Source organism: Dermacentor albipictus, chromosome 5 (genome assembly GCF_038994185.2).
Source record: "Dermacentor albipictus isolate Rhodes 1998 colony chromosome 5, USDA_Dalb.pri_finalv2, whole genome shotgun sequence".
Classification (NCBI taxonomy): Eukaryota; Metazoa; Arthropoda; class Arachnida; order Ixodida; family Ixodidae; genus Dermacentor; species Dermacentor albipictus.
Genome location: NC_091825.1, coordinates 38,231,763 through 38,520,120, shown reverse-complemented (window position 1 = coordinate 38,520,120; position 288,358 = coordinate 38,231,763). Strand labels below are relative to the sequence as shown.

General features: G+C 46.8%; 3 protein-coding genes across 5 annotated transcripts; 1 reads left to right on the top strand and 2 right to left on the bottom strand.

The window, feature by feature from the left end:
• Positions 1–35,670: 35,670 nt before the first annotated feature.
• Positions 35,671–114,538, bottom strand: LOC135909520 (uncharacterized). The gene is made up of 6 exons (XM_065441501.1): positions 114,166–114,538; positions 90,712–90,895; positions 72,628–72,794; positions 62,700–62,782; positions 62,039–62,122; positions 35,671–35,807 (listed from the first exon to the last, which is right to left on the bottom strand). Exons 2-6 carry the CDS (start codon positions 90,829–90,831, stop codon positions 35,671–35,673), a joined length of 591 nt encoding a protein of 196 aa, XP_065297573.1. The 5' UTR covers positions 90,832–90,895; positions 114,166–114,538.
• A 29,907-nt stretch (positions 114,539–144,445) lies between these two features.
• Positions 144,446–267,663, bottom strand: LOC135909509 (decapping and exoribonuclease protein-like). 3 transcript variants are annotated; one of them, XM_065441481.2, is made up of 6 exons: positions 267,126–267,663; positions 242,516–242,745; positions 195,011–195,233; positions 174,378–174,513; positions 165,325–165,415; positions 144,446–144,948 (listed from the first exon to the last, which is right to left on the bottom strand). In XM_065441481.2, the coding sequence occupies exons 1-6, from the start codon at positions 267,518–267,520 to the stop codon at positions 144,890–144,892; spliced, it is 1,134 nt and encodes a 377-aa protein (XP_065297553.1). In that variant the 5' UTR covers positions 267,521–267,663; the 3' UTR covers positions 144,446–144,889. The 3 variants fall into 3 exon arrangements, with proteins under 3 accessions (XP_065297553.1, XP_065297552.1, XP_065297554.1); XM_065441480.2 differs by having other exon boundaries at positions 165,330–165,415; positions 267,126–267,662; XM_065441482.2 differs by lacking the exons at positions 165,325–165,415; positions 174,378–174,513 and having other exon boundaries at positions 267,126–267,662.
• Positions 267,664–272,030: 4,367 nt separating this feature from the next.
• On the top strand, positions 272,031–273,378 carry LOC139060419 (uncharacterized). Its single transcript, XM_070539553.1, has one exon. The coding sequence runs from the start codon at positions 272,053–272,055 to the stop codon at positions 273,295–273,297; it is 1,245 nt and encodes a 414-aa protein (XP_070395654.1). The 5' UTR covers positions 272,031–272,052; the 3' UTR covers positions 273,298–273,378.
• The last annotated feature ends 14,980 nt before the right edge of the window (positions 273,379–288,358 follow it).

Here is a 288,358-nt window from a genome sequence, read left to right as displayed (position 1 = left end):
AATCGCATTTAACTGATTTCAAACATCTGAAAGACTGCTAATTTGCCTTTCACCGACCCATCACTCAACGCACACAAAGAAGCATTTCAAGAAAGCGCTCGAAGTTTTTCTGCAATAGCACAATTAACTACTTGGACCTGCAACATTTGCAGTTTTTGAATACTGAATGGTTGGACAGTGTATGTGATGTCATCTGTTGCCTCAGCTTTTCACCATGAAATGAGCAATAGTCATTCGTAATTTACTTTTATTGTGTCTGTAGCTCTTGATTTACTCATCACGGCTTTTCTTTGAATGCCTTAACTGTTGAGCTTCCTGCTTCTGCTCCTCCAAGTACATTTGTCGCCAGTTCCATGTGCCTAAAACTGGTATCTGCAGCTCCTTTGTAATTTCAACTTTAAGGATGTCGCTTTCCTTCTATTACCTCCACAGACAATTATCTGTGACATGCGAGGAGTGTCACAGAAGGGAAAAAAACACTTGGCAATGTCTGCTAAGTCTAGCCAAGTGTACAAATTTAAGGACTTTCCAGTACTAAAACTTCCAGGGTTTTCAATGCCTGGAAAATGGCATTTTAGAAATAAAGGGTGTCCAAGGATCGCTACAAACCCTGGATTCTAGCACCTAATAATTTTACAAGCTTATTTTGGCATGGAGTTCGGAAAATCATGCTTTTTAGCTAACGCTGCACTATCTCTACGTTGAAGCCACGAGAGCGAAACCATTTTGGAGTAAAGAAAAATACTGAAAGCTTTTAATACCACTCTTTTTCTATGGAGCTACGTATTGTCTAGTTGCGTTTACGAATGTGCTTGGTTTTGGTGGGCGTTTCTTCGACATTTTCTGTGAGAAGTAGATGACTAAACCCCGTATTCAGAACTGTATCTTATTACAAAGCTCATGCTTGACTTTATATAAACAACGCCTGGTGCGAACGTCCCCCAGGCGCTCACTGCCTTTCTTTTGGTGCGTTCACGACTTGCGTCATTTATATCAAGTCAAGCATGGGCTTCAAGTTATGATGCATTTCTGAATATGGGAGTAAGCGTGCGCAATTTCGGGCAACGCATTGTGCCATTGACACTGAGAGGAAACGGGGATAACAAAGTTAACGCCCTATGCTCCTAAACTTTCGCGTACCTGTGGTGTGCCTGTATCGTGGAAGAAGAAACAGCGCAAACACCAGGACGAAAAAAAGCATCAACCACACCAGTGCTTCGTGGTGTGGTCCATGTTTTTGCGTCGTCCTTGCGTTGTGCTGTTTCTTCTAAATTGCTCAATCAACTAGCCGACAAGTCCATCCTTTGCATATATATTGAACACACGTATGAATGTAGACGGTCTTCGAAGCTTTTAGAACGAGCACTGCCACAGGATACGAGCAGTGCACGCGTAAGAAGTGGACACATTAGTCATATAAACATGCGTGCTAATGCATGTGACGCGGCTATCGGCATAAGCAGTCTCCAAATGCTGGAATGCATGCTCTTCAAAACGCTAACGATCCGCTGCTAATGCAGGACAACAGCTCACAGCGGACTGAACCAAGCTCTAAACTAATGCACTTGAAAAGAACGCCTACATGGCAGCGTGAGGCACGTCGAAATGCCTGGTACTGGCGTCGCAGTTCACCACATACGAATGGAACTGGCGGAACAAATAAACAGAAATGCTTACCAGTACACACGCGACTTAAATTCACATACGTGGGTGGTTGGCATGATATTTTGTATCCGCGTATTTTTGGAGAACATATAATGCATGGACTGGAAAAGCACTCGATCGTGAGCTGAACGGCACATTTGTTATTTTCCTGTGGTGACGACAAGCCGTGAATAGTTCTCACGTCGTCGTCTACGTTGTATTCCTTCGTTAGTCGTAGCAAGGAAGGGAAATTACGCAAACGCAAACGTATTCCAGTACACAACAGCACAGCACACTGCAGAGAAACTCCACCCACCGCAGCCGATTCCTCAAGTACATTTGTTATATATCTAACCTATTAAAGAACACGGCTGAGCGTGTTGGTTCTGTGGTGTAATGGTTAGGATGTGTGCTTTGAAATGTAGTGATGCGAGTGTTCGCGGGTTCGAATCCACGTGATGTATAGAGCAATGAGGTTCTCCATAAGTACGTGATTCCCCCGACTAATGTGTTCTAATTAGATTATGTGTCTCCTTATGTGTCTCCTGATTGTGAAATGTGCGAAGATAATTGCGGATTAAATGTTACTTAGCTTTTTTTTCTCCGCAGTGGCGTTCGTGATGCATACGCATAGGCCGATTCCGAGCAGTCACGCTTCATGGTAGGCAGCAAATAGCCAGGAAAAATGACTTTAAAATCCTGCATAACTTTGCTCACGCCTATTCTGAAGGCCGCTTGGAATTGGGCCACTGACTCTGAGGAGCCGCCTAGGGAACGGTATATCACCGACCCTAATTTGATCTGATTTCCTGCCTGCATGCGTGGCCAGGACTTCGCTAAGAGGGTATTGGGAAGAGTACTAGCACTCTGTTTGGGGGAGTAGAAGCACTCGGTCTGGTGGAGTGCCATTACCCCTGCGGTGAGAGTATTAGCACTCTGCGGAAGCGTACTAGCACTCCCTGTGGGAAGAGTATTATCACTCTGCGGAAGAGTACTAGCAATCCCTTGCGGTGGAGTAACAAAACTCTGTCAACAGGAGATAACCTACTCTCTCTCAGAGAGGGTCGATCTACTCTCGAAAAGAGAGTGAAATATGGGACAAGCCGCTACTCCCTCAAAGAGAGTGCCCGGCACTCCCTTTGTTTTTAGAGTGTAGAAATCAGGAAACATCTTGCATTTTATGCTGACAAACAGACCTGATACAATATTAATAATTACTTACCTCAAAGAGATTAGCGATCATGAAGTTGTCCAGTCGGCATTTAGCCTCGCGATTATTTCCGTGCCAGACTTCTGCAAAAATTATTAGCCTCTATGACAACGCCAACCGTCAAGCTATACATGACGAGTCAGTTGAGTTGCTTCCTCTATTTGAAAATAATTTCGAGAATTGAAGCGTTAATGACAATTTGATCCTCTACAAAACTAAGATGGACGAGCTTGTAGCTGATTGAATAGTAAAAATAACCGAAAAGAAGGACGTTGGCATTAGGGTGCGCTCCAACAGGCTGGCTTAATATATTATTAAGTTTCTCTGGGAAGTTCGCGCTAGGTGAGGATGGTCTATGGCATTTATCCAGTACGACTGTTTTGCTAGAGTTACATTCCGCGTTAATTCTAAATAACCGTGGTTTACACAATCAACAAAACAGTTAGAAAATAAAAAGAAATGGCTGTGTCATGCTGCGAAACAGGAAGGCAATAAGTGGGGAAAACACTACGCCGCTACAAGCACTTACTTGAGTGAAATTCACAGCGCCAAATATTCGTTCTTTTATGTTGATCTCCCTGAACTATTAAAAATATTCCTAAGAACTTTCGCGAACTAAGTCTCACGATGTCTATAGGCATCGCTAGTCATTTAAAGGGACACTAAAGGGAAACAATAAATCAGTTTAGACTAATAAAGCATTGTTTGAGAAACCTGCGGGCAGTCATTTCAAGAAAATAGTTTGAATATTAGATGAGAAAATGAAGGTCCAAGTATCAGTATTTGAATTTCGCGCCGAAACCCCAGCGCCGGTACGTCAGCGTGACGTCAGGGATTCCAAAGTTTGTTTTCGCATTTGGGCCGCGTTGGCTGAATAAAGGTTCCCGAAACATGGCATGTTTAATATTTGGTTCCTTTAGAACACAATGTATTCAATCTGTACCGCTATATATAATTAGTAGGCCCTAGAAGATGCCATCAAAATCCGAGACGTCACAGCCTCAGGTGCGGGAACTCAAGTAGGCGTCGCCACCCGCATTTCGTCCTTGCGCTTTTTCTGGCTTACCAAACGTCTTATCGTTGTAAGAGTGGTGTTTTTGGTGTTGTAGAACGGCGATTTACTGATGCAGAAGAAATCACTTTTCACTTTAGTGTCCCTTTAAATGAGGTTTTCTCTAATGCGCAATGTGCTAATACATTTATTTGTACCTCAATTTCATCGGTATACCGCAGAAAGTGATGCACCGTGTTCTTTTTATCGCCCCCCCCCATATTTGCCACATATTTCATTCTCTGCCTCCAGCATAACTCCTCAGTCATGTTACTCACATATGCTTCTTTTGTATAGTGATTTTCTTTCTCGCATTTGTATTCACCCACTCCTGCAATAGCCCTTCTGGGCTGCAGTATTTGTAAATAAATAAATAAATGAATAAATAAATTGAATATGTGTGACTAGCCTCATCATTTCGTAAAAGTTATATTGCCTCAAATTAGGTTCCTAAAAAACACTAAATGTATTTCTGCTGTCTATTTTTATTACACACACACTCTCGCAACCACCAGCTTACCTGAGGATAGGAAAGTGGGAAAGGTCCTTCCAATCTATAAAGCAGGCAAGAAAATGTTGCCATTTAACAATCGATCCACTTACCTATTCAGCATTTCTTGCAAGGTAACAAGGCACGTCCTTTACTCCCATATCCTCAATTTTCTAGGCTCGATCGAGTTCTTTAACGCTTCACCGCATGGTTTTCTAAAAGGCCTGTAATGAAAAACTCAAATGGCCATCTTCCTTCACAATTTACACGCTAACCTCGATCGCAACGTACAGGCAGACGCTATCTTCTTGGATTTTGCAAAGGCATTCGACAAAATAGCACGCCAAAGACTAATACCAAAACTTAGCCGCCTAAATATGGTTTCCAATATTTTCGAATGAATTACGATATTCCCCGCTAACCGCTCTTAAAGCGTTCTTATAAATAAATACCAAAGCATCTGATTTCCCCCCCAGTAACCTCCGTTGTATCCCAAGAATACGTCCTTGGGCACTTGTTATTCTTGATTTGTATTAAAGATTTACCTTCACACGTATCAACTAACATCCGTTTGTTTGCTGACGATTGTGTCATTTATCGCACGGTCAATAACTCCTTCCACCGATAAGCTTTCAACACTGATCTGAACCACTTAATAAAATGGTGCAACCAATGGGTTAGGACGCTTAATTCTAATAAATATAAATCTGTGAACTTCTCGCGCGGTTCAGGCCACCTCCGTTTTCCGTACATAATTTCTGTTATTCGCATGTAAACTGTTAACTCATTCAAGTATTGAGTGTAACCTTATGGAATGACCTGTCCTAGCTTACTCATATTGCAAATATTACATCAACTACCAATGAAACACTTGGATTCATTAAACGCAAATTCCGGCATGCCCCCTTACATGTAAAAATTGTTGCTCAGAAATGGCACCTCAGGCTTAAACTCGAGTAGGCACCGCCATTACAAGCCTATACCAGTATTACCTCACGACTGCATTGGAAGCAGTTCAAAACCACGTTGCTATATTCATTCATTCATTACAGTTACCAATGCAACGTCAGTGTATCACTTTAAAACGAGAATCCAGCTTGTCTGATCTCTATTTGCCATCACATTGCCACGCTATCCTTGTTCTACAACTTTTTTTTTACTGTTATCGCGGCCATCCACCCTAAAACTCACCCCCTGCCCTCATATCCCATTCCGTGAGCCATAAACTTCGTGTCCTGACCACGTACCCCAACAGTCACATTTTGCTCTTGATTTTTTCCGCGCGCAGCAGCAGAATGGTGCGGCGTTTCCTAAAAAATGGCAGCCATCACTTGTCTATCAACTTTCTTGAATGATGTACCCCATTTTCTTTCTGAGTGATGTCAGACGGCTCTTTAAGAAAATGAAGTGATGTGAAATTGATAAGATCTTAACGATGGCATTTAGTTTACTGGTCTAAGCACATTGCGCTTGTAGACCGACCAGACAGTAGGTGAAACATCTAATTATGTATAACAACTTGTGCTACAGAATTAATGTACCAACATCACATGCTGCACATTATTTTCACGAATTCAGCACTGCCATATGCACGAAAGTAAAAAGTAAATTCCACGTCTAGGTCGTCACAGAAAAGGCAAATTTTATATGCAGCAAGCAATGATACGCTATCAAAGAAAATAAAAAAGTGTATTTGATGTTAAGGTATTGAAGTAGATGAAATGACTCTTATGTTACATTATATATTGTCTTAAAGTCGCATGCACCGTTTCTATTTGTTTTATGCATTTGTTCTGGTGCAGGTGACACCGGGCAACTCCTCGTCAACTACATTAAATAGACTTGGAACATGTTTGTGTCTCTTCTTACCACATTTAGTATATCAGCGTGATTTACCAAAACGCTCCATTGTATGCCACGTTAAATTTTCGGAAACAGACATCTTAACCTTATTAGAGAAATAATAACGCGTAAGCACCGCAAAATTAAAAATTTGTATGCGTAGACCACAAAGAACGCACGTTTTTATGTCAGTAGATTGAAATTGAGTTCCTATGTTAGTTTATTTAAAATTAGACTAATTTTATTGTTAAGAGCATGTCTCTTATAGTGCGAGCAAGTATCGCATAATGTTACTGCATACATAAAACAGATTTAACTAACATTGATTGTCCTCAAAACCAGTGAGGCTTTCTCTCGCAAGTTGTACATCATGGCACCCGCAGCCCCTATCCTTTTAGAAATATAGGTAACGTGTTAAGCCTATGTAATATATTGGTCAAAAAGAACACTCGGGTGTTTAGCAACTAGTTGGTATTCTAAAAACCAGGCATTTACACGTGGAACACATCAATCTGTGCAAATATACAGCTAGCTATAGAGAAATATGCTTATGCACGTTTCTGATAAACAATACCGGTTTTTATATGCAAATATTCTATTTTCTAGAGCACAGTCTTGTGCAAAGCTACTATCCTTTTGAGTTGTTTAATTCTCTATTTTTGCGGATACCTAGAGGGGAAGTACGGTATTGCATGCATCTTGAAAGAGGTTCAAATTAGTTTCGATATACTTTTTTTTTTATTATTATGGGGTTTTACGTGCCAAAACCACTTTCTGATTATGAGGCACGCCGTAGTGGGGGACTCCGGAAATTTCGACCACCTGGGGTTCTTTAACGTGCACCTAAATCTAAGTACACGGGTGTTTTCGCATTTCGCCCCCATCGAAATGCGGCCGCCGTGGCCGGGATTCGATCCTGCGACCTCGTGCTCAGCAGCCTAACACCATAGCCACTGAGCAACCACGGCGGGTTTTCGATATACTCTGAGCGTGTATAATGAAAAGCGATCGTCCGAACGTACTCCCTTGTGTCACTCCACACTTCGCTGGTTTAATGTTGCCATAGAGGTCAACAGGTCATACACAGTAAACTCTATGTTTAAAATTATTACTACAGAATTTGTGAAACTCATTTTGAAAGGCCCAACAGTTTCACTTTTCAGCAAGATATTCTGATCTATTGTGATCTATTCGGCCAAGTGCTTTAAATAACTATTTATCCTTTTTTATTATTCCAATGCCCTTTCTCTAACCGGTCCCGAGGCCCGCCTTGTGCGACTACCTCTCCTACAGTTTCTAAAAGCGCTTCATATGCGTAGGTCATACCGAGCAGTTGCAGTTCGTATTATCGAACTGCAGAACGTTTGTTCTTCCGGTAGCTGATTTTCGCAATATATCGTAATTTCTTTTATTCAAGTGCAATTTTGCTCCAGATATATTTCTGTAGTCACATTTTAAATCGAACGTAAATTAGATGGATGCGTTCCTTAAATTCTGAGCCTGGATTTTAAAAGAGAGAACATTACCAGTAGGGCGCATGAATTACAACCAGTGTGGCCGATGCTATGTGCATATTTCCCGTCCCTGATATCTACATTTAACTTAAAGTAAATAGTTGTAATGTTAATAACGTTTCCTTTTCTCTTTTGCCATGGAGACTTCTTCGTCCGATTCCGGGACGCCGCTTACAAGCAGGGTATTTGTTTAGGTCGACTATCACGCCGTTCAGTTCGCTGTTCTTCTTCTAAATTGCTGATTTAATATCTACTTCCCATATACCAGAACACACATACCCTATGATACGATTAGCATTATTTGGATACTTCATGCACTTTGCCGTTCGTTATATGTCCTAACCGTTTTCTAACCTACTTCCATCACCGGGTAGTGTATGATTTAATGTAACTAACATGAGACTGCTGCGCTTAGCGAAGAATGTTTCAGATCAACCGCTGGACTAACTTGAGTCAAAGAGCATGTGGCACTGGGTATGGGTTGCTGTTGAGTTAACATTTTCGCCGCCAACAGGGGAGAAAGTGTATTGGCTACTCGGCATGTGTCGCATTCCAGTGTACCGCTCTGACATTGATGTGAATCAGTGGATGTGGGCTATCTTAATATGAATCTTTCTGAAAGCAAATTGGGTCACTTGGTAAGCACCAAAGAGTATGTGCCACTCTTGAATAACAAACGATTTTGGCCGAACTCATCTCACGATGATTGTCGACGGTAATTCAATCAATATAGGGACACAAAGTATTTCCACCATCAGAACCAGTTATGTATGAAGCTTTTACTGCAGCGGAACTCCTTTTACAGGCTTCCCTAAATACTGTCGGCGCTATGTAGAGCGGCTACAATGGAACCACCTCGTGACCTCCGAAATCCATGGTGTGCCGGTCATTGCGAACGCTGAGAAACGCCTAGTGCGCCAAGTTCTCTCGTGTTTCTTTGTGGACACACTGCGCGATCTATAGGCACTGCCGAGCAGTCCACGCATGGCCTCAGAGACGAGAAGTGCGGAGGACCGGTGCCACCGAATACTGAGAACTGTTCCTTCTGTTATGACGTTTACGGACGGTTAACGGGTTAGCGGGTCCAGCGCAGAGAGCAGCCGCGGAGTTCCAGCCAAACGACAGCGCCAGCAAAATCAGCGACACCGACCCTTTGGTATTTATCTTCCTCACTTCAGGAGCCATGCAGCCGCATTATCATCTGTGCTACCTTCGTCAATACAATGGACCCACGATAGAAGAGTAGCCATCCTGGCGACTCACAGTGGCGACACGATAACAGGATCATAATATGGTTTAAGCCAGCTGACGCACATACATTGCCCCACGACCCCGACGCCCCGGGTCGTTAGATGGAGCCTGAAGTTCGACCACATAGTTTTGAGCAGATGTGCAGATGATGATCCAATAGGGTATATGGTATTGTGTCAGCAGCTTCGACGAAATACCGGGAACGTGATGGGGAATCCATAACCAAACGAGGGAGCTGAGGCGGAAAGTGATAGTGTTCAGGTCATTGTCATGCCGATTCCACTGGTGAGCTTGACCCTCCGAAGTAAAGGTGTGGCCAAGTTGGTGGTATTCTTCGGCATACTTGGCCACTTCTGATATGGGCCTAAATTCGGAGGCATCGGGTCGGTATCACGGCCCTGTAGCGAGCATACACAAGGGTTCTCGTCCATACAACAAAAATAATGGCGAAAAACCTGTGGTCGCTTGAGTCGCGGTACTGTAAGCGTAGGTTGCAAATGGGAGAACCATGTTCTAGGTGCAGTAATCCTACGCGACGTATGTAGTGAGAAACGTCAGCAAGAGTGCGACTAAAGCGCTCAGTTAGTCCATTGGTCTGAAGATGGTATGCGGGAGACGGTATGAGGTAGATGTGTGGTGGATGACGTGGAACTCGGAAAGCAGGGCTTCAACCAATTCGGAAAGAAAGACACGCCCTGTGTCACTCAGGAATTCTCTAGGAGTGCCACGTCGAAGCATGAAATTGCACAGGATGAACAAAGCAACCTCGCGTGTTGTGGCAGCAGGAAGGGCGGCTGTCTCAGCCCATATGGTGAGATGGTCAATACCAACGATTATCCATCGGTTTCCAGACGTAGGGCACGGGAGTGGACCTTAAAGGTCGATGCCAATGCAATAGAAAGGCCACTCAGGGCAAGGCAGGGACTGAAAAACGCCGGTAGAGCGTTGCGGATGAACCTTGCATTGTTGCTAGGCACCGCAAGTAGGGATATACTTCAGGCCAAGTTGTGCATACTGCGCCAGTAAAGGCGTTGGCGCAGCATTGCGCAAGCTTTTATCACACCTGTGTGAGAACTTTATCGGTCGGCGTGAAAAGCCGTCCAGATGTCGGAGCGCACTTGATGTGGTATTACAAGGAGCCACTTGCAACCATCCGGCATATAGTTGCGGCGATAGAGCAGGTTGTCTCGCACTGTAAAGTGAGAGACTTGACGGCAGAACGTGCGGGAGCGTATGATTGGAGTAGAATCCGACGCAAGGTCGAATAGAGCAACAATCCACGGGTCCTTTCATTGCTCCAAATGCACGGATTCGACTTTGAGCGCTGAGATAGTGGTGTACTTTGCCGAGAGAGACGCTGTTTCATGGATTACAGAAGAGCGAGAAAGGGCGTCCACGTTGGACAGCTTGAGCCAGACCTTTCCACTACTTTGATATCATCGGTCGCTTTCCACTACTTTGATATATCGGTCGCTGGGTCTTGCAGCCGCAAGACCCAGCGACCGAGGCAGCCCGAGGGGCTTTTGAAAGTTGAACACAAGCAAAGAGCGTTGTAGCCCGCAACGGCGTAAAAATCCATATAGATAGGGTTGGAACTTCAGAAGAGCCCATACCTTTCAGTACTTTAGCTTGAATGCCGTCGATTCTTGTGGCTTTTCCACCTTAAGTTTACCTATAGCACTCGTCACCTCTTCTTTTGTTATGATCTGAAAACTAAATCTGTTTTTATTCCTTTCGAGATGGGTGGTGGCCCGTGCATTACTTAATCGTTGCGAAACGTTTTAACTAACAGTGTAAAGTAATCATTAAAATTAATAATAAGGGTAGTTACGTTGTCTTGAGGAATTTTTTCGTATAGCCGAGTCCCGTGACTGCCCTGAGAATGTGCCACGTTTATTTTGTATCGCCACGACTAATAAGACAAGTATATTGTGCGTTTTCGGATTTACGCATAATCCCACCGGACTGGAAGGGTTGACTATTAGGCTAGTTGGTCATCCATATTTGAAGTAGTAACCTAGCGCGATAAAAACACGGGAAACAAGAAAGGCGGACAAAGACAACGGACTGATTTCTGAAATATTAAATTGGGCCTTATAATAATAATTTGTTTTGTTCAACTTCAGCTTATTCTAGAAGTATTCTATTTCTTGAGCAGTGTAAGAATAGCCTGAGTTTTCCAAGAACATATAGCACTGCCAAATGTATGTCGTGCGCACGTATTAGATGATTCCCCGCAGGGGCGTGTGCGTCAGCAGGCGTTTCGTGTTTGGCGACACCACGGACCCGAGCTCACGAGGGTTGGACCCTCCGGCGTGTAGCCGTGCGCGGCTTAGCCGTGTCTGGGGAAAAGGGGATCCTGGGGGTTGAGCCGATGCTGGGTGCTTGGACCTTTAGGGCCCCCCGGCGGAGGCAACACACCTCTTCGGCCTCGGCTTCACATAGACGGCACCTCCAGACTGACCCACCTGGAGGACATCGGCAATCGCCTTTTCCTGTGTCTCCCTCCTCGAATCTTCGTCTTTATCTCTCACTTTTTGACCTTTCCTGTCTCCTTTTCTCTTCTGATTACTTCATTTCTCCTGGCGGCGAGGGTTAACCCTGTGTGGCTATCCAACCTTGGGTACACCATATTCGGTTATGGTGACGGCGTACGACTGGCGTCGTGCAGTCTTGTATGCAAGCTCTGCCGCGTCTCCTCGTTGGGCTCCGTGGTGGGTGGTCGGCGCTGTTGCCGAATGTATATATTTCTTCACGGAAACTTCTTTCCCCTCCCTTGTTGATCGCCCTCAGAAACGAGGGCGCACCGAAGATGTCCTCAAGTTTTTTGGACGCCAAACCCAGAATTTTCCTCGCTTCCACGTTGTTCATTCTGAAAAGCCAAACAAACCAGTGCGAAACATTTCACCATTCCGTGTTTCAAAGTCTCTGACTGATGTTTTTGGTCCAGGTTATAAAGTGTCGAGGATGACAAGCGAGGACCCCCTCTCTGGAGCTCCGCGATTTAAAACAATATGAGAAACTACCGCAACTAGTGTCATTTGGGCAGACCCCCATAACAGTAACCCCGCACCGTACAATGAACACCACCCGTGGTGTTGTGTCAGATGATGATTTGATTGACCTGACTGAGGCGGAGCTCCTGGAGGGCTTCAGCGAACAAAATGTGATCAACGTCAGAAGAATTAAGATTAGGCGGGATGGTAAAGAGATTCAGATGAAGCACCTAATAATTACTTTTGGATAAAGTATCTTGCACGAGTCAATCGAGGCCGGGTACATCAAGCTCCGTGTTAGGCCGTACGTGCCAAACCCACTCCGTTGTTTCAAATGCCAGCGCTTCGGCCGCAGCTCGCAGAGCTGCCGAGGCCGACAGACTTGTGCTAAATGTAGTGCCCAAGAACACACCTCTGAAGCTTGTGAGAACGCTTTCCACTGTGTAAACTGTGACGGGGATCACGCCGTGTACTCGCGGTCGTGCCCCTCATGGAAGAAGGAAAAAGAAATCGTAACGATCAAAGTAAAAGAGAATATATCCTTCAAAGAGGCACGCAGGCGGGTAGCGTACCTGCCAAAGAAAAGCTTTGCCGAAGTGGCGCGTCAGGGGGCAGCGTCACAACGGCCTCCGGTGGCTGTCCGACCCACAGGCAGTGTGTCGGCAGTTACGCCATCTGCCGCCGCGGCGGTTGCAGCTAGCGCTGCTCCGCCTACCCAGCAAACGGGGCCATCCACCCCGAAGGTGGGCGCAGCCAAGGCTGCCCCAACCTCCCCGGCCTTTCCAGCGCTGGCAAGAGCCGGCGCAGCCAAATCCCTCAGGGAGCCCCATCGACCTCTGGGCTGGTGGGCGCAGGGGTCTCGCCCCCCAAGGCGGGACCCCCGCTGGTAACTTCTCGCACGCAAGAGCAGGCGCCTAAGGAGCGTCGAGGCTCCCTCGAACGCTCCAGAAAGGGCAAAACCCCGATTACAGGGCCTCGAAAGAGCTCTGTAATCTAAGACACAACGTCCGTTTCCGTACACACAGCAGCTATTCATTTCCAAAATGGATACACAAATTATACAATGGAATGTGAAAGGTCTCATCCATAATCTTGACGACGTAACCGAACTTCTACACAAACTTAATCCGAATGTACTGTGTGTACAGGAAACGCACTTAAAAGCGACACACACGAATTTTCTCCGGTCATATAATATTTTTCGTAAAGATCGTCACGAGGTCAACACCTCATCCGGCTGTGTGGCCATAGTTGTCACTAAAGCTGTTGCTTGCCGACACTTGCCGCTTCGGACGTCCCTCGAGGCAGTTGCGGTTCGCGCAATTCTTTTTAATAAGTTAGTAGCCGTCTGCTCCATCTACATTCCTCCAAACTATCATTTGAGCAAAATAGAATTCTACGAACTTATTAATCAACTTCCTGAGCCGTTTTTTATTGTTGGGGACTTTAATGCTCATAACAGCCTCTGGGGAGATTCCAGGACTGACTTGAGGGGACGACTGATCGAATCCTTTCTCGTCACGTCCGGTGTATGCCTATTTAATAAGAAAAAAACCCACCTACTATAATATTGCGCATAATTCATACTCCTCGATAGATTTAGCCCTTGGATCTTCTATACTTTTTTCCTACCTAGAATGGAATGTCATAGAAAATCCGTTTGCGAGGGATCACTTTCCTATAACTTTAATCTTACTAACACGACCCGACACTCGTCCACGGGTACCTCGCTGGAAACTTGACTCCGCTGATTGGAAGCGTTTTAAGGAATGTACTTACTTATCACAAGATTTTATACGCGATTTTAGCATAGACGATGCTGTACCATATTTTACCGCTTTTATTATTGATGCAGCCGAAACGTTCATTCCACAAACAAATGGTCATTCATCTAAGAAACGTGTTCCTTGGTGGAATGAAAAGTGCAGAGATGCACGAAAAAGACAAAATAAGGCATGGGGCAGATTGCGCCAATACCCTACGGCAGGAAATTACATTGCATTTAAACATATCAAGTCGCATGGACGGCGCACGAGACCGCAGGCTAGAAGAGCAAGCTGGGAGAGGTTTCTCTCAGGCATCAACTCCTATACCCAAGAGGCTAAAGTATGGGATGGGCTGAGAAGGTTAAAAGGGCAGCAGATCAACCCATTACCTTTGATTGATGAGCGTGAAAATACTTTGGAAAACCAGGCCGATGCCCTTAGATTACATTTTGCTCGTATATCTAGTTCCATAAACTATTCACAAACATTCCTTAAATATAAGCAAATAGCAGAACTTAGGTCAATAAACCGTAAATGCAGACTTAATCTACCGTACAACTGCCCTTTCAATATTGCCGAGCTTAGAGCTGCGTTGCGCTCGTGTATGAACTCTGCACCTGGAGCTGACAGAATCATGTATGACATGATTAAAAACCTACACACTGACACACAGATGACACTTCTGGAACTCTTTCCCTCTGTTTGGGCTGCTGGATACCTCCCATCCTCCTGGAAAGAAGCTATCGTAGTACCGGTCTTGAACCAAGGCAAGGACCCATCCGACGTTTCAAGTTACCGTCGAATAGCACTCACAAGTTGCTTATGAAAACGCTTCGCGAAAATGATAAATAGTCGTCTTTTACATTTCCTTGAATCGAATAAAGTGCTCGACCCTTATCAATGCGGCTTCAGAGGGAGTAGGTCGACTACTGACCAGCTCGTGCGGATTGAGGCAGGCATTCGAGACGCCTTTATCCATAAGCAGTTTTTTCTTTCTGTTTTCTTAGACACGGAAAAGGCATATGACACGACTTGGACATATGGGATTTTGCAACACCTCTCAGAAATGGGTATTCGAGGGAATATGCTTAATGTAATTGAAAGTTACCTCTCAAACCGTACATTTCGCGTTAGGGTGGGCAACACTCTATCCAGGCCATATACACAAGAAACTGGTGTGCCGCAAGGAGGGGTATTAATTAGGAGGGTATACAATTAGGCTTCAAGTCATGTAACCTTTCTATTTGTGAGTGACATGTCCAGCTTGGCTTGAACAAAGTTTGTAAATGGGCAGAAGAGAACGGCTTTAAACTGAATCCTGTTAAAAGCTCATGTGTCCTTTTCACACAAAAAAAGAGAATTATTTGCAGAGCCCAGTGTAGAACTACATGGACAGCACATACCAGTTGTCAAACAACACAAATATATAGGAATCATACTAGATTCAAAACTGACCTTCATCCCATACTTAAAGCACCTAAGACACAAATGTCTAAAAACAATGAACCTTCTTAAACTTTTATCACATACAACGTGGGCAGCGACAGGAAGTGTCTGATGAACCTGTACAAAAACCTTATACGCACGCGTCTTATATGTTGTCCTTGGTGTCAGCAGTGTTTGTTGGCTTCTTATGATATGACTAATAAAAAATCCGGCCCCTCGGTTAACCCCCTTTCTTCTCGTTTATACGCACAAGGTTAGATTATGGGGCCATAGTATATTAATCTGCCAGCACAAGTTCTTTGAAGATGCTTGACCCTGTTCACCACTTAGGTATCCGCTTGGCGACCGGTGCCTTCAGGACAAGTCCTGTAGAAAGTCTTTACGTTGAAGCTAGTGAGTGGTCGCTTCATCTTCAAAGGTCATACTCCAGTTTCATGTACTTTCTAAAAGTGAACGCAAACCGCGACCATCCCTCTTATGTAAGCATAAACGACGTGGCATCTGCAATGCTTTTTAATAACCGACCTGCAATTACAGAACCATTCTCTGCGCATCAGAAAGCTTGCTGAGAATATGCAAGTCCCAATTCTACAGCAAAACCTCATGACCCCAGCTCAGCCATTGCCGCCATGGCAGTGGAAGCCCATAGAATGCGATATATCATTCGTAGAGGTGACGAAACACGCTCCGGAATCACGTATTCGAATGCATTTCTTGGAACTTCAGTCTAAATACTCGTGCATAGAATTTTACACTGACGCTTCTAAGTCGCATGACGGCGTGTTTTATGCTGCAATCGGACCATCCTTCTCGCAGTCCGGCGGACTGCATCCGGAAACAAGCATATTCACTGCGGAAGCTTATGCAATTCTATGTGCTGTTGAACAAATCAAGAAAGCAAAGTTGCACAAAGCCATTATATACACGGACTCTCTAAGCGTCGTGAAAGCCCTAATGTTCCTCCGCAATCATCGAAACCCTGTACTTACCGAGCTTTATTCTGTCATTTGCACATCGTACATGTCTCGGCAGCAAATCATATGTTGGGTACCTGGACATAGGGGCATTGAGGGTAATATGCTGGCTGACCAAATACCCACATCAATTGCATCACAAGATATCCATCCTACCACTGCACTACCTGCCTTAGATCTGAAGCCCTTGATCCGAAAGAAACTCAAAAGCCACTGGCAGCGCTTATGGGATGCTGGAACAAATAATAAGCTTCACTTGATTAAGCCAAAACTGGGTTATTGGCCCCCCGCATCAAAAACACGACGAACAGAAGTCCTATTCTGTTGTCTCAGAATAAGACACACATATGCCACACACAGTTTTCTGCTAACTGGAAATGAACCACCATCCTGCGGTAGATGTGGTGAAAGGCTCACCGTCCTCCACGCTCTCCTGGAGTGTCAGGAAGCCGAAATAGAGAGAAAGAAAGATTTTCCGATAGCATACCGGCAGTACATCCCCCTTCATCCTGTAATGTTTCTTGGTAACGAACCGTTCTTTGACACCAGAGCAGTCCCAAATTTCCTAAACGTTGTTGTCTTACATGTTGTTAGCGCTAAGAATTTGTAGCACATCCTCTCTCCAGAGGATGCTGCTGCGATAATATATTGTTGTATAGCAGATGCCTTCTGGCCCTTCTGTTCCAAGGGCTCTCTTAGGCAGTAGTGCTCCTTGCAAAGGTTTACCTTCATGTATTTTTAAATATCATCATTCTATCACAATGTATTTTTTGTGTTCTTAGTAGTACTCACTAGTCATTGCCATAACTTTATTAAATAGAGCGTTTATGCGCTTGATTTTACATCATTCTTCTACGATGGGTTTTAATGTTCATAGTATTCGTCTATTGTCATCACGATAATTTTATAACAAGTTAATTTTACGCACTTTACAGCGAATATTTTTAGGCCAATTTACAGCCAAGTCACATCTACCATAATACATCGTCAACATTATCACTTGTCATGGCACTCTTTGGCCAAACCTGGCCCTTGCGCCACAAAACACCACACATCATCATCATCATCATCATCATTAAATGACTGCCTTATTGCAATGGCGATGCTACAAATAATGTTTTCAGATTTTACTAGGACATCGTCATTATTCAATGCTTTGAACAAGGTGCACTGCATTAGTGTACGTACTTGGGAATAATTAACGCGTGTGCGATTTCTCGGACTCAGCTTTTGAGCAGGATGCAAGCACTATCGTGTCGAAAAAAGAAAAGTCGTGCGGCGATCAGCAATGGCGAAATTGTAAACACCAGCTTCTACATTTTTTAGAACTGATGGTAGCGCTAAAAAGGAAGGGACACACGAAGAAAGGGCGACACGACGACGAAGAAACGCTTGCTCGGTCCTCGTAGCTGTCGCTGACACCCTCCTCAAGAAATTTGGGCCCCGACGAATGAAGGCTGCACCTGAACTCGTGAAGACCAAACCTGAGGTGATGCCTTACATTCATAAGGTTTCACACAACCTCAAAATGGTGGCCAGCAGGCACAACGTGCCGCTTGTTTTTTCTGCGCCAAACAAGTTGGCGAGGCTGTGCCCCCGCATCTGCGGTGAAGGTCAGCGCGGTTGCAAAAAGCAGCATGAAGATGTCTTCGTCAGGTGTGCCCTAGGAGTGGTATACCTTATTCCCCTGTCCTGCGGCAAGTGCTATATCGGGCAGACGGGGCGTTGCCTCAATGACCGCTTAAGGGAACACTCTCAAAACATAACAAAACAAGACAAACTTGCGAATTTAGTTTCGCATGTGATGGTTTGCGAGTGCGTGCCACGGTTTAAAGAAGCAAAGGTTCTGGGCAGAAGTGCAAGTGCAAAAGCTAGAGTTTTGCTGGAAGCTTTCCACATACAAAAAAGGCGGGTCTGTGCATCAGCGATCCTTCAATAAACTTGTACTCGGCTGAGCGCAAACTTCTGGGGAAATTTGAAAAACCATAACGGTATGGCTTTTCTTCAATTGGTCATGTGTTCACTTCTTGCTGCTCGGGAGTTTTATCATCTCGCTTCGCGTGCATGACATTGTTTTTGATATGGCGATAAAGAAGGCTGGTGTAGTTCGGTTGTGCGCATGTGTTGTGATTCTTTTAAATATAGAATTTTTACCGAAAAATAAACCAGTTGTCAGTAGCGTTTCCTCGTCGTCGTGTCGTCCTTTCTTCTTGTATCCGTTCCTTTTTAGCGCTACCATCAGTTTTAAAGAATGCGTCACCAACTAGCCCAGCACCAAGTTTTATTGAAGTATATTTCTACATTTGTATCGAGACTCTGGCATAGGCATAGACATAGCCAAATGCCCCTCTTGCCCCTCCACTTTCAAAAGTGGGGGCGGGCAAAGTATGTCATTTGCCTCCCCTCCCCCCTTATGAAAGCGGCTTACTTCAGCTGCACGCTGGGAAGTCAAACAAAACTACAGCCGAAGCTAAATTTTCTTTCTTAATAGAGTGAACGCACAAGTAATGCGTTTGTTTACTGTGCTTCCCCTGCTTCGACGTCCAGGATTGTCATTTGTGCCTTCTCGGGACGCCCTGTAGTGGACGACGCGTGGGATTGACCGTAGACACTCGTGTTACGGAGAGCGCCTGACGCTGCGCAGTTATCGCCCTAACAAATGACAGCTTGTGCGACTTGCATCATGTGCAGTTTTTTGATACAGCTGTTTCGGTACTCAAAAACACAATCAGCTTGATGCGTATAACCTGCGGGGTAGGAGGAGTTCCGCATAAAATATTACAATCAGCTACACCCAACGACTGGTGTGCATTACGGCATAAAATCATTGATCTATCAAGTGCTGGAACTATATAATCTCTGTTTAGAGGTAGCCTACGTAGCGTTGCAGTCTCTGTATATCATCAGTAACAACAATCTTACAGGTATACGTGCCGAATTTCATCGTGTAATGACGGCTTCTCGTATATACATGCTCGTGAAAATGACCTTGGTCGAACATACAGAGCCGTTTCAATACCAATAGAGGGCCGACTTTAATTGTTTCTAAAGGCATGTGTCACTTGACATTCACGGTTTCATTTTCAGGCTGTTTCTAAATAAGAGCCAGTGTATTACTTGTTTCCCGTCAGAAAAAAAAGTGAAATATTCTGTATTTTGAAAAATTGAGCGCCACTTTTTGGTGACGTGTACCGAAAATTTGCGATGTGTAGGTTGCTTATGTGCTTTGAAAACATTTACTCAAAAGTCACTTTCTCCCAAATTTTTATGCGTTATACTCGGTATTTAGTTGTTATGCTTTGGTACCCTCGGTAATATATATCTATATGTGTGGCACGGTGTTTATGTTTATTCGAAGCACGAATCAATTCGAAGTAAGACTGACGAGCGATAAATGATTATTCTGTGTAGATTCATTACAGCCTTAATAGAAAGTTGCTCATTGAAGCATTCCAGCGTGTCATACTGCCACTGATCGAAATGTTTCCCGGACTGGTAAAAGAACACCATGAGAGACAATTTATATTCCTTGACATTAGAGAGAACTTTAGAACATTAAAGAACATTAGAGAGTTCATATACTATTTGGCAGTGGAATCGTAGGGGGTTCAATCATAAGAAGGCGCCTCTGCAGCAGTTTGTTAGATCGCATGGTGTGAAACCTCAAGTTATCATTTTACAGGAAACACTGACGTCTAACGAGACCTTAACGGATTTCAAAGTGGAAGTTAAGGATAATGAACAGGGCAGAGGACTCGCTACTCTCCTTAATAGGAGGTTGGCGTATATTAGACATGATCTTCACATGGCGGATTGCAAGATTGAATATATTATGGTGGAGGTAATTTTAGGTCGGCAAAGGTCATGTCAGAGGAGCGTTTACCTGCTTAACCTGTGCAGTAGCCCCCGGGACACGAAGCAGATTTTCAAATCTCTCTCGACCAAGGCAACCAATCTGGCTAAGGATGCACCGTTGCTTATTGGAGGGAACTTCAATGCACCATATCATGTGTGGAAACATGTTTATAGGACTATTAAGGGGGAGAGACTATGGCAGCAGGCGCTAGACTTGAATTTAACTCTGATTACAGACCCTTCGTATCCCACCAGATGTGGCAGGTCAACATGTAGAGATTCGACAGCTGATCTCACTTTTCTTCACGGGGTGGTGGATTCGTCCTGGTCCAATTCTAATATAGATTTTGGTAGCGATCATTACATACTTAATAAAAAGGAGCGCACATTCAGAATGGTTGACTGGGATGCATTTAGGAAACGAAGAGCGCAGAGGATCGAAGATGAGGGAAATGAGTTGACCTTGGAACAGTGGACTACTCAGCTTAAAAGTGACGTTGAGGCGTCCACTAGAGAGGTTCAGACCGATATTGACACGGAACACATGGATAGTCGCTTGGCGCATTTGCTGGAAGCGAAGCAGTCGATGTTAGCGAGATGGAAGGGTCAGAGATTGAATAGAAGGCTTAGAAAGCGTATAGCAGTGGTTAATCAGGAAATTGAAGACCATTGTCGGGTACTGTGCAAGCAGCAATGAGATGAAGTATGCAATTCTGTTGATGGTCGCATTAAGAGGAGAGGCGCCTGGAGTCTGCTCACATTTACTAGATGAGACAAACACTAAATCTAATCAGAGGACTGTGACAGGTAAGCTGGTCCGTCAGGCGTGTCGGGCCTCCACGGAGCAGGAGTTGCTGAAGGATTTGGCTGAGAGATACCTTCCGCTGGAGACCTGGCACGATACACCAACGTGATTTTGGAATATAGTGGGGACGAAAATGCAGCTACGGATGAGGAATTTACTGAAAGTGATATCAGGATGGCGCTGCAGAATCTTAATGGTAGATCAGCATCAGGGCCGGATTGCATTACGAATAAAACGTTACGGAATTTAGACGACGGGTCAGTTGAGTTCCTTACGCGGGAGATCAATTACCGATGGAAGGAAGGCTCTTTCCCGGAAGAGTGGAAACTTGCAACTACTGTTCTGATACCCGAACCGGGGAAGGCCATAGGGCTTGAAAATCTCAGACCCATTTCCCTGACATCGTGCTTGGGGAAAGTCGCTGAGCATGTCATTTTAAATTGGCTAACACGTTATGTTCAGGGCAATGGGGTCTTTCCGCACTCGATGATAGGATTTCGGCCCGGCCTGTCGACTCAAGATGCTATGATCAGGATTAAGCATCAACTCCTTCACCGGTGGACTAGGGATACTAAGGCACTAATTGGACTTGAGGTGGAAAAAGGTTGCAATAAAATCCGTCATTCTTTCATTCTACAGGCGCTATCGGACTTCAATATGGGTCAGCGGCTTTTCCATTTTGTCAAGGCTTTCCTAATCGATAGAAGGACATGTCTCAAGTTTGCTGAGATAAAGCCGGAAGTCCTTAAATTGGGTTGCTGTGGTACTCCCCAGGGATCCGTACTCTCGCCTATGTTATTCAATCTGGCGGTGTCGAAGTAGGCTAATACACTGGACACTGCCCAGGATATTGGCTATTCTATCTACGTGGATGACATTATTATATGGAGTGTTGGTGGTAGTGATGCAGAGCTTGAGGCTAGGCTGCAGAAGGTGGTAACGCTTGCGAAGGAGTATCTTGGTCTCATGGGGCTCAAGTGCTGCACTAAAAAGTCGGAGTTGTTGATCTTAAAATCTAAGAAGCTAGGTCGTAGGTCGAAGGGTTGGGTACCGGAAGTTGAGCCTTGCTTTAGAATTCATACTAGGGGAGGGTCGGTGAGACCCAAAGTTGAAGCAATCAGGGTCCTGGGTTTTGTACATGAAACGAACCGATCGAATATTAGAACCATTCAGCGTATTACCAAGAAGACGGAGGAGGCGATAAGACTTATAAGAAGGATCTCTAATAGGCATAGGGGTTTAGTAGAAGAAGGTGCGATGCGCTTAGTTCACGCATTTATTATGTGTCATTTCTTGTATGTGGCAGCTATGCCAAATTGGAATAGGGAGGAGAAAAATTAATTGGAAGCATTAATCAGAAAAGCCGTCAAGACTGCGCTTGGTCTGCCTATGACTACGTTAAACGATATGTTGTTACGACTCTGGTTGCATAATTCTTCAGATGAAATTGCCGAGGCTCAGCGTACTGCACAGAGGGAGAGGTTGCTAGGTACACCTGCGGGTAGGCATATTTCAGAGTCAATTGAAGAATCTGTGGTTGTGTCGCACGATAGGGTGCCCCTACACGAGTTTAACGTGGACCTTAGGGCAAATTTCATGGTTCGTCCGTTTCCGCGGAATGCGCACCCCGTGCACAATGTAAGGAGGCGGGTCGCGAGAGCTAGGGCTTTGTTGCGAGAGGCAAAGGATCAGGAGAAGGACTCTGCTTTTGTTGACGCCGCATGGATTAATGGTAAAAACGCTTATTCGATGGTGGTGGTAGTTGGCAAAGGGAGCGTTAGAAATTCTGCTTCCATTTATACCAAAGATCCGGGGGTTGCCGAACACGTGGCTATTGCTCTAGCACTAATTGATTCAAGAAGAGTTTTGGTGTTTAATGACTCGCGTTCTGCGATTAAAGCCTTCTCGAGAGGACTTGTTGCGGAATCGGCTAACAGACTGCTGCAGGGTAGGTATATCACTTCGCATACAGTTACTTGGTTCCCGGCGCACATGGCGACAGTGGAGGAAGCCCTGCGTAACCTCAACGAGGTGGCGCACAGGAAGGCACGAGGATTAGTGTACCGTGTACTCCCTGAAGGGGCTGGATCCCCCGCTCCCGAGTACAGGGACCAGCTGTTAACCTACAACGAAATCACCAAGCACTATTACCTAGGGCGCAGGGCATTCCCGCTGCCACATTCTAAATTAAATAGGCCACAGGCGGTTACATTAAGGCTTCTGCAGACGCGTACGTACCCTAGCCCGGTCATCATGAACAAACTTAATCCGGACTGCGGGGTTTCACTCTATTGTAGTAGGTGTGGGGGTTTGCTCGATTTAGAACACATTCTTTGGCGCTGCTTGGCGTTGGCCGGTGATGGTTCTTGAGGGGAACAGTGGTGGCAGCGGATGCTGCACAATGAAGTGCTGGCGGACCAACTCAGGGCTATCCAGAGGGCCCGTGTGACGACAGAGGACTCGGCCTCTCTGTACCGACGTGGAAGCTGCCCGCATCAGTCCCAGACTGGTCCCTCAGGACCTAAATAAAGTTATTCATACCATTAGAGAGAACTTTAAATGCAATGCGTTACGAAACATTCACTTTCCTCCTTTAAACGCAAGTGTTACAGATTAGCCTACTAAACCCCCGCTTTTCCGGACTCGTGGTTGATTTCTCCCGTGTCCTCTGGGAGTTAAACAAGGCATCTTGTTTATATCTGGGGAAAATTAGGGGCACGGTATGGCCAATGTGTAGGCAATGTTCAAAATGGATGCGCTAAAGCTTCATTTTCTAGTAGAGTATCTCTGTAGGTGGTCCATAGCGTTATTAGTCTGTTTCACGAGCGGTAGAATACTTAGACGGCTGCGCTGGCATAACTACAGCTACATCTGACGTCAACTTTTGTGAACATAACAGCAACAATCAACCAAGTTCATGTGCGATGGTAAATGCGTCTTGATCAAACATAGCGTTAAAAATTGTCAGCAAGGGTTTGGGAGTATCACGCGGCTGCTATTACGTTTCCCAATGCCCCAAGAGAACTCTGCCTTTCATATATTTTATACTTTGAAAGCAGTATTTCAGGTGTTCGCGTTTCTGATTTATTCTAAGGCGTTAAAAAGAAATATTGAACGCTCATCTTTCTGCTTGTTTGTTCATGCGTCGTTTTAATGCGTTTTGCCGGGTACCCTCACTGAAAGAAAGGAGGCAGATTCGTTTTGTTCGGTGACTGTAAGGACAATCTAAAGGGTGCACATGAAGTTCAAAATAGAGGGTAATTGTTGCTTTCGAAATAAATTACGTACGCAAGGACTCTACAGTATTATGAGCGTGCCTAACGAGCGAGAGAGAATTGAGGCCGCTGCCCTGACATACCTATAAAGGCCACCAAGACCAAATTTAGCGAAAATTGGTGGTACACTATGGGCATTCTCTGTGCGAAGTTAAGTATGGTTCGATCATACACAGCCATTGTAAAAAAAAATCTTATTCAAGTGTTACGACTGCTATCAGCTAAGCTTCCCAGAGTCTCGACATAGCTGTACTTTACAACAGGTTTATACTTTGCGAAAAGCGGACGAGAGACATGGCAACTCCAAAGTGCGGCAACATGTTTACGTTCCTGGTCGATTTAGAAGCGTTACAAGTAATTACTGAGCCGTCGTTTTTCTTTCCCTATTTCCAAGCGTCCTAACATGTTCCAACTGGGTTTCAGTGATTTACTCTGTGAACTTGACAAGACATTTCGTTAATAATTGCTGGTAACTCTGGTAAACTTCAAACAGTGCAGTAGTTATGGCATTTGCAGTTTATCACGCATGCAAGCAATCCCTTGTTTTATGGATGTGTTTTGCCAACAGAGAATTTATGCCACCGCCCTGGGAGAACTGAAATCAACCGATATGACATCTAACAGGAATTGAGTTGGGAGGGGGGGGGGGGGGGGCAGGGAGGTAATCATGGTAAATGTTATGGCGAAGTAACGTGTTTGTTGACGGATTACTGGCCCTAAATTTTAATCAAGTGCTCCAAAGCATTACTTGGGGGCAAGGTTTCAAACGGAATAGTCATGCAGCAAGTTACCAAGATTCTGCCGATACCAACTTCAAGGTGGGAATCCCATTTTCCGAACTTCTACGCCAAATTTTCGTCTGTGCCACACCGGCAGCCGCGGCGGTGGATGCCGCGAGCCTAGGCCTATAGGCGCCCTTGCAAAACAAGTACACGTGGCGCGCGCCCACGCTCACTCGCAGACCAAAGAAACGGAGGTTCTCGTGCAAGGGGAGAACATTTCTCAAGAAGATTTGGAGGCCGGCACGGGCTGGAGTACCGTCGGCTCGAAAAAGCAATCCGTTGAGAGATCCAATACGAGCAGTTTCGGCGCCCACCTCGGCACCGGCGGAACAAAGAAGCGCAAGCAGAAACTGAAACAGCAGTTAATCAAGGCCAGCCGCATGCCATATCTACGGAAGGGTGATTTCAAGATTATCATCCGCCCAAAGGGAGCCCTCAAGATTGGCGACTTAGGAGCGGCCCGAGTAGCCTCGTGCGTCTACCAAGCTGCTGGCATACCCGGGGAGCACAGGAAAGACGGCACCGTGTGTCTCAACGTACAACAGAACATCATCGTAGTGAGTACCCCCAGTGAAGCCAGCGCAGACCGATACCAAAGAGTCGAGCGCCTCGTGGTCAACGGCCAGGCCTATGAGACCAACGCATATGAATCGGCACCAGACTTAACTTCCAAAGGAGTCATCAGGGGTATACCTCTCGAAGATTCACCCCGGGACATCACCGCCCAGGTCGTTACCCCCAACAATCCTATGGCAGTCGCTGCGATACGACTCAGCAATACCACCACGGTCATCGTGCTCTTTTCCGGACTGAAAGTTCCCTCCTTCGTCCGCTACGGAGGCGCTCTCATCAGGTGCGCGTTGTACAGAAAACAACTTGACCTGTGCTTCCAATGCGGCAGACTGGGCCACCGCATGGACGTGTGCCCCAGTCCGCAGGACCGCATCTGTAGAGGCTGCGGCACGGCCAACCCAGGTCTTGACCACCAGTGCAACCCGCTTTGCCAACATTGCGGGGGTGAGCACTTAACGGCCGATAAGAATTGAAAGGCTCGCTTCAAGACGCCATATATAGTCAAGAGACGACGTTGGGAAAGACAACGACAACAGGAAGAATTCTTAGCATCGGAGGCTACGATGGAATCAGTTGGACGCCCTTCCCGAAAGACCAGGCCCCGTTCACGCTCGAGGGCCCGCTCGAGAACCAGAAAGTCCAGATCACGGAGCCGCATACCCGGACCGGCCCGAACCAGATCCAGGAGCCGTACGCGTTCGCGTTCCCGCCGCAGCGGGGGCAGCCCGGCGGTAGAAGAGGCCACCAACAAGGTGAGCTGGGCAGACGCGGTCAAAGGCTCGTCGCGCCACGGCGAAACTGAGGAGACTGCAGCTTCTAAAGAAATAGCAGAAATGAGACGGGAAAATGCGCGGTTGAGAGAATTAATCTCACACCTCACGAGAGAAATCCAGGAACTTAACAATATACGAACGGTGGAGATATCTCCCCGTCTGAGTACTTGTAGCTCAGGTGCAGCTGCGATAACTCCTAATAATTTGCATGGAGGAGGATGACAACCCTCCGCCACCTAAGAGAAAGGCTCCAACCGTTAGCAACGAAACCTGATCACAACTGGCAGTCCTAAGGCAGAAATTAACAGAAATGCAAAATGTACTGAAAGAACACGCGGAAGCCGTCGGCAACCTCACGCTGGCGGTCTCGACCATAATGCCGAGACTTAGAGTCGCCAAGCTGCAGCCAGTTACCACCGCAGGGGCCCCCATAACTGGGGTCGCATCTAATCAATTCCACGACACCCCTGTAAACACCGCAGGAGCATCTGGGGTCATTCAGACCTCCACGCCACGACCAGACCAAAATAGGCAAGCACGGTAAAAGACATGCACTGACGATATGGCAGTGGAATTGCAGGAGTTGCGCCGCAAAAAAAGCGGTCCTGCAACAACACCTTAAAAGAAAATCGAAACCCGATGCAATAATGCTACAAGAGACACACGAATTAGCAAAACTACCCGGTTACCAAGCCATCGGTCCCCCATCCGGGGAGAGCCAAGCGGTGACTACTTTTGTCAGGAAAGGCTTAGTGGTCGTTCGTCACAACATTAAGGTAGCGCAGATTGAACAAGTATTCGTAGAAATTATACCTAAAAGTAAGAGCCAATGCAGCACGTTTATCCTCAATCTATACAGCAAGCCAGCGCACATACGACAGCGCTTTCTAACCCTTTTTAGGAGGGCCACCGACATTGCGGGCTCCCATCCCCTACTAATCGGGGGAGATCTTAACGCCCCGCACGGAGCGTGCGTCTATGCTTATATGAGAGCCAAAGGCAAGGCTCTATGGCAGGATATACAGGAAACAGGCCTGACCCTCATCACCGACCCCAGCCCCCCACCAGAATGGGAACGGGGCTGACAGGAGACACCACGCCCGATCTAACATTAGTGAAGAACGCAAGAGGAGCGAGTTGGAATAACACATTCGAACGCCTTGGTAGTGATCACAGAATTCTCGAAACGAAATTATTGGAGAATTTAAAGGTCGACCCCAACAAAACCTTCAAATGGACGGACTGGGACCAGTTTCGCAAGAATCGAGCCGGAATGACGCACGCGCACATCACAGAAGTTCAACAATGGGCCGAAGAAGTGATGGCGGACGTCAATGAAGTAACAAAGACCGTGATGCCAGAACTTCCCGTCGAGAAGATCGAAAGCCGTCTGGTGCACATGTGGGAGGCCAAACGATCCCTTCAAGCGAGGTGGCAGAAACAAAGACACAATCGGATGTTGAGGAAACGCATAGCGTTACTCAACAAACAAATAGAAGAACACTGCAAAACTCTTAGTAAACAACAATGGGATGAGATCTGCAACGAAATGAACGGACGGATTGGCACCGTTCACACATGGCGCCTGCTCCGACACCTGCTAGACCCGACCAAGACCAAGGCAACACATAGGGAAACCATGCACAAGCTAATACACACACACACCAAGGGCGAGGAAGAAATCCTTTCCGAACTCTGAAATAGATACGCCCCGCTCAGCCCGACTATTCAACGCGGAGAATACACGGGAAATCCCAATTTCTATCTGGACAGAGACTTTGGCGAGGCGGAAATCCGGGCCGCTTTGCAAAAGCTCACCACCAAGTCGGCCCCGGGACCGGACGGCGTAACTAATAAGACCCTTCGTAACTTGGACAAAGAGACCATCTCCGAACTGACCAAGTACATTAACGATTGCTGGACCCGAGGATGCATCCCCAACCAGTGGAAAAGAGCAAAAATGGTGCTCATCCCCAAACTATGGAAACCCCCAGATCTGGCCAACCTTCGACCAATATCCCTTACGTCGTGCGTCGGCAAGTTGATGGAGCACGCCTTCCTCACCCGGATCAACGCACACTTGGACGACATGGAAGCGTATCCAGACACCATGCTCGGGTTTCGAGCTCATCTCTCCACGCAGGATGCAATGTTACAAATCGAGCACCAGATACTCGACAACAAGACAAGAGGTACCAGGGCCATTCTAGGATTAGACCTCAAGAAAGCCTTCGACAATGCAGCTCATGCAACCATACTATGCAGCATTGCCACACTCAATCTAGGAAACCGAGCGTACAGCTATGTTCAGGATTTCCTCACAAACAGGAAAGTCTCATTAACGCTGGGCAAACTCGCATCCGAAGACAGGAACATAGGCAGCGTCGGCACCCCGCAAGGCTCGGTCATCTCACCGATGCTCTTTAATCTCATTATGAACGGCCTACCTGAGCGCCTCAACGCCATCGAGGGAGTGCATTACACAATATACGCGGATGACGTTACGCTGGGTGTCCGAGGGAAGCGACGGAAACATCGAACAGCGATTACATACCGCGGTCGAGGTGGTGGAAGAGTACCTAGTCGGAACCGGTCTCGTCTGCTCGCCAGAAAAATCGGAACTCCTCCTCTACCGCCCGACGCTCAGGGGAAGACCCCCCAAGGCTTACATCCGGCATGCTGCATACGAAGAAATTTGCATACGCACCAAAGACGGACAAGAAATACCCAGGGTGAAGCAGATTAAGGTGCTCGGACTCGAACGGCAACAACGGAGAAACGGTCAGGCATTTGGAGGCTAAGATCACGAACACGATGAGACTCATCAGAAGAATCACCAACAGACATCAGGGAATAAGGGAGGCCAACGTCGTCAGACTCATACACTCCTTCGTTATTAGCCACATTACCTATGTGGCCGCCTACCACAACTGGTACGCGGCCGAATATGCTAAACTGAACAGCCTCAGTAGAAGAACACACAAGATGGCACTGGGCCTTCCAGACAGCACCAGCACGGAACTTCTGCTACAGCTGGGCGTCCACAACACGCTTGAAGGGTTAATTGAGGCACACCAAATCTCGCAACTCGAAAGACTAGCGAAGACACGAACGGGCAGGAGCATCCTGCACAAACTCGGTATAAGGTATCACAAGCAGCACGTCGACAAGACATCCCTTCCAAGCACGATCAGGGAAAAGCTGCAGGTGGCTAATATACCCAAGAACATGAGCCCCGAATTCAATCAGGGTCGAAGAGAGAGTAGAGCCAAGGCTTTACTGAAAGCCTTCGGTAGGGACAAGGAAGCGCTGTTCGTAGACGCGGCAGAATACGAGGATCGACGTGCTTTTGCAGTGGCCGTCCTCAATACCGAAAAACAATTGGTCAGCTCTTGTAGCACACGTGTAAAAAACCCCGAGGTAGCGGAAGAGGTGGCGATAGCCCTAGCCATCGTTAACCCCAGTTGTAGATACTGTCACGTGGTAGTGACGTTAAAGAACACAGTAGCATTACTGTGAAAGACAAAACTAGCTTTTATTGGGCGAACCTGTGCCCACAAAAGAGGCTACACTTAATGCGCAACGATAGCAGTGGACACAGACGGCGATCGTCGAAGATCTCATCAGCGGGTCAAGCGCGTCCGCTTTTATACAGCAGTCGTCGAATGTTCCAGTCTAATCGTTGGGACCCGCATGCCTTCTACAAAGTTCTACAGCATTCGTGTCAAGCGATGAAATCAGATAACACAAGGTTCGGCGACGACAGACAGTGGATAGAAGCATCGATAACTTTCTGGAAACTTCGGATACATGCAGGCGCGTCCTGCGCTGTGAGATAACATTTGTTACGCGGCAAAACGTGTCGCCCGATAAAGACAAGTACTCGTGTCAATACCTACTCAGTGACTCGCAGAAGGCGGTCAGAAACTATGCACAAGGCAGAATTTCGCCGAACGCTCAGGCTATACTTAAAGCCAACGCGAACTATGTCACCTCCAAGGAGACGGAGGAACGACACATTATATGGTTCCCGGCTCACACGTCCCCCGAAACCCCCGGGCCCAACCTCAACGAGGAGGTCCACCACGTAGCGCGAGGTCTCACGTTCCGCGCCCGCGAAGAAGGATCCTCTCTTGGGGTTGGAAATCCAACAGAGGCATGGACAGAAAGGGACAGAATGACCAGATACTGTGATATCACAAAATTTTATCAAAACTCAAGGCGGGTTTATCCGCCCCCTAACCCCAACCTCGACAGGGCCCAAGCGGTAGACTGGAGGCAGCTACTAACAAAGACGTTCCCCAACCCCGTTCATCTCAGAAGGATATATCCGGACATCTACTCAGATGATAACTGCAAATTATGCAGCAGGGCTCACGCATCCCTTAGACACGTTCTCTGGGAATGTGAAATTATATTTTAAAAAAATGCAGTTTCCCCAGATGAAGCTGCGGTGCGATGGACGGCCGCGTTGCGCAGCTCAAACCTCGAAAATCAACTATGGGCCATCCAGCAAGCCCGTGAGGCGGCGAGGAGACAGGATCTCCGGACCTCCTCGCGGGCGGCCTAGGCCCAGGCCACGAATTCGCCGGATTGTTAATAAAGTTGTCACCACCACCACAACCACTAGAAATCGGGTTCTGATTCTCGCGAGGTCGCGCGCATCTATTGCCTTTCTTTTCTTGGAAATATTGCAAGTAATTTATGTTGATTGTGCATCGTTGTGTATAACCTCGACAATACTGTTACGTGAAGTATGTACCATACTGACACTTTACATAGTTGCAAGAAATAAATGCAAATTCAAATAATTTTTCGGGTCCACATGGTTCACCACGTGTCACTTATAAATGTGTAAATGTCTGGTAAATATAGGTATCTCACCGACGCATTTCCAAGCTTTTTGAATTATTGGAATAGTATTTCAGAATATATATATGTATATATATGGAGAGGGGTAGAGGGAGCGAGAGGTCAGATCGTTTACGGTGTGCCCCCGCCCCCCCCCCCCCCCCCACTCGAGAAATAGGTGGTACGCCACTGCCAGACTGCACAACATGTGATCAATAAATGTTACAGAACTATCCGAGAGACGTGTATGTTCAGATATAACATTCCTAAGATTGAAAGACTGCAAAAAGGAACACATAATCATGACATTGGTCTTTTGATCGATCAATATTAACATCACCACAGATTACTAATTTAGAATGCGAGGCAGCACAGGAACCCACCACATTTTCTATGATGGATATAAAATCATCAACACACGAGTATGGGTGGCGGCAAACTACACCAACCATGACACCACAATTAAGGGCTGCATAAGTGTTTCAGCAGATCGCTGAGTGCTCAAGATATCAGTTAGGCACTGAAACTTAAGCTTGTTCTTGGTAAACAGAGCTACTGCGCCACCTCGTGTCGCATACAGTCTTCGCTGTGACATTATATATACAGATATATCTATGCGATCATTTTTCCTTAGCCATGTTTCCGCTAGTGCAATGATGTCTTGAAACGAATGTTGTTACAGGTAGATTAGAAGTTGGTCAAAATGTTTCTGCATTCTGAGGACATTCCAGTGGAAAACCGATAAATTTTCTTGTTTGCGACATGCCTTTTCAATTTCTCTATTCTTCGTCATTTTTTTCAGTTAGTGTACCAAGTCGAGATTCTCCGCGCATGTCATATGAAGGACCCTGGAATTTCGTTTCTTGCGCGTTGACACCTCACCTTCTGACACCCACGTGGACTTCCAAATTTTGGCGCGTTTTGCCCTCAGGGCTTTCCACAAAGGTATCTTACTCGTTGGGCAAAGGTGCTCATTCAAGAACACTGGCAAATTATCCTGAAAACCTAAGGTAGACGTGTTTGGTCTCTGTATTGTCACTGCTTTCAAAAAATGGTCTGTCTCGTTACGAAAGGGAAGTTTTACTATAATGTTTGGGGTTTTTTTGTCCTTTGACGGAATACGATGAATTGCGTCGACGTCAGATCCTGCACTATCAGTACAAATGCATGTAAAAATTGCTTTCATTGTCATGGTCAAGTTCTCATCGCGGGTCAAAGGAATTCCTTTTATTCCTAATTTGCTCTTGTGGCTGTGTTGTTGCAAGTCAGCCAATTCTTTTTATGTCGTTGAGTTCCTTCGCAAGGCGCACGCTGGCATTTTTTTATTTACCTTCGGTCATCGTTAACCTTACCTAATTCGTACTTCACTGCTTTCCCTTCGCCTTTAAACACCTCAAAATTTTCCCTAATAAAGTTCATTCCTTGCTTTAAAGTGTCCGGCTCGGTTCTTATTACATGCTTTAGGTCACATTTCATTTCGTCATGCTTCACGTCAGGTCTACTTGTCAAATCTGCCAAAGCCTTGGCCAGTTCGTTCACGGTAGTAGGAAGCTTCTCAATCATTTTTCATGCACTATGAGGAGCAGTCCAGCAGCCTAGGCAATAGTTACATAAGTAAGAATTCTAATACTAATAACGCTGGTGATGCGGAAGTGGAATATCAGAACCCCCAAAAGCACCACCCCTGTGCACCACGCAGCTTGTACGACAGTGTACGCGCACAAACATCTGCTATGCATTGCAATATAATGTTGCTATTGAAAGTGCAGTCGCTTTACAATGCGACACAAATCTGGTTTCGTTATGACAGATTAAGATGTACTGTTGCTGTGTCTCGAAGTTGCCGACAGGAATTAAATTATGCACAAAATGGTTTTGTTGTTGGTATTCCAGGTATTTGTACTGCATATTTCCGTTCTGTTTTGAAATAACGGCGCCATTCGATATCGAATTATTGAATGAATTCCGGGGTTTCACGTGCGAAAACGACAATTTCATTATTAGGCGCGCCATGGTGGGGAACTCCGGATTAATTTTCACCACAAGGGGATCCTTATCGTTTCCCTAGTGCACGGGAGATGATCGTCCTTGCATTTCGCCCCATCGAAATGCGGCCACCACGTCCGGTATTCGATCCCGCGACCTCGTACTTAGCGGCCCAACACCATAGCAGCTAAGCCACAGCGGCGGGTGATTGTGTTTTCGCTTCTTGCGAAATAAAGTTATTTGTTTGTCGCTGTACTGTCTTTTGTCCCACATGTGTATGGATGGCTTCCTTATACAACATCTAAATCCAACAAGCCCAGAAGCTATGATTCGAAATATATTTTGGGCCGCACTGCCATTCTCTAACTAAACTAGCCTAATAGAACCCAACAAATAAAAGACGCCTTCGACTTCCAGTTCATTTGTAGCGTCGTAGTCTCGTTATGCATTAGTTAAGCGCGTCATTTCACGATGCAGGTTTGAGAGTGGCTGTTTAATTTCGTCATTATGCACTAAATATTTCATTGTGACGCAATTGTGTGCCACTGGAATATCATGAAGATGTTTTTACGAAGAAGTATGGGCCTACATGTGTAACATAAATGTGTCTAACACTTCCTGTTCAAGAGGATAGGAGCATCTGGCGCAACATTCACGCACCAGCGTCTTTAAATGCCTGTTAAGATAGAGCTGCATGTACAATGATCATTACGCGACCTTAGCATAGTTGTGCGGAAAGCGCTTGATTGCTTACATTGAAATAATACGGCACTGAAATGGGTTGCTGCTAGACGTAGTGTTTTGCTATATTGAGCCAGGGAAGCAATTCGGAAAGGAATAGCTAAATTGTTAGTGCACACACTGGCCAGCTTGGAAAAGAAATATCAAAATTGCGGCTACTTTCCGGGTATTTGATAGCTTCCTAAAGCACAATGACTACTCTACTGGAATATTGCCATCGCAACACGCACCCTAAGAATCGTTTCGCCGAAGTGGAGCTTTGCTAATTAGCTACAGGTACCGCCGGCTTAGGCAATGCCATTTTAGACGAAAAGGAACCCTGTGCCGAGTTGTATACTTATGCATATTCATATTTTGAGTAGCGCACGACACACAAGAACGAAGAAAGGCACAGCGGGCGCTTGCGTTATTCTAGTATGTTTTGGTAACAAAACTTAATTTGTGTAACTTGGCAGATTGTGTCGACGCGCTGACTGGCAGTAAATTCAAACCACTGCATACTTTTCATGTTTCGATAACATCTTGTCATAATGTTAGAATACCAGGTCACACTTGTAAGTTCAGCTCATAAATATTGTTGCTAAAATAAAAATACACATCCAGAAGTTGCGCTCGTGTCGTCTAGTCATTTCCCTGAACTTTGCCGTCTAGTCCATTCGCTCTGAAGTATGAATGTGCAGACAAACAAGTGCGCTACAGGCACCAGAAATCATATTCTCGATAAATCCTGTTCTGTGTTAATAAACGAAGTTAAGCCTAGCGTAACGATGCCTGGAGCATCCATAAGTAGTTTTATGGGCCACAGCTCCCTATCCTTTGGCCCATTTTTACAGGCAAGATTCTTGGAATATTAGACACACGACAGAAAAAACAATTTAAGCAACAAAACCACAGTATATCTTATATAAATTAACAGCGAATGCCGTCTCAAACATTCATAATCTAAGACTGTAAACAGCAAACTGGATACTCATAAGTGCGTAGTATACTTATCGCCAGCTAATTATCTGTTTTTAGGGATTAGAACAAAAATTAGTAGTAGTAAATAGCATAAACCCGAGCATGCAGGGAGAAATGAAAAAAAGTTCAAAACTATTTTGATTTGAATAATATTTGTGGTTATTGATTAACCTAATAAAAAAATTTACGCGAAGACACTAAAGAAAAATCGAAGGAACAGCAAGCAAAATAGGCATTGATTTGTCAAAGTAAAAACTTCTTAATGGGCACGCCCCTTCATTAGGTTCTAAGAGCATTCATGCCCTAACGATGTCCATAAACTGTCTTGCCACAAAAGGATAGCTCGTGTGTGTTCAACCAGCCAACGATTACAATACTGGTCGTTATTTGTCGTAAAGAACGTTGAAGGCTCCCATTGATCTACTACTTTATGGTATGCAATGATTTAGGCCGTAACCGTCTTTTCGTTTCGCTAAAGAATTGAAAAGTGACTTTCTAGATGTAGCTGAAGTGGGAGGCACTAGTTGTGTAGATCTTGCCTTGCTTGCGCATAAGGGCCAATGCAAGATCGTTGATTATATAACGGTGGATGACAAGAAGCTATTAGCAAGAGGTTTATTTTCTATTAGGGAAATCATGACACCCTTGCAGACATTCCAAGGATACCATTGGAAACGATAATGATATGCTTAGCACACGCGAATGACAAATAAAAAAAATTCTTCTTTCGCAGAAGACCTCCTTATGTGAGTTGCCGAATCGCCATGTTGGAGAGAGGCAGCTGGCCATGGAGAAATAAAAAGGCTTTTCACAGTCTCAATGGATGAGATGTTTTGCATTCACAAATGGTCGATTTCTCCGAGTGATGTTGCATTGTCTTTATTTTCAAGTGATAGTTACATTCCTACAGGTATCCGGGTCGTAGGTTATGTATTTTTCGGGGCCGCACAGCAGGTCGTAGATGAAGAAGCACAGGCTGTTGATTTCGTTGACTTTGTCCAAGCGGACCCAAACCTCGCAACCTGCGTTCATTGGAAGAGTCACAAGTATGGGACATGTAACGTCGAAGCATACTAGGTGTTTCACGTGGCTGGCACCATAGTTTACATATAGGGGATGTTTCACTTAACATGACCAAAACATTAAAAATGTGCAAATGCTCCATAGCTGGACAGAAGGCAATAAATGTTTGCCATCGCTTGGAGATACATTAAATTTTGCATTCCGCCTAATCAGACAATTAGTCTTAATTAATAACTGAACTTGTCAATTATTATAGTTAGATGAAAAGTGTCAGTCAGGACATTCTAGAGCAACATTAGAAACTCCCGATACAGATCTTTGTTGCTCAATACCTCCCACATAAAAGTGTTTTTCCGAGCATGAAAGAAGCTCGCGAATACAGTCAGAGCGCGTCGAGCCGCCAGTCGCGCTACAATTTTACATGTATACTCGGGCTTCTTTCAAGCTCGGAAAAACACTTATGTAGCACGTATCAAGGAACACAAAGCTGTATCGGGACATTTACAGCAGAGCTGTCTTAGGCTAGTTTCCAGCGTTTCGTGATGTGCATAGGCAAAAACTATGATGGGGGCCGATCCTGGTGATAGTGCAGAAGGTGTCCCAGCTCAATGGCACATCCGCTGTAAGCTCGGGAACCTGCAACGCACCCTCGACCTACCCTTGTCACACCTGGGACCCAAAGAGGTCCCAGGCTCAAGGAAAGAAACAGATGTTTTTTTTTTTTAGAAAAGAAATGCTTTGTTGAACTTTTTCAAAACGGACGGTTAAAACATTACGCAGATCCCACGCACAGTGGGCATCTATGTAAGCGAAGCTTTCTGTGCTGTTTGCTTTGCTTCACCATAATGAGCGGTGATGCTGGCAGCAAATATTTGATTTCTTCAACGTTCTTGAAACGCAAGAGTGGTGACTTTATATAAAATGTTACTTTGCATGCACCACTGCTGTTTGTCTGCGTAGTGCAGAAAACACAAAGGGAGAGGTCTTGGCTTCAGGCGTTGTTGTGCGCCATCTTTCACAACCTCTGAGAGGGTTGAGCATTGTCATTGCTTCACATGGCACATCGCATCCTGACAGAAGCATTAAACTTGAATTGGATTATGGGGTTTTACGTGCCAAAACAACAATCGGATTATGAGGCACGCCATAGGGCTGCACTCCGGATTAATTTTGGCACCGTGTTCTTTAAGGTGTCCTAAAAGCAAAGTTCGCGAGCGTTTTTTATTTCGCTCCCGTCGAAATGTAGCTGCCTCAGTCAAATCTGCGAATTCGGGCAACGCCATAGCCGCAATGCTATCGCGGCGGGCACAGAATTAAGCGTTGATTTGATGTGCGACTGCTTCCGTTGTGAGACCCGGCGGTGGGCTTTAATTATTGAGGCTCTGCTCTGCACGCCCTGCGTAAGTTGTCCGCTAGACATATTTGCATGGTTTTATTTTTCCGAAATGGCCAGAAACACACCCTACCGTACTTTCAACTTCATTTTATCCAGCGTTTCTTTGACTTCTCACATTTAGGAAGAACGGTGCGCTTGACGATTATTTCATGGCTGCAATGCGGTGACAGGGCAGCGTCTGTTTAGCCATGTAAGTGACGCGAAGCAGGTAACCGGAAACGACATCGTATGTACCACCGGAAAAATCATCAGCATATATGATGCGTGTTGGCTAAAGTCATTTTTGCAGTTTCCCAGAATATGTTTGCTACGAATCCCCGTGGTCTCTGTTGGCAACAAGGGACATCCTTCGACCCTCTGCGGAAATAAACAAAATATATCGCTGCATAGAACAAATACGACTTGCACGCACAACTTTCACTAGTACGTACCCTACAATATAGAATAGAAGCAGCATCGTAAATAGCTTGGAAATTTTTTAACAGTGGTCGAGAGACGGAAGTTGAAAGCATAAAAATGATGTCTGCTTCAGCAATGCCGGCGCGACCAAGACGCGGGCGTGTATTGGCCAATAACTCGATCGTATGGCGCAGTGGTGATGCAGGAATGAACTGCGGTCATGTTCAATGCACCGTGCACATATTCAATTTCTCGGCACGCGTGAACTCCGACCACTGCTAGCGCATGCAAGAGAAGTGGTTTCCATTCTTCGTCGACGCACACAAAAAGGAAACACGAGAAACAAGACAGGGCAAGCGCTGGTCTAACAACTGCAAGGTTTTATTTTAGTAAAAGGATTCTGTACCCAGTAATCACGGAATTCATGTGGAATACCTGTACGAACCGTCATACGCTCAGGAGTGATAAATCAGCGAGGCCGCTTCGTTTGCCAGTTGTTTACTTACTTTGTTCGGCACACCGCAGTTTAATCGATGTTGCAGTCTGCTTTTCTCGTACCATTTTCTTGTGAATCGGCAGAATTTAACTGGTGGTATCAACCGTTTTGTGTTTACATTGCTGCTGTGGCAGTTAACAATACATTAACAATTTCCAGTAATCCGAAGAGACGCCGTCGCAACAAGAGACCTTTCGCACACAGCACGGGCTAAGTGCAAACGCTGCCTTGAAAGGAAGCGGCGGAAACGTACACTGGTGGTAGGAGAAATCGTTTTGCCAGGGGAGAAACGAGCGCTCTCTTCTAGAACAAAACTTGGCATGCAGACGCCTATACCCTCGTTTCGCGACTACGTCGGCTCTACCCGTTCCCTGCCTCCTCTCCTCCTTCCTCTCCTCCCTCCTCTCTTCCATTCTATCTAATTTCCTTCTGGACTTGCACGTTGGTAAAAAGGTAAGCGCCTACGAGGGATCACCGATAATTACAGCTGTCAAGAGGCTTATATGGCGACGATCCGGGAGCCCCAGAGGGCATTGTGCACATTCGACGCGGTATGGTCCAAATGAGTTCTTCATGTCTGTTTTTTTCTCTGCCGTGCTCCTTCCATGTATAGACCTTTTCATCGGGTGAGGGGGAAAGGGGAACGCGCCCAGCAGTCCTCCTCTCTAGCTTGTGCGATCCGGCGCAGCGCTCCTTGAGAGTATTGCTGTCGCGTGCTGCGGAACGATTTCGAAATGTTTCAGATTGTACTTTGTGAAATTTCCGCAATGTCCGTTCTGATAAGGTCGTCAGGGAAGTCTTTCGGTGCATCGGTAATGACAGTACGCGGAGGCATTGCTTGGGGGCGCAAACGTGTGACGCGCATCATCAGCCGCAGTGTATGTGTGTGTTTCCGTGTGTTGTGAACTATTTTGCCTATATAGGTTTTAATTCAACGTAGAGAACCGGTGTCTCTGCATTGTTAGCATGAAATGGTAAATCTGTTTTCTATCTGATCGCTTGGCGTAGGGACTAAAACATAACACATAAGGGTGCATGCTCGTGTGCGGCCAACCTAAGGCAACCACGAAACATCTAAGCGGCAGGCGCTGTCAAATAATTGGGATACACCGGCATCGTTCTTAGGCATTTCAAGTCTAGTAGGCTTGAAATAACTTTATGTCTACGCTAGCCTTCCTGCATGAGGCCGATGGCGCTGCTCAACACAACGATATAGTGCGGTTGGTGAACCAGCAAAAAAAATCGGTTATCATCCTCTTTCTTGAAAAAGAAAGAGAAAACGGGCTACCACCGCAGCCAAACCTCGCATAGTCACGCCGCACATCGTTTACGGATCTATAGAAGTTGATGCCGCATGCTTAAACCATAGGCTGTATAGAATAAAGATATCTGTAATCCAGTGCCTACCACTGCTTAGGACGCTCGCACAGTTCGCAAACGGATGCTTTGCTGGACAAGCTTAATTCATACTGCAGGGTATACTGTTATTACCTGCCAAAACAATTTTATTCATGAATGGAAACCTCATCCACCGAACCAAGTAGCCACGCAATGTAATCTGCTCCTAACAGTTGGAAAGCTTGTCAAAATGCAACAGCACAGCTCCTATCGTAGCAGAACCACACCCACGCTGTCACGATCATATCGTATGTTTCATTGCTCCTAAACCGCAGCTTAGAACTAGAGGATCACACTGCAATAAGGTTACGCTAGTGACTGGGACATTCAGAAATACACATTGATCTCCGGGGCTGATCGCAGACTCAAACACGCGAGCACGCATTCGCTTAGTGCTCTGTCCGCCTGAACGCCAGCAGAAAGTCCGTCCATACCGACTTCAACCACTTCAGCACGTCTCACAGAACTGTTTTCCACGTATAAGGCCCCACGTCACACTAAATATAACGCACGAGCGCGAAAACACACACATGCACACACACACAGACTCACACTCACAAACTGTTGACCCCACACACATGCATATTAGTTCAAGTTTCGTTCTATCGTTTGTCATGTTAATAAGGGCAATTTACTTATCGGGATCCTTAGTTGGATAACGAACTTGGCTTTGGGCAGCGATTCGTTGGCGCTCTGCTTCTAGCTTCTTGTGGAACCTGTGGTCCCGTTCCTCAGATCTTTGCCATGCGGCTCCTTGGCGATTTGCTTCTCGCATGAGCTGTAGCATGCGCTCAAGTTCTTGCCGTTGGGCTGTTCGCGGTTTTGCGAAACGGCGTTTGCTGACTGCCAGTTTCAGCGGCGTAGTGAAGGCGTTCTATTGCAGCACGACGCCGCTTCCTAACATCAACCTCTTCTGCTGTTGAACCTCTTCTGCTGATGAATGTCTCTTCCTAAGACCTACCCTAACTGCTGCGGCGTGTGGTGTGGGGTTTATTAGTATCAGCAAAGGAAAAGGATTTCCGTTTTGAAGTAGCCGAAGTTATTCGCTCGCGAGTACTGCTCGCCTGTCTCATACTTATTTTTCCTATTCTTCTTGATATGAAACACCTCGGATTCCATTCTGTACGCTGCCTCCTTTGTGGCACGTATTACGCTTCCCTTGCCCCATTGTTGGCGTGGTGCCATGGGAGGACAGAGAGAAGTAAACTTTATTGTCAGCATAAATTAATAGTTCAGACCTTGACAGAATTCATGAAGGTGCGATGTTTGACCTGTGTGAGATCTCGACGGAGGAGTTAACGTGGAGGTCATGTGGCCGCGAAGTAGTTAGCCCCCTCTGCCCGCATGAGTTCGTATTCTGGGTCGTCCATCTTGATTGCACGCTCTCACGCTTCGAGTGTGGGGGCTTGCAGAAGAATGGTCCTTTGCGAGAGGTTGGATGGGCACCCCAAAGCTTGCGACTTCTGCTAACGGTTACTGTTTTGCAGTGCCTGCAGTTAGGTTTCATCTCTTGCTTGGAAATTTCAGCCAACCTTTCCCGGCTTAGCACGGATTGAGCCTGTACCCGCCGTAGAGTCATGGCATGCTCCCGGGAGAGAATCGTGCTCGGGAACGGATACGTTCTGCGCGAATCCTTGTACAATTGCGTGTATTCGGGATATGTGAGCATGGGTTCAAGCCGGCCATCCTGGTCGAGCGATCCCACCTACCCGCTATCTGCTGCTCGGGTCGCTATTTGAGCGGCCCGAGCAGGGTAAGGAAAAGCAGGTTGCCAACATTAGTTGGCACCCACATTAGACGGATTGTGTCCTGAGTTTTTGAATGTCTGCTTGCAATGGGTCCGATTGTCCAAATATAGCAGGTTCTTATTGCCGAATTAGTCGTACGCAACGAATAAAACTCCAGGGAATGAAGTGCGCATGGCCATTGGGGCCTCTTCCGCCTTCACAATGGAGGACGTGTTGATCGTGGTGGAGCTAATGGCCCGACCCCTGCCATCAACGGCAGCGATTGTGTAACTGCCATTGGCCCCGCAAGTGGGGTCCGCCTAGATGACCGGTTTGTTTTTAATACCTCACCCAGAGCGCGTCTGCCCTCGCTTTACGTTGATCCGTTTTGTCTTTGCCCATGTTTTGGGGGAAATGGGTAGCGGTAATTTTGACGCCTACGTGATTGGGAATTCGGCAGCGACGCGGGTTGTCTAAAACGGGATTCTACACTAGGGCGCAGTGTATTTGCTGTCCTATGGCAGTTCCAGATAGTCTGATCGTCTGTTACCATTTCTGTGCTTCTTTAATTTCCTCTGCCGTATTGTGAATGCCAAGAGCTAGCAGCCGATCACTGTTGGTCTATCTTGGCAGTCCAAGAGTCTGTTTATAGGCTCTGCGGATGAAGCTGTTCTTCCACTGGTCAGTTTTTTTAACAAGTAGATAAAGACACGCGTAAGCTATCCTGCTGATTAGGAAGGCCTGTATTAGTTGATGTGCTTCTTTTTCTTTTACACCGTTCCGCCTACTCTACACCCCTCGGACGAGTTTATTTGCTGCCTCGCTGTCCCCTGAAGCAGGCTAATGACTCCGTGACTGTGCGTGTTCTGTTGCATCCACATGCCGAGTAGGCGAATTTTGTGTATTGGCAGGACCGGGTTCCTGCCTACTTGTACGTAAATGTTAGAAGGCATATTGCAGTCTGAGCGTTTTCCCCTTTTATTACGAATGATGAGCACCCTGCTCTTTTTCGGCGAGTAGGTTAAGTCGCTTCGGCGTGCGTGCTCTTGGTTTCACTGTGCGACCCAGTGCAGGTGCAGACATTGACATCGTCGGCGTATATTGCATGTTTCACGTGGGGGATCACATCTAGATAGGAGGATAGCTATCTCATAGCGACATTGTACAGAAACGGGGAAAGCATGGCGCCTTGTGGCATGCCCCGTCTCGTAAGTTCTATGGTGTCACTCTTGAACTCCCCCACATGCAGAGTGATGGTGCGCCCCTTGACGAAGGTAAAGACGCACTTATAAGCCCTATTGCCAACGTTTATCAAAGAGACGTTTTCGAGCACGGCCCTGTGTGGAACTTTATTGAATGCTTTGTGCATGTAAGGCCCGGGTATGATTCTCGTCGCATGGATGGGTGCCGGATAGAGAACATCTTTTTGACTTTGCGAGAGGATGTCCTGCACGGAAAATTTAGGCCGCGATCCAATCATGGTTGCCGAGAAGAGCTGGTTGATTTCTGCGTGGTCCATAAGCGTGCTGGCGACCACATGTTCCATTGCCTTCCCTAAACAGGAGGTTAGTGAAATTGGTCTCATGTTTTCCAGCTAGAGTTCCTTCCCCGGTTTCAAATTGAAGATTACTATCGCATCCTATCATGATTGTGCGAGGATGCCTTCCTGCCAATGTTTGTTGAATAATTTGGTGATGTTCTTAATTGATAGGTCGTCCCGATTTCCGAGCACCTTGTTTGTAATTTTTCCTTCCCGGCGCATGAGGCTGTGCGTGGTAGGTAGAGCCGCGTCTTCATTAGAGCCGCGTCATCGCCAGGGAAAGTGTGAACATTTTTGTGGATTCCTTTCTCGGAGGCACTTTTCTTCCAGTCATCGGGTTAAAGTATGTGCTTAAGGAAAGTCCATAAGTTCTTCGTCCCCAGGTTACCATTGACGTTATGTCAAAGCTGTCGCCATTGCATATTGCTGAGTTGGTTAGAATAGTGCTATATTTTTTTTCCAATATTGCAAATTGCTTTTTTTTTAAGATCGTGGTTGAATTTGTTGCCCAATCACCTAATCTGAAGGTACTGATGTTTCTCCCGCAGGGCTACTAATTTTGAGTCTGGCGTGGGACCTTCCTCCTCAAGGGGGCTTCTACCGTAGCATTTTCCGCATCTTGTACGAGATCCTCGGTCCATGCAGAAAAGTCTGTGATGTCCGCTCATGGTGTCAAGGAAAGGTACTCGCTCGCCATGCTGCGGAACTGGGTTCGATTCCTCGTAGGGGATGGAGCTCCATCCTTCTAAATGTGTTTTCTTTCAAATACGCAAGCATTTCAGTGCTTCCCTAACAAGAAAAACCGCGCAGCCCTCCGTCTATCTGTCACGTAAGAACATCGCTTTCGAGATAGAGCCCGCTGCATTGAGCCACATTACCTTAAGGGCTGCGTGTTGCGTCAACACAAACCAAGAGGCGAGAACACAGTGCTCAGGAAACTTTCAACACGTGCCACACCCTGCCTGTTCTGTAAAATGCTTTCGACATGCGGGCCCGTGGGTCTCTCTTCAAAGGGACTCGGCAAAATGCAGAACGCGCAGCTGTCGGCACTCTCTGTCCGAATCACAGACTGATTTTAATGTAAGGACCGCGCGGCCATACCATACGCAGCCGCCTGTGGAGCACGCTTGCTCACAGTTCATAATGGTTCGACGAGGGTGGATAAAACGCTTCGGAGCCACAACGGCTTATAATGATCGGAGCTTCACCAACGATCCAGGCGCCGCCACTTGCAGTACTTTGCTTGCGTGATCAATGTACCTTGAGCCACCTTCTGCACCAGTTCGTGTTGGTGCAGCGCTGTCGTTTATACTGGCCGGATCAAGTTTCGTAACATTGACAATGACACCGGACTGCGTGAAGATGAGCAACTGGCACAACTCTCGAATGAGTTACTGCGTCATTTTCTTTCTCTCGAAGGCTACTGAGTCATTGTACCAAGGTCAGATCTTAAGGTCAAAACATTATGTGGACCATTACGCGTAAATTTGTTGTGGCCGAAAAGTGGTGCCAAAAATGGCCACTTGCGCAACCAGTAAAAAGACGTCAAAAATACTCCGATTGGCGTCGCATTTTTCAAGGAGGTTCCTGTAAACAATGTAAATTAATCGCTTGAAAGGAAAATTCGGTACAATTCGGTCTGGGTTGCAACAGAAACCGGGCCTCCGTGGTGCAGGACGTGCACGCTTCCCTGACGCCATGGCAGCGCCACGGTTCTGGGTGACTATAGGTGCGCATGGGGCGAGTGTCATTGTGTATGTGATGGTGCAGCCAATGGGGCGGAATTGGCGCCATGTCTAGCGGGTATAAAGTAAGCACGCTGACTCCCGTGCGTAACTTGCTCTTCGGATTTCATCGGTGCTCTTTCTACTGCGTATCGGCTCTCGACGTTACGACATGAGTATATAAATTGAGCCGGTCTGGAGCCAATAAATGCGCATACACACACGCCGAGGCATCAGACAGAGTTTTAAAGCATGTCGAAAACATTGACATAAAGCATTTGACCAAAGGACAATAATGCTTTCGCATTCCGACACGTAAGCATGCTTAAGGGTATGTGCCGAATCCTTTATTGCCACGCTAAAGCGGGTAGGCCATTAGAAAGGATCGAATGAAACTTCCGCTACGCCCACGTTCAGCACAAGGGAGCTATACCGCAAGGCTATTCAAACTGTTTCTTTTCCATTTCTGCACTCATCCCTCTACAATTAGTCAAAAGCTTTTCGGCCTACCTCAATTTCGCCACTCTGCCACGAAAACCGTGAGAACTCACCATCTGACATGACGTGCCCACGCTGATTATACACGATCAGACCGAACAAACAACAAATAATTACTTCTGATTTCACAACGCTTTCGCCTTTTTTTCCCTCCGCTATTGGCGAAATGGTATGGGGCTGTGCCCACTTCGCTTTTCTGTCGCGCGACGTCACATAACCGCGGATACTTACTACGTCAAAGTGACGTGCGCAAATAAAGATGCATTAATAGGCCAAACAAAACCAAAATTGTTTTGGAATACCTGGAGCTTCCCGTTCCCCGTAGTATAGGAGACGTCCGCCTACCGATCACTTGGGCGCAAGCTACTCGAAGCCGCCGGGAACAACGGCTTTATGGCGTATAATTAACTTTTACGCGGCAGTATAACGTTGTTGATTCGTTTCGGCATGCATGCAATATCGCTCTGCCAACTCTCGTTGGCTGACGGTCGGTTTTAGAGACGTTTTACTGCGATAGCAATTAAAGGTCTTGAGCCGTTGATTGATCTGACGGTCGTGGCTCAATTTCGCGAGCGTAAGAGTCGAAAGCGGGAGGAAGCGCGCCGTCTTCCGTCTTGTGTCAGTGTAGAATTATGACTCAACCTTGCTTTTATGTCGTTTGCGTGCCTTCAAGTATTATGCTTCATAATTGGTTAGAACCGTTTCTGGGTTTTAAAAAGTGTTGCTAGTTTTCCGAGCGGAGGGTTATTTCGGTTGGTGGTTACAGTTGTCGGATGTCGTTCGGCACTTTTGCTAAGTGGCGCCGAAGCGCAGATTAGCAGCACTCAGCCCTGGCGTCATGGCTTTCGGGGACAAAGTTAAGTCACCTTCGGTAACATTTGTCTTTACCAACCTGCCAGCATTACAGTCTAGAATCACTTGCGAAGCGATTATCGTTTGATTAATGCTCCCCACGCTGAAAATTAAGGAAAGGTCCGTATCTGGAATTTTCTCTGGGACTCATGTCTCTGGTTATTCGAAAACTATTTTTTATTATCTTTTGTTTAGAGTAGCCAGATTTCAGAACGTGATTTGTTCAGTAATTTTAGTATGGCCGTCGGGAAACCATTCGAAGGATGCTTGCTTTAGGCAGAGTGGTTTGTCGTTGTTGACTGTCGGTCGTTCCAGCGGACCTTATGAGGGCCTAACACCATAGAAGACAACCGGCGGAAAAAAAAGCCTACCCCTCGATTCAGTAATCGACGCTGCTTAACCAGCGCATCCACTCTTCCGAGTTCTGTTAGAGAGCTCAACTTCTGGGTGCATTGTCTGGCAGCGCGCATGCTGTTGTGCCACACTGCGTGCTCGTTATCGAGGCAACTGGCGCTCGTCCGTCGTTCTTCTGAAGTCGTTGCCCTTGTGCTAAGCATCAAACATCCACTGACAACCTTGACATAGTCATGTCAAGCCGACACGCACAACTATATATATGTACCAACCTCCATAATTTCCACGAAATTGCCGACCCCTTCCCGTGACGAGTAATCAGGTGGCGCGCCGCACCAAAACTGCTGTCACGACGAAAGAGGAATGTGACACAGGCGACGTGCGCACCCGCTCCGCCTCGTTCCTGCCCCAATGGGCTGCCAAACAAATTTCAGGCAGAACCGGCCAATTGTCAGGCGGGAGAGTCGCCAGCAGGCATTCCATCGGTCTGGTGCGCTCTTACCGCTACTTCTATGATACTGCCTGCTACGTCTGTACATATAGTATAGAGCTTTTCGTTGCCTCTTTCTATGCTCCAAGAGTCCGTCTCTCGTCCTCGACCCCGAGGCAAATAGTACGTGGAGTGCCTATAGACTGGTCGACAGGAAACCGTTATAATTATTCTATGGACCACAATCTACAAAAAGTGTAAGGCCAGAAGTCCATAAACGGTGTATAGACTGGTGTACAGAGAATATCTATAGTCAGCCTATATACATTTGTCTAGATACTTATTATGGACAGCCCTCTGCAAAATTTCGAATTGCCACCTATGTAGGCAGCCTATAGACAGTCTGTAGGCGTAGAAATTTTATGGACTAATGTACAAAAAGTGTAAGGCCATAAGTCCTTAGATTGTCTATAGACTAGTCCATGAAATACGGGAAGTATATTCACTTTCTAGGCACATGACTGTAAACATTGGACTTTCTACAAAAACAATTGTAATGGGAAGTAGCCATCTCGTTCGAGCCATAGCAGCACCGGTCCCGTTTGCCAGCCAGCGTTTAATGGGGCATTACGATAAACACATAAACATTGAGTGCCCAGATTTCGCCGTCTGCACATATGCATCCGCGAGGCAGCTTCATGACACAAACCCGTGCCCGTACTACTGTAGATCACACCAAATTCAAATGCTCGAAGGTGAGTCACCTCTTAGAGCTTTCCTGGTCAATAAGGTTTCAATAAGATTTCAATAGGGTATTGTGTTGTGACCACAGAGTTCGATCGCTTACGCATGGCGTGGGGTCCTTCCCTAGGACAGTTCCCCTCTAATGAAAGTCTGGAATCATACCAATGGGTTCTGTGCTCATTTGGATAACCGGCGGGTAACCAGAGCCGTTTATCTACGAGCATTTGAAGCCGCGTTCTTCCGCAGCTGAGGAGGACACTCAAGCAGAGTCTCATGGCGGCGGTCAATGTAAAAATTTTTGCTGAATAAATAGCTATTAGACAGTGAGCGTTGCCGAGTAAAGAAGCTAATTCATCCGTTACAATACCTTTAAAAATGTATTTTTGATTATAAGTAAATACTTACATGCAATTCGTTTCGTAAAGTCTGGCTTCTCACTGGGGCACCCACAGGGTCGACAGTTATTCGAAGACACAAAAACTCGTCTCTCACTTAGCTGAACATTAAGCGGGAGCCAACGAAGGCTTGGAGTGGAGGAATAATCATATTGCGAGCTCCTGCAAGCTCGGCAAGTCCACGTAAGCCGATGTGCAGTGAGCGATATAATGGAGACTGAAATAAACTGTAGCTATTACTTTATGCATACTTTTTACGTGATATGGGTAATAAATATTGCCGCCAGCATCGCGAGTTGTAACGAGTCGCCGCATACGAGGTGAGGCCCCCGAGTTTGGTCCTCTCGCCGATTCACCAAGGGCAGCGGCGGCAGCCAGCCGAGGTACTAGTGTGATGGATACTCAAATAACCCCTTCTCACGTCGTCGTTGACTCACCCCGGACGCCAGAATCCTTCCACAGAGACACATTTGAGGATGCCGAGGAAAGCTCGAAACTTCGAGCGTGTCGCCAGGTGTAACGGTTGGGACGAGTCAACGAAACTCCGGTATGTGTACTTCGCGCTGGAGGAATCTGCACGCACGTGGTTTCAGAACCACGAAGCGTCGCTATCATCGTAGAACGACTTCCGACGAGAGCTGCTAGCTACATACCCGAGCACGGACCGCCGGGAGAGGGTAGAAACCGCTCTTCAGGCGAGGAACCAGCGGAACAACGAAAGTGTGACCATGTACATTGAAGACATGACCCACCTCTTCCGCCGAGCCGACCCAAACATGGCTGAGGACAAGAAATTGCGGCACCTAATGCGCGGTGTGAAACAGGAACTCTTTGCCGGCCTGGTTCGTAATCCGCCCCTCTCTGTAGCCGAATTTCGATTAGAGGCGACGACGATGGAGAAGACGCTGCAGCAGCGTGCGCGGCAGTACAACAGAGATGTATGCGTCGCATCATTTGACGTTGGGTCAGGAGCCCTCCCCAACAACATGGACATCCTACGCGAAATGGTGAGGTCCGTCGTACGAGAAGAGCTGCAGAAACTGCAGCGGGCCCAAAGCCCTCCTACGGTGTCCTCACTTGCTGATGTTATACGTGAAGGAGTCCGGCAAGTAATTTGTGAGCCAGAGCCTCAGGTACGGCCCCACGCACAGCCAGAGCGTCAGCCGCGGATGTCGTACGCCCAAGCTTTACGTCAGGACCTAGGACGCGCAGACTTTGGACGAACGGCCACAATACCCCAGGTACTTCCTCGCAATGTGCAGCCCATGCCAGAAGGAAGCCCACGTAAAAGCGATGTGTGGCGCACTGCAGACCGGCGTCCCCTCTGCTATCACTGTGGAGAGGCTGGTCACCTATACCGGGAATGCCAGTATCGCCGAGTAGGACTGCATGGTTTTTCTGTGAATGCACCTTGCCCCCGAAACGGTGAGCGCCCTTATGAGATTGAGGCATTTTTATCTACGCGCCAAACTGTTCGGAACACCCAGCAACATGAACCTCGATCAGCAGCGCCTATGCGTTATAGATCGCCCAGTCCGCGTCCCGCTTCCATTTCACCGAGGCGACGCCCCCAAAGTCCGCGACGGGAAAACTAGAGCCAGCGACCTGTGGAGGCAAGGCCGCTGACGCTCGGAACACCGAAGGCCCTCCATCGCCAATGCGACAAGACGACGGCAGTGACGAAACGACGGACAAGTGCAGTGATGACACCGTTACTTCCGAGTTGCGCGTCATCATCGACGACTTCGAAGTGACTGCATTGATAGACACTGGTGCGGACTATTCAGTTATTAGCAGTGTACTCGCCAGAAAATTGAAAAAGGTATTGACCCATTGGACCGGATCTCCAATACGTACAGCGGGGGGACACTTAGTCGACCCCGTAGGAATGTGCACAGCAAGAATCGGAATTAGAGGCTTTACATACGTCAGCAGCTTTATTGTTCTCCCTGAGTGTTCCCGTGATCTGATACTGGGCATGGACTTTTTGCGAAGGAATGGCGTAATTATCGACTTGCAAGAATCACGCGTGTTGTTTTCCACAGAAAACGCTGTTACCATTTCTGATACAGAAGAGCCACATATTTCCTCTCTCCGTATTGTGGATGAAGACGTGACGGTGCCGGCACGGTGCAGTATGACTGTCGTTGTAAGGAGCGACATATTTCGTGACTATGAGGGACTTGCAGACGGAGATATCGGGCTGCTACTGGAAAAGCAAATATGCGTGGCAAGAGGCCTAGTTCACCTGCGTAACGGATATGCGGACGTCCTTTTGACTAACTTTGGCAATGAGGCACAACAAGTGGCGAAGGGAACAGCCATAGCGTCTCTTCATGACTATGCACAATTTGCAGATGTGTCAACCCTCGATGCAGCATCACCAGCTTCTGCCACCTTAGACAGTGTCCTTACCTCTATCGACATTGACCGAGAGCTGTCATCACTACAAAGAGATGAGATTGTGAACTTGGTCACAGAGTTTGCGGAATGCTTTTCGACTTCATCGAAAGTCCGTCGTACTCCCGTCGCAAAACACCGCATTGTGGTCGAAGAACCTGCAAGACCAGTTCGCCAACACCCGTATCGAGTAGCTCCAAAGGAAAGAGAAGCGATAAGAAGTCAAGTACAGGAAATGCTCAAGGACAATGTAATACAACCATCCAATAGTCCATGGGCATCTCCGGTAGTCCTAGTCAAAAAGAAGGATAACACCCTACGGTTTTGTGTTGACTACAGGAAACTCAACCTCGTCACGAAGCGGGATGTTTATCGTCTCCTCCGCATCGACGACACCTTGGATAAACTACGCAATGCTTACTTCTTCTCTTCTCTGGATCTCAAAAGCGGATACTGGCAGATAGAAGTGGACGAGCGAGATCGCGAAAAAACGGCATTTGTGACACCGGATGGTTTATACGAGTTTAAGGTGCTTCCATTTGGTCTGTGTTCTGCGCCAGCCACATTCCAACGGATGATGGACACGGTTCTCTCCGGACTGAAATGGCAGTCGTGCCTCGTCTACCTTGATGATGTGGTGATCTTCTCCACTACATTCGAGCAGCACGTGCAGCGACTGAGAGCAGTTCTGGATGCTATTCGCCCGGCGGGATTGACCATAAAACCTGAAAAATGCCACTTCGGCTTTCGCGAGCTCCGCTTCCTCGGACACATTGTCAGTGCTGAAGGCGTCCGTCCCGATCCTGAGAAGATCACTGCAGTAGAAATGTTTCCGAAGCCAAGAGACAAAAAAGCTATTAGACGTTTCCTGGGACTGCGTGCCTACTACAGGCGTTTCGTAGAAAATTTTTCTAAAATTGCCGAACCACTCACGCGACTGACAAAAGAAGAAGTCCCTTTTTCGTGGGAGAAAGAACAAGAAGACGCCTTCTCTGAACTACGACAGCGTTTGCAGAGTCCTCCTATACTTGCCCATTTTGATGAAAATGCCGAAACGGACATCCACACCGACGCGAGTAACGTTGGTCTCGGTGCCATACTTATTCAGTGGCAGAATGGAGAAGAAAAAGTCATTGCGTACGCAAGCCGTACCTTATCGAAAGCCGAGACAAATTACTCAGCTACAGAAAAGGAATGCCTGGCGGTTATATGGGCCATCAGTAAGTTCCGGCCTTACTTATATGGCAGACCGTTTCGAGCCATAAGCGACCATCACTCATTGTGCTGGCTCGCGAACCTCAAGGACCCTTCTGGAAGACTCGCTAGATGGAGTTTGCGTCTCCAGGAGTATGACATCACGGTCGTTTACAAGTCTGGTCTCAAGCACAATGATGCTGACTGCTTATCACGCGCACCAATCGAAACTACGTCACCTGAATACGAGCAAGATTTCCCATTTCTTGGGGCTGTGAAGACGACGGAAATGGCTCATCATCAGCGTACTGATCCGGAATTACTCCTGCTCATCGAGTACCTGGAGGGTCGACAAGTGAAAGTGCCTCGAGTTTTCGTTCGCGGATTGTGTTCGTATGTCCTCCGGAACAACGTCCTCTACAAACGAAACTTCGAGCACAGTGGTGAGACGTTTCTACTTCTCGTACCATCATCGCTGCGAGCTGAAATCTTAGAAGCTTGCTATGATGACCCTGCAGCTGGCCACTTAGGCGTTAGTAGGACTCTGGCGAGAATCCGCCAGAAATATTACTGGCCGAAGTTGATGAATTCAGTGCAGCACTATGTCAAATCGGGCCGAGATTGTCAAAGACGCAAAACACCACCACTCAAACCAGCCGGTTTTCTGCAACCGATACAGCCACCAACAGCGCCATTTGAACAAATAGGAGTGGATTTACTTGGACCATTTCCAGTTTCAACCTCAGGAAAGCGGTGGATTGTGGTAGCAACCGATTATTTGACCCGGTATGCTGAGACCTGTTCTCTTACAAAAGGAACCATCGTTGAAGTGGCTCAGTTTTTTGTCACACACACAGTATTACGACATGGCGCACCTAAGGTACTCATAACAGACAAAGGAACAGCTTTTGTGGCCCGTTTGATGCAGTCTGTTATGAAACTAACACATACTGCTCATCGAAAAACCACAGCGTACCATCCACTAACAAACGGCCTGACTGAACGGCTCAATAGAACGCTCGCTGACATGATCTCAATGTATGTGGACGTCGAGCATCGGACATGGGACAGTATTCTACCATATGCCAACTTTGCGTATAATACTGCGGTACAAGAAACGACACATTTCACGCCATTTGAACTTGTTTACGGTCGGACAGTAACAACGACACTGGACGCGATATTACCTGTAGACAACAGCACCGAAGACGACCCTGACGTTAGCGAGTACATAGAAAGGGCAGAAGAAGCTCGGCAGTTGGCAAGGCACCGTATCATACAACAGCAACACGTGGACGCAAACCGGTACAACCTAGGGCGAAGAGAGGTACAGTACAACCCCGGAGACAAAGTGTGGGTATGGACGCCTATACGTACACCCGGTCTTTCCGAGAAGTTACTGCGCCGTTACTTTGGCCCCTACAAAGTACTTCGCCGGTTAAGTCCCTTAAACTACGAGGTAACTCCTGAAGGCCAAGTCTGCTCCACACGACGCAGGACTCGCCCAGAGGTCGTACACGTAGTACAAATGAAGCCATACTACGAAAGACATTGACAGAGGTCGTACACGTAGTACGAATGCAACCATACTACGAAAGACATTAACAGAAGTTGCACATACGATCAAGCCTAGCACCGGCCATCCTCTGACCACTGTCCTTCCAAAGCAGTTGGCCTCTCTAGGCCTTTCCTACGCATCGGGACGATGCTTCTTCGGAGGGGGCTAATGCCGCCAGCATTGCGAGAAGACAAAGACGACCGACATATCCCAACTGCGTAGCCGCCACACCGCGAGCGTCAAGCAAAGCACCGCAAGGCAACGCTCGGCCGGTACTGACAGGCCGGCGGCTCGTGCGCGAGAATCGGACGATTGGCACGCGACAGCAGGCGAAAAAGAGGAAGACGACGTTCGAAGGAGCGAAGCTCGAGGGACGTTCTTGTTGTTGTTGAGTGCTCAGTCGGTTTTTCTTGACGGGCACAGGTTCGCCCAGCATAAATCAGCTTTCGCAGAAACGGCTGTTGTAACTGTTGCGCTCCGTGAGACCATTCGTCTGCGGATTGTAGGCAGCTGTCCTCCTGTGGCTTGTCTGGCTGTACTGCAGAATGGCTTGTGTGAGCTCTGTTGTGAAAGCCGTTCCTCTGTCGGTGATGAGGACTTCTGTGGCGCCATGTCGCAGAAGGATGTTCTCGACGAAAAATTTCGTCACTTCGGCTGCCCTGCCTTTTGGTAGAGCTTTAGTCTCAGCAAAGCGGGTGAGATAGTCTATCGCCACGACGATCCACTTATTCCCGGATGTTGACATCGGAAACGGCCCCAACAAATCCATCCCGATCTGCTGGAATGGTCGGCGAGGAGGTTCGATCGGCTGTAGTAATCCTGCTGGCCTTGTCGGTGGTGTCTTGCGTCGTTGACAGTCTCCGCATTTCTTGACGTAACGGGCGACGTCGGCGGTCAGACGCGGCCAGTAATACCTTTCCTGCATTCTCGACAGCGTCCGGGAGAATCCAAGGTGCCCAGCGGTTGGATCATCATGTAGGGCGTGCAGTATTTCTGGACGCAGCGCTGACGGTACAACAAGAAGGTTGCTGGCGCGGACTGGTGAGAAGTTCTTCTTCACGAGCAGGTTGCTTTGTAGCGTGAACCAAGACAACCCGCGCTTAAATGCCCTAGGGACAATGACGGTGTTCCCTTCCAAATACTCGACCAGGCCTTTCAGCTCCGGGTCTGCTCGTTGCTGTTTAGTGAAGTCTTCCGCGCTTATTATCCCAAGGAAGGCGTCGTCGTCCTCGTCGTCTTGCGGTGGGGGATCGATGGGGGTGCGTGATAAGCACTCGGCGTCGGAATGTTTTCTTCGGGACTTGTATATTACCGTGACGTCATATTCTTGTAGTCTGAGGCTCCACCGCGCCAGCTGTCCTGAAGGGTCCTTTAAGTTAGCCAGCCCACACAACGGGTGGTGGTCGGTGACGACTTTGAATGGCCTGCCATAGAGGTAAGGGCGGAATTTAGCAGTAGCCCAAATGATGGCGAGCCATTCCTTTTCAGTCTTAGAATAATTGCTTTCCGCTTTTGACAGCGACCGGCTAGCATACGATATCACCCTTTCAAGTCCTTCTTTCCTCTGGACTAGGACGGCACCGATGCCTAGGCTACTGGCGTCAGTGTGGATTTCGGTATCGGCGTCCTCGTCAAAGTGTGCAAGTACCGGCGGCGACTGCAGGCGTCATTTGAGTTCTTGAAATGCCTCGGCCTGCGGTGCTTCCCACTTGAACTGGACATCACATTTGGTTAGATGTGTTAGCGGCTCCGCGATGCGTGAAGAGACCTTGACAAAGCGCCTATAGGAGGCACACATGCCAAGGAATCTGCGTATTGCCTTGTCGGTTGGCTGCGGGAACTTTGCGATGGCAGCTGTCTTCTGGGGGTCGGGACGTACTCCTGATTTGCTGATCACGTGGCCTAGGAACAAAAGCTCATCGTAAGCGAAGCAGCACTTTTCCGCCTTCAGAGTGAGCCCTGATAACTTAATGGCCTCTAACACTGTCGCAAGCCGCCTAAGGTTATCGTCGAAATTTGCGGCGAAGACAACGACGTCATCCAAGTAAGCAGGGCACGTCTGCCACTTCAGTCCGGCTAACACCGTGTCCATGACGCGCTGAAACGTTGCAGGCGCTGAGCACAGTCCGAATGGCATGACCTTGAACTCGTAGAGGCCGTCTGGCGTGATAAAGACAGTCTCTTCGCGATCTCTATCGTCGACTTCTATTTGCCAGTAGCCAGACTTGAAGTCCATCGGCGAGAAGTATTTAGCGTTGCAGAGCCGATCCAATGCGTCGTCTGTCCGTGGAAGGGGGTACACATCCTTCTTCGTGATCTTGTTCAGTCGACGATAATCGGCGCAGAAGCGTAGGGTTCCGTCCTTTTTCTTAACCAGGACTACAGGAGAGGCCCACGAGCTTTTCGACGGCTGGATGATGTCGCGCAGCATTTCGTTGACTTGTTGCCTAATAGCTTCACGTTCTCGCGTCGAAACTCGGTAAGGGCTTTGGCGGAGTGGTCGAGCGCACTCTTCGGTTATTATGCGATGCTTTGCAACTGGTGTTTGTCGAATCCTCGATGACGTCGAAAAGGAGTCTTTGTGTCCTCGGAGAAGATTTCTGATCTGTTGCTGCTTACACATAGGAAGACCTGGATTCACGTCGAAGTCTGGTTCGGGGACTATGCTCATCGGGGTAGATGCGGCTGAATCCGAGAGGATAAAGGCATTGCTGGTTTCCACAATTTCCTCGATGTATGCGATTGCCGTGCTCTTGTTGATGTGCTGGAACTCTTGGCTCAAGTTGGTGAGCATAACTTCCACTTGCCCTCCGCGGAGTTGAGCGATCCCTCTTGCGACGCAAATTTCACGGTCGAGCAGTAGATGTTGGTCGCCCTCGATGACGCCTTCTACGTCAGTGGGTGTTTCGGTGCCGACGGAAATAATAGATAGCTTTAGCTGGGCGATTTTACGGCCAGCGGGGTGGAGCGGGCGAGCGGATACACCAGGGGAGAGGCGCGCGAGAAGATGGTTTTAGCCGGGCGGGTCACCCGTCTTCTCGAGCGGAGTAGAGTCACTTGCTCTGCTGCTCCACCTATTGGTCACAATTCGAGTTAGAGTGAAAAGAATATCAATTGAACCTGATAATAATGCGCTGAAACTCTTTAGTAAAAGTAGATTCTGTGTTTTTATTTAATTATTTGGTATGTGTTGCGTTTTAGATCTACAAAAGGGCAGTCTGTTAAACAGAATATTTTCACCAGAGCTGGCCAAGCCAAGCAGAAACAAAATAAGTAAGCTGTTTCCGTGCGCATTCGCGAACTGTCGGCTGCTACTGCTGTTTGCATCATGCCGAAGAGCATACTGCAGGACCCGCTGCTGCTGTAGCAACTGACCTGGACCGATACTGGAGATGTGCTGTGCCTGGAGATATTTGAAGAGACGCGACATGAGCCACTTTCAGTGCACGGACTTTTGAACATTGATGCTATGGACGATGGCGTCTTTAGGACGTATTTTCGTTTCGAGAAGGAGCGTATAGGCCGATTTCAGCGTGCCTTGCGCATACCCGATAAGGTCGTAACTGCGCGCAGGTTTGCGGTTCCTGGAGATGAAGCCCTCTGCATTACCCTACGACGGCTGCCCTATCACAACCGGCTGTGTGATCTTGAAGATCTTTTCGGGCGGCCACGTTCAACGTTGTCATCACTGACGAACGAAGTTCTGCGCCACATCGACGAGCGATTTTTTCATTTGCTCGACGATGTAAATAACCGTTCTTGGCTCAATCTCGATACGCTGGAGAAATTCTCGCAGGTAAGTTGCAATTACAGCAGAATCAATGTCAAGGTTGTCAAAATTTGCAATTACAAATTTGCACTCAAGATTTCACTTAAAATTTTTCAGGCCGTTCACGCAAAAGGTGCCCCGCTGACAAACGGTTGGGGTTTCATCGACGTCTTCCTCAGCTGTGAAACATCTCCGGGCTTTCTTAACTTGTAAACGGGCCTGAGCTGTCGTCGCCGTCGACAACGCAGCAGCGCCGGTGCTTGTGTTGGCGGCTGCCATTTTGAATACCCATACATGCCCGCGCACTTTTACGCACGCTTTTACGCGCTTTTACGTGCGCATGCGCAGTGGCGTCTGCGCTCGTCCGCTCCGCTGGCCGTAAAAACGACACGCTCAAGCTAAATCTCTCTAATAATGCTGGAGCGTGGCGGGATGCTCACTTGATCTTCGAGCACACTCAAGGCATGGTAACTACGACAGCTCTCCGGCGGTATCGCTTGATCTTGCGACAGCGTTATCTATTTCGTCTTCAGGTCGATGACTGCGCCATGTTCATTAAGGAAGTCCATGCCGAGAATGACGTCTCGTGAACACTGATGGAGGATAACGAAGGTGGCAGGGTAAGTCCCATGCAAACTTAACTTTCCTCAACTGGGCGGCGATGGGTCCGCTCATGACGGAGTAATCGGCTCTTGTGTTTAATAAGGCGGTGGCTGCGTGGCCGTCGAGAAGCACGTCAGCTCTCCGGCGGTATCGCTTGATCTTGCGACAGCGTTATCTATTTCGTCTTCAGGTCGATGACTGCGCCATGTTCATTAAGGAAGTCCATGCCGAGAATGACGTCTCGTGAACACTGATGGAGGATAACGAAGGTGGCAGGGTAAGTCCCATGCAAACTTAACTTTCCTCAACTGGGCGGCGATGGGTCCGCTCATGACGGAGTAATCGGCTCCTGTGTTTACTAAGGCAGTGGCTGCGTGGCCGTCGAGAAGCACGTCGAGGTCGGTGCTTCTTTGTCTTGCGTTACAGTTAGGTCTTGGCGTCGGATCACGGCTGCGTCGTGTTGAGCTGAAGTTGGAACGTCGCGTCGTCAAGTCGTCTTTCGTCAGTGTAGTTTTGGCTTCCTGATTTCGTCGAGATGGTGGCGTGTCGTTATTATGTTGTCTAGATGGTCTCTTCGTCGTCTCCGTCGGCGGCGGAGGATCTTCATCAGTTCGACGAACAGCAACCGCACCACCATCGGTTACTGCTTTTAGCTTTCCGGATATGGGCTGACGGACCAACCCCGGACTGGGCCAGTGTATGGTCGGCGCTGTGGCGACAGGTAGCGGCCTGGTGACGGCGAACGGGAAGGTCGTCGATGGCGCCATTGAGTGGCGGCGAGGTAGTCGGCGATATCGCGAGGTCGTTCACCAATCTGTGGCCCCGGCGCGTTAACGGCGAAACCTCGCAGTCCCATCTCCCGGTATGGGCATCGGCGGTACACATGACCGGCTTCTCCGCAGTGGTAGCAGAGCGCGCGGTGGTCGGGGGCACGCCAAACGTCAGTCTTCCTTGGAATGCCGCGTGGGTTGACGGGTTGGCGTGCTGGCGGCGGGTGTGGTGGTGGACGATGGAGTGTGTCGTCACTGGGCCAGGCCGGGTGCGCGAAGGGGGACGTGACGGCGGGCTACAGCGGCGTATGTCATCGCTTGCGGCTGAGGCTGTGGCGATTCAGGGGCTACTCCGAGTTGTTGTTGGAGCTCCTCACGCACGGCGTCGGCAATAGAAGTCACTTGAGGCTGTGATGACGGGAACAGCTTCTGTAGCTCCTCCCGCACGGCCGCTCGGATAGTCTCGCGCAGGTAGTCGGTGGCCAGTGAGTGAACTCCCGCGTAGCTTGTCGAGTTCTGGTGGCGGTCGAATTGCCGGTTTCGCATCTCGAGTGTCTTTTCGATGCTGATGGCCTCGCGAAGAAACTCGTCGACTGTCTTTGGTGGGCTTCGTACCATTCCAGCAAAAAGTTCCTCCTTCACACCACGCATGAGTAGGCGAAGTTTCTTCTTCTCGAGCATTTCAGGGTCGGCGTGGTTAAATCGGCGGCTCATTTCTTCCGTAAAGATGGCAACGTTCTCGTTGGTAGCTGCACTCGGGCGTCCAGCATAGCTTCGGCCCTTTCCTTGCGCACGACGCTTGTAAAGATGCGCAGGAAGCCGCTACGGAACAGGTCCCACGGTGTCAAGGTCGACTCCCTGTTCTCAAACCAGGTTCTGGCGGAGTCTTATAAGGCGAAGTAGACATGCCGCAGCTTGTCTTCGGTGTCCCAGTTGTTGAATGTCGCAATTCGTTCGTAGGTCTCCAGCCAGGATTCCGGGTCTTCAGTCGCTGCTCCATGGAAGGTCGGTGGGTACCGATGTTGTTGTAGGATAACGGAGGACGCTGGGGCAGCCATTGGGGTTGTCGTGACCACGATCTTCTTTGTCGTCTCAGGTAGAAGTCCGTGCTCTGGGGCAGTCCTTGCAGTCTGCGGCTAGCACGCGGGTCTTGGGCGATGTTGTTTTTGTCCTCGGGCTTCGGGCTTGGATCGCGGCTTTGCGGGGGTGTTCGGTACATGAACGCACAAGCACCTCCACCAGATGTCACGTGGTGGTGACGTTCAAGAACACAGTTGCAATACTGTGATTAACCAAACGAGCGTTTTATTGGGCGAACCTGTGCCCACAAAAACAGGCTACACTTATAGCACAACGATAGCGGCGAACACGGTCGGCGATCGTCGAAAATCTGATCAGCGGGTCAAGCGCGTCGGCTTTTATACAGCAGTCGTCAAACGTTCCAGATTAATCATTCGGACCCACGTGCCTTCCACAAAGTTCTACGCCATTCGCGTAACGCGATGAAATCAGATAGCACAAGGTTCGGCGACAACGGACAGCCGCGTAGAAGCATCGGTAACTTTCCAGAAACTTCGGATACATGCAGGCGCGTCCCGCGCTGTGCGATTACATTTGTTAGGCGGCGAGACGTGGTCGCCCGATGAAATTAAGTACGCGTGTCAATATTGTAGTTACTTCGGAAATGCGTTAGATAAGTGGTAGCTCTCAGCAGGGATTGCTGACAAGTATAGATGTCCAGCGCAACATTCGCGTTATGTTTGTGAAGTATTGGTGCTGCCTAAGAACTTACCATGCAGAGCGCTTGGTTTCTTCCACAGTTGAGTGCTTTTCTGAGTGTGCATTTTGTACTAAATTACATTCTTTTTTTATCTTTTCGTGACGAAGGAGTGCAATGCTTACGCCGCTTAGGTATAGTTGCCCATTTACTTTGGCCAATTGTGCTCCACCTTCAGATACATCGTGTCGCTTCCCTCTTCCATAATATTGTAAATAAATTATCAGAAGTTGGTAAGACTTTATCTTTGTGCGTTTCCAAGGAGGACACTAAAGTCATTTTCAAATGCAATGAGTGCAGTGCAAAAGGCGGTTCATTTATGTACGCAGCAGAATCTCGGCGACAGCGCTAACTCGCGCTTTTGTTCACCAGTTTGACGAGTTCGCTGACTATTGTAGGCATTTGGGTGACTAAATTCGCTATTGATCTTCTTGAGGCATCTTATACGGAACTTATTTGGCGAATTCATGCGTATTCACCGATTGCAAGATCATTACAACATATGCAGGGATCACGCCGCGCGGAGTTCCTTGATACACAAATCCGCACCAACGATGTGTGCCTATTACTAAGGTAGGAGGAAGGGAGGAGGATGAAATGGAAGGAAGGAAAAGTAGGGAAGTAAACCAGACGCAAGTCCGGTTTCCTACCTTACACTGGGGAAGGGGTAGATAAACAGTATCAAGGCAAAGGTAGAATTACACAAAAGAAAGCGACCGAAGCGTCGTATTAGTGAACAAAACGAAGCGGCTACTTAACACCAGCTCCGCTGGGGCTTCATTTCGCTTGTCCGCAGGGCGCACCTCGCACCGCTGTGGGTTGGGTTCTTCCAAACCCCCGTAACATCGTGTACATGTCTGCTCTCACAGAGGCCGCACCTTTCCCGCAGCGGTCACCACTGCAGTAGTGGTTTGGCACCCGAGTGCAGAGGCAGTCCAAGCCGCAAACATTCGTTCTCGCTGTAAGGAGTTGTCTTCTGCTACTGCATCCCGAGCCTACTTTAGAAAGCGCCCGCTAGGTGCCCATCAGTGACTCTTCTAAAAGCAGTGAACTTTTCGTTAGGCTAGCCTAAGCCTAGTCCATTTGATTTATCTGTTTTAAGTACACAGGTCTTACAAATATTTGTGCACATTCAACAGATTGAACTCACTTTCTTTTAAGGTGGCAGGCCACACAAAAAGATCTTTAAGTAGGGATCCAGGATTTAAATAACCTTTTTCCCAGAATAAGCATGTAATGCTTATCACAAAAATGTGCTAAAAATGCTAGTCGCGCCAGCAGTGATACGTAATCAATGAAGTTCTGAATTGAGTAAAGCTTTGACACTTATGACGTAATAGTTCCGCGGAAACCCGCAAGTTGCACAGAAGTAATTAATAAAGGGAGAAGCAGACATCCACCTTTTCGCAGCAGTTGCTAGAAAAAAAAAGCCATGTACACGGGTTCCTCGAAAGAAAAGCCTCACAGTTGAAGAAAAATTCGCCCTAGTCTGGGACGTATGTAGCTGAGTGTGAGACCTGTGCAATGAGTTAGGATATATGCAATGTTATAATTATTAATTACGTAATGTACGAAAACCAAGCAAAGTGAAAGAAACTGTTCATTTTCACCAGATTGATTTGAAAGATGAGGTGTAAATGAAAAAATATTGCATCGATTTCTTTTATTCAAGTTCGTTACCCATCCTCAAGTGAGGAATCGGTGTGCAGAATTTTATATGAAAATATCTTGTTCAAAAAAATGTTATCAAGGCCTGCATAATACAGGGTGGAGCAATATTTCATTGAGGCAAAAAAGAAAACCCATCTTCACACCACGTGAAAGTTGTCGAAAACAACACAGAGTGCCAAAATGCATCAGCTTCATAGCTGGAGCCCCCGTTAGTTGCCCTAGAGTCTGCTTTTTACAGGCTGATGCAACCATAAAATGAAAGAAATATTTTCACTAATATCCATATAAAAGAAATAGCACTGTTTTTCGGTTTCGCAATACGAGGGTGTGGGTTGGAAAGCTCACTGTAACTCCCAAATTAATGATTATGGAAAGACATTTTTTTTACAACATGGTGTTCAATGTCTGGGCGTGAACGAAATATAAAAAAAAACAACGAAAAATAATCTTGTGCAAAAAAATTGAGTTTTGAAGGCGGCCTACCACATTAGAAGATTAGTAAATGATGTGTGCTTGCGGAACTTTCTTTGCTTACCGTTGGACATATGTGGTACGCGCAGTATGTCGCAGTTGTCGTACTCGGTGGCCACGAAGATATATTTCGTGGGGAGCGTTTTCACTGCAAACAAACATTTTCTTGTTGGTATCTGAAAACTGCGAATAAAACAAACGAACACAAGGACGTACAGCAAATATGGTGTAATGAAATACCAGGTTGGGTGTGGCGAAAAACGGTTAAAAAACGACTGCTTTGTGGCACAAATTATTGATTTTGTGTGAAGTTTACACACATATTGACTGGTTTGCCTTTCCTTACTCTGCGCGCACTACGAGGCGTTTAGGACGGGTGACCTTAACACGCCACCCACCTCCCATCTCCAAGACTTACTGAATCAGCCATTTTCGGGGATTGGAGCGAACGTTATAGAAGACAGAGCTGGACAAGGCTGTCAACGAGGCCTTCGAGTGAGGGTATTTATGTCCATACTCTCCTAAACTATTCATTCAAGTATTTTTTTCTCTCTTCTCTGCAAAATTTACAAGCTCCTCGTGCAGCGAATATGTATAATAGCGGCAACAAAATTATTACCTAAACATTCCTTTAAAAAAGATACTGACCTGTGTCGTGCCTGACCCTGACAACAGAGAGCTTTCAATGCGATATATCAGATCACTTTTGTTTCAATAACACTTACCGTTGATTGGAGAAGGTGCGTACGCGTTAGCCATCGCATAACCTTCGGTAGCTTCTAAATGCAGGTACAAGGTCCTGTTGATTCTGTAATGCAAATGTATTTTTATTGCAGAAATGGTGAAAAGGAAATAAAATACATCAAACTGAAAGCAGGCATGCACAAACACACAAAGGTTTGGGTATTCCGTATGCATATTTCGTTCCTGCGCGAGGGAAACTTTGTGGCTCACAGCTTTCCAGTAACAAGTTCTGCGAGCTGTATTTTCCCACCATCAGTATTGGCATTCAAAACAAACATTCTGTAACAGATTATTTTGCAAACTTACGTGTGCTAAGACCACCGTCTCAATGTACGCCACGAGAAAGCGCCAAAACGGTTTACGCTGAGCTGGGCAAACATTTAAAAATTTCTCACAACTACTTAAACGCATATATAGAAACGAGCATGTCTCGTAAGAAAAATGTATTACTACTCTCGGTAATATTAAATCACGCAAATTTTTACAGAACGTTCCCTTCGGCCTTTAGTAAAAAGCACAGTAAAATAATGTCAAACCATCAATCTAATAAAATATCGCTAAGTTGGCAGATATCCATATTACTGAATGCAGAGACGCCGCCTTTGATCAATACAAATACACCATAACTGCTGGATGGGAAGCGTTCTGCTGCTGTCTTCTACACGACTGAAAAATGCGGTGCTTCACCTTCACGCGAAAGCTACTGTAGTGTCACGGCCAGCGGCCATGGTAGTGTGGACGCCATTGTTCGAAAAGCGAGCGTGTCCAGCACACTGACTTGTAGCACCCTCATTGTACCAAGAGTTTTGGGGTGAAGGTTTTTTTACATACCATCCCATGATTGGGCCAGATGTGGCCTGTCGGTTGGTCGCTGGTCGGGTTCTCGCTTTGTAGATGCAATATCACTTTAAGAAATGTGCGCCCAGCACTGGGATTTGAACCCCAGCCCGCCACTGTAGCAGCCCTATGCTCCAACAATTATTCCGCAAATGCACGTACACCTTTCGCGTGCCAAAACCGGCTAGCTCTTTCAGATGGTCGCTACGTGGTGATTTTGATGAAAATTTACCATACGATTTGCCGTAATATCGATACGCTTCCATTTGTTTAATTTTAACCATCGATCACTTGAACAAAGTACGACAGTTATCAATGGCACTGTCGCAAAAGACGCGCTTGCTATACTGGGACACATTTGTGAACGTTGCCGGCACTTTGACAACGAAATACCGTGCATATCACAAGCGTGGAATTGCAGCAGGCGGGACGCCAGCCCCCCCCCCCCCCCCCGGCCCCCCTCTTGCTCAAAAAATTATGATGATGCATGCATAGATAATATGGAGTTTCTACTGAAATTACAACGCAAAACCCTTACGCTGTGACCTTTCTGCGACCATGACCATATATTAACTTGTATAATCTTAAATATAGTGGCAGCAGAAGTTCCTGCTTTATCATAACGCTTTTGCTCTCTTTATTGGCCTAAATTTTTTAGTAATTATATTTTAATGCACCAAGACTATATTTATATAACCGCACATGAATAATCATTACGTATGGTTGTTTTTATGATGGCATCTTCATCGAATATGACTAATTTGCAAAGCTACAAATTCATTTGAAGCCAGACGAAGGAGGCATAGGGAAATGTATGTACTACCCATCATTCCTGTGCTGGCTGGTCAGCCACGCTTGCACCTTCTGCAGTCAATAGCGCCAGATTCTACTTTATTAGTGTTTGTGGAAAATGCTTGTATAAGTAGGCGGCCAACTGGAGCGCAGTGAATAGACTCCTCGATCGCCCACACTGGCCGCTGCTAAGCGTTATGTCCTAACTGATGCGTAGATTTCAGGGCACCAGTTCTTCCTCCATGCAGACATTTCTATTCTTTCCACACATTTTTGGCAAGTTTTAAGTGTCAGCAGAGCCCACGGCAATATTGTTAGTCGGTTATCAGTGAGAGCCTTATTACGTTTACGGCCGCTCAGTTTCTCTACAATAATTTAGCGTAAGATTGGGAGCAAGGCAGCGTTATTTCTTTTACAGCATCAGGTGCTAGGAACACTTTTATCAAAACCCTATCCTCTACTTTCCCACGCACGTTTACAAAATTATTCCTAAATCTGAATACATGTGCAGACGGGGAACGTAGGCGTAGGAACATGAGCTGCTATATGCTCCTGAACACTCCCTCAACTTGTTTTTCGGGAGATTTCAAAAGGTCACCGCAGGTAGATTAAATAGCTGTTTGATTACTATGTTTAAAGGAATCAAGAGAACTCTGACTGCATGCTGGTGTGCAGCCTATGTAGTGTGCACAGTAAAATAATGAATCCGAGTAAATAATCAACTAATTTTCAGTGAACATAGGCAGAGATAAGGGGTGCCGTGATAGCCTGCCGAGAGACTCCGCGAAACTTATAACGGCCTTCAAGATAAGGCGCCGGCAATTCAGTGACTTCTACGAATGCTCCAGCTCTTGCTAGAGATAGCATAGGGAGTTTTCAGAGGCATCAATAGATTCCCTAAGATTTGGCGCCATTTTTATTGTGTGCATTCTAAGAGTTCTGAGAGATTTGCGAAATATTTGTGAGTAAGAAGCGGAAGTGCTTCAGCGTGCAGGCAATATATTTCTTTCTTCAAATTTTTCTTTACCGGCCCGTTCACTGGAGGTACTCAGTTAAATAATAAATTCAGTCAAGTCCCGACGTTGCATCGCATACAGTGCCTTTATATTTATTAGTGTTTTGTATTACCCACGTATTATTCAGGTCGAAGATTCTCCATATTTCAGCATGCCCACCTAAGCAGCATCTAGGCAAAGGAAAACAACAGATGTATATTGACACGTGTACTTATATTTATCGGGCGACCACGTTTCGCCGCCTAACAAATCTTATCGCACAGCACGGGACACGCTTGCATGTATCCGAAGTTTCTGGAAAGTTATCGATGCTTCTATCCGCAGCCTGTTGTCGCCGAACCTTGTGTTATCTGATTTATTCGCCTGACGCGCATGGTGTAGAACTTTGTGGAAGACATGCGGGTCCCGCAGATTAGTCTGGAAAATTCGATGACTACTGTATAAAAGCCGACGCGCTTGACCCGCTGATCATATTTTCGACGATCGCCGACTGTGTTCCCCGCTATCGTTGTGCTTTAGCTGTAGCCTGTTTTGTGGGCACAGGTTCGCCGAATAAAAGCTAGTTTTGTCTTTCACAGTACTGCTACTGTGTTCTTTCTTCACCGTCACTACCACGTGACAATATGACCTTCCCGCATCACGATCTAGTTTCTAGCGAAGCTATATTTTATCGAGCACTTGCATTAGTAACTTCATTTGCCTGTAATTAAACTACACAATTTTAAACGTTGCTCGCCTATGACTTGCGTGCTTGTGACGTCGCCCACACGTAATGGTGTTGAGCATTTGCCTAAAAAAATTTGTTAGGCCAAACCATTTTTAACATTGTATGCACATCAAGCATCCTGTTTCCCCCCTTTAAATAAATTTGATCGCGGTGGCTATTACAGTTCTTCCAGGATGGTGGGCCAAATACCGATTGCCGTAATTCAATGACACACTTCTAACCTTATTACAAACAACATATGACATCCCGTCTATCTCCAGAAAATATAAACAAGGTTACTCGCTCAGTTCACCATTGTTGTTGAGAAAGAAAGTATACAATTAGTGCACTCAACCAGTGATAACCAGGTACAGAAAAGCTCAGGACAAGAAGCTTGAGAAGCTCAGGACTCAGCAACGAGAAGTGCAGCAAAATATTGCAGGCGTACCGTTAAAAGGCAGAAAACATGCGGTGAGTGTTTGGGAGAAGTCGTTTTTTTTGCTATTGGATATTAGGCGTATAAACTGTGCTACCAATGCGAAATACGTGTGGCGCAAATAAGAGGCAATCTACAAGAGTAGTAGATTTTGCGCCCAAGAAAACAATAACGCAATCAATTCCACGCATATCATGGAGACAGATGACACACAACAGGGGATTATGGAGATCGCTGAGGGAAGCCTACGTTACACGCAGTGACCATAAAATGAGATGGTTGTGATGATGAGAAGCGAGTTTCTTCCATTATGGTTAACACTTGGCCCTACTGACAATGCCTATAATTACAGACTGCGTGTCTCTCTCTGCTGATAACGCCTGCTCTTGCCGACTCAGCATTTTGACGAAAAAGACAAAAGAAAAGAAAGACCATGCTATAGAATAGCAAGACACGTTTCAAACGAATAAGTGATGTAGCACTAATCAAGAGATGCCATCAGCAGTCTAAGCGTTACTTTATTCACCCAAGGAAGGCTGATGGAGGCACTGTGCATCGGTAACCATAAGTACGGGGCCCATAATTTGAAAGACGTGTGTCTGGTCACGCTCACAGCCGAATACAGTCAATTCACAGGCAACACGTGCACCGCCCTTGTAGACATTAAATGACTGGTCGTAATCATTGGACGATGTTGTTACCAGTTGCTGTTGCCAGAAACACTGAAACAGACTGTCGATTTTGGCAAAACGGTTTCGGGCTTCCTTGTGATGTGAGTAGCACTGTGATAGGTTGCGCGAGGTCTGCCGAAAAGAGTTAGTGCAACGCGTTCAAAAAGAAACGAAAAATAAATAAAAAGAAACAGGCACACTCAACTCCAGTTCGCATCTACGTAAAGCAAAGCCTTCTTGGTGTGATTGGTTGATGAACGTGAGTATGGTATGGTATGATGAACTTTATTTAATGTCCTGAAGATCAACCCTTAGGTTGACGCAGTCGGCTCCCACGTCGGGACAGTAAGGTTTAACCTTACCGCCGTATCATGGGCCTTCTGGACGGCCTGTACTTGATCGGAAAGAACTCCACTGTGTAGGACTCGCTGCCACCAGTCTCTCTCCTTGTCACAGTCTGTGAAAGTCACAGGACACTGCCAAAGCATGTGATCCAGAGTAATGATGCCATTACACTTCTCGCAATTGATTGGTATCTCTCTTTCAGGATATATCTTGTTAATAAAGTTTGGACTTGGATAAGTTCTTGTTTGCAACAATCTCAGAGTCACCTGTCTCCGAGGAGGGTTCGTGAGTATGAGTACATTTATTATGTTTTACCTGGTAAGAACATCATTAAGGAGAAGCGTGGTATACGAAGAAATGAACGTATTTGCATTGAATTCTGTACAATGGGGACACTATACGCCTATCTGAGAGCTTCTTGGTAACCTCAGAAGCTGCTTCAGTGTTTCTAAACTTAACAGTAAGTGCCTTGGAAATCTTAAATCTACGGTATTTCATCACTATTGTATATATATATATATATATATATATATATATATATATATATATATATATATATATATACATATATATATATATATACACAGAGTGCCCCACTTAACTTTAGCCCAACTTAAAAAAAATGAAAATGCTATGTGGCTGGACATAACCAAGCTCATTTTCTTTGCTGTCACTCAGAGATACTCGGATTATTTTTTAGACATTCCACCTCATTACATAATAGGGCTTAATTAGTTAATCAACTTCTCTACATCATTTTTAGATGAATTGTGTGAAGGAGCAAACTGTAGAGCTACATGAAAAATTGCCGATACGTCTTTCTGTTGCTCAATACGTGCTACATAAAAGTGTTTTCCCAAGCTTGAACGAAGCCCGCGAATCCGCAAAAAAATGCCACGCGACTGGCCGCGCGAGGCGGCGTACGGGCGAGCAGCGGATCAGGCCGCCTTCTGCGTGGCCCACCGCTCGGCAACGGCGGTGAGGCTGTGCTTCAAGATGGGCCTCCCTTTCTCGTTCAGGCGGCATGTCGTTCGCGGGCGGCTGACCTCGCGCGCGCTAAGCGAGCTGCTCGAGCTTCGGCTCCCTTGGCGGAGTGCCGACGATGTTCGGTTTCGGCGTGCTTGTGCTTGCGGAACGCAGCCTGTGCGGCAATGAACTCCTTGTTAGCTAGAGGCATCGATGTGACGTGTAGATGGAAGAGAACCGAAGCGATTCTCTGCTATGCACATCGGCTAAGGCGGGCGCAGATGTGCAAATATTGCAAGGAGGCGTACGTGGGAAGATTTTCAGCAGCATGAATGGATGGATGTTGTGAGCGTCCCCTTTGGAATGGGGCGGTGAGTTGCGCCACCAAGCTCTTGCTATCATAGTGCCTAATGTCCTGCCTAGGTCAAACAATAAAAAAACTCTCTCAACTACCACACCCAAATTTTCTGATCGCTTATTGCAAACTGTGCTTTTGTACGTCTCCGTTTTTTGTCGTTTCCCTACACTTCTTCCACCAATCCTCCAATCACCTCTTCCTAATGCCTATTGGGGACATGTTTACTTTTCCACTGCTCCCACTGAACACAAGGGCTTCAAGTTCGCCAGTGGTGCCTACTTCGACCGCTGGGTAGACGTCTTCACATTCTAATAAAACATGCTCCGTAGTCTCCCTAGCTTTACCGCAGCAAGCATATGCTTGTTGTTTCTTATATCTCGCTTTATAGGTGCGTGTTCTAAGACATCCCGACCTCGCTTCGAAAAGTAATGAGCTTCCCTTTGAGTTATCATAAATTGTTTCTTTCCTGATTTCGATTTCCTCTTAGGTAGTTAATCATGGCAGGTATCCTTTCCATTGCCACCAGCCATGAGATTATTTCAGCCTCTCGGACTTTCCGCTTGACCGTCTTTGTTGCTGTGTTGCCCCCCCTAGAGGCCACATACTTGCTGGTAAGCTTCCTAGTTCTTTTCCTCCACTATGAATCAATGTTTTTCCTGTACAGATACCTGAACATTCTCCCAGCCCATTTACTTTCTTCCATATTCCTCAGGCGTTCCTCATACTCAATTTTACTGCGAGCTTCCCTCACTTCGAAATTCATCATCATCATCAGCAGCAGCAGCAGGAGCAGCCTGATTACGCCCACTGCAGGGCAAAGGCCCCTCCCGTACTTTTCCAACTACCACAGTCATGTACTAATTGTGGCCATGTTGTCCCTGCAAACTTCTTAATCTCATCCGCCCACCTAACTTTCTGCCACCCTCTGCTACGCTTCCCTTCCCTTGGAATCCAGTCCGTAACCCTTAATGACCATCGGTTATGTTCCCTCCTCATTACATGTCCTGCCCATGCCCATTTCGTTTTCTTGATTTCAACTAAGATATCAGAAACTCGCGTTTGTTCCCTCACCCAATCTGCTCTTTTCATATCCCTTAACGTTACATCTATCATTCTTCTTTCCATAGCTCGTTGCGTCGTCCTCAATTTAAGTAGAACCCTTTTCGTAAGCCTCCAGGTTTCTTCAAAATTTAGTCCTTCAAAATTAGTCCAGCCTATATCACCCTGCACAGCTTCATTTGTAGTCTTCCTGTGAGCGCCCAATGCGAGGCGACCCACTGACCTTTGGTTCCCATCGTGTCCTGTTTATACCCCTGATTTAAAGCAAACAACCGCATTTCCAAAAGTAGGTCCTGGAACCATTACACCTTTCCACATACCTTGGAGGACCTCGTACCTATTGTATCCCCATAGCGTTCTGTGCGTCATTATGGGTGCATTTCCGTTCCCCTTCACTGTTATTCTTTTTTCCTGTGTTTCCATATATCTATTGCCCTCGCTCGTCCATATAACCAATGTATTTATATTCTGTTGCCCGAAGTATTTCCTGGGCCTGTATCTCCACAGTCTGTTCACTGTTTTCATTGAATACCATAAAACCTGCTTTTCTAACACTAAATTTAAAACCTAAATTGTTGCCTTCCTGTTCACAGATATTAGCCAGACGATGCAAATCACTTTGCTTGTTAGCTAGCAACACAATGTCATCCGCATAAAATAAACTTGGGAGCTGCTGCTCTACTACTGTACCCGCCTGTTTGTATGAGTGATTAAACCCGATATTACTTCCTTCTAGCGCCCTCTCCATCCTCACCATGCACATCATAAACAGCAGCTGGGATAAAGGGCACCCCTGTCTCAGTCCCTTGTTGATATGAACTTTCTCCTCACTTCTCATCCCTTCCCATTCAACGCAAACAGCATTTTTAACGAAACGCCCCCTGGCGGCGATTGTACTCGTTTCCCCACTTGAACCATTGGCGGCGCTTCGTGTTACTTTTTCGCGCTTGTAAACTAATTCTTAGCTGCACCGTTCCTAGACGCCACCACCATCCATTTTAACGCGTTCGGCGTTAGAGGACAGATACGTACGAAAAAGCGCCTCAAACTTGGCAAGATATGTTCCCTTTCAAAAGTCTCAGGGGGCTAAATCCGGCTGGTATAGGGAGGCGGTCCCGAGCCCAGTGATAGAATTTCATGCGAGAAACTCACGCACTGTTATTGCAGAAGGAAAGCGGGCAATATTGTGATGCAAAATCCAGTGCCTTCCTTTGGAAAACATTTCTCGCACGCCATGCACACGATCTTTCAGGATCTTCACGTGGAAAGCTGCATTGACAGTTTGACATTACGGTGCAAATTCATGGGACACAATTTTATGACTGTCTGAATGCACGATCATAACTTTATATTTTCCTTTGTTTTTCTGCGTCTTTTATTTTGCCTTTGGTTCATCTTTCTTTTCTCGCTCCTGGCTTTGGGACTTTAGCTCGATATCGTTTACGCAACTCCAAGTTTTGTCGCTGGTGACTACGCTTTGCGAGAATGCATCCCTGTAGTCTGAAGCTTTCCAAACAATGAAGCATTTTCTTTCATCGCAACTTTTACACAAGAATCACCCGTTTGAATTTCCAAACTTTCATTCAGAATTCTATGAGAAGTTCAAATGCAGTGCTTCTGCGGCAATTCGGCGGTATAATATTGATTCTGCGGTCACTGAGCACTAGAGAATGCGCATGATATATGTTTTCAACCACGCAGAGCATGAAGAGGCCGCGTCACCTTTATATCGTCCTTGTGTCCAATATGTCCTTGACCACATCTTTTCCGGAAAGACTGGACCCACTTGAACACAGTTCTTTTCTCCCTGAGATCCTTTCCATAGGCTTTTTGAAACGTTTGATAAATTTCTGGACCGATGATTCCTCAATTTCACCAAAAAATATATTTTTTTCATCGTTTGTTTTGTCTATTCTTCGATCTACATTTCGGCAAAGGCTAAAATTTGATTACACAAGTAGTACAGGCCCAACATTCGGCTTCGCCAGGCAGCAGTCCGGTTGGTACTGCAGGTCAACCGAGTCCTTTGGATCGGCGAAAGGAAGAGAGCAGCGCCACTACTATCTCCTTCCACATTTTTGCGATCTCACTGCATGAAGGTTTGAGACAGACCTCGTAATATTGTGCCATTTCTTCCGAGTCGATTATGGCGGAAGCCGCGCACAGGGCGACACACAAGGAACATCTTTTGTGGCCTCGCAGTAAGCTTGTACTCGCAATATGAGAGCACTGGCATTTTGTATTCATTCCTTGCAGGGTCCAATAAACTGCCAGTTGGTAATTCAGCGTTTTTATTATGTCATCCTTCTGTTTAGTGTCATCGTCTTCATTGCGCTGTCGTCTAACTGACTTTCTGTGGTTTCATTATTGAGGTGATGACGGAGGCGCGAAAAAAAAACGAAAGAAAAGAAAAAGCACCGCGTTTGGCAGGCCTTACATTATGAGCATAGATTTGCAGGATATGTAAAAAAAGTCCAGCTTTGCTTTATTTTTTAACACTTTAATGAGACATAACCTACCTTTGTGTCCTGCTTTCGTTGGTTCATTTACTTGTCACGTTCGGGCTAATAATACGCCAACACCAACAGCACTGCTACTTCAAAAGTCGTGAGTGCAGCTTTTTTCGCCTACCTTATTTTTTCTGTTCCCATTGCACTTTTTAAATATAATGTTACATACTAATAATCACGTCCTTATTATATCTACAGGAGCTTCAGACTCACAGCTTGTTCCTCGAGGGCAGCCAGTGTATAACAAAGCCCATACAGTACTTTTCCTCTGGGTAGCACTCAAAATTTTGGCCGTATATACATGCTCCGTCCCAGTGAAAAGCAGGGTCGTGCTGATATGACCGTTGGTGAAGCGCAAAAAACCCGAATTGCATATTTGCCTGCAAAGAAAGGAAATGCAACTTTCAGGTTAACGAAGAAAAGTAAAAAATGAACAAGCTGAGTCGCAACAATTAAACCAGACGCTTGATTTACTATCCCAGTACCAGGTAAACAATGCACGACCAACGACCCAGCTTTCTTCATATATGTGCAAGTTCGCGCGTGTGTCAAAGACCAGCCCACCGACATTTCATACTCCTCGCATGCTTAATAACTATGTTATTTTTTTTCTGCAACACCATCCAGACCTTGTACATCAGTGGTGCGACAAACGCCGAATGATACTGAACTCATCAAATGCGAAGCTGTTGCTTTAACCACGAAAATTTTCCTCCAGGTTTGCACATATCTTAAATGCCGCTCCCTAATTACTTTGTGCATTCAGCTATCAGTATACCTTAGAATTGAGTCAGCTTCAAACCTTTCATTCACTACGCATAGTAAAGATATTTGCGCAAAAGCGGCCAAAGCAATCCTAGGTGAACACTGAAAAAGCCGTGAGGGTTTCCTTTGTAGCAATTGCTACGAACGGGTGGATGTATGATTTTCCCCTTTATTAATTACTTCTCTCCACCTTGCGGGTTTCCGCAGAACTACTACGTCAAGCTTCGTCCTTTTGTTCGCCACAGCAAAAGTATCTGATTTCCGCAATTGCACGATTGCAAAACAAAGCAGCTACGCTCGTAAAACGCCTGTACGATCGCCGTACCAGTATTCACGCGAAAGAAGAGTACAAACTTGGGCTCGTTGGTGCATCATCATGGAAAGGAAATATTGCACCAACAGCAGAGACCAAGGCGCTGTTTTCTTTACGCGAGGAGCATTACCCAAATCCATTACGCCATTGCGCTTCGGACCCTGGATAAGCGCCGTTCTACGACCATTCTGCTCCCGTTTTACAAATGGTTTTATAAGTCATTGCCATTTCGCATCATGCGTACATACATACATACATACATACATACATACATACATACATACATACATACATACATACATACATACATACATACATACATACATACATACATACATGCATGCATGCATGCATGCATGCATACATACATACATACATACATACATACATACATACATACATACATACATACATACATACATACATACATACATACATACATACATACATACATACATACATACATACATACATACATACATACATACATACATACATACATACATACATACATACATACATACATACATACATACATACATACATACACTTGCGCTGCCTCGTGATGCCGCCCCCCTTTGTAACAGTCTTCCCGGTGATACCCTTGTATATTATACGATTGGATTACGCGAAATGTTACAACTGTATTGGGTGCACTGAACAGTTCAGATGGTAGCGTCTGTTCGTAACTGAGAAGGCAGGTGACGCAGAGCAGGAAAAGCTGGTTGCCTGAACGGCTCACACCCGTACTAAGCACTGGCGATCCGGTTGGCCCACTGGTTGCATTGCAGGCATGAAACAGACGATCTGGCTGGCCTTGTTCTTGTGGTCTTCTTCTTCATTACAATTACCCCCGCTGCAAACGCGGAGCCATCCTGGCAACTTGCGACGTGGAGACGAGCGGGTCATAGAATTGTTTCAGGCGGCTAACGTGAACAACATCCTGTCCATGGCGGCGCTTGTCGGATGTCGGTGTAAGCGGCTCTATGACATAGTTGACTGGAGAGGTGCATTCGACGATGCGGTATGGTCCATCCTACTGCGAGAGAAGTTTTGTCGAAAGTCCAGCTGTGGTAGAAGGCACGGACAACAATACAAGTGTGCCGGGAGCGAAGTTCGGATTCGTAGCGTCGCCATCACAATTGGCTTTTTGTCGTTGTTGGTCTGTGGAGTTGAACTTTCGGGCTAATTGTAGGCATTCCTAGGCGTATCGGGCGACGACTGAAACGGGAGCACACTCTGATGCGTCTGGTGTATAAGGCAAAACCGTATCGATGGTATGGAAAGGATCGCGACCGTAGAGAAGAAAGCATGGAGAAAATCATGTAGTATTTTGTGTAGCCGTATCATATCCCTACGTGACAAATGGGAGGATGATGTCCCAGTTTGTATGCTCCGATGAAACGTACATGGCGAACATGTCACCAAGGGTCCGATTAAATCACTCCGTAAGCCCGTTAGTTTGAGGGTGGTACGCCGTGGCGGTCCGGTGAACTATGCGGCATTGAGCAAGCAGAGCTTCAACCCCCTGCGACAAAAACACACGGCCTCTATCACTCAGCAGCTCCCGAGGTGGGCCATAACGAAGAATGAAACGATGGAGCAAAAAGGATGCAACGTCACTGGCGCAGGTACAGCAGCGGTTTCAGCATAGCGTGTAAGGTGATCAACTGCGAAAATAATTCATCGTTTTCCAGCGGGCGTTAGCGGTAGCGGCCCGTACAGGTCTATTACCACATGGTCGAAGGCACGAGCAGCGCATAGAAGCGGCTTTAATAAACCGTGGGCCGGATGAGGTGGAGATTTGCGGCGTTGGCATTGCCGGCACGAGCGGGCAAACTTTTGGACAAAAGTAAACATTCCTCGCCAGTAGTATCGTTGCCGCAAGCGCTCATACGTCTTCAAAACGCTGCGTGTGCACATTGTGGGTCAGTATGGAACAACGCGCACATGTCGGAACGCAAAGCCCTAGGGATAACCAGGAGCCACTTGCGACCATCGGGCTGGTAGTTGCGTCGATACAAGAGGTTATTCTGGACAGCAAAATGGACATCCTGGCGACGCGGGGAGCGGGAGATGGGAGATGCAGGCGAGCCAGAAAGGAGATCCAAAAGAGAGGCCACCCAAGGATCCTTGCGCTGTTCTGACGCGAAGGTGTCGAAGTCAACCGAGGATAGCGCCTTAATGGTGGAGAGGGAGGCCGTTTCGGCTGGCAGCGCAGAGCGTGACAGAGCGTCAGCGTCAGTGTGCTTGCCACCTGAGCGGTATATGACGTCTATGTCGTATTCTTGAATGCACAGAGCCCAGCGGGCAAGGCGTCCAGACGGATCTCTTAAAGAGGGTGACCAACAGAGGGCGTCATGGTCAGTAACCGCGTTGAAACGCAGCCGTACAAATAAGGGCGAAACTCCCCGAGTACCCAAACGATGGCCAGGCATTCTTTTTTTGTGACACTGTAATTGCGTTCCGCTTTGGTCAGCGCGCGACTGGCGTAAGCGACGACGTACTCGCAGTAGCCAGGCTTGCGCTACGCAAGGACAGCGCCAAGGCGAATACCACTGGCATCGGTATGCACTTCAGTCGGGGTGGTGGGGTCGTAGTGTCGCAGTATAGGCGGAGACGTCAGCAGACGGCGTAAGGTCACGAACGCGGTGTCGCACGCAGGAGACCAGGAGGATAGGTCGTTGGCCCCACTTAAGAGTTGTGTCAGAGGTGATATAATCGAGGCAAAATTGCGAACAAAGCGTCTGAAGTAAGAACAGAGGCCGATGAAGACGCTGAGTTTTTGAGTGTCTTAGGTTTCAGAAACTCTGCCACAGCGCGAAGTTTTGATGGTCCGGGGCAAATGCCGTTTCATGATAGGATGTGACCTAGAATCATGAGCTTGCGCGCGGCGAACTGGCACTTTTTCAGGTTCAGTTGCAGGCCTGCGTTGGTCAAAGACGTCAACACTTGCCAAAGGCGAAGAAGATGCGTGCTGAAATCAGGGGCGAACACAATGATGTCGTCGAGGTAGCACAAACACGTTCTTCATTTCCGGCCGCGTAAGATATTGTCCATCATTTGTTCAAACGCAGCAGGTGCATTGCATACGCCAAATGACATCACATTAAATTTGTGTAAACCATCTGGAGTAATGAATGCAGTTTTAGGGCGATCAACTGCTGACATAGGAACCTTCCAGTAGCCCGAGCGTAAATCCAACGAAGAGAAGAATTCAGCGCCTTGCAAGCTGTCCAGAGCGTCGTCAATGTGTGGTAGAGGGTAGACGTCTTTTCGCGATATCTTATTAAGATGGCGGTCATCGACACAGAACCGAATGGAACCATCTTTTTTGTGACGAGAACCACCGCTGATGCCCACGGGCTATCGGAAGGTCGAATGACGCCGCGCTGAAGCATGTCGTCCACGTGCTCACTGATCACCTGACACTCCTTGGCGGATACGTGGTACGGGCGCTGCCGCAATGGCGCGTTGGAGCCAGTATCGATGTGGTGGCTGACGGTTGACGTGCGACCCAGAGTAGCCTGAGCGACATCAAAAAAAGAGCGGAACTGGGCAAGCGGGTAAAGAAGCTGGGAGCGCTGCTCGGAAGTAAGGTCATCGGCAAAGAAAGGTGTGAATAAGTCAGGTGATGGCGGAGCAGAAGTGCAAAGTGCACAGAAGTCACAGAGCTCTGCATACAAAGCATCCGGCACGTCGGTAATGAACATGTCATCAAGAGGCTGAACATGGCCAAGTGCTTCGCCGCAAACAGCCGTCAGGGCTGTAGGGACGGATTGTAGACGACGATGGCGCTGAAACCGGCTGAAATATCAAGCATGGCGAAAGGGAGGGGAACGTCATTGCGGGTTATGAAGAGTCCCGAAGGAGAGAAGAGGACAGCGCCTTCAGAGACAGCGCCACAGAAGACGCGAACAACGGCAGATGAGTACGGCGGTATGGCGATGTCTTCCCGAAGAACTAGCTTAGCGGGAAGAGAAGTGCGCCGACGAAGGGCACGTCACACAGAGGCGATAATTCGGCATCAGCACGTGCACAATTGATGACGGCGTTATTTCGCGAAAGAAAGTCCCAGCCAAGTATAACGTCGTGAGAACAGGACTGCAGAACCACAAACGCCACAATATAGAGAACGCCCTGAATAACAACTCTAACTGTGCATGCTGCTGAAGGCTGAACTGGCTGGGCGCTTGGTGTGCGAAGAGAAAGCCCAGAAAGTGGCGTCGTAACTTTTCGTAAAGCGTGAGAGAGGCGTTTGTTTAGGACAGACGCGGCTGCTCCAGTGTCAATTAACGCAACGGTAGGGACGCCGTCAACAGTAAGGTCGACAGCGTTCGAAGGCGACAATGGAGTACTCATACAGATCGATGGCGACGCAGTTCTTGCCTCTTGAACTGCGGTGCTTAGTTTCCCTCTTGCGTTGGTGAAAGGTGCCGACGCATGAGGGACAACAAGCGACGACGCGGGGAAGTTGAACGACGTGTAAGAAGGGGGCGCTCAGCTGGTGGCCTGTTTGACTGCCGACTAAAATAAGTGTCGTCGAAAGGCTGCATGTCGGCGTAGGGAGGCGACTGCACAAACCCATCAGAGTGCAGCATCTCGCGGCGGCAGAGTCGTGCAACATGGCCGGGAATACTGCAGGCATAACATATGGGCCTGTTGTCTTGCGTGCGCCAAGGATTAGCAAAGACAGGAGCAGGTCGATGTACAGGATGATGAACGGGTGGTAGCGGCCGAGGATGTAGCGCAGTGAGTGGTTGACGAGGAGGCTGCGCAGTGACGGATGCGTAAGTGGCGCGGTGACAGGGTACTGCTGATGCTGCATTGGTAGAGCCTCAGCAACTTGGTCTTCAATAACTCGCCGGAGCGTGGGAATGAGCTTTGTAGGAGGCTGTTGCGGCAGCGGCTGCTGTAGGGGTAGCTCAGCGAAGGGTAGCAGAGAAAGCTGACGTGCAACTTCCTCACGCACGAAAGCTTGGATTTGTGTGAGCAAGAGGGAGCGATCAGAGAAGGCTGTCATGGAAGAGAGGGCCTCGTCAGCCACTGAGGGGCGCCTGGTCAACTCGCGCTGCCTCCTCAACTCGTCGTAGCTTTGGCACAAGTTTATGAGCTCTGCTACGCTGCGCGGACTCTTGGCGATAGACATTTGGAAAATTTCATCGGTGGTTCCCTTCAAAATGTGCTTCAGTTTGTCATTTCGGGCATACAAGCATCCACACGTTTGCATAGGTAGAGAACCTCTTCGATATTAAAGGTGAATGTTTCACCGGGTCGTTGCGCTCGCTCTCGTAACCGCTGCTCGGCGAGCACCTTGTGGATGGCGGGATGACCGAAAACTGCAGCGAAACTTGTCTTGAACGAGGACCAGGACTGAAAGTCGGCTTCGTGATATTAAACCACAGGTGAGCCACTCCCGCAAGGTAAAAGATGATGGCATTTAACTTCGCAGTATCGTCCCGTCGATTGTGCAAGGTCATCCACTCATAGGTAGACAACCAGCCATTGATGTCCTGTTCATCCGTACCGATGAAAACCGCTGGATGTCGTTGGGGGAGAGCGCAAGAGCAGGCAACGGAGAGTGGCGGCGACGTAGGCTGGGGAGAGTCAGGTATGACGGAAGGCAGAGTCCGAGACCGGAGTTCCAGGGTGTAGATGTTCTTGGGTACCCCGCACCTTCCACCAATTGTAATGGGGTGTACTGAACTGTTCAGATGGTAGCGTCTGTTTGTAACCGAGAAGGCAGGTGACGCAGTGCAGGAACAGCTGGTTGCCCGAATGGCTCACACCCGTGCTAAGCACTGGCGATCCGGCTGGCCCACTGGTTGCACTGCCGGCATGGAACAGACGATCTGGATGGCCTTGTCCTTGTGCTCTTCTTCTTCAATACAGAACGTGTTTTTTATATTTAATGATTTACATGAATACTCACTGCAGCGTGGTCTTTGTACGTAGTACTTTGTTGTTTTCTTCACTACGATTTCTGTTTATATCACGTTATTTCAACACATGTAATAGGTATTACATTGTTGTAATTACTATAATATGGAGTTACTATATCGTTACTGATCCTATCACTCTATTAGGAAATTATTTCTTTAACTTCCCTTAAATTGTTCTTTTTGAGGACCCTGTAAGGTGTTAAATGCTCCTGATCTATGAATGAACGAAAGTCCTTTATAAATAATTGGGGACGCTTAAGTCCTGTGTGGGGGAGAAAAAGGGCCATTCTCACACTGCACATGGTTTCCGGAATCCCGCGATGTCGTCTTGGTCATTGCTTCAAGCCAATTGACGAATGGTCACTTGATCTGAGGCTCTACTCGGTCAGAAAAGGAGCCTATTATTCCCATAATTCGGCCCTGAGTAGACCACTCTGGCTTCCATATTTGTCAAATAAAAAGATGCATGTGAGAATCTCAAAGCAATGCTTGACGGTAGCTCCTGCGCTGTAATAACTGCATGGCCATTCTCGCAGTTTCATACGCAGAACACGCATAATTAATAGTTAACGTATGCACAGCAGCGGAGCCCGCCGTGCGTACGTTGAAATGTCCACTGCTGCAATGTAGTACTGTTGCCATTTTGTTATAGTGGGATGTATAGGCTGAATATGCATAGACCTTATTGATGAATAGCTCCAGAGAGCGCAAAATTAGAGACTCGCTCGGAAAACAGAGAGACGGCGTAAGTTGCTTGACACGTGATTCACTTGAGGCACGGAGGAACGCGCGCGAATAGCGCATGATGACTATCGAGGACGCCGTGTGGCTTAGGAGCTCGTAGGTGTTTGCCCTGAGGGGTGGGGCTTGAGAAAGATTGGGCGTCCCACCTGGAGAATAAGCAGCGGTGTTTGCCGCCGTGTTGCCCCTATGCTCACCAGTGTGATCCGGCGTCGAGATGATTTCTATTTTACTCTCTGCCTCTTTATGCCTACGATCGGTGTGTTGAATGGCTGAAGTGATGGCGTCCTTCTAGGCTGGGCGTACGGTTTCAGAATAGGCTGCATGCGAATCGGTAAAGACGCAGACTGGTTTGCATTGGCATGCGCGGCTTATAATCGCCCCTTAGGTGGGCAAGGTATTCAGCAATTGGGATGTCCCAAGGGGCAAGGACTGAATGAGAGGGGGACGGGGTGTGGCCATTGTCATGTTGCTGGCAACCTCAGGCAAGAAAGCAACAGCCTTGGGGGTTCTCCATGCTAATGCAATGTAGGGTGTGGGATTCATGGTTGACAACCTTCAGCGGAGGCAAGCCAGCAGCGCGTTCAAGTGGGTACCTTAGTGTGTTTTTGAGGAGCCTCAGGATAAGGTGGAGTGTGGCCCTATGAAGGTGTTCAAAACCTTGAGTGTCCTTAGAGAAAATGTATATTGGTGCGCAATAACTAATATTTTCGACGGCGACCGGCCTCGTGAGATGAGAGTTGTCATGCTCCCCCGTATTTGCTAGAAAGCCGACGTAACGGCTGTAATGAAGCCGGCCATTCCTGTCGCAACTCGCCTAACCGCTTTTGGGTGCTCTTGCAGCTGGCGACAGGTAGTATTAGGAGTTTGATTTGTCCATCTTCAGTCTGCAGTTGGGTGTGGTCCAATGTGGAGCGATGTGCAAGTGTTTAGGTTTGTGCTTTGCTTGCCGTTTACGCTAATCACTTCTTTTTCGTGAGCAGCGGGTGGAAGACTTATTTCGCTGAGGGTGGCCTCTAGACTAAGGACAGCTGCCTGCAACTCAGTCTCCATGTTCGCTTTTGTCAGTGTAGTCTGGAGCCTCTGTCCATATAGTAACAACATCAGTGTAGATGGCAAATGTAGCCGTTGTGTCCCGTTCGACGTTCTGGGCTACTCTGCACATGGCCAGGTAAAGAGGGCTGGTCGTAAAATGACTCCTTATGTAACTCCCTTATCCAAGTATCACGCCACTTTCTTACCTATTTCTAATCCAGGTCTGGGCCTACTGCTTCGGACAGGGGCTCGTAAGTTCTGGATAATAAACTATGCGATTTGACGTGCCAAAACCACTTTCTGATTATGAGGCACGCCGCAGTGGAGGACTCCGGAAATTTCGACCACCTGGGGTTCTTTAATGTCCACCTAAATCTAAGTACACAGGCGTTTTCGCATTTCACCCCCATCAACATGCGGCCGCCGTGGCCGCGATTCGATCCCGCGACCTCGTGCTCAGCAGCCCAACATCATAGCCACTGAGCAACCACGGCGGGTAAGTTCTAGATAATAACACCGTGACGAATGTTATTAAAGTGGCCCTAAACCACCCCTCGGGCTTGGTGAAAAAATATAGTCTGCGGATAGCCTACGCAGCTGTGAACATCTCAGCTAAGTTTTGCAGTCGTGCGCCGCCCGTGGAGCTCGCAAGTGGAGCGTGATGTCACCCTTTCTCTCAAACGCTCTCTTTTCAATGGAAGCCTGCTGCTCACTCTTTTATGGGCGCTTTATTTCGTAAATGAGCGGGTTGCCATATGTGGATACTATTGACCAATAGCTGACGTCAATCAAGAAGGATATGTGGGTCAGTCCATTTGTTCCTACCGTTACTGTGTACATTTATTGACGAAGTTTAATAAACAGGCTCAAGTAAGCGAAACTGTGCTTTCGAATTTCTGTAATAATGTGTACCTTAGCTGACCTTCAGTTTTAGTGTAGCACTAGTTTACTTACGTGACCCGATTTAGGGTTTTTGTGATTTGGAATTGTCTTTCAGTGATAGTGTGACATTAGTGTACCTATGTTACCGGTATTTGTATTGTTATGATTTCCCTATATTTATTCTGATTTATTCGTTTTTAAAATGACCATGTGAAAAGGAGTAGCCGGCGCCAATTACCGGTGACAACCCATCTCCTAAATACCATATAATAATTTTAAAAAATCACGTACTTCCGTCGTCCTTTTTTTGCCCCTCGTCTATGTATGCGCTGTAAGTGACGATTGGTACCATGGAGTACCAACTAGCCCGTACCCAAACTTTGTTCCGGAAGAAGCCGCCTATCGTCTGCTCACGCTCGACCGCGGCCGCCCGCGCAGGAATTCAACTTTCACCAACCTGCTTATCGGTGTCCCGGCCATCGGGTCTCGCTAATTTCCACTAGTTTTGAGCGCTCAACTAGCCTCGAACCACGCGAAAATTAAAGTCAGGCCGCACGCACGCTTGCTGCGTGCTTGAAAGAACTAGTCAAGCTATTAAGCTGGGGAGGCTTAAGAGTGAGGATCAACAGCGAATGTCTCAGCAACCTTCGATTTGCAGACGACATTGTCTTGTTCACCAACACTGGGGACAAGTTACAACAAATGATTCAGGACCTTAACAGAGAGAGTTTAAGAGTGGGTTGAAGATTAATATGCAGAAGGACAAAGTTAATGATCAATAGCCGGGCACGGGAACAAGAGTTCAGGATTGCCACTCAACCTCTAGAGTTTGTGACGGAGTCCGTTTACCTTAGTCAATTACAGGGGACCCTGATCATCAGAAGGAAATTTACAAAATAAAAATGGATTGTAGCACATACGGGAGACATTGTCAGATTCTGACTCTTACCATTATCATAGAAAAGAACGGTTTACAATCAGTGGACTTTACCAGCGCTGACATTTGGGGGCAGAAGCTTGGAGACTGACAAAGAAGCTCGAAAACATGTTGAGGACCGCGCAAACAGCGATGGAGCGAAGAATGTGGACGTAACCTTAAGAGACGGGAAGAGAGCGGTGTGGATAAGAGAGCCAACGGGTTTAGCCGAAATTCTAATTGACATTAAGAGAAAAAAGTGGAGCTGCACAGGTCATGTAATGCGTAGGTTGGGTAACCGGTGAGCCATTGGGGTTGCAGAATAGGTGCGAAGAAGAGGTAAGCGCAGTCGAGGATGGCAGGAGACTAGGTGGGCTGATGAAATTAAGAAATTCGCCGGTGCTAGTTGGAATCGGTTGGCGCAGGACAGGGGTGATTGGAGATCGCCTTCGTCTTGAAGTGGACATAAAATGAGCTGCTCCTGCTGATGATGATGACACGCACGCTTGTCAGCGCGCGCTCACTCTTGGCCGCTCCTGGTTAGACGCCTTGGCAGACTTATTGATAGCCCTTCAAAAATGCACAAGTTGGAAAGGGCTTCTATCCGTCGCTCAGGCGGGTACATGACAAAAGCGGTTCGAACCACGTAGCACAGCCAGATGGGCATATGAACGCGAGCGCTCACTCAAGCCCTGTCGTGCACAAAGCAAACGCTGCACATACGCATTAAAGTTGCACGGAGCTGCGGTCTGCTGCATAGCGTAGATAACGCGGCCGCCGACGGGGGCGCCCCAAGTCCACTGGCTAGGCCGAGTGCAGCTGGCGGAGAGCAACCGCATTTGGCTTACGTGTGGCGCGTTGTGCGTCGTAGGCGCCAAAATCCGAAGTAGTGGCGCCTACGTTAACATCGAAAATCAAAATTGAGCTGCTCGCCCCAGTGAAATTCAGTAGGCCGAGCGAAGGGCGTTTTTCTCTGCCAATAGCTCCGCTTCTGTTCTACATATTCAAGTACTTTTTGCGGCTAAGTTATTGTGAAATAGCCTATCTTCCCTTCGAATGTCGTTTTCCACTTCGATAAAAAGTGGTCCAGGGCCCCTTGAAACTCTTTCTGCACGTCGACTGCATGCAAGGCAGCGTATTTCCTGACGTGCGATTAATCAACGGCTTTTAGGATATAGTCGCTGTTCACAGGTTGCCGGCAAAGACAGGGAAAGCGCGCGGAATCATCTTGCGTTTCATGCGCCAGGAGGCTATAGACACTTGGATTGCCAAGCGAAAGGTTTTGAAGGACAAGAGAAACATGGTTTTTATTAATGACAACCTAACCGCATGAACCAGAAAGCTTCTTGGAGCCACTAAAGAATGGGCGAAGAATGCAGACTATCAGTTTGTTCGGCATGCAAGTGACAAAGTGCTGATGCGCAAATCGAGTGGGGAACCAGCGACGGTAGTGAAAGACGTCAATGAACTCCGGGCCATCAGCACCTGAGTCTTCGTTTCTTGTGTTACTGATCTCACTACGATGGAGCAGCTCAGTCTTATCGATAAACAATAATGGTTTTCCTCTTTTGCTGCAGGTAAAGGCGTGAGCTGTTTACATATGAATGCACAATCTGCTTGTAACAAACTTGGTGAACTAGAAACCTTTTTGAATGACATAAATCACCTCTGTGGTGCCATTATGTTATTTGAAACCTGGTACTCAAATGATGGTAATATTCTTCGACTACCGCAAACGAAAATACTTTGCTTGAACAGAACAACTCGACGTGGTGGTGGTGCCTCTGTGCTGGTTAAAAATTCTATACCCTGTAACATATTGGAAGACTTTACCATAATAACGCATAATGTCGAGTCATAGTGCGTTCAGGCTGATGGTGTTATATTTGGCGTGTGCTATCGTACACCAGACGCTATTGTGCAGGAGTTCCTTCCTTTTGTAGATCATCTGTTGGCGTATGCATGCGAAAACAAGCAAAAAATGATCCTTGGTGGCGATTATAACATTGACATGAGTGCATGTAGTGCTAGGCAGCATGACATATTAAATATAATCTTGTCGGACGGTTGCATAAATGTCATAGAATCGAGTACTAGAATCACAATGTCCTCTGAGACTATGTTAGATCTATCTATTACAAATTATAAGCCTTCATATGTAAAAAGCGCTGTTTTAAGCTGCCCGATTGGTGATCATGGTCCAATATGCATTTTTATCGAGCGCCAAATAGAAAAGGTTAACAAAAATATAACTAGGTTATTTCAGAACATTAATGAGCGTACAATGGCGGCGTTTCAAACCAAATTACAACGAGTAAGTTGGGAGGACGTCCTTGAGGAAAATAATGCGGAAAGAGCCTACAATATCTTCATTGAAAAATTTTTAGTTGTCTATAAGAAACACATCACCGTCAAACAAAATAAACCCAAGTCGTGCCGAAAACTATGGATAACAAGAGAGCTATTAAAGAAAATAAAAAAACACGAAAACTTGTACGCCAGGTTCATTAAAACTCGTGAAAGTGCTGACCCTAAAGAATTTGAAGTTTACAGGAACAGTTTAAACAAGGAAATAAGGAAAACCAGAGATAACTATTATCTACAATCATTTTTATTGTGTGACGGAAACTCAGAACAACTGTGGAGGAACCTCAATAATATCATAGAGCGGACACAAGCCACAGGACCTATTGAAAAACTTTGCCTAGGATGTCATTTACTGTCCGAAACAGACATGGTGAATGCGTTTAGCGAATACTTCGTGAACAGAGAAACACGAGTGCACACGCGCCCGGAAACCCCTATCTCCCTACCTGGAAACTCAAACACAATCTTTTCCCATCCAACTAATGTTGACGAGGGCTGCTCTGTATTGACGACAATGAAAAACTCTAAAAGCTGCGATTCAGACGACCAGCAGATAAAACCCACAAAATATGTCATACACGATATAACCTCCATTCTAGTCCTTATCTATAATATCTATATTGCTGAAGGCATCTTTCCATCAAAAATGAAGGTTGCTAAAGTCATTCCGACATATAACAAGGCAGACAGGCTCAATCTTCAAAATTATCGCCCCATATCAATTTCGCACAACTTTTCTAAGGCACTTGAAAAAATAATACTGATCCAGTTAACATCCTTCTGTGAAGAATGTCGCATTATCACGAAAGCTCAGTGTGGCTTTCAAAAAAACAAATCAACACAGTTAGCACTACTAGACCAGAAAGACCATATACTGCAAAATTTTGAAAGAAAGCAACTGACAAAAGGTATACTTATAAACTTTACTCAGTCCTTCGATCATATTAACCATAAGATAATATTAACAAAGCATGAGACGCATGGTATCAAGAGCCTCCCACTGCAGTTAATTAAGTCATACTTAGAAAAAAGAAGGCAATATGTGCACATAAATAACTTTAAATCGTTTTCTGGAGAAATAAAAACAAGAGTCCCGCAAGGAAGTATTCTTAGACCACTGCTTTTTAACTCGACAAAAAAAATCCCTCGACAGTCTCTGAACTCGTTAGTCACTGTCAAAGCTTGGACGAACTGCGCAAACAATGCGTAGCCACCCGCCAATCTACACCTCAGGCCCCTTGAATGTCGAGCTTGGCTGCTGCCCCGGATAACACTTCGCTGCTGCTACAGATCAAGGAGTTAAGCCGTGATGAAGCGGGTCGTCAGCTTTCCTTGATTCCTCTTACACACGGCCAGCCGAGTACTCCGTTTGCGCCCGCTCTCCAATCGGTCGTCAAGGAACAGGTAGACGACCACATTTCGCCTTCTCTCCAACAGACTCCTATGGTCCCTCCCCTGACGTACGCCGAAGTCGCGACGAGGCCGGCGCCACAGACCTACAGCCCCGTTCGCTTACCTTTGCGCCCACCCGTATCCCCTCCAGTCCATCCACTGGTGCACTATGCATGACCTCAACACCATTGGCGCACGGAAGACAACCGTCCCATTTGTTTTTACTGTGGCCGTGCAGGACACGTGAAACGTCACTGTCACTAGCTTACACCGAACGTCCCCAACAATATGCGTCCATATGCGCCACGTTCCCAAAAACGCCGCAACTATTCGGACACCTTTGATTCTCCCCCTGCCGTCGACACCGCATTCTCCGCCACTCACCGTTCACCTTCTCCTCGCCGCAGATCCCTTTCCCCCATGCACCGGCGGCGGAGCCCTTTGTGCCAGAAAAACTAAAATCGCAGTTTAGGAGGCGAGAACTGCGATGTCAGCGAAATGTATAAGGCCTCATACTTCCCCGAAAACGTTATTGAAGTTGAAAGAGAAGGAACATTGACGCTAGCGCTTGTCGCCACCGGCGCTGCACTTTCAGTGATAGATGCCCGTATTTGCCGCAAGATAGGAAAGGTGGCGCCGCTTTCTGGACTGACTCTTCGAACTGCCAACGCGCTGCAGGTCAAGCCATCCGGCGCCTGCACTGCTAGTTTAGTAATTCAGGAGGTCCTCTATATCATAGAATTCATCGTGTTGCCATCATGCGCACACGACGTCATATTAGGTTGGGACTTTCTCTCCACACATCATGCGATCATTGACGGCGCCCGCGCGGAAATAGAGCCGTTTCAGTTTTCGACTGATATTATCACTGACCATTTTCGCAAAATCGCTGTTTCAGAAGACATCGTTATACCTGCCTGGTCTTCCACTCTTGTCAGTATCTCTTGTGGCTCTGTAGATAATGGCACAGTACTCTTCGCTCTGTCTGAACTCTTAGTTCGCCGCCGTTCACTACCACTGCCGTTCGCCGTCCTCGAGTTCAAAGCTAGCGCCTCTCTCATGTGCGTCTCAAACTCAACGGCTGAACCAATTAGTTTACTCCACCGTGAAAGCTTTGGCAGAGCAGAGCCACTGACCTCATCTTCAATATTTGACACGATGGACGACTTCACTTATCTTGCTGCTCTCGAGGCATCGCCTTCTCAGTCCTTGCCGCGTTCTTTTACGCCAGGTGTTGCCAATGACCTTACGATGAGGCAGCGCGATGAACTTCTTCGCTTTTTGCAAGGCTTCTCTTCCTCTTTTGACTGCCAAGCAATATCACTCGGCCGCACAACGACTGTTTCGCACACTATCGACACTGGGAGCCATGCAGATTGCCGTCGACGACATGGACCGAGAGAAGACTGCCTTTTTTACCCCTAGCGGTTTTTATCAGTTCAAGGTGATGCCTTTCGGTCTCTTTAACGCGCCGGCCACCTCCTAACGAATGATGGATTCTTTGCTTCAGGGGTTCAACTGGTCCACCTGTTTGTGCTATCTGAATGACGTCATATTTTTTTCGCCCACATTCCACATGCATCTCCATCGTCTCTCAGCGACTCTTGACGTGTCCCGCCGGGCTGGTCTCCAGTTGAACTCTTCAAAATATCACGTGGCTCCCCACCCAATCCCCGCCGTTGAACGCATCGTTGATGCAACAGGCGTGCGACCTGATCCCGACTAAATTCGCGCCATCACAAACTTTCATGTGCGTAAGTCTACGAACGCCGTTCACAGTTTCGTGGGCTGCACTCCTACTTCAGGCGCTTTGTAACGCATGTTGCAACCATTGCACGTCTTCTTATTAACCTCATCAAGAAAGGCGTCCCATTTTCTTGGGGTCCTGAACGTGTCGCACATTTTTCTCATTTGACTGCTCGCCTTACCGCGCCTCCAATATAGGCCCACTTTCACCCGACTGCCTCAACGGAACTTCGAAGGGATGCCAGTGGTCACTGCAAAGAAGCAGTGTTAGCGCAACGCCACCGTGGACATGATGGCCCTATAGCCTGTGCCAGCTGACTTCTGTCATCCGCTGGGCGCATTTCAACCACAGAGGGCGAGTGCCTCGTTCTTTTGTGGGCAGATGCGAAGTTTCCTCCACATTTGTACGGACGCCCGTTTCGTGTCATCAGTGTTCACCACGTTCGCTGCTGGCTATTCTCGCTTAAGGACCCCACGGGACGACTCATTCGCTGGGCATTACGCCTGCAGGAATATAGCGCCTCTGTCTTATGTAAGACGAGGCGCTTGCACCAGGATGCAAATGGTTTTTTTCTCGCTCCCCCGTGGAAGAACCGCCAGATGCGGAAGCAGTCACTTCCGTTTTCTCTGTGTAATAGGTGCTTAAAATCGGCAACGAGCAACGTCGCGATTCTTGGTTACGAACGCTCATCGACCGGCTGGAGTCAAGACCTAGTGACGCCTCTCTCCAGATGTTTCTCCTCAAGGAAATAAAAATTATGCCACCGTGATTTTGATGCCCACGGCACATGCCTGCGTTCGACTGTCCTCCGCCAACTTCATGACACTCCCTTGCCTGGGCAGTCGGGCGTCTTACGCACATACGACCGTGTGCGCCGTCGCCTCTTTTCGCGACGTCTTTCCGCTCCATTCGGTCATACGGTGCCGCTGGTAAGTACTGTCAGCGCCGGAAAAAGCCCTCCACGCGACGGCCCATCTCAACCCTATGTTCAATTTGGTCTGGAGCTTCTTGGGCTGGTTTCTTTCTAGGGCTCCGGAAATAAGTCGGTCGTCGTCGCTACCGATTACGCTACGCGGTATGCCATCGCCAGAGCCATCCCGACAAGTTGTGCTACTGACGTTGTTGACTACGACATCATTTTTTGTTTTCATTACAAACGCACCGTGACCATAGCTTCCTCTCGGCAGTCGTTGAAGACATCTTCCGCTCTTGGTAGAAAAAGCAGAAATTCAGCACGTCCTACCACCCACACACCAACGGCGTCACGGAGCGCCTCAGCAGCACCGTCACTGAAATGCTTTCGAAGTACGTTGCAGCCGACTAACACGACTGGGACCTTCATTTACTATGCGTGGCGTTCGCGTATGATTCATCGCTTCATGACCCCACCCGCAGTTTACCATTCTATCATCTACACTGCTCAGAACCCGAGTTGCCCTTGGACATCTTGCTGCCTTCACCCGAACGTTATGCCACTGAATACAGCCGCGACGCGATCGCGCGTGCGAGTGGCAGCTCGGTCACACCCGTCTGAGGCCTCGGATGAGCCTCAGAGACGCCTCTATGATTGCCACCATCGCAACCTGCTCTTTTCTCTGGTTTCTCTGGCGCACCTTTGGCCACCCATCCGTCATGTGGGTCTTTCCCAACAGCTGCTGTCACGTTACACTGGTCTCTACCATGTGGAGCGACAAGTGACCGATGTCTTATATGAAAATCAAGACTGAAGTGTTATCCCGCACCTTTCACCACAGATGCATAGCTTAAGCACCGGGGCGATGCCGCTAGTGCCGGCGATTATGATACGGAACAGCCGCCACAGTGAGGCTGCACTGAAGAGGAGGAAGACGACGTGTTCCCGATTGCTATAGGGCCGCCCTCTTGGCCATGCTCGGCGTACATGTATATATATTGTAAATAGCCTTGTGCATCAGCTACACCTAACAATATCAAAATAAGTCTATTAAAATATTACTGAAATATATTTGCTCTGACTGAAGTCAGATGAGCCCGTTATTGAGTAGAAGCTTTATTCATAACTGAATAGTTTGTTCAATGTCAAAACATCAACCACCTCTATTTATTTATGAGAACTAATCTCCTCATTACTATGTCGAATTATTCTATACGCTAACATTTCAGAGGCAAAGTCTAATGCATTCAAAAAGTACAGGTTGGGTGGAATGCGAAGGGTTACCCTCATGCTGTCTTGGTGCTCCCACAAATACGGTTTCTGCTCGGGCAAATGCGATTCTGTAGCGCAGCCTAGAAAGCTAGCGGTGACGAGGACACAGGTGACGTGACTCTTGGCAATCATGGTGGCGGCTTTGCTCCTTTTCACTTCACTGATATCCACGCCAATTTAGTCCCAAAGAAAGGCCCTGCAACAAAGCAATAAGCGGTGAACCACTTGCTTAGGCACGAAGAGGCGTGCCGAGGCATAGTGTAACGTATAAATATGAAGCCAAAAAATATCTTGATACTCCTGCTATATTTTAGTGCTTGGCAATTTGCTACAGATGGCTATTTCAGACGCACCAGACTCATCTCTTTAACCATTGCTGATTCAGAACAGTTCTCAGCATTGTAGCCTAATAAGAGGAAACCCTCGCAGTAAATCAAAACTCGCGCACTTTCCACAAGTCCACAAGCATAACGACTAACGACCATATCGACGGAAATTATTGCCCTTTATTGTAAGCAAGCCACAGTTTTGACAACAATGCCTACAGAAAGAAAATGCACTATGATAATTTTGCTACTTCGCTTTAAATGAGGGCCCAATTGCATTATTAATTACCAACAATAAGACTTGACTACGCATCTTGGGCTGTTTCCTGAAGGACGTGTCATGTCAGCTCGGTTTGCGACTACTGGATCAGTGTACCCATAACACATGTCTCCAAATATGTTTATGCACTTATGTGGCATGTCCCAGCTAACTTATTCTAGCGCGATATAGGCCGAGCCACCAAATCTGTTTCTGAGCACTCTGTGAACGACGTCGCACATTTTTTGCATTAAGTTTAGTTGCATAACTAGTGAGGAACACTTAAGCAATTTCACAATTCTTAAGACGTCGGGAACCGCATCAAATACGAAAGTTGCAGAATATTCCAATCAAATTGTCCGGTATATCAGTGTTTTGCTATTAACTTCTCATATATTGCTCGAAGTTATAAATAGTGCCCCCCATATATGAAAACCCCCCCACACACACGTGACTACGCTCTTCCACTTCGGGATCAGTGCAGCGTTTCCAAACATGCCAATTATGAAATATCAGCGCTTTTAAGTGGCACCGCGACACCGCTACATAAGTACCTCGACGATGAAGTAGGTGCTGTCCTTCAAAAGTCAATCCAGCCATTGGTGCGGAGTGCAGCATTGATACAAATAAGCACAACGACGAACACAAAATCACCGCCAGCCTTTCAATTCCACCGTCAGCTTTACAACACACATGGAAACAAATTCATGAATAGTCGGCGTTCGTGTTGTCCACTTCTCTACTCTTGTGTCCTGTCTGCGCGCCTCACTTCTACTTTGCATAATGAACAAATTCACGTCTTGTGTTTTGTTCCGTCGAAAAGGGGCGTCCGCAACTGTCATCGACAACCTGGAGTTCTCGAACGCGGACTTTGATGCAGAGTTGACCAGTGCTTTTGCATTTCGCCGCGATGGGAATGTAGCCATCACGACCGCAGAACGAACCCGTCACCGTGCTCTCAGCAGCAAAACGCCACAGTCACTGAGCCACTCCGGTCGTACCCCTCCCTGTGACATGCATGTACTAAATTTAATATATTTAAAAATTCCATTAGTTCATTCAGTAGCATGAACATGACAGTGTTTGCGAAAAGAGAGAGGTAAGCAAGAAAGGAAACACGAGGAAGTTGGCCGCCTCTAGTGTATATTCCTTTGGCATTGTTCTTTAATTGACAGCTATTAGCCCCATCGAACCATCCAGTTCTGCGAATCTCTTCCTAACAACCACCCATGCACTTTATTACAGCGCTTCTTTTTTTGCTTTTTTTAAATTTATTGCTCTTCGTAGCAGTTATTTTATTTATTTGAGTGATATAGTCTATATTTACCTAAATCAAAATCCACCCTCCTAAAACACCGATGCTTTAACGTGGGACTGGGCAGACCACTCGCCCCGAGCGAACGAAAACAAAATCACATGCTCTACATTGATATGTCTTTTATCGAAGGTTGTTAAATATTGTCCCATTCCAGAGTTGCTATTAGTCCACGCAAGCACTGCTTTCATTCGGGCTGTCTAGCGCAATCACACTGAATAGCACCATATATTGAACACTCGTTCTGCTTGTGCTACCTAGTCAAGAGAACAGTTCAAGTTTCGTATATTCCAATAACTAAATCATAAAATTTAGTTTTCTGTTTTCGCTATATAACACAGGCCGGTATATCTTTTTGTACAAGCTGGAATACGAATCATATGGCACCTGTCCACTGTAAGAGGAGGACGATAGGAAGGAAATAAAGGCAGAGGGGGCACCCAGAAACGTGTACGGTTTCCTACTTTACGCAGAATGGAAGGGTTAAAGGAAGAAAAGAACGAAGAGGGGAGAGGAAGGTGCTAGTAATGCTAGCACGTGCTTTTGCCCATCCCGACAGCGATCGCTCAGTGAGCATAGTCGATTGCACAAACCGTACCAATAGCCGGTCGCTTTGCAAGTATGGAACGCTTGGGGCGATGGTGCTAGGTTCTCGTGTGGTAGACGGCACACGACAAGCGAAGTAATCAAAACTACCTAAACACTAATATTGGCCTGCAGGTTGCAAAGAAGGCGAAAGCCCTTGGAGATTACGGTAGACGCCTATAGGTAAGGTCTTAGCATTAATTTTATGCAAGCGCGACAGAACGTGTCGAATGAGTCGGCTACTGCAAAATAAAAAAAAATATTGTTCATGCAAAGCGAATGTTTGAAGTTGCGAGGGGAAATGGCACTCGTACGCAAAAAGCACCGCACGCATACGTACACGGCTTGGTCGATGTGAAAACGCAAGGAATCCCTCCGACACAACTGACTATTCACCGTGCTGGCGCGTTCTTCCCTGCAACACGGCCTAGGAATCCAACTGTGACGATAGGGGCATCTATTTACAGAAGGGCGCACGGCTCGTATGGTAAATGAGCGGTCCCTCTCTTCCTGTCGACACCGGTTTCTACCGCTAGATCAGACACGTTCGTTCACTAATCTCCCCGTCGCGAGTGGCTTATATTGTAATTCTGTACCTTGAAAGGCCGGCTCGCCCTTCTCTTTCCTGCGTCCGTCCTTATATCCATCGGCCCGTCGGTTCTTCGACGGGGCTGCTGCTTTCGTGCGCCACATTCGGATTGTCAGATGTTGGCTCCTTTTCTGTTTTCCTCCTGGTTGCTTGCCTAAAATGTTTATTTTGATTTTTGAGACGCGATCACCTCTTGGCATTAACTACCTATATAAAAGCGAGATAGAGTGGGTGGTAGGATTATGGGTTTTTAGAGATTGTGAGCCAAGTTGCTCATGCGTATATGCAAAATCACACTTTCTGAAAATGTTTCTTGAAAGTCCCAAGTATAAGCCTAGGAGTTATCCACGAGCGCAGCTCCATGTGTCTTGCTGTCGCTGGCAGCATGCTGAAGGCATTGTCTCCGTCCTGTTGTAGTCCACCATAGGTCCAGAGTATGAGATTATAGTGTGCGTAGGCGTTCTCTGCGCACGAGAGCCCATGGTTTCGCTCTCCGAAATCACGTCTACTCTGTAACGGCAGGCCGGTTTTGGTGACAACCTCTGTGCCATCGGTGTTGACGCGATGTTTCGTATATTTTGATATATATATATGTTTATGCATGCCGCATACGTTAGATGGATACTGCAGTACACAACCGTTAAAGTTGTTCAAACAAGGCCCTACGTTCTTGACTGAAATATTCCTGAATATGTTTGAAAATGGCAGCCCGCAAAGAAATGTCATAGACACAACATTCACAACCCCTGTCTTTTATGTTTAATCTTCACAAATGTTAACTGTTAATAGTTCGAAGCAATACCAATGCTCAAACTTGAAAGCGATACAATATAAATGTCGCGGCTTCTACGGGCAGCGAAACGGCGCCTCGGCGATGGCATTAGAGGCCTTGCAGAACGTATTACCGCCAAAGAGGTTAAAAAAAATTCTTTTAGTAAAACCTCCTTGGTTACATCGTTTCAGCATGCCAGAAATTTTGGTGCTCCCGCGCACAGCCCAGCCACGTTCGTTGTACTCCAGTGTAATTAGAACATCATCAAGCTCAACGCTAACCTTGCTACGGTTGTCAATGCTTCTCCTTTTGGGTGCAACTGCCTTTTTTTTCTTCACACCAAATCATAATAGCTGGCTGCCAATACTGGACTCGGCTGAACAAGCCGATCGTCGACTTATTGAACTTTTAATTCGCTCTGCCCAAATCAGTAATAACGTAACCTCGCAGCAGGTAGAACAATGGCATATATTTCAATTTTTGTGATTGGTTACTTATATTCTTTACTATCAATGGGCCGTTTTCCTTCGGACACGGTTACCGACGCTGCAGTATATATCAGACAAATGTATAAAGAAAAAGGTGCAAGGGTGGCGAAGAAAATCTCCGGCTTAGCTTTGGACTTTCTCGGTCATGACTTCTGCCGAGCATCACTAACATTTCCCGGGCCGCTTCTTCGTTTCAGACGGCCTGGTCAAGGGAAGAACCTTCGGGCATCTAACCCTGCATAAGAAATGAGGCACGTGCATGCTTGTGGAGGAAAACATCAGTCGTTATTTGCATTGTCAGTGCGCGTCTGTCCATCTTGATTAGGCGTCTTCTCCCCGTCAGCAAAACACGTGAAAGAAAGAAAGCCACCGTTGATTCTGCTGCGGTAGTTCTCGCAGTGAAGCGCTGCTGTTTTGAGTGGGTGAGTGAGTAACAGAGACAGAGGGGTGAGTGAGTGAGGCGTAGAGGCGCCACTGATTGAGTGAGCGAACGAGGGTGATAGCGAGTAAGAGAGGGGTCAGTGAGTGAGCGTACGATTGAATAAAAGAGAGAGGGGTGATTGATTGAGTGAGCTCCCCTCACACATTACTCGCTTGATTGACAGTAGCGTCTATAATCAAAATTTTTCCGCTTTAGAATTACTATTAGGTGAAATTTTCTGAACTGTGATATCTTTTATCCTTCCTGAGATACAGAGCTGTAAAGATTATAGTTTCCTTTTCTGAGAATTTGCGAATTTCACCAATTCTTTTAAAACATAGACGGCATAACTGAAAAATTCGCTACAAGCAGTTACTTGATTTGAACATTTTCTTTTAAATGCAACAAACCTCATCAAATTTGGAGCACTGGTTGCCGAGAAAAACGATTTCTCGTTTCTCTTATATTTAGATAGGAGCCACCGAGCTAAAGCTTTCTGTTCATGTGTACACATCACTTTTGCGGGGCGAGTTTGGTCATTTCAGTACGTGGGCGCACCCCGAAATCTTGTCACAAACAGCAGAGGGTTATTGGCGAAAAGGCATCGACTGGAAAGTAATAACTTGCCTTTTGATCGGTCTGATCGTGCATAATAACTGTGAACATGTACCAGATGAGGATACCCGAGATTTTCGTGACGTCGCGTGATAGGCAGGCAAAGTAGGGTGGCCCGAATTTTTTTTTTTTTTTTGTCGTAGAGGACTTATTGTAGAATTGGAATGGAAGCACTTTGGAATAGCTTTAGTTGAAGGCGCCACTATATAGCGTAAGGTGCCCTTCCGTGTACTTATATATACGTATATTGCAGCCATTCTCTTCGGACTCGGCCGCCTTTTGTATGTGGCGCGCTCCGGCGCGTGTGTCTCGTGCCTTGTGCTGCGAGGTAAGAAGAATTAAAGAAAAACAAGCTTCTACCGCTCCTGCGATCGTTTTGAAAGGTTCTCAAGCCTTTCGCTCACTACTTCACACATTGTTGAGGTAGGCCTAACATCTCTCTCTTTCTCTCTCTGTATATATATACATATATATCGGTGGCGTTGCCAGAAATTTCGTTCGAGGGGGGCTCACGTTGCAGCTTGGCCTTCTCCTCATGAAATTTGTCGAGGGATCAAATACACAAAAAATAACTGCACTGCCATTGCCAAAGATGCTGCAAACGAACTGTTGAACGCTACGCACTGTCAAGACAAGTATCATATGTACTTGTTCATAAAATAATATACTGATATGTCCCACAAATTGTGCCCGAGATAACTGATATCAATCCTTCCATGTATTTTTGTTTATTTAATAAGTAAGGAAAATATCAGAACTGTATCGGTTCGAAACCAGCAAAGCAGTGCATGCCGCTGCTATGACTGCTGTTAAGGCCATAAAATGAACAAGTTGAGGACAAATATTTTAAAGAATATTTGTCATTCATAAACCTTGTTAACATTTTTGTGCATATACAATGGCCAGAGAAAAATATCAATGATGCTGCCCTTTGTTCTAATGTATTCCGCAGGAGCAGCTGTCACCGACCGTGTTTTGTAATTGCACAGAAATTGTAGTCACAGCAGAGAGCCCATATAAAACCCAGGAGTTCTGTAAGATATGCGAGGGCGAATCAAATGAATGTGAGCCAGTGGACAAACGGGGTACTTTATTGAAAAGTAGTCTCCATCAGCATTGAGACATTTGTCCCACTGCCTAACGAGTCGCATGATTCCAGTCTCATATAGCTCCTTGGGTCACTGCTTCAAAAAGTATTTAATCGAATCTTTCACGTCATCGTCTGACACGAACCTCATTCCCTTGAGATGTCTTTTCAATTGGCCCAAGTTGTGCAAGTGGCAAGGCGACAGGTCTGGGCTCTATGGTGGACGTTGCAGCGTTCCTTACTTGAACTTTGCCAGTTTTGTGTTAGACACATCAACAACGTCGGGATGGGCATTGTCGTGGAGCAACATGACCACATTCGTCAATTTTCCACGACGTTTGTTTTTGATTGCGACACGCAGCGATGCGGCTTTTCACAATATCGGAAACGATTGATATTCTCTCCACGTTTAGCAAATTCGATCAGTAATGGCCCCTGACGATCAAAAAAGTCAACACCAGCCTTTGTTTTCTTTGGCGGTTGCGAATTCAAATGTTTCCACTGTATGCATTGCCTTCGTGTTTCAGACTCGTAATAGTGGCACCATGATTTGTCCCCGGTAACAAATGCAGAAAAGATGTAGTCGCCCTCATTGTGATGCCAGATCATATGAGTTAAGGCAGCGACGAACCTCTCCGTCTTCTGGCGTGGTTCAAGTTCTTGCACATTCATTGCCCACAAAAGAACTCATAACCGAGATGTTCATGAATTATGGTGTGAACAGAACCGTGACTGTTGTGCACACTATCTGCCAGTTCATCAATGCGTATCCTTCGTTCCTGTCTAATCAGCTCATCAACCTTTGCAATTGCGTTGTGGGTGATTGCACGATGACTTTGGCCCGGTCTTCGATCGTCTCTGCAGCTTTCATGTCCTTCTTTGAACCGTTGGCTCCGGCGCTTCACAGTGGCCAATGAAATACAATGGTCAGCGTACACGGCAGTCATACGGCAACTGATTTCTTTTTCGGAAACACCTTCAGCTGTCAAAAACTTCGCGATGCCACGCTGCTCCCCTTTTGGAGTATCCATTATGTCACGCAACCATGTTTAACCCTGTGTATGAGAACATTAAAGAACATTTACCTTCACGCGTGCGTGTCACTTTTGTAAATGAGAGATGCATGTGTGCTACGTGCATGCCTCGCAGATAATGAACCGAAGCATTATTGCACGGGGTGGGTTGGCTTACTTTCATTTGACTTTCCTTTGTACATTAGAAATGCGGAGTTACAATTGAATATACAAATGCGAACATAAAGCTTGAAAAAGAGGGCAGAAAAGTGTCACTGCAATCAAAGTTCACGGCACGTATACACAAAACCTCGCAACAAGATATTTAAATATACGCATACGTCTCTAATAAATCTACATATATAAGAGAAATTGACTGTATATAATGCGTCAAACAAGGCTAACGTGTTGGGCAATCACCGATTCACAGATCCGGGAATCATAAGGTTGCGCTCAAGCGAACGCGTTGGAACCCGTCGAGTGCCTACTGTGATGGCGGTGAGCGACCATTGTTTCTTTTACTCGTCTGCTAGCGAGAAGGCGTCCAAAACTCTGCCAGACAAATATGCAATCGGCCAGACGAAAACGAACGCGCACCGAAGTGCGCTGAGCGGTGGTCGGGGCAACACGAGAAAAACACGCGTTCTAGCTGGCTCTCGCTGCCCGCGGGTAGCAAGAACAAGAGAATTGAATAAGCTCAAGGTGTTCAGGCGAATAAAAGGGAAAGTTGAAAGATACATAAATACGCAGTTACCTTCTGGTTTGGCTGGCTTTAGTGTCTTGACATGGATGCTTTGGCGCAGGTGAAAAAAATGCTGATATTCTTTTCGGTGACATTACGGCACAAATGAACAACCGCAACGCTTCGTCTCAACGGACAAATGCTGCGTGCTTTGACAGTCAACTTGTCTAATAGCGTGTTGACTTGACTTGTCTCGTTGCATAGGCCGATGTACGACTTTAGAAAAGTTAATGCATGCATGTTTGGCGTCAAATGTTTATGAAAACAATAAACCCACAAAATATCGCTATTGAAAATCTAAAGCACGATTTTCAAATGTGAATGCACCTTCCACATCAAAAGTTTATGAGAACTTTATCCCCATGCGCTCCGTAGATTACGCGGCCACCGCGTGATGCCGTGGCGAACCCACTCGCTTTCAAGACGCCCTTGAACCAGTGTGCTCAAATGGGGTTCCTTGCGTTATTTGACTCTCGGTGCATGGGCGTTGCGGCGAAATCAAGCCCCAGTTTCCCATTTTCGCACTCAAATGGCTTTTGAACCATGAAAATGACATTCTATACAAAACCCAGAATGATTTTCAGCGCCGGGGTCGTTTTGTCAGTGATGCATGACAGCACGAAAAAATTGCGGGGGAGGGGGGCTGTAGCCCTATAAGACCCCCCCCCCCCCCCCCCCCGCTGCGCCCATGATGTATATGTACACATAGAGGACGTCATCCACCTGTGCCGGCGTCTCAACCAATGACGGCGTAGGTGGACAAGGAGTGCGTCACGGCATTTCCGACGATGCTCTTCATAAGCTTCCCTCAAAAACCCTGGCACTGTTCCTCAAGTCACTGAGCTTTGCTAAAGTTTCGGTGAGCTCCGCCTACAGTGTCTTCTCACGCGGCGCACACATGTGTCCGACGGAACGCTTCCGAGAATTCCGCTTCACTTCAATCTATAATAATTATATCATAATAAGCCAACAGACAAACACACAAACGACAGCAAGGGGGAGTCACTTGTACTTGCTAATTAAATTAAAGGAATGATAAATTATTGGAAATACTAATGGATGAAGAAGCAAATGGCCAGAGGTGCGGAACGATCCCACGTCTTCGCATTACGGGTTCGATGCTCTTACCATTTGAGCGACCGCGGCGCCATTTTTCCATCAACTTCCTGGTTTATTGATGTCTTACTACTAAAACTAACCCTGGGAGTATTAGCCAGCGCCACCACCCAAAAACCTTGGAGGCGGATGTGGAACATTCGTTTTACCGCAGGTGTCAGGAGTGCACGCGGTCTTATTGGGTGAAGGCAACTAGTCAATAAACCCACAGATGCTACCTGGAGACATCCATGTTGCCGGATTCCAGACCCTCGTTATGTAATGAACAAGACTGAACGAAGTTTTGTACCATCGGATGATAACGCTGGGTGGACGCCGGATTTTTCGCTTCACGTGGCATATAAGGCTTTCGACCTAATAAATGACCAGACAGACTTGCTGTAGCCGCATGTGTAAGAGACCAAACACTTAATAATAGTGGTACTACTTATTATGTTGCCATTTTCGAGAAAAAATGACCATGGCGTAATAGAACATCCGAAATGCAATGAACTTCAGAACAGCAAAGTCGCAACCACCAGAATTTGAACAAGGTGGACGAGACTTGAAGCCGCAGGTTGAGTGTGGCCGTAATTTTCGCAAGCCAGGGTAATTGGACAGCTCTATGTTACGTAATGAACCTAGTTACGCTTGCGACGACAGAAATGAAGTTTCGGCGTGACTCGATCTTTGCGGTTATTATCGATAGGACAAACTTACAAAAAAAGGCGTGTCACGAAACAGTGAATGATAGTGGTTGCCGACGGTTCTTCGTTATTCCAGTTTATATTGCATTTCATGTCCCTTCTCAAAAGTGCATTGTGCAATCTAATGCCACCTTCTCTAACAAAAGATGCAAAACTTTCGTGTGCGTGCATAGCGGGTATTTGTTTGCTTCCATAACTTGCATGTTGTGTAGCATAACCACTTTTTTGAATAATGCAGTAATTGCTGGGCGTGCATAGAATATGGCAAAATGAGCCGCAACGATTGAAGAAAGGGCACAAGGGATTTATAACCACGATTGTCGGCTGCGCTGTCTTTCAAAGTAAACAGAAAACAAAGTTCGTCTTTAAGAGCAGAATGCGATAGCATTCACAAAGCCCTGACTGCTTCTCACGCTTCCCGGCAGCTGCAGCTTATGCAACGATAATGTTTACCGAGAAACACTGGCGGCGAACCCTATGCACGAAGGCGAGCTTCTGGTAGAAGTGCGGCCTCTCGCGTGGGCCGATCTCGAAGGTAGCACACAGTAGCACCAAAAAAATTACATAGTTTTCAGGTTTGCGTTAGTGCTTCGCACATTTCATATTTCAGTCTGAGAAGATTCAACAAAAAGGCATGCCCTGTCGATGTTCCGTTTCATGATTTGTTTGTAGGCAGTCATTCTCAACATACCCTGAGATAAATTGCTCAAGAATATACAAGGTGTGAGCAAGATTAGAGTTAGAATGGTGCGGCTGTTTAACCCGCATATTAGCGGCGAGAAATTGTAATGGCGCCCTCTGGCGTGTGACGTCACGGCCAGGACGCCGCTGTCACCGGCTCACTCGGCTGCCGCACGCACTCGTTCCCTTCATGCATGCTTGGGGTACGGGTGGCTCGAGCCGTACTTATTGAAAGATATGTCGGCTTCTTTCTGCTGACATGCCTGAACCACAGTTTCTCCTTCAAGACCGCGTAACTCGAGAAAATTTGCGCCTTGTATATCACAAGCTATGTAGCGTTGAAAGGGTCTAGTTGTTTTGCAATAAATATATTCGCCTTGTCACAAGCTACCGGGATTCGAGCCCGTGTATTCGCAGCATTCTGCATTTGCGATTGATTCCATCGATGTTCGCTCCACCTTTCTCACAATAAATGAAATCATTCATTCAGTCGCTCTTAAACTGTTGCAGAAAATTGCACTCTTCATCTCCATAACCACCCTGTCTCTCACCTGGACTCTGCAATCGCAAAACAATGTTGCTGTGTTGCAAATGGCTGGTGCAAATGTACAGAATTTCGATAAAAATTTTTCATTGCCGTAAGACAGAGTTGTACACTTCATAGTTTCGTTTTCTGAAAGTTAGTGAGTTTGTCAATTTTTAATAGACAAATTTTGCCTAAATCGAAAATTCGAAACAAAATTGACTAAATTTAAAATTCTTCTGTTACATGCAACAAACTTCGTCAAATTTGGTGCAGTTGTTGCCGAGAAAACGAATTCTGTTTTTGCATGTGTTTAGATAGGAGAACCAGAGCTAAAGCCTCCTCTTGAAGGGCCCCTCACCAGGTCTGGCCATTTTCAGCTGACAAGGACAGATCATACATTGACCAATAACGATCGTGCCTGCAAAGTATTACATCTCAACGCGCCGCGGAAAGGTCTGAAATTTCAATGCGAACGCCGTTTCCCCTTCCCTCGCGGCGACAGCACTCCAAGCCGGACGGTGACGTTGTCGTGTCCCTGCGCCTACGTAATTGTGTCCGTAGTGTGGCGTCGCTCATGATGAGACGTGAATTATTCAAAGCAACATGTGTTATTTGTGTGATCTGTTGCTTGAATTGACGAATTCAAGTTTAGAGAAATAATAAAAACCACAAACGGAATGTTCGCGTGTTTTTTGTTTTACTTCGCACTGAAGCAAGTCAGATGTCCTTCCGCTTCGTTTGCTTGTTCCCACCGTAGTACAGTCGCGTGCGCAGGTAACAAAACTATGCCATTTTCTACCGTGTTCCAGCGCGTGAGCATACCCGGCGATCCACTTGTTCTGCCTCAGTATTCGTGTAGCACTGAATCATACCGCTAGTCATGTGTCATTGTGCACAACGCGCAAAATCATGCTCTGCACGAAACGAGACATCACAATGAGCCCCGAGAACGAACAACAGGGGCGCTGCGAGGGCCGCTCACGGGACGTCACGGCAAGGGCTCGCACCTGTCGTCTGCTACAGCTCGCGCATTGTCCGGGCGCTTTCACGGGGTTCACATTTGTTCGCACTCGTTCTCTCTGCTTGTATACTTATGATGGTCGTCTCAAATATATATTTTACGACGTCTTCCTTTGCGAACATTTCTTCAAAGAGCTGATTTCTTAGACAACAATGCAGCTCTCAAAGGCAACGCTACAGTGCCAGCCGAAGGGGCGCAAACCAGCCCATTGAGGGTTTTATGCGCGGATGGACAATCGAAAACATAGCACACAGGAATCCAGTTATGATACCATACCTGCTGCGATGCAACAAGTATGTCAAAAACGATGGCAATATATGACTTCTACAAGAGTTACGTTGATTTCAATCCGCTAAAACAGGTTTGCTCACGACGAGTAGTCCATGGTATAACATCGAATGTTTGCATTTCTCCACAGAAAGGCTCGGCAGTAACACGGGGATTTACCTAATACTGGAGTTTAGATTCTGCAAGCACCACTTTCTGCTTTAACTGCTTGTCAACATTAGGTGGTTCTTCACGTGTTTATTTCAAGCGGCGTAAATTTGAAGCAAAGTTAATGAAGGCTTTCGAAGCTATTTACAGAATACAAATAGGAATGTACCAATACATATTTCCTTTTCCGTGATACACGTTCAACTCACTTGAGAAATTTACTGGTGCTTGTTGCTTGAGGAATATACATGACGAATCTGTTTGGCGAACTTACACAGGCTGCTCGGCCCAATATTTTAGTGAAGTATGCCTGTTGGAACGCATGGCTGCAGCCAGAAAGAAGTCGAAGCGTCGATCATTATTAAAAATTATGGAGTTTTACGTGCCAAAACAACTTTCTGATTATGAGGCACGCCGTAGTGGGGGACTCCGGAAATTTCGACCACCTGGGGTTCTTTAACGTGCACCTAAATCTAACTACACGGGTGCTTTCGCATTTCGCCCCCATCGAAATGTGGCTGCCGTGGCCGGGATTCGATCCCGCGACCTCGTGCGCAGCAGCCCGACACCATAACCACTGAGCAACCACGGCGGGTGATCATTAGTAGTATGACACACAGTTAAAATATCGAAATCCCCTCCCAACCCCCCCCCCCTCCCCGGTGGAGGGTCAGAAATCAAGTGAAAGTATATGCAAGGCTTGTGGTGCTATCGTTATGAATGTTTGCGATCGGATTGGAGCAAACTTTATTGAGCCTGCAGTTGGGCAAGGTTCTCTTTTATGTACCTACGAAGCGAATAGTTATCCGTTTGTATAAATAAAGAACGCTGGATCGAGACATGGTGAGACAGAAGGTGCTTGAATTTTCCTTTTATAGGCAATCTAAGCGGCGCTGTAGTAGCTCGAGAATACTTTAGTCATTCCAGCTTGCGCTGTAAAAAATGCTTTATGGTATCAATTCGAAGTTGTAGTGAACGGAAGGGTTTCGCGATGATAGCGTGCCTTGCCATACCGAAAGTCGATTGCTACCGTTACGTGCTCACGGGTGTGTCATATTGTCGATAAAGGCTACTGAGGGCCACTATGAAACATTTCATCACTTTAAATTGATTGGCTCTCGATCTTAACAACGAAACTTTTCTCTCAAGTAATTTCTACTATGGTGTTTGTGAATTAACCATGTAAATACTCTACATGACGCGCCGTCGTGTTAGCAGCCATGAGCACTTCGTTTCTTGGAGGCATGTTGCAGAGGGGGATGAAAGTAGCAGCAAACATTTTCATAAGAAATACGCGCGTATTTTCTTACGCATCAATGAATGGCCCTAATTTAATAGAACAACACAGCAGAGTAATAAGAATCATGATGACAGCTTCGCTGGGCAGTGTCTTTCTAACATCGGATAACATGCTGACGCCAATTACCAATATTTTTCTTTCATACAAAATGCAATGTCTCTCATAGCTAAATACTAAGGGAATGTTAAGTGTTTAGCGAGGCATTATACACAAGTTCGCGTGTTGAATTTGCAGGCATTCTTTTTACGCAAAATATACGCATAGACACGGCGCATATGTCCATTGCGAAACAAGTAGACCCCTTTAACGCTACATACCTTGCGATATCCAAGCCGCAGAGTTTCTCGACTCACGCGCTTTTCAAGAAGAAACTGTGGTTAAGGCATGGCAGCTTGAAGAAGCCGACGTATCCTTCAAAACGTACGGCTCGAGCCACCCATACCCCAAGTATACACGAAGGGAACGAGCGTGCGCGGCAGGCGAACGAGCCGTAGCGAGCGGCGTCCTGGCCGTGACGTCACTCGCGAGAGGGTGCCACTTCTAATTTTCGCCGCTAATAGCTCGCTTGCCACGCCATCAGCAGACGTGCGCAGCACAGCGAAAAATAAAAGCGAGGAAGTTGAGGCCCATGACGTATTCGTCACGCGATTCTCTAGGTCCGGTATGGGAGAACGCAGGGAAGGAATTTAACTTGTGGAGTCTCGACGCGGCGAGTGGAGAGAGTGTCTCGCTATGCAGTGGATCTCGACTTCTGAAATCATGGTTTCGCGGCATTGAATTATTTCTATCTCGACTATTAATGAGCCGATTTGAATTTTTGTTGTGGCAGAACACTCCCTGGAGGACACGTAACAACTTCCAGCGTATAGCCAAAATTTGCTATGGGGCCTGGTGAGGGCCACTTTAAGGGCTATTTTACCCACTATCGTGTCCGCGTGTAGAATACAATCGCACAGATAGTGCAATACCGGGACGACGCGCGGCGGAAGTGGTGCAGGCGTCGAGAACTCGTCATACGTGGGCCGATCCCGAAGACAGTGAAATGCCGGGCTGACTCGCGACGGAGGTGCAGTTCATCATTAAGGGGCCCACATACACAGCTTCACTGGGCATACTTTTTCACAAAGTGGGAGGGAGCTGCGTTTTCCTTTTTTTTTGCATTGATTTCTCTTTTAGAAAACGATGATGCTATAAATGCAGTGCCATTCTTTCTTGTTTAGTAGATGTAAAAATGGTTTTAAGTAAACTCTATATCCCATTCATCCGGAAGAGTAGGTGTAAGCGGGGAAATTCTCGCTAACTCGCTCACACACACACAGACAGACACACACACACACACACACACACACACACACACACGCGCGCGCGCGCGCGCACGCACACACACACACGCGCGCACGTTTGTATGCACTCATACAAACGCTAACACACAAAGGTACTACAAATGCTCGCCCGCATTCAAATTTACACGCGCCTACGCATTTATACGCGCACAAATATGTACGCACGCATGCACACGGAACTGCACGCACACGCATTCACGCACTCGTGCGCACGCATATTCAAATACTGAAGCACAAACACTTGCGCACACGTAAATGCAAGTACACACGCACGGACGCTCAAGGTGTGCCACCCATATACACTCCCTCTCCTTCCTTGTTGCCTCACAAAAACATGCGCGTGCAAACAGATGGAGTGACACTCGCACTGCAATTACCTTTCAAAACTCCAGCTGTAATAAATCACCCTACGATTTCAATTCCGAGCTTGTTCAAGTAAATGGGCCCTCTGTTGAGAGACTGCAAGACCATTTCCTCCTGTCGTGTGACATAACCGCCCATCCCAGATCAAAACGTTGCTTTAAAGCCCTACCAATGTTACGACTAAGTGCCATATAGGTATATGATGTTGCAACAGACTACTCTCTTGACGCAGACAGTTGAAACTTTTTTTATACTCGGCTATTGTATAGAAATAAAATTGTTTATTAGTTTGCCCATTCAGTTACGCATGTGCATTGCCGTGTAGTTCCACAGGATGGTGAGGGTGTAACGTCTAGGATTACTGAGTATGTCCCGGCATGAGAGTGTTCTTTTTTTGCATAACACGGAGACATGCGCATCTTTGTTATGTTGTCCAACGAATAAAATTTGATAATAAAAGCGGTGACTTAACGAATAAGCAACCCACTGATACACTCTTAAAAAAGTTTAGACCATTTGGGATGTATATCTGCCACACAACGATAATCGTCATCTGCCTTGCTTGCGTTTCTTTTCTTAAAAACGGTGCGCTCACTACTGTACGGTCGGCAATCCTATGCCTTGACGATAACGCGCATGCCGTTCTTCACTGGGAGGTACCGGGCATGCAGCGTTAAAGAAAGGAAATGCCACAAGACAGATGACGTTTATTGTTGTGCGGCAAGATACCACTCATAAGGCGTAAACTTTTCTTAGCGTGTCAATAGCAAATACAATTTGAAGAGCCCTCCTAAAAAAACGAAATATGAAACCAAATCATTAGTTTTCTGTTTCAGCCGTGTGGTGGGAGACTGTCGGACTCAGACCTACGTGACGTTAAAAAAAAGGTGTAACGCAGCACGGCATTGAATCGTTGCCAGCATGACGCGGAACGATAGGCGCGAGTTATTAAAGGACACGGCCACGGCTTCCAATGTCTCCAAAACTGATACGCACGGATTTTTATAGATACCACGTAAACTTGCACGACTGTTTCAAAAATCGCGTTTTGGAACTGTGTTATGCCATGTGTAAAGAGTCCAGATAGGCATCAATCGAAAGCTATGTCTCCGGACTACATACGATGCAGCGGCTATACCGATACACGTCGTAGTGTAATCACAACTGCGTTTTTTGTCTTGAAAATCGAGTACAATTTTTCTTCGTTTCCATAGGCTTCCATTACTGAATCTTTAACCATTCCGGGAACACGATTCCTGCTTACCACAGCGGGATCACTGCATTTGGCACGTGTGGATTGCTTTCCAGAACATGTCGCTCACCTTCCCTTTTCAATAATCGACTTGCGGCTTTTGTTACTCGCGAAAAACCAGCTTGTTCATTTGAAAACGCGCTAGCTTCGTGCCGGGACCACTTGGGGCGCGAATTGGTACGTGTCCAGAAATGCTGGCTACAAACGCGTTAGAAGACAGAATGCCGTCTTGGGCCTCGTGTCAAGCATATCCAAGCCAACATTATATTAGCAACCAGGCTGTCATTTCTGTGCAAGGAGGTTATACGCTTAAATTTCTGGAGTGCCAGTGCCAGTCACCGCCTATGGAAGCGCGTGAAGCCGCCGGCGGCCATATTGCTAGAGGAAAATAAGCGCGGCTACCGAACATGACCGCGGTATACGCACGGTGCTCCCTGCGCATGCGGTTCTGTGATAAAAAAAATAAAATTAAGCACCTTTAAGAAGTATATCAGTCCGCCGTTGTGTGTCGCGGTTGTCGAAAAAAAAGTGTCATGTTGGCGGTAGCCTTGTTTTCTTTGTATAATAGGTTGCTAGAACTGAAAAACAGTCATATTTTCTCTTTTCATCATTCAGGAAATTGCCGCGTGAATACGCTCCACGCACGCGCTCCATGCACATGCGCTCCAACGAGAGTAGCCTGCCAAAGTTAAGCTAATGTGTCAGTTAACGGCTCAAGCAATCTTCACTTTTTTTTTCGTTTATGCACCTCTTCTGCCTGCATCTGCAACAAAAACGAGAATTGGAAAGGCAGATAAACCGAAAGTGGTTGGGGTAGGTGGCACCGTAATGGCTAGCGTGTCCAGCTCCCAAATGCAGAATGCTACGAATACATGGGCTCGAATCCCGGTGGTTTGTTTGTGGAAACAGCTTTCTGTACTCTCTGGTGATGGCGAAGCTCAGATGAGGCGGCCATCGGACGACAGCGGTAGCCGTCAGCGTAACAGAATAAGCGGGCATGCAAGGTCACGCCTAAAGCCTAAAGTATTTTCAGAGCAAATACCATATTACAGTATTATTTGTTATGAAATCATAAATGCATTTAACAGGAAAGGCAAAGTGAGGTGCAGGCTGGCAACTGCCACCGGAAGGGGCACAACGCCTGCATAATCTTCAGAAGGGAGATGACAGCAACACAGAAATGGCAGATAGGAAAGAAAGAGCAACAGGATAAATCTAAAAGAATAAAGTTGAACACACAGTACATAACACACGCAGTAGGGCCAGTCACTGAAAGTCACAGAACTACAGAATGATAAATAGAAGAAATAGTATCGACGCTACAATCGCGACAACAAGTTAGTTAACTTTAGAAGAAATAACTAAAGTGCGATGAGCCTGATCACGACGAGACCCACAACCACTAGGGTACAGACATTCATCGAGTGTCGTACATCGTAGGCCAAGGAGAGGATAGTCTCTCACTAGCGACATGCGTTGCGCACTGAAAGCACGACACTCCAATATCAGGTGCTGAACTGTCTCGCAGCAGCCGCAAGACGTACACGATGGACTGGCCACACGTCCTTGTCTGTATAAACGTTCGCGCCCATTCACGCATCCAACCCTCAGCTTCAGTAGTTGCGCTCTAGCACGACGACGCAAGCCTCGACCGCGACCACGGGACGGGAACGTTCCATTTGCGACGTGCTGGTCTGGATGCTGCTTGAGTAGGTGCCGAAGAATCAGCATACGACGCCATCAAGCCTGCACCAAATTTAAGGGCAGACACAGCTGTTATGAGCGTAAGATATAGCCAGTTGACCATATTCTTGATTTCTGGCGATGCCTACGTGTGAAGGTATCCATTGACGTATCCATTGGTATCCAACGGGAGCGAAATGCAAAAACGGTCGTGCACTTCGATTTCTGAGCACGTTATACAATAATAATAATAATAATAATCTTTATTACATCCAGTCATGTCACGGTTACAGATCCAGCCCGCATAAGCAACATTGCTTGTGTGCGAGGCTGGGCAGTCAGCTGGTAGTACTGATATGTGTACAAATAAATTAATAAAAAGAATATAGGAAAAAATGATATTGCAAAAGTGAACAAAAGATATTATTTGAACAAAAGATATTATTGCATCAACAGGGAAAAGAAATATAACGTTGACAAAAAAATATACACATTGGCATTAGAGATGAGTTCGCAATCAGGTTCGCATGCTTCAAATCCCGAAGAAAACTTCACAGAATGTGGGCAATACTTATCACCCATGACCTTAAATGTGATTTTATTTGTTTAGATGTTCCGCGATATCATTCTCATTCAATTTATTGAAATTAGCCGGCACGTAGAAAGCACGAGTTCTCTTGCCGTAGTTTGTGCACACGAGGTACCACATATTTCTCTGTCTGACGTAAGCTGCGAGATTTCACGTTCAAGTTATTGAATTTAGTAGAAAAGTAACTTTTACACATGGCGTCGAACAAAACTTGTTGCTCGACAAACAACATGCCTGACTGGTACATGCTGAGCAAGAGATCTTCCCCGTGACCAAGTGTGCCATACAAGAGGCTATAGGCAATTTTTTTTAGGATGCGGTTAATTATCTTAAGTCTACTAGAGGAAGCAAAGCCATGAATTGTTATTTCGTACTTTATGATTGATTTATGATTGGATCAGGGAACAAACGCGAGTTAATGACATCTTAGTTGAAATCAAGAAAAAGAAATGGGCATGGGCAGGACATGTAATGAGGAGGGAAGACAACCGATGGTCATTAAGGGTTACGGACTGGATCCCAAGGGAAGGGAAGCGTAGCAGGGGGCGGCAGAAAGTTAGGTGGGCGGATGAGATTAAGAAGTTTGCAGGGACGGCGTGGCCCCAATTAGTACATGACCGAGGTTGTTGGAGAAATATGGGAGAGGCCTTTGCCCTGCAGTGGGCGTAACCAGGCTGATGATGATGATGATGATGATGATGACTTTATGATCGATTCCCCAAGTGCCTTGTAAACCATTTTACGAATATTTACTTCACAGAAAGATTTTAGGGCATACAAATGAGCGCACACAGCACGTAAGCGCCTTGCGAGCTCTTGAATGTGGACATTCCATGACAATGTGTCGTCGAAGTGTAGTCCCAGGTATTTTGTGCTATTTACCAGAGCTACAGGAGGACATGAGCATGCAAGGCAGTCACTGGTGTGAAGATAAACATGGGAAATATCCGCGACTGCTTTATATGGGCTGTGAAAACATATCATATTAGTCTTTGATTTATTAATGAACATTTTGTTATTAATGAACCAACCAAGTACTTTACAGACATCATACTGTAACACTCTAGCGACTTCATTTGAAAATTTGTTTGATACAACCAAAGCCGCGTCATCAGCGTATAAATAAATTTTTGATTTTAGTGGTAAGCACGCAAGATCATTCATGTAAATGTTAAACAAAAGCGGTCCCAATACGGACCCTTGCGGTACCCCTGATTTAACACGCAACAAAGAACTATAGGACTCCACCACACGGACACACTGTTGTCTGCCTGTTAAATAATTTTTAAAAAATGAGTAATACGGGCCTCTGAAACCACACCTGCTTAGTTTTGATAGTAACTGTTCATGATCTAATGTGTCAAATGCTCGTTGTAAATCAACGAAAAGAGTCAAAACAACATTGTTTTTATCGATTTCGTTACAGATATAGTCATTAAAATCTTCCAAAAGACCCACAATACTCTGTCCCGAGCGAAAGCCAAACTGCGCTGGGTTGATAAGGCTAAACATTTCACAGAATGAGGCCATATTATTATAGAGTACTTTTTCCAGTATGCTTGCCAAAGACGAAAGAATTGAAATTGGTCGGTAATTCTCATAAAGTTTTCGAGATCCTTTCTTATAAAGAGGTCTCACAATGATAACTTTCATGTTTTCATGTATCTGACCAGTTTTTAATGTTTCATTTAGGATGTAAAGTAGTGTCGATTTGAGCACATCGAAGTTCGCAGCTATATCTGTTATCCTAATTTTATCAAACCTGGAGATTTTGTTAAACTCATGGATCGTATAATATCCCATAGTTCTGCTTCATGAACAGTAGGCAGAAAAGCAGAATGAATGTTAGAGAACGTGACATTGTTTTGCATATTTGCCGGTATGCACCTATTTGTAATGTTGTTTACTGATTCGATAAAGTGTTTGTTAAAATTATTCGCTATCTGAACAGCAGGTGACTCGAGAAAGGCGTCCGCAAGAGTATTATCAATACTCTTTTTTGCAGGTCTCCATATTAGAGTGTTAACCAAGTTCCGTGTTTTACCGGTGTTACGACTGCAAGCTGCAAACTTGCCTGAGTGGTAGCGCTTCTTAGCTAGTCTTATTTTAGCGTTTACTTTGTTTCTCATCTGCCTAATTTCTTCTCTTGCAAGAGCGTCCCCGGGTTTATCTTGGCATTTTCTGAGGAGGTTGCTTTTAACGCTGCAAAGCTCCATTATTTCGTTATCAATCCACGGGCTATCCTTATTTCTTCTTTTAAGCTTTATTTTCTTTTCTGAGCAAAGGTAAATTTCTCTAAAGGCCTCTACAAACAGTTCATAAGCATTTAGGCCGCTGTGCCGCGTTAAAGAATCCCAGTTGAATGTTCTCACACGTTTATCTACTTCATTAGAATTCAAAACATATTTCTCTACAGTCTTTGTTTCAGTCAGAGCAGCAGCATCTCCTGAAACTGCTATAGCGATAAAGTAGTGGTCCGCTACTTTTTCCTTAATAACACAGCCAAATGAATTATATTTGCACATTTTTGTGCTGATGTGGTCTATACACGACCTTGTTAAACGATGACCGAGAATTTCCTCTCGTGTATAACTCTGAATTTTGTTTTCAAGTCCGTAGCTTGCCAAAAGTGCTAAGTAATCAGATGTTGCTGGCTTATTTGCTGTAAAAATGTCTATATTAAAATCACCGGCCAAAATAATGCTGCTTCTGTCCGCGTACTTTTTGAGAAAGCTTGCCAAATCGTCTAAAAATGTATTTAGGTTAGTGCTCGGTGGCCTATAAACAGCACATACTGTAAATTCCACATCTGCTTTAGTCATTAGTACAGTAACTACTTCAGCATCTTGAAAATCAAAGGACACTCGTTCACAGTGCCAATCACTTTTTACATAGACCGCTATGCCACCACCTCTTTTGTTATCCCTGCACAGAAAGAAAGACTGAAAACCACGCAGTGCAAAGTGAGCGCATTCGTCTTTTGATATATTGATTTCGGTTAAAATTAAAACATGTAATGATGGCAGTGCTTTAGCTAGATGAATATTTAACATGTCCCAGTGTTTGCGCAGGCTTCTCACATTCACATGGATTAGCTCAAGCAATCAGCTGCTAGAAAGCTCTGACGCCCACTCGTCTTTCATTGATAGCCATTGTTCACTTGAGTGTACTTGGTCAATCATTTTAGATTATTTTATGTAAGCCTTGTTCATTGTCAATGCGTAACACTGACGTTCCTTCGCGTTTTTCTTACAAGTATTCTGCCATTGCGCACCCAGACGAAGCAATATTGTTTATCTTTCGCCAGATGTTTTGTCATCCATAGCAGTTTCTTCATTCGAGAAGTTAGGTTATCGTTCAAGTATATCTTTTCACCATTCAGTCTGTCCCGCTTTTCAATCCAATGCTCTTTTGTTTCACTCCTTGAAAATCGCACCAGAATAGGCGGGACGGAGTTAGCTTTACCTTTGATTCTGTGCACGGCTTCAATGTCCTCGTGACTGGGCCTAGGAAGTTCGAGTTTGGTTGCAATAGATTCCACCACCTTTCGTAGGTCCTCGTTATCACTCGCTTTGCCACCATGGATTTCTAAATTGCTTTTTCGTGAGTACCGTTCAAGATCATCTACTGCTTGCTCCATATTCGACAGCCTGTCAGATTTGGCCAAAAGCTCGGTTTCCAGTTGAGTTACATTTTTGTTTGTTTCCTTAAGTTCCTTTCTATGCTCCTCCAACTTTTGCAGCATTGTGTCATAATTAGATGAAAGCAATCTCAATGATGTCTCAATACCCTGCATTGCCATCCTCTGCGCCAGCATTTCTTGGTTGGAAGCCTCGAGCTTGTCCAACTGCACTTCTTGCGGCCTTTCAAAAAAATCTAGTCGACTCAGTACGACATCAAGTTTGGCCAGTACATGCGTTAGTGACAGCTCGGCCGACACATCGGTTGCTCTATGCTTCTGGGTTACTCCGTCACCGTTTCCAGTTGGCAACCGCGATGCACGATTTACACAAGTCAGACACCCACTCTTGTTTTTCCTTAGTGGAAAAGTTTTTCAAGTTCGTTTTCGGAACCCCCGAGCACTCTCCTACATTATACTTATTGTCGCACTCGGCACATGTGAGGCTCTGCAAAACATCAGCAATCGATTTCATGCACGCAAGGCGATCAAACTCAGCCATCATGGAAACACTGGTGCAGTCCAGCGGAGAAGTATGCAACAATGAAATAAGCAATAATACCTAATTAGGCATTCTCACCTATAAAGCAAAGAAGCGGTCAGCCTCCACTCTGCAAGTACTCCGCCGGACTGCAACCGATGCCCAGTAGGCAGCGCGTTTATACCCTGCTGGTTCCAACATCCAGCGACAGGTGGACACTTTCCCCAGATAACGTAGAGCAAATCACGGCCATATCTTGCTTCTGAAGACGCTTTGCCTGCGGTGCCTTGTGATGACACGTGCTCAGTCTCTTCTTTTCCCTTTCGGCCGGGAAAGCTTGCTTTGGACGATCCCTGCTGCTTTCTTCAACGTCGGCGTTTCCTATAAAGCAAAGAAGCGGTCAGTCTCCACTCTGCAAGTACTCCGCCGGACTGCAACCGATGCCCAGTAGGCAGCGCGTTTATACCCTTCAGGTTCCGACATCCAGCGACAGGTGGACACTTTCCCCAGATAACGTAGTTGAAATCATGGCCATATCTTGCTTCTGAAGATGCTTTGCCTGCGGTGCCTTGTGATTACACGTGCTCAGTCTTTTCTTTTCCTTTTCGGCCGGGAAAGCTTGGTTTGGACGATCCTTGCTGCTTTCTTCAACGTTGGCGTTTCCTATAAAGCAAAGAAGCGGTCAGTCTCCACTCTGCAAGTACTCCGCCGGGGTACTAAGGGTAATCCGAGTGTGCCACTATGGCGTGCCTCATAGTCTGATAGTGTTTTGACACGTAGAGCATCATAATTCTGCCAACACGTCTGCCTCGATGCGATGTGCCATGTGAAGCAATGACAATGCTCAACCATCTCACAGATTACAAAGGATGGAGCACAACAACACCTCAAGCAAAGACGGCTCTCTGTATGTCGTGTACTTGGCAAACAAAGAGCAGTAGTGCACAAAAGGTTACAGTTGCCACCTACTCACTATTCTCGTATTGCACTATACGCTGAATAAATCATACATATGCTGTCTGCATTACCGCTGATTAACGGCAATCAAAACAAATCACAAGGAAAGCTTCGCTTACATCGATTCGGACAGTGCGTGGGATCCACGTAATTTTTTGGCTATCAATGTGTATGCTTAAGGATGGCGCTTATTAATGCAATATATTAATTCGTAATGGGCAAAAGCGGCTGTCCTGTCCACAATAAAATTTATTTAGACAGCCTAAATCCCATGGCCATTACATCATAGTCATCTTTCGTGGGATCGTAGTCGTAAAAATTAGACACAAGTGACAGGGAAATCAGGAGATTGATGAACGGCAAGAAGGCAAAAGCATGCAGGAGACATCAGGAAAATAATATGACTTTTTGACCAGCGTGGTCAAGGGGCCCTGCTATGTTTTCAACGTCTATCAAAAATGCCCCAAGGTATGGACACAGGCTAACAAAAATGCGGGCATTTTGGGAAAGGTGAAACCGTGGGAAATTCAGGACAGCATTAGCTTCAATAGAAAAGATGACCGTAAAAATTAAAAAAAAAACGTAAAGTTGTCAGGGTGGCTGAATTTTCGCATAATAAATTGGCTGTTGAAGCAGTTCAGTTGAAACCAGATGGAGCGGAATAAGGCGAGAATGTCGGCCAGTGTTGAAGAGAGGTCAAGTACGTAGGTCCTGTGGCTGACGCCAGCGTCCCGCAGCTATCAGGGGACTGCACGTATAAGCGACATGCCTGTTCTGCGGTCGTTACAGTGGGATTCTGGTCTGAAATGTTGGACGCGGACTCCATCACATTAAAAACAGTGCACTCTACGGAGTCATTCTTTTACGGCTGGTACCTATTCTCGGGCAATGAGGATGGAAACAAATTGTGTTACGTGCCGACTGCCACCTTCCCCGAACTGCCAATATTCCTTACCCGCCGTGGTCACTTAGCTTCTATTGATTTCAGTTGCTAATCCCGAGGTCGCGGGATCGAATGCCAGCCACGGCAGCCGTTTTTGATGGGTGTGAAATGCGAAAACACCCATGTACTTAGGGTTAGGCGCACCATAAAAAACCCTTAGGGGTCCAAAATATTCCTGAATCCCTCACTACGGCGCGCTTCATAATAATATCGTGTATTTTTGGGCGTAAAACCCAATAATTTATCATGTAAAACTTGTTTAAAAAATCCTTGACAGTCGCACGACTCTTGAATACAAGTAAATGTCAGAGGCTGTACGCGAGATCTTGGAGTAAGTGGGTGACCTTTGTGGCATTTGGTACCTCCTAGTCTATATTGCGGCTATACTTTCAAAATGGAACGGCAACATGGTAGACAAGATGGCGAAGAGACAAATCCCATATATATTACTGTACAATAATTTCAAATAACGGTCTTCCTTCTCACAGGTGGATAACCGTGCCAAGAGACTACTTTGGGAACTGCAAGTACTATATATGTTTTACCGAAGGGTATACCTGGCCCGATGGTCAGTAAATGTGACGTAATATTGCGAGCAGCTTCGGCCAGAGCATGCTAACTGACAACGACACAGATACAGTTTGTATAATTCTTGTGTCGTGTCTTTGGCCTCAAGGGGCAAAACCAACATATCCATGTATATGTCTTAATACTTAAGCGCATTTCGAGTTACAGCTGCTGCCGTAGCCCATGAGCGCCGATAACTAGGGAAATAACCTAACTAAATCGATAGGTCAAACGCAAAAGCCGTAAATGACCGCGTCTCTCGTAGACGCTGTGCGTTGTGCGGACGTTAAGAATGTTTGTCGACTGAAGGAAGGCTACCACGGAGTGCTTCTGGGGGTTACACTAGCTTGTTCACTCATTAGCATCAAAAAGAAAAAAAAAGGAAGAGAGAAAAAAAGAACCGTATGAAATCCCAGAATCAACCATCAGTCGTCGTGGCTAAACGCTCTTAGGATGATAAGTGATTTCCAGGCGACGAGCCGCTACGCTTTATCACGAACAGTGACAACGCTGGCGGGTCAAGCATTGTGGCGAGGTTCAATGTGCAAGGATAGCTCTTAATTATTTTTTTTTGCTTTGTTTACGTCATCGCCGCGTCACCGCGGGAAATATGAAAATTTTAAGGTCAGTACGCCACGTTGTGGCACTCACGCGAAGTAAACATTTGTGTCGAGAAATCCTGCATGCAAGTGATTGAGTCAAACTCGCTCGTACAAACCTTACGCCTTCAGAAAGCGCAAAAGTGCCTCCACTGCCTACGGAGCCGATGATCGTTGGGGACGGTGCTCTAGTACTTTCTGTTCACTTAGAGGACGATCTTCTTGTTTTCTTGATGTGTTCGACAAAGATTGTTTTCGTGCTTGAAATTGACGACAGTGGCACAGTAAGTGGTCATTTTTCTCCTCGAATCCGCAAACATCACATGCAGGGATATCAGCTATTCTAATTAGTGATGAATAAACTTTCGTGAAGGGAACTCCCAGCCACAACCGACACAGAAAAGACACTTCGTGTCAGTGCAGTCCAGCCGGAGGCCTGAGTTGCAGTAAAGGGTTCATTTTTTGCAGTCTGGTGCGCGTGCTAGTATGGGAAGGTATCTCGCAGCGTCGGTGCTTGAAAGAGGAATGAAGACGCAGCGGTCTTCTTTGACGTCCGAGCGGCGTTACCTGAGTCATTTGTAATGATACCGCAATAGCCTGGTATCCGTTAAAAACAGATATCACGGCCTTTTTCTCTCAAGTCATGGACAAGTTCCACAATTTCGTACGTGAGCTTATCGTGAGTTCTATGTCGCAGAAAAGACTGAATATATTGCAAGGCCGGCCTTGAATCGCAAAGTACTGCCCGTTTTCGAGGACTTTCAGTATTTACCACATGAAGCGCGTCGCAGAGAGCCGCGAGCTCTGCTGCTGTAGACGTAGTGATATGGGAAGCCTTGAACCGCCGAGTTATTCCCATTGTTGATAAAACTAAAGCGCCACCAGAACTTGATGTAGTTGAGCCATCATAGACATGTGTGTACTCGCGGTATTTCTCGTACAGCAGGAGTAAACTAAGTTGCTTGAGTGCAGGTGGCAATACGTCCGACTTTTTGAAAAGTCCTGGGATTGTTAGGTTTACTTGACTACGGTTCTCACACCATGAAGGAATTGAAGGTTTTGCGCTGCTGCATTATCGTACCTGAGAGAGGAACGGTGCTTAAAGACAGTTGCACTGACTGTCATGTGGGACCTTTCTACTGGGAGACTTGCGAGGTGGTGGGTACGGGTCCGGGCGAAGTGTTTTACGTTCACAGGCATTCTTTCAATGATAATGTGCGTTCTGATCGGGGAATCTAACGACTGCAATACCTTCAGTCGTTGACGCAATCCGCAGTAGACCAAGATACATTCTGAGGATCTTGGGCTTGGATGCCTTAGATTGTATTCAGGCTAGTCCTTCAGGTGTTGGAGATGACCGGTAGCAGCGCCACAAATGCAGTGGGCCTGTGTCCCTTTTCAATGCACGTCTTTCGCGTCAGCACTTCCGCAAAATGTGCCATGAATGTAGTCATGTAGCCATGAATGTACCCATGAAAGATTTACCTGTTTTAGACACTGAATGGGGTGCTGCAATTGATGTTATAGATGTTGCTGATCGGTTCAATGTATTCTTTTTTAGTGTACCTAATGATGAAAAGCCCCTGATGGATAATGATGATAATGATGAAAAGAAGTTGGATTGGTCGAGAGGAAGACGAAGTCTGGCACTTGCCTGAACGCCATTAACGTCACTTGTAAATATACATTATTTTACATTCGTGGGCCTGCTTTCTTCCTGCAACATTTTGGTGGAAGGTGCGGGGTACAATCACGGAACTTCGCAGCGGACGTCATCTACCTGCCGCCACAATGGCAAATCAACCGACACAAGCGACAATGCCTCAGCAGCCCGTGCCAACGGTCATCCTCACTCACCCGCGGGACCCTGGGACATTTTGTGGCACGGACAACGCCGACGTCGAGGACTGGCTTACCATGTACGAGCGAGTGTGCGACAACAACAGGTGGGATTCAACAATGATGCTTGCAAACGTGATATTTTATCTAAGAGGAACTGCGAAGCAGTGGAACGACACACACGAAGCTGACCTAACGAGCTGGGATGTCTGCAAAGAAAAAACGCGAGACCTGTTTGGTAGACCTGTCGCTCGTCAGCTGGCAGCTAAAAAAGAACTTACGTGCCGCGCTCAGACGTCCTTAGAATCCTATGTCATGTACATACAGGATGTGCTGGCCCTCTGTCGCAAGGCTGATGACAACATGACCGAGGCAGACAAGATTGGCCACATACTTAAAGGTATTGCAGACGATGCCTTCAATCTCCTAATGTGTAAGGATTGTGCCACTGTGGATGCAATTGTAAAGGAGTGCCGGCACATCGAACAAGCCAAGGGCCGCCGCGTCGCTCAAACTATCGACCGGCTGCCAAATACCACCGCGACATCTTCTTGCGAAGACCCGCCGTGGTTCGTTCCGCCCGCAGGACCGGAAGATATCACGCGCATCCTTCGCCGTGAGCTTGAGGCCATGGCTGCGGCTCCAGTTCGTCCCGACTGTCGGGAAAGCGTGCCCGCTATCTCCCTTATACAAGCGGTCGTTCGGGAGGAAATAGCAAGTTTGGGCATTCCACCTCTCTGCTCGGTCCGCCATACAAACACCTACCAGATTTCTCCGGCCGCTCGCTTCCAGACGCAAAGCTTTCCGTCACGCCATCGCAACCCAGCTGACTGGCGCACAGCGGATGATAAACCCATCTGCTTTAATTGTTCCGGTATTGCACACATCACCCGTCATTGCCGTAACCATTGGTCGTCGCCTCCTCGGTGGTCGTCTCCGAGTCACTCCCGCCAAGTACCAGACAATCGCACTTTCTCGCCCTATCCGCCATCTAGGAACATCAGCGCCGACAGTGCTCCACCAAGATCTAGCCGCTCCCCTTCTCCGCAAGGTCTTAGGTCCCGTTCGCCTCTCGTTACCGCTCTTCGTCCCCTTCTGCAACCGGCCGCTTCGCTTCGGGAAACTAGGCGGTGCAGCTCCCGGAGGTGAAGCTGCATCTACGACCCGGCCCGCAAATCCTCTGTTGACCCTGCCTACCTGTGGAAACCTACTGGACATTGACGTTGATGGTGTTCCTGTTAGATCTCTCGTTGATACAGGAGCGCAGCTTTCAGTTATGAGCGCTGCTCTCCGCCGAAGGCTCAAGAAGGTTCTGACACCGGCCGTACTGGGCGCTGTGCGAGTCGCCGATGGGAGTACTTCACCTGTCCTTGGAATGTGCACAGCACGTGTGACCATTGGCGGCCATTATACCGTTGTTCTCTTTATCGTCCTTGAACACTGTCCGCACGACCTAATTCTCTGCCTCGACTTCCTTTCCAAGCACTCTGCCCAAATTGACTGCTCCACAGGTGTTGTACAGTTGCATCTGCCGCTTCCTGCTGACGTAACAACTTGCGCTTCACACCGCTTATGTTCAGCTGAATTTGCAAGGCTGTGTCCACAAGCGGCTATAAATGTCCTCCTGACGCCCTGTCCTCCCGTACCTGATGGCGAGTACGTCGTGTCGCCGCTTACTGACGTGGTTTTGTCGCGCAATATCGCCCGGCCCAGCATCTTAGTCTGGATCCGCGAAAACTGCGCTCGCGTGCCCATCCTCAATTTTGGATTTTCGTCGCATGTGCTGCCACACGGTATCGCCATAGCGCATATCACTCCTTTGGATGAATTTGAGGTTTCTTCTTTGACCTCTGAATCCTTCCTCAGTACCAACGGACCTTTGTCCCCCACTCCTCCGTCCTCGACGCCTACGGACGATGTTTCTACGATGATCGCCCCAGACCTTCCTTCCGAGCATACCGCAGCTCTTCTTCACCTCCTGTCGTCTTATCGGGACATCTTTGATTTCGACGACCATCCACTTGGTCAGACATCTGTTGTCACGCATCGCATCAACACCGGTGACGCCAGCCCCTTCATAGGCGGCCATATCGTGTCTCCGCAACAGAAAGGGCCATCATACAAAAAGAGGTAGACAGGATGCTGGACAAGGACATCATTGAACCTTCCAGTAGCCCGTGGGCATCACCAGTTGTATTAGTAAAGAAGAAAGACAACTCGTGGCGCTTCTGCGTTGACTACCGTCACCTCAACAGAATAACAAAGAAGGATGTTTAACCCCTGCCTCGCATTGATGACGCTCTTGACTGCCTTCATGGATCCCAATATTTTTCATCAATTGACCTCCGCTCCGGCTATTGGCAGATTAGCGTCGATGAGATGGACCGCGAGAAAACTGCGTCGTCACTCCGGATGGTCTGTACCAATTTAAAGTCATGCCCTTTGGATTATGCAATGCGCCACCTACATTCGAGCGCATGATGGACTCTCTCTTGCGCGGCTTGAAGTGGTCTACATGCCTTTGTTACCTCGACGATGTGATTGTGTTTTCGCCGAACTTGGAGAGCCATCTGCGGCGTCTCACAACCATACTCTCCGTGTTTCGCAGGGCTGGCCTTCAGCTAAACTCCTCCAAGTGCCATTTCGGTCGCCGTGAAATTAACATGCTCGGCCATCTCGTCAACGCCGCTGGAATCCAACCTGATCCACAGAAAGTTCACGCCGTGCGAAATTTTCCTGTACCTTGTTCAACCAACGATGTCCGTAGTTTTCTGGGCTTATGCTCTTATTTCCGGCGTTTTGTGAAAAATTTTGCTGACATAGCTCACCCTCTCACTGACCTTCTTAATAAAAACGTCTCTTTCTCTTGGGGACCCCTGCAGGAGAAAGCGTTCTCCACCCTGATTCAGCGGCTTACAACTTCCCCAATTCTGTCACACTTTGACCCTTCTGCGCCCACTGAAGTACGAACTGACGCGAGTGGTCATGGCATCGGCGCTGTCCTCGCTCAGCGTCAGCAGGGCCAAGACCGTGTCATCGCTTACGCTAGCCGCCTTCTTTCCACGCCCGAGCGAAATTACTCCATTACTGAGAGAGAATGTCTCGCGCTCGTATGGGCGGTCGCGAAATTTCGGCCGTACCTTTTCGGTCGGCGCTTCGTCGTAACCGATCATCATGCCCTCTGCTGGCTCTCCTCTTTGAAGGACCCCACTGGACGACTTGCACGTTGGGCCTTGCGTCCACAAGAATATACATTTTCTATTATGTATAAGTCAGGGCGCCTGCATAAAGACGCTGACTGCCTGTCCCGCAATCCAGTGGATCCAGCGGACGATACTGATGCGGACTCGGACATCAGTGTTCTATCCCTCTCCGGCTTCCTCCATATTGGCGACGAGCAGCGCAAAGCTCCTGTTCTTCGAACGCTTATGGAACGCCTAAGCTCCTCGCCCAATGACCCGTCCCTCCGGAAGTTCACCTTCCATGATGGAACTTTATAACGTCGTTGCGTTCGTCCTGACGGCCCGGAGCTCCTCCTAGTCGTTCCCAAGCACCTTCGACTAGCCGTGCTCCAGCAACTTCACGACGCTCCTACTGCTGGACATCTGGGCATCACTCGAACATACGACCGCCTGCGGCGACGCTTTTTCTGGCCCGGCATTTATCGCTCTGTGCGCCATTATGTCACTTCTTGCGACCTGTGTCAGCGTCGGAAGACGCCTGCTATGCATCCCGCTGGTTTGCTGCAAACAATAAATATCCCTATAGAGCCCTTCTTCCATGTGGGCCTAGACCTCCTTGGCCCCTTTCCAATTTCCATCAAATGAAACAAATGGACTGCTGTAGCAACCGATTATGCCACGAGATATACCATCGCACGAGCACTACCGACCAGCTGCGCTACAGATGTCGCCGACTTCTTACTATACGACGTCATCCTGCACAACGGCGCCCCTCACCAGTTGCTGATGGATCGCGGCCGCTACTTTCTATCGAAGGTCGTAGATTATCTGCTCCGCTCCTGTTCTACACAACACCAGATTGCTACCGCGTACCACCCTCAAACGAACGGCCTCACCGAGCGACTCAACCGCACGCTAACTGAAATGCTCGCCATGTACGTTTCCGACGATCTCCGCGACTGGGACGTCGCTTTACCATACATCACTTTTGCATACAACTCGTCCCGTCACGATACTGCCGGATTTTCACCATTTTACCTGTTGTATGGCCGCGACCCCACCTTGCCCTTTGACACGTTGCTACCTTCCGCAGTACAATCACCCAGCACTGATTACGCTCGCGATGCTATTGACTTAGCCGCCCAGGCCCGAGAAGTCACCCGTCATCGCCTCACAGTCTCGCAAGCTTCTCAAAAGCGACGCTACGACCTTCGGCACCGAGACTCCCATTTTTCACCTGGTTCCCTTGTCCTTCTCTGGACGCCTTTACGTCGCGTCGGCTTGTCCGAAAAACTACTTTCCCATTATTCTGGACCGTACCAGATCTTACGCCAACTGTCCGACGTGACATACGAGATCGCCCCAGTCGGTCAGCCTTCAGTGCATTCCAACGTCACCAGCGATGTTGTTCACGTCGCCAGGCTGAAGCCCTATGTCCCCCCATTCAGTGAGGCTCTATAACTTGCACCGGGACGGCGCTACTCCACCGGGAGGGTGATGTTACGGTGAAGTGAAGGAAGAAGTTGGATTGGTCCAGAGGAAGACGAAGTCTGGCACTTGCCTGAACGCCATTAACGTCACTTGTAAATATACATTATTTTACATTCGTGGGCCTGCTTTCTTCCTGCAACAATATCAACAGTTTTCTGATAGTTCTCCATTTCTGTAATATATTACTGTGACAAGGGACGGTATTGTGAAAGCCATTGTGCGTTTGCCATCGTTTTCTAGTCCTGGTCCTGAGGGTTTTTGTAATAAGCTACTAAAAATGACAAAGCACAATTCTGCTCTTATATTTACACTATTGTCCCAACAGTCTCTCGACACCGCCGAAATTCCAGACGACTGGAAATTGGCACATGTGATACCAATATATAAAATCGGCGACAAAACAAACTAACAAACTAAAGGCCTATATCTCTTACGTCTGTTGGATGCAAACTACTTGAACACGTGTTATCTTCTCAAATCATGCACTACATGACGAGCAACCACATTCTATTTGCAAACCAGCGTGGTTTTCAACGAGGCTGGTCATGTGGATCCCAGCTTCTTGAACTAACTACGGACAATAACTACGGACCTTAACCTTCACGAACTTAAACAAAATGACGACATATTTGCGGATTTTGCTAAATCTTTTGACCGTGTGGCTCATAACCACCTCATATATAAAATGAAACTGGTTAATGTTGACCAAAAATTAATTAACTGGGTTAAACAATATTTAAGTAACAGACGACAAGCTGTCGTAATTAATGATGTCCGTTCATCATTTCAACCTGTTCAGTTCGGTTTACGTCAAGGTGCACGTTTTGGGACCCAGTCTATATTTATATTTTTATAAATATTATTTTTCAGGGTATAGACTCGGAAATCCGCTTATATGCCGACGACTGCGTTCTGTATCAGTCATTGAAATGTAAGGCTAACTGTGATAAATTACAGAATGACTTGAACAAGATTGAAAGATTGTGCTCAGAGTGGCAAATGAGCGAAAATACGTCAAAAATTAAACTTATGAGATTTACTACTTGCAGTAAAATTACGAAGCACAAATACTTTCTTAATGGCGAGGCTCTAGAAACTGCAGAATCATATAAATTTCTCGGTGTTCATCTTTCTCCGACTTTGTCTTGGCATAATCATGTAGATTGTATTGTTTCCACTACAAGCAAATCTCTTAGCTTCATTTCTCGAACGCTTCGTCAGGCTAATAGTGATACCAAGCTTCTTGCATACACCACCGTACTTCTTTCAAAGCTTGAGTATGCCTCATTTATATGGAACCCGCCCGAAACACATCTTATTAACAAATTAGAATCTTTTCAGAACAAGGCAGCACGATTTATTACAGGTAACTGTTCACAACATTCAAGCATCGCCAAAATAAAACACCACCTAGGACTCAACCCATCGCAGACCAGAAGAAGGATATCTCGGTTAACTTTCTTCCATCAGCTTTTTCACTGCCAAAATAACTTCTCTCAGGCACACATCTTACCAGCCAAAAGAAAATTCCCACGAATCGATCATGAATTTAAGGTCGATGAACCATTTGTACGTACTAAACTATTGCCATTTTCCTGTCTGCACTTAGCCATTTCGTAATGGAATCATCTCCCAAGTAATATATAGCCGAAATAACTGATCATATTGTGTTCAAACGACTTCCTAATGAAACATTGGAAAATTAGAAACATGAACATTTCTTCCTGCGTTTCTTCAGATGTCAGAGGATGTAACATATTGTTTGTATAATGTAAGAATTATTGGCGTATGATGTTGTCGAATGAGAAGTGATGTAAAGGGTGCATGCATGTACGACTTAATATACCGATATTCGACTTACATGCACGTTCTCTTATGCTTTTGTATATCGGTTGTTCTCCCCCCCCCCCCATGTAATGCCCAAGCTGGGCCCTTAAGGTAAATAAATGGGAAAAAAACGTTATATGTGCCGCAGTTCAATGAACCGCTCGCGAACTTGTGTCAGTGAGTGTGTGCCACAGGATGTGGTGCCACATTGGGAACGATGCTTAGCGTTGGCACGCCCACGTGCACCACGAATCCCCTCTCAGAGGCCACACGCCTACTTCTCGGCATCTCCACTAGATGGCCCACCTGTCCAGGGAAAAGCGCGTTCAGAGAAATTTATAACTCAAAGGGAAGCTCATTACTTTTCGAAGCGAGATCGGGATGCCTTGGAACACGCACCTATAAAGTGAGATATAAGGAAGAAGAAGCATGTGGTTGCTGCGGTAAAGCTAGGTAAACGATGTAGCATGTTTTATTAGAATCTGAAGACGTCTGCCCAGCAGTAGATTGAGGCACCACTGGCCTCCTTGAAGCCCTTGGGTTATGCGACAGCAGTGGAAAAGTGAATACGTCAGTTATAGAGATTATTAAGAGGCGACTGGAAGATTGGTGTGAGAAAAGTAGGGAAACGAGAAAAACGGGGACGTACAAAAGCAAAGTTCCCAATAGGGGATCAGAAAAGTTGGTTGTGGGTGTTCATAGTGTATTGGTTTCTCTTTTTTAACCTAGGTAGGACATGAGGCAGTAAAATAGCAAGAGCTTGCTGGCGCAACCTATCACCCCGTTCCAAAGGGGACGCTCATCACATCCATCCATCCAAAGCGCGATAGAAGTGCACGGCTGTTGCATGATGCGCTCCTCAACGCATGCACCGGCACACCATTCACTTTGGGCGCCATTCGCAGGCATCACGGTGGCACCACTGGATGGGGCACACTGTTTGAAGGGAAGTGTTCCTGATTGGTGAAAGAAAAGCAGGGAAGAAATTGATATGACTCAATCCGTCACAGGCATAGGTTGCGCTATAAGTAGATAGAGAAGTTTAGAGGATAATAAAATAGACGAAGGAGATGTATACAAAAGCGCTAGAATAAAAAGAATGTACCGTATGCCTGATTAACACCAGCAGGCTAGATAACTATTTGTTACCACCCGTTTCCACTACCAACAACAAATAATGCCAATACGGATGACAATAAGAGGAAGCTTTAGCTCGAGCCGAACTCCGATGCGAACTATTGAAATACATGTTAAACGCAAAAACGTTTTTCTCAGATACCCCTAAACCGATTTTAATGAAATTTGATGTATTTGAGAGAGAAAGCTAAATTCTAGTGGCTGTTCAAAGCGGAACTTTGATTTAGAAGCTCAATTTAAAAACAAAAAATTCAAAAATTCGCAAGTTTGAAAAAAACATTAGGCACGCAGTTTACAAATCATTAACCCTGTATCAAGAACAGATATCGCGGTTCTGAAAACTGCATCCGTTAGATCATTGAAAGCGGAAAAATTCGATAAGTCAATTTATATCTTGAAACATTTTTTACGTTGTTTACAAGGGTTACTGAAGAGCTATATTTCCATCTTACAGAATTTTTTCAGATTCATTTATAACATATCAATTTTGTCCGCTTTATATGTACTATTATATGCAATTCACCGAATTGGGTATCTTTTCTAATTGCTGAGTTACCCACGCTTTTGCTTATCGGGTAAGTTTGCTCCTTGACTATTTCGTAGGCCCATCCCGAAGGTCATCACCATCATCAGCCTGGCTACGCCCACTACCGAGCAAAGGCCTCTTCCATACTTCTCCAACTACCCCGGTCATATGCTAATTGTGGTCATGCTGTCCCTAACTGCAAACCTCTTAATCTCATCCGCCCACCGAACCTTCTGCCGCCCCGTGCTAGGCTTCCCTTGTCTTGAAATCCAGTCTGTAACCCTTAATGACCATCGGTTATCTTTCCTTCTCATTACATGTACTTCCCGTGTCCATTTCTTTTTCTTAATTTCAACTGATGTCATTAACTCGCGTTTGTTCCCTCACCCAATCTGCTCTTTTCTTATCCCGAAGGTATTGCAGTCTAAAAATGTGAGCTAATTCTGAATGCAGTGCGATCTAAAATGTGGGCCATTCTAGTTTGTAGGCGCAGGAGAAAATGTGAGCCAAGCCCTATGGTTGTACAACCAAAAACATTAAGCAAGCAGACATTCTTCCTAGTCTGGCGCGCGAGGGGTGGCGCGATAGATGGCTGTGCGCATTGACTTCATGCTATCGTCAACTCGCTTAGAAAGATATTTTTTGTATCGACTTCAAGTAGAGGCCCAATCGCCTTCCAACTTATTTAATGCGACTAGCATCCTTTGGGGACTTGAAGCACGTTTAGGCTGGCTGAAAGCTATCTGTGTAAACTCTTTCATGGCGCTCTTCAATAGAAAAAAAGACGCTAAAATGTGCATGGTCGTGCGCGGAATCAAACCAGCGTCAGACGGGTTTCTAAAGTACAGGATCCCAACGCTTTGGCACGCTACAGTACGAATGCCCACTATGAGGGACGTACCTTCGACTGGTCGCTTTCGGTCTGTCTAGACCGGACTCCCTGTTCGGTTTCCATTCGCCTTGTCGAAATCAAGCCCCCGAAATCAGGGGGTGGGGGGTGAGTATTTTGCAAGCGTCCACCTAGTAGACATGTCCACTTTATCTGCAGCTGGAGTTCATGTTGACTGGGCTGAGATACGTGTCTGAAGTAGACAGGCACCCCAGCCAATCAGCACTTTAGCAGCAGAAGAAATGGACATGTCCACTATGTGGATACTTACAATAGCCCCTCAGGTTCATTCACAGAGCAACACACGAGCTCAGGGTACTCGGAGGCACTCCCGCCTTCAAAATGTGAGCACAACTGGTGATCGACCGAAAATACATCGTGTGACTGAACACATCCATCGCACTGGGACCGGCCAGCCCGTTCGGCTGGGGAGCGCTTTGGCTGCCTCCGATCATGAGTGAGTCCGCATCGCATGAAACCGAGTTGTAGCACGGTAGTAACTAGTGAAATGCAGCGTAACTGTCGGTGAGGCACGCAATTCGGGGATCGCGCGCGGACATCGTGGGCATCTAACTAAGTGGCGCAGCGGGTTCCGAGAGAAGCGAGAGAAAGTAGCCCGCCTGAAGTGGATGCCTCATGCATAACGCGTGTCTGCGGAAGAATACCCAGTGTTGTTACAGGGCTTCATTGACAATCACTCTAACGTCGACAATCGTCGCGAGATGAAATCCGCTGAACTGGTTTTTCGCATTGTTTGTCTTTAGGCCTATATGTGCCTAAGTAAAAGCGTGGATGCCACCCACACGTAGAACTTCGAGTGGTGGCTTAACAAAATTATAGTTCATGTGCTAAGCGCTGCAGTACTTGTACGATACGTTGCTTTTCGTTTCGGTTTTTCTTTTTACGATTTTTACGATTTCTTTTTACGATTTCTTTTTCTGTATAGGCAGGAATGCGAGTGTTGTGGACGTTCCCACAGTTTTCCTCAACCTGGCAAGATGTGTGCTTCCGATGATTGTTGAAGGGACAGCTGTGAGTGTTTCATTCTATGTTTTTATTCTGGTTATTCTTGCCACCCCCTGTAATAGTACCCAACAATAAGGTAGGTTGTTTAATAACAAAAATGAGTAGAAAGCAAAAACGAAAAATAGAGAGCCTTCGTACTGGTGCACTTAACCAGTAATGTGTGAGACACAATGTACATGAAACATGAATGTGGTAGACAAAGAAACGCAAGATACAGAAACAAATGGGGAAAAAAATCTTCGAAGAGTAAAAGTGATTTAATCATACATGATTCTTTACAGATACACAAAACACAGGAAATGAACTCTGATGTATGTCAATACTGGCACAGTTCTTATTATATGATTTGGAGTCGAGTCATATATAGCAGTCTTGCAACAAGGCCAGGTAAAGAGTGTGCAATGCTTCCTCGTATACTGTTGCGGCACGAACAAGTGCATATAATCAACAACCTTTGGTGAATGTATAATGTCATGGACCGCCTCATACAGGAACCAAAGGGGTGATTGAAGGTGTACTTGAGAAGGCTCAAGTGTGGTCGCCAGAATGGCAAAAGTGGTGCTTGAATATAGCTCTCAATTTATTCTGGACGCGTTCAATGAGGTCAGAATTAGATTTGCACGTTGCATCCCCTCCAACAGAGGCGTACTGTAGTAGTGGAAAGCACACAGTAGAATTTCAGAAACACAACAGGAGAGTGGAAATCATGCAATATACAGCATGCAATTCCAAGAGCGTGAAGGGCATGTTGTGTGATTATCTATGTGAAGAGAAGCTTACCATTTTCTCGAAGTACACACCAAGATCTCATTTCATCGACCCTAAGCAGTGGAGCATCCCTTAGGGTGTATAAAAATTTCACATGGTGTGTTTTCCGCATATACCTTAATGCCATAATATTAGAAGCATTTAAGAGTACCTATTGTTTCTGCACCAGTTTGAGAGTGAAGAAATTTCTTTTTGGAGGTTGATGCAGTGGTGAACACTGTTGACAGTCTCAAATAGTTTTAAGTCGTCGGTGCACAAAGCCATGCTGTTCTCTTATTAAAATGCTCTCAGCTCTAACAGAAAGCAAGGAATCTAATACCGATTCAAACACTTTTAATGTACTGCAGAGGATAGATATAAGCCGGCAGTTAGTAACTGCACATCCAGCACCCGATTCGTGCACGGACACAGTCCATGTTATCTGCCGGGTGCTAGAAAATGTACTAGATTTTAGGGAACAATTGAAGATACTTGTGAGAACAGGGAGCAAGTATGCTATCATACGTCTTAACCCCTTCCGAGGCCACTTTATCCCTTTGATTGAAAACTTGCTTTCACCACATCTCGTACATCTTCAGAGTCATAGAAAGTGTACAGCTGTAGAAAAGAATTACAATTTTCAAATATTCAGCAATTTTTCAAGTTTACAAAATTTTGACTCCATGCGAAATCTCACTACAGGAACACCGAATATGAGAACATATACTATTTCGTGTCTTGAAAAGCATGAAAAGCACTTATCCAGTCACTTGCAAATAATGCCTGGTGCATGACATTGTGAAAAACAATGTAAAAAATCAACCCACTAAATACAACATACTGACACAGAGTAAAAACCCCCAGCCGCCTACCTTCCTACTCATTTCGCTAAAACATTGTGCACAATATTCAAAATTGTAGCACAGTTGCAATAGTAAGCGTTTCAAAAATGTATGAAACACATTTTAAATACCATTACTTTCATCAGTACTCTTGCTATTCATGGAACTCTTCTGCTGTGCACAATTGTGTAGACAGCGTCTCAAAGAGTTAAGCTCTGCGGAAGGAATACCATCATCGCCACAAGAAAGGGAAGGTTTCAGGCACTTCATACACTTGAAAACAAGGTTTTTATTGACCGATAGCGTACACACCGTACCATACTGAGAAGGAAGGTTACTTGAAGTATATTTCGCACCATATAGCGAAGAGAAATGTTCTGTATAGGCACCTGCAGTGTTCCAGAAAACATCACCATTTTCATCAAGAAGACATACACCTTTGGCGCTCTTATTCGAAAACTGAGAGCGCACGAAGCTCTCGGAATATTTTCAGTTATGTGTCACGCTGGCTTCAACACAATCAATGTGGTCGTAGTAGTAGTAGTAGTAATAATAATAATAATAATAATAATAATAATAATAATAATAATAATAATAATAATAATAATAATAATAATAATAATAATAATAATAATAAATTTATTTATGCACCACAGGAACAATATATAGTAAGCGGGACTGTCGAAGCCTAAATGGCTTGTGTCATTAGGCCCGGCAGCGCCTGCAACAGCGGTGAGGTCACTGTATGTACATACATGCGTAACCTTAGTGCCGACAAAACATTGTGCAAACAAAAGTAAAATTAAATACATGTTAATACAATGTAGCGTGAACATATTTTCACGCTTATATAGATTAAAAACAAAAAAAATATTACATGGTAATCTAACATAGTGAAAATTTTTTTCATGCTTATATAGCACAAAAAATTAAAATTAAAAACAAGTTATGGCAACGTAGTGAACATTTTTGTAAGCTCATATAGATATACAGGTTGAAAAACCAAATTACTTCAAATAAACACATACCCATACATAAAAGAACTCAAATGGAAGACGACATTTTCTTTAAACCTTTTTTGACTGAACCGAGAAAAATTCGTCAGGTAGATCATTAAAGATTTTGAGCACATAGACACATCGCCGTGCCTCGCCATACCTAGATGAACGAGGAACAGTGAAACGAATGTTGTCCCTCAAAAGTCGAGGGACTACATATTTTTCTCTGAATTGATCGTTTCAAATTTGACGAAGAACAACTGTTTGCCTAAATAACGACTGAAATGAAGGAAAACCTAACGCTGAAAATGAATTGTCACCTGACATCTGGCCACAGCCATAGGGAAAGCTTTTCAATATATTTTTTAGTAAACTGTCAACTCTGGTTTGCCATCGCAATGCGCAGAAAGCGAAAACGGTGATTCCGTATCGCAAGATGCTGTATGCAAGTGCATGCGCTATGGTTTCCTTTACCGATAATGGCGTGAAACCTTTTATATTAAAAATCAACCACGCGACACTCCTAAGTTTGCCACACAGATAGGCTAGATGAAGCTGACACGACATGCTGCTATCAATAAATAAACCGAGATATATCACAGAGTCTACATACTGAACAGAAGTACATGTACATGAGACGCAGTGCTGGTCATGCAAGAATACAGGAATGTTTATTGCTGTGGCCTTTAAGGGATTTCTAAAACATATTGCCTGTGTCTTCCTGATGTTGACATTAATACAATTTTTCGCAAACCAGTGCATTACACTGTGTATTGTATTTTGCAGGGCGCCCACAGCCTTTTCTTAATTTATATGCTGTGTTATTATTACCGTACCGTCAGCATACTGATGGATAGTGCCTTTAGAAATTACTAGAGGAAGATCGTTTACGAATCTGTTAAATAAAAGAGGTGATAAAATTGAGCGCTAGGGAACACCGGCTGTAAGCCATTGCTTGCTACTGACGGTTACCTTGTCTCCCATAACTATCTGTGACCTACCACACATGTGGTTTCACAGTAATAATAATAATAATAATAATAATAATAATAATAATAATAATAATAATAATGGAAACATGGAACCGTACACTAAAAAAGGCCCATGCCTGTATGTTAGAGCGTCTGATAGCCAGCACTCTAGAGGAGGAATTTGCAGGATGCATAAGACACCCCCCTTCCCCTTCACGTGCAAACACACGCACACACACTCTTGCGCAATCACACAGCACGGCACACACGCACACAGTCGACGGGTGCACAACGCATAGGAGTGCCAGTTCAGTCTGGTCGCAAGGAAGTGGAGTCCGAATGGCTGGGGGAGAGGACAGAAATCTCTGTTTGCCAGATATATTCATGGTGTTGCGGTGTCAGGCCATACAGGCGTGATGGGGTTCAGGCTGGGCTGACTCCTTGTTCAGAGGAACTGAAGAAGAAAGATGAGTGCTGTCCAGGAGCCGCCAAGCACCCTGCAGAATAGACTACTGCAATGTTGCGCTAGTATTGCAGGGTGTGCCTCTTGAGGGGTTTGAGGCAATCCTCGTAGGCTGGCATGAGCTTGTGACAATTGAAAATACGAGAGTACAGGATGCGTGTTGTCCGGCGCAGAACACGCTTAGGTTTGTTAGCGCCGCGAGTTTGGAACGGAGACTATACTGATGAGAAGTGCTCAAGTCGTGGCAGGATGATAGAAGTGTAGAGCACTTGGAAAACCTCAGGTCAGCAGAGAAGGGAAACACGAGACACAAACCCAAGAATGGTCCAATGCTTAGATACAGGGCTGGTGACATATGCGAAAAGTCGAGAGAAGGGCTGAATGTTACACCCAGAATGGGAAGGGCCGGAACAGTTTTTATAGAGGTGCCTGTGAGGAAGTAGGCTGGACAGGCAGCAGTTTCGTGGTGGCTGATACGCATGGCAGCACTTTTTGCAGCGCGAATACAAAGTTTGTTATTGTAGGCCCAGTCGTTCACCTTTACGGAATTTATTTATTTGAAGCACATATGATGTGCCTCGGCATAATGTTGTTGTGGAAGTATTAACTTGGTACTCAAACATATTCTGTGCAGATACATTAATAACTTGGTTTTGAGTACATTTTCGTGCTCACTACAATTTATAGTAACGCAGCGAGAAAATTTCTAGTACAACGTAAAGGGATTTGCGCAGTTTAAGCATACCAACAGCACAAAGCACTGATGACACGTGTTCACTTTCCTCACAATGCACTCACACCATTTACACTTTTCATAAACAAAAAGTGAGATAAAAATCAATTACAGCTTCACTGACTCAGTACTTGGTACTTCTAAAGCAGGCATCTCAGCAATCCTGATATGTTACTCCAGTTACGCACTCGATAGACGCGCTAGGTCTACGCGCAACGTAAACATCGGGGGTAGGCGAATGCTCATTATCCAGATTTAGAAGCTCGGACACATTTTTCCATTCGTTTTGAGCAGAACAAAATACATATACAGCAAACACAGATGTTGCGCCAGTCGTGATTCGGTTGGCTGTTGTAGCAAACGATCGCACTGAGGCCGGCGGAACCCTGTGGGCAGGTTGGATTAGGCGGCGTCGTTCGAAACCACTTCAGGTTCACGTCACACTGCCACAATCCACGGTCGTCGATCGTGTCATGGTCGGCCTACTATTAAAACACTCTTGCAGGAACACTGTCGCGCACGTCGTGCGTCCAAGGAACTCGGACGATCGTTGGCGTCGGCACCACCGCATGAATGACCATCATAGTCATAGCAGCAGGAGGCTTCGTAGCCTCCGATTGGTTGACGCCTGCGATGCGTCGCAGCCTCTCATTCGCAAGGATTGCCACAGCCAAGTGAAGGAGTCGCATATCAGCCAAGTGATCGGGACACGCATAATCGAGGTTTCCGAAGTCCCCAGAAGTTCATTCCAGCTTTGAATGAAGCACGGGATGAGCGCGATGCATACATTTGGTGGTTCGAGCGAGTTATCACGGACCAGTGGTGGCTTAACGACAAATGGGCCCTGTCTCTGAGTTTGTGTTTACCGGGAGAGGCTCTCACTGGCTTCGGATGTATGTCCGCTGAAGACACTAAGGACTTCGCAAAGCTTATAGAGCAACACTTCTGTAAAGGTTCCGGTATACTGAAGAGGGCTATCGATCCATGTTTTGAGAGGCCAAGCCCGATAGCGGGGAAACAGGCCGCAAATTTTTAGGCAGTTAGCTTGGTTATTTTGATCACTGGCAAGAGTTGGCCAAAACTGAAAAGACTTATGACGTCTTGTGAAACTAGGTTGTCTCGAAACGATTCATGCGTCGATGTGGCCAGAAGCTTGCCATCTTTCTGAAGGAGCGAGGTTGCAAAGGTCTTGGCACTTGAACAGAAACAGTGGATCACTACCTCGAAGCTCAAGGCCTGGCAAATCTGGCTAGCGGTCGAGAAAGGTGTATGTGAAGCGCTCCTCGTCCTCTGTTCTCGGCTGTCCTCGTGTCTCCGCGCAAAGGTTTTTAGTCTATATCTGAAGAGTGAGACACAAGCCAGCGAGCCAAGCAAAGCCTCATTGCTTCATATGCATCAAGCGACGACACGAGCTGTCAGACTACTGGTCTAGGATTGGCGGGAAAAGACTGGAAATGCACGAAAAGACTTTACCAAAAAAAAACAAAAGACCACGATAAGGCTTCGTGTACGAACAACACACACATGTTGTAAACACTGAAGACCACAGGTGTCAAAAGATTGGATCAGGTGAGCAAAGGACCATTTGGGGCGCTATTCTGGACATTCCGCCATTTTCTTCGGAGCGTGACGTAGGCGCGACGCAAACAAAATGGCGCTGGTGGCCCGGTTTTGCTTACGTAACGTGACGCCAACTTGACGTTTCGCCTAAGAAACTGAAATGAAGGCACTGAATGTAGCGTTATCGGTAAAGCAAAACAGTTTTCCTCCGCAGTAAAAATAAAGCAGCTATCTCAAAGGGTATGATTATTCTGTCGAAAACGCTTCTCGCTTCCGTCGTCTGCTGCGTACAAGCCGTCGTCTGCTTCAGTAGCTCGGATGCGTGTCCCTGGAAAATGGAATGAGTCATCGCATGTTCGTGCCAACGCGCTTGTTTTCTTTCTTGAGACAACATACGCGAACTACCAGTGGTGATGCGCGCACGTTCTAGGCCACGTTATCGCTATTTCGTGAAACGCAAGTGACTCAGCCCGACTCGGCTGGCTTAGAAACGGCCGAATATCACCGATAGCGTTGCGCGCGCCAGAGATATCCACTAGAGCGACGCAAGCGCCGGCGCTGCCATCTCTTGTTCATTTCGCTGGTTACTCGCACCGCGGGAGGAAACTTCAAGGCGCCGCCTTGCGTACATTTCTTTTTGTAAGTTAGAAAAAGGCCGTTGTCATAACTTTTGATTGTGCGAAAAGGCATTAATCTCGATTACAATACAAATGCAGCAGTGAAAAGTGGACAACATTGCTGAAAGTTTGCTATATTCAACCAATATTATTTCGTATTTACGCGTTCTTTTAAAAAACGATGGCCCAAAACACAAATGCCAACACCACCCGAGAGCGATGCAAATACTATGAGCACGCGTTATGAACAAAAGATTTTCGTGGCGCCAAACGACGGGGAAAATGTGGCGATACGCATTCCTCTCGGCTGCCATTGCATATGGCTGCCCATTAGCATAATTCGCGCGGCTCGTCGCAGCAAAAATTATGGCGGAAAATCTCAGCAATGGCGGCCCTGCGCAACGTCACGCATCGTCAAAATGACGTTTACGAAACAGCCCTTCCTGTGACGCTCCTCATGAGATATTCCTTCAGCCAATCAGCAAGCTGGCATGGCGCATATCTTGAATCGCCACCACATATTCGCGCAATTGCAGATGCATTGCACTGGCTTCTGCACGCTACCGCTCACATTCTTTTTGAAGCGCTAACATCACAATATATCTGTCAAGGACCAAAAAAATGTATTAGTCCATAACATTTGCAGCTCCACGTCACGTTTCGTCATCTTGATGAAAACGCAAAATTGCATTTTGCAATACTTCCGCTTCCCGGCACAAATTTCAAAACACGTGACCTTTCGACAGCCAATCAGAGAGTAAACATGGCGGATAATGGCGGCCGTGCAGCCGCCATGCGTGTCCAGAATAGAGCCCTTGGTCAAAACTTAGAAAAGAAGGAATGGCGACCGCAAAAGGGTGTCTCAAAGGACAACCGGTAGCTCCTTTGCGAGTTTCCGGTTGCGACAATGTCGTAGCAAAGCGCTCTCTCGTACCAGCCTACGTGTTTTTGGAGAAACATGCACTGTCTCTTTATTTGATAGTTCCGCACAATACCTTCCCGAAGCTGAAGTCGAATTGACTGTACATTCTTTAAAGGAACCATGCGTGCCATATGTATGGAGCTCCCCTCCGTTTGCTGTTGTGTTAGCCAATGTTAATAGTGCTTGCCCCTCTCTCGAGTTACCTGGAGGCACAGATTTGAAAATGGAGCTTACGGCGCTGCATTCACAAGAAAGTGCAGAGGGTGGCCCGTGCGACAAGGAGGATACCTGCTAACTTTTCGATAATCGTGTAGTAGCCCTTGAAAACCAACTAGACGTCAGTTCCGATGCACTAGAAAAGTTGTAGAAGGGTGATCGAAGTGTCGGTTTGCTTCGGATGGCCAAAACCACATGATCTGCCACCATCACACTTATACTCTTGAATAATAATTTCTTCCGGCGTTATAAATCTACAACGAAAGCAGAAGTGGAACAGCTTGTTGTTCCGAGAGATGTTCTGGAATTTGTCCTGCATATAGTACACTAAACAATCCTCTCTGATCGGCAAGGGACAAATAGAATGGTCGGGAGGGTCTCAGAAGAATTCTGCGGTCCTAGATATTTGTCAAATAACCACCCCGAAACCTCTAGTAGGAAGTGTACCTCTTGAAAACATGCCGATAATCAATACTTTACAGCGGATTGCTATTGATATTAACGGACCACTGTCTATTACTTCCGCTAATGGCAACCGATTCATGCTAACCATGGTCGACTTCGCAACATGTTACCCAGACGCAGTTGCTCTGCCAAGCATAGACACGTATAGGATTGCGGAGGCATTGCTTACGATGTTTCCCCACATTGGGATTCAACGGGAAATAATCACCTACCGAGGTACACAATTCACCTCGTGACTCATGCAAAGACTCAGGGCGGCTGCTTTCGTTCAGACAACTGCGGACTATGCCATACTATTCAATGGCAAATGGCTTATTGGAGCGTTTTAGCAGAATGTTGAAATAAATGATTCGGCGAGTATGCCAAGAAAGCCTCAAATATCAGGATCAATATTTCGCCCCACTACTATTTGCTTACCAAGAAGTCCCACAGACAAGCTTACACTTCTCGCCTTTTGATCTTCTTTATGGCCTTTACATACGAGAACCGAGGGCCATCCTCAAGGCACTGTAGTCAAGGATAGATATGTGCGAGGTGACGAAAACGCCATATGGCTACGCAGTAGAGCTGCAAAAACGCCTGCAGCAGGCATGTCAACTCGCACACGAGGAACTTCGAAAAGTGAAAGTTGCACAAAAAAACAATATTATAATCGGATTGCTGTGAGAGACAGTATTATTATTGCTAGCATCCGAGGACAACAAGTTAATTCTAACGTGAAAGGGACCGCTGGTGGTCTTTGAGAAGAGAAGCGACGGCCTTGATTACGTCGTTGACTTGGGCACGCGAATAAGTGCTTTTCATATAAACTTGCATTAAAATTATAACGAAACATGTCCCCTACCGTCGGGTGAACATCAAGCTGCTTTAGCTATCAACACCCAGAAGATGAAAGGAACCACCCTTCGTTTATTGTACTGAAGCAGAAAGTACAAGCAGAATCCAGAATTCAGAAATTACCGGATGCCATCGCTGAATTCAAGCTTAAAGCTAAACGTGCTAAACAGCACTACTTTGATGTAACACTACCTAATTTTCTTGTTAATAACCCTCAGAGGTTCTGGAATTACTTTTGTACTAATAAAAATGCTACATCACATTCTCTTCCCGAAGAAAAAACTGCTAAGGCTAACGCATATAACGATTTTTTTCGGTCAGTGTTCACTACAGATGATAACATTATTCCCCCATTTGCAACGCAACATCACGCGAAAATCGATAAACTAGATATTACGGATGCCGGTATTTTCAATCTACTGGTTAAACTTGACCCCAAGAAAGGTAGTGGCCCCGACGACGTACCCAATACTTTCCTCAAAAGATATGCAGAGTGGTGCAGTAAATATCTTGGCCTAGTATTCCGGAAATCACTTAAGACTTCGCAACTACCTCATGATTGGAAAATTGCAAAGGTAATCCCGATCCACAAGGGAGGTGACACAACATTACCTTCAAATTTCAGACCAATTTCACTAACGAGCACGTCATGTAAACTTCTAGAACACATAATCTTAAAGCACATGACCGTATTCCTAGAACGCATTAATTTTTTCTCACCCAACCAACACGGTTTTCGCAGTGGTCTATCGACAGTAACCCAACTAACGGAACTAGTCCACGATCTTGCTATTACAGTTAATAACCCCGGTCAAACTGACTTGATACTACTCGATTTGTCCAAGGCTTTCGACTGTGTATGTCACAGCAAATTAATAGCTAAAGTTGAAAAGGTTTTTGGTATAGGAGAACTTTCTGCTTGGATAAAAGGTTTCTTAAGTAACCGCTCGCAATTTGTGGTTTACGAAAAAACTCTTTCTAACACAGTCGCAGTAACATCCGGAGTCCCCCAAGGGTCTGTGCTTGGACCATTGCTTTTCTTACTCTATATTAACGATATCACAGCTAACATCAATTGCAATATAAAGCTATTCGCAGACGACTGCGTCATATACAGAGAAATTAACAATTACAATGATCATATTAAAATAAATGATTCTCTAGCTGACATAGCTGATTGGTGCTCCAAATGGCAGATGCAAATAAACATACAAAAGTCCGCGATCATGTCTGTAACCAGGAAAACGGTATCATCAATTTTTGTTTACACAATTATTGGCACTCCACTTAACAAAGTTGTAGAACACAAATATCTAGGCGTTACATTAACCTCGGAGCTCAAATGGGACAACCATATCAGTAATATAATCTCAAAGGCGCTGCGCAAACTATTTTTCTTAAAAAGAAGCCTGGCGCTCGCAACCAAGTCAACGAAGCTGCTAGCCTGCACATCATTTGTAAGGCCTGTTCTCGAATACGCTAACACAGTCTGGTTTCCGCATACACAGACTAACATAAGTAAGCTAGAATCAATACAAAGGAAAGCTGTGAGGTTCATCCATAACAAATATAGACGTACAGACTCGCCAACACATCTTTTAACCCAGTCTGGTTTGCGAACGCTATCCACAAGAGCGAAACACGCTCGCTTAAAATTCTTGTTTCAACTACTAAAAAATAACTACAGAATAGATACCTCCCGATACATTTCATTCTCCGAAACTCGAGCTACACGTAACAAGCATGCGCACACATTGACAGAATACACATGCAAAAATGACACATTTAAGTATTCTTTTTTTCCGCTCGCGATAGCAGAATGGAACCAACTTCATCCTGCTATCACCAACATTGAATCATTTTCCGAATTTATCTCATAAATAGAAAAAGCTGTGTGTGAATAACAGTACCTATTATGCATGCAGGGACACCGGCACAGATTGCTTTATTCGTTAGGAAATTTTAATAAACACTCTAATTTTCGACAGCTTATTCGTTAGCCATAATGATTCCCTAACACTCGTAGTTTATTTTAGCTATTTCTGTTTTATTACTAGCCCTTAGTAATATCTGTGCTTTTGTTATAAAGCATTTTGCTCTTTTACATCTTTTTTATTATTTACTGTTACGTTTAATCTTATCATGGTTTACTTGTATAGTACTATGTATAACTTGCACTGCTTATGTCGTTTTCTTACTTTTTGTATAATCTATACTTTGATTTCTTTGCATTGTACAACTGAATTATTGTACTGCCCAACTGCCACGCTCTCGAAGGAGAGCAGCAGTATTGAAAATAAATAAATAAATAAATAAATAAATAAATAAACATTCTAGGACGTAAAAATTGCCACTGAATCGGTTGCTGAGCAAACTGGAGGAGCAAACGAAACGTCGTTTACGTCCCAACACATTCTCGGACGTACCAGGAAAAAAACTTACCTCTTAGAAAGCCAGCCAACACTTTACAACGGACATGCCTGTGCATGTCCGGCAATATCCGGTACCTTTTGCAATCAAAAAGGCTCTCAGAGATGAAGTGCAAGAAATGCTAATTCAAATAATTATTGAAATGTCTATCTGCCTACCAGTCTCCCGTGATGATAGCGAAGAAAAAAGACTGCAATAGGCGCGTGTGCATTCATTTCATTCATTCCAGTCTCCCGTGTACCAGGAAAAAAACTTACCTCTTAGAAAGCCAGCCAACACTTAACAACGGACATGCCTGTGCATGTCCGGCAATATCCGGTACCTTTTGCAATCAAAAAGGCTCTCAGAGATGAAGTGCAAGAAATGCTAATTCAAATAATTATTGAAATGTCTATCTGCCTACCAGTCTCCCGTGATGATAGCGAAGAAAAAAGACTGCAATAGGCGCGTGTGCATTCATTTTAGACAACTAAATCGAGTGGTCACGATGGACAACGAACCAACACCACCAATAGACATGATGTTCGCCAAGCTGGGTGAGTGTCGGTACTTATATCAGTTCGAATTTACGAAAGGGCATTGGGAAGTGCCAATGCATTGCGACTTCACACGCATGACAGCCTTCAAATCTTCGTCGGGGCTCTATCCGTTCCGATTAATGCGGTTTGGTATTAAGAGAGCTCCAGTTGGTTTCACAAGGCTTATGAGAAAAGTAGTGGACGATATCCCCAATATCTACCACTACTTTGACGACATCTAATTTCCAGCCAACACATGGGAACAACATTGACTCTCTTCGGCGTTTCTTCCAGCAAGTCAAAAACGCATGTATAACCATCAAGCCCTAAAAAGTGAAGTTCGCTTTACCTCCGTGAGATTTTCAGGGCATATTGTAGGCCAAGGTACCTTAGGCCCGCAGATCAAGACCCTCAAGAATATTTAAATTGCTAAGCAGTCAGCTACTAAAAAAGAAGTCTGTTCGTTTTCGGGCCTTACCCGATATTACCGAGGTTTCGTGCCAAATTAATCAAAAGGATGAGCGGCCCTCACCCAACTGACCCACAAGCATGCACCCAATAATCTGGTCTGGGAGATGCGTCACCATGAAACCTTCGACGAACCAGAATGCTAACTCTCTGGTCAGCATTCTGACCAGAGAGTTCTAAGTCGGTCTCCAGACTTAGGACAACCGTTTGTCCTACGTACAGATGCGTCACCGACAAGCCTCGGAGCGGCCCTCCTAGAAAGTCACGGTGGTGTTCTGCACCCGATTGCGTACGCAAGTAAGAAACTGCTGCCCAGAGAAGCACGTTACTCTACCATAGAACGCGAAAGCCTCGCCCTTGTCCGGACCATCCAAAAGCTGCATGTGTTTTTCTATGGCAAGCGCTTCTTGCTGCAAGCGAACCATGGAGCACTCTCTTACATTAACTCCGCCAAACATGTGAACAACAGAGTATCGCGCTCGAACTTATTGATTATAATAGAATTTGACTTCACTGTCGAATACATCAAATACAGTGACAATATTAGAGCGGACTACCAGAGATGAGTGTCTTAGTTCAAGCTGATATGTGTGTGCATATATCTTCTTTTACTGCTTATATACAAGCACCTGTTTTTCCTTTTGTTACTGTGTGCGCCATGTGCGAGTGCAACGAGTCCTCCTGCTGCAAGCCCACTCTGTATGGCAATGTTTTTTGAACTGAAACAACTTTCTTGTACGAGGAGTAATGTGGTGAAAGGTTACAGTGAACGCGCCACGACATAGCAAGAGGAAACGCTCAAGCGTTGGCGCAGGATAAAGAAGCGGAAGACACGAGTGAGCTGGAATTTGCGCGCACGAAGGCGGATCAAACGAGCCAAGAAGGTTTCAACAACGACTGCCAAGAGGGCTAGCCGGGGTGTGCCGCTGGGCAGCCTCGTGACGGGAAATGAAGCAAAGGTCCTGCCGTGTCCTGTGCCTGGCTGGTTCCGCTGCTCGCGGGGTTCCTGTGGTCTTGGAATTCCGGCAATAAAAAAAAATCCTGAGCCACCACCCCAGCGGCTTGTCACCGTGTCACCGCCACTGCCTGCCCGAGCCAAGCCGTCTCCGCCGCGTACGGCGTCCCCACGAAGATTGCAACCACACGTGAGAAAACTCATTTGGGCCTTATGCCGCGACGCCCGGACTTCACGCGTTAGCGGGCGAGAAACGGGAACTCTGCAGTGTTCGCGTCGCAAGATTCCGCGCATTGGAAGACAATCTTAACTTGTGCAATGTTTGCGGCTGTGCGAGAGTACAGTTGTTAATTATACGTCCAACTGTGCAACCTGTCCAACTAAAGCCTTCGAGTCGTTCTTACCGCACCTCACATCAACAAACGCGACGGTGCAAATTATTGCCCTACGTCTTGGAACACTTCCTGCTCACGTAGAGAAAGGTAGCCTCACCGCTACAACACACATAATCACTGCTATAAGGCTTTGACCTCGAAACTTCCGCCGTACAAAGGATTTGTAGAATGGGAAATATGGCATAAAAAAGAACACATCGGAAATTCGAAGAGGTACAGGGTCGTTTGCTATTTTTCTCACTAATTGATAACGTATCTACTAAATAAATGGTATTGCGAATCGGAAATTTCCTTCAATTCATTCAATGCATAGAACGAAATGGTTTCAGAAAGGTACACGAAACAATGAATTAGGAGTATGTAGCCAAGGAGAAAGCTGGAAAGTCTGCAAATTATATCGACCCTCTATATTCTTTCCAATAATTACGAAAACGCGTTGGATTTAGTACTGATCATAATTAGCACTTCTTGAAGGATAGCACATTCAGGGCGTAGAAAAATCGTACGTCAGCGTGGGTAAGCTCAGTGTAAATCGCGTGTATGTGATCCGGCCAGACCATCTACTTTGCTTACAAAGGACATAAACCGCTTGCAGCTCAGAAGATTTATTATGCAAGCCACGCAAGATGAGCCTTTTGCCACTACGAGTGTATCGCTCGGTTTGTTAATTGCGCTATTTCTTTTGCTCCTTCTACGGGTTCATTATTTATCATAATTCGTGTGGGATTTTCTTACGTTCGTCTAAGGGTGAAGGTATGGGCTAGTTGGTTTTCTAGTTTATAATGTGTGGTACAAGCGCGAAGCAGGGACAAGGGACGCAAGAAAAACGAGATCAAGCATTTACTGACAACTCTTCTTTTTATTTACAACACCTTACACCAGACGATAAAATTTCAATTGGCAGTAACCGCTTGTCCTCGTTTTTCTTGCGTCCCTTGTCCCTGCTTCGTGCTGTACCACACATTCTAAAACGTTCGTCTAAGGCAAAGGAATTTGGCGCGTCAATTATCGTTTCGGGCAAGGGCAGTGCCATTGCAAAATAGGTTGCGTTTGCGCCCGCTTTCTAAGAACATTATTTTAATTGTATTGCAGCTGCTTAAGGATGTTGCAACTTCGCAAAGGAAGGCTTTGGTTGCTAGAAATAGCGCTCGTTTCGAGAACCGAGAGCCAACTGTAGAAGTGTGACGCACCACATACTCGAACAATTCCGCCAAGTCACTGCTGCAACCGTGATACTAAGGAAAATTATGACACTCACGCAGGTGCAAAAAGTATTTATTTTTGTGCCTGCGTCGTCAATGAATATTGAGTTCTTTAACCGTTCGTTTACATTGTAGTGCAATTACCTAAAATATTTCGACATTTATACAGCACTGTCCATCAGGCGTTAAAATTCAAAAGCATTAGCTCTATGAAACATGATAAAAAACAACAATAATTTTGCCAGAATGACATAATCTAAACAAGATACTTCGGAACTTGCATAAGGCAATGTGTGACCGTCCTACATCTTCACCAAGATCGTTTTGCGGGGCACACAGGAAATATCAACCCCTTTGTCTTTTAAAAAAAAGTCTTTAGAACAGCTGTCATGAAATCACCGCATGAAGTGCGATTAGGACAGCAGCTGATGTGGACACTTCAATAGCCTTCGAACGCCTCCAGAAACCAATCTGGCAGCCCGTAAACGTTCCCGGGATCTGTCAGGCGCGTGCAGACAACTTCACCTGAAGTAGGCACGTACTCGAAAAGGTAGGCTTTCCTGCGGGTTAAAAAACACTCAGCCTGCTGACAGCAGCCAAAGAACGACACATACATCCAAGTTCACCCTAAAGAATCGTCTCTAGCGCAACACAAATAAGACACCCATTCCCGCCGTATTCCGAAAGCGGTGACACCCTCTCCACTCAGCATATCGTTATAACACACCTTCCTGTAACAGACTCTCTGCGTACGTTTATGTGGGTAACATGATCACCTCCGAAGATAATCACTCGAGATCAAAAGTGAAGGCCCAAAATTCAAGGCCAGAACACACTTTTTACAAAGTACCTTCAATGGCGCCAGAGAGCTTCATAACTAAAGTCATTCACTGGGGTCACGCGTTTCGTTGATTCGGAGATGCTTCATAAGCGCAGTGAAGGTCTCACAGATGTGAGATAAGGATGCTTCACGCTATCGTAGGTTATAGAACAAGAAGAAGCTTTATGTGGACGAGATTGTTTTGCATACATGAAGAAATGAGCGCTATGAAGACGCGGACTAAAAGAGGAACATGTACGACGGACAAGGCGCTACTTCCAACTAAATGTTTTTTGAAGAAACAAGGTTTTAAATAGATACAACCTAGAAAGGCCCATCGTGACATCACGACCTCCCTATCTCATTAGAGAAGCTATCTTTTTCGGTAAGCGTCATTGAAGGGCAATTCTTGCACGTGCCCTCGGCCTTTGCAATGTAGAAAGCTTCTAATCTCTCCCGTTCCAGACCGATGAAATCCTGTTTCTCCAAAAACATTTAGTTGGAAGTAGCGACTTGTCCCTCGTACATGTTCCTCTTTTAGTCCGCGTCTTCATAGCGTTCTTTTATTCAAGTTATAGAACAATTGAAATACAAAGGCGGATAACACAAAGCATCCGGTTTGGTGGTTAAAGTTAACTCTGCGACATTTACCTGGCTGCGCGTGAGACGGAACTAAAGAACTGCTTTGGAGAGCAGCAAGTAACTTCAACGAGAAATTTTCAGTTTTAGTAGTTTCAAATTTTTACAAAATATTTTTTTCTTTGCACTGTGTATTCTTATGACCATATTTTGAGTGTCTTACACCTTTTATGTTGGCATTCAAGAAATATGAGCAAATAGGTTACATCTTTGTGCTTGGCCTACATATCTCTAAATATTTGTGGTTTCATTAAGTGAAGAGCAATGAACCGGTACATCCCTTACGAGATCTACACTCTAAACACTAGGGAGGGTATCGCAGGAGTGAATCAGCCGATTTACTCTTTAAAGCGTTGTCTTACTCTCGCAAAATGTCGAGTAGAGTGAAATGCATTGTTCACACCGTCACCAAGAGGACATTAAAATGTGATTTTTACTCTGCCCTCCAGAGAGAGAGAAAGTAGAATGCCCGTTCTACTCTTGCGGCAATAGAGAACAAAACGTAGCGTAATCTTCTGCTTCAACTGTTGGAGTCTGACCCCAAACATGGCGATGTATCACTCACGCACGCTGAGCACAGAATACACCGTTTTGCTTCTTAAGGGGGCAATACACTCCGACATAACGCGCGTGCGCTCTCGTCATGGCGACGTTACGTTGGCGAAAACACGACCCTCTATCAGGAGCATCTGGCGCCGACGCAACCGGCGGCATTCTGCGCGCTCGGACGTCGTCCGGCGCCGAATGCAACCGACTGCTTTTCGCGCCGACCGCGCCGAGCAAGTTAGGGTGCCTCGATGTGCACCCGCTCTCCGCAGAGGGTGGCGCCACTCTTGGAAGGGGTCGTCGCCGCCAAAACCGGCTCTCGTGGGGCACCGCCGCCATTTTCTTGCATTCCGTTCCCGCCTGCACGCCGACTCCTTCCCTACACGGAAAGCGGCATTCTTCACGCAGTCTTTTTGCAGAATGCCTGGCTGCTGCGTTCCCCAGTGCACTAACAGCGCTAAGAATGGCTGGAGAATGTCTTCATTTCCTAGAGACCAAAAAAGACGACTTCTGTGGACTGTTAAAATCAAGCGGGACAAGTGGCAGCCGACGAACTACTCGCGTATCTGAAGTGTAGGTACCCAATTTCTCAGCAATGCCAAATCTATTTTTAGGCTTACGTACAGCTTGTCTGTGCAACTGTTTCTAAAAACCAGACGTACGATTTTATGTGTTCATGTTAGAGCTGTCATCATGCTTTCGCGGCCTTCTGATATTTGATCGCTGCAAACGGCCGTAGCCTCTTAAAGCTGGGGGCCGACATGAAACGCCAGGCACATTTGCAGCTCTATTTATTTCACTTGGCATCACAAAATAAGGCACAGCCTTATAAAAATGTAAAAGATCTTTCTCAGCCACGAAGCGTGATCTGGAGCGCATAACGCTACTTCACCAAAAGTCTCGCTACCCACTTTTGACAGGCGCATATAGCAGTGTGGAGGGCGAATCTCGGAGCTCGAAACAGCATGCGACGCGTTATGCTCGCGCTTACTCCGTGTTGCTCCAAATAAAGGTCTTTTATACTTTTTCTTGTGCGCGAAAATTATGCTATTCATAACATTTATTCCAGCTTATCATAAGTCGCGGAAGTAGCGCATGGAGGTGAAAAAAATTTGTGAACTACGCCTTATTTTGTGCGTGTGTGCAGATGTGAGCCCATATGTGTGCCGGTGTCAGTTCGTTCGGTTTCCTCGTTTTTATGTCATTTAATCTTATTTCTCGGGTGAATAAGGCACCTATATTAACAACACTTTTTCGTGCGGGCTCACTTTGAAGAATCCTGTTTTGAACAAAACCGAGCAGATGGATGGAAGAAGCTGAAGCCAAATGCTGTACCAACGGTTTTCCCATTCAGAGGTAGATATTTCCCATTTGATTAACCGCCTCATTCTTTGAAAGTGCATACATTCGTTACCGAAAGAGTGGTGGTCGCTCGGAAACATTTCAGCAGTATTTGAGCCGCTGGCCCGACATGCGTCACTTATTTTGATTTTAACAGGTTGTGTGTGCGTGCGCGTGCGTGTGCGTGCGTATGCGTGTGTATCAATGCTGCTTCTGCCGCTCTTATCGAGAAGCATTTCTACCTAATCAGTTGTACTGTAGATCGGTTCGCGCAACAACCTTAATCTCAACGCACCCACTTAACGCATTTCCTCTTGAAAAAGGGAATTAGTCGCGTTGGCTAATTAATGTGTAATTAACCAATGCGACATTGTAATTAATACAGGGAGCGCATACCTAGTCAGGTACTTATGTATACCTATTTGCCCCCCTACCCTTAGGTTTTCTTTATGGAAAACTAAAAACTCATTAAAATTGCCGAGACGCTGGCCATGCCTTGTTTCCGCATTGTCTTCATTTTCCATATTCCTTGATACCGCGTTTTCCCTCATCTTAGTGCTTAGTCTGATAATCGGTTTGTGTACCTTTCTGCTTCCAGTTGCTCTAAGGAAGCGAGAGCCACCTAGAGAGAACACAGCCTGTGCCCATATCCACCAATGAAGAGGGAAGCAACCCCGCTGAAGTACCTCACGCCGGATCAGAGGCAGGGCAAATGCTCCCCGAGTCAACTCACACGGTAGCGCAAGAGGCGTTATCGAACAACTTCCAAGTCAACAACCCAGGTGACTAGGCTTTGAACGTGGGAATTCCAAGCTCGACAGATGAAACTCCCACAGCTAGTGAGGCGCAAAGGAATTGTGCTGAGTTGAAAAAGCAGTTGGCAGACATGGACAGAAAGTACGCCACTCTTCAAGAATATCACACAATTGCTAAGAACGCAATCCAAAACCTCAAAAAGCAAGTGCAAAAGCTTGAAAGTAAGGCGGATAATTTCTCAAGAAATACGCGGTTCTTGAATTCAGATCAGATTTCCGCTCTTCCTAAAAATAGCACCCAGGGTCACACATGATCTGCGGAGACAGTCAAACAAGGTTTGCAAATTAAGTTTGCTTCCCGAACGACGGGCTATGAGACACTGAGGAAGTTGGGCTATCCTCTTCCGTCCAGCAGGACGTTGGCGCGGAGGATCCAGGGACTGAGGTTCCTTCCAGGAATTCTTCAAGAAGTTTTTGATGTCATGAAGTGCAAGGCTTAAACTATGGAAAACGTGGAAAAAGTCTGCGTGCTGTTTCTAGACGAGATGGAAATAGCTAGTGTTTGAATTGGATGGAAGTGAAGACATTCTCCTTGGAGGTACAACACTTCCTTCAAAGCCAGAGGACCCCGCCAATCACGCGTTGGTGTTCATGTTGGGCGGAATTAATCAGCGGTAGAAGCAAGTCATCGGATGTGCATTCACTGGCCGACACGTGGAAGGTGCCCTGCTCATAGACTATGTTCTCGACATCACCCGGCGCTGTAGCCAGAGTTCCCTAAGAGCCCGTGCAGTGACATGGGATCAGCAAATCGAGCAATGTGGTGAGAATTCGGGTTTTCGAGCCACAAAAATTCCACTACAGCGTGCTCGATATCACACCCATGTTTGGACGGAAAAGAGCTTTTTTTCACTGCCGATGCAGCACATGTGTTGAAGAACCTACGAGGGCAACGTTTAAGCTCCAAAGTCTTTACACTGAGCGCTGCCACCGTGCTCGACAACAACCTTCCGTCGCCGAACGTGAAACTGGAGCACGTCCAGGCAGTGGTGGACTACGACGCAGAGAGGGAACTTAAAGTAGCCCCTGCCCTATCGGAAGTTCATGTGAGCAGCGGCCACTTCACAAAAATGAAGGTTATTGTAGCTCTCCAATTCTTCAGAGAAGCTGCACCGGCCATCCGATTTGGTAAAAGCAGGGCTGCTTGACCCATCTGCCGAAACGACAGCATGGTTCATGAATCTGGTGTCAAAGTGGTATGCCTTGATGTCGTCACGCCGTCCCACTTTAGCTTTAAGCAGCCGAAATATGGACAAATATTATGCTGCTCTGAAAACCTTCCGCCTTGCAGCAGAAACAATTCAAGGGATGAATATGAGCGCCACATCTCAATGAAAACCATCCCAAGCTGGGCTCCTGATTTCCACGACAGTCGTCCTTCGCCTCCAAGAAGTTTTCCTGGGCAATGAACGCTACGAATTTTTTCTAACGAGCAGGCTACTTCAAGACTGCCCCGAAAATCTTTTTTCTGTAGTACGCCTAATGAGGCCAGTGCCAACGGCATACGACTTAAAATGTGCTCTGAGGCTTGTGAGCGTGAGCCAGTTTCTACACACACCGCGAACAACAAACTATGAGCTTGATGATCGAGAGAACCTCGTCGACCTCCTTTCTCAAGCAAAGAAGCAGTGCTCAGAAAATTTGTCCGAAGAAATAGACGACTCTGAGATTTTGTTCATTGAGGAGCTGACGTCAACGGAATGTTGTATTTTATGCTACCTTGGTGACTTCATCCTGAAAAGCATCGTAAAGCACGTATCCTGTTCCCAATGCAAGGATGCCCTCCTTGGAGCAGCAAGCAATGAATATGCCTCTTTGACAGTTCTCGAGGAGTATGTAAGGGATGGATGGAACTTGATCTATCCGAGATGTGAAGTGATCCGCACTCTAAAGAATTACGAGAAGCACTTCACGTGTGTTATCGCATGGTGTACAAACAATATACACACGATGAAGTCCCCGCTGAAATCGCTTACGGAATACCTTGCGAAGGTAGACCAGCCATGCCTGAACAGATGTGCAGACCACAGGGAAGCAATAACTAAAATGCTGATAGCCACCTACACAAGACTGCGGCTACGTATCCATTTACGTCAGTACCTAGCCACACGTGCCGGAGGTCATGGAAGCAAAACTTGTGCTGGTGTTAGTTTAACTTAAAGACGCTGTATTAAGTATGAACTTTTCGTATACATGTACATAAGCATGAGAAAAAGTTTAGTGTAGTAATCATAAGCAGCATTATAACTGCAGTGAAGTGTGCTCGTTATCATTTTAAACATCACGTATTTGTGGATCAAGGTATTAAATTATTGTTTTTCCTTGCGCCTAAGCCTTCATATTTTGACTGCATGGTGTACGCATGACAGTTTGCAGCCAGGTAATCCTATGTTACCACGGCGAAGAATATTGCTAGTGGACATAAACATACCGTGCATCCGTAGTTGAACATGCAGCAGTTCCCTCCCTTCGCGTACTTCGCCTACTTACCGCTCTGTCCATATGTAAGCGCAACGACAGCAAGTTCACGACGGCGAGAAGTTGCCTGTCGTGCTCATCAAACGTTAAAAAAAAGATACCCGATATACCTTCGCTAATCGTCTCGAAATAGCGAATGCGTCACCAAATCTTTACTCCTAGTTTTCATCTACCCTAGAAAAGAAATAATTATCAAAGGTAAAGGCCCACACAAGCCCCCACTGCTAGCGGGGCCAGCACATTCAAGGCGCGTCACGCAGCCAACGCGCGCACCGCGACCAGAGTATTCAAGAAAATGGCGGCCGCGCTAGCAGACGACGTGGTTGTCCTCACCCTAAACGGAGCGCGGGGACGGCAGGCCCCGCACACTCTCAAGTTCAACAAATGGCCACAGAGGGCGAAAAATCAATCGAGGCGATTTTCAGCGTAAGCGCGCAAGTGGAGATACTGTAATTTGGTCGAATACTTTAATTTGTGCTTTTTCTGCTAGAGGCGCTGAACATGCTGAATTTTTTACTTTACACAAACCATTGACATAAACAATCGAGGTGTCTAAGGATGTTTTGTTACCTCAGGCAAATAGGCAGTTGATTTTTTTTTAAATTTGATCGTTGAAGCTGCTTTTTAGTCATAGCGTCAAGGTTTTTGTACTTGATTAACCACCGACAGCCTACTGGCATCGATGTGTTTCCTTGCCGTTGGCGTTCGAATACTACGGCGGTAAAACATTTTCGAAAGCATGCTGGTTTCGTCTGCGAGTCATTACATAGACTTGCTGTAAAGAGTTCTACTCTTGGCGAAAAATAGTGCCTCATTTTGTTTAGGCGTTGATTATCATAATGAATGCGGCGGAGGTTGAGGGAGTACGCTTGAAGGTACGTTTTTATGCCGTTGATTTCCATAACACCGTAAATACGCAAAGCGATTTCACAGAACACCCGATGAAACATTGTGTGCTCTCCGTCATCGCTTGTTTGCTGTACGCCTACTAATTCTTGATTTCTTCAAGTGTTGTATCCTCCTTTTGTCCTTGTTCTCTTGTGCTTCACTTACAGTATGTCGTCCCGTCAGCTGTAATGCGCATTTGCAAAACCAATACGTTTGATAAGACGCAGTGGTTGTCATAATTTCACTACACATGTATTAAGCTGGCACATATATGGTTCAGATACAGATGCCTGTATGCGGACATGCACGACGTTGATGCGGAGATTAGGATAATTATGGCAGAGGCAGCTGACGGCCGTAAGCTGTTGCGTTCTTTCCGCCAAACTACCCGGCCTGGTAGTGCTGTAAAGATGCTGTATAAAAGTGACACGCGGTGAGAGGGAAATTATTATACTTAGCAGCCGACCGAACGTTTTGTAGCTTAGGTCTTCTTTCTTGTGCGTTTGTGCTACCCTTATTAATGAGCCATTTCTTGACTATGTTCTTGACTATGTAACCGCGTTTGTGTGGATGCGAGATGTGTGCTTTTTGTTGTACTTGTAAAATGCAAATAAAATATTTTCAGGCTTACTCAATCTTTGGTGTCGTGTGCGTTTATTCCAGTCGAGGCCATCGTGCCACCTGGAAACCGCATTTTGTCAGTAGCCCTACACGAAAAGCTACAGCTGGAGCGCGGCGGCACAACTCGGCGTAACGGCGGCGTAATAAACGAAAAACCACTCGGGATGCCCTTAAAAGTCAGTTCAGAGTGTGCCTTGAATCGATATGACTCAGCGCTACATGTATTCTGCGCCTCGATCGTGCTCCCGCCAGTTTGGTTGCTGTGTGGCAAACGTAGCGCCTACATAATATAGGCGCTACGTTTGCTATACAGCAACTAAACTGGCGGGAGCACGATCGAGGTGCAGCAGCCAGAAACCCAGTAAAGCCACAGAACACCTGGTAAAGCGTGTGCAAAACCCCGTTTCGATTTTCTGTTGTACAGCGCCACCTGTGGTCACATACTTTAGTTCACGACGCCACCGCTACGCTTATTTCCGTAGCACTGTGGAAGGTACAGTTTCCCTTCTCATGTTTGTATAGGTGTTCTGTGGGGACGCGTCGAGAAACCCTAGAGCAAGTTAAAGCCCCTTGATGTTTGAAAGTAGCGACACTCTCCTCCTCACGGCGCTTTCCTCCTCGATTCTCCTCGCCCGCCGGCTGCGCACGGCACGCTATTCCTCCCTGGCTCCCGCGGACGGGCCGCAGGATTCTATGGAGGCGTGTTATTTTGGGCCAGTTGCGCGCCCCAGTGGGGTTGAAAATTTTGAGAAATGTTAATAACAGCATCGATAATGCTAGAGGCAACATTTATGACGGGGTTGGTTTTTTCCTAAAGCCGTATGAACGGTGTATACCGATGTAAAGGGAGCTTTTGAGGCGAGTTTAAACTCCAGACAGTTTTTCTGCCGCATGATGAGATGCTTTACTTTGTGCGTCTGATCTAGTATTGCTTGTGACACATCCCTTTGTGTGCGGCATATTAAGCAAAAGTCTTAGACCTCTGTTTCAAGGTCGTGTTGTCACCTACAGAAAATATCGCGTGACCGAAAGAAGGCGGGAAGCGAACCAAAGCATGTGCACCCGTGTATAAGACATGATTATTGATTAGCAAAGTTATGATTGATTAGTGATTGGATTAAGATTAATTCGGGTGTATTAAGGAGGGTTAAAGTCTATGAAAGTGGATTAGGGTGAATGATGGTGAATTAAGGTGCATTAGTAAATATAAAGGTGTATAAAGAAGGACTAGGCTGGATTAAGGTGGATGAAGGTGGATTAGGGTGAATTAGGAGGGATTGAGGTACATTAGAGGGGATTAAGGCCGATTAAGTTGGATGAAGGATATCTTACCGCAGTAGGCTTTAGAAAGCTTTCACGCTCGCTTCTCTTGGGCGATAAATAAGAACACCTGGCACCCTTTTTTCTTGCCTGTGCGCGTATGTGCACCGCAGTTAATATATTCAGCATGCCTTAATTAGTCGCGAGTGCATTGACTGTCCATGCCTTTGTCTTCACAATGTGAAAGTTATAGCTTTTTTGCTGTGGTCTGTAAACTGAATAGGACGATTGCGGAATTTCAGTGTGAAAAAGCGGTGCCGGCAACCGCTCATTGACTACAGTAGTAGAAGCCGAGGAAGGGCATCTAATGAATATTCTTTAGGGGTCGCCGTCAAGGAAGCGTTAAGAAATACTCGGTATATCTGTAGGAGAAGACATTCTATATCTTTAGGCAAGAGAAACGCCTTTGGATAACGTATTGTAATAGTTCACAACGAAATTTTGTTACATTATGTAGTAGCATATTTAAATTTGATTTGAATTAAGCATCACAAAACATTTATAGCAACGAAAATCAAACAGCATTGTCAGCAGAATGTTTTATTTTTATGTACACGCACTAACGTTGGTTGACAAGATACACGTAACCGAGAACATAAAATAGAATATTCGACAACAATAATAATAGTACTGAATATAATATTCAACATCAGAATCAATGCTAGTGTAGAATTATGAGAAAAAGAGACGCTCAAGAGAACACAGCAGTGGTAAGATATCATGAGAAGCCAACAAAGACGCGAAGGACAACATAGGGGAAATTACTAGTGCTTACCGATTGAATTAAACAAATGATAAATTAATGGCAATGAAAGTCAGCGAAAGCAAACTTTTTTCAGCTTCAGCTTTTTTTTCCCCGAGTCTTTGTAATATGCGCGGCTCAAATTGGTCTTCAGTGAAATGTAGCTAGAACAATTAGAGAAGAGTTAGTCACTCAGGCAGGATGAGTAAAACGTCTTCATACATTTATAATAATACGTTACTGAGGGCAACCGCATTTTTATGCAACGTACAAATTGCCGCAACAAAAACGCTGGTGAGCAGGCCGGAAGAATTACTAGATGCATTACGATATGATTTGCTACGAGCAATGAGAGACGCCTCACCTCGCAAACAACGCTGTTCTTTGTCGGAACAAAGTTCTTTCGGCCGATGTTATGCAGCCACTGCTTCTTGCGCAAGCCGTCACGCTTTCCTTGCGGTATCACAAAAACGGCATAACCATGCTCAGGCTTCTTGTTGCAGTTATATGCGCAACAGCAAGGCATAGCGCTAGCTTATACAGCAGGAAACACAGCTTTCAACGTTCGCTACGCCGAGCTAAAGCGCCGAGCCAGCCGTGCTGAGGAGGAAAATGGCGCGAACGAAAAAGAAAAACACAAGCAAAACTCAAGATCCGCGCGTTTCCAAGGGCAACGGCAGGGAGACCAATCGTCGTGCAGGAAAAGGGGGGCAAAACTGGTTGCCGTGGGGGGGACGCGCAAGGGGCGAGGAGGAGGCGAGGAGGTCGCGCGGCGGCGGCAGAGTTCAAAGAGTGGCGGTACTTTCAAATTATCAAGGGACTTTAGAGCAAGTTAGCGCCTAGCGCCCTCTCTCGTCGTAGTAGAGACTCGCTACTCGGCAGGCTGAGCCAGAACGAGATGGCCTCTTCGCAAGAAAGCGTGCCCGACCTGCGCGGCTCTAAAATCGAAAAGTTTCTGGACGCCGTCCAGCAATACGCTTGTGTCTACGACACCAAAAGAATGGACTACTGGGATGCGGAGCGCGAAAACAACGCGTGGGAGCAGATGCGCATGTACTCCGGACTCTCAACAGGAGCGTCAATGCTACGCACGTGTGTGTATACGTCTCCGGACATGCTATGCACTCAGCGCCTGTTTGTTTGTCTTGTTTTCCCTGTTTCAGTCGAAGGGTGCCTGAAACTATGGGAGCGGCTGAGGGACCGCTTTACTCGTGAACTGAAAGCTATTGAAGCGACGAAAAGGAGTGGCAGCGGCTACGTGTCTGTTATGTAGAGAGACCTGTTCCTCTTTCGACGCAGACGAAGCAACAACAAAGCGAGAATAAAGCGGGAGACACACGGTCCGATTCGGTGTCACATCCGACGTCCGACGCGCAGGAACAGCGGCCGGAATCGAGGTGCTTTGCCGTGCCGGACATCGGACATCCGGCGTGCGGCGAACCGGGCAGATTTTCATCGTCCGACGCGTCCGGCAACCACACCGTCGTCTGGCCGCAGCCAATGACAGCGTGGCTGGCATGTGACGTTCTCCGACGTTCCCTCCACGGAGGCGACGCTGGCTGGCCGCTTTCTCGCAGATTTTTTTTCCCTTGCCTGCTGCAGTTTGTTTCCGACAAGAAATAGTTACCAGTTCAGTAAAATTATCTCGAACGTGTGCCTGTTATGCAAAGCAGTGCCTAGTACCACTAGTACCCTAGCACTAAGTTACTGGCGAGATTGGGAGCCGCGACGCGAGAGCCTTTCGCCGGCAGACATCCCACACCGACCGTCTGAGCGAGGCTGCTCGCTTCGCTTGCACGTTTGCCGTTCGCAACGACTGCGTCAAGTAAACCAATTGTGCGCTCACTCTGTTTCCCGTTCCCTTTGATTACCCCTACCGTATTCCTTTTTTGCTCTTCCGAGCTGCGCTACAAGCCTAAAACAGTCATGACAAACCAAGTGTGTTTAATTACGGGCGACCTAAAGGGCTGTTGATAGTCCGACGTAACGCACGCGCACGCTACGTCACGTCGGCGAAAACGACCCCTCATATCGGCGCCGGGCCCCGACGGGCCCGGCGCCGATATGGCTCCTGAGCCATTCGCGCATCGCAGTCGGCGGAACTCTGGCACCAAAATGCATTGCGCGCGAAGAAAAAGGCGCCAACACAACTCCGCAGACGGCTTTTGCGGACGGCGCGCCACTTGGCGAACCTTCTGCGCATGCTCCGAAGATAGCAGCCTACTGCGCGATCTCAGCTGGTGCAGCGCAACCGACGTAGCGTGACTGCCCGCGAACGACGCTCGCCCGCGCGCCGATAACGTCGGACTATAAACGAGCCTTAAGTGTACAGTGCTAATTGTTTTGGCAAACATAAGCGCTCTTCGAATAGCTCGGGTTGGATCGTAAGCGCCGTCTGCCTAGCTAGGCCTACCGGCCCTATCGCTGGCTGTTAGCGGAATCCTCAGTGGACAACGCGCCGTCGTGAAGTGCTCTGTCACTTGCAGGGGCATGATTTTATTGACAGTGTTCGTGTAAAGCGAAGCAGTGTTGTGCAGAGTTGTTTATATTGCGTTTCTTGACGTGGCTATGAAGTCAAGCAGGGGGCTGGATCTGGGCGGAGCTTACGCGCCCTCAATCTTTCAGCAGCACGCACCGTGTGCCCCGAATCATCGTATGCCGCATGCCGGAGCATGCGGCGCCGCACGTCGGATCTGACGCCGAATCGTACCGTGTGTTTGTCTTGCGTAAAATGTCTGCGTCCGAGCCATCGCCGAGCAACAGTCCGGTCCGCGGTGGCAATCGCTACCGACAAAGCGCGCGAAAATATTTGTTTCGATGTTCCACGACAGGCGGCACAGAGCGGCACGGTTTCTCGCTCGAAGCCGTCGCTCGTCGCCGTCACGCACTAAATTGCTCTCATGGGGTTTAGCCCTAAGACAACTGTTTTAACGCGATAGCGTTAAGGAGCTCGTGTCGCAGAAAAGCCGGTGTCGTCGGCGTCGGTGTCGGCGTCGGGTGTCGGCGTCGGCGTCAGCGTTTTGCGGCGTTGACCGTGAGCGATAAATCACGGCAGGCACTCCATAAATAAAAAGCAACTTCCAAGATGGGCTGGGTGGGAATCGAACCAGGGTCTCCGGAGTGTGAGACGGAGACGCTACCACTCAGCCACGATTTCGATGCTTCCAAAAGGTACAAACGCGCCTCTAGTGAATGCGGTGTTGCCTTCGAAACGAGCCGTGGAAAGTTATACTGTGGTGTATATAGGTAATTATGAACATGTAACTTACAGAAGTCGCAATTACACGAGTAGCGAAGTGCGTTTCGCTGCATTTCTCCTGCGCTTTCCGCACATGGAGAGCCATCTTGCGGCAAACACAGAAGACCCCCTCCTCTCCATGTACGGCGCTGCCCCGACAGATGGCGCGCCACGCGCGCATTGGAGCTGTCGCGGCTCGGACTATCTCTCTATCTCTATCACTATCTCTCTATCTCTCTGCCCGTGCCGCTGACGGCGTTTGGCTGGCGTGCATCATTTCCCCCTCCGGGATACCGAGTTCTTTGGTTCGCTCCGCTTGCTCAGGCGCACGTTTCGTTGCTGCGCCGAACGCCGCGTTGCTCGACCATATGGCTCGACGCTCACCGCGTCTGATGCGGGGCGCCTCGTAAGTGATGGCTGCCCTGTAGCCCATTGTCTTACACCCATTGGCGGGTCGACGGGAACGCTATCGCGTTCCACTCTTGAAGGCGAAGCTTAAGAGTCCTCCAATTTTTGCTCATGTATTGGAATGGTGTGATAATATGTCTGATTTTATGTCTCCTGTTGCGGTTTTCGAGCACGGTGCGAATCTAAAAGAGTGCTTATGTCTACGAACTCGGTGAATTCTCAAGCAGCGAGTTATGCATATGCATCTAATATAACGGCCGCTTCGTGGAATTACAATTGCAGGGGCGCTTTGCAAACGCTTCTTGGTTTGGACATGCCTGTGGATTTGCTAATATGAGTTGGCGTTTCAGAGTTATGTCATATGAACAGCCTAATCACCCTTCCTCTGGGGCTTGCAAGCGTAATGTGCGCGTCTTGCTATTGCATGGCAGATCAATATGAGGTTATCGCTTTAATAGTTTAGTAGAGAAATAAAGTATCAAAATAAAACCTTGCTTTAATTCCGTGTTACCAGTTGTCTGTCGTACACAAAAAAATGAGTTCGTCAAATAAACTAATAGCTGTGGTCTAACTGCAACTTTTACATGCCTTCAAGAATGTAAAATGCTAGATTTCCAACTGCAGCAGTAGTCGAGTTTGTCAGAAATGAACTCCATTGCGCACCTCATAAATGAAAAAAAAAATTCACACCAGAATAATGACAGACATATGACATCTGACAATGACCAATATTCTATTTATTAGCAGGAGTTTTTTCAGCATTCGTGCCGAACGAGGATGAACTGTCGATTATTTCTTTCTTGTTTAAATATAAAAATTGAAATTAGTTTAGCAGCTGACTGTTACAGTCATTTAGATGTTTCGCATGCATTTCAGTAGGATGACTAAGAGCGCAGACTTTCTTTTAGTGCCATGACCTTGACTGCCTTGATGTTGTTTTACACCATGTCCTTGTGTTGACTTTTGCACACGATATTTTTCAGGCACCCGCTTTGTATAACGCAAGAAGGCAGCTGCAACGGCACAAGGATGTCAAAGAGCCATCCTGGCGCGAGTTTCCATAGTGCAGATGAGCGAATGCCAAAGAATCAAAATACATTGCCATGCAATTTGGACCAGAAATTAGAATATGGGTATATTGGGTGTACCATTTGACTAAATGTCAGCAAAATCAAAATACAGTATGTCACACCAAGATAAAATTCTCACGTGTTCTAGGAAGTCATCTTAACATAGTATATTTATGTAATGATTATGATGGGAAAGTGAAAATCAAGTATGCTCTCTGGAGGCAAACACGTAGGAGCAAGTGTCATTGAAAAGTTAGAAATGTGTTTTAAAAAAAGCTGATTAGTTGAGAGAAGTGACTGCTTTTTGTCTTTCCTCTCAACAGATATATACAGGGGATAAAAAAATTGTTGTACAATCAAATTGCATATTTGCTTAGTGACATGATACATTCTTGCAATGAGCATGGTGCCTGTGTTCACTGTAAAAAGCAACAGCTCATGCTTGGTTAGGTGCTTGTATACATTTAACCGCATTAATAGCTTACATTTAACAGCATGCGAATGCAAGTGTGCAAATACAAACCACTGTGATTCCGTATTTTGAACGCTAACATGAAGCAGGCAGATATTCATATCTTCTTTTTATCTATTTCTAACACCTAGTTTGAAAATTATGGCTTCCTTTTAGGTTCCAGAAAGTGGGATTGGGGGAAGAGAATACCATGTTTAGGAAGTCATTATCGTTTACGCGCATGTTAACGAAACCAGTTCATTAGAACCGCTCGTGCCTTCCGAAGCGAATGCAAGGAGCAATTAAGGAGTTTAACTGTGTACACCGTGGTGCCCACCTTACGTCCTAGAAGCCGGAGAGTCACATAAAATTGAAAATATTTTTAAAAAATGTAAAATTGTGGTTTCTCTAATGTACTTGCCAACCATGTATGCTAGTGGAGGTAGAGATGCGTAGCGAATTTTTCATCAATTGGCGGATGTGAACATGTAGTGTGAAGCAAAACCCCTTAGTTTCACGGCTTCTGTAGGCATAATTCGTCGGGACGTAAGATAGAGTGCAGAGTGAGGCGATGTATTAATCTTCCTATACACATATGTACTTGTTTTGACACGAAAATTCTGTGCAGTGCGATAATTTTTCTTACCTTACTTTAGCGCATTTTAACCACTTTAGTAGGGAAAAAGCTTTGGTTTCAGGTAGTTGGTTCACTGTGCAAGTATATGCATAGTCGCATGCGAAATCCACGTGCACTGAAGGGGTATGTGAAACAGGATGGTGCCATTCTCAATTTATGTTTTGCTTCTTTGTCTTTTTCGTTCACTTCCCTGCCTGTACTTATGCTTATGTCGCCTTTCATGCATCGTATTCATCACATCTGAATTTGGTTTACATCTGAAGCCATGCTATACTTTAGTTAGATTGCACATTCAACGAGTCCCAATAATTGATAATGTAATTATGCAAGCTTATCTTCAGAAATAGAGCACTGTTGTCGGCATGGAAATAAAAACCTACCATATATGACAACAAATTTTATGCGCAAGATTTTAATGTCATTGCTCCTTGCAGTTTTATACTCATTTGCAACACACTAGATAAAAGTGTAAATTTTATTTCTTTGTGAGAAGGTGTAACCGATGAATTCCAACAGCACCAGGGAACTACTTTCGTGAGGAGGCCAAGCGAATAGGTAATATAATACGCCCCTGTACCGGTTTGAGACCGGGCCCCCAGGATATTGCTGCACAACCATGACAAGACACACTTAGAAACAATGGATGCAGCCCATACATGATTAACTTAATGTGAAATATAAGCAACGCTAGCTATACCTGCGGCCTCACATGACCATCATAATCATCAGCGTGGTTACGCCCACTGCAGGGCAAAGGCCTCTTCCATATTTCTCCAACAACCCCGGTCATGTACTAATTGTGGCTATGCCGTCCCTGCAAACTTCTTAATCTCATCCGCCGACCTAACTTTCTTCCGCCCCCTGCTACGCTTCCCTTCCCTTGGAATCCAGTCCGTAACCCTTAATGACCATCGGTTATCTTCCCTCCTCATTACATGTCCTGCCCATGCCCATTTCTTTTTCTTGATTTTAACTAAGATGTCATTAACTCGCGTTTGTTCCCACACCCAATCTGCTCTTTTCTTATCCCTTAACGTTACAGCTATCATTCTTTCCATAGCTCGTTGCGTCGTCCTCAATTTGAGTAGAACCCTTTTCGTAAGCCTCCAGGTTTCTGCCCCGTAGGTGAGTACTGGTAAGACACAGGTATTATACACTACTACACTATAAACTATTATACACAAAAAGTGCAGCAGTGGCGTAGAGGTAGAACACCCGCCTCGCGTACAAGGGGTCCGTGGTTCGAATCCCGGTGCCGGCAATTTTCCACCGGATTAAAAAAAATCCAAGTGCGATAAAATTGCATAAACAGGCCTGGAGTGTGGCCCGATCCCAGAACCGGTAACGCACTCCCTCACCAGAGCAGCATTGGCCACCCTGGTGCAGTACTTGGCCACAACCTCCTATATGAACAACACAATCATACCCCGGCCTCACATGATAATATACAACAAATCCCTAAATTCACTGTACTCTCAATCAGGAACATCCATACGCTGTACAGGACATTATCATATTAGCTGCTGCCTTAGAATATGGCACACAAAAAAGTTTCCTCCACATTTTATCTACATTACCAGCCCCATGCTTAGCAGCTCATCTGGTAAGCTCTGCCATATAAGTGCACGCGTTTGGGCCATAAATGCGTTTGCTGCCCTGTAATGTGGTGCATATTTCTTTTCGATCATAGCATCAATACTTTGTGAGTTTGCACATGTTTGTTCTGCTTAACTTTCCACTGTATATTTTTGAAAAGAAAGAGCCAATTGGAATGAAAAGATATTTCTACGCTTCAATACTGATGAAGCTTTAGAGAATATACTTATGTTTTATTACAACATGTGTTCTAAAGTTCATGGGCATCATTGTAATCTGATTTTGTGTGTGTCAGTATGTTTCTAAATTATTATCCAGTTTGTCTTGTGACCGATTAATAAACATTTTGACCTTTTATTAGAGAGAATCTTTCATTTGAGTAACTCGGCAACTACAGATTACATCCGATTTGCCAAGCATAAGTACAGAAGCTACTTATAATGGAATCAATTATTCCCCACATATAAGTATTGCAAATCCCTTCAAACGTGACCATGGATGTACATCGTGCTTTAACACTATTGGGAAGAGTAGTAGCACTATGTTCTGAAGAAGTACAAAAACTGTTTAGGGGAGTCGAAACACGGCTTGTAGGAGTAGAAATACTCGGTTTGGAGGAGTAGAAGCACTCAATCTGGGGGAGTACTATTAACCTTGTGTGGAGAGTGTTAGCACTCCGCGAAAGAGTACTAGCACTCCCTGTGGGGAGAGTATTCGCACTCTGCGAAGGAGTACTAGCACTCCCTGTGGGGCTAGTATTGGCACTCCACGGAAGAGTACTAGCACTCCATTGCGGTGGAGTAATAAAACTGTCTGGAGAAGTTGACCTACTCTTTCTCGAAGACGGTCGATCTACTCTTGAAAAGAGAATGAAATAGGGGACAAGCAGTTACTCCATCAAAGAAAGTGCCCGGAACTCTTTGTTTTTAGAGTGTACAATCATTAATTCGGAGATGCTTCATAAGCGCAGTGAAGGTCTCACAGATTTGAGGGGAGGGTGGTTTGAGCTATCGTAGCTTATAGAACAAATAAAATACAAAGGGGTTTAGACACAACGTTCATGTTTGGTGGTTAAAGTTGACTCTCCGACATTTGCCTGGCTGTGCGTGAGATGTAGCGAAAGAATTGCTTTGGAGATCAGCAAATAGCTCGAACTTCGAGAAATTTTCAGTTTTTAGTAGTTTCAGATTCTGACAAAGTATTTTTCCTTTACACTGTGCTTTCTTATGGTCATATATTGAGTGTCCTACACCTTTTATGTCGGCATTCGAAAAATACGAGTAATTATATTACGTTTTGTGTGCTTGGCTTATATATCTCCTCTAAAAATTTGCTGTTTCATGAAGTGAAGAGCAAAGAACCGGTACATCCTTTGCAAAACCTACAATCAAAGATAGCGAAAAGCATGACTGCTCATTTCTACTTCAGCACATTGCTGGTGAAGTCATTGGAGAACATTATTAACATAGCTTCACGAACCAAATAAGTCGTTTCACGTACTCAGGGTACCTCTAAAAGCTCACGGTTTCAGTGGCAGAAGCCTTACTGAGTATGTCAACAAAACAGATGTATCTGCACGCAATAATAAGGGCTTTAAAGACACGATGGTATGTCGAATCTTATAAGGAAAACGTTTCCCACATTATGCGGAATATACCCTGTCAATATTGTTCGTATTGTGCTTTGTACATCTGTGCTATTGTTAGGGCTGTGCAGAAAGGTAAGTGGCAGAAAAAAAGGAAACCTGTTACCGCTCATTCAAGAACTATACCCCTGTTTTGGAAAAATGCGCTGTTCTGCATACAACTACTTTAAAACAGTATGGAAGCCCACGAACAGACAACCACACAAATCGATGCGCGTTCCACTCCGTTCTACAGTTGTGTGCAGGACAGCGGGTACATCCGAGGGAATATATGAACAACTCACCAGAATTCCAGCGTTACATGAAATACCACAAAATCGCTTCTATCTTTTGTGCCGCGTGAGTTCTTTATTCCATTCTTTTGAAAGAATATAAGGTTTACGCTGAGAAAAGAGGTAGGTTCCTTAAATGAGGCTCACCTATGCACATCAATAGACTAAAGTGGCCTTGAAACACTGTTAAACAAATAGAATGAACTTGTCATAACGGACTTCGCCTCACTAATCACATGATGCAAAAATGTTTCTAGTGCTTCATGTATTAGTGAAGTTGTCGCATCGACGCGTCACTTTGTCTTTTTGTCAACGTATAGCGCCGCAAGCTACACAGAGGTGAAGCCAAGACGCTTCTCTTTGTACCCAACTGCGCCGCTCTGAATTCTCTCCGCTCCGGAAAGTACAGAGAAAGGGCTCGTCGCAGAAACCCGTGACGGCTGCGATAGACTGAGCTACGCAAAACGCGGCTGACATCTCTGACGCCACGCGCAGCAGGAGCAACCGGCAGTGCAAGGATTAAATACTTTTCGGTCTATTTGGGACCGCAGACATACATATGTTCAAATTAGTACACTCAAATAAAGCAATTATGCGTAACAGAGAAGGTATCGTGGTAGCTAAATGAGCCAATAGAGCTGGTCTGTTAGCTGCTTTCGATTACACTGCGTGATAAGGCGGAAGCGAGTGCAAGCAATCTTTTGCACAGTTTGATAAGATACTCTGATTTGCCTGCCAAACGCAGTACAGTAACACTTGGGTAAAATGTTTATAACAGTCTCTAAGTTAGTTTTCAAGCAATGGAAATGCACATTTGCAACGCTAGGCGTTCCTGTTGCTCCTCAATTGCACTTTTATAAAAGCAGCCACCATTTGGCCATTTCAATCGGTCTTTACAACACATGATGACGGCCTTGTTCCTCCACTCCTTTTCTCTCACTGCATGCGTTTATAACATTCGCTTACGAGGTACTCAATGCATGTCTTTGAGCAATAAGCCAATAGTTTGAGCTCAGCACTTCATGTATCGCCCGATTTTGCTTGTTGTCGTTTTTTGTCTGTTTGTGCCGTTGCTGTAACTACGCATTCAGCAATACACAGTGCAAACATGATGAAACTTAGGTCTCCCGTGTATACGCCAAAGTTCAGTGGAGAAAGACTTGACAGGCCGCCTTTGTATAAAAGAAAATATGCGCTTGCATCTTACCCAGAAAATCTTTAAAGCCCCACGTCACCATGCTCTTCTTTGAAGCCTTAGCTGATGCGACTCGGAAGCATAACCATTGGGCTCATTACAATTATTGTTCAGTTACGACTGCTAATTTTGTGGCCACGGTGAAAACCCGCCAAAGGTAAAAGTTATTACAAATAGCAAAAAATGCAGTCGCGTAAAGTCGATGGAAATTTACCAGACCTTCCGTCATTCTCTTCAACACGCCGTTTGATGAAGGAAAGCAGCTTGTCGCAGAATTTCATGCATACGTCTTCCGACCATTTTCCCTGTAATGAAAACCGAGAAAAGACGCAGCGCAACAGTATTTCAATAAATCTATTCGTCAGGAAAATAAAATTATTTGCCGTGAAATTACGTCCGAGTAAAAATTTATGAAATGAGAAATCGAGTATTTTGCCAACTTGCTTTCGAAGATTTGTCTAGGATCAGTTTCACAATTCAAGATATACACAGTGCGTACGTATTCTTTCAACTAACAGAGCATCTAGCAACCAGTCGTACCTCAAATTTTGGCCCCTAAAACCGCTCCATTAACGCACCAGCACCGCTTTCGCTGATTATTGCCAACATTTTATGAGCGCCGCTGTTGCCTGATTAGTCGTTCAACCCAGTTCCGCTTCCGCAATTCTGCTTCCAGATATCATGTTTCCAGCTGTTCCGTTTGTCATTTGCCCTTTCATAAATTTTCGCGTGTTGCATGCTCGCACCTTTACGCAGCAGTGACGAAGCTTCCATTTGAAACTATGAACTTGGTCTACGTAAGTTCCGCTTGGCGCCGGAAGCTAAGGGGGTGTGCGAGGAGAAGCTCGGGGGAGAAGGAGTGTATGTTGGCCTAGTCAACGAAAACTTGTACGAATGGTTTTTAGCTGCCCTTAATGTGTGACGTCAACGATCGTCATTTTCTTTAAAACAAATTATTTCGCAGTGCAGGCTTCCAACAGCGTTTAATAATGAGAGTCGCGAACCATAACAGCAAGATCCATAGGGTTAAAAATGAGCAGCACTGTCAATGTTTTCTGCTTATTATTGTCCTCTCACCAGGAACTGCAGGCTGGTCGCAAGGTATACGCATAGAACAGGACAGGTTCAGGAATACAGAATTTAAAGGGACTAAGAAGTGGCCACAAAGTGGTGCGAGACGTTGAGGGAAGATAAATGACTATGATTTGCAGTAAACAGAATCCAGCGCGCTGTTCGCCAATATTGATGGAACGACCGCAGTGGAATGACGACGAAGGCTAGACGACAGTAAAACGGCGTTTCTCATGTGATGATCATGAAACAACCACGCGACAACAATGGCATGGCGACAATGGTATCACGACAATGGTATGACGACGACGACATGATGAGAGTCGGCTTACGAAGTTAGACGTTAGTGGAGCGATGGTGACGAAGTCATGGCGATCGTATGACAACGAATGCATGACGTTGACCAAATGACGACAATGACTTGAAAAAGTATGAGGACATTAGGATTACGAAAGTATGGCTACAATGGTGTGACGACTACTGTATTACGAAGACTGACGAGAATGGCGTAACGACGGTAGCTTGAAGTCGCGTGACGAAGGAGGGGTGACGGCGAAAGATCGTCCACGAAGGCATGATGAGAGTAGACAATAAATGCCTTACAACTATCGGACGACAACGGAACGAGCACGACAGCATCACGAGATAGAGCACGTGCCTAGGCCCGCATCGCAGTCGAAAGCTTGGACCACCTGGTCGGCGTAGAAGGTGGGACAATAACGGTATGGCAACGGTTGTGTAATGCAGCTGAAATAATGCCGCTTGAAAGACCACGATGGCATCACGAACACGAGAAGATACCAGTGGCCCAAACTGGTAGAAAACGTGCGACGTAGGGCCGGCATAACAAGGTTTTATCAGAACACACACACACACACAAACATATATATATATATATATATATATATATTGGGGGGGCACGACATCGTTGAACGCAGGATGCTCTTCGCTTTCCTAACCTTCCAGATGCTGCCGTATTGGCCTTGTGCTGGTACATGCCCTACCCCGGAACCCCCTTTGCAAACCAAATCGCCTTCCCTGAAGCCACCACAACCCTGGGCTACCCGTCCGCCTCTCGTCACCGAAGCTGTGCAGACGAGTCCAGTTTCAGAGGCAGAAGCTTCTTTCACCTGGCAGCACCCTACGAAAGCGACGTCACCAGTCACAGGGTCAAGCCAAGCTGTATTTAATCGGCGTGGCAAAGCTGATCAACTGGGGCACGACCCCGTTGACCGAAGGATGCTCATCGCTTTCCTAACCTTCCAGGTTAGTTACTTACAAAATAATAAGGAATTTCGTAGCGACAATCGGTGTGTCTTCGCGGTGTCGTGCCCCTGCGACACTTGAAGTGGTGTAGATTTGTACGTCTGTGCTATGAAGCTGTTGCCTTTGCGTTTCTGTCCGATCTAATCCTCTTACTCCGCGGAGACGTTGAACTTAACCCAGGCCCCGACAGAGACACCATTTAATCTCTTTCCCAGGCGATCAAAGAACTAAATGAAAGAATTTCAGTAATACGTACCAATATAAATGAGCTCAGCGAAGACAACATTCTCAGTATAACACAATTGCTGCACTGACAAAACGTATGTCTGTGCTAGAAAACGACCATCAGGACGAAGTAATTGCCATCAAAGAGATAGCGCTGCTAAATGCCGAGAGCACTGACACAAACAACAGAATGCGCCTTGATAACTTGCTTTTCCTCGGACTGGAAGACAATGAAAAAGAAACATGGAAAGAGTCTGAGGAAAAAATAATCGATTTCTGCGCTAGCAAGCTGGAAATACATCTACAACCAAGCGCTATTGAACGTGCCCATCGCATAGGCAAATACCGTCCGGAAAGAAAACGCCCGATAATTATCAAGCTGGCTCATTTCAAATCAAAGACAAACATTCTGGCCTGTGGGCGGAAACTAAAGGCATCTAACTTCGGCATACGTGAAGATTTCGCTCATGCTACTCGCATCGCACGTTCTAAATTGTTAGGTTTCATACGACCACAAAAATATGCGTTCAAACTACACGAAGACAAAAAAAAAACAATAAGCGCTGTCACTACGACCCTACTTCTGACAGCGTGATTGAGGCTACGATACCAATCATAAACACGCATGGAAACAGCGCATCCCAAATAACAAGACACGAAAACATGCAATGACGGACAACGAAGCCTATCACTTCAACCTCATTTCGCAATCGTCCCTCATCTTTACCTCTCCTTAACATAGCCTTCACTAACATGCGCAGTTTGCTACCCAAACGAGAACAACTTCGCAGTTTCACTCACGACATCGATGCCGACATCATAGTACTAACTGAAACGTGGCTAAACGGAGACGTAAGAGATAGCGAAATTTCCCCTCCGAATTCCGGCTATGCTCTGTATCGCCATGATCGGAGCAACCGGAGAGGAGGAGCTGTTTATTTAGCTATCAGAAACACCTTCTCATCTTCCCTGATTAGTCGGGATGATAATCTCGAACTATTGGGGACTTGCGCTTGCAATGGTGCTGGAAAGACAATTTTTGGCGTGTGCTACAGGCCGCCGTACAGCCATCCGTCATTCTGCGATTCACTCCGTAAAGCACTAACCGACATCACTGACAAATTCCCTAACGCACCTATTCCCCTCTTTGGCGATTTCAATTACCCTAACATTAACTGGCCTCTGCTTTCTGTTACCAGCAGGTCACCGATATCCAAAGCTAAACAATTTATTGACCTTAATCTAGACTTCAACCTACATCAGGTGATATCACGTCCTACAAGAGGGGATAACACCCTTGACCTTATTCTCACATCTTGCCCTGATAGCTTAAAGAGCGTTACCACACTACCCGGTCTTAGCGATCACAAGCTCTTCCATATCTGCATGACAATAGCGCTTAGGAAAAAGTCGCCTACAACAAAAATAATAAAAAGTATATAAAAGGGCGGACTTTGTCGCCATAAATAACGAACTTCATCAGTTTTTCAATGATTTTCAGCAGTCTTACTTATCAAGAACTGTCGATAGCAACTGGGAACTTTATAGGAATATATTGCTCAACCTGGAAGCTAGATACATACCAACAGTTCTCGTGAAATCCGACTCTAACAATGAATGATTTAATAAACGACTGAAAGCTCTCCTTACTAAAAAAAAGGCTTTACCGAAAAGCTAAACTTACAAATAACTCAGAAACGTGGGGAAAATACGAACTGTACGCTAACCAATATATTCAGGAGCTGTCGATAGCCAAAGATAACTTCTTTAATCATGACCTGACGATTCAACGATCAAACCCCAACAAATTCTGGCGCTTTCAGTAAAGATACATTCTAGACAGATTGAACTAACAGATCCGGAGGGTAATCTCATTAACTCTGAGAAATGCGCGTCAGCTCTTAACAACTACTTCACCTCAGTTTTCGCCAACACTAATGACACTCTCATTGAACCAATACCACCACTCCCAGTAAAATTAATGCTACACATCAAGATCAAGCCTGATGGCATTGTAGCCTCAATAATTCACTCAAACTAACCACCTCAGCCGGGTGTGATGGAATTAACGCCAAAATACTAGTTAACACCAGTAACATTTCTAGCCAGGTACTACATCTAATATTTACGCAAGCTTTAAAGACTGAAAGCTTGCCCGACGACTGGAAAAAGGCCCATGTCTTATCAATCTTCATGACTGGCGACCGCTCCCGCGCTATAAATTATCGCCCAATTTGTCTCACCAGCATTCTTCTAACTTCTAGAGCATATAGTCTCATCCAACCTAATGTCTCACCTGGAATCTATCAACTTCTTTTACCCTCACCAGCACGGCTTCAGGAAACTATTTTCATGCGAGACCCAACTCGCCGAGTTCACCCATGACATTGTTCATTTCATGGACCTTCATTTGCAGATTGATGCCATTTTCTTGGATTACTCAAAAGCATTCGGCCGCGTTTCCCACAATCACCTACTTCAGAAACTCGCATCTATCGGAATCCCAAATAGCTTGCTTACCTGACTTGAACACTTCTTAAAAGGGCGCACACAGTTTACCTCTGCAAATAACCATAATTCATCTCTTAGCGGCGTAACATCGGGTGTGCCACAGGGCGCTGGTTTATCGCCTCTACTTTTCCTCATCTACATCTATGACTTACCTGCTAACATTAAGAATAAATTACGTCTTTTCGTGGATGACTGTGTCCTATATTCCACAATCAAAGGCGCGAATGAAATCACCGCACTACAACAGGATCTCGATTCCATCGCAGCATGGTGCGAGAAATGGTACATGCCGCATAACCTTACTAAATGCAAAGCTCTGTCATTCACCCGCAACCACAGCTTAACCAGTCACACCTACACAATAAATTCAGCTCCTATCAATCAGGCCCCGTCTTACAAATATCTCGGCATTCACATGACATTGACACTATCATGGGCAACTCATATTGACACCATCTCTTCTAACGCTTCACGCATCCTTGGATATTTAAAACGCAACCTGAAAGCCGCATCACCAGAAATAAAAAAGCTAGCATACCAAATATTCGTACGTCCGCAGTTAGAATATGCGTCATCTATCTGGCATCCTTCCCAATCATATCTAACCTAAGGCATAGAAGCAATACAAAATCGCGCTACTCGGTTTATAACTTCCAATTACTCTCGTGATACCGGCATAACCACACTAAAACGTACACTTGAACTACCATCACTTGCTTCCCGCCGGATCATCTCTCGTCTCTGCTTGCTTCACACCTTCTATTACCATCCACACTCCAGGCCTTCCATGTTAAATCCACACTTAGGTACATCCTCTCGCTTAAGCCACAGTCCTCCCATACATTAACACCCGCTCATCTGCCATGAACACTTCATTCTTCCCCGATGCTATAACACATTGGAACCATCTCCCAGAAGATATAGAGTCATGCACTCACTGTAAAACGTTCCGCGAAATGTTAAATATCCACACTGCTTAATTATCGATCCCCCTTACCCATACTCTAACACGATGTTCCTTTTTTTTTCGCAATTGTTCTTGGCTTGTATTTGTTTATTGTTGTTTCGTTACTGTTTTGTACATTTCTTCTAACATTGTCACAAGGATTAAAGCACTCCCTTATGTAAAGCCTCCGGGCCTTTAGGGTGAAAATAAATGTAATGTGTGTGTGTGTCTGTGTGTGTGTGTGTGTACACACACACAGTTTTGAGTTGTTGCTGAAACACCGTGTGTGTGTGTGTGTGTGTGCGTGTGCGTGTGTGTACACGCACACACACGGTGTTTCAGCTAAAACTCAAAAGTTTTTTAAAGGTTGCCTGTGGCAAATAGCTCAGTTCGAGTTTATGACCCCATCTACACGAAGCGGCGGACACTACTTGCACAACAAATTGAAATGCGAAATTGACTAATTAACAATGATTCACTAATTACATTTTAGCTAATTATCTTGTGACCCATATTACAATTTACAAATTATAGAAGTGGACTTCTCAAGGCGGATCCACTTGCAACGAATTCTTAAGATGACACCAGTTTCGAGATATAAATTCCCGAACTTTGCGGAGAAATGCATTGGCGTTCCAGTTACTTGTGTGCTTCACTGCATGAACGACGTTTTGTTAACAAATCTTGAAATTGGTGTCATTTCGAAAATTCGTTTCAAGTGAATCTGCCTTGCGAACTCCACGGCTAGAATTTGTAAATTGCAATATGGGCCATGATGTAATTAGTTAAAAACTAAATAAGAGAAATCTTATTAATTATACAATTATAACTTTTTTTTGCAAGTATTGTCCGCTGCTCCAAGTATACCAGCTCATGAAGTAGAATTGTGATATTTGCCACAGGCAACCTCTAAAAAGTTTTTGGAAGTGCGCGCTGAAACGCCCTGTGAGTTTGAGTCAGTTGTTAGCTATGCTTTTGTAATGTGGTTTTCTTCTCACTCCTGTGACAATCCTCGATAGAGGATTGAGAGTGCTTTAAAATGTATTAAAATAAATCTATAGTTACATATATATATATATATATATATATATATATATATATATATATATATATATATATATATACATAGGCTCCAAAGGCCTGGAGCAGGCGAAGAAAGATAATCGCATTAAAATGAAGTTCGGAAAGGCGTGAAAACGAAAGCAGACTAACGATGTTCCCCGAGCGGATCCATTCGGGGGAATGAGTTACGTGAAGCGTGGGCCAGAGGGTTTGGTTGCCTGCGCTGAAGGGCGTTTAATGCCGAGGCACCCGGCATCGGTTAAACCCCCGAGATACACTTCTTCCCCTACACGCAGAACACAGGCACGACTAAGCGCGGGAGCCTTTAACCGTCATGTGGGCAGTGACTGCTGTCACAACACACGAAACGCCTGCTGAAGCAGACACCGATGTGGGCGCAGATCAAGAAGAACGGCTAAAAAACCCATATTTGCACGTTCTAACCCCGTGAAAAAAGGCTGTTCGAATTGGAATGTTTCGAAGAGAGCACAGTTTACGCTCAACCTGGTCTATCAGAGCACTTTACCTTGAAAGGTGAAGGCGTTGAAGCTATACGTGCAAAGCTTACAAATCGTTATTGCCTTTGCAGGTAAGCGCCACTTCATTTACGAGGCGACACGGATGAACAGAAGGCACGCGAAAATAAACATTCGCTATGCGACGTCGAGTGCGGTGCTTGTCTCGCCTGCGAGTTTCCCTGATATCTGTAAAATTTTGCAGGTTTGTTAAGGGACACTTCGTGCTGTCGAGTTTGCTGCGACATTGAGCGCCACAGTGCAGTGCAGCAGAATCTCGACATCACCAAGGTACGTCTCCATCATGGAAATCACATCACCAGTAACACTGCCGGCTAAGGGAAAAGTCAGCGCTGATGTAGCTGGCACGAACTTCAGATTACCTGTCTATTGAAGGAAACAGTACTTACAGTAGTATTCGTGCCTTTGTTATCGGTTACGTAAGAGGGATTTACAAAGTGGCTTATAAGGGAATAACAATGATGGATAGCATGAGAGAGACACGGTTCTCATTGTGGTTGACGGCAAAGTTGTAACTTAATGTGTCGTCTTAGTCGCTATTAAGCTTTGCCGTAGGTCACTGGATGACCGATATAGGCAACAGAGTCAAACGTGACAGCAAAGACTACCGATCAGCTAAATATGAAATTTCTGCTTTTCTATTTCTTCATTTTTGTCTTTGTGTAATTTTGCAAGACACTACAGTTTGTGCGTTCTTGCAGAAAATATCTCTAACTACTTTGTAGATAGGTTTAGATAAGACGTCTCGAGTATAGTAATTAATTATGAGTAAGTGAATTGTCGAACTATGCAGAGCTGAAGTTTAAACGGCTAAATCAGTATTCTGAGGCATCAAACGAAGCGTAGCATATGTGACACGTTGGATGTTTGCAGAGTTAGATGCGTTAAAGACGATTTTTTTTCACTCGGAACCCAGACGCTGTTTTCCTTTGCGAAATGTTTTCATAGGCGCAATCTTGCTTGCTTTGATTTCGTGGTCATCGCTGATATTTCACCCTCATACTTACAGTAAGTTTGTGCAAGGGAGGGGGTATCACATGGCAGCTATACTGCCTTAGCTTCACGCAAAGCATCAGGACCGCTCTCCGAATACCGCGGTAGCGTAATGGCTATGTCGTTGCATCACCGAGTTCGAGGCCTTGGGTTCGATGTGCGCCCCGGCGGCCTCATTTCGATGGGATCACAATGCGAGCATTCTCGTTCACCCATATTTAGGCACACGTAAAGAACTCCAGGTGGCTAAAGAAAATCACAGGTGTCGCTCTACGGTGTTCCTCATAAGGAGATCGTGTTTATCGCACGTAAAGCCACTGAATTGTTTTTCTTTTTTAATTATGACGACTCGGCAAGCTTGCCGCTCCATATTTCGCATTGTCTTAGTCTCCCTCGAACCGACACCGATCCCTCCCCCTGGAAGCCTGGAAAAATGGAAATCATCTCGGTGTCCTCGCTGTCTTGTTAGGCTGGCTGACCTTAGATTACAAGTGTCAAGCCACTTTACGAGCAACATTCCTGACGTTGATTTTCAGTGGTATTCCCAGCCATGCCTGGCGAATTTTTTATCATATTTTTAGTGTACGGGATTCCACTGTCTTATTTGACGCATGCATACCGCATACACAATTGCGGCTGGGGTGGCACACAACTTACCGCAGCCTTCTCCGGCATCCTTATAACGTCAAACTCCTCGATAGAAAAGATCATTCCACTTTCGTTGCGAAAACCGCAAAATGCCTTCGGGCACCCGGCCAAGCGGCAGTGGGCCCACCAGCGTAGCAACACGTGCCTGCAACGGCAACAACGAGAAATGAATGCGCTTAACACCGTACAAGGGCACAGCCGACGATAAATAACCGTGGTTTTACAAACGTACCGATATCAATCAGGACAGGTGAGCAATTACTACCAAGCTGTCGCAGCTGTTTGACGAAAATTGAAGTTTTATTGGCGCGAAGAACATGTTTTATCATTTTTCTTTACATGGCAAAACCCACTATATGAATATAAAGCACGCCCTAGCAGGGAAGGCCGGATTAAGTTTGACCACCTGGGTTCATTAGCGACCAACCAATGCACGGTGCACTGGCATCGCTGCATTTCGGTCCCATCAAAACGCGGCCGCTGAAGCAGGGATTTCATCCCACGCCTTCCGGTTTCTCATCGCAGCTCCAGTACACTTAACCACTGTTTCGAATGTTTCTAAACCGTTCTTTGACTACAGAAAAATACTGTTTATGTACAGCGATAGCTTTACAATGGAAGTGGCGGAAGCATTTCACATAATTAGAAAAGGTACTGCGTGTATTAGTCTGAATTTATCTTCGAAGGTAATGGGCTTGCTGAACTGGGGTAAACAACGGTGTTAATTTCACCCGCGACCACGAGACTATATGTTGGGAATGGCAAGTAAGTGCTTTTATCAATATCTAGCATGATCGCACGCTTGTTGTAAGGCTTTAAGCCATCGCGTTTTTTGCAATAAACGCAGTTGTAAGCCAGCAGCGTGCGTGTCCCATCGTGCATTCTGTCGTCCGGTGTACGTTTTTAGCGCTGTTTTCGAAAATTATGAAAAACCATCAACTCGCTCAATCTGCCGTTCTTTTTCTACGAAGTTCATCTAGATGATACACAGAAGGCTCGCTTGTCGGCACTGTCATGCAAGCACAAAAAACTCTTCACCGATCAATCTGTCTGTAATGGTTTGGTGAGTCAGGTGATTGTCATGAGTATCTGATCCTTGTCGCCAGTGTCACGATCCGCCCGGGTTCGTGAACAACGGAGGGCTTGAGGCACCCTCCGTTAGACGGACGCTCCGCAGTGGGGTGGTGCTGAACGATGACTGACCGCCGAGCAGCCGTGCTCATCGGTCTTTATTGTGGTGCGGTGACAAATGTTGCCTCTGCCGAGCTTAGCAGTCCACCGAGTATAGCGGCGAACGAACATTATGCCTCAGGGGGCGCCACATGCTTGCTACACCCCCTTACCCCCCGTTTGTTCGGTGAACAAAAGAAACAAACGTCCATGTTCAGAGCAGAAGGCTCCGCCACCGTCCAAACCAAGTCGATGGTGCCTCCTACCCAAGCTAGTAACGGTCCGGTGGCCTCCGCCGTCGAGTACTCCGCCTGGGCACCGGTGTTGAAAGGTCGGGTGTGGCAACGCCGGGTGCTGCCTTAGCCAGCCTCGCTCCATCTGGAGGGTCCGTAGTGGTCGGCCTCGTGAGTGGTGCTGGGCTCGACATGCGTCCAACGGGTGCCGCACCACTGGCGGCGGTTGCCGCCTCCGAGGTGGGTGGTGCTCCGCTGGAAGTGACTGGCGCCGCCTATAGTCCTCCTGCGGGCTGGAACTCAGAAGGGGCGGTCGAGGGTGCTGGCCAGGTCCCGAGCGGAGGCCTTACATGGTCGGCGTGTATGTGCCACATGGCCCCGTCTGGCATGCGGACGAGCAGCGATGAGGCACTGGCACGAGACACCACCTGTCCGGCAGACCAGGGTGGGCCAGGACGGTAGTTCCTGGCGAAAACTAGAGCTCCCGACTCTGGCAAAGGCCCGGGACGGCATCCTTGGTCAGCAGCCAGCTTCTGCTTCAGCTGGTTCAAGAGCACTGTGGATCGGAGGTCCGGATGCAAGACGTCCGAGGGTGTCTTGACCACCCGACCCAGCAGGAGCTCACAGAGGGCACAGCCAGTGACATCGTGGGGCATGGTCCGGTACTGAAATAGTATCCGGGCAATCTGCATCCGGGAATCCCCAGTCTGGCTCTTCTTGAGCTTGTCTTTGATGGTTTGCACAACCCGCTCGGCTGCACCATTTGAAGCAGGGTGGTATGGCGGAACCATCATCCGGCGGATTTTGTTCTTCGTCAGCCAGACCAGGTACTTTGTGCTGGCGAAAGCAGGACCGTTGTCGGGCACGATGACATCCGGCAACCCTTGGGCGGCGAAGACTTGTCGTAGTGCTGCAATGGTCGCGCTTGCTGATGGAGTGGTGACAGGTAGAACCTCCACCCACTTTAAAAAGACATCCACCACTACCAAGAAGTAATGGCCCTTGAAGGGCCCCCACACTCCATATGTAGGCGTGACCAGGGTCTCTGTGGGAACAGCCAGAGGTAATTTCCACATGACGCAAAGCTCGCTGATGCTCCTGGCAGATATGGCAGCTCTGCACCAAGTGAGCGATGTCCTGGTCCAGGCCAGGCCACCAAACATGGGACCAGGCCACCATCTTGGTCTTTTCTATGCCAGGATGTTCCGCGTGCAGCAACTGCAGAACCCTGGACCGGAGACTGTGTGGGATCACCACCCTCGAACCTCATAGTAGACCACCCTGCTGCAAGCTCAGCGACCTTGTGACAATAGGCCTGCTGCACCAATTCCTCTCCACAGGACAACACCTTGGCCACCTGAGACAGGACTGGGTCCCGGCTGGTCGTTTGAGATACCGTAGATCTGGAGAGCACCTCCGGGTATGCGTGTTCCAGCATGAACACTTCAGCAGGTTCTGGCACAGCATCAGGCACCTCTGCCAGGGGCAGGTGGCTCAGGGCATCGGCAGGTCCCAGGCCCTTTCCCAGACAATAAACCAGCTGGTAACTAAGCTGCCAGCCTCAAGGCCCAGCATACCACTCGAGGCGATGCCTGCACAGGAACTGCCTTGTCATGCCCCAGCAGCCCCAACAGCGGCTTGTGGTCCGTGACCACCTCGAATTTCCGGCCCCACAGATACTGGTGGAAGCGTTCGACACCGAACATGAGGGCCAAACCATCCTTGTCCAGCTGGCTGTAAGGTTGCTCTGCAGCAAGAAGCCGTCGAGAAGCAAACGACACAGGACGTTCCTGGCCATCTTTGTCCCGGCGTGCCAGGACGGCTCCCGCACAGTACGGTGACGCATCTACGGTAAGGACGACAGGCTTAGCAGGTTTGAAGTGCACCAGCACTGAAGCCTTGGCGATGAGCTCCTTGCTGCGCTGGAAGACCCGCTCATGCTCCTTCTTCCAGACCCATTGCTGACCATCTCGAAGCAGAAGATGGAGCGGCTGTAGATGATCCGACACATTCGGCAGAAAACTCCTGTAGAAGTTGATGAGGCCCAGGTAGCTCTGAAGCTCCTTGTTCTGGGGCTTAGGTGCCTTGAGCACAGCATCAACTTTGCGGTCAGCCGGGGCTAGGCCTGGCTTGGAAATGACATGTCCCAAGTACTCGACGCTGGCGGCTAGGAAAAGGCGCTTTCCCAGCTTGAGCTTGAGGCCAGCGTCCTGCAATCGTGCGAGGACGCTGTGCCGGTTCTGCAGGTGATCAACGTCGTCGCTGCCCGTAACCAGGATGTCGTTCAATTACACCTCCACGAACTTCGTGCCCCTGAAGAGGATGTCCATCTCCCTCTGGAATATGGCTGGGGCTGAGGCCACGCCAAATGGTAAGCGCGTGTACTGAAAGAGCCCCAAAATTGTCGATATTGTGACATACTTCCGAAAGGCATCCTGAGGCACCAGCTGCTGGTAAGCATTTTTGAGGTCGAGCTTGGTAAAGTTCTCTACACCGGACAATGCTGACCAGAGATCTTCAATCCGGGGCAGTGGGTACTTCTCGACGGTGGCGACGGGGTTGTTGGTAACCTTGAAATCCCCGCAGATCCTGACACTGCCGTCTCGCTTGAGGACTGGTACGATGGGAGCGGCCCATTCAGATTTCTTGAAAGGTACCAGGATGCCCTCTCGCTGTCACCGTTGCAGCTCTTGGGTGACCCCGTCCTTCAGGGCGAATGGCAGTGGGCGAGGCTTGAAAAAACGTGGCAGGGCTCCCTCAGGTACATAGATGCCAGCCGTCGTGCCGGCAAAATCGCCCACCCCTCTCTGCAAGAGGGACCTGAATTTGGTCAGAAGGCTGTGGACGTCTTTCACCACATGCACGCTGGCTTCCTGGTACTCTGGCAGACAAACGCCCAGTGCATGAATCCAGTTTCGGCAGAGCAGCGTCGGCGACGACCCCGTCGTTAGGTTAAGCGGAAGGGTCGCCTTCCTGTAGCGAAAGCTAACGCTGACCTGTGCCTGACACTGAACCTGGAAGAGTTGCCCGGAGTAGCTGCGCAGCCTCATGCCCGAAGCCTCGACGGACACGCCGGGGAAAGTACGCTTGAAGAGTTTCCCGGCCATTACTGACACTCTGGCCCCTGTGTCCAGCTCCATGAATATGGGGTGCCCGCAGATTGCGACGGTCAGTACGTATGGCGGCACAGACGACGGCACAAAGCCTGTGTACCACATGGCGAAAATCGGCGGGTCCTCGGCCACGACATGGAGCCTGGCAGCGGAAGAACTTGAGCCTGCACGCCCCCGCCGCATACACTTGCGACGGCTGCAGGCGCCCTTGAGCAAGCTCTTGCGTAAGTTGGCCGAGGGGTAGTGGGGACCTCAGCAGCCGCAGGCCTTTTGCCATCTGTCTAGCGCCAAAGCAGACAGCCCAGCTGATACTCTCCGTAGTATAGTGTCGCCCCCTGTCAGATCTATGTGCCATCGCATATGTATGTTTTGTAGTTGTTGAGCTAGATGGCGCACCCCCCTTCTGTCATGTGATGAACATTGGACCAATTGGGAGGTATCATCTGGCGTGTGAACCCTTTATTAGGAATAAACGGCCGAGGATGGCCGAGTCTTCGTTCCGGTTTTCAACGGGAGCAGTTCGCTCCGCGTCTCCTTTACTGCGCCGGCGTTAGCCGGGCGTTCGCTGGTCGGGGCCCCCCGCTTGCCTGCCGCTGCCGACACAACATCATTGGCGACGAGGATGGCATTCCCGCAACGGTTCCGACCGAAGCCCCGGGAAACGAACGAGCTTCGTGAGTGAAGCGTCCCTTCCTGTGTCTGCACGGCCGGCAAACGCCGCCGACGCACTTGGCGTCGCGAGGCTTCCGAGCCTAGGCCTACTCTCCCCCTTGCTCTTCCTTGCCTATTCCTGCGGCGAGCTCCGGCTTGCCTCCTGCACGCTATCCGGCATGGCATTTACGGCGAACCTTCCCGTTTTTCTTGAAGTGCCCGGCCCTCCGTTAATTCCCTGGTACCGCTGGAAAAAAATTTTTCAGGCCCACCTCGAAGCGGCCGGCGGCGGCGACTGGACGGACGCACGGCGAGCGTCTGCGCTCGTCAGCGCTCTCGGGCGTGAGGGACAACGGAAGCACTTTGCAGCCGAGGAGCAGGAAGCAGCAAGGCAGTTAACCAGCGCAGCGTCAGCTTCAAGCGAAGCAGAAAGGCAGTCGACCGGCGCAGCGTCAACGTCAACTGATGCGGTCCCGCCAGCGTTAGAGTTTCCGAGACTCTTGCAGCGGCTTGACCGGCTGTTCGCCGCGTCAACAAATGTCCTGGCGGAACGGCACGAGTTCACCAGCCGAAAGCAGCTCGAGGGAGAAGGCTTCCTGGAATTCGTGACCGCATTGAAGGAGAAGGCGGTACAGTGCAACTTCGGCACAAGCTATGACGAGCGCGTCCGAGACCAAATCATACATGGGGTGGCGAACGCCAGCGTTCGCGAAAAGTTGCTGGCCCATGGCGAAACCTTGTCCCTGGACAAGGCAGAAGAGATCGGACGCTCGTTAGAAGCCCTACATCGAGCGAACCGCGCGTTAGACTCGGAGAAAATACAGAGAATCGAGGCAGCTCAACTTGGCGCTCCGTCGACGAGCCAAGATGGCCGACTTCTTCCGGGGAGCCGCCCAGATGGCCGACGTAGTCCGGGAGGCCATGAAGACGCCCGACTTCTTCCGAGAAGCCGCCAAGACGACGGACTTCTTCCGAGAAGCCGCCAAGAGGGCCGACTTCTTCCGAGAAGCCGCCAAGAGGGCCGACATTTCGCACGTGGCTCCTCCGGGAACCGTGGTGCATGCGACCGGTGTGGCAGCACGAAACATATTGCCACATACAGGAATTGCCCCGCAAGGAACCGGCGGTGCAACGCCTGCCACACGTTGGGCCATTTTGCATCCGTATGCCGAAAAACCCGTATTATTCAACACGTCTCTTCCGCAGAGACGCTGTCTTCAACTTCCGCAGAACAGCCGTCCGCGTCTGTCTTGACAGTGAGCACCTTGGAAGCTATAAGGGATTTACAAGTTCCGGTCGTAGTTAACAGCGTCTCCGTGCGACTGCCGGTGGATACGGGAGCGTCTGTCTCATTGATGACGGCCGAGGATTTTGGAAAGCACTTTGGTCGACAGCACAGACTGTCACAAACAGTGGACTTGAAAAATTTTTCCAATCAACGCATCGACATTCAAGGCCTGTTTCAAGCCACTGTCCAGTTTTTTCAAAGGTCATGCTCCGTCACGTTCCACGTAACAACTACAGGAACATCACTGCTGGGTTTAGACGCCATCCAACGCTTGGGCATACAGATCGACGGTACAACGCTGACATGTCGTCTACCATCACTTCCTTCAGTACAGAGCCCCCTAGGTGTGCCTCCGGGTTTTGATCACCTTTCCAGTGACGAGTTGGGTCTCGTCAACAACGTTGTGCACAGAATTCATCGGCAGCAAGATGCGAAACCAGTATCTTCAAAGTTGCGCCGACTACCCCTGGCTCTCCGTGACCAGGTCACACATGAATTGCGACGTCTCGAGGACTGCGACGTCATCGAGCGCGTCGAGGCTTCCGAGTGGGTGTCTCCACTCGTGGTGGTGCGCAAGAAGGATGGAACCATGCGGCTCTGTATAGATTCACGGGAACAGGACAGTCTTGTGTCTCACGTTCAAGAAAGGGTCTTGCAGAAACAGTGGCAAACTAAGCAGTACGTAGACAAACGTAGAGGTGCTCAGGCAACTCGTGTCAAGGTGGGAGACACCGTCAGAATTAGATTTAACAGGAAAGGAATTTTTAAGTACAATAAACCTCGTAAAGTCAAGGCCCAGATAGGACCATCTACTTTTCTACTCAGTGATGGGAAGACGCGGCATGTGTCTAAGTTAACCCTAGTGATGAAGGATCCAACAGGTAGTACTTTATGTACAAGTGATAAAGATTTTTTGTACTCATATTCAAATCTGGATAGTCATTCCGATGACTCGTCTGTCGTGACATCGTCCTTTCATAGTCGTAAGCTTCAGCTAGGTAGTTCGTCTGACTATTACTTCCGAGTCTGCACAGTCAGCAGTCGTCTATGATTCCGTGTGGGAATCGGTAGCATCCCAGGACTCGTTGGGACATCGAGAGGAGCTTCCTGGGCAACCCTCTCCAGCTTCGAGTGACAACCACATTCAGTTTTCCAACCAGGGGGTGGGAAATAGTGGGACGACTAGGTCTTTAAAGTCGACCGATACGCGTCGCAACCCCCAAAGTTCTTCTGAGGTACGCACGCGTCCTCATCGTGTCAAAAAACGGCCTCCGCGGCTTGACGATTATGTTTCCTGAATGCAGAGCGTTTTGCCGTCTTCAAAAATTGGAGGACGCTTAAGCTTCGCCTTCAAGAGTGGGACGCGACAGCGTTCCCGTCGACCCGCCAAGGGGTATAAGACAATGCGCTACGGCACAGCAATCACTTACGATGCGCCCCGCATCGGACTTAGCGCCCACCTATCACGCGGTGAGCGTCGAGCAACGCAGCGTTCGGCGCGTCAACGAAACGTGCGCCTGAGCGAACGAAACGAACCAAAGAACTCGGTGTCTCGGAGGGGAAACGATCTACGCCAGCCAAACGTCGTGATCGGCACGGGCAGAGAGATAGATAGTAATCTAAACCGGATGCACGGCGAAGCGTCGTCAGGGGAGAGGGAGTCCTGCGACGCGCCTGGCAGCGGTCCCAATGCGCGCGCGGCGCGCCTCCTGTCGGGGCAGCGCCGTACATTGAGAGGAGGGGGTCTTCTGTGTTTGCCGCAAGATGGCTCTGCGTGTGCGGAAAGCGCAGAAGAAATGCAGCGGAAACGCACTTCGCAACTCGTGTAATTGTGACTTCTGTACGTTACATGTTCATAATTACCGATATACACCGCAGTATAACTTTCCACGGCTCGTTTCGAAGGCAACACCGCATTCACTAGAGGCGCGTTTGCACCGCTTGGAAGCATCGAACTCGTGGCTGAGTGGTAGCGTCTCCGTCTCACACTCTGGAGACCTGGGTTCGATTCCCACCGGGCCAATCTTGGAAGTTGCTTTTTATTTATGAAGCGCCTGCCGTGATTTATCGCTCACGGTCAACGCCGCCGACGCCGACACCCGACGCCGACGACACCGGCTTTTCTGCGACACGAGCTCCTTAACGCTATCGCGTTAAAATGCCACGGCTAGGGGCCTCGCTGTGACATTTAGGAGGCAGTTCACATTTTTCGTTCACACAGGTAAAATGTGTTCCTTGTTGCGGTACAGTGAGTTTTGTGCCGTGTTCCTTGTTGAACTTTGTTTCAGTGACTGCCTGTGTTTTTAGTGCCCAAGACTGGTGCGCGTGTATGTGAACTTGGGCGGGGACGGATTGAATTTGTTGTGGACTTAAGTGCGTGCTTGTGTGCAACTGGTGCGCGTGTGTGAAAATGGGGGGGAATGAACTGAAATCTTCTTTGGACTTAAGTGCGCGTCGTGTGTGCGCGTTTCACTGTATGTTACTTTGTTTCCAGGGGGGGATGATGTAGTATAGTGTCGCCCCCTGTCAGATCTATGTGCCATCGCATATGTATGTTTTGTAGTTGTTGAGCTAGATGGCGCACCCCCCTTCTGTCATGTGATGAACATTGGACCAATTGGGAGGTATCATCTGGCGTGTGAACCCTTTATTAGGAATAAACGGCCGAGGATGGCCGAGTCTTCGTTCCGGTTTTCAACGGGAGCAGTTCGCTCCGCGTCTCCTTTACTGCGCCGGCGTTAGCCCGGCGTTCGCTGGTCGGGGCCCCCCGCTTGCCTGCCGCTGCCGACACAACACTCTCCCACCTGACCAGACTGTTCGTAGTCCAGACTGACGCGATACATCTCTGTTTACTTCTTTAGGAGCGCTCCTCCTACAGGTATACGATGGCGTGTTGCAGCTGTTGGCCTTTAGCAGCCGCTCTTTGATACCGGCAGAGAGGAATTAGCCCCTGACTAACGAGGGCCTCACAATCGTGTTTGCACTATGTCAATTTATAGTACACTAAATTTTATAGTGCAGAAAGACCAGATTGTGCTAAGTTAACTGATGCGGCTCGTCGAGACTGCGGGCCGGCTGGTGCACTAGGCTCTCCTGATGCAGCTTTATGGCTTTCCAGCGCAGTATCGACAAAAGGAGCATCAAGGTGGTAGCGGATGCAGAATCTCATGCCCCACTGTCCGCCAGGAGCCTTCTTACAAGTGGCACAGCCGCTGCGGGTTCCTTTGCGCCAACAATAGTCGGGGACGAAACGAGCGGAGAAACAGGCGAGTCCGCCAACGGGAAAACCTCTTATTACGCTCTGTAGGCAAGCAGCGTGCCACAAAGGGGGCAAACGGGGGAGCTTCTCGAAAGAGGACCCACGATGCCAATAGCTGCAGTCCTGAGTGGCAACGAGATAAGACTCCTTTTTTAGAGAAGTATAATCTCGTTCAGCAGACAAAAGCTACTGTAGCCCAATCAAATTGATCCGTTTTGTCGCGGACTGAGCGACGGTCTCGGACGTACAGCACCGAGATGCTTCTGGTAGTACGGTGGGTGCAGGTGAACCGGAACCAACGTGTGTCGCTGGGCCCCCGGTGGATTAATATTTACTGGATCATGGTGGGCTCCTGCTGAAGTACATAGCCACCAATGATGAGTCTGTGGACCCGCTTAAAGTGGTTATACAAAACGTCGGAGAAACGCACTGTTGCAATCCTCTCAAGACGAACCCTTGGCAGGTCATTTGTGTGGCTCCAAAGTTTTTATGAAAGTAAGCCAAACGGTGACCTGGCCTGGCATAAATCGTGACATTTTTCACTATTGCCATGAAACGGTGAAATAAATGGTGGTAAGCCGCCCGGGCTGATGAAACCAATTGACAGTGAGCGTCCATGGCAAGTGGACACCTACGATTTCATGGAGCCTTTCCACGAGAATAAGCAGGGATTGCCACACCTGATGGTAGTCGTTGATCATTTTTCTAAGTTGTCGGAGTTGTTTCCGCTACGGAAAGTGACAGCGAGAGCAGTGTTTGAGGGGTTCCTGAAGTTTTTAGCCTTGTCGGCTTTCAGAAAAGACTGATCATCGGCAACGCCTGCTATTTTACCACTCGGGTGTTTAGTTTTTAGGCATCTGCACTTAGCAGCAATCAGTAAACTGCTTAATCCAACCATCCCCAATTTATTTTGGCAGACAGTAACCTCGATTTCGCAACGCTAACCACCACGAATCGTTCTACTGGTTTCTTTCCCGCCTTCCTAAATGTCGCAAGCGAGTTGGCAAATCCAGCGACCAGTGTTAGTCGATGCCAGCTCCGGGACGAGGAGGTGCCGGCCGGCTGTTCTATTTACGGTTCAGCACTTCGAAGAACACTTTGTTCGACTCTCAGCACAGCAAGGCAGACTTTCACTTCGGCCAGAGCCCAGCACAAGGCTAAGTACGACCGGAAGCACCATCATCCTTCACTTAATACAGGTGATCGAGTCTCGTAGCACAACCACGCTCCTAGCGACACGACCAAGGGGTTCTCGGCCACGCTTGCTTCTATGTGGCTTGGTCCGTGCAAAGTAAAGCTTGGTCTCCGCTCGCGTACTTGCTAAAGGATGACCCTTAGGGGAAACTCAGCACATCCCAGTCACCGACTTGAAAGACTTTGCGTCACGGTCCCACGACCTCGCGCTGGTTCCCAGTGGCATCACTCGCAAGCAACAGGGACCCGGGGCGTCGGACCACGTTAGGAAGCACGCATTGGTACAACCGGAGGAAGGTGACACCCGTGGGATGTCGCGCCGGACGGCGCACTCTTTTCCGCACCCGAAGGCCCTCAGTATCATGCCTAGCCCCAATGGGCTAGTTTGCTTACAGCCAGTGCAGGAAAAGAAGCCGGCCCCAGCCCAGCTTTGTCCTATAGAATAGACGTGTTGTCAGTGTGTTTTAGCAGTGTGGATTCTTTTTCTTCTTTTAGTATGCATGCCGAGTGTAATTATTGTTTCGAAATTTTTTAAGTATGCTTCATTTTTGCGTGGATGTCTTGTACAGTTCTTTTTTTTCTTTATGTAGACTTAGCGTTCTTATTTTGATTTATGTTCGTTTTTTCTTTTCTTTCTTTTTACCGAGAAGCGGGTTGGTAATTTTCGCGGTGAGACAATGGTCCCTCTGAGTCATCGGTGCGCGGGGGACAAGGACGTTTTGCGCCTTCTATTGCGTCATGCGTTGTGGACGACGGGTGCGACTCTGCGACGGCCTGCGAAAGGAGCACCGAGAAACGGCTCCTGCCATAGAAATGCCTTGCAGCCACGGCTGTGGTTGTCCATTTATCCTGGCTATGGTGGCGTGGCCGGCTGAATTGGCAATGTCCTAACCCATGTGGCTGGAGTTGGGGACCGCCACTACCATGTATGCGGCACTCGTCGGACTCGCCAACAACTCCGATGGAACAACGGTGTACTCGCTTCTGTATTAAGTGGCCTGAAATCCCGCCTTCCGTGGCAACAACAACGTCTTCGACCGCCGCCTTTGCCATAGTGCTTTACTCGCCATTTTAGCTTTGCACCGCTGTACACTATTCCGTGCGACCAGCAGACTATTGCTAATATTTCTCCCCGTTGCGGCATCATGTTCTTCTGGTTTAGAACGCATATTTTTTTTATTTTACCACTATCCGCGTATGTTCTTTTTTTTGTATAGTGCGCATGAAAGAGTCTTAGTTGGTATGTCAAAACGCGGTGTCCATAGGACTTGATGGACTGAGGTTAGCATTGAGCTAGTGCATGATAGGCTAAATAACTCTGGGGCATTAGCCCTTACCAGCTGCTTCACCCGACTGGTAGGGGGCAGTTAAGGAAATGAAGATGTGTGGATTGAGGAACACGTCAGCAACGTTGAGTGGGTGCATTCCTTACTCCTCACAGCCTCCTCTCCTTATTTCCTTATTGCGCGGGCGCATTCAACTGTTCCGCCATTCATACACATCACCCGTTCCCCCTCGCAAGCGGTTGTCAGCTGTGGCACTCCACTATTGATAGTTTGCGGCGGGGCGGGGCTCTGGCGTCACGGCGCGGCCGCAGTCGGCTGCACTCGCGCCAGAGCGTGCCACTTACATCCGGGACTTCACTAGGTACTTACAAGCTTCCTCACCTCCGCCGACACCTTGGTGACACCTTGGCTCCTGACCTTGGCCTTGAGCTAGCGCACGGTGCTTTTGCCAGTGCGGGAAGCGCTTACTTTGTGTTGATCCTTTCCGGATGCTAAGCCGAAGAACGGGTGCCTAGTGCTCGCGCGAGGTCTTACCATGCCGCGTCGCTCTTATCGGAGGCCCAAGGTGAAGGAGTTTGCCCGAACTGCCGCGAGCGGATACACTCGTTATCGCGACAGCAAGTACTATAGTAACTGGGACTTTTCCCAGCGGCGTGTGCCAGTTATAGCGACGTGCTATAGGCGTCTTGGTATGTATATTCGCCCGTGTTGTGGGATTCTTTTGGTTGCCAAGCCACCCTGCTACCGGGCATTTGTGCATTCTTGGCTGCCAGCAGAGACAATCTTTTTCGTCAACTCAGGGCGATAGTGTGTTCTGGCATGCGTCACTCGGTAGCTCCTTGTGGCCTTAGCTCTCGCGAAGTGGCGTGCTAGAGGTGGCGGCTGACGCGGCGATGTGGTTCGGTAAGCTCGAACCCATGGTGGCCGGTATTGCTGTGAGACGTTAAGAACCCACAAAGGTGAGTCGAAATGAGTGGTTGTTTGATGCGCGCAAGGGCTGAAGGGGGCGGGGTGGTGAATAAGCGCGCACTAAGTACGAGGAGGATGCAGGTGAGCTCACGTCCCCTCTTTATCCCAGGCAAGGGCTGCGGTGGCTGCGGCGCCTGCGCAGTGGGGCCTGCGTTGCCTGTCTCGACGTAATCTGGTGTGGGTGCAAAGCTGGGCGAGTCGAGATGGCTTACGGCTTAACCGCCTGTATTTCCGAGCGCCTAGGGTAATCTCAAGTTCCAGAGAAATTTCGCAGCAACGAGCAGCGCGAAGTGTTCACTCTCTTCTGTCTGCTCCCTTTATCATGTCAGCACTGTGTCGTCGTGTGCGCGCTCATTGAGTGAGGTCTGTTCATAATTGCCTATTGTTAAGAACGGCCAGCTGAGGTGCCAGTTTTGCCAGCCAGGCGCGAGGGCGGCGCCCACTTTTCTTGGAAAGGCACCGTGTTTATAAACCGCTGTTGTGCGGCTGCTCAGTGTACTATCTCTCGTAGTCATGCTAGACTGATGTGCTTTCTCTCGCAGTCATGCTAGGGTGATGAACTGCAACGTCCTTATGTAGGTACTGTAAATAAACCCATATTCCTCGTTCTCGATGAGAAGCAGTCCTTCCCTTCAACAACGTCCTCAGCGTGGATAAGTTGGACGACGTTATGGGCCAGCTACCATCTAATTCATGCCCGACTCCAATCTTGAGAACTGGTTACGAGCGGTGGGGTTGACCTCCCAATCCTCACAACTGGCTGACAGCAGTGAGACGGACTATGCGACGTGGTGCTGTGTCTGCAGTGAGTGCTTGGTTCTTCATTTGACTCTCTAGGCTTCATTTTGTGGTTGTTCTGTTTAGAACAGTAGCGGACCTAGATTGTTGATTGTTAGCTAGGTTGCGTTTTCCTAGACAGGGTTAGCGGGCAGGACCAAGGCAGTAAGGAAGCAATCATGGAGTTAAGGACAGTGCTGAGAGACGAATTGTTTATTGTTGGTGAGGAACTGGGCTTAGATGTACGCAAGGAAATGCTGAAATCGGAATTATTGGAGCTTATTTCTGGGCAGGCCAGTGAGGAAGAAATTTAAATGAGGTTGGAACTTCTGAAAAAAAGAAAGAAACGGCCCAGAGAGAGAGAAGAACGGGTAGGAGAAGAACCGGTAAGAGAGAGAGAGAGAGAGGAACGTGATAAAGATTGCGAGTTAAGAACAGTGCAACTTCAACTTGAAAGCAGACGTTTGGAGTTGTCTCAAGGAAGTGAAGGGGCTCTGGGCCGATCATGTGTGGCAGAATCATACCGCATGGACAGGCTATTAAAGCTATTTGAGGTCGGGACCGACATAGGCTTGTTCCTATGCAATTTTAGAAGGACTTGCGAGAAGATGAACTTCAGTCCGAGTACATGGCCACAGCGGTTGTTGTCTATGTTGCCGTGTGAAGGGGCGGAAGTAATCGCCAGAATGAGTGCACAGGATGCATATGATTATGCGAAAGTTAAGGCTAGTCTCCTGAAGAAATACCGCCTTTCACCCGAGGCTTTTCCGCAAAGGTTTAGGAGCACAGGCAAGAAAGATAGCGAGGGGCATCCGGAGTTTGCATATAGCTTAAAGGCAAACCTAGTCGAGTGGCTGAAAACACGGAACCGTAGGAGAGCAGAGACAGGATCATTGAATGCATGTGTCTAGAGAAGTTTTAGCAAAACATCCCACCATCTGTGAAGCTCTGGGTCGAAGACAGAGGAAATGTAAACACTGTGGAGACGGCGGCGGAATTAGCCGAAGAGTACGCAACGCGTAGAAAGCTGAACGCCGAGGACGGTAATTGGGACGGTTGAAATGGACCGCGGAAACCATTTCCGTTCAAAAGGGGTTCGGAGACTAGACGATCGGAGCCTGTAGACGTGGAGAAAAAGCCCGCAGAAAAGAGCGAGAAGAAACCTAACGGGGTAACCTTACAAAAAGGGCAGAAAAGAACATTCCAATCTCCTAGACCGATCCGCTGCTTTAAGTGCCACAAACTGGGACATATTGCTGGGAACTGCGAAAAGCCTAGCGTAGTTTTTTTCCTACGTAGAAGAAAAAGATGAGAATGTGAAACTTTCAAGCCCATATCTTCACGACCTGCAAGTTAATGGCAAACCATGCCGAGTGCTAAGAGACAGTGCCACCACGATGGACATTGTCCATCCGTCTTACGTGACGGTAGATGACTTCATTGGAAAAGTAGCATGGATCACACAGGTTGTAGAAGAACACAGCGTGTGTCTGCCTATGACCAAAGTCAAAATCAGTGGACCATTCGGGGAGCTAGTGACCGAGGCTACAGTTTCCAAATTCTTGTCACTGCAGTACCCTTACATTATTTCGAATCGTTCGAATCAGTTACTGCGTGAAAAAGGGCTTAAACTGGGAGAGGGCGTAGTACAGGCATTGACTCGAGGCCAAGTTCGTAAAATCGCGTCGCTTTCGGCTGAAAATCCACAAACTGCTCCAGCGGAAGCAGAAAAAGAGATAACTTCAATAACCGAATCCCAGCTAGGCTCGATGGATGAAAAAATGGTCGAGAAAAGCCCGCTAGCTGACCAGCTCAATGAAAGCGGATCGCTAGGGTCTCAAAGTTCAGCCCTGCAGGAAGAGCCCGCTGGTGCACTCCCAAGCGAGACAGGGTCGTTACTATCACCGGCTTCAAAGAACCTTGATCAGCTTTTACGTGTGGACAAAGTCACTGGCAGCCAAGCAAAAGAAAGATGACAGCTTAGCTAAAAACACAGCTAAAGAAGGCACTGCTAGGCGCAACGTCACGATACAAGAGAGAGGAGGATTGTTGTATCGGCAATACAGAGATCAAAAGGGTAGGATTCTGGATCAGGTAATTGTACCTACTAAGTACAAGGAGGTTTGGGAGAACTGTCTGCCGGCAACATTGTTTGCTTTGCGAACGGTTACACATGAAGCGACAGGGTTCTCTCCAGCAGAACTAGTGTATGGGAGGACAGTCCGTTCTCCACTGAGAATGTTAAGAGAGATGTGGGAGGAAAGAGGGGAGAGTCCAACAGTGGTTGAATACGTGCTAAATTTGCTGGAACGGCTAAGCGCAACCCAAGAACTAGTCGGAAAGAACATGGGAGTAGCTCAAAAGAACGCCAAATTCTATTACGACAAGAATCCGAGGCTTCGTACGCTTAACGCCGGAGACCACGGAGACCAGGTATTGATCATCAAACCTTCAAGAAAGAACAAGCTTGAAGTTCACTGGGACGGGCCCGTTAAAGTGTTGCACAAACTTTCAGATACTAGCTATGCTCTGAAAATGCCCGGTCGCAGGAAGGAGGTGAGGGTATATCACTGCAATTTGATGAAGCCGTATATATAGCGGAGCGGAGTCGTTAACTATACCATCAAAGAGCAGGATGGCACTAGTACCAAGTTTAAAGAGTATAGGGCGACCTCCAACTCTGAAATCGGCCTAGAAGTAGTAGAACACTCGGTAAGCTAGCACGCTCTAAGACCCGAGCAGCTAGATGAGCTAAAAGAGGTGTTAGGGGAATATCTCGACAGATTCAGCGATCGGCCGGGTAGAACCGAACTAATTACGCATGAAATTGAGCTGACATCAACCGAACCAGTAAGATCAAAGTCTTACAGGGTGTCTCCAACACAGAGAGAGATTATGGAGGCAGAGATACAGCGCATGCTAGAGTTGGGAGTGATTGAGCCCGCTGAGAGTGACTACACGTCACCACTAATACTCGTAGAAACCCCTAACAAGGACCCTCGTCCGTGTGTTGACTACAGGAAGTTAAATGCCATCACTAGGGATCAGCTGTACCCGATACCCAACATTGAGGAAAGAATTGAAAGAGTTAGTGCTGCTAAATACATTTCAACTATAGATCTCGTGCGGGGGTACTGGCAAGTTCCCCTTTCAGAAAGTGCCAGCGGCTATGCCGCATTCATCTCACCTGTAGGCACTTTTCGCCCTCTCGCACTCAGCTTCGGGCTGAAGAACGCGCCGTTTAGCTTCTCTAAGTTAATCGATATTGTCCTAAAAGACTTGCAGGAGTTCGCCTTGCCCTATCTTGATGATGTAGCCATTTTTTCGGACAGTTGGGAACAACACGTATCGCACCTCAAACAGGTGTTCTCACGGTTGAGGGAAGCCGGCTTAACGATGAAAGCGGAAAAGGGTAGGTTTGGTTGTTCGCAGGTTACTTATCTGGGCCATGTTGTCGGTCAGGGCATGAGACGGTCGGCCGAGCTGAAAATAGCTACGATTGGAGAATTTTCTCAGCCGCGCACGAAAACAGACCTTCGTTCATTTTTGGGACTTGTGGGGTACCATCAACGGTACATTCCGAATTACTCGCAAATGGCAAGTCCATTAACGGACGCCCTCCGAAAGGGAGCACCGAGTAGCGTACACTGGGATAAGGACAAAGAGAACGCTTTCCAAAGTTTGAAAAGGCTATTGGTTTCTCGTCCTGTGCTTCGCGCGCCAGACTACACAAAGGAATTCATAGTTCATTACGACGCAAGTGACAGAGGTATGGGTGTGGTACTTAGGTCGGTGACGATAACGAGGAGCATCCTATCCTCTATGCCAGCCGTAAACTGTAAGAGAGGAAGCATACAGCGCTTCAGAAAAGGAATGCGCTTGTTTAGTTTGGGCCGCCCAGAGGTTGTCGTGTTACTTGTACGGAGCGAAGTTCATCTTCGAGACCGACCACTGTCCTCTGACGTAGCTCAATCTAATGTCACACAAAAATGGTTGCTTGCTCTGATGGAGCGTCGCTGTCCAAGAGTACAACTTCTCCGTTAGATATAAGAAGGGAAAGTTGCATAGCAATGCGGATTGTTTGAGCAGGCTAATTTGAAATCTGCGTTTAAGGGTCCCGCCTAATTTTTAGGGCTACCATTGGCAATTTTGTTAAGGCAAGAAGATCCCCTCTCATTTAGTAGGATTCCCTCCCTGATTGCTTAATTTGTCAGCACGAATTTGCTTTAAAAATTGGCATAGCGAAATGCAGCACTTTTTGTTTCTGCACTTATGTTTTCTTTGAAGCCTAGCGGGTCTAGAGTGAGATCGAAGATACGTCATCTCGGCGCAGAGCCTTGTTGCGGGGTTTGTTTTGCAGTTGCCTGTCCTTGTTGGATGTTTTGGGGCGGTTACATTATTACACAAGTGGTCATTGCGAGCCAAGGGATCACCCCCTGGCCACCAGCCTTTCTCTTCCTGCCCCGCGGTTGTCAGCGTTGGACAGTCGAGATTTTCCGGGCCATGGAGGCGCTGTTAAGCACGGCTTGCTAAGGTGCAAGTTTTGCCAGCCAGGTGCGAGAGCGGCGTCAACTTTTCTTCGAAAGCCACCGTCATCAAGCCAAACGGCGTCACTAAGTCTACTGTGTGCGGAGAACAATACGCCGCCTACTCGACCCTTCGTCGCGGGATTGCCGAGAGGAGTTCGACGAACCAAGCTTACTGACGGAACACGCCACCACCGACCCGCTCTGCTGTGAGCAAGGGAGTTCCCGAGGGAACGTAGTTGGAGGCCCCTTCCCACGCACCGTTCCTGACGAAAGCCCCGAGCTCTGCGAAGACCGTCTGTCCTCGTTGGGGTCCATGAAACCGGTGCGGAAGTGTGTTCCGGACCGTGAAACCGGTGCGGAAGCCCTCCCGCTGAAACGCGGCTCGTCTACTGGCCGAACGTTTCCCTCACCTAGGCATCGAGAGCGGACCGAGTGTTTATAAACCGCTGTTGTGCGGCTGCTCAGTGTACTTTCTCTCGAAGTCACGCTAGACTGGTGTACTTTCTCTCGCAGTCATGCTAGACTGATGTACTTTGTCTCGCAGTAATGCTAGACTGATGTACTTTCTCTCGCAGTCATGCTACACTGAAGAATTGCAACGCCCTTATGTAGATACTCTAAATAAACACATATTCCTCGTTCTCGATGAGAAGCAGGCCTTCCCTTCAACAACGTCATCAGCATGGCTAAGTTGGATGACGGCATGGGCCAGCTACCATATAATTCATGCCCGACTTCCATCTTGACAACTGGTTACGAGCGGTTGGATTGACCTCCCAATCCTCACACTGTTCGCACGTGTTATCATGCCTGTAAATTTATAGGTTACCGAATGTGTACTGCAATTTATGCGACCGATAAAACCACTAACCTTAGTTTTTAGAGTTGGGTAATCTATATCTCTATCACTTTTCACAATTACAAATTTTAAATTGTGACTTTTCTTACGATTGAAATGAAATGGATACTCGCAGCGCATTTCTGCCATCGGCGTCACCGTGAGGCACCATTAAACTTCTAAGGCGATAAAATTGTCACCGCGCACCGTATGCCGTATGTGGGAGTGAAAGCATGCGAGGGTGAGCCGGCGGTCGCGAATCAATGTCGCGCACTTCTGCGAAGAGGTAGCGCACCGTCTTCTGTCGCACGAAATGATAGAGGGAGAACGGGAACGTTCTTCTTCGTGCGGCCCGGGCGGCTGCGTGAGCCTTCCCGGGCCGCTGTATCTTGAAAGTCACCTACTACAAGGACAGAGTTTGCTGCCGTTTACACTAATGCGAGACGCAGCACAAAAGTCAGTTTCACTCGGTGCTGCTGCCATTATTTCTCATTCCAGCGCTTTCACAGCAAGTTTCCGCGGTCATCGAGTGAGGAATGATGGTGTTGGCTTGTGCGCATGTGGCACCATGCTTGTTAAGTTAGTATGCCTATTATTAGAAGTGTATGCAACTGATAAATCTATTATCCTTAATTTGTATAGCTAGCTGTCCACTATTTTACTATAACAATCGATGCTTCGACGTTTGGGTGAAAGTGCAACATCTTTCTTTTTGTCGGTGCTATTATATGTGCCCCTCTGGCTTCCCAGCTTCCCTTTAATCGCCACAGAAAGTTGTTCGCGAGTAATAGCTGACAGGAACAAATCTGTACACATAAAATATGCCGGATTTTGAAGGATAGCGTAACTACGAGCCGCGCATCAAGCTTGTAAAAACGTCGAAAACACGCTGTTGGCGACATGCATAGGGTGTACATTTTCGAAATAAACGAAAGCGCGTTGTGGTTAGGGATATTCGAGACAAGGGGAAATGACCGCCACTTTTACCAAGTACCTGCGCATTACTGTAAAGCCGGCCTCTTGTGTGCTTCCTTGGATCGCTTGTATTTGCGGCATGTGACAGCCACAGCGTAAAAGGAAACATGTACCGTAAGCCGGAGACGCCACAATGACTTCGTGCTCCGAACATTTCGCGATTCTCCCACAAGGAGTCGGTTCTGCAAGTTTTAGACATCCTGGTGTTTATTCCGCTGCTCTAACTCCTGCAAAGCTTGTTTCCGAAAACAAGTGGTTAACGATAGTGCAGAATCGCACGCAACCTCACGTGGCCTGTTTAACGATTTTAAGAAAGATACAACAACCCACTTCCCTTGAGTTCGTTTGTTTACCACCCACCTGTAGAACCTGTACCGGTTCTTCTTCTTGAACTTGCCGCCATATGTCCTGAACTCCACGTATCCAGCTGTAGAACCCGGCTCGCATTGAACAGAGGGGTCCACCGCTTTAACTTCGGCGCCTAGTACGATGGAGTGCGATCCCAGCTGGCATCGGAGGACGACGTTGTATGCATCGCTTTCGCTGACGACTTCATTCTCCTTGGGGGCAGCTCCAGCTTCATCTGCGTAGCACAAGATTGTGTTTGTGCTTAAGCACAAAATTGCTTCCCGCATTCTACATCCTCTTTATAGATGCTATTAGCATTCATTGCAATTTGACACAGTTTGCGGTATGTCTCTACGTCTTCGTCTTATCGCTCTCTCCTCCACTTTGGGTCATCGGTAGTCCATGATGAAATTGATAGAGCGCCGGGCTTCTTCGCTGCGAGCACCGGGTTCAAGAACAGTCATCAGATCAACTTTAATCACTTGGAATGCAATGTTCGGGATGGTGATGCTCCTTAATAATTCTTTGAGGCGAATTTGGGTCCCATCGTATTGGACCGGTATGTATCATTCTGAAAATCAACCTTAATTCTTAATGCCATTATTAGTCGAGATATGTCAGTGCGTAGTTCAGCGCCTTTCACAATAAGCATATGAACAATAACAAATAAACAATAGCAAAAGCCAAATAAACAATAAACAAATTGACGTGATATTAGTGTTCAATTGAAAGGACGGATCAGTGTAAATGGTTTGTTGTGACTGATAACCTTACATACACGTCTTAGTTGCTTTTATGGCAGGCAGTGTCGTATCCAGAATTTATCTAATAAGGTGATAGGCTACATAAAAAGCACAAGTTTTCTATCCGTGCTTAGTATCTATATTCTGGGAATATAAAATTTTTCAACTTTTTGTATATATTGTTTTATTTGAATTAGGAAGGAACAGCGCCAACTAAGACGATTACAAGAGGGAGAACGACACAGCACAAGCACCAAATCCAACGATATGATGTCACAAAGAAGGGCCCTGTGTTTTCGAAAGATGGTTCAGGACAACATTCATTTGGGCTAGATGGTGCATACTTCAATTAGGAAGGAACAGCGCCAAGTAAGACGATCACGAGAAGGAGGCGCTTGTTCTGTGTCGTTCTCCCACTCGTGATCGTCTTAGTTGGCGCTGTTCCATCCCAATTCCAGTATGAACGTTCTAGCCCAAATTAATGTTGTCCTGGATATCATTTGATATTTGGAATGTTAAAGACCCCTAAAAAGTAATGCTTCTATAAAACGTCTGGTGTATCGCTACAGGAAGCATGTCAAAATGTCTCATGCGTACAGAGCATTATTGTGATAAGATGTGCCATAGGCAACCGCAGCGGTGATTCTTGTTATGATGCAGTTGATTGGTTTCGGTTTATATAATATGCTAAAAATCAAACAGACACGCTATATTTAACAGTTGAATAAACTAAGCTTTTACACAAGAGCTGAGGTATCAACAAGCGTGAATTGCGATAACTGCGAAAATACACTGACAACCTTCAACGAGGTGCCACATGCTCCAAGTGAATATTGGAAGACAGCGTATCGCGAAAAATACTTTCTGAATACTTAACAGTGTGCGAAAAAGCGATTGTATAAAAGACATGCTCTGAAAAGTGCTCACATGTAAGTACACATAGAATGAAAACGCAGAAAGGAAGAGAAGAGATGAAAGGCATAGAGTTTAACCTAATTAAGTGTCCTGTGGCAATGGGGTAAGGGCAGAAACTATAACAAAACAAGAAAAGATTATCAAATGGAACGCATCAGATCGCACATTCAATTGTTTTCCCAATGAGTCCCGTTTCTTTTTAAAGCACACGCGTGCTTTTCAAACATTCGTACAGACGTCCGGGACCAGGGCCCGATAGTTCTGGCTTCTGTAAAGAGATGGTTGTCAATCTCGACGAGCGTGGTGTTCATGTCATTGTGCGTTTAAACAACGACCATCACGCAGAAAGTGCGCTATCGCCTCTTTGCACGCACAAACTTCACAATCTGGACTTGTGACCATTCCGATGAATTAGGATTACATTGGTAAAAGCTACTACAAGCCATAGATGACAAATCAGAGTTACCTGCCGTCGTTGTTAGCCATGTGGCAGGCGGAGTTGTACGTGAAGATCCAGGGAATAAAAGCGCTGTTCTTTAGACTCTACCTAATTCCATTGGGTCAACGTAATCTTGCGAGCAAGCGCATGAACCTTCCCGGCTGTGTGCGTTGCGTGTGAGGGCTAAGGAAACACGCAAGTTCTTGGTGAGCCATTCATGTAGACTGTGTTTCGTATGTACCACTAAGCAAGTGGTGAATTAAATGCATTTTTGCGGCACCCATTATATAGATTGAACCGACAGGCTCAGTGTCGTCTCATCCATTTATAAAAAAAATGTCTATTTTGTCAGTATCGTTGAAAGATCGGTAATTTAAATTTTCAATGAAAGTGCACCCAAGATTGATCCATGCGGCACTCCGAAGTTAATCGTCATCCATGGACAAAATATTCGATCTATAGGCACGCAGTGAGACCAATTCATTCATACTGTTCTGAGAAAATTAACATAAGTACCCATAAACCCATATCGAACAAGTTAGGAATCAATAACAGATTATAGTTGTCGGAAACGTTTATTTTAAGATAACACACCAGTCTATGATGACAGCCTTGTTATCGGTTTCGCAGCAGATTAAGTCAGCACATTTCTGAGTTGAGTTGGGCTTTACCGTTTGCGAAAAGGTAAATTGTGCTGTAGATACAAACTTGTTACAAAATGAGCTCATGCTTGAATAGAACATCAATTTGTAATTTAGGCTATAAAACATAAAATGAGATAGCTCTATTCATCATATATCATCCATGTGCATTAATCAGGTAATTGAAAATTCTACGCAGTGCAACCAACCTCTCTAAATGAGTCACAGATAATGAAGAGGCCTTTTATTGAGTAGAGATACCATCCGTCATAGAGGCTTTACATAATCAAGGAGTACGTGAAGGATACACGAGTATGTTGGCAATATATACATAGACAATAGTTACCTTAAGTCTCTGTTAGGCGTCAAGACGCGATCTCTCCAAAGCTATTCACTGCGCACTCGGAAAGAATACTCCACCCTGCATACTGGGAACGATTGGGAGTGCCGATCAACAGCCAATATCAGAACAAGCTTGGTATGCCTCGGCCAGTACTACATGCAGTAGGATATAATTTTTGTCCGCAGAGCAGTCTTCTGCACACATTTTTACGATGCTTCTTGTTCAGAGCTGTTACATTCATGCATTTATGCATGTCTGCATATAGTGGGTAACCATTTCTTGGCTCTTACTAGCAGAAAAGCAATGGTATCCCAGGAGAGGAAGTCTTTTTGGCACTAGAAAAATGTGTCCATTTGTTCAATGCGAGATTTGGACTAATCTTGAGAAAGCAGTTTTTTTTTAAGAAAACAGAGTAATTAGGCGTAAACTTGTGTTGACTAAATTGAAATCAAACTTGTTTCTCTGTATATTGCCGCGTCTTATATGGTCGGCGCCAGTATGTGCCAGGCAATGAAAACGGCGCTGAAGTAGCGCGCGGGCAGAAAAACATAGGACAACGACGTCGCGTTCACTGCTCTTATAAAGTGCTTTTACACGTCCTCTACGCCGGCTTTCCCGTCTCTTACTAAGCCGTGATAATATGCAATTCAGGTTTTAACAATAGTACTAAGAACAGTCGATAGTGGCTAAGTGAAAATAGGTAGACGTATTCTGATGGCTAGCACTGGTTTCCACTTTAGAGAGAACTGTATATTTGACAGTGAGTTTTCTGTGACTTATGATGATGAATAATTTGGTGTTTTCGTAGTGAAAGGGCCAAGTATCGCCAAAGAGCTCCAAGCTAGTGTTGATTTGGCAATGCAGTGATGAGCTAAGAGAAGTCGACGTGACGTAGTTATATAGGTGCCTTAAAGTAAGTCGCTGTAAATATGTGTAAATATATGAGCAATCGGATTATGGAGATGACAAATGAAGCCTACAATGAAAATAAATGTGACATTACTGGTACATAATATTTTAACCTAAATATGTCATTGGTGCAAATTTTCTAGAAGCACTACTGCCTTAACAGAGCCCCTGAAACCAAGAGCCTGGAGGGATGCGCTATTCGAAAATCTCACAGCAGCACCCTCAGGCGAGAGGACGTACTACGAATTTATTCGACTAAGAAAATGAAGCGCAGCCTCATTAGACGATCCTAGAATTTCTTCCATGTTAAATGGTTCTATGCCAAGAAACTTTACGGGATGTAGAGGGATGTGATAGTGGTATGCTAGAACAAAATGTTTCTTTCCCTCAGCTCCTGCTTCCCGACACTCCAGGATCCCATGGAGGTCTGTCAGTCTCCGACTACATTTACCCCATGCTGGAGGCTTATCACCAATCAGCAGAAAAATACGGGTGCCATACTCGCGTCCTATCCTGAGTAGACAAAACAGGATATCAAGTCATTGCGTTTTCTGTCGTGAGGGCAAAAACCTGATTTATTCAGGTTAAGCTCATTAATAGTTCAAATGTCCAAGAAGCACTGCCAGGGGTTTTGCAGTTTCTTTAGTAAGAAAGGTGATGATGAATGTAGTGTTTTGTGGCACAAGGGCCAAGCATGGGCAATGAGCTCGAGGTCAGTGTTAGTAAGTTCGAAGTAGAGTGACGACTTGAGAGGCGGCTGTGACAGAGCTGTAAATGTGCCTAAAAACAGTCACTGCAAACTGCGTAAAGCATATATGTAATAAATTAGTAAAATAGGGTTTAGGTGCGCAAGAGCGGCCCACGCTATACTGAACCACACACAAGATCTTTTTAAATCCAATTGAAAAACAGTAAAAGCTGTGTCCTATAGCTTATGTAAATAACCGGTGTCATCTAAAAAGTTATGTGGCTCAGGTAACCGCACTAGTTTGTCATCTTCTAAACCTAAGGCAGGGCACAAATTAACGTGTATATCCTATAAATTGTGCAACAGTTTTTGTCTGTGTGTTTCAAAATGTGTACATGTCAGTAAGATGTGCATTAAGGTTAGCGGTTCTTGGTCTCTCGTACCTTTGTGGGTCTTTTGTAAGCAAAAAAAAATAGTGTGTTGGGTGTGTGAGCCCGACAAGTAGATGACATAGAATTACTGCAATGAACTGCTCCTGGTGATTACAAGACTTCCACTCGCCATGCACGGGTTTAGTAAGATGTAGCTTCTTTGTGCAGGAGTCCCTTTCATGTTTTCATTTTAATGTAAAGGCCATCCGAAATGCTCGGATACTATCTTTGTAGGGAAGTGCTGTATCCGTTAGGGCTTTCTTCGCTGCCATGGATGCGCAGCTATCTTTGCCTCATTGTCTGATTCAGCAGAAACAAATTGGTCTGCCATGTTTGTTGCAAGTCACCATGTGTAAAATATCCGCTAACAGGGATTCACACTAGGATTTACGATTCAGAACCATCAGGGTATCTAACGAATCAATGTATATGATTGTATTTTCTTACTTGTCAGTGATAACTTTTTTTACTGGAGTCGATACAGGATAAACAGCAGGAGGGAAAACCTAGGCATGCTGCTCTATTCAAATACTTGCTTCCAAATTTTCCGTTAAGGCCCCCACGCCCACGTATTAGTGTCTTAGAACTATCTGTCCGAAATTTCACGTAATCTTTACATTTGTCCTGAAGAACACGGAAATCTTGTAGAACGTGTTCTTGCGGGTCTCTTTATGTGTTAATGGCTCTGCCCGTATCAATGTTCTGGCTCTTTAGTAACCAGGCGAACATCGTGGCACATGTCAATCGCGACAGTATTCCTCATATCCCAAGACAAGTGGTCTAATTATGTTCGGTTTACTTGTGTAGTGTAATCGTTAGTTTCATGCAGTGAAGTGGTTGTTGCATATGTGATGTGGTTATGACTGAATTCTGAGCACAGAGGAAAGGGTGAGTAAAGCTTTTCGCTGTTGTAAGGGACGTTCAATAAAGTCAACGTATGAACCTTGGACAGGCGATCTTTAAGCACCACTTGCCAGTTGCCATACCAGATTATGTGCTGGGTTAAGTCGTCGTATGTGTGACTGTCTGGCTGAGCCATAAACTAGTAACCCAGGCCAGAAGGCTACGCACAAGTGACCAGTAAACACGTAAAAGGCACGTTCGGTCGGAACCCCAGTGCTTATGAGGCAACACTTTCAAAATGTGCGGCACCCTATTTGTCTCAATTTTTGTCCTATTTATGTGCGCCAAAAAGTTAATATCTGATCAAAAATCACTCCATGGAATGTGATTTCTTATTTTACCGGCAGCATCACATCATAAGTTTTGGGATAGAGTCCAAGTGTTGTTCTCGTTTTTGCGAAAATAGCGCTGTAACTGTTTCTTGTGTGAATTTAGAGGTATTCTTGCCAGCGCATTCTAATTGTTTATTTATTGTCATCTGGAACTGTCTTTCACATGTGGGTAAATGACGCGTGGTATATAATTTGGAGATGGTCGACGTATACGGAGTATATAACAGGCGAAGAAATTAGTTTGCTACTGGAGTTCATTTTTCCAATAAACAATGTTGTGCTAAGTACTCAACCTCGTATAACGCCCTGTTCCTGGACAAACGTGCGCCAGAGCACACTGACTAGAGGCATTTCGAATGTTCTGTTGGACATGAAGTCTGCGAGACAGTTCAATTTGGAGATGGTCGACGTATACGGAGTACATAACAGGCGAAGAAATTAGTTTGTTACTGGAGTTCATTTTTCCAATAAACAATGTTGTGCTAAGTACTCAACCTCGTATAACGCCCTCTTCCTGGACAAACGTGCGCCAGAGCACACTGACTAGAGGGATTTCGAATGTTCTGTTGGACATGAAGTCTGGGAGACAGTTCAATTTGGAGATGGTCGACGTATACGGAGTACATAACAGGCGAAGAAATTAGTTTGTTACTGGAGTTCATTTTTCCAATAAACAATGTTGTGCTAAGTACTCAACCTCGTATAACGCCCTGTTCCTGGACAAACGTGCGCCAGAGCACACTGACTAGAGGGATTTCGAATGTTCTGTTCGACATGACGTCTGCGAGACAGTTCAAAGGTTTGCCACGGATTCCTCAAATGGCGTAGGTACGTAAGACTGCAAATCTAGAAGTAGTGTCATACGTTTCTTCGATATCGAAGAAAACTTTTATAAAGTGCTGTTTGTGCAGTCGGACGAAGTGGTCAGTCGTTGAACAGTCTTCCTTAAAGCCAGATCGATGAAAATTAAGTTATGCGTTTCAACAACAAATGGCAACCTCGCCTTTACGAAGCTTCCCTACCATTCAGCCAAACAGTTTCTCAAAGCGATGGGTTCAACGTTTCTTCGGAATGTGGGCGATTTTCCTTCCTTTAACAAAGGCAAGAATATTGCATTTTTCTATCTTTTGACATCATCCCATATTCAAATATCTTATTGAATAAATTGAGGAGTACATCCACCGGTGCTTGGGACAAGTCTGCCAGCATGGAATGATGAATGCCGTCAGGACCCAGTTCAATTTTTTTACCAGCACAGAGTACCTGGTTTAATTCCTAGAAAGTGAATGGAGCGTTATATGCTTAAAAGCTGATGATAATTTCACCTTTCCTGCTAACTGGTCGTGTCTCAAGAACGTGTTTGAGTAGTTTACCGAGCTTGAGACTGTATAAAAGTGCTCTCCAAGTGTATTCGCTTCTTTCTGTAGTGTTGTATGGGTGCGTGAAGGTGTAAGCAAGGCCATCATATATGATGAGTAGACCTACCCAAGCTTCCTGTACGGTTTCAACATCTTTTCGGATGTGACGGCACTATTGATTATTGATACGTATTTCTGCCATGACAACATTTCGGCTTGTCTCCGGATGTATCTGGCTTTCGCTTGTTTTATATTCAGGAAGTTTCGACGGGTCGGTTATCTACGCTAGACGCGCCAGGCCTTATTTTGCAGCTTGTTTCCTCCCATGCATTCTTATGTCCACCAGTGATTGAGCTTTTTTCGAACAATGCTAGAAGATTGAGGAATAGCTTTTCCAGCGATGGCAATTGTGCACTAAGTAAAATTTTCATTGACTTCACCAATGCTTAGATCTGTTAAGACGAGCCCATCCAGCTTCGCATTTTCCGTGAGAACAGACCACTGTGCTATTTGCAGTTTCCAACGGTGCGGCTTGTAGGGTATTATGGGTAGAGGTGATAATATTTTGATTATGGCAGGTTGCCATTTGAGGTGTCCAGTACTTGTCATTTACAATCGGCAAAACAGAACGGGTAATAAGGCAAAATGATGGCAACTAAATTAAAGAGCTGGGTGACAAATATCTTGGCGTACATGAGTTGCAATGACAAATGTAATTTGTAAGATAAAACTTTTGATCAGTCACCCTCTTAGTTCTGCTTTATCTGTGTCCCGAAGAGTCCAATGAGCATTAAAATCTCCTACTAAGACAAAATACACTGGCAATTTATCTTTTCAGTTTTCAAGGCATCGGGTTGTGAAAGGTATGTGGAGGAATCTAATGTGAACAGATGGTGACAGTTTTACGTGATAAAACGGTAACGGCTGCAGCTTCGTGCGGCGAGTTTAACATACAGTTCCGTGTGAGGTTGCCGCCTTGCACAATAGCGAGACCTCCTGATACACGACTGCAGTGCTCGCGCTCCTTTCGTACGAAAGTAAAACCGTTAAAAAAATGAGAATTCTTTGGGCCTAACTTCGTTTCTTGAACGCAGAATGCTACTGCCGATAACATATTTAGGATGTCTTTGATGACGCCTAGGCTGTTAATTACACGTCTGCATTTCCAATAAAGGGTGAAGCGCATTTTATTGGAACTGAACGAACGGAAAGAAGAAGAAGAAGGCGGCGAGTCAAGAAGCGTTCTTCAGTTCCCGCATTTTCCCAGCTTTTCTTGTATTTAATCGTCGCGAGACAATGTTTATTTGTGCACATCTTTTCCGTGAAGTTGTAAGGACCACGTGGATACCCCTTTTGCCACAGTGAGTGACTTTTCTCCATTTTACGGACATTCCTGTGCATCCGTCGGCGGCGTCTGACCAGCACTTCGGAGACCACGCCTTGGCCTCCGGGGTCGCTCAGTGCCACTCGTCCGCTACCATCATGGAATACCAAGTACAGGGAGAAAGTATTCTTCCGGAGGAAGTCACTCAAGAGCAGGGATGGCAAACCGCAGGTGCTAGAAGAGCTGTCGCCAAATCGCGGGAAGCTAACCCGAACGCCATGGCAACGCCTTTGGCTCCCCATAGCTACAAGTCTAGCGGCACAGCGCTGAAGACCAAGATCATTAGGGCGAGCCGAATGCCTGTTCTTCCCAAAGAAGACACGAAGATCGTTATTAGACCAAGAGGTGGGCTGAATATTTCCAAAATTGGAGCGGCCACGGTGGCTGACGCAATACTTCCAGCCTCCGGCATCAGCCAGCACGAGCTCACACAAGACACTCTGTGCCCGAACTTACAGCAAAACATCATGGTGGCCAGCACTCCCAGACGGGAGAATGCCGATCGATATGCCCGCATCAAGCAAATCCGAATCACGGGCACGATTCACGAAATCTGCGCGTACGAGACAGCCCCGCACTCCACGTGCAAGGGGCTCATACGTGGCATACCGTTGCAAGAAGACTCAGCGACGGTGAATGGCAAGATTGTTAACCCGAACAACCCTCTTGCACTAGCAGCCAAGAGAATTGCTCAGACTGGGACCATCATCATCGCCTTTGACGGGCAGCGGGTACCGAATTTTGTCAGGTACGGAACGCTCCTGATGAAATGTTCCCTATATCGAAAGCAAGTGGACGTATGCCACGCCTGCGGAAGACTCGGGCATCGCGCCGATGTATGTCCAACACCGAGCGACGTCATCTGTCGGGGATGCGGCCTGCCAAATCCCAATGAGCAGCATCAATGCACCCCAAAATGCAAGATCTGCGGTGGTCCGCACCTTACAGCCGGTAAAGAGTATGCGCGCAGATTCAAGACGCCATACATTGTTCGCCGACGACGCTTCGAGCGTGCCAGGCAGCAAGAGCAGCTCCCCACGCCAGCACCAACAGCACCAACTGCACCCTCCAGCACCAACCGTAGGGGCAGAAGACGCTTGCGCTCGAGAAGCCGCTCTACAAGCCGACGGGGCTCCAGAAGTCGCTCTACCTCGAGATCGCGACTTACATCGCCTTCTCCAGCGCGCTCCAGCTCCAGAAGCTGCTCCAAGTCCCGTACTGGGAGCGACTCCTCCAACAGCTCACGTTCGAAGACCCCCAACGGCGGTAAAGGCAAGTCCTCTCTAACGTGGGCCGATAGGGCCCGTGGCAACCAAACGCAGGCGTCCAACTCTCAAGACTCGCAAGACCTGCGCCTCACGAATGAGCTCGAAGAGCTTAGGCGTGCCAATGATAGTCTTAGAAAGGAAAACGCTCTGTTCAAGCAGGAAATCAGTCGGCTAGCCGCCGAGATGGCGGAAATACGAAGATTGGCGCTCACACAGCCAGCTTCTCAGCCTGCCGCACGCTCTTCGGCCATGGACACAGTGGAGGCCCCTCCCAAGACGGTTGCAGTGAAGCGGCGTGCCCTGGATGACTCAAGGGGAGACGAGATGGTAGAACTCCTGTCTGACCTCAAGAACGCCATCTCCACCATACAGACAGGTCTCTCTCACGTACAAGAAATGATCGCGCACCCTCAGCTGGGCCTGGTCGCCCTTAGCACTAGAATACTTAGGCTGGAGGGAACCAGCCACGGATCTTTGCCAAGCACATCTACAGCTCAAGTCCCAACGTTGCCCAGCGTCATTGCCTCACCGACGGAGGGTGCCATTATGAATGCGGCACTTTCGCAATTCATTCACAAGCCCAAACATGGATAACGTAACTAACGTCATAACAATGTGGCAGTGGAATTGCGCAGGGTTCGCCAGCAAACGGGCGACCCTGCGACAATACCTAAAAAGCGTAAAGGACAAACCCCAAGTAATCGCCTTGCAAGAAACGATCACATCATCACCTATCAAGCTCCCCGGTTTCCTTACGGTGGCTTCCACTGAAGGAGGAAAGGGGGTCGCTATCCTGGTCAGTAAAAAGTTCACGTACCTTCAGCGCGACCTTGGTCCCGCGGACAATGGGATCGAGTACGTCATGGCCGAACTCCTTGTCGACCCCCCTACGCAGCGCTTAAGAAGAAACAGTGTCTTCATACTGAATGTTTACTGCAGACCCAGCGTTCACAGAGCCAGGCCTAGTGGTATTCTCAAGAAGGCCGTGCATTTGGCTGGCTGTCAGCCTCTAATCGTCATGGAGGATTTTAATGCCCAGCATCAGGCGTGGGGCTATTGTACCAATACGAAGAAGGGTAGAGACATATGGGATGCGGCAGCGGAGGAAGATCTTACGCTGATAACCGATAAAGACTTTCCAACCAGGAGAGGGAACTCGGTATGCCGAGATACGACTCCGGATCTTACCTTTGTCAAGAACCTGGAAAACGTCAAGTGGACGAACACAGCCATGGACCTCGGTAGCGATCATTGCATCATCGAAGCTGTGATCAAGACTGCCCGCAACAAAACGAGGACCTTTAGGTTCACTGACTGGGACTTGTTCCGAGCCAACCGCTCCGAGCGCGTCCTTAACGATGATATGGACCTAGACTCTTGGTGCGACGAGATAAAGAAGGATGCGGCTAGAGCCACCAAGGAGGTGACAACCGATCTGGAGGTGGACAGGATGGACAGTAGGCTGGCGCATCTTTTGGAAGCCAAGCAGGCACTGCTCGCGAGATGGAAGACTCAGCGCCATAACAGAAGACTACGCAAGAAAATCTCCGATATAAACAAGATGATAGAGGCTCATTGCAAGGTGCTATGCAAGCAGCAATGGGACGAGCTGTGTGACTCGGTGGAGGGCCAGCTCAAGAACGGTAAAAGCTGGGGTCTCCTTAAGCACCTACTGCACGATGGCAACACCAAGTCCAACCAGAAGAGAGCTTTGGCGAAAGCTGTCCATTTGGCCACCGACTCGACTCCAGATGAGGCAGTCATGGAGCACCTCATAGACAAGTGCCTGGCGGCCACGGACGATCCGGTGCCCCCCCAGTTTCCCGAGTACGAAGGGCGTGACGTACCATCTATGGACGAGGATTTCACCGTGGCTGAGGTCAAGCGAGTTCTCGCATCCCTCAACGGCAGATCTGCCCCTGTGCCCGACGGGATCACCAACAAAATGGTCAAGCATCTCGACGACGCCTCAATCGAGTTTCTTACGCGCAAGATGAATGATATCTGGTGCAGCGGCCTCATTCCCAAAAGCTGGAAAACAGCCTACAAAGTACTCATACCGAAGCCAGGTAAAGCGCCGAGCATCGACAATCTAAGGCCCATCTCCCTGACGTCGTGTGTCGGAAAGATGGCCGAGCACGCCATGCTTAACCGCCTCACTGACCATCTCGAGTCTAACGAATGCTATACACACAACATGATTGGCTTTCGGCCGGGGCTTTCGACTCAGGACGCCATGAGACTGATCAAGCACAAAATCATTGCCTCTACCTCCGCCGACACTAAGGCAATTCTCGGCTTGGATCTGGAAAAGGCTTTTGACAACATATCGCACGCCTTTATTCTCAAGAGCCTGACAGAGTGTAACTTCGGCAAACGGGCGTACAATTTCGTGCGATCTTTCCTTTCCTCAAGGTCCACTAGACTGAAGATTGACGAGTTTTTGACCCACGAAATCCAGCTTGGTCCAAAGGGAACACCTCAGGGGGCGGTGATCTCCCCGACGCTGTTCAACATCTCCCTGATCAACCTGTCGAGGGCCTTGACCAAAATCCCCAACATTAACCACACGATCTACGCGGATGACATCACCATCTGGTGCTCCAGTGGATGTGAAGGGCAGGTCGAGGGTGCTTTGCAAGAGGCCATCGATGTGACGGAGCGGTATCTAATCCACACCGGGCTAAGGTGCTCGCCCGCTAAATCCGAGCTCTTGCTCTACAAGAAGAGGCCCAGAGGCGGTTCACACCGATCCTGGAAGCCAGCAGCAGAGAGCCACATTACATTATTCACCGGTAAGGGCTCCCCAGTACCGCGGGTAGACACTATCAGAGTCCTAGGAATGTTTATCGAGTCAACCGGGGCCAATGGAGCCGCCCTCAAACGCATTTGTTCCAAGACCGAAAGCGCCCTCGGCCTGATCCGAAGAATCGCCAATAGGTACTGCGGAATCAAGGAAGACAATCTGATCCGGATTATCCACGCCTTCGTGCTCTGCCACCTCGCTTATTCAGGGGCTATGAACAATTGGCTCGTATCGGAGCGCAACAAGATCAACGGCTTAATCAGAAGAGTCTTCAAGCTTGCCGTCGGCCTTCCCATGCGAACGCACACAAAAGACCTTCTCAATTTGGGAATTCACAACACGTTCGAAGAAATCGTTGAAGCCCAAGAGTTTTCCCAGTTTGTCAGACTCTCCGGTACCCCAGCGGGCCGAGCCATACTTGGCAAGCTGGGACGTAACCCCATGGTCGTCAGTCTCGACGCTGTGAAGCTGCCCAGTGACGTAAGGTCCAAAATTTACATACACCGGATGCCACGAAATATGCATCCCACCTACAACGAAGGACGAAGGCGAGCCAGGGGTAAAGCTCTGCTCGCCAGTGCCCGCTTGAACAAGGACCGAACATGCTTCGTAGACGCGGCTTCCTACGTTCAAGAAGAGGCCTTCACCTCAGTGGCCATCGACTGTGATGCTAAAATCCTTAGCTGCGCTACCGTCCGCACTTCTAATTCCAGCGTTGCAGAGCAAGTTGCTATTGCTCTTGCATTGACGGACAGTGTACATGACACGATTTATTCGGATTCTAAGGCCGCTGTCAGGGCCTTTCAGATGGGAATGGTGGCTCCCCAGGCCCTACGTATCATCCAAAGTGCCAAAGACATGAAACATCACTCTTTGGCCTGGTTCCCTGCGCACCTTGGGACCATTGAGGGTGCCTTGATCAACCCCAACGAGGAGGCGCACTCGGCTGCACGAGGTTTGACTGACCGTGCGCTGGGCAACGCGCCCTCTCCTGGGCGACCCGAGCCTCTCTGCTCGTACAACGAAATCTGCAAATACAATTATCTGTCAAGAAGAGTCCTACCTTCGCCGCACTCCTCGCTGTGCAGGGCCCAGGCAGTCACTCCCAGACTACTGCAAACAAGCACTTACCCGAGCCCCGCAGCGCTACACACAATGTACCCCGACCGGTTCCCAAGCCCGGATTGCCCTCTGTGTGGTGACTATGCGGACTTCGAACATGTCCTGTGGGGTTGCGCCTCTGCCGGTCCTCCTTTCACTCAAGAGGAAATGAAGAAACTGATTAGGGCCCAGGATCAGACCTCTCAAACCCTGGCAGTCCAGAGGGCTCGCGACAGGGCAGTCAGGTTCCACCTGATGGTCCCCGAGTGGGCCTAGCCAGGTGGCGTGGCGTTTGCTTACGTCTCTAGTGGACAAAATAAAGTTGTTTCACTCACTCACTCACTCATGCGTGAGCTCAGACCGGACAGGCCGCCATTGGAATATGAAGCTGGCAATGTTTAATGCTAGAACGTTATCTAGTAAGGCGAGTCTAGCAGTGCTACTGGAGGAGTTAGAGGGCAATAAGTGGGATATAATAGGGTTCAGTGAGGTTAGGAGGCCAAAACAAGCATATACATTGTTAAAACGCGGGCACGTCCTATGCTACCGGAGCTTAGCGGAGAGACGAGAACTAGGAGTCGGCTTCCTGAATAATAAGAATATAGCTGTTAACGTACAGAAATTCAATAGCACTAACGAGAGGGTGGCAGGTCTTGTCGTGAAACTTAAGAGGTAGAAAATGAAGGTTGTACAGGTCTATGCCCCCACTTCCGGTCATGGTGAACAGGAAACCAAAAGCTTGGACGTGGAATCGGCGATGGGTAGAGTGAAAACAAAATACACTATACTTATGGGCGACTTCAATGCCAAGGTAGGCAAAAAGCACGCTGGAGACAAGGCAGTGGGAGAATATTGCATAGGCATTAGGAATAGCAGAGGTGAGTTATTAGTAGAGTTTGCGGAACAGAATAATATGCGGATAACGAATACCTTCTTCCGCAAGCGGGATAGCTGAAAGTGGACGTCGAGGAGCCCGAACAGCGAGACTAGAAATGAAATAGACTTCATACTCTGCGCTAACCCTGGCATCATACAAGATGTGGACGTGCTCAGCAAGGTGCGCTGCAGTGACCGTAGGATGGTAAGAACTCCAATTAGCCTAGACCTGAGGAGGGAACCGAAGAAACTGGTACATAAGAAGCCGATCAATCAGTTAGCGGTAAGAGGCAAAAAAAAAGGAATTCCAGATCAAGCTACAGAACAGGTATTCGGCTTTAACTCAGGAAGAGGATCTTAGCGTTGAAGCAATGAAAGACAATCTTGTGGGCATCATTAAGGAGTGTGCAATAGAAGTCGGTGGTAACTCCGTTAGACAGGATACCAGTAAGCTATCGCAGGCGACGAAAGATCTGATCAAGAAACGTCAATGTATGAAGGCCTCTAACCCTACAGTTAGAATAGTGGCATAAATTTCGAAGGTAATCAACAAGCATAAGACAGCTGACATAAGGAAGTATAATATGGATAGAATTCAACATGCTCTCAGGAACGGAGGAAGCCTAAAAGCAGTGAAGAAACTAGGAATTGGCAAGAATCAGATGTATGCGTTAAGAGACAAAGCCGGCAATATCATTACTAATATGGATGAGATAGTTCAAGTGGCTGAGGAGTTCTACAGAGATTTATACAGTACCAGTGGCACCCCGGACGATAATAGAAGAAAGAATAGTCTAGAGGAATTCAAAATCCCACAGGTAATGCCGGAAGAAGCAAAGAAAGCCTTGGGAGCTATGGAAAGAGGGAAGACAGATGGGGAGGATCAGGTAACAGCAGATTTGTTGAAGGATGGTGGGCAGATTGTTCAAGAGAAACTGGCCACCCTGTATACGCAATGCCTCATGACCTCGAGCGTACCGGAATCTTGGAAGAACGCTAACAGAATCCTAATCCATAAGAAAGGCGACGCCAAAGATTTGAAAAATTATAGACCGATCAGCTTACTGTCAGTTGCCTACAAACTATTTACTAAGGTAATCGCAAATAGAATCAGGAACACCTTAGACTTCTGTCAAGCAAAGAACCAGGCAGGGTTCCGTAAGGGCTACTCAACAATAGACGATATTCACGCTACCAATGAGGTGATAAAGAAATGTGCGAAATATAACCAGCCCTTATATATATCTTTCGTTGATTACGAGAAAACGTTTCATTCTGACGAAACCTCAGCAGTCATGGAGGCATTACGGAATCAGGGTGTAGACAAGCCGTATGTAAAAATACTGAAAGATATTTATAACGGCTCCACAGCCACCGTAGTCCTCCCTAAAGAAAGCAACAAAATCCCAATAAAGAAAGGTGTCAGGCAGGAAGATACGATCTCTTCGATGCTATTCACAGCGTGTTTACAGGAGGTATTCAGAGACCTGGAGTGGGAAGACTTGGGGATAAAAATTAATGGAGAATGCCTTAGTAATTTGCGATTCACTGATCATATTGCCTTGCTTAAAAACTCAAGGGACCAATTGCAATGCATTCTCACTGACCTGGAGAGGCAAAGCAGAAGAGTGGGTCTGAAAATTATTCTGCAGGAAAATAAATTAATGTTTAACAGTCTCGGAAAAGAACAGCAGTTTACGATAGGTTGCGAGGCACTGGAAATGGTAAGGGAATACATCTACTTAGGGCAGGTAGTGACGGCGGATCCGGATCATGAGACGGAAATAATCAGAAGAAGAAGAATTGGCTGGGGTGCGTTTGGCAGGCATTCTAAGATCATGAACAGCAGGTTGCCGCTAGACTATCGATAGCCAGGCGTCAAGACGCGCGTCTCGGGCTGTGGAGTTGGTTGAGCTTCCGGCCTTCTGACACTATGTTCTGCAGGCTCGCCTTCGATGATGGTGGGGCTGCACTGACGTCTGCCATCAAAGGGGCGGATCCAGTTTTTACAGGACTACCGTACGTAGGCCATGTAGACCCCCTGAACCCAGCATGTCTGTGCCCCTGCCGCGTCGCATTGGCATAACTTATTTGAGCCAAAAGCCCGAGCCATTTCCTCATTTCATAGACTGATTTTTCTTTTACAGCGATTGCAATTATTTCACTATCCCTCGTTTAGCAAGGGCAGATTCGTGAGAAGGCTGGATGGCCTCCATTGCAATCGACACATTGTGCAGCAGCATTGAAATTAACAGAAGGATTGTCGTTGCCACTATACGCATGTTCCTTTGCCTCTTCATGATTGTGACGCACGCCCGAACCTCTAGCACTTGAAGCACCACCTCGGGCTCCGTATTGTCTAACCTTGAGTTTCTAACATCCTGCGTCCAGAAAACTGGGCGCAGCACTCGTACGACAAGTGGGTATCACGTGTTTCGTGAGGATCTGTTGGTCATTTCGCCGGAGTGTTAGTCTTTGTACCTTAATGACGTTTTGCTCTTGGAATCCTTCATGGAGCTCTTCGTCACTAAAGTGCAGGAGACCCTCTGATATTATTTACCTGTTTGTGTTGAGCGAGCGATATACAGAGATTCTTCACGTTTATATCACCGATACCGGTGAGTTCAGCGGGCTTTTCAAGTCGAGGAAGAGGTCTTCGATTGCAATCTTTGAGGCTTTGTAGATAAGTATATTCGTGTTTGCTTGGCATTTGGATGCTAGGAAAGGCGAGTTTTCTTACAGTTGTGTTGCCTTCGCTGTGAAGGACGTGGCACTTTGGTAAGGTCTCATCGTTTTGCTTCAAAAAGAACTGGAATCTTGCTTCAGTACGCCCCATTTTCAGAGGGTGATCTTGAAAGGGAGGAAAGCGTTGGCCATCTAATCCACGGGAAGTTCGGCGGCTACTGTGGCCACCTACCACCGAGCGTTACCAGGCGACGGTACAAGGCTAAATGAATGCCTGCAGACGCCAGCAATGCATCGCCGCTGTAACCTAACATAAAATTCCGGAGGTTGGATAACTACACTTGCCGTCCTGAAATTCAGCAATAATATATGAAAGGAAGACAAACGAAAAAACAGCGAGAGAAAGCAAACAGATGGAAGACGAGTATAGGAAAAGGCGATGCCCATTTCCACCATGTTGGTCAGTCTGGAGGGGCCGTCTACACATGAAGCAGAGGCCAAAGTCTGCTGCTTCCGCCGGGGGGGGGGGGAGAGGGTGGCCCTAACGTTACGAACACTCGCACACCGGCATCGGATCAATCCCGGCTCAACCAACGCCTGCTGACCCAGACGCTGCTGCGGGGCTACATGAAATAAAGTATATTAATCTCTCATGAAGCGTACTATGGCCACTAGTGATACATCATCATCATCATCATCAGCCTGGTTACGCCCACTGCAGGGCAAAGGCCTCTCCCATACTTCAACAACCCCGGTCATGTACTAGTTGTGGCCATGCCGTCCCTGCAAACTTCTTAATCTCATCCGCCCACCTAACTTTCTGCCGCCCCCTACTACACTTCCCTTCCCTTGGGATCCAGTCCGCAACCCTTAATGACCATCGGTTATCTTCCCTCCTCATTACATGTCCTGCCCAGGCATATTTCTTTTTCTTGATTTCAACTAAGATGTCATTAACTCGCGTTTGTTCCCTTACCCAATCTGCTATTTTCTATTCCCTTAACGTTACACCTATCATTCTTCTTTCCATAGCTCGTTGCGTCGTCCTCAATTTGAGCAGAATCCTTTTCGTAAGCCTCCAGGTTTCTGCCCCGTACGTGAGTACTGGTAAGACACAGCTATTATATACTTTTCTCTTGAGGGATAATGACAACCTGCTGTTCATGATCTGAGAATACCTGCCAAACACACCCCAGCCCATTCTTATTCTTCTGATTATTTCCGTCTCATGATTCGGATCCGCCGTCATTACCTGCCCTAAGTAGATGTACTCCCTTACAATAGGCAGTGAGGCACTGGAAGTCGTAAGTTGCTGTTCTCTTCCGAGACTGTTAAACATTACTTTAGTTTTCTGCAGATTAATTTTTAGGCCCACTCTTCTGCTTCGCCTCTTCAGGTCAGTGAGCATGCATTGCAATTCGTCCCCTGAGTTACTAAGCAAGGCAATATCATCAGCGAATGGCAAGTTACTAAGGTATTCTCCATTAACTTTTATCTCCAATTCTTCCCAATCCAGATCTCTGAATACCTTCTGTAAACATGCTGTGAATAGCATTGGAGAGATCGTATCTCCCTGCCTGACGCTTTTTATTGGGATTTTGTTGCTTGCTTTATGGAGGACTACGGTGGCTGTGGAGCCGCTATAGATAACTTTCAGTATTAGTGAGTGATACATTGTAAACGAATGATGACATACTAAAATACGTGAGAGGCAAACATTTTGAAGGAACGTTACTACCTTAACATAGCCCTTGAAACAAGAACCTGAAGGTGGGAGCTATACAAATCTATCACAGCGGTATGCTCTGGAGAGGCAATGCGCTACTAATTTATTGGGTTGATAACATGTAAGACACTATCGCAGAAGAAACCTTGGAATGATTTGGTGTTAAAATAATATCAAGGCATTAGTCACACAGATATAAGTGTCGCAGATTCGCCTGACAGGCGAGGCACCGATTTCAACAGCGACCTATTATACGGATATACAATGTAAAGACAGTAGTTTTAATGGCCGTATAAACTTGGAAGCATTCCCTTACTAACTGAATTAACAAGCATGATGTCAGCACACACAAGCAGAGACGAACAAATAATACTAGGTTATCGCGGACACCCGCTGTCAGAACACTGGTGTGAGGAGCAGCGCGGCAGCAGAAGCGAGCTAAGGTACCTTCGTGCCATCTATCGCTTCAATGCAAAACCGGCGAGAACACAGCAAACACAAAGGTATGAGCCGTCTAAAGATATCTTGCAAGATAAGGCACGCGCGTCCGCGCGGGTTCATGCAAAGTACGCACTCGGTGGCAGAGCTGAGGCCGCCCCGCCTCCCCCTCCTGCCTTCCTGCTTCGGTGGTTTCTACTTCGGTCCTACTTCGGCGGCTGCTCCGTACGGCGCGGCCTTAAATGCAATCTGGGATGTCAACAAAGTGCGCTGTCGCGCAGGCCTCATCTTCAGAGTGATCTGCGATGTGTACAAAGTACGCCGAGTGACGGTATCTTCGTATGCGCTGCCCTTTCAACGCTTAGTTCGCGCTGAAGGGAGACACAGCACGAAGGTTAATTTGCTCATTGCTGATCCCGCGTTGCATTTCACCGTTTGGACAGCGAGTTAGTGAGATGATCCAGTAAGATGGGTTTACGTGGACCTGTGTGCGCGTCACATCGGGCTTGTAAATTTAGTTGGTAAGCTCATGTTTGAAAGTTAGTACAAGCGATAAACGCACTCTCCTTCATAAAACTATCTACTAAGTCGCTATTACTATCCGCCTTTCGGGGGAAACTCGGACTTCATTTCTATTGCTTTCATTGCCATAATTTCTTTATCCTTCCATGATGGAAACGACCGCGAGTATGTGGCAAGCTCACCACTGCAGAGTTGACCCAGTCAGGAAGGTTATTATTCGTTTCTGGGGAATGTTCGTTGTTGCTGCACGTAGTGCAAGTAAGGTGTTCTCGACAGTTCTATGAAGTGTAGCCAAACCTTTGGCACATGAAGTATGTGAGAGGATTCTGCATGTATGGCGTAAGTTTGATGTACCCGGCCTCGATGAACTTGGCAAGACACTTGAGCGAAAATTAGGTACCATGTGCTTCCTCAGGATTTCGTTGCTGTCACGCCTCACCTTAATTCTTTTAACTCTTAGGACATTCTCCTCAGCAAGTGCTCCAAATGTTCAGGCTCGTAATCTCCAAGAGGAGATCGCTTGCCATTCTCGATGCCTAGACCTAGGCCGAAAACTTACGTCATAGACTTCGAGACAAGGAAAGATGACATTTTTCTCACTAATTTGTCTGGTTCTTTGGAATGAATTACATTATCTCGAATAAACTTCTTTTTGTAATAGGTGTCCAAAAGCGGAAGAAGTCTTCGATGCACTCTGGTTTCTGAGGGCGATGGGTACATGAGAGGAAAGAGTTCTCCTTTAGCATAGCTGGGATTTTCGGCTGCGGTGCGAACGATCCACCAAAGGTACCAACGTGGACACGTGACAGGAGCTCCTGCAAGGGAAGCTCTGCCAACGCCAGCTTTAAATCGCTGCTATAGCCAAACACGGGACAACCAAGACTGCTTGGTCACACAAGATTACCTCTTGCCGCCGCTAAACACGTAAGTGAGAAGTGAATAAAGGATAGGAAAGACAGAACGTGAAAAATAAAGACGAGAACTGAAGAGGAAGACAGGAAAAGGCTACAGCCCATTTGCTACCAGTGGGTCAGTCTGCAGGCGGCGTCCATGTGAAGCAGACGTCAAAGAGGTGTGTTGCCTCGGCGGGGGAGCCTTAATGGTCCAAACATCCGGCGATAGGCTCAAACCTCGGATTCCTCTTTCGCCATACGCGGCGAAGACGCGCATGGCTACACCTGGGAAGGTCGCACTCTCGTGTGCTCTGGTATGTGTTGTCGCTACATACCAAACACTTGCGGACGGCCCTGCGGGGTTCTGTAAGAAAGCCTCTAAATCTGTAGCAGGGACAGCGGCGACATAATTAGTTGCTTGCGACGCGCTTAGTGTAGACAATTTTCTGAGCGTATTACCCGCATTATCTCTGTGGCCATATACCCAGCAAAAAATATGCTGGTTAGATATATACGCTATGCACAGAACAGGATGGATATAAGTAGGTAAATGACTTTTGTGTTTACGGAGTGGCATTAAGATCTTCATGATGCTTAGTGTGCCTGTAAATATGATTGTTCGTTTTTTCAAGTTTATTTCCTAATAGCCTCACAGCCCAGAATAGCACACAGGCCTCAGCCGTAAAGAGGCTTGTTTCGGGGGGCAGTACATAAAATTTTGAGAAGGATGGCCCGACTGCTGCATAAGACACACCACCATGTAACTTTTAAAAGCATCAGTGCAAAGCTCTTTCTATGAGTACTTGGACTGAAGTTCTATAAGGTGCACTCCAATATGTGCCTCTTGAGTGTGCTTTGTCCCCCTACGCAAGGTATATCACATCAGTATGGCTCTGCCGGGGCCATCAGACTATCTGCATGGAGTGGAACATTCATTTCTTCACTAAGGTTCGAGACACGCCGTTAGAAGAGATATGTCGCGGCCGGCCAATTATTAATGAGTTACATATCACATTTTTTGCGGTTTTATAGGAGAGATGTTCGCAGTTCGCATTAATGGTAAAAATGCGTAGTGTGATCGTTGCACATCCAGAGAACATCCTCTAGCTTCGCGTAGAAGCTCCCTAGCGGACTTCTGCGGAAGGCACCGGTTCACCAGGTGCGTACCTAGATAGTGAACAGGCTCCATAATCTTCAAGGTGGTTGGCGTACCAGACTCGTACACTTTGGCCCCGTGGTCTAAGCGCGCACGTATGAGGCTTTTGTTGATGTTCATGAGCCATTTCGTATCATTAGTACGTGAGTGCGACCAAATTTTAGTAATTTTCATTGTTTTCAGACACTTGTTGCTAAGATACTTCATGTGCCCGAGAAATGTAGGCTTTGTGTCTAGTATGATGCCCAAAATGTGTGCTCTGTTTTCACAGGCATGTGCTGTCCATGAAGTTTTGCATAAGGATTTGCTGTCAGGCCTCTCTTTCGCGTGGGAAGAACACTGGTGATTTTGTCGGTGCTGGTCTTATAGCCACTTTCATCACCATTAGGCAATATTTTCCAGACCAAGTTGAACTTGTTTGCGAGGTTGCATGACCCAAACCCAACAAGTATTTCATCGACGTATACAGCATAAATTATGCTACGCTGCAATTATGAACGTAAGAAAGTCATTTTTATTATAAAACGTCCGTCGCTAAGTTGGTCCCCTTGCAACACCCGTTTCTTGCATAAAAGGTCTCGATAGCGGATGTGCAGATGTAACAAAAAATGTGCCGTTTCAGAAATACCTGTCAAAACTATTTGTCCGCGAATGCCAATCTCCAGGCAAAATTGCCTGCCGTCACGTCGTATCTTAAGTGTTTTCCGTATCTAAGACCACGGCAAGAAAGAATTGTGTGTATGAAAGCGTCGCGAATATATGCTTGAATACATAAGAGATCTGTTTATCGGCGTTCCCTAATGCCGGAATCGTGTGGATCAAGGAGTTTTATTCAGGAATTGCAAAAGGGAACGTTTTGTCATTTTTTGAAAGAGATTCCCTATGCAGCTTGCGAGCACTATGGGCAGGTAGCCTGCCATAGAAGATGGATCTTTACTTGTTTGAAGACCAACTACAATCGCATCTTCCCATGTCGATGGAATGTTTCCTGGTGCCCAAATAATGTTGCAGAGAGACAACAGTGCAAGCTTGTTTTAGGGTGAGGATGTTTTATCAATTTGTATCTCACTGTCACCTCCTGGTGCAGATTTCTCCTAGTCATCAGAAGCTGTGAACTCGGCAACGCTGAAGGGATGATTATACGGTTATTAAAGGAAAGCTTTCTTTGCCTCTTCCTTCGACTTTCCCACTGCTGCTGCTGCTCTAGGCTGCTGTGGCGCACACCGCCTCGGTGGGTGGTTCAGAGCGTGTATACAGGTGACAGCGCGAGTAAGAGAGAAAAGGCAACGGGAGAAACTCGTTTTCACCCTGTCACGTCGAAAGTGCACAATGCCCACTGGAGCTCCCTGGCCGTCGCCGCATTAGCCGCTTGACAGCTGTAATTATCCGTGACAACCCTCAGAAGCATTGTAGATACTGCAGCACTTACATATCTACTAACGTGCGAGGGCAGAGGGGATGCAGATAGAACTGTAAAGAGGAGAAGAAGGAGAGAGAGAAGAGGCAGTTACATTATAAGACAGGTGGAGGTGAGGTGAGAAGGCAAGGATACCCCACTACTATACGACAGCGGTTGCGGGGAAAAGGGATAAGCTTAAGTTCGAAATACGGTACAGTACGTTGCTGCTATTTCTGAAAAATAAACACCATACAAATGTGTCAAACGGGCAACATACGCAGGGAGTGCAGAAGCAGAGCGGCATTAATTAAAGCGCACCGCAGGGTGCAGGAGACACTACGGAAGCGGTCCACCGTCAAATCAACACTGCTGTGGCCGCCGCGTTAGCTCTGCGGCTATGGCATTGCTAGAGGTCATGGATTTGAACCGACTCATGGCAACCGCATTTCAAGGGGGGCGAAATTGAAAACGCACGTGCGCTTAGATGTTTGGACACGTTAAAGAACATCATGGCCTCAAAATTAATTCGGAGTCCGCCTCTACGGCGCGCCTCATAATCTGGAACGCACAGCCTTATAATGCAATTCTTATTTAATACTTCTTCTTCAACAATGCGATATGCCATGTGAGGAAATGACAACGCTCAACACTCACAGAAGTTGAAAGAATATGACGCACCGCAGCGCCTCATGCAAGCACCTCTCCCTGTGTGTTCTGTGTAGTACGCCGACACACAGCAGTGGTGTAAGCAAGGTAACGTTTAACATCAACTCACCACTATCGTCTTAGTCTAAACGTTGAAAAAATTAAGCTTTAAGCCGTCAACATCACCGCTAATTATCGCCAATCACAGCATTGGGCACGAAAAGCTTCCCTTACATCTTTTCCCAGAGTGCATGAGATCTGCATATTTTTTTTTTTTCACTAGATATACGCACAAGTTCCTTTCTGCTATCTGTTTATACTTCTGGAGTAACCAAATTGTTTGCCGAGCAAACCACACGCCTCAAATGTTGTACAAGAGCGTTGTCTTGGCCTTGAAGGCTGTTGCCTTCACGATCGACCAAGGGCAGAAGATAATTTTGCCGACTAATTTACTTTCGTAGCCTGTTTCATACGTTCATTTATTTAGTTAGGAATTTGTTGTACTTTTTTGTTTTCAGCTTCCTTTTCTAGCACTTCGCCGCGTTCGTCTGCCGTGCGATTTGCCGTGTTTTAATTTCATGAGGTTTTCAAGCGTTGGGGAGTGATGCAGCAAATCCGAGGCTTTGTTTGCTCTTTACGCGCACTCTTGCATCGCTCAAATCCACCACGGCACGCACATTTTTCGAAGCCGCATTGTTTTCCGGAAACCGCTATGTTGCAGCGTCAATTATAAATGCTCTAGAATAAGCATTAGCGTCGCTTATGCGTAAGTACTACAGAGCGTTTCGACGCATTTGAATGATTTTAAGAATTTTTTCCTAATCAACGGATGAAATATTTCAGGCAAGGGTAATTGGGAAGAATTCATATTGCGCCAGGCTCATTCCACGCGAAACGTCCCACGCCTGAACAGCCACCATGGTTGACTTTCCTGAAAAAATTTCGGCTTGAGAGATTTTGTGTGAATAAATTTCTGCAGAAATGTATTCGTCGGAAGAAAATTTTAATCACTTTAGCAATCTTTGTACTTCTTGGAAGGAGGAAGAGTTGGTTGGAGAGAATTTTTTTATTCAAGTCTGAAAGTAGGTGCAATGGAAAAACTTTATTTTAGAGCATTACACTGGCATCCTTTTATATTACGTTATATTTTAATGCATATTTGTATTTTCAACATTATATTGGCTTAGTAAAAAGGAAAGTTGCATGTTCAAAAACTCTTTGCATAAACTGCATTACCTTTTCAGTTACAAATATTTTTCTACATTTTCCGCTGTTGCTATAGTGTATGCTGAAGGCCAATCAAAATTATTAAGAAATCTATTTTTTCGAGAGAGATGCCTGCAATGACGTAGTAGTTCTGCGGAAACCCGCAAGGTGGAGAAAAGTATTGAATAAAGGGAAAATGAGACATCCACCTGATGTCTCATTTTGTCTCAAATGTCATTTTGTCTCAAATGAGACATCCACCTGGTGGATGTCTAATTTTCCCTTCAGATGCCTGCAATTTTGGCAAAAGACGATTTGTTTTTGCGAGATTGAGGCCGAATTAAGCATTAAGGTCCTCCAGATAAAGATAAGTCAGATTGCTGAATGCACGCAGCGAGCTCTTAGCTTGCGATACAGAAATTTTTATTCGAGTAAATTTTGTTAGAAAGGAGAAAACATTTTTTGGACTCAATGACCCATGTCGCTAATAGGCACTGCGTGCGTGCTGTCGCTCTCCTTGTCGTATGCGTGTCCTCTGCTTTCTCTTCATCGTCTGCCGCCCAGCAGATGGCAGCTAGTATATATAATTACTACCCGCGAAAAGTTTCGACGTTTATTTCTTTTCGCTCTTACGGTGCTCGAAAAGACGCAGAAAATGGCTTTCCTCAATCTTTCTGGGATGTTTTTTACCCTTACATCTATGTTTATGTGTTTCAGATGGGAATAGTGTGATCAGCTTACAGACACAGAAGGCGGCAGACAAGGCTTCGTTTGAGCGACTCTCAATGGAATGCGTAAAAACGAAGTCGCAACGAAATGACAGCGGAAATAATAAGGCATAGTACTCGGTCCAATACCTTGAGAATAGATACGAAGGCCAAGCTTCAGTACCGTGGCCTCCAGCGTCAATTTCGCCAATTATAAAGGTAAAAAAATGTTTCTAGCGTTAAGTTAGAATTTCGAATCCTTGCGCAGTTCACCTAGGGCGTCTGAACTGAATCGGATTTTTTCATGAGACTAATGTTTGAAGGCATCATCTAAAACGATGCATGCTAAATCAATTGCGCGATGTTTCCGTGAACAGACAGGTTTCCTAATCACCCCACTTACGGTGCGGCGTGCTTGGAAGCATGGCAGAAAAATCAAGATGTTAGACAATGAGACCAACAGAATGCAGTGCGGTGAAGACGAGCTTATTTCTGCAGGCTTACGTGGATGCTTGACACTATCTTTCAAGACTCGAACTTGCGCCATGCTCTTTCGGCCTAAGCAACTGCCACAAAACCACTTACTGCAGCGAGCAGCGACTGACAACTCTGCCTCGTTTGACCGACACAGGTCGGCGTGTTCTTGCTCTGCGCTAAAAGTGAAGCCTGTGTGATTATGCGACGATTTGTGCGCACCATAGGCAAATTTAACTAGACCAATACACTTTCTAAAATCGCTTCGAAGCGGCGTTCACGCCCATTCCTTAGACTTGCGAAACAGTGCCAGGGGTCGAAAGTCATCACACTGACCGTTGTGAATGCCCACCCTTCCCTCTGCCTAGTTCCAGGAAATCAAACCTCTGAAGCTTGAAAGCGGCAGTTGTGTAGTACTCAAAAGGTGGCAAATGTAGCATTGTCAGGACAACATCTCGAAACTCTGTCCGGGTGTAGTGAAAGTGAGCCTGAATCATGTGGTACTGAAACAGAAAAGCAGGCCTCAGAAAGAGGTGTTGGCAGCAGCACCAAAGGAAACAACTGCAGCGCGGACGACAGTCGTACGCAAAAAATAAAGCGCAATCTTTGCGAGAAAACGTGAAAGGAATAACGGCTACGTCCCTGGAACAGTGCCAACCATCGACTCTTGACAGTCACGAGGGCGCTGAACTCTTCCTGAATGATTATGTCTGCTTGATGCAAGAACCGAGAAAAACGTTCTCTCAAGAAAACAGCGAGAAAACTACACCGCACCTAACTCTAGCCCCCTATCTTGCTCTTGTAAAAAAAAAATGATGAAGCTCTTTGGTGCACTGGAACTACAAGTCCGTGAGGCAATGGAAGTCAAGTCTAACAGTGGGGTTCTAGGCAGGCCACAAAGAAAACATGCTCGCCCAGTTATTGAGGAAGTGAAGTCATCGGCCAGGGCTATCCAGGAGGATGACTCAGTGTCTTGTTGCCTACAAGGGAAAAGGACACTCTCAAAGCCACCAAAAGCGACTATTGTTGATGAACCTGACGGAAATGCATGAATACAAGGAGTTATACAGTTTAAAGTGTGGCTTCTCAAGGTTCGCCGTTTTACGTCCTCCACACTGTTTTGACTGGTGGAAGCGGTACACACACAGTGTGTGTCTGCATGAGTAAGCAGTACTTTCAAATCATGCTTCATTCTAATGGTCTCAAGGAGACTACCGAAGAGCTCTTAGCTACCCTACAATGTCGACTTGATAACAAAGATTCCATTTTCGGCAAATGTGCATCCTTATCTGGAATAAATCTCGTTGAGAATCTATTTCAACAAAGTGTTGCCCATGTCGCTGAGAGCAGACAACATATTTGTTCAGCAATGGATAGTGGAGTCTGCTGTAGTCTTGAAACCACTGTTTTGACGCCAGAAGTTCACAGACAAGTTGAATAAACTTAAATTACACCATTTCATTAGTAAGCAGCATCCTTGCTACTTCCGTGAAGTGAAGTTCAATCTAAGCCAACAAGAGGCCATCATGGTGTTGGATTTTGCAGAAAATTACAGTTTTATACTTCAGGGCGCACCACAGTCGTACCACAGGGTTAACACACAAGTCACAATACATCATCATGTCTATTTTTGGAAGGAACAAATAAACTGGGAAGAGGTCTCCCTACTGTATTTCACAGTTCTTTCTGACTCTGTGGAGCATGATACAATCGCAGTAGATATATTTCAGAGTGCTGTGCTCGAATTAGTAAAACAAGATATACCTGAAGTAAAAAAATCCATTATTTCTGAATCATGGAGCTTCATCACAACATAAGAACAGGATAACTCTCTGAATCTTTGCTGCCACAAGGAGGATTTCAATACATTGACAGAATGCAATTTCTTTGCCAGTGTACAAAGGAAAAGTGCATGCGATGCTGTCGGCGGCGTACTCAAACGTCTGGCAGCAAGACCAAGCCTGCAGCAGCCATATCGCAACCAGGTTCAATCTGCAGAGGATCTGTTTCACTGAGCCAAAAGTAATGTCAAGGGAATAACAGTAACCTCAGTACCAAATTCCAAAATATAAGGAAAAACCACAGATCACGGTTTCAGTTTCAGAATGGCAACTGCTGTTAAAGGAACGCGACTATTCCACCACTTCAAAACAGTGACGGTTTCAGCTCCTCGGGTTAACATCAACGTCTACTCAAACACTGGAGAAGTTCGAGTAAATAAGCGGGCATGAATACTAAGGAGGTTTTAATTTACGTGTAAATTTTCGCGCGTTGATGAGCTGAACACAAATGGATGAAAAAACGGAAGGCAACAGACATGGTCGACAAGACATTCCAGTTTTCAGGCTTTATCTTCGGCTGTGAGCGCCTGCGGCCCGGTCAGCAGCCGTCTTCATTCTTGCGTGTTGCATGCGGCTCTGCCTCCCCACCGAACAGGAGGCAAAGTTAGCCATTACCTGCTATTGCAAGACGCCCACATCGATGATGTGTTTGCCAGCCTGACAGCTCCGGGCCACCAAAATGACAGGTGGTGAACTGAAGAAAACGAGCCATTTACGATGTGTTTAGACTGAGGTCAAGCGAAATTGCCGACACAGCCAACGTTCGTTCGGCGAAGGGCTGGAGTGCAATCCAAGGCCAAATACTCTGGCAGCACATACGCATCGTGCAATGAAGAGTGAGTTCGGCAGTGCCTACTGGTAACACAGGTTGCTGACTTCAAAATTTTTTTCTCGATTCCTACAAAATTCACTCGAGCACAAATTTCTATATCACAAGCAAAGAGGTCGGTGCGTATATTTAGCTATCTGATATATTTTATCTGGAGGGCCCTAATGTTAAAGTTTGGCCTCAATCCTGCAAAAAAATTTGTTTTTGTCAACTTTGCAGGTATATCATATTGGCCGCCAATAAAGACAGGGCCAGCGGAAGAGAACACAACGACACGGGCGGAATTCTTTCTAAAAATATATATTTCATAATAATTCCGAAATACTTTTAGCATACACTATAGCAACAGCGAAGAAAAGGGGGGGGGGGTATTGCAGCTGAAATGGTAACGTAGTTTATGCAAAAGAATTCTGAAAACGCAACTTTTTCGTTTTTACTGAGCCAAATAAATGCAGAAAATTTTGAAATACATTCAATTATAACGTAATATCAGAGAACGGTGCCAGTGTAATGCTCTAAAATAAAGTTTGTTATTGCGCCTGCTTTCATGCTTGAGTAAAGTAGAAATTTATCTCCAACCAACTTTTCCTCATTCCTGGAAACTTGAAAGCGCACTCAGGTGAATAAAATAAAGCTGCGACGAAAATACTTTGGCGAAACCTTATTCCCACAAAAGCCATCTAGGGCAATTTTTTCCGGAAAATCAACAATGGTCGCCTGTGCAGTCTCCTACGTCTAGCTTGGAATGGGCCTGCAATGTTCCGAGGCAGATGGGGAAGTGTTCACTTCTGCAACGGCTTCTAACTACATCCAATTCTAGACATGGCATAACACAGCACAATCTATCCCAAAGTAAGCTACCTGCTCTACCATAGAATGCTGGCTCTTTCTCGAATGTTTCCATTAACCAGTGTTTTGCATAGCATCGAGACTCTGCGCGAGAGTATGGTACACACTGAACTCACCAACAAGTACGTAAGGCTCAGGCAGCTCATTCATTAGACTCATAAATTCTGTTCTTTGGGGTTAATAGTAGGGTAGTATTTGCCCAGAATAGATTGTAACGACTTTTAGAAAGAGTAGAGCTCGAACCGTAACAGCCTCAAAAATCTATCGGAGTTCTAAAGCCTGACTTCCTATTCGCAGATCACCTCTAATTGCGACACCAACGGACGAAGCGATAGCGTCGTAAATGTCCTTTCGGAAAATGGCGCATTGCGATAGTAAGCCTGTGTGTATTTGAAATGGGTTGTTTGGATATAGCACGGTTAAATTAAGTTTACATAGGAGCTCCTTGGCATTGTCGAAGTTATGTAAAAGTCCCCTGACGTCACATTGCAATAATTGTGCATCCATACTAAGAAAGGTGTGTGCGCTGTGCGCATAGAGAGCAAATATTTATTAAGCTTACGGGGCCCTTCGCAGGCCCAGCACTGTAGGGTTTGTGTTTCTTGCCGCGGTCCTGAGACTGACGGATGTATTTCGGCGCCGCTTGCGCCGTCTGGCAAATGGTAGTGTCGATTGGCTCGTAAGTGAAAGGCGCTGCACATCCGCTGTCGTGAGTGGTGTGACCGTCGTGAAGGCCTCGCCTCAAGAGACCAAACCTTGGAAACTAGCAACTCGAAGACCGAAAGGTTCTACTTGAGGTACGCCGACCCAGCTCTGGCAGTCGCCACGAAGACAGGTGGAAGAAACGTGGCCACGACGTTTGAGGGCCGGGCATATGCCAATGTCTGCTGCGTCGCTGCCACTTCACGCACTGCATTAGCATACCATGTGGCATGAAGAAATGATACGCACTTTCGCGCTTTGAATGAATGTGTGGTTTTTACTGGCGCAAGGGCCAGGTATGGCCAAAGAGTGCCAAGACATTGTTAGTGGTTTCGTGGTGAAATGATGAGTTCTGTGAAGATGATCTAACTTGGCTGTAAAGGGGCCTAAAATAATCGCTGTAGAGTGCGTAAAATCTACGTGCTATAAAATTATGGCGATGTCTAATTATGAGTACTGTGAGCCTTACACTGCAATGCGGGAGAACGATACGATATAAGGAACATGTTATATGCAAAAATTAACTACAGTACAACTGCCCCACCAGAGCCCTTGAAACACAAGGGCCTGAAGGCATGTGATATAAAGTACAACTATCCCAGCGGCATCCTCTAAAGAGAGGAAGCGCTACGAATATATGGGACTAATAACATGTAAGACCACATCTCTGAGGAAACCTAGGACTGTCTCTGCATTAAAAAGCTGTTCTGGACCGAGAAACATTGCAGGATGAAGAGGAATGTGCTGCCGGTATGCTAAAGGAAAATGTCTCTTTCTCTCACGTTTGGCTTCCCGACATTACAGGAGAACGTGGAGTACGGTCAGCCTCTCCCCGCATGTACCAAGGTTTGTGACTCTCTTCCAGTAAGTAGAAAATTATGTGTGCCAAATGTGTGTCCTATTCTGAGACTACAGAATAGGACATCTGTTCGGCGCGATTTTGTAGCAGAGGGCCAGAGTCCTAACTGTGGCTTTATTAGGTGAAGCTTATTATCCGATTCCGCGTCCCACATGCGTTGCCAGTGGTCCCGCAGCCTCTTTCGCAAGAAAGACCTCAGATCTGTGACAGGTACCTCAGCGGCAGGGTTAACGGCTTGCGATGCGGTAGACGTGGCCATCTCATCCGCCAGAACGTTGCCGTCAATGCTCCTATGGCCAGGCACCCAGCATATAATGATATGCTGGTTAGATATGTACGCTTTACACAAGATGGTGTAGAGTTCAATAAGTACTGGATTTTTGTGTCTATATCGTGACATCAAGGCCTTCACGACGCTGAGGGAGTCTGTATATATCGCTGATTTTTGATGTTTTTATTTTCTTATATGATTTACAAAAGACAGAACTGCGTAGGCCTCGGCCATAAAAATACTTGTTTCCGGATGCAGTACACCAGATTCTGAGAAGGATGGGCCGAAGGCAGCATAGGACACCCCGGCATTTGACTTTGAAGCATCTGTGTAGAACTCTGCGGAGGAGTGCTTGTGCTGGAGTTCTAGAAAATGCATTCGGATTTCTATCTGTAGTGCGTGTTTTGTTACTTCCAAAAAGGATATGTCACATTCTATCACCTGCCACTCCCAAGGTGGTAACATCCTGGTTGGATGCACACGCCAGGGATGGGTCTTTCCGCTGCTTCAAAACAGGGACCACAGTTGCTTCTTTGCATGTGTGTGGAAGGTATCCAGCCGCCAAAATAGTGTTGAAGAGTGCGAGTAGTGTAACTTGTGTCTCAGAGTGCAAGTTTTTGATCGTGTCATACATGACTCGGTCAGGTCCCGGTGCAGTGCTCTTGCATGAGTTCAAGGCTGCTCTTAATTCGGCAATACTGAATAGCCAGTTATACGCTTCGTCATGTCTGCATTTACGTACAAATGGCTTGATTCTATTTTTTGTATTTAAGGAATGATTCAGAATAGTGTATTGAGCTCGATACACGCTCAAAATGTTCCCCAAGAGTGTCTGCCTGGTCTTGCAAGGTATCCCCTTGGTCATTAACCAGAGGCAATGGATGGATTTGTTGCCCTTGTAGCTTTCTCAAGCCATTCCACACTTTTGCCTCCTGCGTGTAAGAATTAATGCCGGAGAGGAACCTCCCCCAGCTTTCTCTCTTTGCCTGACGTCGTGTCCGCCTTCCCTGTGATTTAATTTGTTTAAAGTGAATTAGATTTTCGGCATTAGGGGATCTGCGCAATACGCCCCATGCCTTGTTATGTCTCTTTCGCGCCTCTCTACAGTCTTCGTTCCACCAGGGAACACGTCTTCTAAGTGAACCACCATTCGTCTGTGGAATAAACTTCTCGGCTAAATCAATAATAAAAGCAGTAAAATATGCAATGGCATCATCTATATTAAAATTATTTATAAAATCTGGTGATAAATAAGATGATTCTTTAGAATGCTCCCAATCCACCGATGCTAATTTCCATGGAGGAATATACGGAGGGGTCTAATGCAGTTGTCAGGCTTAAAATTACGGCGAAGTAGTCACTTCCATACAATTTATTGATCACGGATCATTCTAGGTGAGGCAGAAGAGAAGAACTGATTGCTAAATATATTGCTGAATAATGTGTTGTATTGGGCACTGTAATACGTCGGCTCCTTGTTAAAAATGCAGGCATCAGAGGTCAAAAGAAAAATTTCAATTAATCGACCTCTCGCGTCGCATCGCGAATCTCCGCACATCGTGTTATGTGCATTAATATCACCCACGAGTATGTAGGGATCAGGAAGCTGATCAGTTAGGTTATGGAAATCGGTTTTTTTTTTCAGGTGACAGTTAGGCGGTATGTATAAACAGCACACAGTCACCAGTTCGTTAAAAAGGATTGGCCGAACCGATACGGCCTCAAGGGGCGTCTGGAGGGCAATCTGTTGACAAGGTACAGATTTTTCCGCAAATATTGCAACACCGCCGGAGGCGTTAGCCTCGTTGCGGTCTTTGCGATAGATTATGTACTGACGTAAAAAGTTTGTCTGTGTGGGTTTCAGATGTGTTTTTTGAACACACAGCAACCTTGGATTATGTTTGTGTAACAGTTCTTTAATGTCGTCGAGATTACGTAAAAGTCCTCGTACATTCCACTGTAATATTTGTGTTTTCATTATGATAATGTGTTGAGTGATGTGTGTTTAAGAGATAAGAATCAATTCATGGGCCTTCGTCAGGCGCCGTGACGGGAGTTTTGTCTCTTTTGGAGCGATCGAGTGTGCCTCGCCACTGCTTAGGTGCTGGTGGCGCCATCTTGCTGGTGGTTGTGTCAATCGCCTCTAGCGAGGCGCTGGGGACGTGCTCTTCCGAGCGCTTTGTTTGGCGTGAAGGCCTCGGCACGTTGGATGAGGCCTTTGAGGTCACCTGCCCGGAGGTAGATGGCCCCGTCTGCTGGGTTGGCGTAGCAGCGCTAGCTGCAGCCGCCAGGAGGGCGGATGGTGTCACTGCCGCCTCACAGGGTGTGGGACAGTTAGCCGCCGGAGACCGTTGTGGCGCTGCGCCCAGACGCACCACTTCGGCAAATGTGTTCTTAGGCAGGTATGCCACCCGCCTACGTGCCTCCTTGAACGATATATTTTCTTTCACTTTGATCGTGACAATTTCTTTTTCTTTTTTCCAAGACGGGCACGACCGCGAATACGCGGCGTACTCTCCATCACAGTTTGCACAATGCATTTTTCGCAAGCTTCAGACGTGTGTTCATGGGCACTGCATCTCGCACATGTTTGGCGGCCTCGGCAGCTCTGCGAGCTGCGGCCAAAACGTTGGCATTTGAAACATCTCAGGGGATTTGGCACATACGGTCTTACATGAAGCTTGATGTACCCGGCCTCGATCGACTCGAGCAGGACACTTGAATTGAAGGTGAGTATTAGGTGTTTGGTAGCAATTTCTTTACCATCTCACCTCATCTTCATTCTGTTGACATTTATAACATTCTGATTCTGAACATTCTGACGATGATTTGCTGGAGCTCACTGAGGCTGAACTCTTGGAGGGCTTCACTGGTAGGGTTGGAGGGCTTCAGTGGTATTCATCGTACGGTGCCAGGTTACTACTACTTGGGTCTCCCCAAATGATACTAGTTTAGGCAGTTTCTCAAATTGTTTCTGATCGCGGAGCTCCAAGAGGAGGTCACCGCTAGCCATCCTCGATGCCTTATAACCTGGGCCAAAAACTTCCGTAAGGGACTTCGATACAAGATTGATGAAATTGTTCGCACTGGTTTAGCTGGTTTTTCAGAATTGATGACGTGGAAACGAGGGAAAGATTCTTTTTGCCGACCAAAAAATTGGAATAGTTGATCGGTGCGCCCTCTTTTCTGAGGGTGATCAGGGAGGGGGGGGGGGGAGAGGAGCTAGCCATATAGATATGTGAGATTTCGGCAGTAACGCCAGCCACCCACCGTGGAGTCCTACAAGGGGACGCTGCAGGACCCGTGAAACACGGCCTGCAAACGTTACCAGTATAACCAAATATGAAATAACCTAGGTTGGCTATTCACACAAGGTTAACCCTTGCTATCTGGAAAAACTGGAGGTAAGCGGAAGCTAGGAGAAGACAGGAAAGATGAAAAGTGAGAGAAAGACGAAGGCTAGAGAGAGAAAGAGACAGGAAAATGCAACTACTGTTTTCCCCCGGGTGGGTCAGTCCGGCGGTTCCGTCTATGTGAAGTAGAGGCCAAAGGGGTGTGTTGCCTCCGCCGGGGGGCCTTAAAGGTCCAAACACCCAGCTTCAGCTCCACCCCCAGGATCCCCCGTTCCCCAGACACGGCTAAGCCGCGCATGGCTACACGCGGGAGGGTCCAACCCTCGTGTGCTCGGGTCACTTTCCTCTTTTCTGGAAGGAAATGTCATCCTTTGCATTGAGGGTATTTATGCATTTTTCTTTCTTCCACGCAGGGGAAGCTCCGCAATCAGCTGCTTGTCCACCGTCAAAGTTAGGACACTGAAGTGTGCCATTGCAGTCATCTGAGGGGTGATCATCGTCACCGCACTTCGTACAGGTTTGTCGGGCTCTGAAGTTTTGCTAACTTCCGTGACCATACTCCTAACCTTTCTCTGATTTCTTACAGCCCGCTTGGCGTAAGGGTAAGAATGCGATGTTTATTTTAAATGTTTGTTTTCCCGTTTGATAAAGCTCGTAAAGTTCCGTTTCTTCAAGCCCTCTAGGAGCTCTTCCTCACTGAAGTTCATCGGGTCATCGTCGGAAATCACTCCTCTCATTGCGTTCATGGATGATGTGTGGTCACCGAGATTTGCACATCATCGACTAGGGCTAGGTTCGGAAGCTTTTAATGTTCATTGCGGACCTCAGGCAGGGGGTGGCCGCTGGCCATATATGTAACTTTGCAGCAGGGACATAGTGTTTCGGTGAGTGATTTCGTGACAGTGAAAGGGTTGCCCAATGGTTTTCAGGGTTTTGGCTGCAAGACATGACAGCGTGCGAAATTTTTCTTGCGCTGCAAGAAAATTGCGCCGTTTCTTTCGGTGCGTCCTCTTTTTTTAGAGAGGGCAATCAGGCAGTTTAGGGAACATTGCTGAAGCCACATAGGCTGATTTCGGCGCACACCACGGAGCACAACAAGCGTACGCTAGATGTGATTACCTGCAGAGGCAAGCAATGCACGACCCCTGTAACCTAATATACCCCCGGTGTCCCCTTAACAAGGACCAAGATTTAGAAAAAGAAAACAATCCCTCTAGTGAAATCGAACCGACTACATAGTAGCCGTAGTCATGTGTACTTAAGCCACTATGTTTTTTCATCACGAAGTACTATTTAATTTCTTTTAATGCGTGAACTCTTTATTTATTGCTTGAATCGCAGACATGTCATTTAAAACTTTGTAGGGAACCTTAAATAACCTGCGAATCAATTATTTCTTTCAGGCACAGTTTGCTTCGTTGGTTTTTCAGAGAACAAACGCGCGCGAAACATTCAAAATACGAAATAGATACGCGCTCGCGTGCCGCTACTCAAGCACTCCCAAACGAATAGCCACGCATACAGGGCTTTACTAGCAGCGACAGCTCGATACAGGACATCAAGCTACATGATCGTTACGGCATCATGAGAAAACAGCACTGACGCATTGATAAGCGTAGCGGAGCCGCAGGGTAGGAGAGGAGCTACGAAGCCAGGAGACCATGACAGCGCACTTGGGACTAACTTTGAGCTCTAATCGTGTTCTCTAGATAAGCACGCCCGCAACGTATGTTCATTTGGTTCCCTTTATCAATAGAAACATACCCTGCGCATTCTATGTCCATCTAATGCGTTTTGGCGGATCTGTAAGGCCAGCACGTGCTGTAGATTACGTAAATCGTTTTTGCTTGATGTGTCATTGCGTTGATCATAACGGGAGATCTCAATGGTACCACGCCAGTGACCTGCTTTTCAAGAAAACAATTATGCCCTTCGGAAAGCTACAATAACCCTGGCTCTGGGGGCAGCGCATGGCGACAAGAGGAAGGCAGCCAAGCTATTCCAGATGTGGCCTTGTACAAGACGCCCTAGTCCGTCAACAATACCTAGAACGTGTGAAGAAAGCGAAATAGGACTGCGACAGTAGTTCATGAAAAGGAATCCGAAGATTTTCATTATTTGTCGCTAACCCTCACGGTAGTGTGTGCGGCGCCAGCCCAGAGGCCGGAACCTAGGTCATCAGTGTGAAGGATTTTTAAAAAAGGTCATATGCACCGTTCCACCTACATCTTCATCAAAAACTTGGCGACCGAGATTTTTTATATTCGATTTTTACGAAATGTGAAGAAAAACCGGACTTTTTCATTTGCGTGCTTAGGACGGATGAGGCCGATTTCTCCAGAACCGCACAAGTTAATCCTTACAATGCGCACTACTGGAGTGATAAGGATCACCACTAGCTGGCAGAAAAACTACAATACCAGTGGTCGTATAATGTGTGGTGCGGTATTTTTGATGGCAACATCACCGGACCCATCTTTTTTGCAACACACTAACGACGCAACGCTGCTTCAGCGACACCCTCGAAGGCCCCGTGAACAACGTTTGTTGCAACGTTCTACTTGCGCTTTTCAGAACATCTGGTTTCAACACGGTGGTGCTTCTGGGCATAGTGGTAGTCTAGAGCGTGGCTCGATCAGCTTTTTCCTGGACAGTGGGTTCGCTGGTGCGTCCTTTACACGGACCTGCAAGGTCGCCAGAATGAATCAATGTGTGATGTTTAGCGGCACGAGGGCCAAGTATGGCCAAACAGCGCCATGCCAGTGCTGATGAGCTTGAAGTGGAGTGATGAGTTCTATGAAGTTCATGTGACGTGACTGCAAAGGGGCCTGAAAATAGTCGCTGCAACTTGCGTAAAATCTGCGTGTAATAAGATTTTGGTAATGACTAACAACGCTTACTATGATTATTAAAATTCGTTGCGAAAGAATCATGCGATATACAGAATATGTCAGATGCTAAAATTGGCTAAAGCGCCACTGTCTCGTAAGAGCTCTTGAAACAAGCGTGTGGAGGCATGTGCTGTACAGAACAACTGTCACAGTGGCATCCTTTAGAAAGTGGATGCGCTACGAATTTAACAGGCTTATTACATGCAGGACGTCATTCAAGAAAGCGAGGACGGCTTTCGCCTTAAAAAGCGGTTCTTTTCAAGGAACACAGCCGGCTTAAGTGGGTCACAAAAGCAGTATGCAAGAGGAAAATGTTCCTCTCTCTTTCTGCTTCCCGACACTCGAGGAAGATGTAGAGGACTGTCAGCCTGTCACCTCATCTACCATAGGATGGAGGCTCGTTAACCGTCAGCAGAAATTTATGAGTGCCCAAAGAGCGTCCTATCTTGAGTGGAGCGAATAGGATATCTGCTCGTGTTTTCGTTCTCGGGCGCCAGAAACCTAACTTCGGCTGAATCACGAGAACTTCATTATTGGTTTCAGCATCTCACAAGCGTTACCAGTGACTTCGTAGGTTGTATCGTAGGAAAGGCTTCATGTCTTTGGCAAGGGCAGTGGCAAAACAAATACCTTGTGATGCTACTGATTTGGCGATGCCATCGGCAAGCACATTACCCTCGATTCCTCTATGCCCAAGAAACCAGCATATTACTACATGTCTAGCAGATGAATCTTGCAGAAGACAAAGTAAAGTTCATTAAAAGCAGAATTTCTATGCTTTTGTAATGATAATGTCACAGTCGGTAACGTGGATATAGGAGGACGATGATGGTGGCCTTGGACACGACGAAGAGTTTAGCTTTTTTGCTGCTCTACGCTTGTTGGCTCAGCCATTAAAAGCCATCTGTAAATAGACGCACGCTTCTTCCTCCTCGTAACATCATTGGTGGACGTGCGGGGTGATCACTTGCGCAAGACGGAGCTCCGCAGCAGACATAACCTGGCCGCCATGTCATCCGAAGGAGAGAGTTCAACTATGGCCCCGTCGTCACCACCGACGGTTATCCTGGCCCACCCTCGCGACCCTGGCATGTTTTCCGGGATCAACAACGTTGACGTCGATGACTGGTTGCAGAATTATGAACGGGTCAGCGCACACAACGGGTGGTATAATACGCCTATGCTGGCCAATCTAATATTCTACTACAAGAAAACAGCACAGGTCTGGTTCGAAACACACGAAGAAGAAATTACGAGTTGGGACAAGTGCAAACAGAAGCTGAGAGATTTGTTCGGCAAGCCCGTCGCCCGCCAACGTGCTGCGAAGGACCTTGGGACCCGTATACAGACGTCCACTGAATCTTGCGTGGCTTATATTCAGGATGTCCTCGCTCTTTGCCGCAAAGTGGATAACAACATGGCAGAGGCAGACAAGGTCAGCCACGTTTTAAAAGGCATCGCGGATGACGCCTTTAACCTGCTTGCTTGCAAAAATGTAACAACGGTCAATGAGATAATTAACGAATGTCGCCACTTTGAAGACTCGAAGAGTCGCCGCATAGTTCAACAGTTTACGCGTCTACCTAATACCGCAGCTTCATCGACGTGCGAAGACGTTTGTCCACCGCGTGAGCCCACCTCTTGCGAGAACGTCGTACGTGTCGTTCGGCGATAAATCCAAGCAGCGTCTCCGGCCACGCCAGTAACGCAGTGCTTTGACGATACCCGACCGCTTGTGTCTCATTCCGTCGGTCATTCGCCCAGAACTTCCGAATGTGGGTCTTCCGTCCATCTGCTCTGCCAGCCGTCCTGACTTTGCTTCGTCTGCTGCCTCTGCCCCTGTTCATCGGAGCCAATACGGTCCATATCCGAGCTACCGCAACCCGGCCGAATGGCGCACACATGACAATAGACCCATCTGTTTTTACTGTGGACGTGTGGCCACATCTCTCGCCACTCTCGAAGTTCCTGGCCAGCGAACTCTCGACCAAGTTTTCCTGCCTACCGCCGCTCCCCACAGAATCCTCGCCCGTCATCACTCTCCACCGAGGTTGAAGACGCACCTGACAACACTCGAGTCACCGCAACCAACCACTCACCATCACCACATAGTCGCCGCTCCCATTCACCCCAGCTGCGTCGCTTTCCATCCCCAGCTTACCATCGCCGCTCTCCGACGGGAAACTAACTGGGACGGCTCCTGGAGATGACGCTGCTCTAGAGCCCCGGCCTGAAATTCCTCTGCTGACCCTGCCTACTAATCGGAACCTTCTGGACGTGGATGGTTTACCCGTTACAGCACTCATCGACAATGGAGCCCAAATTTCCATCATGAGAGCGGAGCTTCGAACGCGCTTGAATAAAGTACTTACTCCTGCTCCGACTCGACTGCTCCAGGTCGCCAATGGTGGAACTGTGGCTGTGCTTGGAATGTGTACTGCTCGTGTCAGTGTCGCCGGTCGCCACACGTCTGCTTTATTTAGTGTGCTCGTACGTTGCCCTCACAATGTTATCCTCAGACTCGACTTTTTGGCCACCCATTCTGCTCTGATTGACTGTTCCGCCGGTGTTGTACAACTTGACCTACCCCTACCTGTTCAAGTTCACCTTCCTGCTCAAGCTCCAACTCAGCTTTGTTCCGCGGATTTTATACGCCTGCGATCTCTTGCAGCACGCTGCAACCCTGTCTTAGCCTGCTCGCATGTACCTGACGGAGACTATGTCCTTACTCCTGTGGCTTCAATCTTGCTTTCTCACAATGTCTCCTTCCCACACCCCATCCATTCTGTTGCGTACAGTCAGACATGTCTTCCCGTCATAAATTTCGGACAGTGCCCACAAGTACTTCCTCGAGGCACGTCTCTTGCCACGTTGTCACTGATGCACGAGTGCCGCATTTCCGCTCTATCTGTTGCGCCGTCTTCGACCAATGCTCATTCTGCGCCTTCAGCATCAGCCCCGACCGACGACTTTACAAAGATGATTGCACCGGACCTCTCAACCCAACAAGCCGCAGAGCTCCGTGGACTCCTCGATTCCTACTCCGACATTTTCGACCTGAACAATCGCCCTTTGTGTCAAACTACGGTCGTGAAGCATCGTATAAATACCGGCGATGCAGCAGCTGTTCACCGACGCCCATACCGCGTGTTGCCTTCTGAGCGACAACTTATCCAGAGCCAGGTTGACAAGATGCTCACGAATGGGATTATTCAACACTCTTCAAGCCCGCGAGCGTCCCCTGACGTTCTCATCAAAAAGAAGTATAACAGCTGGCGATTCTGCGTTGACAAGCGTCATCGAAACACGATCACTAAGAAAGATGTATATCCGCTTCCCCGCATTGACGATGCTCTGGATTGTCTCCACGATGCTACTTATTTTTTTATCTATAGACCGTCGCCCTGGATATTGGCCAATTGCGTCGCCCTGGATATTGGTTAATTGCTCTGGATGAAATGGACCGTGAAATGACCGCATTTGTCACACCAGACGGCATATATCAGTTCCGGGTAATGCCTCCTGGCTTGTGCAATGCCCCGGCGACCTTTGAACGGATGATGGACATGCACTTGCGTGGTTTGAAATGGTCCATCTGTTTGTGCTACTTGGATGACATCATCGTATTCTCCTCAACATTTGCGACTCATCTTTAAAGACTTTCATCTTTTCTTTCCGTTTTTGGCACCGCTGGCTTGCAGCTCAAGTCGTCCAAGTGCCACTTCGGCCACCGTCAAATAACCATGCTGGGACACCTCGTCGATTCGTCAGGCATTCGCCCCGACCCCGCTAAAGTTTATGCTGTGCAGAATTTCTCCGTACCAACTTGTGCCGAAGATGTTCGCCGCTTTATTGCCTTTTAGTCTTCCACAGGTTTGTGCAAAATTTCGCCCATGTGGCCCGTCCTCTGACTGACCTCCTGAAGAAAGACGTTCCTTTTTTGGGGGGCTCTGCACAAGCGTCTTCTTTCTCGCAGCTCATCACGCTGCTCACCACACGTCCTGTTCTTGCCCATTTTGACGCCTCCGCTCCGACAGAAATCCGCACCGACTCCAGTGGCTACGGCATCACCGCAGATTTAGCTCAACGCCAATGTGGGCATGACCGCGTCATCCCTTACGCCAGCCGCTTCCTATCTCCCGCAGAGCGCAATTACTCGATTACTGAGCGCGAGTGTCGCGCCCTCATTTGGACGGTGGGCAAGTTCCAACCCTACATATATGGCTGACCATTTACAGTTACAACCGACCGCCACGCCCTTTGTTCCCTTTCCTCCCTCAAGAACTCCACCGGACGCCTCGGTCGCTGGGCCCTAAGGCTGCAGGAATACACATGCACTGTAGTATACAAGTCAGGTCGCCTACACCAGGACGCCGACTGCCTGTCTCGTCATCCCGTCGATGTACCGGACGGTTTAGTAGATCTCGCACCGATCTGCGTTCTTTCGCTCTCTGCCTTGCAAGACATTGGCGCTGAACAACGACGTGATGAGTCATTACGCCCCAATATCGAATGCCCACCTCTTCACACGTTCGTACTACAAAATGGCATCCTGTACCGCCGCAACATGCACCTCGACGGACACGAGCTCCTAACCATCATTCCGCCTCATCTACGACACATTGTACTGCAGCAACTGCATGACGTTCCCACAGCTAGACACTTTGGCGTCGCGCAAACCTATGACCGAATTCGGTGACGGTTTTTCTGGAACTGTCTCAACCGCTCGGTCCGGCGCAATGTTGCCATGTGTGAGTCGTGTCAATGCCGGAAAAGACCAGCTGTGCCTCCTGCCGCACTGCTGCAGCCTTTCGATATACCGGCTGACACTTTTTTTCGCGTTGGCGTTGATCTCAGACCATTCCCTATACCAAATGACGGAAACAGGTGGATTGCCGTCGCTACGACCTCTACAACTCGCTATGCCATTACTGCAGCCCTACCGACCAGCTGCGCCACAGACGTCGCTGATTTCTTGCTTCACGAGGTTATCCTGCACCACGGTACACCTCGTCAACTCCTCAACAATAGCGGCAGATACTTTATTGTCAAAGTCGTAGACGACCGACTTCGATCATGTGCTACTATACACAAACTTACCATCCTCAAACTAATGGTCTTACCGAACGTCTGAACCGCATATTACCTGACATGTTAGCAATGTATCTTTCCTCCGGTCATCGCGACTGGAACATTGCTCTACCATTCGTCACGTTCGCTTACAATTGCTCGCGCAACGACACAGCTGGCTATTCACCCTTCTATCTCCTCTTCGGCCGTGAGCCGTCTTTGCCCTTGGAGACTCTCCTTTCGACCACACACAACTCGCTGACAGAGTACTGTTACGTTTCGCCTACGACGCGCGATATGGCCGGCGCGGATGCAACGGACGTCGGGGCTTCGTTCAAAGCGGCGGGCATTTTGGCCCGTTCGGAGCGGCCGCGACGCATCCCCGCCGAGCGCGTCCCGGCATGTTCAGTGCCACGTGTCTTTGTGTGTGCGTGTGTGTGTGTGTGTGCCCACGCTTGTCAAAGCGCGGCAGCCGGGGAGAGGAGCTCCCCCAGTGTGAAGCGAGGAGGTCTGACCGGCGCCGGCCCGGCTGATGCGTCACCTCCTTGTCCCAACGTGTCTCTCAGTCCGTCCGTCGCCGCTGTCACGTGGTGTCGTCCCGTGACCTTCCTTCTTGCCCGCGACGCCAAGAGTATAAGAGCAGCTGCCCCCGGACGCCAGGAGAGAGGCTCCGATTTCTTCTGTTGAGTAACGTGCTCTCCCGTCTCTACTTCGGTCGACCTGACCGCCCGCTCTTTGCGATGCTAGAATAAACAAGTTGTTCTGTTAGCAGTCGCCTCATGCTTTGCTGGGACCTTCGGATGCTTCCAGTGTGCCCCAGGCCGCCAGGCCAACGCTACCCTTGGGGCTTGCGACCCATTTGCAACAACGGGCGCCAACGGTCCGGTTGCAACAACGGGTGTCAGCACTGAGGTTCCAACAGCTGATGGCAGCGCTGAGATTCCAATAGCCGGTGCCATCGGTGCGGATCAAACAGTACACTCAGTATGTCATAGCCACAGCGACCCAAGCACGCCAGGTCACCCGCATTGGTCTTTCTGCTTCACAGACATGCCAGAAGTGCCGTTACGACCAGTGCCATCATGACGTGCACTACGAACCAGGTGCTCTTGTGCTAGCTTTGTATTGAAATCGACGTGTTGGTCTTTCGGAGAAATTCCTCTCGCGGTACTATGGCCCTTACCGCATCCTTTGCCAGGTCACTCCTGTCACATATGAAGTGTCTCCGCTGGATGCCGCGGCGCCTTCAATTCTCTGACATTATTCACGTCAGCCGTCTGAAACCCTACCTTTCTCAGACCGATGAGCTGCACCAATAAGCTGCTTTTTCCGACGAGGGTGATGCTACAGTCGGTAATGTGGGCAGAGGAGGGCGATGATGGTGGCCTTGGAGACGACGAAGAAGTGTTTAGCTTTATCGCTGCTCTACGCTTGTTGGCTGAGCCATTAAAAGCCATCTGTAAATAGACGCGCGCTTCTTCCCTCCCGTAACAATTTTAACACTTTTACTAGGCCTAACGAGTCCGAATATTATTCCTCTATGAAGTTTTAGTTTGTCTGTTTTACCGCAGACAGTACTGCATAGGCTTCTGCGGTGAATGTACTTGTTAATAGGTTCAATACGCCTGATTTGGAAAAAGAGGGACCAACAGCAGTGTAAGTTACGCCAGCATGTGACTTTCACACGTCGGTGTAGAATTCGGAGCAAGGGTGCTTCGACTGAAGTTCACGGAAATAAATACATCGCGATTTTGAGCTCAGCAGCGCGCTTTGTGACCTCTATCAATGCTACATGACATTCTATGAACTGTCGCTCCGAGGGCTCTAACAGCTTAGCAGGAGGCGTTAGGCAGTGTTCGACAAGTGAGACGTCAATTTATTCGCCAAGTTCTCTCGCACGCAGTGAGAAAGGCAGTGTCATAGAGGGTCGATTACCAAAAAGTATTGCAGACATCAAGTCGTTAACGGTTATAGAACATGAATATTTCTGTTTAGAATGCACTTTGACTAAATACGTGAAGCTGATGTATGTTCTATGCAAATGGAGTGACCACTCATTTGATTCTACGTATAGACTTTCGACAGGACTTGTTCTAAATGCGCCACTAGTTTGAGGAATGAAGTTTTTAGGATAGACAATTATAAAAGCGGTAAAGAATAATACAGCATGATCTATAGTACAATCATCTATAAAATCTCATAAGTAGGTGGATTCCTTAAAAGCTTCCCAGTCAGGTGAGGTGAGATTCCAGCGAAGGACATGCGTAAGCATCTTGCGTATGCAGACGCTTATTGCACCATGATACTAGTTAGGTCGCGTAACCTCTCGAGCCATCCTACACTACGAGGTCTTGTACGATGCGGCGATAAATGAATGCAGCCGATTATCTTTCAAAGGTTGCTCGGAGGGGCTTGAGTAGCGGTGCGCATTTATTTCATACTTCTCGTATTTCGCGGGCCCTTTTTTTAATTAAAAACCAAGCACACTTCAGCACAAAATAAATGCTTGCTTCGAAGGCTACTTATGGCGGCCTAAAAATTTATAAGCGAGATGTTTGCGATTCAAGGAATAATTAAAAAGTTCACTCATAAAAAGGAATTGATCAATTAATATTTCGTGATGGAAAAGTACTGGCTGTAAGTGCGCATGACTGCCGCTGCTATGCAGTGGGTACGATTTTTCTAGATATCTTGGGTATTTTTTAAATATGTTGGTCGAAGTCAACTAGGACACCCAGTATACCCATGGCTGGATATAATACACAATGTTAACTCTTGTTACCTGGAAATCTTGAAGTGAGGAGAAGAGAATACGAAACAGAAAATATGTGAAAATGCCAGAAACGAGAACGTCGCAGAGGGGGACAGGAAAAGGCGACTGCTGATTTCCCTCAAGTGGGTCATTCCAGAGGTTCCGCCTAGGAGAAGCAGAAGCCAATGTGGTGTATGGCCTCTGCCGAGGGGCCTTGCAGGTACTAGCACCCGGCATCGACTCAACCCCCAGGATCCGCATTTCCCCGGACACGTCTAAGCCGCGCGCGGCTACACAAGCAAGGGTCCAACTCCCAGGTGCTCGGCTGCGGGGTATAGCAAGCCACCAAACATTTGCTGAAGCAGTAGACCCTGCTCTTGTCTCTTTACACAACATTAAATAAATGTTTGGATAGTGCGTAAAAACAGCTCAAGATGTAGCCTTGTATCCACGTACCACTTATAGGCTAGGACTTACGGAGCTGTCATTACAAATATAAAATATATCTGGCATATTTCTTTTCGCCATGGAAGCCTATGTACTATCAAAAGTATCCATGGTGCATATATGCCTTGCGAGGATGAAACGTATATATTTGACATATTTGGTTATTTTGATGTTTGTAGTCACGTCTCTTTCATAAATCTATTCCGCGGACATTCTAACATCGTTCACTTTTTTCCGATGATTGGTCACTGCTATGGTTAGTTTATATCATACGCACACAATATCTAATACGCACACACATAATATGTTTACTTCTGGTGACGTAAAGATGCCACAGATTAGCTTAAGAATGCATTATTTGTCTTTATTAAACAAACTAATACGAAGGAATTGGAACAATCTGATTCCTTGATAGAAAAGCTCTTCAAATTTACTCTTCATTTCACCTGTGATGCATCACCAATTACTTAGACAACATCAGTACTTATTTATTCAGAAATTCTGCTGCGCATTGCCACTTGACTGTCTCCAATATTATGCTACGCGTCATTACACAATGTACTTCTGGTTGCTGTCTGATTGCACGAAAAGAATGCATCATGAAGTAATAACAAATTGGACGTTAAGTTCCATAAATATTCTAGTGGATGCTCGGCACCACTCACCCGTGGTCATGAGGAGCTGGAACTTCTTGCCACAGTAGGACAGGCGATGCCGATGCGGGTCGCGAATGTCACTGAGGGACCGCTCAACTCCTTCCTTCCTAGGAATGGTACGCATGTACACGATGTCTCTATGCCGACAAGCCGCTATCCTCCAGGCTTCATCTTCTTCGAACGGTGTGCGCAGAAGTGTTGCCAAAGTGTACCGGCCGCAAACAAAATGCGTGCGTGGGCTGTGCACAAAAGAAAACATGTACTCATCATAGGGGGAATACATATTCACAGGAAAACTGTAGCACCAAGGACAGAAAGCATGATTGGCGGCGAAATGGCACAATCTACGCAGCGACCGTTTTCTGGATGCCGAGCAATTTGTAAGCCGAAATAGCGCACATCCATTGTAGCAACGTGGATTTATGCAGTTCATGATAGTGAACAGGAAAACAACATATCCAGCGAAGTACAACAGTAGACAAGATGTCTCACAGTGATGTTCGTGTTGTTTTTGTTGTTCAATACTTTTGCCCTGTACGGAGATTGGCCACATCGGAGGTAAAGTGCGCCGAAGAAAAGACAACGAAAGCTACAAATCAAATGAAAAAACGATCGTGAGGCAACTTAAGCATTAAAATAATTTAGAGGGCTTATTGACAAAAAGGCGAAAAAACATCATGCGTTTTTTGATGTCTTCTTTTGTACGTCTCTTTCTTCTTAGCATTATTCCTGTAAGAAAATCTCAAAACAAAAAATAAGGCAATTAAGTTGCTTTACAAGCGGTGTGAACAACTCGTACTTTATTAGGGGCTGCAAACTCTGTCGCGCGATATCATTCAGCGAAAACATTCTTAATGGTTCACGTGTAATTGGCTTCAAAGCTTATGGGATCTATTTTCAAAAGAAAACTTCTTTTTGAAGTTATATATTAGATATGTCACCGAATACACAATCACGCTGATGATGCAGCCAAGGTTCCTATTGAAGCGGTGGCAATGGCAATAAAAAAAGTGAACAAAGAATAATTGCAAGAAACACGGCTCAGATTGCTGGCGCGGATTTTTCGTCTACCGCATCTTAATCGTCCCAATGACTCAACATTAACGGGCCATATTACGACAAATTATGTTGTATCAACAGTTCAACATCTTCGCTTTTTGTACTAGACAGAAAATGTTGGTCCTGAAGAAAAGGAATGCCGAACTTCAAACTATGCGTAAAGACATGTTACCGATTTCAATATATTCACACATAATTGCGCTTTTTATGCACGTGGACACATTTTGAAGAGTTCTAGGTTGTGTCTCGTTCCAGAAGACCACGAGGCACCTCTTGAACGTGTGCATTTAACGCATAGTTGTATGAAGTCCTTCAAAGTTGCGTTGGCACCATCCTTTGGTATCCTTTTCGTTCGTTTTCTGCATTGATTTGCTTGCATGAGATGAAAAGAAATTTAACACGACCGTTACTTCCTTATTAGTTTGCTATCACCTAATACTTCTGAGTCACTCAGCCCAATCACAACGTGGTACAGTTGCTTTTGATTGGCACGTTCCGCTGAGTGACATAATATTGCAGACGTTTAACGAATAACTTCATAGTGAAACCATACGCCCTGCCCCTGTGAGGGCGTTAAGCATTCCCTCGTCGTCATACAGCCTTCGTTATCACATTGACATCAAGTTGTTAAATGTTAATCATGCTGATAGTGTTTATAGCAGGGAAAATGATATGGCGAGGACACTCTGGCTTCACACATGCAAGTTTTTTTCCCTTTTCTGTCCGTCTTCGGCACTACGTGAGTCACTGCGTTGTCCCTGGTCGAATGAGTAGCGCATCGGGCTGCTCTGTTCTGAAGGAACAGCGTTCGAAAACAACCGTCGCACGAACTTGGGTCAAGTTTTATGCGGGAATATATACATTCGCATGTGCCGCGCTTCATCGAATCTCTCTCACGCCGACATGTTTGATTAAATGCAGGACTATGTAGGTTCCGTTGTTCAATGAAACTCGGAAACTGACATGCGTCACTGAGTATGTGCGATTGATCTGTGCTGGTCTTCAACGAACCTTTTCATACCGACGTATTTCATGCCAATGGTTTCCTGAGCTGTGCCATAAGTTAGTTGGTTAGTTTGGGTTTAATGGCACAAAGGCAACTAAGGCCATGCTGCGCCAGAAACAAGACAAAATAAAATGCAACGTTAGAGTAGGTAAACCTGTATTGCATTATAGTTGGTGTAAATCACCGGATTTTTCTAAAAAGTCGAACAGGTTTGCAAATGGCACTAGGGGGTCATCTGCTAGTAATACGGCAGGGTGTAATCGAGTGCGCAAATTATATAGGCTGTGTTAAAGTCTCCGTCTCAGTGTGTCTATGTGTGGCCATGGTATTAGGATGTGCATGACTGTGAGAGGTTCAAGGCATTTTTCGCAGGTCGGCGGGTTTTCTTTTCGGAGGAGGAAATTGTGTGTCAAATGGGCGTGTCCAATTCGAAGTCGACACAAGATCACCTCGTAGAACCACTGCTCGTGACTGCATGATTTCCACTAACCGATTACAGGTTTAATAAAATGTAGCTTATTTTCTGTACAATGGTCCCATTCATGTTGCCACTTTGACGTTAAGGCCTTCCTAATGGCACGGATACTATCTTTATATGGAAGTGTTGTGTTTATTATGTCTTTATGCGCTGCCATTGAGGCGCGTCTACCCGCTGCTTCGTTACTCGGTATACCAACATGGCTTGGTACCCAGCAAAACCTAATTGACGAGCCGTATTTGTTTACTGTTATCATGTTGGAGATATCCCCTATCAGCGCTTCACATTCGGATTTCATGTGAAGAGCCTTCAATGTGCTTAACGGATCGGTGTATATGATTGTGTTTTCGTGTTTTTCAGCGATGATCTTTTTAACCACAGTTCATAATGCATAGACTTCAGCTGTGTAGACAGGGGCGTGCTGTGGCAAACGAATACTTCTTTCCCAATGTTCCGTTACGGCCCCCACACCCACGTGTTCTTTTGTTTTAGAGCCATCAGTGTAAAATTCCGCGTAATTTTGATATTTGTCCTGTAGAAAGCGGAATTCTTGTGTTCGTGTGTGGTGTCTTCTTTCTTTACATGTGTCAATGTCCAATCACATACCGGTGCGAAATCGTGCCACGGGCAAACGCTGTGGTGTTCTCGCAACCTGAAGGACTTCGCGAGGAATGTTAAAATCCCGAATATATTCCTCATATCGTAGGACAAGCGGCTTAATCATCGAAAGCATATTTAGCGCCAGCAAACAAGGACGGAAGGGAGACGACAACACAATGCGCTAACTTCAACAACTTAATTTTCAGGAAGTACACCTATATAAACCATGCACAGTGGTGCCACCTTATCCAAATCTTATCCATCCAAAAAAGCCGTCTCCTTATCTAACAGGTCGATTGAAGGGGCACTAACACACGTGTGTCTGTTCCGCCAGATAGCCTGCGCTTCAATGATCTCTCGCACGTCTTTATCTTTGTACTTCGCAAGAACCCGACAGGATACATAGACATAGATTGTTGAAGTTAGCGCATTGTGTTGTCGTCTCCCTTCCGTCCTTGTTTGCTGGCGCTAAATATGCTTTCAATTTACCAACACGCCCAACAAATGGCAAGGCTTAATCATGTTTGGTTTGTTTGTATAGTGTAAGCGTGAGTTACACTGTGTGACTATGTTGAAGCATATGTGTTGTGGTGAGGACTGAATTCCTAGTACGTAAGAAAAAGTTAGTAGAATTCTGCGCTGCTGTAGAGGAGGTTTATTACACTCAACATACAAACTATGGACAGCCGATGTTCTGTAAGCGCCACTTGCCAGTCGCAGTCCAAGGTTACGAACTGGTTCAAGTCGACGGACGTAAGACTGTCTGGCTGAACCGTATATGACGCTACCATAATCTAATATGCTGTGCACCAAAGTACGGTAGATGTGTAGCAGACATTCACGGTCAGAGCCCCAGCGCTTCCGGGACAGGACTTTGAGGACGTTAAGGGAATTGTTCGCTTTTATTTTAAGGCTCTTTATGTGTCCCAGGAAGTTTAACTTTTTATCAGTCAGAACACCCGGAAACTTGTGTTCTGGTTTACTGGTAGTGTGCCTTCTCGTAGCTTAAGGGTGGGGTCTGGTTGTAGGCCTCTTTTTTGTGTGAAGACAACACTAATAGTTTTTTCACCTGAGAAAAGAAAACCTTTTTCAGACGCCCACTGCGTTAGTTTGTTTAGTGTAATTTGAATTTGCCGTTCGCAGGATGTCAGGTTCGATGCACGACACGCAATTTGTAGATCATCCACATATAATGAATGCATTACAGATGATGGAATTTCCTTATTGACCAAGTTCATGTTGACCACAAACATTGTCGTGCTTAATGCGCATCCTTGTGGCACACCACTTTCCTCAATGAATACACGTGGCAGCGCCGTTCGTAAACGCACGTGGAATGTTCGGTCCGACATGAAATCGGCTAGCCATTTGATCATTCTACCTCGGATTCCTAAATGCGCTAAGTCCCTTAAGATACCAAACCTCCATGTTGTGTCGTACGCCTTTTCAAGATCGAAGAAAACTGTCAGACAATATTGCTTATGTAGGAATATTGCTTATTCTGAATATTGCTTATTATGAATATTGAATATTGACAATATTGCTTATGTATTGCTTACGTGTTCTAGCCGGACTAGGTGGTCTGTTGTCGAGCAACCTTTCTTGTACCCACACTGATGGTTATCCAGAAGGTTTTCCGTTTGAAGGACGTATGTTGAAGGACGTTGAAGGACGTATGGCTTCATAAGACTTTGCGAGGCAACTTGTGAGCGCTATAGGCCTGTAGCTGGTGGCTGTTGTGGGAGGTTTTCCAGCTTTCAAGAAAGGGATGATGATGGCTTTCTTTCACTCTTTCGACATTTTTCCCGTTTCTCAGATTATATGAAAAAAAAACGAAGCGAGGTTTCAAGTGCATTAGGAGATAGATGAGCAAGCATTGCGTAATGTACTGTGTCTGGACCAGGTGCTGTTTTTTTGTCAGTGGTGAGTACTCTATTGATTTCCGGTAGTGTTAACGGGGGCATTATACGATCTCTCTTAACTTCCAGTGCTCGGAAGTTTGAGTTTTTCCGCTGATTACTTATATTTGAGAAATGCAGCAAAATAGTTTACCGAGCTTGATGTATCATGAAAATGCTGCCCTAATATGTCTGCTTGTTCTACTAAATTTTTTCGTGTGTCTGGGGGTGAAAGTATGGGTATCGTGTAAGGGACGTAGTCACCTCTAAACTTACGAACCTGATCCCACATTCTTTTGGAAGTTATCGAGCTATTTATTGAAGAGACATAATTTTTCCAGGACTGTCTTTCGGCTTGTCTGCGTGTGCACCTGGCTTTCGCTTTTGCTTTTTTGAAGGAGAGTAGATTGTCTTGTGTTGGGTATCACCGAAAGATACCGCACGTTTTGTTTTCTACTTTTTTGTTTGCGTACATTCCTTCGTCGACCAGGGTTTTAGGTCTTTTCTTAATAAGCCAGACGATTGTGGGATTGTTTCTGCTGCTGCGGCAAGTATACGGGTGGTGACCTTGTCATTTATTTCGTCTATGGTTAAATCATGCGATATGTTATCCAAAGTGGCCTTTTCAGTAAAGAGAGGCCAGTCTGCTAGATGGAGTTTCCAATGGGGTGGCCTCAGTGGGATGGCAGGAAAAGAAGATGTTCTTTTAATGACAGCAGGCATATGGTCACTACCATAGGGGTTGTCAATAACACTCCACTGAATATCTCCAAAAAGAGAAGGAGAGCACAGTGCCAGATCTAGGCAACTCATAGCTCCTGTGCTTGGGCAGTAGTAAGTTGCCACACCGGTGTTTAAAAGGCATATGTCGTTTGTTAGGATAAACTCTTCAAGTGTTTGTCCCCTGGTATCAGTTGCTTTGCTACCCCACAACGTGCTATATGCGTCAAAATCACTGCCTATTAAAAATAGTTCAAGTAGCTGGTCTAAAATTACCTCTAGATTTCTTACGGTAAAATGTGAATGTGGTGTAATGTACATTGAACAAATGGTGATGGTTTTGTGAGCTAAAACGGTGACAGCAACGGCTTTTCTGTGAGTATTAATGGGAACTTCTCTGGCTGTTATACCGCATGGCAGAACAATGGCTACACCACCTGACAGCCGGTTGGCCTGAGTACGGTCGCACCACACAACAGTGAAGCCTTTTAAAATGTTTTGTGCTTTTCACCTGGGTTTGTTTCCTGTAAGCATAATGCTACGGGAGAGAAGTTAAATAACACGTCTTTTATGTCACCTAAGTTATGCAAGAGACCTCTACAATTCCAATGGATCATAAAAGCCATTATAAAATTGAAGGGTAAGAAATGATATTAACGAGTGAATGGGTGATAAGAAATATGTTAGGTGACATGGATCTGGAGAAGGCAGGTACAACGGAGCTATAACCTTCTTATTTTGGGTGGTTATTGGGACTTTGTCCCTCTTACCGCGCTCGAGACAGCGCTTGTCCTTCGGTGTCGATGACACCGGGGTTTTTGTTTCGACCTCCATCGCCATCTCTGAGGCGCTGGAGGACCGAGAGTTTGGCGCCGAGACACGTGTCTCGGGCCTTGGAGTTCGCTTAATCTTAGGGCCTTGTGGGACTGGTGTCTGCGGGGCCTTTGAAGAGGATGGAGCAGCGCCGGCTGCTTCCACCACGGGGGTGGGACGGGTCACTGCGGGACCACTATGCATGGTTTCGGAGAACTCCTGAGGCCTCTGTGACGCTGCCCCCATCTGCGTCACATCGGCGTAACTTCTTCGCGGAAGGTACGATAGCCGCTTTCTGGCTTCATAGAACGAGATTTTTTCTTTGACAGTTAGAGCAATCACTTCTTTTTCTTTTTCCAGCAAGGACAGGACCACGAATAACTGGATGATCTCCCTTGCAGTTACCACAAAGTGGGGAAGAGGTGCAATCGTCAGTTTGGTGATTGTTCGAACTGCAATTAGCACAAGTTGCTCGTCCTCCACATGCATGCGAAACATGTGCAAACCTTTGGCATTTAAATATCGTCTGGGGTTTGGGATATATGGTCTAACGTTTGCCTTTACATAACCTGCATCCAGCGAGGTAGGCAATAAACTTGCTTCGAAGGTGAGTATAACACGTTTTGTGAGGATTTCTTGGTCATTCCTACGGATGACAATTCTTTGAACTTTGGCAACGTTTTGTTCCTGGAAACCTTCCTGGAGATCTTCGTCGCTCAAGCCACTAAAATCTTCCTCTGATATCACGCCCCTGCTTGTATTTAGTGTTCTATGCGGTGAAATTGCCACTGTTGCGTTGCCAATACTGGTAAGTTCTGTGAGCTTTTGCGCTTGATCTTTGTCATTTAGTTCTAGGAGGAGGCCCCGCGAAACATTTTTCAGGCTTTGTATGTAGGTCCGATTTTTTCTCTTAGACACTTGGCCACTAGGAATGAGAGAGCTTTCTCACTCGTACGTTGTTATTACTGTGAAGTACATAGAACTTGGGAAATGATGGAGCGTTGCTCCGAAAAGAGAACTGGAACGTTGCTTCGGTGCGGCATCTTTTCAGACGCCGATCATAGAGAATCGAGGCTTGCGCTACCATGAGAAAAATGTGTGTGTTCGGCCACAACGCCGACCGCCCTCCACGGAGCCCAACGTGGGGGCGCGGCAGAGCTTATATACAAGTCTGCACGACGCTAGTCGTACGCCGTCACTATAACCAAATATGGTGTACCCAAGGTAGGATAGCCACACAACGTTAACCATTGCCGCCGTGGAGAAAAGAAGTAAATGGAAGGGAGAAGACAGGCTAGGCAGAAAGTGAGAGAGAAAGATGAAGGTTCGAAGAGAAAGAGACGGGAAAAGGTGACTGCCGATTTCCCCCGGGTGAGTCAGTCCGAGGGTGCCATCTGCGTGACGCAGAGGCCAAAGAGGTGTGTTGCCTCCGCCGGGGGGCCTTAAAGGTCCAAACGCCTGGCATTGGCTCAACCCCCAGGATCCCCCTTTCCCCAGACACGGCTAAGCCGCGCACGGCTACACGCGGGAGGGTCCAACCCCCGTGTGCTCGAGCACGTGGTGTCGCAGCACACCAAACGCCTCCTTACGCAGACGCCCCTGCGGGGAGAGCTGTGCCATAAAGGGGCTGGTTATGTGCTGATTTTACTGAATATCTCAGGAACTTGTGTAACTACGTCTGTGCCTCTGGGCGTGCAGCATGCAAGGGCACAATTTTGAGTGTTCGCAGACAAGGCGCAAGGCTTCTCGTTTCAAAGACCAGGCGCGTGCTTCTCGGCTGCGCTATTCGATGGCGCAGCGTGTCCAGGTAGAAGCACGAGAAAGAAGCCTAGTTGCCGCACGACGCGTTTCTAAGCACTCGTGCGCTCAGAGGCGCCATGTATTTCGGTGTACACGCACAGACTTGGAAGCAGCGGTGCTAGATGGCGCGGATTCTTCTTAGGGAAGCGCTGTAGAGGAGGCTCTCTGCAGTACGCACCTCATACATAAATCGCTTTGACGGTCGGAATACGTTGTGTCACTATATTGATTCAATGCTTAACGCATTACCGTCGACAGTCATCGTGAAATGGGCTCTGCCAAACTTCGTTTGACAGCATTCGTTGCAAGCATTGCAAGGCCCCTTCTTATATACTGTGTCCAATCTGGTCCCAAATTTTGTATTAACTAATCATGTCGTAATCATTCAATCTCCTATATACCGGCACTCCTATGCCTTTATCGCCATTGAGCAGTGAGATTTATTGCGATTGTGTGTGTAATGGCACGGCATGGCAAGAACTTCATTTTGGTCCAGAGAACCTAGGGCCCGAGGATAAAAGCCCCCAGGATAAGTGCGGTGACTCCGCCCAAGGAGTCACCGGTAGGCCAAAGGCTTTCCCGATGTCCTGAGCTGTCCGGACTTCCAGGTGTTGATCTTGGGCGACTTCTCTGGATATGTGCCGACTGCAGTCCTCCTCACTGTTGAATACGAGGCCCTTTGGTTGGGGAACAGCCAGAACACATGATCAAATAGGCATGCAGTGTGTCCACAACTTTTACATTCCGCGGGAAAACCCTGGTCAATTTTATTAAGCACGAAAGGTGTGGAATAACATTTAGTTTGAATAATTTTTAATGTTGCTGTCTGAGCTCGGTTGAGTTTCTGATCGAGGGGAGGAAAAGCTCCTGCTGTCTCTATAGCGTGAGGTGATCTCGTGAAATGTACTAAGTGGGGCTTTGTAGGAGCCGCAGTCATTCTGGAGCAGTTCCTGATTTGATGCGTGGCATGCGAGATCTTGCCCAGCAAGTTGAGCTTTCTCATTAGGAATGCAGCCATTGGGGCTGACCGAGTGGCCCTGATAATCCAGAAACCAGACTAGGTGTGAGCCATCCAGTTGCTCATAATTATGAGTATTAAGACTGTGTATAAGTAATTTGTGTGCTTCCATTGAAACGAAGCCCGTTGAGTAGTTCCTAACAGCTGTACGGGAGAAAATAGTGAAGCTTCTCCTCATTGTAATTGCCAGAGCTATGCTTGCTCCTTCGGCGGCATGAATTGAACTCGTTCTTAGTGACAGCGCGCTTATTAATTTACCTTTTTCATCGACTACGGCAATAGCGTAGTGGTTGCCCGATCAATAAGTGCTTGCATCGACAAAAATAGCCGAGCTTTGTTGTTGGCATAGTTTACCCAGAACTCATTTGGCCCTGGTGTCCCTTTTGCCCTTGTGGACAGGATGAATATTTATAGGTATGGGGGCCATAATTAATTATGTCTCCACCTTCTTGGTTATTTTGAACATAGAGAGGTCTCCTCCTCGAGGCGCTATTCCGACTTTAGAATTTTGCACCACTGCTTAGTGCTGGAGGGTCTCGCAATTTGTGATATCTAATGCGCCTGATAACTTCGGTACTCGTTACATGCGGGAGTCCCGGAGCCCTTTTGAGTGTGGGTTTTGGTTAGCCTTCTCTGCTTTCCACAGTTCAGGTATGATGCAATGTGCGTGACATGACTGCTGAATAATGCCTGGTATGCTCTGATGAGATTGTCCTTCTTGAGGCCTACATTTCAATTTCAGGCCCTGCCCAAAAGCCTTAAAGTACTGTTGGCCTGCCCTGTGAGACGGTTTAGGGCCGTAGCATTACAGCTTCTTTCGTCAATGAGAAGACCTAGAATTTTAATTGTGTCTACTCTGAATATGACCCGTCCTGTGTTGTCTGCGTTTTAATTGGCCGAGTTTCTAAAGGCGCAAGCTTCCTAACACCCTGTCTCCTCTGTCTAAAGAGCAGCAGCTCAGATTTACTAGGTGATAGCATCAGTCCGGTGCCCTTAAGGAAGGATTCTGTGGTGTCTATGGCTGCCTGTAGTGCCTGCTCTAGTGCTGCGAGTGACCCCTTGGAGTGACAGTGACACTGTGACATCGTCAGCGTATATGATGTGCCCCAAGCTCGGGATTTTGGATATCTTCTCCAAGAGCCTATGCATGGCAATGTTAAACAGGAGTGAGGACAATACCGAACCTTGTGGTGTGCCGCTGTTGCCTAAATTGTATGGACCGCCTCTGACTATGCGGAGTTTGACTCGAGCTGTCCCATTAGCTACAAAGTACCTCAGATAATTGTAATTGCTTCCCAGGTTCAAGGTTTAAATTTCTTGTAGGATTTGTTTATGTGCCACCGCATCAAGAGCTTTGATAAGATCCAGACCTAGGAGGACCTTTACGTCCCTGCTAGGGTCGTCAATAATGGCACGTTTGATCAGGAGCATGGCGTCCTGTGTGGATAATGCCTTCGGAAAACCTATGAGATTCTGCCTGAAAAGTTCATGGTTTTCTGTGTTCTACTATCCTGTTATGAATAGCATGTTCTACTATCCTTTATGAATGCATGAACACAGTTTGTAAGTGATATGGACCTGAGGTTCCCCTTGTTAGTGGTTTGCCGGGTTTCGGTATAAACGTCACCTTTGCCTCCCTCCATTCCGGTGGGACCGTGCCGGATCTCCAGTGACCTAATTTTTACCGTAATTATGTCTATGGCATCATCGTCCAGGTTTCGCAAAAGTTTATTTGTGATGCCATCCGGACCCGGGGCAGATCCGCCATTTAAACTTAATGAGTAGGTGCCCTACCTCAGCCGCAGTAAAGTCACTGTCCAACTCCGGTTGCGATATTCCAGAGTAAGGTTCGCTAATTCCTTCTTCGTTCTCATATTCATTTTGAAGTGGCAGGTACATGTGTGCGAGGTCGTTTGCGACCTCTCTTGCTATCCGCTCTATCGTTACCTGCTTATTGACAAGCCTGTTTGTGACGAGGTTTGTAGTACCTCTGCAGAGCTTGTCATTAGGAGGCTCTTCAATAGATTCCATTTGCCTCCTCTGCGCAATCTGCCGTCTGTTTCTGAGCGAGCTTCGCCCCACTGTTGACGTGAGAGTTTAGCCGCGTAGGTTTCAGTATCACGACTAGCTTGGGTGATCATGGCTCTAAGCCTTCCATTAAGTCTGACTTCCATCTGGTTAGAAGAGAATTCTTCGCGTCCAGCACGTGACCTAGCTTGGAGTCCATTTTTGGTACTTCGATTTCTGTTGAGGCTGCTTTAGTAGCTGTCCTAGTCGTTACCTTTAGTTGATCTAAAAGCTCCTCATAGGATTCGCAATCTGTGCTGGTTTCCTTATGCAACCTACGAAAGATATCCCAGTTAACGTACTCATATTTCCTTAGTGGTGGTGGTTGCGTCTGTAAGATGACCTCAATTATGTAATGATCACTTCCTAAATTCTCCCGCAGATTGTCCCACGAGCCTTCAATTCTTCGAAGGAATGTTAGATCTGGGGTTGCATCTTTTGTAGTGGAGATACCAGTTCTCGTGGGCAAGTTAGCATCTGTAATAAGAGGAATGTTTAACTCACTGGCCGATGTTGCGAAATTAGTACCCTTGACGCTCTGATGACCATAGCCCCACTCTTTGTTGGAAGCGTTGAAGTCCCCAGCTACTACGAGTGGGGCTGTATCTGCCTTACTGAAACTACTGCGCATGTAATGCAGATAATTTATTGGCGAATGCTTCTACAAGAGCACTCGTCATCTCGGAGAACGTCAGGGCTAAGCCATCAGCCGTCATAACATACCCACATACACATACGGACCTACGCACCAGCCTACAGCAAGGTGCTTTTAATTGAGCCAAACAATGCGTGGCCTTAAAAAATCAAGCAGCCTGTATTAGAGACCGTTTCAGCTTGGGGTAGTATTTACGCCAGGAATCCTCCACGTGCGTATCTCCATGAGTAGGAGCGAATGAAAAAGATTTGTCCTACACATTTACACTGGCTCCAGATATAAGAGCTCATTTCATTTAGGCGCACTTTGAAATGTCGAAGCTAACTACATGTCTGAATACATTCACGCCAGCACACGTCAGGACATACTGACTGCACTAATTGTGTCCGCTTTCAAAATAGTCTACCCAAGGCGACTAGGCTACGGAATCTGATTACTGTCTCGGCCAGCTATAATCGTCGAACTGTTCGCAAAATCCCTCGCATCACGTCCCTCCTATGACGTTGCACCATTCTGCCATACTCCACCTCAAAAATTCAGTGAGCGCCCGCGCAACGTAAAGTCCAAGCAGTTCCCACCGATGTCCTCGACGTTGGCCCTTTGAATGAGTTAGTGACCTCTATATGACGGTCAGCTTACAGCGACCAGTGAAGCCTGGTCTTCGCAGTTGTTGCCGCGCCTACAAAATCCAGTGGTCATTGTCACCTTGAGGAGAGCTTCTTCAGATGACCCATCTGCAGTCGGCGCCAATGCATTGAGCGATCAATTTTCATCGCCTTATCCCCTCGCTTTTCTGTATCATGCCTAATACACCTCGAAAGAACCCAATGAAGGGAAACATAATTGCCCCTGGCTTTTGTTCGCTTTCAGGCCAAACAACCTTTTTTGTTTCTGCCTTATCTGTCGACTAAGACGTGCTCTTACTTCAAAAATTCCAAGCGACACACGCACCTTTCCAACGCTTTCACTGGGAACCCCACTTGGCTTAGCGCCGTTTTCTTTATTCGGCCGCGTCACCTTCTCTACTGCATTTCTATCTCTGCAATGCCTCTTTCTAGCACGCTTTCTGGTGCTCATTTCCGAGCCTTTCGCTTGCATATATCTGACCGAGCCACACTCATATCGTCGGTCCCGATTACCAGCTCAAATGCTGTCTGAATTATTTGCCGAAAAACCACCCTTGTCACTGCCACCTCGACTAGCGGTGATCTTTAAACACCTTGGGACTATGCAGCTCTTTTCTTTTGTGCAACGAAGCTCGCTAACCTGGGAGCTGTCTACAACTGCACTGCCTTGCCTACGTTGGGCTTCATACCACCATTCCAGCTGATAGAACACTGCGCTGGTGCTCTTGGCTAAAGAGCTTCGGACTTCTGCAGCAGGTACCTTTGCGACATACTCCCTTCATAACTTTGCGAAATCGTCCACACTGGCCTACCTGCTTCTGTAGCATTCCATGGGCACGATAGTCGCGCTAAATCCGCTCCCCATCAACGGACCCCTCAGCAACTAGGCCACGGTCTACGAATCTGGCTTCAGCCCTGAACGTACATTTAGGGTCACAGAAACTAGCCTCTCTTGCTAACATCGGTGGAACCATATGTGCTACTTCGCAGCTGCCACGCTCTGCTTCCACGGCTGCCTGGCATTCATGCAGCTTGTCGTGAAAATCATGTTCTGGTCTTTCAATCTCTTGATTAAAAGCTTCGATCTCTCCTTGTTGCTTAGTCCATTCCTGGTGATGCCTAATTGGTTCATATTCAAATGGGCGCCTGGTTGTAACAACTTCCGCTTGTCGTATGCCACTCAACACTAAGTGCGTAAACGCAATAAACAGTAAAGTGTCCAATGTACCTTAGTCTTCCAATTTGGTGTCTTCTATTAGGCATACATCAACTGGCCGCTGCTCACACCACCGTCTAAATTCCTCAAAACAATCTATACAATTATTTGATTGCGCACTCAGTTTTAGTCTTCCCGAAATGATAAGGTGCACAACTTGTAGTAGAATATTAGCACCAATGAAAAAAATATACACAACCTGCATATCTTTTGCAGGTGGTGTGACGAGCTGAGTCATAAAACATAGAAAGAAGAAAACTGATACTTGTGCTAGAATAGCTGTGTATTTCATTGCTACGGCAAACAATTTCTGTGTAAATATATGGGATTTTCTTTTCAACTCTAGTATGCTATAAGAATTACTATACGTATCATGTGGTATGAAGGTTACAAACAGAGATAATGTCTCGCAGAAAGGCTGGCCAACATTTCGATAGGAGTACCTATCGTTGTCAAAGGCGGCCTTGTCATCCTAGGCATATTAATATTGAAGGGATATTACAGTGACCTCACGGATCATGTATGTTTCACCTGGCGAAAAGGGGTTAACACCAAAAAAACAGGGAGCAATGGAAGGCATAGGCCTTTTTAAGCGCAGATATAGTTCGTTGCATTCTGGAAAGCGCCGGGCTAGACGAGACGCGCACAACGGCGTAAGGCCTCCAACCCAGCCTTCTTCCGCCCTACGGCAATAAGTACAGTTTGGATGAACACGCTAGTGCGCGGCCGTGCTCATCGGAGCGCCTGTTCAGCCCGCGTGGCCACGCATAGAAGTAAGTCCACAAATGTGCAGTATTGCCGGGAGGCGTCTCTTAATAGTAATAGGGACATTTCCATATTTGTGCATATACAGGGTAGTAATATGGGCCTGCCCAAGTCAACAGATGGCTTGTGAGGCAGTGCCCGGCCGCAAGGCACAAGTTAGAGCATGCTCCAATCTTGGTTCGCATAATGAAAATACCTGGTGTCTGCAGAAAGTAAACGAAAAAATATCAAGCATATAAATTAAAAATGAGCGAACGACTTTGTCGCTGTCGAAAGAGAAAATGCTATTCGGGAGATCATTCAGAGCACTTGGAATATAGAATGCATGAGCGCGTTCCCAATATCTAGACCCCACTTTCGCCAAAACAAAATGATCTCGCGGACGCAATGTTCGAGCGGGGATATATGGGAGGCTAAACTCAGTATTCCACAGGTACATAAGAACAATACTGCCTTTATATAACAGCCTGAACGAAGGCACACGTGAGCAAAAGAAGAGAGCACACTACAATTTTTGGGAATTGGAAGGCCATACATCACGGCACTAAATATAGATTTTGGCAAGCAAACAACCTTATTGCTCCAAAACACTAAACAAAAGTAAAAATAACAAATTCCATTGCGCAACACACACCATCCCAATTCACAAGCTGTCATTTTCCTGACATGAATTGGGCATAATGTCTTGATGGAATTTAGTAAACACGCTATTTTGCACAGCCGTTCACAAACGCTAGCCAATTGACTATACTGTCACGTGGTAGTGACGGCGAAGAAAGAAGCAGTACGGTGGAATACAAAACTAGCTTTTATTGGGCGAACCTGTGCCCACAAAACAGGCTACACTTATAGCAGAACGAAAGCGGCGAACACAGTCGGCGATCGTCGAAAATCTCATCAGCGGGTCAAGCGCGTCGGCTTTTATAGATCAGTCGTCGAATGTTCCAGATTAACTGATGGGACCCGCGTGTTTTCCACAAAGTTCTACACCATTCGTGTCACGCGATGAAATCTGATAACACAAGGTTCGGCGACAACAGACACGCGGATAGAAGCGTCGATAACTTTCCAGAAACGTCGGATACATGCAGACGCGTCCCTCGCTGTGCGATTACAGTTGTTAAGCGGCGAAACTTGGTCGCCCCATAAAGATAAGTGCACGTGTCATTACCCCCCTCTTAAAAAGCATCGACCCGATGCTGCAAACAAACGAAATTAACAAAGAAAAGCACTCGTAGCAAAGAAAACAACAAACTAACGAAGTTCATCAGCGTCCGTAAAATGGTTTAAGGCGAACCACGTGGACCACTTCAGATCGTGCGCGGCGCCGTTGTGAGTGCGAAATGCCGTCTGGCACGACCTCAGTCTAGTGCGCCAATACGTCGGATGACCTTGTAGGGTCCGAAATAGCGTCGCAGCAGCTTCTCACTGAGTCCTCGCCGGCGAATCGGGGTCCATACCCAAACACGGTCGCCGGGCTGGTACTCGACGAAGCGTCGTCGGAGGTTGTAGTGTCGGCTGTCGGTACGCTGCTGGGTCTTGATCCGTAGGCGGGCGAGCTGTCGGGCTTCTTCGGCGCGCTGGAGATAGGTAGCGACGTCAAGATTCTCCTCGTCAGTGACGTGCGGCAGCATGGCGTCGAGCGTCGTCGTCGGGTTCCTGCCGTAAACCAACTTGAATGGCGTGGTCTGTGTTGTTTCTTGCACCGCCGTGTTGTAGGCGAAGGTGACATACGGCAGGACCGCGTCCCACGTCTTGTGTTCGACGTCGACGTACATCGCTAGCATGTCGGCGAGGGTCTTATTCAGCCGCTCCGTAAGACCATTCGTCTGCGGGTGGTAAGCCGTTGTCCTCCTGTGCCTTGTCTGACTGTATTTCAGAATGGCTTGGGTGAGCTCCGCTGTAAAGGCCGTTCCTCGGTCGGTGATGAGGACTTCTGCGGCGCCATGTCGCAGCAGGATGTTTTCGACAAAGAATTTCGCCACTTCGGCTGCGCTACCTTTCGGCAGTGCTTTTGTTTCAGCGAAGCGGGTGAGGTAGTCCGTCGCCACGACGATCCACTTATTTCCGGTTATTGACGTCGGAAAGGGTCCCAGCAAGTCCATCCCGATCTGCTGGAATGGTCGGCAAGGAGGCTCGATTGGCTGTAGTAATCCGGCTGGCCTTGTCGGCGGTGTCTTGCGTCGCTGACAGTCTCGGCATGTTCTGACATAACGGGCGACGTCGGCGGTCAGGCGCGGCCAATAATACTTTTCTTGTATCCTCGATAGTGTCCGGGAAAATCCGAGGTGTCCAGCGGTCGGATCGTCATGTAGGGCATGCAATACTTCTGGACGAAGTCCTGACGGGACAACAAGGAGGTAATTGGCGCGGACTGGCGAGAAGTTCTTCTTCACGAGTAGACTGTCTTGAAGCGTGAAGGAAGATAATCCGCGCTTAAATGCCCTGGGGACAACGTCGGTGTGCCCTTCCAAATAATCGACGAGGCCTTTAAGTTCCGGGTCCGCTCGTTGTTGTTCGGCGAAGTCTTCCGCGCTTATTATTCCAAGGAAGGCGTCGTCATCCTCGTCATCTTGCGGCGGCGGGTCAATGGGGGCGCGGGATAGGCAATCGGCGTCTGAGTGTTTTCGTCCGGACTTGTATGTTACGGTGATGTCGTATTCTTGTAGTCTGAGGCTCCACCGTGCCAGCCGTCCTGAGGGATCCTTTAAATTCGCTAGCCAACACAAGGCGTGATGGTCGCTGACGACTTTGAATGGCCTGCCATATAGGTAAGGGCGAAATTTCGCTGTAGCCCAAACGATGGCGAGGCATTCCTTTTCGGTTGTAGAATAATTGCCTTCCGCTTTTGACAACGACCGGCTAGCGTAAGCTATCACGTGTTCATGTCCATCTTTTCTCTGGACCAGGACGGCGCCGAGGCCTAGGCTACTGGCGTCAGTGTGGATTTCGGTATCGGCGTGATCGTCGAAGTGCGCAAGTACGGGCGGCGACTGCATGCGTCGTTTGAGTTCTTGAAATGCCTCGGCCTGCGGCGTTTCCCACTTGAACTCGACGTCGCATTTAGTTAGCTGCGTCAGCGGCTCAGCGATGCGTGAAAAGTTCTTGACAAATCGCCTGTAGTAGGCACACATGCCAAGAAATCTACGCACTGCCTTCTTGTCGATGGGCTGTGGGAACTTTGCTATGGCAGCTGTCTTCTGCGGGTCGGGGTGGACTCCAGATTTGCTGATGACGTGGCCTAAAAATAGAAGCTCCTCGTAAGCGAAGCGGCACTTTTCCGGCTTCAGAGTAAGTCCTGATGACCTGATGGCCTCTAGTACTGTTGCCAGCCGCCTAAGGTGAACGTCGAAATTTCCGGCGAAGACGACGACGTCATCCAAGTATACGAGACAGGTCTGCCACTTCAATCCTGCTAAAACCGTGTCCATCACGCGCTGGAACGTTGCAGGCGCCGAGCACAGTCCGAATGGCATAACCTTGAACTCGTAGAGGCCGTCTGGGGTGATGAAGGCGGTCTTTTCGCGATCTCTTTCGTCGACTTCTATTTGCCAATAGCCAGACTTTAGGTCCATGGACGAGAAGTATTTAGCGTTGCAGAGCCGATCCAATGCGTCGTCTATCCGTGGGAGGGGGTATACGTCCTTCTTCGTGATCTTGTTCAGACGACGATAATCGACGCAGAAACGTAGGGTTCCGTCCTTTTTCTTTACCAGAACAACAGGGGATGCCCACGGGCTTTTCGACGGCTGGATGATGTCGTCGCGCAGCATTTCGTCGACTTGTTCTCTTATAGCTTCACGTTCTCGCGCCGAAACTCGGTAAGGGCTCTGACGGAGTGGGCGAGCGCATTCCTCGGTGATTATGCGATGCTTGGCGACTGGTGTTTGACGAATCCTCGATGACGTCGAAAAGCAGCCTTTGTATCGTCGGAGCAGACATCTGAGCTGCTGTTGTTTAATCATAGGGAGATTTGGATTAATGTCGTAGTCTGGTTCGGGAACCATGGACGTCGGGGTAGATGCGGCGGAATCCGAGAGGACAAACGCATTACTTCTTTCCAGAATTTCCTCGATGTACGCGATCGTCGTGCCCCTGTTGATGTGTTTGAACTCCTGGCTGAAGTTTGTCAGCAACACTTCAGTTTTCCCTCCATGCAGTCGAGCGATCCGTGAAAATTCCATTGCGCAACACACACCATCCCAATTCACAAGCTGTCATTTTCCTGACATGAATTGGGCATAATGTCTTGATGGAATTTAGTAAACACGCTATTTTGCACAGCCGTTCACAAACGCTAGCCAATTGACTATACCATTGACTATACACTTCAGTTTTCCCTCCATGCAGTCGAGCGATCCGTGAAAATTCCATTGCGCAACACACACCATCCCAATTCACAAGCTGTCATTTTCCTGACATGAATTGGGCATAATGTCTTGATGGAATTTAGTAAACACGCTATTTTGCACAGCCGTTCACAAACGCTAGCCAATTGACTATACCAAGACATGGTGGAACCAAAATGAACACCCAGATATTGACGCTTGAAAGGTGTGCAAGTTGAGATCAGGAGCAATTATTATACTGAAGAGAATGAAAAAGAATGATGACAGGAATGCGTTTCAGGGGATTGTGGAAACATACGAGTTTAGTTTTATATTGATTGATAGAAATTAAGTTATTACAGTTCCAACTCATGACGTAATTCAGCCACGGCTTGATCATAGTAGCATGACGGGGTACTACAAGCGCATCGTTAGCATACGCAATTAAGAATGGATTGAGAATTAAGAATTCAATTGGGAATTAATTGAGTGAGATCATTAACATGAAAATTAAAGAAAATGGGTGTTAAAAGCGATCCCTGAGTAACTCAACTGGACAGCTGTGTGGGCCTACTTTTAATATTTCTGATTACTACAACTTGAGTCCGACCATGCAAATAATTCTCAAGGAAAGATGACAAAGGAAGGCCCTCTGAAGTCATAGCTATGATGTCTACAAAGTTGAACATCTAGTTCACGCAACGAAAAGCTTGTGATATGTCTAAAAAAATGGGCGAGCAAATTCGCTATTTTGAAGAGCATTATTTAGTAAATCGGTTAGTAGACCTAATGCTGACCTAGTGCCGCGCCTGGGGGTAAATCTATATTGGTTTGGTGATAGCAGATCAAGTGCGTCAATAAAGCTTTTTATTACATGAAAAATTTTATTTTCGACTATTAGAGCAATGCATGAAACTATGAAAGTAGGTCTATAGTTAGTAACAGAATGAACCGGTTCGGTATTGAAAAGCGGGAACTAAGAAAGCGCCCTTGAGACCAACTGGCATGATTTTAGTTACTAAGCACACAAAGTAACTTCGGCTTTCACCTGCTCATCAAGCAACGTAGTCTACTGTGTAGAATGTGCCACTTTTAGCAAACGATACATAGGTGAGACTGGACAAAAAATTCATACAAGACTCAACGGTCACCGCGCGGACACAAAACACAATTTACCTAAAGCAGTAGCCAACCACTTTAATGAACATGATCATATATTTCACAAAGCAAGGCTCTCTGTACCACAAACTAACTTCCGCTCACCTCGCGAAAGGAAATATACAGACTCATACCCCATACATATGTTTAACCTTCTACACTCGACGGGAATTATTTTGGCACGTGGCAACCTAAAACATTACCAGCGGTAATTTAAATCTGAAATTCTCATATCAATCAAGACAAGACACATTAGGCCACCAGCTAACCTTAATTCTTAACCTCACCTATTCCTCCATTTCAAAAAAAATTTCCTGCCTACCACTCAATTTAATATACTCTCAATTTTTTACGTTTATATAAACCCCTTTTCCCCATGTACTCCGGGCCCCGCCCGCTTCTACGCACGTCACCGTCCTGTTTGTTATTCCGGTTTTGGTTCCTCCCCTCCTATTTCTTTATTTTTCTGTTTTCTATTATGTTTTTAGAAGCACCCTCACCAACACAATCCGAAGTCCGAGACGTCATTATACCTTTTTCGGCACCGGAGCCACACAGGGTATCGCCATCTCTGGATACCGCTGTAACGACACCCACGTTGAGCAACTGGGCCCATGAAAGACCATGCCGCTGCCGTCCAGATACGCCATACATTGCATCCCAGACTCCTTGTCGCCATCTTAACTACTGCAAAATTACTTGATGCATTGCTGCTATGCTACTCAAGTCACGCTTTCAACTCAGGATTTTTTTCTTTTCCTTTTGTATTACTCGTGCACTGACCGCTTAACCGGCTCTTATAATGCCACAAAAACATGCCACCAACGACACCGCTGAATGCTCCCTAACCTCTCGCTTCCCCAACGCCCTCCCATGCCCCCCTTCCTTTTTTCTTGTTCTTTCCCCCCTTTTTTTCCTCTTGGTGTCACCCGCCTGTTTTTTCTCTCCTTTTCTTTCTTTTCTCACCGCCTTCCCACTCCCCCGCTCTTGTCTCATCTAGGGCACGACGCATACAGACGTCGACAGCCGCCGACAGCAAACGCACGTGACGTCACTGCACTAACCTTTTAAAACTAACATCCCGAGGATGACGAGGCCGCCTTTGACAAAGATAGGTCCTCCTATCGAAACGTTGGCCAGCCTATCTGAGGCACCTTATCCCTGCTTACAAACTTTATACCATATTGACGTTCATGATTCCTAAGAAAACAGTCTTCAGAGTCTCAAATTTTATGCCAAGAACGTCCACGGACACGTCATCTAATCCCGCTGACTTGCACCGTTTGAAGTTGAATAGGATATATTGAACATCTTCCCAACACTTTGGCAGAAGGGCAGACTCAGCCACCGATTGCGCAAGAAGATGACTGGTCGTATTACCAGAAAATTTTGTTGCAGCAGACAAAAAAAATGGTTGAATTGGTCCGCTAGCGAAATAGACGGAGGTCCAATTTTTTTAGCAGATGTTTCATGTGCACATGCGTACGACCCCTTACTTGATTAAGCGACCATGCCTTACATGAAATATTCCTAGATTCAGAAATTTATTTTGGAGCTGTTTTCGGTTGCAGCTTTAAGCACCACAGTAACTTTACTGCGAGCCATCTTAGAAGTGTACGCAGAAACCTATTTTTAGGGGAATAACGATAACGGGCCCAAGCTGATTCTCTTTGTGCTTTCACGGACAAAATATTTCCATTTATCCACGGGCAACCCGGTTTTTCTTCTTTTATGACGATCACCCTTTTTAATGTGTGCACTATCGGTGCGTAGACAGCAATAAAAGATCCATACAGTTTACTTGCGGGAATTTCCGCAAGCAAGGATGGCCAGTCGTAATGCTGTAACGATATGTCAAGTTTTCTGTTATCCACAACCTATCTTCCTGATATATGTTTCTGGACGGTAATAAGCTGTCACTATAGAAAGATACACCCCACAAAAAAGTGATTGGACCGCTTTTTCTCAAGAATAAACAAAAAGACCTGGTCGTTCTAGGTACGGACGTTCACGTGATCTGGACATGAAGACACGACCGATGCACCCAAAACTTCGACACCTGCTGGAAGGTTGATAGCGGCTTCTATCCCAACAATAGGAAGCTGGTTCAAGTATTCAGTTAGGATGTGCCGTTCTTTCTTCAGCACGTCAATATTAACGTCACATATCATGCACAGTCGACCATATGAAAATGTAAGCAGACGCAACTCATCCACAAACTTTCTGACACTTTGGTTTAGAGGCCTATAGATATCGAGCAAAGCAATAGCAAGATACTCGGTGCGAATACGAAGCGCTAGCAATTCAGCAGTTGTAAAAGTTATACTAAGATGACTCGAAATCCAGCAACATTTGATAAAAAGCGCCATCCCACCCGCGCGGCAATCTTTCCGTGTAAAAAAATGCTTGTTATAACGTTGGACGGAAAACAGACCGATATGCTCTGGCCCAATATTTAAGTTAAAACGAAAACATAAGCTTTGCCTAGTACAGCACCGACTTCGGAAAAAATTCAGTCCAGCACTGGAGAATACTGCGCACGTTTACATGTAAAACAGTGAAAGTACTTCCGCCAACTTTTGGAAATATATTAGAAAAGAAAAACCACAGAATTTATCGCAAGCAGCTATGAGAAGAAGACAAGACTACAATTGACAAACAGTAAAAAAGATAAAAAGAGCGGTCAGGTTGCCGAGTCCAATCAGAAGGACCTGTTTCATTAATCGCCTGCCAAGAAGCGTGCGCTAAATGTAATTTCACTTGCAGTAATGTAGCCGGAGCAGCATCTTATCTGAAGTCTGCATTGCATTTGCGAGTCGCACGCTCGATGCCCTATCCTGACCGACTGATGCCCCACTATGAGCCAAATAAACTGCAGCAAGCTCAGCAAGCTTCTGTTGGGCAAAAGGCACATGGTTCCTCGCGTGAAAAGTTAAAATTATTTAAAATATGGGGTTTTACGTGCCAAAACCACTTTTTGATCATGAGGCATGCCGTAGTGGGGGACTCCGGGAATTTCGACCACCTGGGGTTCTTTAACGTGCACCTAAATCTAAGTACACGGGTGTTTTCACATTTCGCCCCCATCGAAATGCGGCCGCCGTGGCCGGGATTAGATCCCGTGACCTCGTGCTTAGCAGCCTAACACCATAGCCACTGAGCAACCAAGGCGGGTTTGCGTGAAATGATAGAGCTACTGAGAAGCTTGAAACTTTCTTTCGATGGAAACGTTTGCCGACTTCTACGCAGCTAATTTTGTCTCATGTTGGTGAACCCGCCAACCCTTTAAATGCGGTACACGAACACGAAGCTTGCTTCGCCGCCACTGCAACGTGTTATCGAAGGTGGAATTCTGTTCATTGCAACGCAGCCTTGCCGCGCTGAGAATGAAGCAGACGACATGAGAACACCTCCGGGCATTACAGCACATTCGCAAGCTTATCTCTATGCGCGACCGCAGTGAATGCACTCAAGCAGGATAGGCGACGATTCGTCCCTGCACCGTTTCAAACGCGATGCCAATAAATCCACATCACCACGTGTTCACCCTAACAATGCTCATCACTGCGTCAGGCAGTGGCCGGTGAATTCGTAGAGCTCAGGTGACGACTCGGAAAAAGCCGAAAATTTGCGCCTGTTATTGGTCGGAATGCCGAGCGAGGCCTACAGAAGGGTGCAAACACGTGTGCTTGACAAGAAAAACGTGCCCTCAGTGCAAGCTTTAAAGAAAATGCCTGCTATCTTCTTTTTACGTTTTTCAGAAAAGATTGTGCGGGGGCCAAATATTGATTTAATGTGTGCTACTCTCCACTTTTCTCTAAGATACTCACGATGTTAATTGTCTGAACAAATTTCTTTTTATTGGAGACATTCATTTAACAGTTACACGAAAGCGTTATACTGCTTGGCAAGCAGTTGCCGAAAATGTTTTGCCAGGTATCCTTGAGATTAGAGGGTCGCCTTCTATCACGTCGTAAGGACGGCGCACCTACTTGCATTGAATCACGTGCACTTGGTGGCTGCGTTTCCACGATACCAAGCGGGGCGTCGTCATCGCAACAACCTGGCACGAAATTTTCGTAGGAAGGGGGAGGAAGAGGTGATTCTTCTGACCCCCGTTCCCACGTGGCCAAAAGCTGTCTTATTTTATTGTAGTGCAAGCTAAAGAAGGACAACAGAAAGGCACATCTAACACACACAGTGCCAGATGTGCCTTTCTGTTGTCCTTGTTCAGCTTGCGCTACAACAAAATAAGATATGCCATACCAACCAGCCTCTATAACTATCCTCATCGGCCAAAAGCTTGCTACGCCCCTGTAAGTACCTAATGCAATACGTAATATAGAGCAGTTGACATGTGATGAATAATGCATACTCAGAATCGCCTCACAACGACGGCACAACACACTCACCTCTCAGCTTCCTGCGACGAAGGCGTCACCACTTTGTCCTTGTTCCGCATAATCCAGCGAAGTAGATTATGCGTCGACGGCGAGCTTTCTCCCGTTCTGTGCTGTGCATATTCGTATCCGATGTTGAGATCCCAGTCGGAATTCGAGGGGATTGACGCGCGCAGATACCTCTTTTGAATGGCACCATCGACATACTCGCACTGTTCCCCTTGCACAGAGTAATGGCCGATCTCGCAGGGCACACCGTATCCGGCGAAATCTTCGGTGCACCCCGTGCGTGCCTCGCGTACGGTTATCACTGCGACGCGTTCGACAGCGGGAAGAAGACCTATCCCGCGGTGGACTGCGTCCGCCGACGCCGAACCTGCCAAACCTCCAAAACCGCCACCTATCATCTTCAGCAGGAGGGTCCCAGCGTGTATGCAAACGATTAAGCTATGCTTCACGCACTTGCGCTTCAAGGCATTACCAGCGTCCCCTATGTTTCGCCGTAATGTGTTTGCGCATTGACGATATCGTGGCGCCTGCCCCAGCGGCAAGCAAAAACGTTGTATATCTGAAAAAAATCGATCTGATAACCTTGCGAAGCCCCACCAGATTGCCGACGGGTAATGCAAGTCACGCGGGCTGATTCTATCGATATTAGACCCATAGTTTCCAGCGCGCTCTTCTGCTGCGTCAGGCGTTCCGCTGTCCCTGTTGACGTTGCCTTTGATGCGAATAGCATTCCTTGTCATTCTCGAACAAGGTTTTGTTTCCACCAATCGACCAAACCAAAAATATGGGCTGAAATCGAAGATTGTGCCGTCTAGAGGTGTGCGTCATTCCCAAATATTGTGGAGTTTTAAAATGTGAGCTTAACCTTGCTCACTGTTTTCGATGTTAAAAATAAAACTCGCGTGGTGCGGAATCGAACAAGCGTCAGAAAAGCTTCTCAAACTTGGAAGCCTCACGCTTAGTGTGCTGCGCCATGAATATATTTTTCTGTACCTTCTGCTTGGCTACAAGTCAAATTAACTGTTAGTCATCACACATCGCACAAGCTTTATACGTGTGTACCATCAAAGAATGACATAACATCTTTGTCGCAATGAATCCCCTTACACAGATGACTCACATCGACAACCAGTTTCACAAGGTATTCGGCAAAGGATGGTGCTTAGCATCACGGCATCTATACGCTATGAGACTACTCCTGAATGAATGCAACCTTAACGAAAGAAAACCGTTCATGTCTTTAAAATCACGTTCAGGTGGCAAAAAAAAAAGACATGTCATGTGGGTTAACGTGCACATCTATTTGTAACAGTGACTCTAATATGTCCAAAAGAAAACTACGTTACAGTAAACGAAAACATGTTCGATGGACTTTGGGCATGCTTGCACTTCTGGTTGAAGTAGAACTTTTAGCATTCAAAACCACGAGAAAAAAGTTGGCCTTGACTGTAGGAGAAATGCAGAAGTATATCCAGTTTTTGTCCTCCAGATACGATTCCGTAGGCTCTGCGGGGTCGGATAGCCAAGCTGAACTTGATCAGCTTGTGAGAGACGCTGTCCTCAACTGTTTCTTCTTAGGCTGCAGCCATCCGCAGCATGACCACACAGAACAATGCTCTTGATGAGTATACCAGAAGGTGCAATTCTGAAATACATGGTTTCTCCGTACGGCGTAATGAAGACATGTTATCTGTTCTTGGCCAAATGGCAGGAATGTTAGATATACAGCGTCAGCCTTCGGATGTTACCGTTGGACGCTGCCTCCTAGCTCACAATGAATGCATTCCGGCTATCCTCGTTCAAATGCAGACTGTAGCAATTAAGCAAAAGTGGCTGGATGCTGGCAATAGTCACCCGAATCTCGTTTTGGATGACATGAATCCGAACTCGCGTCTATATTTCAATATTAATTTGACGCGCGTCAACCGGAAATTGTTCCGTCAGCCTCGCATAAGAAGAAAGGAAAAGGAATACTAGTTTGCCTGAAAACGCAACGGAACTGCTCTGGCGAGAAAGGTTGAAGGCGCCCGTCCCGTTCATTGATAATCTGATTGACGTTAAAAAACTTGTCTAAATATGAGCTTCGCCAGTCCACTATCGTCAGGAAGTTATTTCTTGCTCAAACCGGTAATGATTTCACTGCCACCCATCTTAATATCTCCAGCATCCGAAAACATTGCAATGATTTTTTTTTGCTATAAGGTCGTCTTTCTTAACTATTTGTGACGTCTGTGTTTTGAGAGAAATAAACGTTTCCATCGATACCACTGCTTCTTATTCTATACATTTTTATCAACAGTTTTCATGTACTAGCACGCTGCGTCGGGGAATAGGCGTCACTGTATTCCTGAAAGACACGTGTTCCATATCAAAAATACCACTTTACTGTTTAGAAGCCTAAGTGGTTACTTTACGTCTATGCTCACCTGAGCTGTCAATAGTTGTACTGTCTGGCACCGGCCCCCTTGCTGCAACGTGCGCTTGTTGTTATGCGAACTCTATACAATACTATCGTCCCTTTCTCTTGACGGTTACGTGTGTGTCCTAGAAAAAAAATACCATTGGTAACTTCCGCCCTACTCTGCCACTGGTCGCCGACTTACTCGACCTTCTATCGAAATGGGGATTACAAATTAAGGCGCAATACATCAAGCCATACGCGACTAATTGTTCTCTGGAAAGTTGGTCAAATCCAGCATTTACCATAATAATGCAAAGTGCTACAATGTTACGAAACATGCATCTGTTGTTAAAACCAAGATCGCTTATCTTTACTGCATCTGCTGTCGTCTGGTAAAATATTGACACGCGTACTCGGTTTATCTTCATGCGGTCGCCACATTTTACCGGCTAGCAGATGTTAAACGTTATCGCTCTACGCGAAATGCGCCTGCATACTGTCGAATTTACTATAATGTTATCGTCGATTCTACCTGTTGTGTATACTCCCGAGGAACCTTGTGCAATCTGATCGATAGGAAGTGTGTAGTAGTTACCGGAAAGGACGCGAGCACCAGCGGTTACGCTGGAGCTTCCGACGAGTGATATATAAATGCCGACGCTGTCGCTCTGCTTTGAGCGTAACTTGATTTTGTGGGCACCCAAGTTCGCACAATAAAATGTTATTTTCTTCTTAGAAGGTTAATGGTTTGGGCTTGTTTGAGCCTAAACTCAGTTGAAAATGACAACAGAGGTTGTGTTCAGTACTACAGAAATTTCTGTTGTACAACAGGATTTTTCTGTAGTAACTACAGATTCCTGATGGAGCGACAGACTTTTCTGATGTACAACAGACATATGTTGTTGCTACTACAGAAGTACAGTCTGTCGTATGTCTGTTGTTACAACAGAAAGCTGAAGCTCTACAACAGATTTTTGTAGTACTACAGAAAAATTTGTCATCACTACAGGCGCCCTGTTGTCCCAACAGAAATGCTCCTGAAGTAACCCGAAAAACTTCTGTAGTGCTACAGAGAGCTGTTGAAATACTACAGAAATCTATTGTGGCAACAGACCCCCAATTGTCACAACAGAAGTGTTCCTGATGTAATGCGACCAACTTCTGTTGTACTACAGAAAAATGTTGTTCTACGACAGAAACCTGTCATTGCAACAGGCCCCCAGTTGTCATAACAGAAGTGTTCCTGAAGTAATGGACAAACTTCTGTTGTACTACAGAGAACTGTTCCACAACGGAAACCTATCGCCGCAACATATACCCAATGATGACAACAGAAGTGCACTGAAATTGTGTGATGCGACAAGCTTCTGTAGTGCCCGGTTGAAAAAGACAAAAGGAATTCCTGTCGCAACTACAGAAATTCTGTTGTACGACAGAAGTTGTTGACATTTCTTAATTGGGAGACATTTCTGACGTTACGACAGAAATTCTGATTTCGCAACAGAAGCATTCTGTCGCGACAACAAGAGTTAGTAAGTCGGAACAACAGCTTTATATCCTGACAGCGACTCCGACGTTACGACACCAATTCTGACGTCGCAGCAGAAACATTCGGTCGCGACGGCCAAGAGTTCCGAAGTCGCAACAGAAGCGCTTCCCGTCGCGGTCCTTTAAAATTGTATGTTTTTGCATCGGTAGTGTAAACTGTACTTTTCTCCTGCGCGGTATTCAATCGCGCTTCTCTGAAGCCGGCAATGCTGATGGCACCGACACCGGTATTAAAGTCGACGTGGCGAATAGTTATAATTGTGCCGTGACGACGCGGCACCAGCAACGCCCTACCGGCCTCCTGAAAATCGGCCGCTGATCAAAATCATACCATCTGCGGGAATGGCTGCGTATCCGTTTTTTTTTGGTAAGATGTGGCACACAAGACTGCGGACTTACATGTGCTGTTACACTGACACATTATTTAATTTCCCAGGAATATTTCACAAGCTTATGCGAAGCGGAAAAGAAGATTTCGGTTGTTCCACAAAGTTGCGTGAAAAGCTGTCTCGCTCGGGTCTCATTAATCTGGTACAGTGCTGCCGTGAGAAGCCAGTATGCTCTCAGCAAAAACTCTCATCCACGAATGTTTATGTAGCTATTTTGCATTGAACACACGAATTATATGAGCGCTCAAAAGTGTAAAGAACGAAAGACAACTGTCGAAACTAGCAGTAATAACCCTAAAAGTCAACGTTGTCTATTTCTGAATTTCTTATTTAATATGGATATCGTACATCAAAATCGATGTTCTAGCACTGCACGATGTACCTGTCGATGGTACGAACACTCTTGCTCTTCTAGAGATGCGGCACTTGACGCGGTGGAGTGATAGCGGATCTTGGCTCTCAAAATGCAAATGTAAACATCAGCGCATCAGCACGTCGCACTATTAACATGGCCAAAACGTACACTTGAAAAGCATATCAGGGGTGGTGCAGGAGGAAGAAGAAGACGGCGTTCCGAACGGTCGCTTTTTTCATGTTCTCCGCTCCAAAGGATTTATCGGCCCCTGGCCGAGGTGCTGCTCAGGCTTCAGCCAGCAGCAATGACTACCGTGTTGTGATACCTCGTCTTCCTACCGGTAAGCTGGTTGTGGACTCCGTTTTCCTGCATGCTGACTTAAGTGGTCGACCGTACAGAGCCCAAGACTTCAGAGACGCCCTTCGGAACGTTATTGACCTGAAGGAAATAAGTTCCATCGGTCAATTTCAGATGTCACACGTGTGGATGGTGACGTGCAAATCATCAATTACAAAATCAAAGCTAGTCACGTGCGGAGAATTATCCGTAAAAGGTAGACGCTGCCTCGTTATTTACCCTGAGCCCACAGAAGTGAAAATGAAGCTTTTATGGCTTCCTGAGCGTTTGGCAGACGATTACATTCGAGAAGCGCTCCAGGCTTACGGGAAAGTGAAGTCTATATCAGCAGAAAGCTGGAGAGTATCGGAAATGGAGCAAATGCGTACCCTAAATCGTGACGTGGTGTTGACTCTTGCCGATGGAGTCGGCGTGGGAGACGTTCCACATCTGCTTCACGTTTGTGGAGTGCAGAGCCTTGTATTGATTCCAGGCCGGCCCCCACTTTGTCTCCGCTGTAACAAGGTTGGGCACATTCGTCGAAACTGCAGAACCCCACGTTGTGAAGCCTGCCGACGCTTTGGCCACACAGATGAAGAATGTGTTGTGACATACGCCGACAAGCTACGACACAGGACAAGGCCTCCAGAAGAAAGTCTGCAGGAACACATAATGGATGTTACTGAGGTTCTCGACGCAACGGGAGACGTTCCCTCTTCCGCGAATACCAGCTGTGCCAGTAAAGCCCCTCTACATGTTGAAGACAATGACATCGCAGAACCGCCCGTGGAAAAGGAAAGTAGCGAAGAGAAAGAAGTGCCCGCTACTACGCAGACAGTTTCCGCCCAGCCAGCGAATGAGACAGCCGCTGATGACTCACCTGCTACACCGAAGCACGTCAACACGTGCGCTATGCTGTCAGAAGACAGACGAAGTAGCGCGGATACGTCAATTCCGAAGCGCCATGCGACTAACAGATCAGAATCAAGCACGGACAGCGAGACGGCCAGTACCACAAGGAAAGCACGTCGCCGCAAAACATCGACACACTCAGGACAGTGCCGGCGATCAAGGTCCAGGAGGCCTGGTGAGGGTTCGGAGGGAGCCTCACCGTTACCCTCTAAGACCGACCGCATAGAGAATTAGGTCTAAATAGTTGGTATTCACCATGGCCCTGTCCCAGCAACTTCTCTTCGCAACTTTGAACGTGAGAGGCCTTAGGTCTTTGCAGAAACAGACGCAGCTTCGCCGGCTTTTGTCTAGGAAGCGGCTCGACTTCGTCGCCGTGCAGGAGACGAAGATTGAGAGTGATGATGAGACAGAAAGGGCTTTGCGACCTTTTCTGTCTGAATATAACGTCTGCGTTTCACACGCTCTTGGTTTATCCGCGGGCTGTTTCCTGTTTATGAAAAAGAGCCTACTTTGTTCAGCACTTAGTTACCATGTAGACGCTGAAGGCCGATATATATGCTGTGATTTTGTGTTGCAGGGTGTGCCATGGCGATTAGTCAACGTCTAGGCATTTAATGACGCTGCAAAACGAATTGTTTTATTTGATACTGTGCGTAGTCTAATGGACTGTGATCGTTGCATTGTGTTAATGGGCGATTTCAATTGTGTATGTGATCCGTGCGATCGAAGCGGCATTAACACTCAGCGGGACAGGAGTGGTGAAGTTTTGTCTAACATAATAGAAAATGCAGGGCTCGTTGATATAGGAGTGTCGGGACAGGGAGCTCGCTCTTATGCACGAATTCAAGGTCGCTCTTATGCCCGCCTTGATCGGATTTATGTTTCTTCATCACTCCTCTCCCGGGAACTGTCCTGCACTACTATCCCAGTTTCGTTCTCGGATCATTGCATGGTTATCGCAAAGATTGGTGAGAAATCTGCAACCAATTTCCGACCACAGTGGGCACTCTGGAAGCTTAACTCTGACCTCCTAAATGATCAGGATTTTATTAATCGCGTACGCATGACCCTAAAAAATTCTCTTTCTACTGACTTGCCGTTATTTGCAGCTTGGGAACTCTTTAAACAAGAGGTCCGTACAGTGGCTATAGAAATTGGATCGCTGAAAGCATTCTATAGAAAGAATGAAGAAACATTACTTCTTAAGAGCCTACACAACCCTTACCAGATGGAATGCGAAATGCCAGGCACTTACATTGTTGACATAGAAAATCTTAAATGTGAGTTGCAAAAGTATGATGCACTGCGTTACAGAGGTGCGCGAGTTCGATCTCGAAACATGCGCGCTCTGCAGTCTGAGCAACCAACACGTCAAGCTTTACTTGACGAGCGACGTCACGCTGTTTCCAAAGTAATTCCGGAAATATGAAATATGGCAGTGGTAAGATGCCGGGCTCGGAATCGCGAGGTCGCATGTTCGAATCCAAGGCAAAGACGTTTTTTTTACTTTTATGTTTTTCTTTTTTGTGCTAACAAATTTACATAATCTTACGGACGTCTCCGTCAATTTTTAATTAAATATTGATCAAGAACTACAGAACTTTCTACTACAGGACGTCACACTACAGACAACAGAACTACAGGCAACAGAACTACAGGCAACAGAACTACAGAAACAACGTCCCAAAATACGACAGACTGTTAAAATTTCCTGTTGTGTTTTTCAACTGGGAACTGTCTACTTTCCCACATTGACTGTGGGAAAAAGTGCAGTGGCAAACAGGCTGATGCCGGAACGATTGGCTTCGAGATTATAACAGTATTGTACATAGGACGGTGCCTTGATACCCTCCGCCCTACTTTCCCAGCGGTCGCAAACTATACCGACTGTCTATAGAAAGGGGATTAGAAGGTGCCATTGGTCAAGGAACACGCGAATAATCTTACACTTTTTACTATTTAGAATTTGTCTTGCTATTGCACGTGTGAATGTCTGTCTTGCTGATTGCACATGCCTATTTTATTATGTCTTTCCTGTTACATCACATTTATATGTGTAGATAAGACACTTGACTTCCTACAATTACAACCAGTTGAAAATTTACACTTCTGTCTGTCGTACCCCAGACCTCGTTCCAAGTGGTGCACAAATAACATTGACAATAGTTTCTTCATTCACAGTTTTGCTGCTGTAATATTGACCGTCACTACTACATGGTAGAGCTGCTTTTGCTTTTATTTACTGGACGCCACCGCAATGCTGCGTCTCAAGCCCCAAACCAGAAGACAACACCAGCGTCGCCCCGGATCATTGAGCAAGCCTCAAACCACAAAACTAGCCCCTACAGCATGGTCTTCTGCATAAGCGAAGCATAAAGGCCTACAAGTCAGCAGCAACGATGACAGCAACAGCTTCGCCATTAACAGTAGCGCTTCAGCAACCAAGAGAGCCACCTACCTTTCGTGGAGCTTCATCGGAAGACCGAGAGACCAGACTCGAGACATTCAAGAGTGTGAGCCTACAAGTGAAAGCCTGAAGAGAAGGTGCGTCACGCCTATTTTTTGTTAGGAGAGTCCGCCAGGACTTAGTTCTAAAATGGAGAGTCCTCGTTGAAGACATGGCATGTGTTCAGCAGCGAGTCCCTGAAGACATTCACAAGCATCGTCAGAAGAAGAAGGGCCGAACTTCTACTAAAAGCCCACGTGCCGCTTCCTAAAGAAAACGTCGCGGTATTCACGTATTGGATGAGTCGTCTCTATTGTCACGCCGACCCAGAAATATCTGAGGACGTGCCCAGCTTTTCTGGAAATCAGGGTTTAGTTCGCGTGAGTGCCACCACGTGACGCAGCGACCTTAAGCTTTTCAAACTTCGCGCGGTGACGTAGTGACGACGTGAGCAAAGCAAAGATACAAGAAATAAAACCTATCCCTGCGCACTGCACATCACCGCAAAGCTTGTCCCGCCGGCGTTATCAGTGTTCTTGATATAGCGTAGCCGCTCGTCGGCTAGAAATCACTTATCCTAAAAATCGTTAGTTGCGACGAGCGATGATTAATTCTAGGATTTTTAGAGGCTTCCCGATAGGCGCTACGGTTTGTTTCTTTTATGCTATTCGGAGTAAACGAGCTAGCGTATTCGTGGTAGCGCTTCGCGGCAGCTTTTATTTAGTCGGCAAAAATTGTTACCCCCGCATCAGAAATGTAGCTTGAATTATGGGGTTTCACGTGCCAAAACTACTTTTTGAGTATAGGACACGCCGCAGTGGAGGACTCCGGAAATTTCTACCACATGGAGTTTTTTAACGCCCACTTTATTCTAAGCACACGGGTGTTTTCGCATTTCGCCCCCATTGAATTGCGGCAACCGTGGCGTGGATACAAATGCAACTTAAAGGGCCCCTGAAACGGTTCGGACAAATTTTGTAGGCGCGTAGGGTACAGCTTAAGTAGAACATTCGCACCACAATTTAAGTGAAGCGTTACGTATTATTGCAGCTGCAAGCGATTAGAAGTTACCCTCCTCCCTAGCTATGCTTTTCCTCCTCAACTCGCTCGCCGAGCGAGCGGCGCTAAGCTCCGCCTTCACTGGTTCAGCGTCACGATGCGACGTCACATCACTCACTTCCGGTTGTTTAGGAGCACGCCCCCTCCCGCGCGAGACCTCTCCGCTAGCCGCTTGGCCGTCGACCGAGAGCTATCGAAGCAGCGTGCGTTGCGAGCATTCTGTCGTAGCGCCGAAGGTGGCCGGTACTCCGCTAAAAACAGGCAAGCTGGTCATTTCGGCAAATGACTGGAGGCATAAACTCAAGCTGATGAAGGAACTTTAGCGTAGACGTACCTGAGCAGCCTGATCGGTCTGCACGGTCCAGACACTTGCTGGCGCAGCGCTTAACCAGTCAAACAAAGCGCTAATATTGCTCTAACCAAGTGTAAAACATTTTAAACATTTATAAATCAACGTGTTGATGATTACACTCCTGCGAAAAATACACACCAGCAGCAAAGAATACACTTCGTTGCTGCTACTGTGTATGGTTGAGCTCTGTGCCACCAGGTGGCTGCACCGTGCAGACCGTTCACATTTGCCCTTCTGCTCATCTCGTGGTTCATCCAGGCACAGTCAAGCGGCCCGACCCGGTCCCCTTGCGCTTGCGTTTGCCCTAATACTGGACTCGCGGTTTGCAGGTCGCTAGGTTTGCAGTCCACAAGGCAACAAAGTCGAATCATAGTGCTCGCGAAAAGACTGAGACCGACTCTGACCGCGGAGCTCTCGTCAAAATGGAGTACGTTGTAACACAAGCAGACGACACTTGCTGTGTGCCGGAAGTGCTGAAGTGTACTAAAAAACTATTCTTGTGTATTCTCAGTTATTTTCTTTTTACAAAAACAAAGTAACTAACATTCCAACTATTACGAGCATCATTTGTTCACCATAAAGTTGGAAAAATTATCGACCACGCGTCCTGGTCAGCCAATCAGATAGCTCGCCCATGTGACGTAATATGGGTTATTTGCATCATCTGGGTAGGGGCGGCTTAAAATTCCGCCGAGCAGTGCGCTGCGATCGGCAGCGATGTGTATTTTTAAAACCTTATAATAAATTACACGCTTTACGCAGAGCACTTAGATGCATCAATTAATGATCAGAAGAACCCACTCTAACGACTCAGTACGTTTGTAGAAAATCGCCAAAATCGTTTCAGGGTCCCTTTAAGTTGAAGCCCATGCTTGACTTGATTTAAATAACGCCTGGAGTTAATGTGCCCGCAGACGCTCACTGCGTGTCCTACGTCATGTTCACGATAGCCGTCATGTATATCAAGAAAGACATGGGCTTCAAGTTAAGATGCATTTCTGCATACACCAGTTAGCGTCCAAACCTCGCAAGTCCTTCCTTTTTTTTCTTTAAAGAAAAGGAGATGTATCATACTTGGATACCACGGAAGCAGACGAGCTGATAGCAGCGCATCCTTCATTCCCCTAGCCACTTCGGCGCATGCGGCACCCTCTCACATGAAGATATAAAAACAAACATAATAATGAGACAGGCAGGTCTTTGATGCCCAACCGCTGTTTGCGTCGTCTTGCTCAGACGCTCATGATACAAACATGAATACCTCATAACCAGAAATGCGTATAACATTCTGCACGTTCGGTTCGCAAATTGTGAAGAAGGGAAAGCGCAGTGAAATTAGATAACCGGATGAGGAGGGCGATGCCAGCCTCTGTGATTGGTCCCCTTTGCTTTACTTAATTCACGGTGGCTGGTTGAAAATCGCGACGGCGTCGAACGGAACGTTAAAAATGCCACCGAAAGGGATACTCAGCAAAGAAAAGTTAGCAGAGCGACGTCGTGTACGTGCCGAAAGGGCTCGATCACGTTATACTGCCACGCAAAATGTTTACTATACGCAAATAAAGCAGCCAGTGCTAGAGTGATCGGCGGGCAGCCATCTTCTATTCCTTTTGAACGGGGCAGTCTTTGACTCCTAAGAAAAAAACAGTTCAATCTTGTTCGGCATACTAACGCATCTTTATTGCGTACACGTCAATTCGACGCGGTGAGTTTGCGCGGTTTTGTGACGTCGCGTGACAAATAGGCGAAGTGGGCCCAGCCCGAAAACGTTTCACCAATAGCAGTGGGCTAATGTCGGAAAAGGCGTTCAATCACAATTAATTTTTTTGCTTTCGTTCGGTCTAATCGCGCATAATCAGTATGAACATTTCATATGGAATAGAGCGTTCTCATGGTTTTCGTGACGTCGCGTCTCATACGCGCGAAGTGGGGGGCAGCCCGAAAATTTTTTTACCAATCTAGGATTCTTGGTTACAGAACTAGAATACAAAGGTTTGGAATAGCTTTAACGTTGTAGCTCCACTTTTTGAGTGGCTGGGATAACACTGCACACCAGTAGCTGTGCCTGGCCTGTGGGAGTATGTCGGTTGTGTCGCTTGTATGAGTCTGCGTTGCGGTAACCCGAGAGCGAACACGTCCCACACGTTTCCTGGAGGAGGAGGAAATGAGTTCGGCGCCTTTAACCGTAATTGCGGAGTGCGGAACCAGTTTGAATAGAGCTGCTACAGTTCCACTAGACCCACCCGAAGAGTTCATGAAGGCGGCGATTTTTGTGGCACTTATTGCCGTCAGCTAGGACAGTGCGCTGCAGTTTGTCGAACATGGTTTGCAGACGTGTCTGCATGACATCTAGGGCCTGTGTCTAAAGTGTTGATCATGTCTTATCGGATGGCTCACCCTAGTTTCTTTGATTCCTGAGCCCGTTCTTGCCTGAGGAGCATAACAATATTAGAGTAAGCGAAGTCCTTGTCCGTGACCGGTTTGACACGACGTGTCGGAGCATCGCTCTGACGGTTATTTTGAGAGCGACTACGTCTATGGGTTAGGGACTGAGAACCTTTGTTCGGGTTCAGCACGAGATCGTGAAGTAGCAGATTTTCTTTCCGTAGTTCTTGTATTTCCTGGCGCAGGCTCGTAACAAACTGAGTCAGATCGGTAGAAGCAGCCATTTGCACAAAGGTGACCTGATTTGTCACTGGAGATGTGGATGATGCCACAGAAAGTGAGAAGCATTTGTGCTTCGAGTGGAGGCCGAGTTGAAAATTTCCTGTTTGAGACATTGAGGGGTGACTGTGATGTGTGTGGAGGCACCACAAGCCACATACTGTGGACATTGCTTACAGTTTGGATCAATTTCGGGAGCAGTTTTGCCACAGTCCTAGTAGACCGGCGGGCAAGACCAGTATTTGGCTACGTGGCCCAAACGGTGAGACATGCAGCTTGCTACAGAGGGAGGTCGTTATTCATGAACACGGATGACTTTCTATTTCAACACCAAGCGCTGCGTTATACGTTACGTATTAAACGCCAGAAACAACAGCTGTGTTTTACCGAGCAAGCTCGCATCACTGATTGTCCTCTGTTAATAGCGCAGATGCGCTTTGATGATTATAACTATTAGGCCAGGCCTTTGTCACGCAACGAGAGCTGTCAGCTGCTTGTGTCTGAAGCGGCGATGTGTCCACGTTGAGCCGCCCCCAAATTGCAGTGAACTCTTCCGGCTCGGCAGGAATGTGTGCAAAGTTCGCGAGCAAGGTTCTTGTAACAGAACGTGAGCCCAATAGAACTGCTGGTTGTGTCAAAAAGAATGACCATTTATGCAATAAAAGCGGATCAAGCGCTTTGTTCATTGGCGTCTTGAGCGCCTGTTTCGTAATATTTGATACGTCACTTTGTTTAGCAGCCTTATCAAGACGGTATAGCGGGACCAACCCATCCGTTCGGCATGCAGCTTTTTCGGTGATAGTTGGAGTCGATAACAGACAACATTGCTTGGTCCCCCGTCGTCAGAAGTTCTGGTGGCTGCGCTAGAAGGGCCCGCTGCCATGGCGCTAACAGGAGGCCCGGTTGGCAGTTCCGATGAACGAAGCAGACAGAGAAGAGTTAACTGGTGGGCTAGTTGGTGATCTTGCCTTGTACGCGTGCGCGTGCGTGGTGTTTTGTAGGATTATATATGTCGAGTGCTTTCACACTCATTAAACGATTGAAGTAGCACCCGTGGTGTCGTCGTCTTTCTTGCGTTTGTTGCTTTCGGCTCAACAACTTTTTAGTGCGAAGGAGTCATAGTTACATCCATGGTCTCATTTACCTCAAATAATGGGAAAAAGTCATGGTATTTCAAAGGAGGGTCCATGCATTCCAGAGCAGGAGACATGGTACACTCAATAATATCCTGATTGAAGCCCTCTCAAGGTAGTAATTTTGCTGGACAGGGCACGGCCGCGTTGGCAGGATGCAGCCGCGGCCGCTGTAAGTCATACTGCTCCGAATTCTCGCCCTAATCTTAGCATGGTCCGTTCACAATAATGAGAAAAACGTGAGAAACAGTGACATATCCTGGATTTTCAGCCTAGGCTCACTGAATAATCGATATTCGCTCACTCAGCAAACATGTACAAATAAGAGGGAGAAACACGTTAAATCGAATACAAGAACAGGAGCCGCGGCACAGTACGTCTGCACTCGTCGGTGCCGCCATCGCCCTCCAACTCTTATTGATTGTGAAGTAAGATAGTAAGTCAACAGATATTGATACGGAACAGCCGCCACAGTGTGGTTGCACTGAAGAGGGGGAAGGCAACGTGTTCTCAATTCCTATTTTGGCCACCGCTGGCCTACGTGCAAATATATGGTAATAGCCTTGTGCATCAGCAATAGGTAACAGTATATGGTGGAGGTGGAAGTTGCCCGCACCCACCATGCAGTTTCGCAGCGGTCGCAACGACGACAATGCAACTTCGGCTCCTGCTTGCGACGTTTCATCTGCACAAGTCTCTACGCCTGAAGCCGCGAACTACGTAATAATTCGTCCCCCCTCTGAATCCTAACGTTTTAATCCGAGACGGCAGTCCTGATGTTCATGACTGGCTCCGCTTGAACGAGCGTGTCAGCAGCAGTCGCATGTGGCATCCGACGATTATGCTCGCAAACGTTTATTTCTACCTCGATGGCACTCCACAGGCATGGTTTCACGCTCACCATTAGGAGATCACGAGCTGGGGTCTCCTTAAATAGGAGCTCCGCGACCTTTCAAGCAACCAGTTTGGTCGCCAACTCAATGTAAGCAAGGCCCTTTGCCGCACGCGTACAGACGTCGACCGAGTGCTACGTGTCCTACAATCAGGACGTCTTGGTCCTTTGTAGCAAGGCCAACTCGAATATGTTGGATTACGATAAGCTTCTTCACGTCCTCAAAGGCATTGCTGATGACGCGTTCAACCTATTGGTGTTTGCCAACGCCACCACCATCGATACGATCCTCAAGAAATGCTGCCCGGCCCAAGCATGCTAAAAGCCGCCGAGTACTCAGACACATCACGCGCCTTCACCACATAGTTGCTGCGTCATCTTTTGATGACCTCTTCCACCAGACCTCTAGATGTGACTACTTAACCGGCATCATTCTTCGTGAGGTCGAAACAGCACAGCCAGCGGCCACTTCATTCCCGTCATCCGATCCTACTCTTGCGACGATCTCCTTGATACAGGCAGTCGACCGCCAAAAATAGTCAAATGTCGGCCTTCACTCCATTCATTCCGTGCCCTCTGAGAATTTTTGTCCATCCACGTTCTCAGCTCGTTCATCTTACTACTCTTTTAAATAATGCAACAAGTCTGAATGGCGCACCATTGACGACAAGCAGGTATGTTTTAACTGCCGACGCATCTGGCATATCCCTAGCCCCTGCCGCATTCGCTTCCCCTACGCCCAACCCACCAGTTGACCCTGCGACATCTCTGACAACACGCCGCTACGCCCGCTCACCTTCTTCTTGCCACTGTCAATCCCGTTCGCCTCCGTCACGCTGCGCTCCTTCTCCGACCTAATCGCAGCACCCCCGAGCGGAAAACTAGACAGTACAGCTTCTAGAGTTGGAGCTGCGTTGAAGACTTTGGGACAAAATCCTCGCTTGAAAATACCCATGAAACATAATCTTTTGGATGTTCTTGTTGGCAATTTTCATCTATGCGCGTTCATTGACACTGGGGTGCATGCGTCCACTAAGGGTGCTGCTCTTCGCCGCCGGCTCAAGAAAGTTCTGACACCTGCCCCAAACCGAGCGGTGCGAGTCGTCGAGCGAGGGACTGTTGCTATCGTTGGCATGTGCTCTGCCCGACTCACCATCGCTGAGAGAACCACCGTCGTTCTCTTCACCATCCTTGAGCATTGCCCTCACGAACTCATTCTCGGTCGGGATTTTCTCGCCACTCATCCTGCCCTCATTAGCCGTTCGGGCGGCTCACTTCGCATTGACTTGCGTTTTTTGTCGACTTGGTGGACCCGCTTCAAATCCATTTAATCTGCATGAATTTTAGTCACCTCCCACCTAAATTTGTGCTACACGTCGACTTGTCCACTGCAGGTGTGCCTGACGGCAATTACATTGTCGCAGCAATTCAGGCTGTTATGGATACACATGGCGCTACCGTTCCGTACACTCTGCTGACAATTACTGGCACCAGCACCTGCCTTCCGCTTGCCAATTTCGCGCTAACCGCGCAAGACCTCCCACAAATGATCTCACTTGCAGAAATTAGCGCTATGAAGCATGATCAGGTCGAGCCCTTTACAGTCTAAGCTTGTTTCAGCTAAGCTCACACCGCGACGTTATCCCGCGGCCGTGGCGTCGACACTGATAAGATGGTTTCTCCTGACCTTCCACGTGCTCAAGCTGAAGCCCCCTACCACGTTCTTGAAGGCTATCGCAAAATTTTGGCTTTGAAAATCTGCCCTCAGGCCTTCGTCAGGCTAATAATGGTACCAAGATTCTTGCATATACCACCGTACTTTGTTCAAAGCTTGAGTATGCCTCATTTATACGGAACCCGACCCAAACGCATCTTATTAACAAATTAGGCTCTTTTCAGAACAAGGCAAAGCGATTTATTACAAGTAACTATTCATAACTTTCAAGCATCACCAAAATAAATCATGACCTAGGACTCATTCATTTGCAGACCAGAAGAAAGATTTCTCGGTTAACTCTCTTCCCTCAGCTATTTCATCGCCCAAACATCTTCTCTCAGGCACGCATCTTACCAGTCAAAAGGAAATTTTCACAAATTGATCACGAATTTAAGGTCGAACAACCATTTGCACGTACTAAACTATTGCAATTTCCATATCTGCACTTAGCCATTTCGGAATGGAATCATCTCCCAAGTAATACGTAACCAAAATAACTGACCATATTATGTTCAAACAAGTTCTTAATGAAACATTGGGAAATTAGAAACATTAGCATTTCTGCCTGGCTTTCTTCAAATGTCAGAGAATGTAATATAATTGTTGGTATAATGTAAGAATTAATGGCGTATGATGTCGAATGAGAAGTCATATAAAGGTTGCATAGCATGTACGACTTAATATAACGATATTCGACTTACATGCACGTTGCCTTATACTTTTGTATATCAATTGTTCTCCCCCCCCCCCCCTATGTAATGCCCAAGCCTGGCCTTTAGGGTAAATAAAGCGGAAAAAGATGGAGTATGTGCAGCAGTTCAATGAACCGCTCGCGAACTTGTGTCAGTGAGTGTGCGCCACAGGGTGTGGCGCCAGATTGGGAACGATGCTTAGCGTTCGCACGCACACGTACTCCACGAATTTCTTCTCAGAGGCCACGCGCTGACTTCTCGGCATCGCCACTAGGTGGCACAGCCTGTCCAGAAAAAATGGCGGCCATGTTTCGACGTGAATGGACGTACTTTTCAGGGCTCCGTGGCGGCGACGAAATCGTTTTTGTGCATGCTTTGAGCTTGCTCCTGTTTTTTTATTTGCAGATTTTTTTGCCTTTAAATAGTAATTGGGTAGTTTTCGTTTTCTTTCCTCTTTTTTGTCTCGTATTTCGGGTGCGCGGGTAGGCTTCGTGTACATTTGGCTTTGCAGGATAGTTAGAGCGTCCTTTCGTGCCACATGCTGCAACACGTGCCACCGGATGGGACGTTGAGTGTTTGTAGCCTTTAAATGGTAGCTTGGAAGTGGCAAGGCAAATAGCTATTAGTGGTTTTACTGTGCGTGTTTTGGTAGGAAAGTGAGAGCATGACCTCGTGGTTGAGCGCGTGCGAGAGCGTGTAATACCTTCGGTCTCCGCGACATTGATTGCATTTGAAACAGTGGTGAGAGCTGCTCTACGACATTTTGAGGATTTGGATCCTGTGCGTAACGGTTTTCGCTAAAAGGCACGTGCTCTGCATTGATATCGTATTATAGTATTATAGTATCTGCATCAGTAGTGCCATTATTATAGTAATATAGTATTTGCAAAAAGCCGTGTAATACATGGCGAGAAAGATGGGAAAGCAGGCAGTGCGCGGAGGGTCCCTCAATGCAGATGAGGAGACGGATGAGAATGGAGAGGGCATCGAATCAACCGGCACACTATGTGATGTCGATACTAGGCTGCAGAAAATGGAGGCTTTCCAGGAAGAGCTTCTCAAATAGGTGCAAGAGCTCAAAAATGAGGTAAACAGGGAGCGTGATGCACGGAATGTAGTTGAAAAAAGACTTGAAGCGCCCGAAGAAAAATTGAACAGAGCGCCATTGTGAACGAGAATGTGCGCAACCATTGAACGCAGACCCCCGACGCGACAGGCGAGGGAGCAAAGTACATGGAATGCATGCAGCGTGATCAAGTGTTAGCTGGAAAGAGTGGCACCTACCTGGAGGTCGCCATGCGGAAAAAGCAGGGCCCAGGGGACAATGCCCCTTGTCGAGTCCAAATCACGCGGAAAAGGACAAAGGGAAGCAGGGAGAGATACAAGAGAGTGAAAGGGTGATTATCGCCAGCGACTCAAACCTGGCTGGGTGCCCAAAAGCAATTGTGGGGAGGGTGAAAGGCGATAAAACAGATGATTGCCGGCGACTCAAACCTGGCTGAATGCTCAAAAGCAATTGTGGGTAGGGTGAAAGGCAATAAAAGAGTGGCGGTAGGGACATTTCCAGGGCGGACACGGGGTTCTGTCGTGGAGCGAGCAACAGAAAAGCTCTCGGAAAATGCCCACGTGCGGAACCTTGTCATAGTAGCAGGTGGGCTAAATGACATCCTAAACAGGAAAGGGACTGGACTAGCCCAGCGCTTGGGAAAGAGGGTGGACGACTAGCGCGAGCTATCCCCTCAGGTGCAGATTGTGGTGTGCACGGTGATGGAGGCGCCTGTACGTGACAGTCACGTACAAAGAGCCGTAGTGGCTGCTAATGAGGAAATATGAAAAATGAGCCGAGAGAAAGGCTACGAGGTTGTCGAAGTAAACAGGGAATTGAGAAGGTGTGGTGGTTTTAAACGAGACGAGATCCACTTCAAATAAAGGCTGGCACGAGAAGTGGGCTGGCGACTTGGTGGTGCGCGCTGTTGCTTTTATAGGGGGCCCGCGGGCGCTCAGGAGGCCAGAGTAGATAGTAATGAAGAAGGTCCCTAGGGGAACTTCAGAAGAGCATCGCCGTCGATAACAGAAAAAGGAGGAAGGCAAGAAAGAGAGCTCGCCATGCAATAGGATACATAAACATGCAGGGCAGCCGAAGAAAGGAAATGTGGGCAGAGATATAGGAGCAGTTAAATAGAGAACAAATAGGGGTGTATGTGGTTACAGAAACGCACCTTAGAGACTCAGAAGAGCCGCCAGACATTGATAATTATGTTTGGGAAGGATGCAACCGAACTAAGTCGGAAAGAAAGGGAGGGGAAGTCGGAATGCTCATCCATCAGGGAGCCAAACCGAAAAGAGTAAATTCAAAATGTCAAGAGCATCTTTGGTTATAAGGTACAATGAGTGGGAGAGAAACTTGCCTGGGCCTCACGTATTTCTGGACCGGAAATTATTGCACAGAGATTAATAAAGAGTTAGTGGAATGCATAAACTCTGATAGTAATGGTTTCGTAAATGGTGCTGAAATGGTCCTCTTAGGTGAGAGGAATGCCCACATACAGGATTTAGATGGCTATACGGGAAATAACGGGAAGACAATGCTAGAACTTTGTGAACAACATAACCTCGTTATCGTGAGCACAGGGCCTAAGTATGAAGGGCAGATCACGTTGGAAGTGGGAAACAGGCAATCGACCATTCATTATTGTCTGATGACAGAAGGAATTCATGATAAGTTGAGAGAAACGGTCATTGATGAGGAAGGGCGTCGCAGCACAGGGAGTGACCATAAACGCATCATTTTGAAGATGGGATGTGTAGTTGGGTAAGAGAGCAAGGAGTGCAAAATGGCCAGTCCAAATTTGAACGCTGAACAAATAGGAAATACGATCACTAGAGTCGAGGAAGAACTTGGCAAAACGCCAAGAGTGCGAATGTGGTGAGCTTCTAAGTGTAATAACGACAGAAACACGGATGAAACTTGCCAAGGTTGACGACTGGGCGTGTTGGTATAGCATATTGGAGGTTGGAATGCGCAACAGTTTGACGATACACACAGAAGAGACACACACCACAGAGCGCTACTTGCAACTATCGTTTTATTCCCTTGTCAGTGGAATAAATACAGGAAGATACTCAGGGGGGAGGGCGGTAGCGACAAAACAAACAAACAAACAAAAAACTAAAATAGTTTTGACAAATATTGCCATCTACCAATGCCAAGCCGGCTTTGTCATGCGATCGTTTTCGCTGCACTCATCACAAAAAAACCCGGATACGAAATTTCCGATTAGCGCTTGAGGAAATCTAATTCCTTTGCACTAAGGGAAACTGTGGGCGTGCTCACGCACATACTACCCAAACGCGCAATCTCAGCAGCTTCGATTATCTCCCGCGTTATTTGGCTGCCAATTGTAACGCGGGAGATAATCGAAGCTGCTGAGATTGCGCGTTTGGGTAGTGTGTGCGTGAGCACGCCCTCAGTTTCCCTTAGTGCAAAGGAATTAGATTTCCTCAAGCGCTAATCGGAAATTTCGTATCCGGGTTTTTTTTGTGATGAGTGCAGCGAAAACGATCGCATGACAAAGCCGGCTTGGCATTGGTAGATGATGGCAATATTTGTCAAAACTATTTTAGTTTTTTGTTTGTTTGTTTGTTTTGTCGCTACCGCCCTCCCCCCTGAGTATCTTCCTGTATTTATTCCACTGACAAGGGAATAAAACGATAGTTGCAAGTAGCGCTCTGTGGTGTGTGTCTCTTCTGTGTGTATCGTCAAACTGTTGCGCATTCCAACCTCCAAGAAACACGGAAAGAGAAACAACATATTCATTGGAAAGGATGAAAGAACCGAAAAGCTGGTGGAACAGGGAGATACGAGGAGCGATCGCCGATCGACAGAAAGCTTCTCGAGAGCACAGGACGGCAAAGAAGGCGCAGTTGCCGCAGGATGAAGTAACCAGTAAGTGGGAAATATACCGGGGGAAAAAGTCTATGGTTCAAATACTGGTGCAAGCAAAATTAAAAGGTGAAAGTGAACTTTGGTTGTCAGAAATACGTGAAAAAAAAGAAGGCGGCACCTAGAATATTTTGGAATCACATAGAACTATTAGCAGGAAGTCAACAACAATACAACAAGATATCCTAGACGAAGATAGAAACAAACTGGAAGGAGAAGTGGCAATAAATTACATCCGAAAAACAACAGCCGAATCTTTCCAAGCCAATGACAAGGTTTCATTGGAAGAAAAAAAGAGCATGAAAGAGACGCAAGTGGAAAAGGAGCTGGTGCTGAGGAATTTCAACTGGAAGAAAGCGGCAAAGAAAATTCTTAAGCGCATAACCACGGGAGTAGA

Bases quoted from the DNA above. Each gene is read 5' to 3' on its own strand.
- LOC135909509 (XM_065441480.2), bottom strand. From the start codon at position 267,520: ATGATAGGTGGCGGTTTTGGAGGTTTGGCAGGTTCGGCGTCGGCGGAC. The intron at 242,746-267,125 runs GTGAGTGTGTTG...TTTTGTGCACAG, and splicing joins TCGTCGCAGGAAGCTGAGAG to CCCACGCACGCATTTTGTTT. The intron at 144,949-165,329 runs GTCTGGTAAATT...TTTAACCCGCAG, and splicing joins GTTGAAGAGAATGACGGAAG to GAAAGCCTACCTTTTCGAGT.
- LOC135909520 (XM_065441501.1), bottom strand. From the start codon at position 90,831: ATGATTGCCAAGAGTCACGTCACCTGTGTCCTCGTCACCGCTAGCTTT. The intron at 62,783-72,627 runs GTGAGTCTGAAG...TTTGCATTACAG, and splicing joins CTGCCCTCGAGGAACAAGCT to AATCAACAGGACCTTGTACC. The intron at 35,808-62,038 runs GTAAGCAAAGAA...CAATGAACGCAG, and splicing joins CGTACCACATATGTCCAACG to GTTGCGAGGTTTGGGTCCGC.
- LOC139060419 (XM_070539553.1), top strand. From the start codon at position 272,053: ATGTTCTCCGCTCCAAAGGATTTATCGGCCCCTGGCCGAGGTGCTGCT.